The 217,052-nt window shown below is 47.4% G+C and overlaps 9 protein-coding genes and 2 long non-coding RNA genes across 16 annotated transcripts; 6 read left to right on the forward strand and 5 right to left on the reverse strand.

The window, feature by feature from the left end:
* Nucleotides 1–16,798: 16,798 nt before the first annotated feature.
* TULP3 (TUB like protein 3) lies at nt 16,799–67,604 on the reverse strand. Its single transcript, XM_067531062.1, has 11 exons — nt 67,564–67,604; nt 49,400–49,451; nt 39,252–39,414; nt 36,560–36,736; nt 34,748–34,881; nt 33,534–33,731; nt 32,877–32,989; nt 32,355–32,469; nt 26,339–26,437; nt 20,632–20,803; nt 16,799–20,101 (listed from the first exon to the last, which is right to left on the reverse strand). Exons 1-11 carry the CDS (start codon nt 67,602–67,604, stop codon nt 19,968–19,970), a joined length of 1,398 nt encoding a protein of 465 aa, XP_067387163.1. The 3' UTR covers nt 16,799–19,967.
* On the reverse strand, nt 67,468–74,435 carry RHNO1 (RAD9-HUS1-RAD1 interacting nuclear orphan 1). 2 transcript variants are annotated; one of them, XM_067531013.1, is made up of 3 exons: nt 74,341–74,435; nt 73,170–73,428; nt 67,468–68,976 (listed from the first exon to the last, which is right to left on the reverse strand). In XM_067531013.1, exons 2-3 carry the CDS (start codon nt 73,335–73,337, stop codon nt 68,314–68,316), a joined length of 831 nt encoding a protein of 276 aa, XP_067387114.1. In that variant the 5' UTR covers nt 73,338–73,428; nt 74,341–74,435; the 3' UTR covers nt 67,468–68,313. The 2 variants fall into 2 exon arrangements, with proteins under 2 accessions (XP_067387114.1, XP_067387112.1); XM_067531011.1 differs by having other exon boundaries at nt 74,250–74,379.
* Nucleotides 74,436–74,518: 83 nt separating this feature from the next.
* On the forward strand, nt 74,519–85,131 carry FOXM1 (forkhead box M1). Of its 2 annotated transcripts, none has more exons than XM_067530935.1 (9): nt 74,519–74,636; nt 76,222–76,817; nt 78,350–78,498; nt 78,720–78,926; nt 79,372–79,527; nt 80,133–80,177; nt 81,151–81,229; nt 81,783–81,964; nt 83,019–85,131. In XM_067530935.1, the coding sequence occupies exons 2-9, from the start codon at nt 76,268–76,270 to the stop codon at nt 84,090–84,092; spliced, it is 2,442 nt and encodes an 813-aa protein (XP_067387036.1). In that variant the 5' UTR covers nt 74,519–74,636; nt 76,222–76,267; the 3' UTR covers nt 84,093–85,131. The 2 variants fall into 2 exon arrangements, with proteins under 2 accessions (XP_067387036.1, XP_067387037.1); XM_067530936.1 differs by having other exon boundaries at nt 79,372–79,500.
* On the reverse strand, nt 76,663–114,422 carry LOC137141851 (uncharacterized). Of its 2 annotated transcripts, none has more exons than XR_010916750.1 (4): nt 114,356–114,422; nt 85,164–85,258; nt 82,981–83,064; nt 76,663–77,369 (listed from the first exon to the last, which is right to left on the reverse strand). It is a non-coding gene; the product is annotated as an uncharacterized lncRNA (long non-coding RNA). The 2 variants fall into 2 exon arrangements; XR_010916751.1 differs by lacking the exon at nt 114,356–114,422 and adding an exon at nt 87,124–87,355 and having other exon boundaries at nt 85,164–85,901.
* Nucleotides 93,196–98,624, forward strand: TEX52 (testis expressed 52). Its single transcript, XM_067530938.1, has 2 exons — nt 93,196–93,713; nt 98,229–98,624. The coding sequence occupies exons 1-2, from the start codon at nt 93,196–93,198 to the stop codon at nt 98,476–98,478; spliced, it is 768 nt and encodes a 255-aa protein (XP_067387039.1). The 3' UTR covers nt 98,479–98,624.
* Nucleotides 107,108–130,667, forward strand: NRIP2 (nuclear receptor interacting protein 2). Its single transcript, XM_067530937.1, has 6 exons — nt 107,108–107,629; nt 115,098–115,277; nt 125,332–125,414; nt 125,931–126,058; nt 127,278–127,330; nt 128,566–130,667. Exons 1-6 carry the CDS (start codon nt 107,399–107,401, stop codon nt 128,656–128,658), a joined length of 768 nt encoding a protein of 255 aa, XP_067387038.1. The 5' UTR covers nt 107,108–107,398; the 3' UTR covers nt 128,659–130,667.
* Nucleotides 130,668–136,595: 5,928 nt separating this feature from the next.
* Nucleotides 136,596–155,126, reverse strand: ITFG2 (integrin alpha FG-GAP repeat containing 2). 3 transcript variants are annotated; one of them, XM_067531079.1, is made up of 12 exons: nt 154,967–155,126; nt 153,184–153,279; nt 152,631–152,672; nt 151,355–151,463; nt 150,831–150,970; nt 149,775–149,923; nt 148,317–148,411; nt 142,969–143,022; nt 140,354–140,445; nt 138,748–138,865; nt 137,858–138,031; nt 136,596–137,691 (listed from the first exon to the last, which is right to left on the reverse strand). In XM_067531079.1, the coding sequence occupies exons 1-12, from the start codon at nt 155,078–155,080 to the stop codon at nt 137,543–137,545; spliced, it is 1,332 nt and encodes a 443-aa protein (XP_067387180.1). In that variant the 5' UTR covers nt 155,081–155,126; the 3' UTR covers nt 136,596–137,542. The 3 variants fall into 3 exon arrangements, with proteins under 3 accessions (XP_067387180.1, XP_067387179.1, XP_067387181.1); XM_067531078.1 differs by having other exon boundaries at nt 151,355–151,532; XM_067531080.1 differs by lacking the exon at nt 154,967–155,126 and adding an exon at nt 153,917–154,788 and having other exon boundaries at nt 151,355–151,532.
* A 109-nt stretch (nt 155,127–155,235) lies between these two features.
* Nucleotides 155,236–157,116, forward strand: LOC137141958 (uncharacterized). Its single transcript, XR_010916791.1, has 2 exons — nt 155,236–155,351; nt 155,643–157,116. It is a non-coding gene; the product is annotated as an uncharacterized lncRNA (long non-coding RNA).
* A 934-nt stretch (nt 157,117–158,050) lies between these two features.
* On the reverse strand, nt 158,051–182,917 carry FKBP4 (FKBP prolyl isomerase 4). The gene is made up of 10 exons (XM_067531081.1): nt 182,674–182,917; nt 176,967–177,111; nt 175,149–175,291; nt 165,404–165,524; nt 164,751–164,907; nt 162,703–162,793; nt 161,190–161,273; nt 160,119–160,304; nt 159,343–159,582; nt 158,051–158,761 (listed from the first exon to the last, which is right to left on the reverse strand). Exons 1-10 carry the CDS (start codon nt 182,755–182,757, stop codon nt 158,651–158,653), a joined length of 1,362 nt encoding a protein of 453 aa, XP_067387182.1. The 5' UTR covers nt 182,758–182,917; the 3' UTR covers nt 158,051–158,650.
* Nucleotides 182,918–190,488: 7,571 nt separating this feature from the next.
* On the forward strand, nt 190,489–203,588 carry LOC137141886 (TRPM8 channel-associated factor 2-like). The gene is made up of 8 exons (XM_067530985.1): nt 190,489–190,569; nt 194,618–195,251; nt 196,791–197,782; nt 198,730–198,824; nt 199,750–199,963; nt 201,136–201,375; nt 201,766–202,103; nt 203,313–203,588. The coding sequence occupies exons 2-8, from the start codon at nt 194,635–194,637 to the stop codon at nt 203,565–203,567; spliced, it is 2,751 nt and encodes a 916-aa protein (XP_067387086.1). The 5' UTR covers nt 190,489–190,569; nt 194,618–194,634; the 3' UTR covers nt 203,568–203,588.
* A 7,949-nt stretch (nt 203,589–211,537) lies between these two features.
* On the forward strand, nt 211,538–215,621 carry LOC137141945 (protein mono-ADP-ribosyltransferase TIPARP-like). Its single transcript, XM_067531063.1, is given in 7 exon segments — nt 211,538–211,561; nt 212,796–213,196; nt 213,650–213,821; nt 214,283–214,470; nt 214,544–214,813; nt 215,178–215,329; nt 215,332–215,621. Coding segments are annotated over 7 exon segments (1,497 nt in total).
* The last annotated feature ends 1,431 nt before the right edge of the window (nt 215,622–217,052 follow it).

Genomic DNA, 217,052 nt, shown 5'->3' on the forward strand with positions numbered 1-217,052 from the left:
CCTTTACAGTTGGTCAAAACTGCCAAGAGTGGTTTGGGGGGGAGTAAAGGGGGGTTTCTTTGTGATAGAAGGGCTTACCTCCAGAGCTGGTCAAAAAAATTTCAACAGAAAAAGAAAATGTAGTTTTGTTGCAATCAAAACATTTTGCAGGAATGTGCAATTTTGACAGGCAAATATATTGTTTGACTTTCTTGTTTCCTTTGGATTATGTCAAAATGTTTCATTTAGATAAGGTAAAAATGTTCCATTTCAACTTCATCATTTCAATCCATTTTGATTTTCATATTATATTATTTTATTTCTGTATTATATTAGACATCTTACATGTATTTCATATATACTATATTTCATATTAAATGTCGTATATACAAAATATTTCATACTATCATGCTTTGACAATAACAAAATGAAACAATTTGACATCAAAACAAGATATTTTGACGTTATCTAAACAAAACATTTTGAGGTTTCCAAATCAAATATTTTTTTAGACTTTCTGTTTTGCAGAAAAGTTTTTTAAATGTTGACGTCCCAATTTGGAACAAAAACTAATTTTGAAATGTCAGAATTTCCCGCACAACAGAAATTCTGCTTTCCATCCAGATCTACCTATTTCCTTCTGACCTCCTGGATCCAGGCAGAGTTCATTTGGGCGCTGTCCACTGATACCCTAGATTCTCTCAGAGCAGCGGGTGTTTTATCTGGAATTCTCTTCTCGATGTCCCCTTTGGGTTCCCTCATTTTGACCTAGTGACCTTTATCCTTTTCCTTTATTGTTCATTCTCTGTCTCTCATCACAAACGGATCCTTGTTTCTGAAGCCCTTCCCCTCATTTTTCGTTGAAAGGTGGCTACTTGTGTTGTGGGGACCCCACCCATGTTTACAGAGATCAGACAGGCTGGCCCCTCACACCACCACTACATTCACTTCTGCTACACTTTCTTTTGCTCGGTTCCCATTATTTTTCTTCATTCTTGGTGCCTGTGTTTCTCTGTCATGGCCTGTCCTTAATGATTCATTTTCATGTACCAGCTCTACGCTCGGTGGAAAACAAACGCAAGAATAACGGGGCAAAACCCTTTCAATTCCAGCAGCTTCGGTTCAATTGTTCTCCCCAGTACTGGTAAATTTCAGTGCTTGCTCTCTTCCCTCTCACATATGGCATCTCATTGAGATTCTGAGTTCCTGCAGGGACAGACAGCTGCCAAGGGTCCTTCAGCAGGGGCCTCATTGACAGGGAGGGCATTCTTAACACAGACTCCATAATCTGACACATCTGCTTCCTAATATCTATCCTCCAAGTTATTACTGTTGGTAACAGCTTCCGCGTAAGTGTTTGTGACAGCTGCTCCACTCAACACAAAATCAGACTTTCCTGGGGTTGTAAAGAATCGCAGCCAGCTGTCTACAGTTGTTCAGCTTTCTTAGCGCTGCTTTGTGTAAGTGCTCTCCCCGCCCGACAGTCAGTATCAGCCACAATGTGCGAGGCACCCAGCCTCTGCTATCTGCCTCCTGGACACCAGCATAGGACCGAGAGGCAGTGTGCGCTAGTGGCTAGGGCACCGGACTGGAAGTCAGGTGACGAAGGTTCTAGTCCTGGTTCTGCCACTGATTTACTGCATGCCATCGGCAAGTCTCTGTGCCTCTGTTTCCCCTCTCGCCCTTTGTCTATCTTAAGTATTTGGACTGTAAACTTTTAAGGAAAGGGACTATTACTTACTATGTGTCTGTACAGTGCCCAGCACAATGGGATCCTAATCTTGGTTGGGATCCTGGGCATTATTGTAATACAAATAACAATGAAAAATTCTTGCACGAATGCTCAAAGTATGCTGGGCCATGAAACACTGTTCTTGCAGAGGGTTTTAACTACTGTATCTAGATGTCTGCTGGGTGATAAATACCGTCCAAACAAGCGTTTGCAAAAAACTTACGAAGACAGCATAGATACCAACTAACACCCCGTAAAGCAAAGATTCCAACCAGAGAAGAAGGCACTCACTCTACAGCTGCGTCTTACTCACAGAGAGGTACTGACTGAGAATAAGAGGAAAGTTTGGAGCCAGTAATAAGCAGTTTCTTGAATTCAGCAGGGCAAGGAATGTGTTCACACAATGCAGCAACACAAGAGCTTTTGATTTGAGGAAGGCAAATGTTGGGGAACTGAGAAATCTAGCTAGTAAGATGAAATGGGAAATAGGATTGAAACTCACCACAGTGGAAGGAGGCTTGGAAATCCTAAGGGACTCTAAAATTATGATTCAATTCCTCGGAAAAAGAATGCATGCAATAAATAAATGGATCTTCAGGAAGGAATGCACACAAATGTTTTAAAAAAAAACTGTTGTGGAAATGGAGATGGCAGATATACAAGAGTACGTGGGGCTAGCTAAGGTTTGTGGTGGAAAAGAGAAGGGCAGCAGTTAATAAGCTCTTCAGGGCCAGGACTGTCTGAAAGCAACAGGGGTGTTGCCATTGACTTCAATTTCACTCTGGGAGTTTTCCGATTCATTTTAGTGGGAGCTGGATCAGAACCCAAGTTTACATTCTTTTCCTAGCTTTCAAGTCCTCACAGAAGTTTGCCCCGGCCTTCATCTCCAACCTAGTCTCTTCCCCAACCACTCTGCTCCCCCAATGACACCAGGCCGGATGCCCCATTGGTACATTTCTCTCACATCTGTGTTTTCTTCCATGCAACTCCCTCCATTATAATCCGTGCAGCTTCTCCTGAAGACTTCATCCTTCCCTGATGTCCACAGGAATTCAACAGTATGTATTTTTACATCCAATCTACTCTGTGTCCGGCTTCTCTGGATTCCAAACTCTTTGAAGCAGGGGCAGTCTGGATATCAATCTGTGTCTTGTCCAGCACTGTGCCACACTCCCAACATGCAATAGGTGCAGTTGCTGAGAGAGTTCTTGATCCCTGTATTCTTGATGGGAAGTACATTAGCACAAGTCTTGACCCAAGACAGGCTTCAAACCTGGAGCTAGACTTCAGGATGTGACGGCAAGTCTGCTGAGACTCATCCAGCCCTCAAGACTGCTACCCTTCCTGCTTCTCCGCGTGGGCACCAGTGATACGGCCAAGAATGGCTTTGAGCGGATCACTGCGGACTATGTGACTCTGGGAAGAAGGATAAAGGAATCTGAGGCACAAGTGGTGTTCTCGTCCATCATTCCTGGGGAAGGAAAAGGCCCACCATTGACTCAATGAGTAGTGATCTATGGCTCGATGTCTAATTGGCAGCCGGGAACAAGCAGAGTGCCCCAGGGCTGGTCCTGGGACGGATTTTGTTCAATTAATTTTGTTCAATTAATGAGCTGGAGGATGGGGTGGATTGCATCCTCAGCAAGCTTGCAGATGACACTAAGACGGAGGAAGTGGTAGATACACTAAGGTAGGGATAGGATACAGAGGGACCTAGACAAATTGGAGGATTGGGCTAAAAGAAATCTGATGAGGTTCAACAAAGCCAAGTGCAGAGTCCTGAACTTAGGACGAAAGAATCCCACGCACAGCTACAGACTGGGGACCGACTGGCTAGGCAGCAGTTCTGCAGAAAAGGACCTGGGGGGTTACAGTGGACAAGAAGCTGGATATAAGTCAGCAGTGTGCTCTTATTGCCAGAAGGCTAACAGCGTATTGGGCTGCATTAGTAGGAGCATTGCCAGCAGATCGAGATAAGTGATTATTCCCCTCTATTTGGCATTGGTGAGGCCACATTTGGAGCATTGGGCCCCCCACCACAGGAAGGATTTGGACAAATTGGAGAGAGTCCAGTGGAGGGCAACAAGTATGATTGGGGGGCTGGGGCACATGACTTATGAGGAGAGGCTGAGGGAACTGGGCTTGTTTAGTCTGCAGAAGAGAAGAGTGAGGAGGGATTTGATAGCAGCCTTTAACTAGCTGAAAGGGGGTTCCAGGGAGGATGGAGCTAGGCTGTTCTCAGTGGTGGCAGATGACAGAACTAGGAGCAACGGTCTCAAGTTGCAGTGGGGGAGGTGTAGGTTGGATATTAGGAAAAACGTTTTCATTAGGAAGGTGGTGAAGCACTGGAATGGGTTACCTAGGGAGGTGGTGGGATTTCCATCTTTAGAGGTTTTTAAGGCCTGGTTTGGCAAAGCCCTGGCTGGGCTGGTTTAGGTGAGGTTGGTCCTGCTTTGAGCAGGGGGTTGGACTAGATACTTCCTGAGGTCCCTTCCAGCTCCTCCCTTCTATGATTCTACTGGGAAGGGTAATTATGCTGCTGCTGAAATCTGAATGATATTCAGAGGCCTACTCATTTGAGTGATATTCGGGAATATCTGGATTTGCGAAAAGCTCTGAATGCGAGGAACAGAGATGAAGTATGAGCTCTGCTGGGTAGTGGGGAAAGGTCAGCATCAGCACAAGGACAGGCAGAAGATTTCTGTTATGTATGTCAGACAAAATGATAAGAGTCATTGCTTCTCCTGGCCACACGGTGCGATTGCTGTGGCAGTCTAACTACTGGACAAGTCTGTTTTGTCTTCGGTTGCCCTGCTACTTTCAGGTTGTATCACGCGCAAGTCTGGGTTCTAACTCAGTGCTTAACACAAACCTAAGCATGTGCTCAGTTTGCTTGGTACACTGAATCTCCCTGCAGCCGCTGCTGCTGTGTGCCAGGTATCTGACTTCCTGAGTAAAGCAAAACAGCAGTCTTAAATTATTGCAGTAGTTCAGGCTGGTCTGAATCAGAGAGAGGATGCAGCGTCCATCACAGTGATATAAACCGAAACAAGAAAGGAGGAGAATTTCCATCAGTGCAGCCCTTATGTAGTCAAACAGGATGCAATGAGCTAAGTGTGTGTGGGGCTTTTGGCACCATCCAGTCAGTCCCATTCGTGATGATGAGAGAACAGAATACAGAGCTGTGCCATTCTCCAAAGAGTGCACACACACTCAGGGCTTGATTCTGTTCTCACTTATGGGGCTTGATACTGCTGAAGTGGAAGGATCTGCACCAGTGTAAAACAGGTGAGAGAGCTAACCAGGGTCAGCTCAAAGAATTGTGTCCTTGTCCACACCAGAGTCATCGACCATGTTAATTTACATGGGTTGAATGACCCATTGTGTTTTAACAAAGTGTAGACAAGCTTGGAGATTCACTGGCTGAAATGCAGAATGCAAAGCGTAGGTCTCTCCAGAACAATAAAACAATAAGTCATTCGGAGTGCTTTGCAAGTGATTATTCTTCACATCATCACCGATGGCTGGACATTACAAAGAAGGCTAACGGAGTCTGACGCCCAAATCGACTGAAAGTCAAAGCTCTTGAAGAGCCCAGCCAAAGTTAATACTGGAGCTGAAAATCTCACTGTTCCCATTTTACACGTGGAGAAAGAGCAAAGTGGCTTGCCCATTCACAATTGGTTGCAGAGCCCAGGTAAGGACTAAGGACCAACTTTTCAAAAGCGTCTCGTGATTTTGGATGCCCAGCCTGAGACAGCTGAAAGGACCTAGCTCTCACAGGACAGGTGCTCAGCACGCTGAACGTCGGGCCCCTCGAATGTGTCTCACTGGGTATCCGAAAACTGAGGAGCTCAAAATCTCTAGTCACTCGTGAAAACTGGGACTAAGGTCTCCTAAGTCCCAATCCCGGGTTGTAGCCACTAGACCAGAGGCCCCAAACTGTGGGTCGCCCCCCCTAGGGGGCACAGAGGAACCTTCCGGGGGACACAGCGGAGCCTGAGCCAGCCCCCATGGGGGTAGAGAGGAAATACCCGTGCTGCCCCCATCCACACTCTAGCCATGCCCCTGGCTGCAACTCCAGTCTTGGCTCCCAGCTGCAGCCCAGGTCCTGTTCCTGGCCACATCCCGCACGCCGGCCCTGCTCCTGGCCGTGGCCTGTGCCTGGGCCCCGTGCACCACTCTTGGCTGGCCCTGGCCACGGCCCCAGCTCTGAGTACCTAAAATATTCAATTTCATTCAAAACAAAGCCAGCATCCGGCAACTGCAAGCAGCTGAGCTCGGACCGACTCTCACAACAGAGCAGCTGTAAGCACGGATTCATTCTGAGTACACACACTCAGGGGATGTCTACACTGGAATAAAAGACCCCTTCATGGAGTCCCAGAGCTGGGGGTCCTGCCCCACTACACAGCAGTCGGGAGCCCATCAGCTGACTCGGGCCAGCTGCAGGTGTTTGTTGTGTGGACAGACCATCAGAGCTCCGGATCTGCAGTGCTCTCTTTATCTAGGTTTTTACATGTGGCCATCACCAGGGTATCTGCCTGCCTGCCTCGTTAACAATCTGTGTGCCCTCCTGCCCAACGTTAACTCTGCAGTTAGCACCCAACACAGAGTCATTGCCTTATGTGGTCCCAAGAGAGAAGCACGTTTTTTCTTCAGGCTACTCCAACCACCAGAAATAAAGCTGCAATTCAGGAAAGCACTTAGGCATGTGCTCAAGTCCAATTGCCTGCAACTGGAGGTCAGCATACACTAAAGGAAAGATATTAAGTACTTTGTTGAACTGGGGCCTAGGAATGACTGTGAACCAGGTTGAGTCACATAACAGAGTCTAACTCCAGCACCTGGTTGGCAGGAACATTTGCATGAGCCCAGGAAATGTTCCCAGCCCTCATTTGGGGGGTATGTACTTTGGAACAACTGGTAACGGCATGTTTACAGCTTGACCCTCAGAAACAATGAGATTGCTGTATAGGGCCGGTGTTCATGGAAGATGATCAGATTAATACATTTGTAATAAGGCCCAGGTTTCCCCAGAGAACAAGCAGATACCAGACATTCTGGCCCTGGGGTTCTATGCTCACACCAGACTGATACAAGTGTCACACAGTGGAGCTACTTCCAATTTACATCAGTGTAACTGAGATCAGAATTGGGCCCACTGGTAACAAAGTCTCATTTTCTAGAGTGCTGGATTATTAGGCCCTTCACAGAAAGAAAAAAGAAAACATCACAAGGACCTCTCTCTCTCTCTCAATCCTAAACCAGGTCCCTCTTTCCTAGAGGTCAAATTGTAGCACCAATTGAAAGAGAAAGAAAAAGGCCACACACAGGTTAAACTTTCTCATAATAGGCGAGGGATATATCTGCGGCAGGCTCTCTAGTTTGTCTCTGATCTCCCAGCCCCCCTTTCCCAGGGAAGGTCAACAGGTTATATACCTTCTGTTGGATTAATCTGCAGGGCAACAGGGTAACACCTGTGACTGACAGATTTGAGAAAAACTATTATTTGACTTTATTCTTCCAGTTAGTTTACTTGGTGGAGGTGATCTGGCCATTTTCATTGTTTCCTCTGTATAGTCAGTTGTTTTTGAGGGGTCCTTCACACAGCAAAAGGGGAGTGGGGAAAAAAGGTGGGGGTTTTAATTAGGAAAATGATATTGTAAATGTACAAAAATCGGAGGGATTCAGAGGCAGCTGTTAGACCTCAAACTACTTTAACTCCTTTTCTTAAATAGACTAGATTTCAAGTTGAGGACATCCTTTTAAACCACATTGGTAAATCCCTGCACTAGGTACAATGTTAGTGTTTTCTATCCAAGGTCTAACTCAGGAGGGATATTTTCAGCCTGGATGGTCTGACACACACCCACCATCACATCATCCCTATTTCTGCACCATTCCATAGCTGTTCTGTCTCACACACTCACTTCTCACTCTACATGTGCTCAGTGCTCTCTTGACCTTTCCTCCCTTAGTGATAGCCCTGCAGTCATTGGTTACTGGGATTAGACTTTGACTGGACATCTGTCATTAATGGTTACCATATTGTTTGAAGTTAAACACTTTTGAGGACTACACTAATTTAGTTTCTCTATGACAATAGCACAGCAGAAGCTCCAAAGACGCAAAGCACATTACCACCTCCACCCCTCTCACTGAAGCCCAGCAGATGGAATACAACACCAAGCTATTGGTATTGGTGTCAAAAATAAAATATGAACAAGGAAACTAGAAGCCTATAAAGTACAGTAGTCCAAAAACGGGGCCCATGCCTCAATCTGTGGCACTTTGAATTGGAAAAATCTGCCCTTGCCTAGCAGAAAAATGTCTACTTTGTCTTGTGTGAAAAACAAACAGGAGCGACTGAATCCTCTCCAGAAGGAGGAGACACCAAGGGGTGGGAACAAAAACAAGGAGCGGGAGAGTAACTAATTATCTTGTCCAAGATCCGGCAAGGAACTCCATGCAGGCAGAATCCTGTGCTCTGAAAAATTAATACAAATTGGCTCGGATAGCAACACTCACGTGGATGGAAAATTGGCATAAAGGTTGCAAAGCAAACGGAAATGACAAATCACAATGTATCAAGGAGGCAACATCTATTGGGGAGCTGCAGGGAGTAGTCCAGTTTTATTGAACATCTTTAATTAATTATTTGAAGGACTGAATAAATGGCGTGTTAATGAAATTAGAACGACGATGCAAAATTAGAGTTATAAACATCAGTGAATAGAGATGATTCAAAGGGGTCGAGGGAGCTTAGAAACAGACACAGGCAGAAAAAAAGCAAAACAAGATTCTAGTTGGAAAAATTAAAGCCAGTACAACTAGGGGAAAGCCTTGGAAGCAGCACTGTTTAAAGACACCCTGGAGTGGGCATACAGAACAAATCAGATATGAGCTTGTCAAGCAATAGGGCTGCATAAAAGACGAGTGTTGTTTTGTCAGACATCACCTCACTCAAAAGGACACTTGTTTCTCTTTAGGCCTGGCATGACCGTGCCTGAAATACCGCATCTCATCCTGGAACCCACATCACCAGAAGGATGATAACAAATTGCAGTGAGTTCAGAGAAGACTAGCACAAATGATCAGAAGCCTGGAAGAAATGATTTATGAGGAGAGTTTAAAAGTATAGTTTGGTTAAGAAAGGGCTAAAAGGGACATGGTAATAGTCCACAAGTACTTAAGGGTGTAAACATCAAGGACAGAAAATGATGAATTATTTAATGTGGTACACCGAGGCATAAACAGAAATAATGGAATGCTAAGAAAAGCAAAATTAGGCTGAATATCAGGGAAAAACTTTTCTGCCAGTGATATGTATTAGGGTGTGATAAAGCCACTCAGCAGAAGTGGTGAAGCTCCATCACTTGGCATTTTATAAACCAGATTGGACAAAGCACTATCAAATGTGGTTTACGGAACAATTCTGCATTCCACCCCACCTCCCAAGAGATGGATGATGGGTTGAATGATATGTCTTTTATTTCTATGAACAGATAAGGCTGAATTGCTGCTTCCCTCTGAAATATTCTAATAGCCAAGTCAGACAGAGTTAACTTTCTGAACTCCACGGGGCTGACTGCGCTCAGTTGCTATACAACCATGAATTCAGAGACACAGCCAAGGACAATTCCTTATCAATCATACACCCAAATTGTAGATGTAAAAAACTTACACAAAACTGGGGACAAAAACTGTGAAGACGACTGTAATAATTACTCAGAACCGTGTGTGTCTTGGGCAGAAGCTACTGTGAACACTTTACTATTCAACAACCATCTCAATCCTCTCTATAGTGTTCTGCACAACAGAAGTCAAGTGACTTATCAGAGAGAAAATCCCAGAGCATATTCTTACACTTCTTTGTTCTAAACATTTTTCTCTCTGATCCCCTTCTCCACAGTGCGACTCACAAGAAGAGTCCACGGCTGATGCAAACTCTCCTGAAACTCAGTGCTGCTGTGACACTGGTTTCCATTAAGGTTCTAAAATAGTTGGTTTTATTTTCATATATTATTTTAATAGTTTAAAAAATGGAAAGGCTTCAAAATACAAAAGCACATGCAGGAAAGTGAGACCGAGTGGAAGGGATTTGTATTACCTAATATCAACAGGAAATCTCACACGTTCTAATTTATTTTATTCTGGTTGAAATCGGAATTTCTCTGGAAAACAAACAAACATATTTGGTCTGATCAGTTGGCAATTCCCACTGAAAGTCCCTCTTTTTATACATGTACATGCAGGGAGCGACTGCAAAATCCAGGCCAGGATTTAGGGAAACCCTGTGAAGTGACATTATGCAGCAACAGGCAGCAGGCTGCAGTAAGTCTAGGAGCTAAAGGGTCAGTGGAGTGAGAACCACAAAGTCTGTCTGTATTCAGCAGGCTCAGTAAAAAAGAATCCCCCTTACATTCATTACAGCTGAGTCCAGGCTCTTCTCTACTGTGAGAAAAGTTACCAAGATAGAAAGCTTACCCTTCTGCTCCTAGCACAGCACCCTTTCTACTCAGGTCTCAATCCTGAATGTACAATCTCTCTGCCCCTTATTCTGTCCTTCTCATGCTCCAACCCCCAGCCCTGCTGTCTGTTTCCCTCCCTAGGAGCAAAGACAATGAACCCTCTGACACCTACCCCAACAGATGGACGGACGGACAGACAGGTGGACACATTCTCCGTCCAGTTTTGCACACAGACCGCAAGCTGGGGCCTGGTGGCGGCTGATCTTTCCCCAGCTACAGGAAACGGGAACAAAAACAGCCTCCTTCCAGCCTATGTTTAAGAAGTATTGTGTGGTGTTTATTTAAAGAGGAGTCACGCCGATTTCAGCTTTTAAAGACTAACAGTCACTCCAGGCCAAGTTTCCGTAGAGAAAAACAAACCCCACCTGATATTTTTATATATATATATAACTCCTTTCACCCCAAAAGAACCCAAAGACTTTAACACCGAGAGGGATCCCTTCACCCCTGGCCCTGGCTGATTGAAACGTGCTCTGGGGGTGGTTGTCTAAGTACAACCTTCCACCCTGAGACTCAGTCAGTGACACCCCCACTCCGCTCCTCCGGCTCCGGTGTGAAGAACTGAGGCGCACAGACCCACCCTCGTGGAGACGGCCCCCCCGGACTTCAGGACTTTCCCCCGGAGGGGTGAGGCCCGTCCACCAGAACGGAAAGGTAAAGGGCGGTGCGCAGAGCAGACCCCCCCAAACCCACGCACGGATGCTGGGCTCGGGGCGATCCCCACGCACTTTCCCGCAAGGCTGCTCCCGCTTTCCTCCCAAAGCAACAAGTTCCCGGCGCTCGGGCAGCCCACAGCCTCCATCCCTTTGCGGATCGCTTTGTGCCTTTCTCCAGCCCCCCCCCGGCCCGGCTCAGCTCCCTCCGCTCCCCTAGGACAGACAGACAGCGACAGACAGCGGGCGGCGGAAGCGCGTGTCCTGACCTGCAGAGTCCAGCCGGGCGCCCGGTCCCTACATGCAGAGGAACCGGCTCCGGCTCCGCCTGCCTCTTTCCGCCTCTCCCGCAGCGCCGGGACCGTCTGCCGGAGGGAGCAGCGCGGCTCGCAGCCTGGCTGGCTCTTTCCTGCTCCCCACCCCTTCTGCTGGGCGGCGGTGGGAGCCGGGGGGGCGGGCAGGGGAAGTGGGGGAAGGGGGCGGGCGGGGATCGGTTTCTCTCCCAGTCCTTGCAGCGTGGAGCGCGGGGCTGGAAGGGAACCGAGTCCGGGAGAAAGTTGGGGGGGCGGGCAGCGGTGCACCCTGCGCCGGGCTGGGGGGGGGGGCTCCTGTCCCAGGGTCCCTCCCTCCCCGAGCAAGCAGGACGCTGGGCGGGGGGGGGTGCAAAAGGCCAGGCTGGCGCGGGGGCAGAGCGGGGTCAGGGGGGGCTGGAAGCAGCGCGCCCCCCCCCCCGGGGAAGGCGAGGCACCCACCTGGCTGGGCCGGCGCGGGGAGGGGCCGCTGCCCCGGGCCGGGCCGGGAGGGAGCGATCGCGGCAGGAGGCGGCCAGGAATGCGCGGAATGAGGCTGGGATGAAATGAACCAGGGAGCAGGAGGAGGAGGAAGCCGGCCGGCCGGCCCCGGGCAGCGCGGGGCGGGGCGGGGCGGGGGGGGAAGGCCCGGGAGCTGACCTTGAACACGTCCCCACCCGCGCCTGGCCTCAGCGGCTCTGGCTCCCTGCTCGCCGAGAGCGGACAGAGCGAACCGGTCCCCATGAACGACACCCAGCCTGCCGCTGGTTTGTGATAAGTGGAGCCCCGGCCTTGCGAAGAGCGTCCCCTGCATGAGAGCTGGCATCGTGCTAGATTCCCCGTCCCCCCCTTTGTCAGCCCAGTGCATGCACCGCCTGCAATTCGGGCCGGCAGGAGCAGATCCCGCACCCCAGTGCGAGAACAGGGGCAGGAAGGCCATGAAAACGTTCCCTTTCCACCAGCGTTTGGTTTCCCCGATACTTTCTAAACTCTCCATCCCTTGCCTGCAGAAGCAGCGGCCTGATCTCCTGCACCTGGCACAGAGGCCAAACAAACTCATGACTCTGACCCCAGAGATGGTACTTCCCAGCAGCCCCCAGCCCCGCCCCGCGCTGGGGCACGGGGGTCAGCACTGAGTCAGAGGGAATACAGCACCGCCTCTCCAAGATCTGCACAGCAGCCCCCTGTGGTGCCATGCAGGGAGAAGTTGGGGACTGGGTCAGCAGAACTGACTCAGTCAGAAGGAAGAGCTCCTCTCTGTTGTCCTCACCTGTAGCACAGCCAATTCTTTCAATCCCATTTCACATGATACAAATACTTAGCCCCCTGCACATTTTCATACTCAAAGCACTTGACAAACATCTACCTAACCCTCATTAAAAAACCCCTACAAGGTAGGTCAGTAATTATTGTTGCTAGTTTAAGTGGGAAGGCAAATGCAGGGCAGAAATACTTTATTGACTCTTAGAAGTTAAGAACAGTGGGATATATTCGTACCTGCCAACAGATGGCACTTTTCTCCATTTTGCTACTGGGGAAATTGAAGTCTGGTCTATACTTAAACATGTTACCAGCATCACTGTGTCATTTAGGGGTGTGATTTGTACAGCTATGCCAGGAAAAGCCCTACTGCCGGCCCAGTTATATAGTATAACTGTTTGTACTGGTATAGCTTATGCTGGTTTCATAGAGTATAGATTTCAGAGTTTAAGGACAAAAGGGACCATTCGATCCTCTAGTCTGACCTCCTGTATAACACAGGCTGTAAATTTAACCCCAATACCCCTCTATTGAGCCTGATGACGTTAGTTAAACTGAAGCATTGTAGTCCTCAGGTTCCCCAAACCAGCAAATCTTACACCAGTATAACTACATCCACACTAGAGGGTTTTGCCATTACAGCTATACCAGTATAACGATACCAATTAGTGTAGACAAGACCTGAGACAAAGAGTTACAACTTCTCAGCAGCACTGCTGACTATCAGTGATTTTATTGCAAGTCATGTGATATTTAAAGTCCCAGCTTGTGGAGTCACATGATTATGTGAGAATCTCAGCTTTTGCTTTTTCTTTCTTTCTAAGTTCCTAGCCCTCCTGGTGGTAGCAAAAAGCTTGAAAATGGCCATAAGTGCAATATACGTATACATTACTATTCTTTGTAATTAGATCCAATTAGCATTTTTATTTTAATTTTCTCTTAGAATGCAGAAAGGCCACCTACATTTTCTAAGTCGTACAATTTTAGGTGACATTCATGTACATAAAAATATGACTGGTTATTTAAAATAAACCATGTATTCTCCAAGTGTAGTCTGTGGTCTTATTCTACACAATAAACTCAAGTGTGTGTTTGCCAGTTTGCCTTTCAATGTGTACCTGTAATGAGCCCATTTAGCCACTGTGTGTCTCTGCTAAACCATATGAAGATTAAAAGTGGATGTGAAAAGCGCAGTACTGCTGTGAAAAATGACTAAAAATGGCACCTTATTACTCGTTACATCTGCTCCCTGTGTGTATTGAAGGTCATATCTGCTGACTTTGTGGCTAATGTACATTTTTTCTCCAGTTTGCCCTGCCGAGTCAACACAGCTCAGAATGGGAGCTGGATTTTAGTCCTTCCTGTGAATCATCGACAAAATTGTTCAGCAAATGTTAGTCACTTGCAGTTGCAGAAACCCACTGAAATGAATGCGGTTGCATGTGTATCACTGAGGGTAGAATTTGGCCTCTAGAACCTTTACTACTGAAGATGATGAGCAAGAAAAGAACTCAACTGGCCAGAGGACGCAAATGGAGTTTGATTGGGGTGGCCAGAAGTAGTGGAATCTTGTCTCCTGTTAACTGAACAGGTCTGATACACGGGTCTTGACAGACCAATATGGAACCCAGGATGCCATTTTCAGAGTAAAACCACACTTTAAGGGTGGTTCTAGGTTCTCTTTTATGAATGGGGATCTCTGTTCACGTTAAGCAAATCATTCTTTGTTTACTTCTGTATTTTAAGCGCCCTGTGTTCTTGTAGTGTAGTGCAGTGAGTCTTCTCGCTCTCTTTTTAAGCCGTCATTTTACTTTTATCAAAGCAAATGAGCCCGGATACCACCTTCTAGTGGGAACAACATTCATTCATATACATCAACCATCCATTAAATGCTAAAACACCTATGTATGATCATCATAGTTTTTACCTTGATACATTTTAGTGAAAAGGATGAGCTTGTTTCTGGGCACAGAGCTTATCTAGGTATGGAAAGACTGACCCAAACTAAAACAGGAAAGTGACCAGTGAGTCCCAGCAGGGGAACAAGGACTCCATGGCCAAGAGAACAGAATAGGGAGACAGGGACTGTAGATTGAACATGCTGGAGAACACAAAAACAGAGAACTGAGACGCCTCTGACCCTTAGCCTGTTCTCCTCACCTCCTTTATGGTAAGACTGACTTCTACTACTGGAGCTAAAGAAGTAATTGTTAGTAGTAGTAGGCTGTTATCCTCCCTGTGGACCAGCCACTAGAGGGGGATACAACAAACATTTCACCAGTAGCCCACGGGATTTACTAGACAGCAGTGATACACTGGGAATTAGGGCTCCTGGATTCTATTCCTGGCTCTGGAAGGGATGTAGTGGTTACAGACAGCAATCAAGCCTAGATTTGACACATTCCTTCTGAAAAGCAGTGTGGATGAGACTTGGGTGTGCTGTTTTAGACTGCTGTGCTGTGCTATGCTGTCTCTATCCCCAGCTCTGACTGCAGTGACCGCCTGCAAACTCCCAGCTGTGAAAAGGGTGGGATGGGGGATACTTGCTTACCTCCTTGGGTAGGAAATCTTTTTCACTAACAATAGCTGTGAAGTGCACAGAGCTATTAACACCAGTAAGAAGAAGAGCGTGTTGGGTGGTGTGTGCTTTGTCATTGTGCTATACTTTTAAATAATAGCATCTGAGCCTGCTCTTATTGATGTCAGCATTTCACTGCAAGCAGGATTGAACCACAAAAGAGCAAGAAATTAATACTCCTGCTTTTGATGTGTATCAGCTGGGGAGCTCAGTGGGGCTGCTGCACTCTTGAGTCCTGCCATGAGGATTCTCATTGGACTGTAGCATTTGCTTCCTGGACCCAGCCTGTTCTTGGAGTTTTCTGGGTGTTGTGTTTGATGTGGGAGTGAGAGCATGATATTATAGCAACACCACAGTGCTGTAGAGATACCAACTGCCTTCTGCAGAGTTGTAAGTAAGACACAGAGAGCAGAAAGTGCCTTCACCCTGTATCCATTCTGGCTGAGCTACAGGGAAATGGGCAAGGGGCATGACTGTTCAACCTACATTCAGAATAGGGGCCTGCAAAGTTAGATCTCCCCTATGGCAAGTTTTAAGTCACCGGAACGATGTTTCCCCTCAGTGCGGCAGATTGTTACTTCTTTTCATATCACCCCAATAAAAATACCCTCAGCTCAGTACTACCCCTCTCTACCTCACACTCCTTCAACCCTGTTCCAGAACTGCATCATGTGACACTTGCACAACAGAAGGGGCTTGGAGCAAGTGACCAGGGCTGGGTAAATACTTCAGCTGCGAAAGGTGCCTCCTTCCCCTTCAGCAGCCCAGGGCTAAGGCTGAGAACAGCAGCCATAACCGGTAAGAGAGAAGAGGAGTGAGTAGCAGGAGGATCAAATGGAAGGGAGTGAACATATGGACAGCAAGCAGCGCCTCCTGGTGCAGAAGGGAAATTGGTAGTGCTTGTGTCTCCAAGGCGATGCTCACACTTCTAAAGATATGTAAAATCAGCACTGAGGAGGAGAGTCAGGCTTTGTCTACACTAGAAAAATAAATCAACCTAACATAGGTCGACTTACCACCACCGCTGTAATTACTGCAGATCCGATGTCCACGCTGCCCTCCTGGGGGTGGTGGTATGCGTCCTCACCAGGAGCACTTCCACCAACCTAAGAGGGGCAGTGTAGGGAGTTGAGCGCCCTGTCTCTCAGCTCCCAATGAGCTGCCCCCTACTTCCTGTTCCCCACCGGGAGCCAGCTGCAAGCTTCTCCCCTCCCCATTTCCCACCAGGAGCCGGGGGAAGCCGCCTGGGGCTTCTCACCTCTGGGGATGGGGGTCCAGCTGCCCCAACTCTTTGCGGGGAGTCGGTGGAGAAGTGCCCAGGCTTCTTGCTCTGCTTGCAGCCCAGAGCAGAGACCAGCCACCCGGGCTTCCCGCCCCACTCCCAGCTCTCAGAGGGACTTTCACAGTGAAATTGACAAAAATGACAGCCCCCTCAGCCAATGTAAGGGATACAGTGTCTACATTGACACTGCATCACCCTAACTAAGCCACCATAACCCCTACACCTCTTGTTGAGGTGGTTTTATCATGTCGGCATGGCAGGGGAGTTACATAGGTGGAAGGAGCATTTCAGTCTGTACACCTCCACTGTTTTGTCGACAAAACTCTCTAGCATAGACCAGTCCTAAGAGATAAATGAGGAGAGAATGATAAAGAAAGAAGAGAAATGGAGTGTAGGAAAACAGGAAGTAAAAGAGGGGTAGCTAAAGCAGGAGAGACAGAGAGATAAGAGCCAACAGCAAACATTGTATGCAGCAAAAATCCTAGGGGACAAGGTGAGACCAATTCAGAATTTACAGGTGGGGAGGAGGGGTCTTTTGTTTTTTTATAAATTACTTTATTTTCATTAGGATACAAAAGTTATAAATACAATTCATGTAGAACAATATTTGACCAGAAAGTACTGGAAGTTTCTGCAGAACAAAACAGGCTTTGAAGAAGCAGGGAGCACACAAAGCCAGCCCCTCAGTCATCTAGATGGATCTTAAGCACACAGAGCAGCAGCAGAGTGAGTAAAGAACACGAACAGACTGGAGGCAAGGCACTGCAGCCTCCAATACATAAAAATACGTCCAAAGGCATCTGAGAAGAGGTAAATGCCCACCTCCTGCTACTGCTACTGCCTGTTCAAATGGCAACAAAAACCAGACCCATGCTTCTGTCCACATTAGGGTTGAAACCAAGTTATCCAGAGTCATATTTCAATGTGATAGGGTGTACCATTTCCCTGAGCAGCGTGCACTGGGATTTTTGTCTGAAAATAAGGCTTTTTTGTTTGACCCCACAGGCAACTAACTGACAGGCCTGTTTCCTAGCACATGGATAGCATCCTTTTTAGAAAAATTCCCTGCTGGAGGTTATCAGAGAAACCATGCTAGGACCCTACTAGCAATAACCTATGTCTAAATACATTTGTAGCTAACACATTTCAATACTAGTGTGGACAAGGTCACTGTGTACAATCCCCTTTAAATAAAAACCTACAAAACTGAGACAAGAGTTTCAATACTAGAAGGCAAGTGAAAGATCACATGCCCACAGTACAGAAAGCATCTCAGAAGAGACAAGAAATCAGGTCATCTGTCTATGCAACTTGATGAGGAAACCCAAAGAATCACAGGCACTGACTTAGCCATGATCAACTAGCTCACCCATCGGTTTGCCACCATGAATAGCATGAGAGAGCCATTGCTGACTGGCCCAGTTGGAGAGATGGGCTAGGGAGTTGCAGGATGGCTTGCTAAGCACGAGCACATTTTTTTTGGATGAGCAATTAATGCACTGCCTTCAAGTAACCCCAAACAAACATAAGCCAATTTTTTCCATATGGTCCTAATTACAAAGCTAATTGTGACAGAGGCATTATGAACTGGTTTCTTGGCTTTTCTAGGTGGATACAGGGATTGCAAAGCAGTCAGTTGGGAACACGAGAGCACAAGTGGGAGATGCCATCGAGTCCTGTCGCCACACGGACAAGCGGGAAGTGCATGAAGGCACAAAAGAGGTACCTGGCACAAGTCCTCTTTGCTGAGTGCTCTGCTGATGAGATCGCTTTGAAGGCAATGGCACCTTGCTTGGGTAGCCTGGGCATTTGTGAGAAAAGCATTGTCTAGAACTGGAGCTATCAGCAACAATTCATCATTACAATCAAATACAGAGATTACATGCGACTATGATTGAAGCATTTTTTTCTGGCATCAGAAAACGTCTACACAAAGTTTGATGTTTTGGAAAATTAAACAGCAAGATAATATCCACCAGTGTAGAGACTTATGTGATATATAATGGTGGCACAATGATGAAAGGCCGGTTGCTGGGAGCACCCAGATAAGACTTGTGAGCTGACAATGACCTTTAAAAGATCATGACATGCAAAGAAGGGGACACCCACAGTTTGCTTAACAGAGGGACATGTGGGCAATTTACTGTACATAATGAATGTGAAATGAAAGATCCAGACAGCTTTACATAAAGCACATGAAATGGACAGGATGGTAGCTGCCCTCTTTTTTAATATACAGCAGATGTGCAGCCCATGTAGCCTATAGGTCTCTGTGTGCAGTGCTCCACTTTGATGCAAGTTGAGATTGTTTGGATCAAGCAGGATTGCATGCTGAGACTTATAGTTTCCACTGACTGCAACCCAGCATTAAAGATAGAGGTGGCTACAGGCCATATTATGGAGCCCTGTGAGCAAACATCCACTCTTGTTGCAAAGTTCTTCTTTCCTTGTGCCTTGGAAAATGTCTATAATCTCATTTTTGGTTAATTATCTTCTCATATTCATATTAAATTATTATATAAAACTGTCTGAACTGGTCATGATTGGAGATATCTCTGGTTATGATACCACATGCAGTTGGAATCAGCCATTCAGACTACTGCAGGAGAGGCTCTTATTTGCTGAGAAAAAAGTTAAACAAAACAAAGGAACGCTTCAGACATCAGTTTATTCCTAAAAATGCAGCAAACTCTATTCATAAAATAAATTTTAAAAAATGTTTCTGATTGACTGACCTATAAAATATAGTATTTAAGGCAATCAGAATGCTGCATCTCAGGAATAGTCAATGGCATGCCCTTCTCAGCCAGTTTCTGTCAGGTCCAATCATCTATTCAATTTCACTTCTAGAGCTGTTGAAATAAAATAAACGTGATGGCCATAATATAAATATTGCCCTCTTAGAAGTGACCATAGGAGCTTTTCTCACATCCCTGAGGATGGGAGATCTTTATTTGGTAAAACAGTTGTCTCAGGATAATGAGTAGCAGAACAGCTACCAGGAACTGGGATCCATCAGCCTTAACAGAGAATTATCCTGTAGAGTAAAAGGTGGCTATACAGAGGCATGGGGCTCATTCCTGTTCTTTGTTCACTAAACACTGCTTACAGTTGCACAGGGGCATCAGGCTGTACCCTCTCTTCTTTCTCTGAACATTGCCTTACACAGGAAAGTTATTCTGCAGGTGAGAGAGGGCACATGCTGTCCTTTTCTTCCTTCTCTGAACTAATCTTAATATACACTGCATGAGCACAGGGGCATTGTGAGATCAAGGCCCCTGGGCACTAAAGCACTATGAATCTGATCCCAGCTGCAGGAGTTCCGAGTCACAGTGATGCTTAACTGCTGAGGAGCAGGACTAGGTCTCACACACCAACTCCCACCAAGAGTCTCAGTGCGGCATTAATACTGATAACAAAATATCACACGTCGTCCTTGCCTTCCGCCCGTGCACATGCAGAGTTCTCCCTTCCAAAGGGCTCTGCCCCTATCGGCTACTGTAATGCCCCCCAATCTACTATTTGCTTCTTGTTAAACCCATAGGTATCTTGCCTCCCGTTCCCTTCCGTCCCCAGGATATTTCTCATGATTCCACCCAGAACTCATCTACAAGGTGCAGGGGAGGGAACAAGTTTTACATCCAAATCCGCTGTCTTCATCATTCACATGCCAATTTGCTGTCAAAGCTGGAGAGTCCAATGGCAAAGGCCTGGAGGGCACACAGGGGATAATTATAGTCCAGAGTGAACACGTCTTCTGCTACACGACCAAACTGCATCACAATGTAGTCAACTAGGGAGGCAAAGAGAGGGGGTCAGAAACCAACTATTTCATAAAGAGAGAGAGATAAGAGGAGAAAGATCAGAACAGTCCCAAATACACCTTGCTGGAGTGACCCATCTTCCCCTCCTTGCCAGAGGGGCTCAGAATCTGCTTTTCTAGAATGACAGTCCTGCTGACTTCCTTTATAGAGCAATCCCATACCTAACTCTTTGGCTGGGACGGCAGTCCCATATTGCTCTCCTTTCAGTCCTCCAGCAGAAGGCCTGCATTCACCTCTCCTCTGATGCAGCTTTCCTGTCGTCTCCTCCACCTCTACAGTGAAGGGGAGGTCCCATATCACTCTAATGAAATATCAGAAGTCCCTATAGCCCCAATATCCTCTGGACTATATCCCCCAGTCCATTCTTGCCCATCCCATATCCCTCATGTAGGAGCAGTGTTCCCATATTTCTCCATCCCTAATAGAACTATGCTCTTTTCTTCAGTGGACTGGCAGCCCCACATCACCACCCCGCCCTGGCACAACCCACAGTTCTTACGGTCATTCTCATGGACAATCTGGAAATTCTTCACCGAGGCCTGAGTGACTCTCCCATGGAAATTCAAGACGTAGGACTGAGTGTCATCGTTCCAGACCGGAGCCTTATTGTGCAGCTCAATCAGGTTCTCCAGGTTTTTATTTTGCCATTTTGACAGCAAACTCTCATGTTCCTGCTCAAGAGAAAAATTACACTTAGGAGGGTCCATTTTTAGTACCTGCCTCTCTCAGGTTGTGTTTACTCTACAACCCTGAGTCTCCCTGATCTAGTGAACAATGAACTCAACCCTGCTGAAATGAAATCCTAAATGTACCATGGAGATATTTCTATACTTTCCCAATCCTGAGGTTCTCTCTCCTGCTGGGCCCACTGCATCTCAATCCTAACCGGGATTGAAAATGAAAGCACTTTCTCCACCAGCTCTCACTGCACTGGCAGGAGTCTATTTCTAACTCTCTGGGAGCCTTTTCCTCCAGCATCAACCTTCAATTCCCATATATTCCTCTTTGAAGCAAAGAGGAATAACAGATATATTTAACTCCCTAATGCAAGAAGTTGGGATATTGTAGTGGGAAATTCAAAGGCTGCAGTGGGTTACAAGTATGTATGGATTAAAATGCTTCCCCGCATTCTACCAGATTTAGGCATAGGTACACAAACACATGCAAAGGGGGGTGTAGGATGGGTGGCCATCCTTCCCTGTCAGCTTCAGAGGGAGGTCACACCGACCCCCTACCCTGCTCTGGCAGGGGTTGGCCCAGCCCGGGTCAGGGGAACAGGTTCTGGGCTCGGGCCGAGCAGCCCAAAGACGATAGCCCAAGTTCCTACGGGCAGCAAATAGTTCAGAGGCCCCAGGCAGGGCAGCAAACAGTCTAGCACCCCAAACGGGGCAGCACACAGTTCAGAGGCCCCCGGCGGGGCAGCACACAGTTCAGAGGCCCCAGGCGGGGCAGTACACAGTCTAGCACCCCAGGCGGGGCAGCACACAGTTCAGAGGCCCCAAACGGGGCAGCACGCAGTTCAGAGGCCCCCGGCGGGGCAGCACGCAGTCCATAGCCCACTGAGGTGGTCAGGAAAGGGGAAGAGGGATGCAGGCTCACCTGACTCCACTGCGTCCCAGCCCAGGTCCCTAGCTGTGGCAGAGTTGAAGGCCACTATCAAATCCCACATCACTCTTCTCTTCTGCAGACTAAACAAGACCAGTTCCCTCAAGCTCTCCTCATAAGTCATGTGCTCAAGCCCCAGAATCATTTTGTTTGCCCTCCGCTGGACTCTCTCCAATTTATCCACATCCTTCCTGAAGTGGGGGACTCAAAACTGGACACAATACTCCATATATGGCCTCATCAGTGCCAAATAAAGGGGAATAATCACTTCCCTCGATCTGCTGGCAGTGCTCCTACTAATGCAGCCCAATATGCTGTTAGCCTTCTTGGCAATAAGGGCACACTGCTGACTTTTATCCAGCTTCTTGTCCTCTGTAACCCCCAGGTCCTTTTCTGCAGAATAGCTGCCTAGCCAGTTGGTCCCCAGTCTGTAGCAGTGCATGGGATTCTTCCATCCTAAATGCAGGACTCTGCACTTGTCCTTGTTGAACCTCACCAGACTTCTTTTTGCCAAATCCTCCAATTTGTCTAGGTCACTATGTATCCTTTCCCAACCCTCCAGCATATCTACCACTCCCCCAAGCTCAGTGTCATCCACAAACTTGCTCAATCCACTCCATCCTCCAGATCATTAATGAAGTTGTTGAACAAAATTGGCTGACCCCTGGGGCACTTTGCTTGTTACTGGCTGCCAACTAGACATCGAGCCGTTGATCACTACCCATTGAGCCTGATGATCTTCACAGCTTTCTATCTACCCTATAGTCCATTCACCCAATCCATACTTCTGTAACTTGATGGCAAGAATACTGTAGGAGACCATATCAAAAGCTTTGCTAAAGTCAAGATAAATCACATCCACCGCTTTCCCCACATCCACAGAGCCAGTCATCTCATCATAGAAGGCAATCAGGTTGGTCAGGCATGACTTGCCCTTCGTGAATCTATGCTGACTGTTCCTGATCACCTTCCTCTCTTCTAAGTGCTTCAAAATGGATTCCTTGAGGATCTGCTCCATTATTTTTCCAGGGACTCAGTGAGGCTGACTGTAGTTCTCTGGATCTTCTTTCTTCCCTTTTTTGAAGATGGGCACTATATTTGCCACCATAGGATGTGGCGATCTGTCTGTTGCTTCTTGGGTTTGTCTGTTTTTTATATAGGTTTACTATTTAATTGTAACTCTATTTTTACTTGTTTCTATAAGGGTGCCCATAGAACTTTGGGAATGGGCATCAACAGGCTTCATTGAGAAATGGCAGTGGGGCCATCATTTAGAGAGGAGCTGGCACTGCTTATTCAGATGTATCATGTCGATGATGATGATGAATCTATATGGGCTAAATTGTGGCTGGTATTTGAGCAAATTCACAGAAAGCCACCCCTCAACCCTGTATCCCAGGTAAAAGACCAGCCTCGATTGCACTCCCTGTATTCTCCTAAGCATTGTGAACCTCTCATAGCTTTTAAGGCCAATAAAATGGACTGAGGAAAGAGACAGGGCAATAGACTGCATGCTCCCACTGCACTATCTAGTTGATGCATACTGCATCCTCTTAAGGAATGATGTATCAACTATGATCTCCAAGAGCTCAGGGAGGCATAGTGTCTGCCTGAAACACAATGACTCCTATAGACCACACTGGGATGGATGGTTCTATATTGCCCCCTAGTAAAGGCTGTGCCTTGGCACATCTGGTCCTATATGTTTCTAGTGAGACCACATCTGGAATACTGTATTCAGCTCAGGGCATTTAATTACTAAAAACTACTGACTAACTGGAATGAATTCAGCAAAGTGGGGGGAAAAAACTGTTAGGATAAATGGACTTATGCCCTCTCTTTCATTAACTATGGTTGTTTCTCTCCATGCTTCACTTGCCTCCACTCTTTACTCTTTTGCTTCTCTCCTATTGAAAGGTCTCCTCTGCTAGACCCCAGCGTTGGCTCACCCCCCAACATCCACTTCCTCTCTGCCTGCTCATGCTCTGGCGCTGTGGAGTGTGTCTGGCAGAAATCCTGTGACAAGGCTCACTTCCGCCACTACAAATTTGATCTCTCCTCCTTCAGTTCTGCCATCTTCCTAGAGAACCAACTCTACTTCTCCAATTTAACTGAATCCTATGCCCACAATCTCAGCCTCCTTTTCACCATCCCTGAGTCAAATCCTCCTCTCCTCCTGCCTCCAGGCTGTGTCTAAGTCATGTATATTCTTTCTGCATAACATCTCTAATGTATGGTCTTTACTATCCATTCACCACAGCTAAAACTCTCATCCAAGCTCCCATCTCAGGTCTCTATTGCTGCAACATCCTTTTCTTGGGCATAACAAATGCAACCTTGCTCTGCTCAGATCCATTCAGAACGCTGCATTTTCCTGGCCTCTTGCTTTGACTATGTCACTTCTCTCTCTTTGCATCCCTCCACTGTCACCCTCTTCTCTGTCACATCACACATACGATTCTTACTTGTCTTCACTTTCAAGGCCCTTCATAGCCTAGACCCACTCTATTTAGTTCTCATTCACTATTTAAATGTCAACTCTGCCTCTGACTTGCCCATGACATCAGCCTCCATGGCCCAGCTGTTAAATTGTCCAACAGCACCTTCATGCTTTCTCCACGTTGCCCCTCATGCTTGGGAATATCTCCCGGAAGAGATCCGCAAAGCAATCTGTTTATCCTCTTTCAAATCCTTTTTTAAAACTCTCCTTTTCTATGACTCCTGAAAAAACACTTGACAATGACCAGGCTACTGGTGTGCTGTGCCTGTCATGCTGACTAATACTGTCTCATTATTTTCTTTTGCTTCTCTCTCTGTCTGTCTGCATCCACCGGTAGGTCTTTTGATTTCTACTTAGAATGTAAGGTCTTTGGGGAAGGGATTGTCTTTTTGGTCTGTGTTTGTACAATGCCTAGCACAATGGAGTCCAGCCACCACTAGCGCTCCTATGCACTACAGTAATACAAATAATAAAAGAGCTACATATGGTCAGCCTGTCTAAATGACAAGTAAGCAGAGAGGCAAAATATAGAGGGTTGCATAAGCGCAACAAGCAAGAAGAAACATGCTGAAATTAAGAAAATGACATTTTAGGCTGATAACAAGAAAAGTTTACCTATCAGATCAATCAGCCCCCTACTGCCAGGGGCTGATCTACACAGGATAACAGTCTGCTACTGCTCTCTGATAAAAGAATGAGTCCTTTAGCTCGAGTAGTAGAGGTTCATGCTTTAGACTGAGAGGTGCTGGGTTCACTCCTCCACCTGGGGGGTTATCAGCAGTGATGGATGACTGAGTTACACCAAAGTGTTCTTAAGGTTCCTATAGACTTGGGTAGGATGGAGGACATGGGTGGCTGGTATAATAGGCGGGGGAAGGCTTAACCCTTCCCAAACAGCCAGGCGGGGCCCCACTTCCTCCTGCTGTGTCCACCAGGCAGATGGGCGCTGCAGCAGCTCTTCCTGCCCTTTTTGTTCAGCCTCCCCTGAAATGGGTAGGGACGGGACTCGGGGTAGCTGTGCAGCCCCCCAGCGCTGGGGTACCTGGCCGGAACTTGGGGCAGCCGGTGCTCTGGGGTGGCTGCAGCCATGGCCGCCCAGTGCTGGAGCCACATTCTGGGTGGCTGGGGCCAAGCAGCGCTGGGGCCGCCCAGCCAGGACTCGGGGCGGCTGGCACTCCGGGGCGGCTGGGGCCGCTGGAGCCACGTGCGGGGACTCAGAGTGGCCGGGCCCAAGCGACGCCGGGGCTGCCCAGCTGGGACTTGGGGCCGCCGACACCAGAGTGGCAGAGGCCGCCCAGCGCTGGGGCCACATGCAGTCTGGCTGGAACTCGGGGAAGCTGAGACCATGTCCAGCTGGTGCTCTGGGACTGCCCAGTGCTGGGGCCACGTACAGCCCCTCTGGCACTCCGGGGCAGCTGGGGCCATGTGTGACCTGGGCCATGTGGCGCTGGGCCTGCCCGGCAGGAACTTGGGGAGGCCAGTGCTCTGGGATAGCTGGGGCCACGCCCAGCTGGCATTCCGGGGATGCCTGGTACTAGGGCTGCCTGCCGCCTGGCCGGGACTTGAGGTGGCCAGGGCCACGTGGTGCTGGGGCCGCCCGGCTGGGACTTGGGACAGCTAGGGTCACCCGGTTCTGGGGGCACCTGGCTGGGACTCAGGTTGACTGGAGCCACGCCCACCCTGGGCCTGGGTTGCCTGGATCTGGTGGACCAGCGGCTTGGGCCGGCTGGAAGGAGCTCCTCCTCCCCACCAGCTGTGGTAGGGGGCTCGGCTTGGGGGCGGGAGAGGCATGGCCTGGGGCGGAAGAGGCATGGCCATTGGCTAGCCTCCCCTAGCAGGGGGTTCACCGGCCACCCATGATGGAGGATCTGTCACTTTTCACACTTCTCAATGATGGAATCCTATTATGGGTGTAATTTAAAAGTAGCCTGGAAAAGTGTAGTGAAGAATCCCACCCTAACTTCCAGGGGATGGGATAGTTGGGGTCCAACAGATCTTTTTCCTCTAATTTCTATGACTGCCAATAATTAACATGTGGATCTGTAAGAGGTTAAAACTCTTTTCCTTACTCCACTGGAATCGGACCCAATTCCAAACTTACATTTCGTGGTCTGATTGGAATCCGCTTGTGGTTCATGTTCATCCCTGGAATGATCACTGACATCTTCCTGGGACCCTTAAATCCTAGGACATTGGTTTCCTAAAAGACAAGGAAATAAGTTCTTTTCAGCAACTAAAGCACCACTTCATCCAGGAGCGAGGATAACGAAATTGACCTTTAATATCCTGTCTACCCTGAAATCCGAAACATGCTAGCCACAACTGTATTTAAACACTTTTGCAGTCAGCATTGTTTCCTTGACTATTAGCGATACAATTCTTTTTCTCCATCAAAACAGCACTATACAAACAGTGCTACAGATAATCTTCCAAATATAACCTAAAGCATGGTTTTATAACACAATTTGGCTAGTGTCGTTCTCAGACAATAAATTTGGTTCACATTGTTGAGGGGAAATGTGCTAGATCCCGGCTAGCCGTAAAGGTATAAACACAGTTATAGCAGCATAGCTCTGACTATATCTGTACTTTGTCCATTTTAGACTATAAGGTCCTTAGAGAGTGTATTTAATTCTCCTTAGTGCTATACTTTTGTTTTATTTTTAAGGATATATTTAGAATTTTCTCCCCAACTGTGATCTTGTAGACAAGATAAAAGAAATCCATGAGGGTTTTGGAGTCAGCATATGGTTTAGTTTTAATCCTGAAACAAAGAAGTCTACTCCAAAGTGCACATGCTCCATCTGTAGGGTAGTGAAGATAAGAGGAGGTTATGTGGTCCCTATATGCAATTCCACTGTGTGTAATGCGCCCAGAGACAGAGAATTTGGAAGCTGTGCTCGTCAGTCTGTGCAAGTGCCTTGGTTTGCCTTATGCTCCTGACCAAGGCAATAAAGGGTGAGGCAGACCGATCGCCTCTTCAGTTCCTTCACCACCACGAATCAGATAAGATCTGAAGCAGAGGGGAAGGAGGGTGAGACTGGAATACGTAGAGGGACCACACACGTGAAAGAACCTCCAGTTACAGGTAAGTGACTGCCTCTTTTTCTTCATGTGATAGTCCCTTTTGTATTCCACTGCAGGTGACTGTCAAGCAGTACCTAAGTTAGGAGGAGGGTGCAAGGATGAGGATGGCAGGGACGAGCCGAGAACAGCTGTCCCAAATGAGGCATCAGCAGCCGAGTCTTGTACCAGAACATAAAGTCTTGCAAATGTGTGGATGGAGCTCCATGTGGCTGCCTTACAGATGTCTAGGAAGACACATCCTGAAGAGATGCTACAATTGTGGCTTTGGGTCTTATGGAGTGTTCTCTTACCCCCAAAGCAGGGAGGAGGTTTGAGAGCTTATAGCAGAATTGAATGCAGCCCAAAATCCATTTGGAAATTCTCTGGGCAGAGACGATGTACCCTCTGACTCTCTCTGCTGTAGTGACAAATAGCCGCAGGGACTGTCTGACTGGTTTTGTTCGCTGCAGGTAAAAGGCCAAGGCACGTTGAACATCTAGGTAGCAGAGTCTACGCTCTTCTGTAGATGCATGAGGTTTCGGGAAGAATATAAGTAAGTGAAAGGATTGTGAAGATGAAATTCTGAAACAACATTAATTTGGGGTGCAGGTGAAAAGACACTATCTTTCTGAAATACAGCATATGGAGGGTCTGCCATCATTGAGCCAAGTTCACGGACCCTCTGTGCTGATGCGATAGCTTCAAGAAAGGCGACTTTCATGGAGAGGAGGGACATGGAGCAAGTCGCCAAGGGTTCAAAGCGGGGTCATGTCAGAACCAAAAGAATGAGATTCAAGTCCCAATGGGGTGTTATCTTCCAAGGAGATGGAAAAGTTCTTATCTGGTCTTTCCAGAATCAAGTGGTTAGTGGGTGTGTGAATAGAATAGTCCTCTGTAGGGGGATGGAAAGCACTGACAGCCGCCAAGTGGATTTGAAGGGAACTGAGGGATAGGCCTGCTATCTTCAAAGATAGGCTATAATCCTATAGTCTAGGATGAGTGGGATGCCTGTAGCTTTTGGTAGAATGCCTCTCTGCTGTGTTCAGGATAAGAAGCATTTCCATTTAGATTGGTAACATTTCCTGGTCAAGTCCTTTCTGCTATTAGAAAGGATGTCTCGCACGGCTGAGGAGCATGCCCGTTCTAGGGTTGACGACCATCCAAATATCACATCCTGAGGCGAAGCGGTAGTGGATTGGGGTCTCTGATCCTGCCATTGTGCAGCGTCAGGAGCTCAGGGAATATTGGGATTGTAATTGGGGGATGAAACAACAGGCGCAGTAGGTTGGGGAACCAAAGACACCAAAAATCGTCTGTGAGCAGGATAACTATTAACATGAAAGTACGCGTCTTTTATAAGGAGAGCTGTGATCCACGTGGTCTTTTCTAAAGATGGAATTATTGCTGCCAACCCGACCATGTGAAATTTGAGTCTGAGAATAAAGCAGTTGAACTTGCAGAGGTCGAGGATTAGTCTCCATCCAGCCTTCTTCTTAGATATGAGGAAGTAGGCTGACTACAAACCTGTTTCTTGAGGAACGTGTTCTATTGCTCCTCATTGAAGGAAGGAGTTCACCTCCTGAGCAAGAATACTGTTGTGAGAGTGGTGCCTGAATGGAAATGGAGAGCAGGAGTTGTAGAGGAGGGAACATTGCAAATTAAATCTTATAGCCAGAGTGGATGACGTTCAGTACCCACTTGTCTGTTGTTATTGCATTCCAAGTGTCAAAAAAGAGTGCTAGACGATGTCATCATGCCTCAGTGGATCACAGCTGAAAATACCAGATTCAGGACTGACAGCTGAGAAAAAGGGCAGACTCACCCCAAACTTGTGGTTATTCTGCCATTATATATACCAAGCCAGTAACAAAAGTCAACTTCTGTCCATAGTCCAGAAATCAGAGCAGGAAAGAGGAGGTGATCCAAGGGTCTTATATATCCTCTGTTTGAAAAAGAGACTCTCCAGGCACATGACAAAGCTCACAGCACAGTTTGTGGAAAATTACAGGCACAATGGCATTGCAGAATGAGGGACCCCATTCAGGTATCAGACTATGGCTCCTACGCTGAAGAGATGCTCTATCTCCTGATGTAAGAGACTCTCATGAGAAGGGTCCTTGAAGAGGGATGGGGAAGAGTGTTTGGGAAGGGGAAGGGAAGAGAAATGGATCGTGTATCCATCCTGGATGATCTCCAGCACCCATTTGTTGGAGATTATCAGTTCCCAGGTGCTGCGGAATGGGGTAAGATGGTCTCCAAAGGGATGGGTAGGGTTTTCCAGCATGAGATAAGAAGAATGTTTTAAAGGCACCTCAACCAACCCATCAAAACTGCCTCTTCGAGGCTGATGCTGGGAAGAAGTTGGTTGAGATCCTGGCTGCTTCTTCTGTGGCTTGTAAGATCTCTGAGACGAGTACTGGGATAAATACTGAAGATATTGTCATGAACAAGGCTTGAATGGTGGCTAAGGGCTGTACTTTCTCTTGTAGGCCAAAGTATAGATCCCAAGAGAGCAAAGAGTTGCCCTAGAATCCTTCAACGTGTGAAGGGATGCGTCGATCTTCTTGCCAAATAACTTCGTCCCTTCAAAAGGAAGATCCTCTACCGTAGTTTGGACCTCTTTAGGGAAGCCGGATAAATGAAGCCACAAAACCTGTCTCATCATAATGGCCATGGAAATCGAGTTTGCTCTCATGTCAGGTGTATCTAATGTGGACTGGAGGGGTCTTTTAGCCACCAGTTGGCCCTCCTTGACTATGGCCTTGAACTGGTCCTTGTGAGAGTCAGGAAGTTGCTTAATAAAGGAAGTGAGTTTCATGTAGTTTTGGTAGTCATATTTTGCCAACAAGGCTTGGTAGTTTGCTATATGGAACTGGAGCGTGGCTGATGATGAATATGCCTTCCTGCCAAACAGATACAAATGCTTCCAGTCCAGTCATAAGGGGTGGATATGAACTGGTGCTGGCAGCTCCTAGAGTTAACTGCTTCCACAATTATGGAATTAGTAGGCAGATGGGAAAAGAGAAATTCCATGTCCTTTGCAGGCAAGTAATACTTTTTGTCCGATGTTGGCAGGACAGTGGTGGGGGTCTGCCATATGCATTTGGCTAGGTCCAGAAGTGCCTCATTAATAGGGAAGGCCATTCTGGAGGAGGTGGAGGGATATAAAATGTCCACCAGCCTGTGGTGACACTTGGTCACCTCCTGTAACAGTATTTGCAGGGCCTCTGCCACCCTCTGTGTCAGGCCCTGGAATAATTTGAAGTCATCAGCCATCAATGGTGGAGGGGGTATCATTGTCTCAGCTGGTGATGATGACAAGTAGTGGGCTTGAAAAGTGATTTCTTCCTCCATCTCGGTCTCCAGCTCATCCCTTGCCTGTTCAGGGGATTCAGAAGTTCTTGAAGCCGTGGCTGAAGGAGGGTGTGTCCTTGTTTGCAGAAATGCCACACTAGAGGCACGGGAGGCTAGCTTTCTCTAAGTCTTCCAAGGGTCCCAGTATGGGCACTGTGGTGGGTAGGGGCCCAGTGACTGGTACCATGGTTGACCAGACCAGAGAGGTGGTGGATCAGGTGGACGTTACATCTGATGTCCATTGTGGAATTGAGTCCCTTATGGCGGGTGAGAAAAACAGCAGGAACCCATGTCCTCTCACTCACTTTCTGACTCCGACAATGAGGAGGGTGGTGCTCGGCAGGAAGATGTTGGTGAGTCCAGGGCTCTGAGTGAACTTGGTACCGGGGCCCGAGTACCGAGTAGAGGTGAGTCTAGTGCATTGGACACCAAAAAAATCAGTCGTGCACTGGAAATCCGGCGGTGTAGATGGTGTGAATACTGGAGATGGTTGTTGGTGCTGAGCATCTTGCACCAATGAGGTTGGAGATGTGGACCTGGTAGTGTGGTCCATCGGTCCCAGGCGTCCTGAGGCTGGTATCAGTGCCAATGTCTGTACCGAGAGAGCTTTCCTCAAGGTGGATCTATGTTTTTCACACCCCTAGGATACCAGTGTTTTTTGGCCGGTGTCCATAGGGTCTTTGGGCAGTCCAATTTGCTCCATCATCTTGGTACTGCGTGTACCGTAGGTACCCAATTCAAATGGCTTTGGTGGAGATTGCTTTCGGCTTAATCGAGGCTCGCTATGGGGACTCACAGACCTTTTCTTAAGAGGCTTTGTGTGAGTGGCTCATCCCTCTGGGTTCACCTCCCTTCGAACTAGAGGGTTGCGGTGAGAGTTCCTGCTGGGATTCCAGGGGCTGAAGGGCTGACTCCATGAGCAAGAGTTTGAGTCTTAGCTTTCAGTCTTTCCTGCATCTGGGCTTCAGATGCTGACACAAGCCACTTCTGTGGAATGTGCTTCTCTCCCAGGCAACGAACGCACTGCAAGTGTTCGTCAGTCACTGGGATAGATTCCTTGCAACTGAGGCTCTTTTTGAAGCCCAGGGAACTGGGCATATCTTTGTCCAGGAGGCTCCCCCACCTTCAGCGTTGGTGCGAGACAAGCCCCTCCTTCTTTCTTTTTTTTTTTTTTTAGGCACGGCCAAATAAAATACAAACGAAGAAACGAAGAAAAAAGCTTCAAGGGAAGCTAAAATTAACAATTCTAAAAGAATTAACCATCCACAGACAGACATCTATAGCGCCATCTCTAGCCGGGGGTGGCTGAGAAGGAATTATGGAGGGTTTGCCTGCACGCACGGGCTAACCTTGTAGCAGGAGAGAAGCAGCGCATGCGTGGGCTGAACAGACATTGCTACCAAAGTTCCCCGATCAGCTGCACAGGGACACAGACACACCTACAGTGGAGCACCCATAGGGACACCACTTGAAGAATTAAGAAAACCTTCTACAGGATCACCAACACATCCTGCTGCACCTGGGGTTTTCCCTACATGCCTCCAACCCAAGTACTGACCCAGCTTAAGTCAGCTTGACTTGAAAGTCCTGACAAGACCACAGCCAAAGTGGCTGTAACTGCAGGATGCCTCCCATCCCCAAAGCCTGGGTTGAAGTGATTCAGGAACTTGGTGAAGGGGAAAAAAAAATGAACTTACGTAACAAATGGCTGCGAGCTCCTGTCGGGTGTGGGCCTTTTCTACTAGGTCCTGTGCCTTGACTGGGCTAACTCCATGATCATAGACAGTAAATTTAGTTCCCATAAGGTTGGACCTAGGATCAGGAAACAGTCAGTGAGATAGTCTTCTTATCCCTGAAGAGAGACTATGTGACATAATTAGCCTATATCAGCCTCTCCGGACATTCCTATCTGGGGTTTCCCCATCAGCAGCTCAATAAACAGCTCTAATCTGTTAGATTGAGCACATGACCTGACCTGAAAAAACATCAAGCCAGGATTTCTCAAGTAAATGTCCTCAGTCATCTCTCTCTGAAAGAGATACTGGTACCAAAGTGAAAGCCTGGGGTGAACCAAGAGAGGGTGGGGTCACTCCTTTGGGAGTGGGACTAGACTGCTGCCCTTGGCTCTGACTCAGTCAGAGAAGAACTCCAACCTCTCTTACAGTACATGAACACAGAAACTGTACACCTGTCAATGGGCTTTTATCTGTGGCTCTCACCTGAGTTTTCCAATAAAACTTTCCCCTTCCCGGGATAAATCTGTTGGGTCAATTGAAATGAGATAATTGGATGTTTTGCTCTTTTTCCGTTTTCTCCCTGCAAGAAGGAATGTCTGGAAACACAAAACTTTGGTCACGACAGGAAGCTCTAGAAGAGCCTAGAGGCACAGCACTACTTCTGACCTCCATCCCACCGTCCCTGTCACCACTCCCCTGCCCATTAGCTCCCAACTGCTTTGTCAGACCCACTACCCCTCCATGCCCCAACTTGCTGGCTTTATGCCACTTCCATACCACTGATCCTTCTCTCCAGCCCATAAGCGAACAGCCCCAAATCTCATCTCATTTTAGTCCACCCAATGACTCAGATTTTAAGCACCTTTCCTTCCTAGTCCCATTCTTAATCCAGATACTCAACCCTCTGCTCTTCTTTTACCCCTGCTAGCCCACCTTCTTTATACTATTTGCTTCCACACCTCTCAATTGCTGCCTTGGTACCCTGTCCAGATACAGACCTGCACCCCCCCTTCTTTTCACATGCTTTCTCCTGTCAACTCCTGGTTCCTTGCCTATTTATGCACTGTTCCACAACCCACCCAAAGGTTTTGTACTAGAAGTTCAGTAACCCAGGACTGGAGACTGTGCTAGGCCCAATACCTTTCTGTTGTCATCCCTTTCCAGGTGCATATAGTAGGTGGGGAAGAGGCCTCGGTCCATTCCCTTCTTATCTCTAGTGATTCGACACTTCACTGTAATGCCACGGGGAGCAGGGCGTAACGCAAACTCCTCCAAGTTCTCCACTTCTCCCAGCTGTGCATCTGATTCTGGGGATGCAGTGCAGGAAGCACCTGTTTCCTGTGGGAAGATCTATCCCATTAGCAATGTGAAATCAGGTCAGAAGCTCTAGTACTTTAAGAGAAAAATGGCCTGTTGGGCAGGAGGTTCCCACATCACAAGAGGAAAATGCTCTGTTGGGGAAGGGAAGATGGATCAGAGGCCTGTGTGTTTCAAGGAAGGAATGCTCCTTTGAGAAGCAGAAACCAGGACTGAAGTTTCTCTTATCCTGAGGGAAGAATATCCCTTTCAGGAAGGAGACGCTGAGCTTGAGTCCCCAGTAACCAGACGGAAGAATGGTTTGCTAGGGAGGGGACGCAGGGTGAAAAGTTATTATATTCAAAGATAAAGCTTTATTTTTTATAATACATTTCAAGCTCATGGTTCTTATCTTTGTGATAAATGCTAGGCTAAAGGAGATATTCCTCCCTTTGAATATAACACCACCCTGGCTTCCCTCTGGATTCAGGTATGAGCACATTGTCTACAGTCTAAGGACTGGAACTAGCATATTTTAACAGTGAGGTGATGTAACAGGTGGTCTGCCCCTCTAAGGGCCAGAAGCTTGGGGCCAGCTAGCCCTGTTTATTAATCAGGTGCAGCTGAAGAGGGGAATTGGGTGTTCCCTGCAGCCATGCTGTCAGTAAGGAAAGAGAAGTAGGGGAGCAGGAGCAGCAAGGAGTTCCTTGGGAGAGGCTGCCAGAGTCCCCTAAGATGGGAGGCTGAGGAACCCTTCTGGGGGGAAAAAAGGGGCCTCCAGGGAGACGGTGCTCAGCCAAAAGAGCAAAGAGGAACCTGAAGCAGAAGTGACAGAGAGGCAAAGGAGAAAAAGCCCCATGGAACTGTGGGCTAGATGGGCTGAGGAACTATTTCTGTGGAGTTTTATGCTTATGCCTGGAAAATAAAACTGCCTAGAAAGAGACTTTGGCTGTGGGAGAGAGTCCTTTGTGGGCAGGACACAAGCCAGCACCTTACACATGGGCACTAAAAAGCATGGCCCTGATTCTTAATGAGAACAGTGTTTTCATGACACTTACTGTAGCAGATTTCTGGCTGGTTGCAGAACTAGGCCTCTCAGATTCAGAATATGGTGATCGAGAGCCTGACCTCTTTCCAGCTTCTTCCTCTTCTTCTGTGTCCTCCTCATCAAAATTCAAACTGCCTGAGATCCCTGTCAGAATGTAGGACCAACTAGGTGACCTCTAAAAGAAGGTGTCACGAATGCAGCGCATCACCAATTCACATGCCTCTCAGTTACCTTCCCTGCTCCTATCCTCACTTTAACCCACAATATACCTGCAACAACTACTTACGTGGAAAAGTAACATCAGGATAGCAATGATGCCCTTTTAACTGTCTTTAATGCAATAAAGATAAACTTGTCAACCTGGGTGACCTAAAGTTAGGCACCTACATCCACATCTCTGAAAATCAGGCCACTTATTTAGATGCCAAAATAAGAACTCAGTAGCCTGATTTCAGGCACCTATGTCGTATATAGCCTCTCTACACCTGCCTTTAAACCCTGAGCAGACCTTGCCCTTTGATGGGATGTGGGTCTTTCTGAGACACCAAAGACAGGTAGAATTCCTGTTGCTATGGGGAAAAAACCTTTGGCAGGGCTTAAACCACAGTGTCTCTGGCATAATCTGCTGGAGTCCACTTTGTTTTGTGATCCTATCTGATTTCCCATGGTAAGCAGAGTTAGGAGTTGGAAAGCACAGGAAGTGCTGTAGAATATGGTTTTGATGATTCTGTAAATTGCATTCTTCCCTGTGAACCAATATTAAGCCAGTGTCCCTAAGTATGGTATTACACATACAGGGCTTTGCTGGAGGTGTTGCATTTTGGAGGAGATATAAAGCTAAGTTCCTGACTACTTGTCAATAAACATCTCCAGGCATATTTTGAAAGAGGAAAGGCGTTAACCTTGGTATTCTGGCCAAATTCTAATCTGTGTATTTACATTCTGCCTCCCTAAATTTCCCCTGTAATTTCAATCAGATAGTCTCTCGCACTTCCTGTCCTAACTCTTGTGTAATACTGTTGTTCATGGGTAAACAACTGTTGCTTCTGAGTGGTGGATGAAATGATCCCTACAAATGAATACATAATGTATATGTAAAGTCCTTTAGGAACCTTTTAGATGATAAGCACCACAAGATAATATAAATTGTGTGTCAAACTACATGGTATTCACTTTTATTTCAGTGCAAAATATTTAGACAACACACAACTGACTTCCTGCAGTACTGGCAGGGATGTGATACACTTGGCAGCAGTGCACACTCTGATGAGAAATTGCTCAACGGAACACAGTATTTGACAATAAACCATAACACATATTTTCTACACCAGCTGGTTGGGATATCCTCTGACTCAGGAAGGGTACCTTTCCTGAAGGTCTCCTGAGTAGTTAAGTAATTACTGCATTGTTGATTATGGAGGTTTCTAATACTTAAGAAATATATTGTGTTGTTAAAATATTAATACAGATCAGTACAAGGAATAAAAATGTTCCAGACTTTGCCAAAACCCAGAGTGGCAATTTGTGACCAACTTCCTTTGGAAAGAGCAGAAATCGTATGGAATTTTTGTAATCTTTTAAAACATGTTAGATACATGCCGGTTACTATTACATCGTAGACAAGGGAATGACTGTTACACATCTGCCAATGTGTTCTAGAAATTGCTGGCTGCTTTTGTGTATGAAAGCTTACATGCACACTTATATTGTGAGATGATTTCTCATGATTTTTAGTTTTCTAATGAAATAAAAAATAAAATTATAAACTGGAAAACCCTGACGGAGACCCCCTGTCCAAGCCCTACATATGGCCAACTCTCACCTCGTTTCTGTAGGATTTCCTGCAGATCCGGCTTGACAGCTGTATCTACCAAGGTTTCTTCATGGTTGTCCTGATCTGCATCATCTTCTGTTGTGGATGATCCAACTGAGAGGATTTGGAGTTTGGTCCCCAAGTCTTGCACTTCTGGCTTCAGGAAGGCAGCTGGGCCATCAATGCCTGTAGGCAAAAGTGAAACAGAATGGAGAAATCTCACTGCTTTTGTAACTGACTGACTGTAAGGCAAATCACATTGATACCAAGAAGGCATTTTATTTCATCTCTCCCGGCTCAAACACCCTTTTAGAAGACTGATGCATCTGACTGCCCAGATATTTTCCACAAGGGGGAAAAAATTATCATCTTTCCAAAAAAGCACACTATTTTACAAGATTACAAGTCAGGAGACCTGGATTCTAATTCTGACTCTGACACAGTCTTCCTGTGTCACCTTGAACAAAAGTCACTTTATCTCTCCAAGCTTCAATTTTTCCATCTCTAAATGAAGATGATGATACTTATATTTTCACAAGGGGTTGTGAGTTTAAATTAACTGATGTATGTAAAGCACACTGAAACCCCTAGATTCATTTTATTTATCGGCAACCATTTTAAGCCTTTTCTGTCCAAAGCAGTCGTATTTTTTGTTAATCACCTTGATATTAGGCTATGGATACTCCACTATGTAAGTCTCAGTGAACTAGGTTAAGGTGACCACAGCTGTGGGCAAGACGCCAAACTGTACATGGCTGCCACCTGGGTTTCTGGTGGCACCAACGTACACAAGGTTAACCATGTAAAGTTGCTGTGATACTGCAATTCTTATCACAGACACTTTACACAAAGGGTGCACTGTGTGTCAGGGATATGGGAGAGTGAAGGTTGTTTGCAACTCTGCATTTCCAAACCACCTAGAATTTGTTTTAAGTGCAGTCTTTGCTTTGGATTTCTTGACTTTCTGCTGTTTTTGTATTTTAAAACTGCAACGGTTTATTCAGAGGTTTTAGCTTTGGGTTACTGACACATTTACGACCTTCATTCCATCTGAAAGATTTCTGGTCTGAAAATATATAAGTAGCTTCAAGGTTGGGGAAGATGTCCAATTTTCATCCCTCTTTCCTTTGGCTTCTGTAGTATCTAGTTTCCAGATTCAGGGATGTTTTTACTCTCTCCTGTCTCTTTTTGGACACACAATATATTTCCAAGAGCAACCACTAAGATCAATACGTTTATTTTTACCCTCTTTAGGTCATGATATCCGCATACTGTGCATCACAAAACCCCAACGTACCCCCTGCTGCCTCCCTGATAGGTTGTAAGGATCCTGGCTCTCATACTACTTTTCATGCCACTTCCACAGGATTGTGGTGCTTTCATGGTCACTTCCTACTCCCTGTCAAGCGTGCGGCTCCTAGGCTGTGAGCTCATCTACTTCCACTATTTCACTGTCACACTCTGAGACCACTGAGCTCTTGGCACTGGCTACCTGCTTTCCCACAGTGCCTATGGCTTTCCTTACTACCAAAACTTTGCTGCTATGTTGCTGTCAACTCTCTGCCAGATGCAGGGCCTACTGATCCCAAAAGATACCTCCTTGCCATGTGGCAAGACCTAAATCAAGTGGATCCTGTTTGCATGTCTCAGGGGCAAGGCTCTGAAAAACTTCTCCTCTCACCCAACATTTGGATTTGTAATTAACTTGAGATTAGGGTGCATTAACAGAATAGTGGAGAGGAATTCAAGGACTGAGGGCTTGTCTACACGACCACTTTTGTCAATATAACTTATGTCTCTCAGTGGTGTTAAAAAAACACCCCCGAGTGACGTAAGTTACACTGACAGACGTGCTGGTGTGGACAGCACTATGTTGGCAGCAGATGCTCTCTCTTGTCAGCAACAGGATGGCTACATGAGTGATCTTACAGAGGCGCAGCTGCATCCATATAGTTGTACCACTGCATGCTCTTTAGCGTAGACATGGCCTGAAATGAAAGAAAATACAAAACTCCCTGCTACCAGCAGAGGGCAGTTTATTCCCTCAGTGTCCGTAGGAATTGGGCAGTGACAGAAACCCAGTGTGTACAAAGAACACTAGCAAAGACAGAGGAAAGTAAGAAAACTAAATTCAATATTCATCAACCTCTGTACTGCCTTTCCCTACCCAATCAGCCTGTCAGAGCAGTTTTTGAGAGCTCTTGTCTTGAAGGATAGTGCATGTTGCTGCTGTTCATTTATTCTATTCCTTCTCCTCCTTTCTCTTACTGCATCAGAAAAATCCAATGAATCTCTCTTGCTCCAGATTTTTAGCTCCCTACATTTCTGGGAACACTACTAAAGTACCTGGTAGGTGAGGAAACTGAACAGTTCCACACATACTTCCGTTCAGCCAGATGGCTTTGGTCCAGTTCTAAGGAGAGATCATTCAGAGATGGATGCATTTTCCCAGTCTAACTGGCTAATCTGTCACCAGAGTCCAGTTCAGGTTGATAGTTTTTACAGCTCAGTGCTTAGCAGCAAGATGAGGGACAAGGAACAAATGAATGCTGTACTACTGCTCTTTTCTTGTGTCCAACAAAATCATTAACCCCTCTAGTTTCTCATCCACCCATCCCCTGGGGAATGTACATGTGACCACCCCAAGGTAAAAACAAACTAGCATTATTAAGAATGTCTGCTAATCAAGATGACTACGCACCGTGTAGGACAACATCGCTGTGGAAAGGGGTGGGAGTCTCCACTAAGGGAGTCTGCTCCTCACACCCTTTGGGCTTTGACCTACGCAGTTTTGCTTCTGGATTTGGCTGCACCATCAAGGGCTCAAGGCGTTTCTTTCTCTGCTTCTTCTCCAGGATAGCTTTCTGTAAGAGAAAGAAAGACTATGAAGTAGGAATGAATAGCCACACACACCAGGGGATAGCAGCATGGTGCCAGGCCGTTGGCAACAAAGTATTTTATATTGGAACCACTGTGAAGTCTGAAAAGCTCTGGTGCTCTCTGCTAAGGGTCTCACACTTCAGAATGATTCCAGGATGCAGAGTTTACTGATGGCTCTGGAGAGAAGCACTCACTTGGACTCTCGGATGCCATTACTGGCAGCCAGGGGTCAGGGCACCATCTTAGACTATGACCTAATCCTTGGCCATCATCAATGTTTTCTCTTTGTATTCAACATAAACGGCCACAACTCTTTAATCCACACCGAGTTAAATTTAGCAGGTTTATGTAGAACACAGTATGAAGCACTTCACAAACGAGAGTTAGTGATACAGAGCACATCTCATGATTTTATTAATCACTGTCCATACCTTACCTATTTAAAACTGATGAACAGGATAGAAATGACGACTGATCAGGACCCTCCAGCCTCTCTACGGTAGCTCTGACTCTATGACTAAACATTCTGCCTTTTGAACAACATCTTCAGTTACAAAATTTCACTGTGTCAAATTTGTAATAGTATAGATAAGCTAATTTCATATTAAAGGCAGAGACGTATATTTGTGCAATATTACTTTTGCAGGGTTAACAATTCAAACATTTTATAGTAAAGTCTTAACATGAGTTTGCGCTATCTAGAATTTTAACCATATCTGAGCAGTTGACCCAGGAGCAAGCTGGAATGAAAGATTTCTAAGATATATATAACTTTGATTGAAAAAGATGTTGATAAGAAAACAATCCAGATGAAAATAAGGGAAAGGGATTTGGACACAAATTGATCTGGATGGGTGGGTCTCTATATGGAAAAGGGAATATACATCTTCAATTTGTGTCGCTCATAAAGAATTTTTTTTTTTATAAACTATTGTATAGATGGCATTTGACTCCAGTTAAGATCCATCATATTTTTGCTTCTAGGGAGGCACTCTGTTGGAGATGTTGCAGGAAAAAGGGAACATAGTTGTACATGTGGTATTTGTATCCAGGAATTAGATGGTTCAGGGAGGGAATTATTAAATAAATTCATTTTATGACAAAATGCCAGCTTCCTAGAGATCCAGTAAAAGATATATTTTAAACAGAATGACAAATTAATGTATTTTTTATTATTAGCAGCGAGACTTTGCATTGCATATTACCAGGAAAATGTAAATGATCCTCCTATGGAATTGTTATGATAGTCCTTGTAATGGGAAAGCTTTCATACCAAATATGCACTCAAGAGAAGTGCCAAAAAGAGAAGGGGTGTTTAGAAATTTAGTCACCCTTTTTTAGCGGACTCAGAATGGGAAGGCTCTTCAGTCAGCATGCCTCCCCAGTTCTTTGACTATTAGCCTGATTTTAAATAAGGAATAAGTAATGTACAATGTAATAAGTTAACAATTTATTGTAACTTTGCTTAGTAAAAAGTTCACAACAAAAAACACCATATCAGGAGATGCCAAAGTTAAGTTTGAGAACACACCTCTCTCCCTGTTCCCTTGAGTCTATGCATTATAATGTGATACAGTCTTCAATTACATTGGTGCATACTATTTCTCAGATCTTTGACCAGAGGGTTGCCAACACTGTATTTAAAAAATAAGGGACTGTTTTCTTAACACCCTTCTCCCACTTCTCCTCCTGATATTACTATTAATAAAGAATACTAATAATACAAATAAGTAGTACTCACCTACATTCACCAGGGGTATTTCTTGCTGCATTTTACAGCACTCGGTACCTCCTGATCTTGTTGTAAGAGATGAAAAAATAAAAGAAGTCCCTTATAATAAGGGACTGTTGGCAACCCTATGGTATTCCAACTGACATTACTACTGCACTCAGAGATTATGATTCAGCAAAACAAGTCAGGACTTGCACAGGAAATGGACTTTTTGATAGGAGCTGGCATCCCCAGAGGAGAACTCACAACTGACAGCTCCCAGGCTCAAGGATAGGACACTGGAGAAGGAGTAGGAGTTACAGGGGGAGTCAGGGGTGTTTCAATTATTCATGTTGAGTTAACTGAATGACAGAGAACTTGATATACCAAGTGAACTCATTCCTTCTGATACAAAGCTGAACAACAAAATTAGCAAGAGTAAATGAACTGTGAATTCCAGTCTTAGTGTTGCAAACTTGTGATGTCATAACAAGCGATAAAAGAAACAAGTTCTAACTTAAAGAATTAGGGTTAGAGGCTGCTGGCCACATGTGTGTAACTATAAAGAGAGCTACACTTGGTACTGAGATTTACAAGGTCTGTGAAGGAAAGTGGAGAATTGGATTTTAGTACGCTGTACCTCATCACTAAGCCAAATGGGATGTTCTGCATATGTATAAGTCACTTGCACTAGAGACAGATCATCCCTGTTTGCTCATTAGTAACCTTAAAAGCAACCTGAAGGTTGTTCTCGCTGATGATAGCACCCACTTCTCTCTCCACATTCTCCTTAGGTGTCCGTCTATCATCATTCCCCTCCTTACCTATTAAGCTGCCCTCTCTTTTTTTGTCTCTGGTGATAGCTCTTTCCCTGCATGTATCCTCAATTAAGTTTGCAAGGCTCAGTTCTTGGCCCTTTACTCTTTTTTATTTCTTAAGGCAAATTTCCTCAAAAGGACTGGAGTGTGCACACTGCTTTTTTTAATTACATGACCATATATGAATGGTAGGTGCATGTGTTGGTTTATTATCGTAGCACTGTTCAAGAGAGCTACCCCACAAGAGCTGGTTTGTTATTGTAGTTGGCATTCCTGATGGCTGCATGGATGGCTGTTATTGTAATATTATTTGTGAGAGTCATGCTCTCTAGGCTAGTTTGTAACTGAGTTATTTCTGAGACCTGTGCTGTCCAAGTTAGTTTGTTATTGTAATGTTACTCAGCCTGAACATTAAAAATATATCTTATAAGTATTAAAATGTTGGTTTGGAAGAAGAAACAATAAACATAAGAATTAGAGAAACTTTGCAAATACATATCGAAGGTCAAATTTTACCCTACTGACTGGTAAGACCCTTTACCAAAAATTCAGTTCTGCTGGTTCTGCAGCTATACAAAATATATAACCAGGCTCATATCACAGAACATACCAGTAAACTGTTACAGGAATAAAAACATCTAAAATATATTCCATAATCATCCAAGAGCAGGAGGGAAGGAAATATGAGGAAAAGGAAAGTCAGGGAGCAAGACAGCAAGAGTCAACAACACATTATCTTCAAAATAAATACGGGAGAGAATCTGTCATTGAAGGTTCCTTTACCTGATAAGCTTCCCTTCTCCTCTTTTGCAAGAGAGACACCATGCATGCAGTAAGAATGTACTCAGTTACTACTGGCATTGGAGATTGAATTTGGAGGCCAGTATGAGATATCAGTAAACTAACTCTCTAAGAGCAACCTGACTGATTCTTCTACTAGGCCAGGTCTTTCAAAGCGTTTTACTGTTTGCTGGCTTAGAAGTTTATTTCTATCTTGGGCCTGGTTTACACTTAAAACTTAGGTCAACACAGCAACAGCCCTCAGGCGAGTGAAAAATCCACACCCCTGAGCACAGCAGCTATGCCAACTAAACCTCTCAGTGTAGACATGGCTAGGTCACAGAAGAAAGCTTCCATCAACCCAGCTACTATCACTTGGGGAGCTGGAGTTACTGCACACTGATGAGAAAAACCCCTTTCATCGCTATAGTGCTACAGCGGCATAGCTACGGCACTGTGGCCGTGGTGCTGTAACGCCCACAGCGCAGACATGGCCTTAGCACAGTACAATTCTGTTTTAACACAGGGTTTACAGGACACGCCAAAGCTTTGGGAAAACAGGGGGTTGGGATACCTGGGACAGTATTTCATCATGCACACTTGTTACTGTTAGATGCAAATGACCTTCATTCAACAGGGACTTTCAGTTAACCAGAATGTAGAAAAAAAATGGGATAGTACTGACATTTGTTTTAAAAGGGTTTCCTCTCTTTAGGAATGGAAAATGTGCTGCCACACTGTCATTTAAGTAAGCTTAGCAGAATTATTTTTGTTTAATAATTTCAACAGATATTATTAATATTTATTTTTAAGCATTTTTAAGATTATATATTTAAAAGTTCACAGTTGTGTGAAATTATGGGGGGAGGGGGAGGTCAGACAATTATTTAATGACAATAGGTGTTAATATTTTAAAAGTTAAAGCTACCTAAATGGCATCTCTGCCTAGCTGCACTAAATGCCAACATAGCAATACATTTTATGCATATTAAGGTGAAGACCCTAATAAGTTCTCAAGCAGCATTTCTTTTCCTTTGTCTATCTGTAAAGTTTGATTATTATAGATGGAAATATGTTGTCATCAGTTTGCGTGTGTATGGTACAATCAATATTTACCAACATTTGCCAGTAAAAATTTAATCCTTCCAAGCGTACATTTAAGACTGTTAGAGTGCAGTTCATTTTGTTGGCCCTAGATGGCACAGCAACTCTATAACCAACATTGCTAAGTGTTCTTTTCAAAGTTCTCTCACACTGATGTGATGCCCAAATAATAGAATTGGATTTTTTTTACTTTTGGCTAATACCCAACTCTTTCCTCCATCTCTCTATTATAATGGAGATTAATGTACTTCAAGGAAAGGACACAGGAGCAGTATGCTCCATTTGTCCCTTATAAGATAATTGACACCGGTTATCATGATGCATTTGAGACTTTGGGAACATTACACATTAAAAACTTTCCAAGACATTTTACTTGTACCACAGAGGAGAGAATAAGATCAAACACCACATGCCTGAAAATTCAGAACACTGTGAACACAGGAAACAAAGTAATAAACCTGAGTCTACCAGGGGAGTTAAGACCATCAGATCTAGCATAACATAACAGACCAATGGACCATCTAGCTTGGTTTTCTGTTTAAAAGAGGACTCAATAATAGCTTAGAGAAAGGCACAAAACCTTTAATAAAGTACTTGAGTACTTTATAGCATCCACAAGTGTGCTAGACACACCACAGAAAGCACATAAAAGGCAGATCTCTGCTTGGAAAGAGTTGCTCCCTGAGCATCATCTGGTTAACTGTTTAGACCCTGAGACATGTGGCTTAAAGGATTTTCACATTTTTATCCCAATTATTATAGAAATTAAAGATGAAAAAAGCCTGTTCAGGGTGTGGTGCATAATCTATGATCAGCAATGTGGCCTGTCACAGTGTCCCAACTTGCCTCTCTCTACCTGCAGAATTTAAGCTTGTATTTATTTTTAAAAATTACACCAAAATGTTCAGTAGTGAGTGTTTAAAGGTAAAAATGTAAATCTACATGTACATACCTAAATAAGAGATCTACTTTCCAGCATTGCTGTGCACTTGACGCTCTAACAGACTGAAGTTTCAAAATTTTCCACAAGTCTCTAGTCACTATAGTTTTTCAGAGAACTTCTGAATGCAAACAAATACAGTTCTCTTTAAATGTGTCTGCGAACAGCCTAAAACAAAACTTCAGGGAGGTGTGAACTACTCCCATCCGTCTACTTAGATTAGCCCGGTGGCCTAACAATGTCAAATGACATATCAGTACTGTACACTATTTTATTTTAGAAGAAAGATCCAAACAGCGTACTTTATCCAGTGTGGTTGATTAATCATATATTATTTGTAGAACCTATAGAATGAGAAGTCCTTTAAGTCTGAGGGGTACAACCAAAGACCCATGCTTTTCCACTAACTTCAGTGGGCTTTAGATAAGGCCACGTGTACCTACACAGAAAGAACACATCAGATACTAGAGACAAAGGCCTTATCTACACTACTCAGTTTTGTCGACAAAAGTCAGCTTTCCTCGACAAGAGTGGAGGTGTACACACTACAATGCTCCTCCCGTCAATTAAACTCTCCTGCCATGCCAACAAAATATAACCACCTCAACAAGAAGCATAGAGCTTTTTGCGACAAAGTTAGATCAATGCAGTGTCAGTGTAGACCAGGGGCTGGCAACCTTCAGCCAGGGCCGTGCCAAATCTCCCTCCCCCCAACCCTCTCCCAGTGCCGCAGTGGTTGGGGGGGAGGAAGGGAGGACCTGCATGTCCAATCCCAGTGGCAGTGGTGGCGGTGGAAGCAGTGTGTGTGTGTGTGTCTGTGGCCCTGTTCCCAGTGGCAGCAATAGCGGCGGATCTGCAGGCCCATTCCTGCAGGGGCTTGGGGCCGGGAGGAGCGCAGCTCCAGCCAGGGTGCTGACCCCTGGTGTACACACTGCTCTTACTTATGTTGTGTAAATAGCCTCCAGGAGGTGTCCCACAAAACCCATCCTGACCACTCTGATCAGCAGTTTGAACTCTGCTGCCCTGCAGCCATGTACACAATCATCCACCGTTCCCCTTTTAAAGGCCTGGGAATTTCAAGAGCTCACATTGCATCTTCCCAGCTGACCATACTGGCTCCACGCAGCAAATGCTGTCCCTCCTGGAGTACACTGGGTTATTGGATCTGCCAGGTCTATGAGGAGAGGAAGCTGTGCAGTCCCAGGTCCGCTCCAGCCATAGGAACTTCAATACTTACAAGTAGTCTGTTTGTGGCATTTTGGAGAAGGGCCACAAACATTTTGCTCTCTCTCACTCTCTCTCTCTTGCAGCCCAGCTACAAATAACATCAAGCAAATGAAGTATTGACCATGGCGGAGAGCCTGGTTAGGGGCCGATCAACCAGTCTGTGGTGAGGACCATCTAAGACTGTAAGGCTACTGAAAGTGTTACGCTTAGTTTAGAATGAGATTTGCTTTTATTTCATCCTGATCAAATCTGATTTATATTCCTCTGTCTTATAATCACTTAAAATCTTTCTGTATTTAATAAACGTATTTGTTTGTTTTATCTAAAGCAGTGCATGTGGTTTGGGTATGTATAGAGACTTCATTTAGAGTGACCGAGCTGGTGCACATCAATTTCTTTGATAAAGTGATGAACATATAATCTTGCAGAGTCCAGTGGGTGGCACTGAACTCTGTAAAACAGCACTTCCTAGGGTTGCATTTGCAACGGGGGTGATTGCTGAGTCATTCTATTGCATAATCCCATGAGCGGCTGGCCAGAAGCGCTCACTCACTAAATTAAGGACCGCTTGCTTGCAGGAGGCTGTACGTAGGCTGACCCAGGAGTGGGGGGTTCACACAGCAGGGTCAAGTGCAAGACGGGCCCCAGGAGGAAGGATTGGGGTGACACAGCTAGACACCAGTCCGGATTGCAGAGAACATCCGGATTGCAGGAGAACGTCACTCCTCCCTACCCACAAGGCTTGTTACCCTGTCAAAAGAAGACTATCAGGTTGGTTTGACACGATTTGTTCTTGACAAATCTATGCTGTTACTTATCACCTTATTATCTTCTAGGTGTTTCCAAACTGATTGCTTAATTATTTGCTCCATTATCTTTCCGTGTACTGAAGTTAAGCTGACTGGTCTGTAATTCCCCGGGTTGTCCTTATTTCCCTTTTTATAGATGGGCACTATATTTGACCTTTTCCAGTCCTCTGGAAAAGGTCTCTCCTGTCTTCCATGACTTTTTGAAGATAATTGCTAATGGCTCAAATATCTCCTCAGTTAGCTCCTTGAGTATTCTAGGATGTATTTTATCAGGCCCTGGTCATTTGAAAACATCTAACTTGTCTAAGTAATTTTTAATTTGTTCTTTCCCTATTTTAGCATATCCTACATCATTTTCACTGGCATTCACTATATTAGATATCCAATTGCTACTAACCTGGTAAGTGAAAACTAAAAAAAAAAGAAAATCATTTAGCACTTCTGCCATTTCCACATTTTCTGTTATTGTTTTCCCCCGCTTACTTCCCTGTCCTTGGTCTTCCTCTTGCTTCTAATGTATTTATAAAATGTTTTCTTGTTTCCCAATCCCATTGCCGCAAAGCCATCCGCTATTTCATCACATTGCCTGGAGTCTCAGTTCTTCGTAGCAGGATGTGATTAATGGCCGTGCACTTGCGTGACCACTACTCCCACGGTTGACTTCCCAAATCCAAACTGATTCGTGATTGATCAGTAGCAGTCTGGAGTTGCCAGCTTCCACTCAGCAATTGCCATGCACTTCTCCGCAGCTCTCATTCTGGTGTCCTTGCGACACATGGCAATGACAAACTCCGCACACAGTTCCAGGAAGGTGGCTTTGCATATCTGAAAGTTCTGCAGCCACTGCTCGTCATCCCAATGTGATCTCACCACTCAGTGCTTGTTTCCCAAACCCAATAGCAGCGATCCACCATATGCAGCTGCTCCATGAATGCCAAAAGTAATCTGGAATTGTTTCTTTCCATGGCACACAGCGGGGCAGGTACCACAGATTCCTGTTCAAATTTGCAATTCATGAAATACTGCATGATCAGATGCGTTGTTTTCATAACACTTATCACAAGACTAGAGAGGATCCATGCTTTCAAGCAGAGATGGCAGGTGCACAGTTTACAGGGACTGTTGAAAAATGGCACGAAATGCAGTTTGAAAGCCCATGGAATGATGGGACAGAGAGAAGTGCATCATGGGATGGTAAGGCCACCCCCACGACGCACTGCAATCCATCTTCCATTCCCACAACTCCTAGTGACAGAAGGTGGTGAGTTGCACAGTTGGATAGCTATCCACAGTGCACTTTTCTCTCTCTCTCAATGTAAAAGTACTAACTGTGGACACTCTCCACCGACACAAGAAGCATTGTGTGAACATGCACAAGTGATGTAATTACAGCAATTTATGATCGTCAGTGTAATCTGAGTCGATTTAACTGTAGTATAGACATGGCCTAAGTGAGGGTAGTTAACCACTGGACGCAGCTCACTAAAGAATGTGGTAGTCTTCATCACTTGAGAGTCTTTAAATCAAGACTGTATGTCTTTTTAAAATATATGCTTCTAATTCAACCACAAGTTATTGGGCTCTATACAAGAATTACTCGGTGATGCTCTATGATTTGCATTAGGAAGTGAGATTAGATTATCATAATGGATTTCTGGCTTTAAAAATCTATGAATCGATGCTCATTTTAAATTTCACAGGGCAGAATATTAAGGATGAATATGTTTATCTAAGTGCCCTAAAGGGTATTGCGGTCTAGGTATTCAGCATGTTGCATATCAATCAGCTGTTTGAAAAGAGGTACAATTATTGACTCTTCTGCCAAGTACTAAGCCAAAAATGGGTTGTATATATAAAAAATAAATAGAAAGTGGCTGGAAGTCTGTCTTGACAGAGGGGTTAAGCAGGTCTTTCTGCTGCCTGGAGAGCATTTTTCTTTCTGCTTTGATATTTAAACTGGATAATTCCCTACAGAGATTAATTCTCCTCCTCTCTTTTGATCCACTCAGTCTTGTGATGACTGAATCCTAATGAAATGAACAAAACAGCACTTGTGGTAGGCACAAAATATCAAGGAAATCAAAACAAAAACTGTGGAAAGATTGACCCTTAACATAACGATAACCAGAAAATCTTTGAAGGAAAATGGCAATGATTAGTTCTAATCTTTCTCTATCCTTTATTCCAAGCATTTATATCACACTCATCACCTCTTATCTCTTCTGTTCCTGTGTCTTTGTTTTACTCCATACACGGTCTGGTCTCACAGGCCACAGGAAATGCTAAAGACCATAGGCCTAATTCACTGTTGCTCTGTAACTTGTGCAGTTGTTTACATCAGTGCAAAGTGGATTTAAAATGCTGGTGTTTTATACCCACTTTGCACTAGTGCAAAGACTATATAACGCACAGCAGTGAATCAGTTGCATCCAAGAGGCCCAATAGGGGAAGGAAGAAGTGCAAAAATTTGCCTCTCCTCCCCCCTACCAGAATAAAGAGGTGGCAAACTCAGACTCATAATATAAAATGGGGTTGTAAGTTCCTGAAGAATGAGGTTTACAATAGCAACTGCCCATTTACCTGGTTCTCTAGTTTCAGCTGTCGCAATTTCACACTTTCATCTTCAAAAACACTGTGAAAAGGAAAGAGAAAAAAAAACTATTATTGCTTGTAAAAATCATTTACATAGCACTGTAAGTGTACATGGTGATCTACAGAGTAAGACATGGTTCCAGGACAAACAAGTTTATAAACAAATTGCCAGCCCACAATGCACTTTCTACCATACTGGGAGACCCAGTTACAACAGCACTTTGATATGTTTAAAACCCACTTTTATAGTGCAGTGTAGACAAGACTGAACTATGTAATAACCACATTCCTGAAGCTATACAACTTTCAATATTGAAGAATTTAATTGGCTGAGTCATGAGCCAATTTGTTGCTCCACGCCTTAACACTTCAAAGCAATTCACTATGGTTCTGCCTTTCCCACAAATACCACCACTCCTAAACTTCTCAGAATACTGTGCTTCCTGGCTCCTCAATCCAACTCTTTCCTCTCTGTGGACTGCTCAGGATAACTAGTCATCATATGCATGAGACTGCATTTACCCAGTTTGATATGAATTTGACCTGATGCATAAAAATAGATGATTTCAGCACTGAAATGTTCTAGTTAAGTGATGTTGTGCTTGCCATTAGGAATTTGCTACCTGTGATATTTTACTAGGCAATAACATTAACATGCTTAGACATGGCTACAATGTTACAACCAGGTCCAAGGGAAAGCATGGGTCTGATACACCTGCTTTGTCTGTAGTCAGTGAGGAAGGCAGTGAAGGGGAGTAAAATCCCCTCAACCTTGGCCTCCTGAGAATAGCAGCTTGCCTACTGGGAAGGAATATGAAACTTCTTCTGCTGTGCCAGAGTCTGCTCTGTGCTTAAGTGAAACACCAAAAGAATTTGTATCTGCTCAGCAAACTGATCCTTCTTTGGAACAAGAAAAGTATTTTACCTGCTTTAACCTCTCAATAACTCATTTTTCTTAGCTAATAAACCTTTAGTTAATTTACTACAAAAACTGGCTGCCAGCATTGTCTTTGGTGTAAAATCAAGAGTATCCATTGACCTTGGTAAGTGACTGACCCCGCGGGGCTGGGAGGAACCTAATGTGGTGTGATATTTGGTATAGTGACCAGTATCACGAAGTCCAGTTTGTCTAGGTTGTAAGAGAGGCTGAAGAGTGTAAGGAGAATGTCTGTGACTCCATGGTAAAACTAGTACAGTGATCCAGGAGTTCACATTAGTTACTGGCTTGGTGAAATCTAATTATAGAATATACCACCAGTTTGGGGTTTCTGCCCTGCTTTCTGACAGTCTGACCTGAGACTGACACTCACAGTTGTGAGCCATTCCAGACAGAGCGATATCAATTTAATATTTTAATGATATTAGTCTGTGGGTTATCTGTTTTTAACTGCTTCTAATTTCCTATTTCCTATTTCTGTAATTTGCCAATAAAATATTTGAAAAATCCTCACTAAAGTCAATGACACTACACTGACAACAGCCTCAGACAGAAAGTGAATCCTGACCTTATAGCTGCAGGGCCAGGAATAGGCAGCAGCTTTAGTAAAAAGTTGAAGGCATGGAGAAGGTTGTGATGACTATCCTGAAAAATCAGTCAATCCAAAAGTAATCAAAAGTCATCCCAAAAGAGCTGGCAAGGGCCACTATAAGCACAGGGAGGGCCAAATAACATGAAGGATACTTGCTTTGATTCTAGTAATACATTTAGGCTCTCTATTGAAGGATGCACACCATTTAAACAATTGATATTTTGTAACATATTAGCTGAATGCAGCAAGATATGCAGTAGCTGCCATGTGGAAATCCAGTGTGTGATGAAAACTTGGCCTGCTCACAAACCGAACACATTGGTGATGGAAAAGGTTACCTTTGGCATGGACAAAACACATACAGGTTAGACGCTGTAAATAACAACATTCAGAAAACAAACCAGGGAGTAAAGCAATAAACCTCATTTACCCATTTACCAATTTCTTTGCATACTGGTTTAAAGAAATAGATGACAATCATGTTGCAGTATTAGATTATTAGATAACGGTCACGTTCCCATTTCCCTTCCCCTCCCCCCCCCCATACACATCTTTTCTTTTTGGATATTGTCTTGAGTAATTATTTTTATTTAAAAATAGCATTATGTAGACACAAACTAGCATTGTGTTTGCACTTTTCACTGCTTCTTTGTGATGGAAAAATGCAGCCTCAAAAGTTTTTTTGTTTGTTTTTTATGTTAGACATATGAGATCTCACTTTTATTTTTAGCTGGATGATGCTGCCAGTGGAGGACAGGGGGTGACCTATCAGCTGCAATTATCCCAATTCTCAGTGGAGATCAAAATAATTTTTAATGATGTCGTGTCCACTCTGGAACAAAACCTATGTTGTGAAAACTTTATAGCTATCTTTGAAGACAGGAACAGTACCACTTCTTCAGAGTAGACTAGCCCTCACATTAAAATGAAAATGATAAAGGTCAGGATCAGTCTATCGTGATGTCTCCATTTTGGTCCTCCAAGGATCATTCAAGTCCCTCAGCAACAAGAAGTAAGTCAGGACCTGATTTTCCTTATGTAAAAGGTGAGCAAAAAACAAGTGTGATGGAGGTGGGTGAGTTTTCCCACTTCCATTCTGGGGGGCCGGGAGAGAGAAGAAACAAAAACAAAAACTTGCAGAAGTCATCTTTTTGCATCACAAAGTATTGGAACAATTTTGTCTCCTCTTCAGTTCATGTTTAACACAGATTGAAAGCACCTCTGTGAAAACGACGTGCAGTGAAGAGGCCCAGCAATCCTTTCCCCTCACAGAATATGAGAATCCACATGTATCGGAGAAGGGGTGAGGGTTATCAAAGCATCTGTACTGTAAATATACAAAAAATTCTCACTTTTCATTTGCCCCATCCCTTGACTCTTTCCAACTTCCTGGTTGTCTGGAAAGTACAACATAACAGGCAGGATAACAGAATGTCCTTGTTCCTTTCCTACACTATTTTTTTTTCTCTTAGTAGCTCAAATGGATAAACTGTTGATACTAATCCAACAGAAAAAGACTGTGTGGAGCCACTCCCACATATCTTCAATGAGGAATGCAAGCAGTGCATTAATACAACCCTTGGTTCAACCAGCTTCAAAAGGAAACCCTTCCAACCACAGAAACAGCACATTCAAGTGCTCCTCTGACACATCAGTGCACAAGCACTGCATTGCACACATCATGCTCTGTTGCACATAAAACTCCTGCCTGCAGTAAGAGCAGTTAAACATCTGTTGGAAATGGGGAGAATAACAAAACTGCCCTGAATATAAGGGTATGGTCAAGAAAGCAGTTCCTAGCTTAACCCTTGATACATGTGACATGTCAGTATTCAGAGTAGCCTCCTCTCCCCTTTCTCTCCCCAGCCATCTGCAACAGAGCACATGCTATATTCACTCCAAATTCCTCCACAGTACTGTGGTCCTTGAAGCATCCCACTCACACCACAAAGAAACTGACCCACTGACTTCTTTCTTCAGTTTCACCATGAGAGGTGAATGATGCCCCTGGGTCTGGAGAACTGTGGGAAATAATCAAGGGTGTAGAATGGAAGTGGAGACAAAGAATACCCAAGGATACCAAGTAGGGCTGGAGTTAGCAATTAGCTGAAAATGCAGAATGAGCCTTGATTAAAAGGCATATTGACATGTGATTGGACTTTAATAATGAGAAAACCAGCAAAATGGTGCTATTCCATATTTCCTTCCTCATTGCTTTCCAGGTCAAATATGCTCCAATGATAATAAGTATGTAGTTTATCTTTTTAACTGCCTGCGTCACAAAGTCCAGCTGAAATCAGAGCCCAGCTTGGTTTTCACATCCTTTCCAGCAATAAAAGATTTGCAATAAGAATTTGGATGATATATGTGTTAATGATGTATAATATGAAATCCATTGCTCTTTCATAGCCATTCTTGCTATGCATAGCTAATTGTAACAAACAGATATAACTCCCAGACTCAATATATGTTAAGTATCACAACATAAACCATGCATATTCACAGTTGGTTTTTTAAAAGTGAAATGCTGTATTATTTTTAAAACAATGTGTGATTATGTAATTAGAGACAGTGTTATACACATGCATGAAAAAGCAGAGATAACATTCCACATTCAATTTTAACTTTGAAATTCATTGACTTCTGAATGGTGGACCATGCAATCAAATAGTCTCTAAATCAGTGGTCCTCAATTTATTCTGTTGTCCCCCCTTCTACCCCATAATGGAATCTGTAGGTGTCCCCCCAACCGAGCCACAGTTAGGAGCTAGAGTCGCAGGCAGGGCCGGGAGCTGGGGCCAGGAGCGGGGCCACAGTCGGGGCCAGAGTTGCGGCTGGGTCCGGAGCTGCGGCTGGGAGCCAGAGGCCATGACTGGGGCTGTGGCTGGGGTCAGGGCTCGGGCCAGGGCGAAGTGAAGCTCAGGGCAGGGAAGGGCTGGGTGGTGCTCCCTCCCCACCCATGTTTGGGGACCACTGCTCTAAATGTAGGGACATTAAATGGAATTATATACTGTTTGTCAAATTGTACAATATACAATACAAACTGGAATATTTAATGTAACCCTCCATACAGTAAACATTCTTTATGTATGCTGCTATGCTACTCAGTTAAGATTGTCACTGAATATTTGATTTCACTAAGATTTACAGATTTTAAAGGCCAGGGGGACTATTTATGATCAGCTAGTCTGAACTCCTGCATAACACAGGCCACAGAATTTCACCTAGGGTTTCCAGCAGCAAGCCCAAGAACTTGTGGGGTCTGGAGACAGATCTTGGTAGAAGATTTTCAACTGGAATTTACTTCTTTGGTCCCCCAAGCCTGTGTGTATAGCATAAAGTTCTTGAGTTTTTGCCAGATTGGGGTAAATTCACAGAAAGCAGGGGTGATGGTTTGGTTGTGCATTGATACTCTTCAACACGATCATTTGGCGCACAGCCCCCAGAAAGAATTGAATGATACACAGTTTTATAAAACTGAAAAATAAAGGAAGGACTACCCAGTTGTTTTGCTCAGAAGGAACAAAATTTAGTAATACCATGTCAACTTTTATATAGGAACCATAACTTGGTCCCAAAAGCCTCTCCACAAAACTCACATATGTTCTAGTGAGGGCTTTATACAGTGTACTGAAACAAGACATTTCAAATACACTTATCTTGAACTTGGAAATTTATTCACAACTCTCTAGGTTACTTACCTTCAAGATGGACTGAATGATGATGTATTTTTGCATCTTTAATTCCTATGATTCTATTAATAAAATCATTTTCACAAAGCAATGGAATATGGACATTTCTTGATGCAGAGCCATTTTACAGTGGATATTTGGGATCACGTTTAACACCTCAGTGATTTCAGTCTAAGCAGAGTCATGACAGATCTTCATAGTTAGAACGGTAATTGACTTTTTAAATCACCCAGGACTACCTTGGGCCAATACGCAGGCAAAGCTGTATCTGATAGGAAAAGTCATGTCCCAGGTAGAAGCTTGTGACAATGTGCTGTTAGCTCTATAATTGTACCCTTTGGAAGCCAGGACCCTGATCACTTGGAACACCCAGGTCATTGGGTGTAATTAGAGTAGAAGGGACTTAGATAGTTTGGGTTTGGAAGGGAAGAAGTGATCACTGGCAGCTGTAGGGAGCTTGATGAGCTAATGAGGTAATTAGCTCACCAGCTGGATAGTTCTAAGATGCAAGCAGTATAAAAGGCTATACCAGAGAGACAGCAGGGGGCTCCGCATAACTGCTATGTACCTGGAGCATAAACAGCAATATCTAGTAGGTACTTTGGTGGACTGTGTATGCTGCTTAATTCACAAGGTGAGCCGACCAAGCGCCAGCCTTTCCAGGAGCTGAAGGAGGAGCCTGTTCAAAGAGCCCCTTACTTATCTCCTCTGAAGAAAGATTTGATTTCCTTGCTGGCTTCCCCTTCCCTTTGGGGGAAAGACAAATACATAACTGATAGATTCTGAATAAAATCTCACTTTAGAATCACCTTAAAAGTCTTTTAAAATGCACCAAATGGCAACAGATATTTTTAAGTTTTTTGAGGAAGGATCACCAGACCTTCTGGTTTTTGTTTGTTTTTAAATCAATACAGATTTTTCATCCTGGTCACACCTAAATGAATGAATTTGTGCATGCATGAAATATTAATTTATTTATTGGACTGGGTTGGGGTGCAGTAGGAATATTTTCCTAATCAGTTCCACCTGCACACACTTTTATTTGAACACCATTCAGGTACGTTTCTCCTCTTAGATGCTTGGACACCATAGTCACAGGTAGTATATAAGGCCTGGTCTACACACAGAAAATCAGTGCAAAAACTGATTTAATCAAACCTGTACAGAAATTGTATGCAGACAAGCCTTAACACGCTAGACAGACAATCCTCTTTCTCTCCCTTTGGCCACGTCCCATCATCATAAGATGATGTGATGTCACATCACCTGGGGTTGATACTAGTGAAGACAGCAACCAAATCTAGTGAGCTTCTCTCTTCTATCTTGATCTATTTTAGCTATGGTACATAATGACTATACATCTTTTATAAATTAGTACTATACCAAATCAATGTAGTACATAATAAATGCAGTATAAACTGGTTAAGTGATCGATCACAAAAACTAACTGTAACTGGCAAATCATCATTCAATGGGGTGTTTCCAGTAGAGTTATGCAGGAATCTTTTTCTGGCCCAATATTATTCAATATATTTATCACTGATATGAAAGAAAATATAAAATCATTGCTGGTAAAATGTGCAGATATGGCAAGAATTGGTGAAGCGATAAATAATGATTGGGACAGGTCAGTTATACAAACCTATCTAAACTGCTTAGTAAGATGGGCTCATTTGAACAATGTGTTTTAATAAAGCCAAATACAAAGTCATAAGGAACAAAGAATGCAGTCATATTTAAAAGATGGAGAACTGTATCATGAAATGCAGAGTTACTGAAAAGGATTTAGGAATCATAATGGATAACCAATTGAACAAGAACTCCCAATATGATCCTGGAGCAAAGAGTTCAATGCGATCCTGGATGTATAAGCAGCAGAATATCAAGCAGAAATAGGGAGGTGGCATTACCACTGAATATGCAGTTAGTGAGATCACTACTGAAACATTGTGTACAGTTCTGGTAGTCCACACTTCAAAAGAGATTTTGGAAAACTTGAAGAGGATTCAGAAAAGAACTGCAAGAATGATTTAAAATCTAGAAAGCATGCCTCATGGCAAGATACTTAAGAAGCTCACTCTAGTTTATTCAAGAGAAAATTAAAGAGCTGGCTTAATCCAGTTCTACAAGTACCTATGTGGGGAAGGGATTTCTGATAGCTCTTTTATCTAAGAGAACAAAGGCATAACAAGAACCAATAGCTGGAAGCTGAAGCTAAACAAATTCAGACTAGAAATGAGATGCAAATTTTTTAACAGTGAGCATAAGTAACCACCAAAATACCTTAATTAGGGATGTGGTGGATTGAAGTCTTTTGAAGTCTTTAAATCAAGACTAAATATTTTTATGCTGAAAGGTGTTAATGGCTGCCATTAAGCAGTTCTTTGATCTATGGACAGTTAGATACCTGATTAAAGCTGATGGGTTTGCTAAGCTAAATGGAAGAAAAAATTAAATATCCCTTTGTGTAGTGATATCTGAAATAGCAGGCGGCTACCACCTAAGGCAGTGGGCCACATGGCACGCTAAGCAGAACTAAGCAGTGTGGGCTCAGAGTTTTCTCTGGGACAGATTACAAACACAAGGACTAGGGGATTGATTGATTGCAGCTGTATAAGGCAGCAAGCCAGCAGAAAGTGAGAGAAACAGTTGTGAGAGTGGCCCTAAGAAGGAAGAGAGGCACAGAGCTGACTAGGGCACAAGACTTGCTGCAAAAGCAGGCTTGGAAATTATGGGCAAGAAAAGTGCCTGCTGCTGTTTGTTTCTACTGCATTCAAACAGGACTTTGTGTTTATTCCTTGCAAATAAACAGGGCTGCAATTCGGATTTCTCTGAACTGAAACAACATAGCCCCAAACGTTGGATAACTTCTTAGGCCAAAATGGCAACACTATAATACATGTGCAATTCAAACAGAAGTTATAGGCTTGCTGCAGAAATTACAGGGTGAGAGTATATGTTATGTTATGCAGAAGATCAGACTAGCTAGATGATTATAATGACTCCTCCTGGCCTTAACAATCTATGAATTTATTACATGAGAGATCAGAGAAAAATAATGTTTTTTTCTTGATTTTTTTAAGCTTGTTTATATCTTTGTGCACTTGACAGCGTCCATATATATTTTCACTGTTTTCCCTGTTTTAATCAGAAAGGGGAATTCAGGTGAGATGTCATACCAGAAACTACTTAGCTAATTTTAAAACCAACTAGATTTCGAGTTGAAAACTGACTAGATTTCAAAATTGACTGTGTCCTGTTACATATTAATTCAACAAACTGGATTGGTCTGTCATGTAAATCCTTCTCTGTCCTGGCACCACTGACGTCACATCCTTCAGTTTTGATGGGAATGTGAACTGGGCTGTTGACTAACAACCACTTTTATTTGTTTCCATTTTGAGCGTTATTTCTTTTAGAAAAGTCCCAGGGCACGTTAACATAGTTCCATTTCTCTCTGTATGGGAAGTTAAGGTTCCTAAAACAACGAGAGTCCTGTAGCACCTTAAAGACTAACAAATTTCTGCAGGCATAAGTTTTCGTGGGCTGCAGCCCACTTCAACCCACACATCTAACGAAGTGGGTTGCAGCCCACGAAAGCGGATGCCCGCAGAAACGTGTTAGTCTTTAAGGTGCTACAGGACTCTGGTTGTTTTTGCTGTATACAGACTAACATGGCTACCCCTCTGGAACTTTTCACTATGGAAGGCATTAAAGTTCCTAGGATCCCACGACACATTCCTGTATAAAAGTACTGTCACTTCAGGAATCTGACAGCAAGTTACCCCAGCACTGCTGATCACTTTGCAGGGCATCAAATCAGAGGGCATATTAATGTGGCACCAGCGGTTATATGTCTTTGAGCAATAGACACAGTATTCAACAGGAATCACAGAATGGGAGTAATAAGCTGGATGTGGGTTGTCTATTAGTTTATTTTTAGTTGGCATAGAAGCACAAACAAAGCGCTCCAATAAATAAAGAGCTGAGTCAACTAACAGGAATAGGTCTTCACTCCTATTACCTCAACTCTCCGTGATGTTACATATTTAATAATATGACCTTCTTTGTAACTTACTCGATTCATTTGATACAAGCACAAAACAATTGCATCTGTAGAGATATTTGAACAAGATTTTAACAAAAATAAACTCACTACTTTTCATCTTAGAAGTGTTTTACAAACAAATGTTTCTTCACAATACCCAAGATTGATCTCAGCAAAGAGGTATCTTGAACTGTAAAGCCTATTAGCTTCCAGTACAACTGATGTAATTTTACTAGTTCACTCTTGGAAAGATGTGCTGCAGTGCCTGCAACGGGAGTAGGAAATGTCTGATCTTCCACCTTCTTCAGACCTAGACTGAAACAATTCTCTCAATGGCAGACATAAGATATTCTCTACTCCACCATATTTAGGTGGGAATGCCACAAAGATTCTACATAATCAGTTCTGTACAGACCCAGATTATGGAACTGCACACCCACTTCTAAACACCGTAAACTGAAGTTGTATCAGCATTTCAATTGCAAATCTTTGCTTTCAAGCAGTTACATACCAAGAACAAATTTCACCCTGGGGCTCAAATTTTACAGACAGAGACCAGACCTTTTCCCAATTAAATCAATGGGGATTTTGCCACTGACTCTTGTGGGAGCAGGCCCAGAATCTAATGCTGGTTGCAGATATTTTTAACAAAGGTTTTGCAAAATTTGTTTAGTTATTTGAGCCATAAGAACTGTTACAATTACAAAAGATTTTTGTGCTACAATAAATCAGTTTTTTTTACACTGGAATATTTCAGGCCATCATTTTGTAAAGCAGACTTAGCTACATAATATATTTGAGGGGCAGGGAACAAATTCTGACTGGATTTAATTTTAAAAACACAATTCCAAATGTGTCACAATATAGAAAAACAGTTCTTTGCAATGTTTTAGCGTTTGGTTGTGTTCCACGCATACCTCAGGTCACATATGAGTTAAAGTATTAAAGCTCTGAGAAAACAAATATAGAAAGTTAGAAAACAAATATAGAAAGTATTAAAATCAGGGATCAGACTGGGAAAAAAGATGTGATATTCTATTTATGCTTCGCCCAATGGCTGCACATATCTGCTATAATAATCAGCAATAAAATAGGTAACAACACTGATGATTAGGCTCTTATAGCTGCTACTCTTCCCAACCATCTGCAGATTCAGTAAGAATACTACATCACGATGTCACAATTCAGGGACTAGAAACTTACCTTAAAAAAAAGTAGTTTACCTTCTTCAGAAGCTAAGCTTGGTCTATGGAGAGTGCAGTGGTTTACAAAAATCAGTTTAAAAATCTAATCCGTCACATTCATGGACTTTTCTAACACAGATGAGGCCCAAGAGGGCCACCAGCTCCATCAAACCTCTCATTAAGGAAACAGAGTACAATACTGTGATGGGGTAATAGTAAACAAAATATGGAAAAAAATGCATGGTTAACAATTCCATATGTGCTTTCAGCACATAAAAGAATTAGCCTTATCTATGCATTTCTTTCTCTGGGTATTTTGTTCATTGTTACAAAGTAGATGCTATGGTAGGGTGAGTTCTCTGATTTGTTTACCCTGCTGTTTTATTGCTTAGCAGTGTTGTTATGCTCTTAGGGCCTCATCCTAAACTCAGTGGTCAATGTGAGCCTATCCATTTACTTCAGTGGACTTTGGATCAAGCTGTTAAAATGCTATTTGTACAGTACAATTTGACTCTGGGGTACTTTTCTGAAATGTTCTCTCAACAGAACGAAAAAAATGGAGTTGAAATAAAGGTACCTTCTCACATTTATAAAAACCTTAGCTATTAGAAAAAGAAAACAAAACAATATTTTAATCATAGTCAATACAGTATTCTTAGGATATGCCTACACTGCAATTAAAAACCCATGGCTGGCCTGTACCAGCTGACTCTGGGCTTATGCTAAGGAATAATTTAATTGCAATGTAGACATTGGGCTTGTGAGCCTGAATCAGGTGGCCCATGCCAGCCACGGGTGTGTAACTGCAGGGCAGACAAACCCTAACAGACAAAAGGTCTATACCACAGACTTACATTGGTATAACTATGTCACTCAGTGGTGTGAAAAATCCACACCAGTGTTCCAGACTCTGTTTTGCATTTGGCCCCCCAGGAGTTAAACATAATGCTCCCATCTCATAAGGAGATGCCCATTCCATTCCAGCAGCACCTTTTTCCGCCATGTACATGACAGACAATGTTGCTATTAAAATCTCACTGCAAAGCTTTTCATGCTACCACACTGCCAGAAGCCTCTCTGGATGGAACAAGACTCCTCTCACTGTAGAAACAGCCCATCATGGTCAAGTGAATACTGCCTTAAACAGATAACTTTGGAATTCCACACAATCTGTTTCAAGGCACTTACTAATATGCCAGACCTAGGCGGCTCTAAGTTTTGTGCCAGTCTAGGGCTGACTTACTGAAGTTAAGGAAATTTACTCCTATCATTGACCAGCCACAATGAGCAAAATACTGGAGAGGAGAGGAAAGCCTGTCATTTCCCATCAAAAGATCCCATGCACAAGGCTAATTAACACAAAAAGACCATTTGTCATTATAGCAAACACAGCTTTTTCCTCCTTGAAGGCCCTGCTCAGCTCAGGTGACAAACAATGTTGTGAGGCAATATAAAACTAAAGGTTAGACAGGATGCACTGATAATTCCAAAAGTAAATGGGTGACATAGCCCTCAGAGCAAGCTTAAAAAGGGACATGTGAGCAGGAGAGAGGGAGGAGGGAAGGGATGGCAAATCCCTGGTATAACTCCAGTGAATTCACATATCCTGTGTATCTGTATTTCATCCCATAGGATGCCTACAGCATTTTATTACATACATATCTAGTGCTTCCAGTAGCAGGAAGTCTTATGTCTAGTGCATCTGGAGATTATAAAAGCTGATCAGAAACCTCTTGCTAATTAAACAAACACTGAAGAACGCAGAGTCGGTCTCACCTTACACCAGTCCCTACACTGTGCAGCAAGAGGTTAAAACTGACTTCCTCCTGTCCTAGTAAGAACTCATCACTATTTCTGAGAGGAAACCATCTGTCTAGGTTCTGGAGACTAATGGGTAAATGGAGAGTGTTCAGAGCACAGGACTGAGAGAAGGTGCTAGTTAAAGAAACTGATATATGTAACACATGATGAGTGCCAACAAAAGCATAAAAGGATTTAACTATCATGAAATCAGAGCTGTTTAGATGATGTGCCACTTAGTAGCTTCCAAATGCCTTTGAAGTTGACTCACTATATACCAAAGATTAGGTCCTGTTATTTGGTACTGGAGAATGGAGCCAGTGGAAATAGATCAGCAGCTTCTGAACAGACACTACTGGAGCCCATATCTGAAATACAGCTCAGAGGGAACTGGAAAGAAGAATATGCAATACTCTCTATAAAGCTGCTGCACTGGTGGTTGGAGGTAGACTTCATTCTTCTGTTATGTGACCTAAGAGAATTATTTCCTTTTAATAAGTTCTAGTAAGTTCTTCAATGAAGCAGAGATACAGAGAAAAGAGCACCGTCCCCCTAGAAGGAATACTACAGAAGCCAAAACTGACACAGGCCAGTATCAAATAGCAAAACTGTCTGGAGTGCAGGGCAGAGGAGTAAAAGAATGACAAGAAAGCTAGTATTTTCTTAATTCTCACATACTAGCTGACTTCATATTTGAAGGAGAGGCAGATATTCCAGGTACCAAACTCTGCCCATAATGCTGATATACACATTCCCAGTGAGCACATTTAAAAAAAAAATCCATATTTGGGTACAAACACCAGAGAAATTTCCTGCCAGATACATTGACTGGAAAAAACATTGGTGGTTCAGTAGTAGAATTCTTGCCTCTCATGGGGAGACCTGGGTTTGATTCCTAATGCAGAGTGCACTTTCACATTCTAAAAGCAGAAGCTGGAAAATTTCAAAAACTTGAGAAAAACCCCAACAGGCAGCTATCAGGTATCCTGGCATTTACATGAAAAGCCTTAAGTCACAACATAACTCAGGGTAGGGCATTCTTTAGCTCTCCATCACTACTGATGCTACTCTGCTGGGGGATTGTGAAGGAAAGGTCTATGCTCTGCTTCCTATAATAAACTAATTTAGGTCCATCTTATTAGCTAGACCTCCTCAGGCTTCATCCAAATAAAAAAAGCAGGAGAGTAACAGCTACACTCACATCTATTCAAGTCCTTTCAATGAGATAGTCCTCAAATTTCCATGAAAAAATTCCTTTTTGTTTGTTTTTCGGAGCTTCTCTGCCCCAGGCAAAACAAATGTATTTAAAAGTAGGACAAGGAGAGGTGAGCAGTAAGCTCCCAGGAACTTAGAGGCTACTGACCAATATGACCTCCCCTTTGTGAATTATTAAACCTTGTCTTTGTCACTTCAATTGACACTGTACCCCATCACAGCATGGAACCAATGAAATGAAAAGCAAATACAATTCTCTCCTAGCAACAAAGTCAGCAGTTCAACTGTCTGCACTATACCTAGCCCAGGTGAAACAACATGACTCATAGTCCCACTCTTAGGGCTGTTATGACATCTATTACTTTTAAAAGTTACTGTGGTTTATTTAATGCAGAAGCTACAAGTTCAAGCAAGGATGCTTTCCACACAATGCTTGAAGCAAGTATTATTTTCTCTCCCCAAAATCTAAATTTAAACAGCCTTCCCTTCAGAATGTGAATTGCCTTACTCATCCACTCCCTCAAAAATGAAAAGCTGCATACACTCCCCAAACTGCCCTTGCTTTCTGCCCCTTCAAATTAAACACAACAGCTCTAGGTGTCCTTGTTCTAGAGAACACATAGTTCCTCACAAAAAAGGACACCCAGAGTTGACAGGTCAGAAGTTTTATCCACACACACAAAATCTAATTTATTAAATGAAAGAATGAAAGAGTTATCAAAGAGGAAGGATCAACAGAATTACAATTCTATCCCAGGCTAAATGGCTCAAAAGTAAGTAAGTAAAAGTGCTAAGTTTGTTGGGATCTCGGAGGCATGATATTTGGATCCTTGTCCATTTCCTTACCTTACCTGAACTTCTTACAAGAACACTGCAGGCAAGGAGTGTGGAAGGTTAACATGTGTTGCATGGATGGGCTTGTCCAAATGCTTTTGGGAAAGGTTAATAATTTTTTCATTATTCAAAGACTACAACTTTAATCACATCAACAGACTTAGTTACAAACACCTTGTACCTTAACCCAGTTACAACACGGTTAAAATTTGTCATGTGAACAGGACCTAATCACTTCCCATGCTGACTACAAATCTTAACTGTTGTAACCAGGTCCCTTGTCTCAGTTGAAATTGTAGTGGAAATGGAGGCTTAGATTTTGCGGAGTTTTTCAAGAGGTTAGGGTACAGAGAAATGCCTGGCATACCTACTTTAAAGTGCACCATCAATATTCTAAATTTAGAAAAGAACTACAGGAACCTTGAAGGGACTATTCAGATGCAGTTGTGCTTCTGAAAAAAGGGACTGCAAAAAGGGTTTTTTTTTTATTCAATGGATCTAGTAACAATGTATTCCAGGTCACATCTGCTTATTTCAATGGCATACTTACTATCTTTTACCTCTTTGACCACTGTGCAGTGTTCACAACCCTGTGGAGGTGAGCTGGATTCCTTCTTGGCTCACACATTAGCAGTAAGATTGTTAACTAGATTCCACTTGCAGAATATTTTCCCTGAGGTGTGCTTAGGTACGTGCCTCAACAGCACTTCTACTACACTTATTCTGCACCTCAGTTGGGACAGGGTTGTTGGTGATAAAGTCCAATCCAGGGGAGGTGGGAACAAGCGACACACACTCATCCTGACTCTCAAATGCTAGGGTGAGTTTGTAGGGCTAGGAATTAGGTACAAACAACTTATACTTGTAAACTGAGAAAAAATAATATAGAGCCACTAATGGACAAATGGAAACCTACAAAGATATTTAAGAATCACTTTTTGAAGCAAACCCACACTTTAAGGAGATACAGTGCTCTTTAATTCTTCGCCACTGGTTCTAATCCAGTCAATATTAAAAATTATTAAAACAAAGATTATTATTTTGTTTAATTACTTCTTCTTAATTTACAGTAGCATCCATGGGTCCTAAAAAAGATTGGGGTCCCACTGTCCTAGGCACTGTACAAACACAGAGGAAGAACTGTTGGCTGGATAGTCAAATGTGAAATTAGTGGGATCAATCTAGTTGCTAATGGAGAAGTGTCTACAGTAACTACCATCTTATTTGGCATCCTTGCTCATAGTCTCAGTAGTGATGCCAAGGACTTGCAGATACTTTGATTCCATAGATATGATATCTCCAGGTCACAGCTGTGGCACATTTAGCAGACAGTAATATGTGAGAAGCTTGACATGATGATTTTCATGCTGTGCCTATTGTGCAAATAAGTAAAATGAATCTCCAAGGCTCTCAAAAGAGAACCTTTATGTAGCCCTAAATTCACTTTTATCCTATTAATTTCTAAAATCTATTGAGAAAAAAATTTGAAGGCTTGTGTTTTATTCATTGGTAATTGGTTTAGTTTGTAGTAAAGGGGGTTTAAGTTAGATATTAGGAAAAACTTTCTAACTATAATGAGGCACTATAATGAGGCAAGTTACCTAGGGAGATGGTGGGATCCCTGTTCTTGGATGTTTTTAAGAAAACATTAGAAACATGCTTGTCAGGAATGGTCTTGGTCAGGGATAGTCCATTGTTTTTTGTCAAGGTCCAAATTTCTTGGTCAATGTATAGTCAAGGTCCAGACTCCAGAGAAAAATTTTTCACACTTTAACAACAACGAGTAAATAAAAAGATTTCACAGTCCATTCAAAAGTGTATGGGCGGTCTGGATTTGGCTCTCGGTCCGCCTACTGACTACCTCTAGTGTAGGTATACTTAAACTCCCTTTACTGCAAACTAAACCAATTACTTCTTGTCCTACCCTCAGTGGATATGGAGAACAATTGATCAACGGTCTGTTTTTAACAAACTCTTAAATATTTGAAAACTTCTGTTCCCCCACAACCTTCTCTTCTCTAAATATGCCCAGTTTTCTCAACTTTTCCTGTTTCCTGTCCTTCTTTTGAATACTCTTATTTTTGTTGCTCTCCTCTAGACTCTCATCAGTTTGTTCACATTTTATTAACAATGTGATACTTAAAGCTGAACACAGTACTCCAGCTAAGGCCTCACTAGTGCTGAATAGAGTAGAACAATTACTTCTGTATCTCATATGACACTCCTGTTGACACATCCAGAATGACATTTTCCTTTTTCGCAACAGCATCACACCATTGACTCATATTCATTGTGATCCACTATAACCCATATTCTTTCCTGCAGCACTGCTGCCTAGCCAGTTATTCCTAATTGTGTATGCATTTGAGTTTGTAAGTGTAGTATTTTGCACTTGTCTATATTAAATTTTATTTTATTGATTTCTGACCAATTCTCCAGTTTACCAAGATCATTTTGAATTCTCATCCTGTCTTCCAAAGTGCTTGGAACTTCCTCCCAGATTTGTGCCATCAACAAGTTCTATAAGCATACTCTCTATTCCATTATCCAAGTCATTAATGAAAATATTAAATAGTATTGGATGCAGGATAGACCAATGCAGGATCCCACTTGGTATGTTCTCTTAGTTTAACAGCAAATCATTGATAATTACTCTTTTTAATAATGGTCATCCAACTAACTGTGCACCCATCTATAGTAATTTAGTTTAGACCATATTTCCCTAGTTTGCTTATGAAAATGTCATGTGGGACTGTGTCAAAAGTCTTACTAAAATCCAAATATATCACATATACTTTTCTGCTATTCACTACAGCAGTTATCCCATCAAAGAAAGAAATTAGATGAGTTTGGCTTGGGCTGTTCTTGACAAAGCCATGTTGGCTATTACTTAGCATCTTTTTACCCCGTAGGTTTAAACAAATTAATTGTTTAATAATTTGTTCCAGTATCTTTATGCTTATTCCCCATCCCATATGGCAGTAAACTATACCGCTACAAGTACATTTATACCGGTATACTGCACCCATGGTAGGTAGACTACTAATTTAACTATACTGATATAATTAAAATGGTACAACCTCTGTGTGCAGACAAGGCCCTAAGCTTTTTCTTTAACCTCCCTACCATTGCAGTAACTATGGGAATAGCAGCGCAGACTGGCTGCCGGAGATTTTTATCCACATCATCTGGACCTGTTGTGACAAAATTCAGGAAAAGAAAAGGGGATACTGGAGGAGAGGGAGCCTGGAGTGCAGAGCATTTTTCCAGGATTTCCTGTCAGTAAATCTGGAAGATTGTAATCCCTCCCCTGTACGTGATCTGTCTGTGTGGGGCTGAGCTGGACACGCTCCCCTCTGACTGAATTATGCATCCCAGGAACATCACCCACTTTGAAGACATTGGTCTCACTGTTTCTATCTCCCATGGCTACAATCAAGGCCCGAGATGCAAACATTGTAAAGAACTGAACCAAGCCAGGCCGTTCCCGTGTGCAATGAGTTTATTTGGTGCCCTGCGGGCAGCCAGCGGCCCCGTCCGCCAGCCTGGCAGGGCAGGTTTTTCACACCGCAGTGGGGGAAGGGAAACGTTTAACGGGGCTGCGATCGCAGCGCCCGCCGTCGGGGGGCGGGGAGGGGGGCAGGGCGAGCGCTGTCTTGCTGCTGGCTGGGCTCGGCAGCGGCATCCACGACAGACGAGCCCGGGGCGCCTCACTCCGTACCTACGGGAAGCGTGAGCCCAGGCAGCAGATCCGCGAAACCCCGCCGGCCCCTGGGCTGCAGGGCCAGGCCCCGGCCCCCTGGCGGCCCCCGCGCCACGCCGCCCGCGCACTCTCCTCCCCGGGTCTCACCTGCCCCCGCGGGGCCCGGCCCGGTCCCCCGCGCTCTCCATCCTCACCCCCGCCGTTGCTATGGGATCCCGGCCGCTCGCGCTCAGCCCCGGCCGCCGTCGCTACCCTTAGCAACCGCACCCGGCACTGAGGCACCACGCCATTGGTCGAAGGTACAAAACCCGGAGCGCTGATTGGCTACGCTGCCACGAAGGGGAGACAGTGGGGTAGACGGTGCGCATGCCTATTACAACGTGCCCATTGTACCACCCCCCCTCCTTCCCGCTTGGCTCGTGCCTGGCGCCCAGCGGAGGCTGCCTGTGGATGTGGAGACCCAGCTCCGAGTGCGGCCGCGCAGCCGCAGGGGGCGCTCCGAGTCCGACGAGGCGTGGGGGGGGGGAGGGGGCGATCTTGGGCCGTAGCCCCCCCGGGGGCGGGGGCTGAACTGTTGAGACGCCACAGCGCGGGGGGGGAGGTTACAGACAGTCACTTAGACTGGAGAATAGGAACCTCTCAGCAGCACCCCTCCCCCTCCCTGCCCAGTGCAGACTGCTCTCCAGCCAGGCTAGAGAGCGGGGGGACGGGACACACGACACCTCTCTGCAGCACCGAGCAGTCTCAGCCTAAAGTACCAGTCCTGGTTCCTCTCTCGATCCTGTCACTGATCTCCCCACCAGGCTGGGCAATGCCCCTTGCTTCTGGAGCCAGCAGAGTGGGCTTTCAGTCTTTGTGCCCCTGGAGGGAAAGGCAGCCTCTTCTTTGCCCCAGGGCTCAGCACTGACTAGGATCGGCACTGACCGCCTTCACCAGGATGTCGCTGGCGCTCAGCATCCGTTTCTCTGTCAAGTATCTCATCAGGTGAGATCGTTTTCTCCACGTTACCTTCACTCCGTATTCATGCTCTGGAGTATCTTTGACCAGTACTGATGTCGACTCAAGGCTCTCAAGGGTATCAGCACAGAGATCAAGGTCACTAGGTGGTTGTGGAGCGAGGGTGTTCATCTGTGGGAAAGTACCACTGCATCCATAACTCCTCAAAGAGGGCAGCTCTGGTGTCAGTAGATCTGGTGGACTGAAGACATCTGGCTCAGCATCCTGATTAGGAGACTGAGAGGCCCCTTTTCTACAGCTCTTAGGCCTGCCCGTTGGGGTACTGGGCTTTGCTGCAGTGCCCCTCTGTGGCTGGATATGGCTTGTCTTGCCACAACTCCCTGGGTTACCACAAGAGTAGCCTGTGGCTCCTGCATAGGAGTCTGCCTGTGGATCCTCAAACATTAAAGGAGGAAATTTGCAACCTTTGTGTTTCTGACACGCTCCTCCCGCACGGAGGAAACCATGACTGTCATGCCGGCTCTGGAAGCTGTGGGCCACATGGCGCTGCTTCCGACACCTCTTGAAGCCTGTTGATGCCATGTTTTCAAACTGTGGAGACACCTGAGGGGCCAAACAAACAGCAGTGGTGAAAACTGTTTTCCCCTCAGAGAGGGTGACTCATCATACTCTCTACTTCCTTCATAAGATAATCACTATCTACCCTTCTCCCCTCCGCTGGTGTGTGTCTTTCTTGGTCTGAGAGCTGCCATTTTATTGCTTCTTTGGCAGGAAGTCCAGTCTAATGAGAGAGTTTGTGGCAAAGAAAATCACGCTTACTATCCAAATTAGTGAGAATGAGCCTGCAGGCTCACATATGCCTTAAAGTACAGTTCTTCTCTGAAAAGTGACTATATATAAACTCTCCTTGTTTTTAATATATAAATTTACTTCCTTCCCTGGATATGTTCAAAGTCTTGTTTTGCTTATTTCAGTGATAAAATAAATTAACTGCTATGTCATCCTCTCACCCCTGCAGAATCACAGTTCAAAGAGTGAGCTGGATTCTGTTAGTTTCCTGTGCGTAACAAAATTGTTTACAAAATTTTAATGAGTTCCACTGAGGCTGCACTGGTGTTTCTGAGGGCAGAATTTGATTTGCAGGATCTTTATTACAGGTGATGATTAAGGTTAAGACTCTGTCACGAGTTTTTTTTAGTAATAGTCAGGGACAGATCGTGGACAATAAACAAAAATTCACAGAAGCCACAACCTATCCCTGACTGTTACTAAAAATACCCTTGGGGAGGAGGTGCTGCTAGGCCGATCAGCTGATTGGTGGTGGCCCCCTGGGGCTGACAGCTGCTGTAGCCCTGCCCCAGAAGCCATGGAGGTCCCAGAAAGTCACATAATCAATGACCAAATCGTATCCTTAGTGTTGATGCATAATGAGTAAAGAACATCTGGATCGGTGGTTCTCAACCTATTTACCATTGTGGGTCGCATCTGCACCTTTCTGTGTTACGTGGGTTGCATCCACACAATATATATACTACCTATATGGCCCCAAGGATGTCACATGGGCCACAGCTGTGTGTTGACTGGGCTGCAAGCAGCCCCTGGGTTCCCAGACTGGGGTTGCAAGACTGTCAGTGTCACCCTCCCCCCCCCCCCCCTCCCCAAACAAACAAACTTATAAAGTGATCCTATTTACATATTTTCTATTTGTGGCACTCCAGGTCTTTCCCTGCACTGTATCAGTGTCCACATGGGATATTAGTGCACAGCAAGCTGCTGAACTCCAAGATTATATTATAAAAGATAAACAGCTTTGTAAGTCTCCAGCTTCTGTCCTGCATTCAAATCCTGAACATGTCCTAAATCATAAACAATGTCAAACAGAAAAAACGGCAGATCCCTTTTCCACTGTTTATTGCAGAATTATGATAATTATTTATTCTTAAATTATTTCCACAATCTTTCCTATGAAATGACATTTTCCTTTCATTACTGATTGAAATGAAAACATTCCATTTCCTAATATACCTCACTTTCTCCTAGCACTCTGGGGAATCCAGAAACATAATTGTGACTGTTGTGGAGTTGCTGTGTAATTGAAAAATACTGACAGGAAATCTAGTTATTGAGAGACTGTATATTATATAGCTATACTCTTAATTCAGTGGGGACTGCATAGGAAGGCAATATGGTGGCTCCCCAAATAAGAACATCCTGACACACATTTGAAAAACAACAGGGAAAGCTATTGACTTTGAGGATCCTATATTCTGTCTCCAGCAAAACTGCAAGCCTTGTTTTGCCAGGTAGGGAGCCTGGAGTTCACAAGGATACCAGATAGTTAAAAGCCCTCTGAGGAGAGGAATGGGGCGGGGGGGAGGGATGGGATGGGCTGTCTGTTGCTGGAGGCTGTCCAAGGAGACAAGCTGACAGAGACAGACTCTGCAGAGGAGTCTTTAGGGAATTAAATCTACCAAAGTTCACATGTGGAAGATGATTAAACACCTGGACGTCCATAGTCTGTTTATTATTTTACGATCTGTTTTCTCTGAAATCCTTTTGTTCAAAATAAATAATATTTTAAGAAGGCTATTTGGTAACTGGATACCACTGACATTGCTCCCAGAGGGAAAAATTACAAGTACTGAGCATAAGTCAGACCTGATGAGGAAATCAAAGTTAATACACAGGGAACAACTATCCAGGGCCTGGTCTAAGAGTGGGAAAATTGTGTGATTCCATCCCAAGAGAGGTGATGGTTTGAGGTCTGAGACCCAAGTCGTGATGCACTCAAAGAGACCATGAGTGGTCAGAGGTGCAGTTAGCCCAGTAACTGTGACACTAGTTATTAAAGGAATACTCCTCAGACATATCCAAACAAATCCATTGTACACTTGGAAATTTTCCATTTTTCCAGATATGCACAGACTCTGCCTTTTTTCAGCAATTGTTTTACTCACTGTTTTAGCAGCCATACAGTTGACTGCCTGAAGGATGTTTAAAATGGCCTGCTTTGAAAAACTCAACCAAAAAACATTTAAAATCTAACAGAAATGACTCCAGGTCTCTGGAGCTGGTGGAGTCTTTCATACACGTTTGAAATCTTGCTTCTTGGGGTTGCTTTGTTAAAAAGCTTTGCAGCCTAAGTATTATTATTTTTTAGCAGAGTTGCCTGAGGTTATGGCTTCTGCAAAGACAGGCAGCTCCCACAGAATAATTGCACATCTGCTCAGAAAACCTTGTATGCCATGATAAAGTATCCTAAGACTGAGCGAACAGAACCTAAATTGTCCTCTCAACCCCGAACAAGATTTGGGTCTGTTGGAAGAGCTGGATGGGGAAAAGCAGAAGACTAAACACACATAACAATGGAAAAGAGGGCATGATTAAAGTACTTAGATAGCATATTTTTAAAGCAGTTATCTAGATATTTGCATGATGCTCTTCACCAGAGTATCTGCCTGAAGCCTGCTTTATTACCTTTCCTTGAATTTTTAATAGGGAGAATCTATGTACCAGATTACTTCAAGCCTAATATTTTCTTTTGATTGAAGCCAAGTAATATCACATTAACAAAATTTAACAGAAATATTTGAGTTTTGATACTATCAATAAAACCCGGTTTCTTTAAAGAGTTCATGGTGGTGTTAACAGCTCAAAAAAAGGACATTGACCGAAATGAAGGCTAAACAGACAAACAGTAAAACTGACCAGTGCTGTCAAATCAAGAGTGAAATGCAAGATGTCAGCAAAATACATGAGCAGTGAAAACATGATTTTTAAAAAGGTTTAGTAAATACAATCATCATGGTAGTGCCCCTTTAACTATCATGTTGGCGAGGGAGTTATTGGTCTCCCAACTTTATAAAATAATTTTTAAAATCAGCTGTGTCTCCTGTTGTTGACTCTTGGTTTGTAGTCTTTGAAAACAAACACATCCTCTCCCCACTTTCCCACCAGGCTTGATCTTCAAGCAGACTTGCACTGACCCCAAGCATGTACCCATTTGTTTCCAAGCAATACACTCGCCTTTGGCGCAGACTGCATTTCTCACCAAGTAGCTGGCTAATGCAAGAAACAAATCCCCTGCTCCTTCCCACACAGCATCTCTGGAAGTAGGCCTCACATCATCTTACATCAAGTACTCCACCTTTAAACCATATCTCATTACAAGGCATAACATCCATTTTAACCCCACATTTAACTCCAGCCCACAGAGACCGAAGATCCTCTGTTTATTTGTGTAAATTTGACAACAGAAATGCAAGCTATCCAAATTGAGATTATTAACAAATGTATATTAAATAAGAGAATGACAGTTAAGATGCTGGCTGTATTTTTGTATCATCAATGAGTAGGCAGGTGTCACATTTAGGTGCTGGAAGGCTGAGAGCTACACCAACCAATTTGAAATAGTTGCTGTATTGTAAGTATCAAAACAGAATAAACTAAAAAGTAAGTATTCTACTTTCCATTTCCAAGGTTTTTATTTACCATAAAAACCAGAAAGAATTTTCCTCTCATTAGGATCCCAATCTTTTCATGCCACCATGCTAGTTCACAAGATAAGGAATGCTTTTACCAACTGGTGGCCACCATATCCTATTCAGACATAAGCACTCTAATCTGCAGTACAGTCTGGGGTGCTTGTGACTGCAAAACTGAGATTTGAAGCAACCCCAAAACCATAACTAGTTAAAGCACAAAAAAATTGAATAGGGGGCATGTACTGTCCATGCCCCAAGATCTGGCTGAGAACAATTGCTGTAAGAAATTAAGGAAAAGAAACCTTCACCTACCCATGAGATGGAAGCATTCTGGTCTAGAGGTTTGGCAGAAACATGTCTTGGGTTCTCAGCCAAAGGCAATGGAGATCCATAGTAATGTGTAGGTCCCTCTCTTGGTGTTTCAAGGAACTGCAGTTGTGCCTTGCGTGCTGTACAGATGCATTTCTTCTTTGGAGGCATCAAAAGGTGTGAGAAAGTCACTAAGAAACCTCATGATGCCTGGTAGAGCCAGTTAGGGGAAGAGGAGAGAGATGACAAACTGCACCCAAATCTGCAAAAAGCAAACAGAGTTTTTTAACCTGTTTTTAACCTGTTCTTTTCCCATTTTGGCTTGCATTCCTTCCCCCTTGTTGTTAATTAATTACACTGAGTATCTGATCACCATTCATTTATTTGGTGAAGACTGCAGCAAACACAGCAATAAACACACCAGCTTTCTTGATGGCATCGGCTCTCCTTCCCAGCTAAGTTGAGAACCTACGCTTTCCTGCATCTTTCTCTTGCTCCTAGGGTATTTAAAGAATCTCTTCTTATAGCCCCTTATGTCCCTCACAGGATGTGTGCGTTTATACATACATAGTCAGACACTGGCTGTGTGTATGCACCTGCCACCTCCAGTAGCTGGCTAGACACATGTATACATACCCCCCCACACACACACACTAGCTGGCATGCGCTGTTTCTTTCTATACACACACACACATTACAGAGAGTGTGTGTGTGTGTGTGTACGTACACACACACACCAGTGCACTCTCTCTCTCTCTCTCACACCCCCAGTAGCCAGTGAGTGCTCTCTGTACACACACCCAGCAGCTGACTACACACACACACACACACAACACATGCTCAGTAGCTGGCCGTATCACACAGGTCCTAGGCACGGCAGGGGGGTTGGGGGAGGGACGGGGAGGTCAGCAGGCACCAGCACCCCACTCCAGCTCCGAGTCCCGGCAGGGCGGGCGGTGTGAGGCGGACAGAGGCGCCCAGGGGCCGCCGGTTGGGGACGAGGCGGGCGGGCAGAGCTGGACCCCCCCAGACACAGAGGGCGGGGTCTGCGCCCGAGACAAGCACCCCTCCCCCCCCGCGCACCTCAGGGCGCTGCTCCGCGCGGGAAGGCGAGACCCGGCCCCACGTCCCTCCACGCCCAGCTCCGCCAGCAGCCTGTCGCGCGGGCCGTCACCGTGGAATGTACCCACGCGGCCGGCCAGCCGGCCTCGGCCGCTCATTGGCCAGCTCCGCTCCCGGATAGAACGCCCTGGTCTTTGTCCCCCCCCCCCCCGCGGCCCGCCATCTCTATTGGCCCCGGCCCGGCACGTGACGCCAACCGGCCGCCGGGCGCCAATTTTCAAACCGGGAAACGGAAAAACGAACTGTCTCCGCGTCCCGAGCGCAGCGGAGCCCGGCGGCGCCGGGGCCCCGCGGGGAGGCAGCGGGGCGCGCGACCCCCCCCCCTGCCCCCACCGACAGCGGCCCGGGGTGAGAGCGGGTCTGGAAGGGCCAGAGCGGGGGCGGGGAGGGCGGGGATCAGGCTGCGGGCAGGAGGAAGGGGCCTTGCTGTGGGGGAGGGGCCACTAGGCAGGGGGAGGGGGTCAGTGGGGTTTGAGGAGGCAGGAATGGGGGGGCTCTGTGGGGGATGGGGGACCATCGTGGGGGATGGGGAAGAGGGTGTAAAACCGGGGGTGGAGGCTCCGGAGGAACCTGAGATCGGTGGGTGCGGGCCTCGGGGGGCCCAAGGAGGGTGGGGGGAGGGGCTGGGAACAGGCCGGGCTAGTCTGGGGGGGGGGGGGGGAGGAACAAGGGATGCTGCGAATTGCCCTTGTCCCCCTGAGGGTGCAGCCCGCCCTCCCTTGCCGCACACAGCCAGGCCTTGGTCAGTGGTGCCCAGGGCAGCCTGCGCAGCCGCTTCCTCCCACACAGCTCTCTGGGCAACCTGAGGGGTTGTCACCGCTCTCTGGAGCTGGGGCTGGCTCGGACCCAAGCCCCGTGGGGCTAGCGCTCTGGGTGTGTGACACTGGGGAAGCGGGGGTCGCCATACACTCACAGAGATGGCTGTGTGACACACAGTTGAAAATACCCATCGGCCAGCATCTCGAACTGCTAGAAAGAGGCCGGGGTTGGACATGTCGCTTGCCTCTATCATGTAGGAAGGGGCCTACTTTATTCTTCTGTCAATTTTGGTTTTGCCCTTTTATAACGGTACAAATGACCCTCTGTGAGAATTGTATGTCACTAACAGGCTGGATCCGCTACCCGGATGTGAAATCCTCTCCATTGTGGTTAATGCTTAAACAGTCATTCTCTACTGTACATAATATGCATAATGCAAGCACTGTAGTTCCAGTGAAGATTTCCTGTTCAGAAGCTAAGCTCCACTCGCCCCAACTCCCATATCTGTCACTGGTGTTCATATAAGGACAACCAACTGTCCTTTCTCCAAATCACTATATATGGTCCTGCTATCTATCCCCCCTCTTCTAAATTTTAAAAGCATTTATCATCCATAAAGTCCAGATTAGGAATTTTATTCTGCCATTTGAGGATGATGAATTTAGTTCTGAACAATGCTAAGGAGAGACGTGCCTGGCTTCTAATATATTTATTTCAATCTCCCATGGGTTAAAACCCTCCTAGTTTATGGTGTCTTAAGCAGCTGACCATCTAAAAAATAGATATAATAATACTAACCTCACGGGTGTGGTTTCAGATCCTCGACTATCCAAGGAAACTATTTACTTGGTGCTAGGCATTTGTGTGGAGTTTCACAATGTGTGTGTCAATAAACAAGGAGGTGCTGCTTGTTTTTCCTACAATCTGTTCTGACCTATCCTTCCCTTCCCTGCAATGGAAATAGTATGCAATTCCTCCCTATGGGCATAGGGACTGTCCCCTAGTCACAAGATAGATGGTGAGGAATCTTCCATCCTTGGGACTACAGCTGTATGGAAAGGAAAGCCCCTCGTACTCCAGCTCATTGGGTACCTTGCATGAGAGACAATTGATTCCTTTCCTATATGTTCCAGGCCCACAGCTCCTCTTTCATGCTCTGTCTTATGTTTTGCAGGGTCTGTTTTGCAGTCTTCAATGGAGAGCGACTGTACAGATCAATAATGAGGACAAGCCCTCGCAGGCCCCTGATTCTCAAGAGACGAAAACTGCCCCTTCCAGATGTCAATGCATCCAACACCCCAGCGAGAGATGAACCGGATGGGCAGGGTAAAGGAGCCCCCAAGCAGGAGCACAGCAAAGGGGACAAACCCAGGGACAGAGTGGAGTGCGGCACCCAGAAATTCCCAACAGGAATAAAAATCATTAATCACCCTAGCATGCCCAACACCCAGGTGGTGGTCATCCCTCCCAGTGCTGACATCCAGAGTATCATCGAGGCTCTGACAGCCAAGGGGAAAGAATGTGGCAGCAATGGGCCTAACAAGTTCATTCTTATCAGCAGCGGGGGCACCTCTCGCCCCTCAGACCCAGCAGCAACACCGCAGCAGCTCCAATCAAAAGATGAGACAAGCACAGCAACAAATGGGGCTGGAGCAGCAGCTTGTCAGGGTGAAGAGAAGAACATTGTACAAAACCATGGGACTGTGGAAAGGGCAGCACTGTGGCCTCCCCAAGTCAATTCCATGGGAGGACAGGAACCGGAAGAAAACAGTACGTAGACTGTTGGCTTCTTAAGTGCATTGTAGGGTGGGTGGGCTTGGGAGGCTGGTGCCTTGTTCAATATAGGAGAGTGCAGTGGTGAAAAATGTGAAATTTCAAGCAGTTCAGCTGGTTAGTATATTAGCCTTCTACATATGATGATGGGGTTCAGATTCTGAATCTCAGTCAAAATTGGTGATCTTAGTGCACGGTGTTACCCTGAGAGTTTGCAGGGTTTGTTACAGGTCAAGATTTCGATATACTGACAGAATGAGGAGCAAGGGGGGTCAGAATTACAGCAGCAAAGGGTTTTGCAGGCTGGGACAAAGGTGTAGTGGCAGAATTGGAGCAGGTGTTAGAACGAGAAGGACAGGATGCTTTGGGGCCTTAGTGAACCATGTGGGCATAGAGCTACAAGAGAGAGACTTCTCTTCTTTTTGAGTGGTAACTCTGTTTTCTTCCCACTCCCAGTCTCCTGCAGTGTCTGTAAATATCAAGGATGGCATGGATCTGTTCTCATTTGCTCAGCCAGGGCATGAATGGTGTGGTTACCTCAGCCACCACCTGCAACAGAAAAAGCTTTTATTATTAAAAACTACATATCTTTTTAGCCCTTACATTTGCAAAAAACCCCATCCAAATAGACACTGGTGCAAATGTTCCCTGCCAGAGTCTGCAGGCGAGTCTTGCGTCTCTGTCACTGCAAGGAGCCTTTCCAAAAAGAAATTCAGTGTTGAATTTTGCTGCTGCTCAGAACGCTGCAGGCAGCCAAGTGTTACTGCTATCAAGAATCACGTCAATCTCAGGCTGCTGCTGCTTGGCAAAGCTATGAGCAGCAGGCAGTAGAAATGTTTGCGTGGGAAACGAAGCCAAACAAAGCTGCAGGATGGTAACCGAGAACTTCTTGTCCCAGCTCTCACAAATGGCAAGAACTTCTAGGAGAAGGGTGGAGGAGCAGACGCCTCTCCCTCCTTTTTCAGCAGCTTGGGAGGAGAGACAACAAAACCCTCCCTCCACATTCCAGCAGGTCGGGCATGGAGTATCATGTTATCAGGTGCCATTTAAATGCCTTATGAGCCACAGGCTGATGAGAATGAGGTGCTCAGGCAGGTCTAGGGGGACCAAATCATGGTAGGAATGCCAGCAGCTGAATGGGTTGGAGTAGCTGAGCTTCTCACTAGGGTGCTGTCCAAAGAGAAAGCAGCCAGCCTCATCTTTATTGGCCTCTGCCTAGTAGGTTTAGTTCATTGGCTAGTAAATGTCTGGGGACATTTTTTAAGCACTGCTTTCAGCACTCTGGGCTGGAGCAGATGAAGGTTCAGAGCCAAGTTGGGATTTTTAGGTTTGCAGCCTTCCCAGCAATTGGTCTGATCCACAGCTAAATCAGGAGGTCTGGCTAGATCCACAAAATACGTTCCATCTTGTGCATCTAGCTCGAGATGGGGAACACGGGCCCTTTTTTGGGAGACCTGGCTGGGGCCTCTCTTTAGCATGGGGAATGGCAGCAGGTGAGTGAGCAGGGTTCTGGGTTTGTTTCCCTGCAGGCAGTGGAGAGGCAACAAGCAGCGGGTTGGATAACAGTCTGACTAACATCCAGTGGCTAGGGAAGATGAGCTCTGATGGGCTGGGCCCCTGTACTGTGAAACAAGAGATGGAGAAGGAGAACCAGACACCGGTGCAGGAGACGATCAAGGTAAGGAGAGAGACCGTGGGGCACATAATTGAGGAACCTCTGGAAACTGAAGACAAGTCACGTGGATGAGAACACTCAAAGACAGCAGACCTGACACAGTCTGAGTAGCCTGAGCCTCCCCAAGCTGATCTGTGCAGCAAGGTCCTGAGGCTAAAAGGATCTTCTTTGGAACATTCCTGGGCCCTTGAACTTTCACACTGGTTCCTCTTTTTTCCTTCCAGACTGAAGAAGACTCCATTGCTGCCACTGCTACTTCCTCCTCCTCGTGGCAGGACTCGATATCGGAACGGCCCCCCTACTCCTACATGGCCATGATCCAGTTTGCCATCAACAGCACTGAGAAGAAGCGCATGACCCTGAAGGACATCTACACCTGGATTGAGGATCATTTCCCTTATTTCAAACATGTGGCGAAACCAGGCTGGAAGGTAACATGCTCTGCCGGGGATGCACCTGACCCCACCCATAGGTGTGGGCAAGAGGGTCTTAACACTAGTGAGATGCTTGGCTGAGGAATTGCTTTTCATTTGCATCCAAAGGAACAAGCAACTTGTGTAACAAGATGGAAAATAGTTTCAAACTAAGGGCCCTCTTCAGTTCCTGATGTTCTCTTTTCCATCCCAAACACCCCAGCATCCTCTCTCAACTCCTCTCAGGCAGGGCAGTGGGCTGGCTGGACACTGGGCTGGAAGCTGGGATCTCTTCAGTGAGGGCACTAAAGGGCTTTAGTGATGCGGATATAACTGGGTACCAGTTGAGCATGAAGGGCCATGGTCTGCCAGGACTCCATGGGGCAGAGTTCCCCTGCCTGGGCTGTAGCGTCTGAGGGTCCCACCTATGCTTGGTAGCCAAAAACATTTCCTCTCCTCCCAGAACTCCATTCGACACAATCTGTCCCTTCATGATATGTTTGTCCGGGAGACGTCTGCCAATGGTAAAATCTCCTTCTGGACTATCCACCCTGATGCCAACCGCTGTCTGACCCTGGACCAGGTGTTCAAGGTGAGAGTCTTCTGGGAAGGAAAACAGGTAGCCTTCCCAATTCCTGAACACCAAGACATCTGACTGCATCTGATTTCAACAGGGGGGCGAAGACTCCTTGGCACGTGGCCTCCGTTCTCTAGAAGTGGGGCTGTTAATTTGACAAACGGTGGGTTCTGTTCGAAGTGGGAGGTGCTCTGGATGGGCTGGAGCCGCTTTGGGGCAACTGGGCTCTCCAGGTGCAGTGTAGCAATGTGAATGCTGAAAGAGGTAGAATAAGCTTTCAACCCGACGCTTTCCAAAGGCCTGATGCAAACTCACATGGCAAACTCACATGGAAAGACTCCCATTAACTTTAATGTACTGCATAATTGTGTTTCACCAGCCATGCAGGCAGAATTCCCCGTGTTACCTGGGGGCTGCAGAAGGGTCTCTTTATGGAAGGAATGGAGACCTTCTCTTGCTGCAGTGATTTTTTCAGAGCAGGCAGGGTGAACACTTCCTGTGTTTTCTCCCTGGGGGGTGGGCGTGTTCAATAGCTGGGTACTCTGACTTGGGAACTTTGTGCAAGAGTTAATGTCCCATATTTTTTTCCCCCTTTGGTTGGTAACTTCCTCTTATTTTTCTCCCTCCTGATGTCTTGCTGCCACAAGCCGCTGGACGCGGGGTCACCAACGTCGCCTGAGTGCTCTGAATCAGTAAGACTTTCCCTCTGGCTTGGGGCTTGGGCTGCTTTCCCATTTGCCAGTTATTGCAGAAAAGGGCAGGATGCTAGGGGAGGGGGAATGAGTCACCGCAGCTGCCAGTCCAATAGCTCCTTGCACACCTTTCTTGGGGAAGGAGGCATGGCCAGGGTCTGATATAATGGAGGGACAAGTTTCTAACTGCCTACAGAAAATGCACTAGATGATGATGGCTGGACCTTTGCAGAAGCATATAACAGCTGCATGCACATATCTATAGGCGCAGCAAGGTGCCAGCAGCTGAATATTGGCCTGAAATGTGTTTCCAGAGAACAAACCCAGGCAGAAGTTTCAGGTACAACTCTCCCTGGCAGCAGCTCCTCTCCTTTCTGGGCTGTGGCTTCAGAAAAAGCAAAAATTTCTCTGCACTCCTTTCTTCCCCCTGGAACCTGGCAGCAGCGTGACTTCTGGCAAGATGGAAGTTGATGATGCCTCCTTCACCTCCAGCATTGTAGTAATAACAGATGTGCAAGCAGCTAGCCAGACTTGCCTCCACTTCCTTTCCACCTGCTTAGATCTGCTATTCCTCTTCCCCTCTGCTGTTCCACTTGAGCATTTTGGGCTATGGTTTGTATGAAAGATACTACACACTATAAAGCTGTACTGTTCACCTTTCCTCAGGCAGTGGAATCAGATCTGATCTGATCTTTCCTCAGGCAGTGGAATCAGATCATTTCTCCTGGAGCAGAGTCCACAGCTGGAGAAGCTCTGTCATGCTGTCTACAAGGCTTTTGGGTGGCAGCTGGCAGAGGGATGGCAAGGGCATGCGATGGCAGGTGGCACACAGCTGGCATGGTCTCTGGGTGGTAACAACTGCTCTCTCAGCACAGGCCTCTGGATCCATGTTCCTAAGCGAGGCAATCGAACCGAGATGGGGTCTTCTCATTAACTCTCTTTTCCCCTCTTTCTCATCCCACAATGACCATAGCAGCAAAAACGACACATTCCAGAACTCCAGAAGAACACAGGGGGCAACAGCAGCACCAAAACTGAGCCACAGAATGCACGTGAGTGTGTGCATCTGTCTGGGACAGAGAGAGAGCCAGTCCCCTAGCCAGGGCGATGGGCGCTTGATCCTGAACTGCCATTCCTAGCCCGTAGGAAAAGAAATGGAAATTGCTGTCCAGCTTTGCCTGCTTGCAGGTTTCCCACGACTGCTCCTGTCTGACAGGTTTGGAGCTGAGGGCAGGGCTGCTGCATCTGAGAGAGAAGACGTCCCGGGGTGGGGGAGACCTGATACAGGGACCCGGTGCTCAAAGGGAGCAGGAGCTGAGCTCTGGTGGGAGCAGCATCCCAGCCCAAGACAGCTTGCTTTGGGTCTTGTTCACCAGAATCCTGGGTTGTGTGGGCTATAAGCTCAGGACTTGCATCCCCATAACTATGCAGAAAAGGCAGGGAGGGGGTGAGCCTCTCCTTGGAATTAGCTGGTTATTTTTTAGGACTGAGGATGGTTCCAATTCCTCAGCTCTTGGCTGGCTAGTTCCTGGGGTGTGTGGGGATGGGGAGGGGAAGAGGCTCCACAGAGCAGGACACTAGCCGATCCATTCTCTTCCTTTCCAGGCCGAAAGATGAAGCCTTTACTTCCTCGTGTGAACTCCTACCTGGTTCCAATCCAGTTCCCCATGAGCCAGTCTCTTGTCCTGCAGTCCTCCCTGAAGATGCCTCAGCCCATGGCCCAGGGAGCCTCCCTCAGTAGCTCAGAGACCATCCGGAGCAGCAAGCGTGTACGTATTGCTCCAAAGGTCAGTGTTTCTGCTAGCCTTGAGTTTGTGGGGCCAATCTCCCCTGCTCTCCAAAGGGTTTCCTTGTTCACCCTCTGTACTGCTGCCATGCGTGCAGTGGAGGGATTGGAGCTGGCTGGCGCTTAGCTGCACCTGCCTTCCATCCTCCATTCCTAAAGTGACTGTTCTGTGCTAGTTGCCTTCTCATGGGTAGGCTGCTTTTTAGATCGCACAGGGATTCTCCTCTCCGAGCATGAACCAACGGACTCCTTTAGTGTCCAGCCACAATGAACCAGGGACAGAAGCAACTGCCATCTTCCAGCCCATGAGTACTGGGTGCCTGGTGGCTCTGAAGAGATGCTCCTTTTCCAGTGAATTCCCTCTTCTTGAAAGCTCCTTTCCCTACAGAGTGTTCAGGGTCCAGAGTTTGGAGGGGCTGATAAAATTGCACGAAACAAAGCTGCTATTGAACATATCCTTCCCCTTGGCACCCCGTTTGCTCTCCTTCCTGCTCTGTTGCAGCTTTACACTTTTTCTTTCCTCCTATGTAAAGAAGTAACTTCTCTCATTCCTATTTTTCACCCACTGCTTCCAAGATCTTATTCTGACTCTCCCTGTTCTCATCTGCTGTGATTTTTCCCTTGCTCCCTCTCTTCTTGGATTCTCTCCTTTTTTCAAGCCCTGCGCTGCTTCTTTTGATCCAGTCTGGTCTTCCTGGACATTTTGAATAGGATGTGGGTTTTTTCCCCTCTTTCAGAAGCATACAGCTCTCCTCACTACCTGCATCCCCCAATCACAACACTCTTTGGGTTCACAGTGCCTCCCTTGCAATACTGCTGTCTAGGGACATGGTCTATTGGTGCTCTCCCCAAGATCCTTCCCACATGCTTTGCCAGCTTCTCTCGCTCTAATCCCGTTTTTGCTCTGACTTCAGCGATATGCCTTCCCTTCCCCCCGCCACACTACTGCCCCTCCCCTTCCTGCTGCATTTCCTGCCCTGTGATTTATTTTTTTTCTCTAGGCCCCTGCTTACTCACATAGTTTCTCATTCCTCACTTCTGTGCTTCCCACATAGGTGTCGCCGTCCACTGAAGAGCCATCCTCATTCTTGCCCATGGGTCCTGTGAAGGAAGAGAGTCACTGTGAAGAAGGGCCATCCCCATTTACCCCAACCCAGTCTGTAAAGGAGAACAACTCCCTGCCTGGTGAAGCGCCGGCCTCTTTCCCTGCAGCTCTGTGTATAAAGGAAGAGAATGAGGACTCCTATCCTGACAAATGGCTGCCCCCATTCCCCACAGCCTTGTCTATAAAGGAGGAACCAGTGCAGTCTGATGAAGAGCCAGGCCTCTTCCTCCCAGTACCATGTGTGAAGCAGAAGAAACACTTCACTGTGCTGAAGTCCCCGCCCCGGGGCGTATCTGACACAGTGATTATAAAGAGGCGGGAGATGGGCAGGTCCAGAAGGAAACAACACCTAATGCGTCCTTGCTCAGAAGAGCCAGTCCTGGTTCTGCCAGAGAGCAGTGGCTCTGACTCCTTCAGGCTGATGTCAGACTTTCCCTCCCTTCAGGAAACCCAGTCTCTGGAGAACATGTTGCAGCTCAGCTGCTCCCAGCAGGAGGATGGCCCCTTTAAAACACCAGTCAAGGAGATGTACTGCAGGCTGCCAGTTTCCTCCACCCCCAGCAAAGTCCCAACTGCTACCCCACCACTGGGGGGCCCTGACCCCTGGAGACTCGCACCCACTACTAAGGAAAGCAGTGTGCTGGATTTCAGCCCTGTGAGAATCCCTCAGGTGCCAATCACATCCCTCCAAGAGAACTTGGACTTGCTGGGCTTCAACGGCACTCCTCTTAAAAACCCCTTGTTTGATTCCCCTCGACAGCTTCTCCAAACAGAGTCCAATGACATGGTTTCCGGGCCCCTCACAAGCTCTCCTGCTTCCAATCCTGAATCCACCAAGCAATCATCCCCAGAACAGGAAGGCCAGAGGCTGTCAGAAAACCAGTCTCTCATGGAGGGCCTGGTCCTGGACACCATGAACAACAGCCTGAGCAAAATCCTGCTGGATATCAGCTTTTCTGGCCTAGAGGATGACATCCTGGGCACAGATATGAACTGGTCTCAGTTTATTCCTGAACTTAGGTAGACTGTGTGTGGCTTATTCCCAAGCTGTAATAGACACTGGGCTCTACTGAGACTTGCTCAGATAGGCTATACAGGGGCCCATAGTGTGGTTTTGATTTAATCCCACTGGGAATACTGGGCTGTACTGAGATTTGCTTGGCTAGAAAACAGACAGGCCCGTTGGCTGCTATGAGCTCACCTATGAGCTGCAATAAATATTGGTCTGGGACAGGAAAGGGCCTATTGATTGGTCTTGCCTCAGGCCTGCGTTAGTAGAGAAACAGAGTCCCTTGTGAAAAGGTTACTAGGAAGGTCTCCAGGGGGGTGTTGAATGGCCCCACATCCAAAGAGTTGCAGGTGATGAGGCTAGCCCACCCCGCCCAAAGTACATCTACTGGAGGAAGAAAAGTCCCGACCCTTTCCCAGCTCTGCCCTCATCAACTGCCTTGTAAAATTCCCTTCCTTTCACTGTGCCCCACTTTCCTTTGGTGTCTTGTCTATAAGTTTCATGGCTCTGTAAATATTGTACATTCCTTAAATTAGCTTTTAATTATAAATGTCACTTTATTATTTTAGAGTGTTTATGGAAATAGAAATGGGTGGTAAAGAGCTTGACTTGAAGCATTGTCCCTGTCTCTTCCCCCGAACCAGGCTGAATGCCCAAGATGCCATTTTTGGTCTTCCTTCACTTCAGAAACACATTGGCATAGGATGTTCTGACTGTAGGTAGGGGCAGAGATTGAAAGATCACCCCTCCTCAAGTGTCTATTTCAATTGCAACAGAACAGCTTGTTATACTGCTGCCCAGCTTAACCCCTTGGTTTGGATTTTGTCTCACAGCTACATCATCCAGGCTGTAGTGGTGAAGAGCAGGTGCTCTTAAAGCTAGGTCTGATCTCTTGAGTGCCACACACCAGATCCCTGACACTGTAGACTTGGAGACCTCACTAAATTTAGTGCTGCAGCCCAGACTGTCATTTATCTGAATGCTTCAAGCCGCCCTCATCAGACCCACCAACTGAAGCGGTTGAGAGGAATTGTAAGGTGGATGTTAAAATCTTTATTTAAAAACATGTGATCTCTTGAAACTTACGTATCTTCCACTACAGCGTGTAATAGGGAAGCCGATCTCACTCCTCTGGAGTTTGTGATGAGAGGAAAGTGCTCTGGAAGGAGTTTAGATGGTGCCTTGGTTCAAAAACAGAAGACAAAAGTACCTCAGCCAAATTGTTTCCCTTTCCTGCCTATAACTGAGGGGGGAGGGATCGCTGGACCATGTGCTGCCATTGCTGCTTCCAAGGGCAGAGGCAGCATGTTAGTCTAACTTTTTTCTGTGGCGCAGCTGTTTTTTAGCAATTCACTCAAGGTAGACCATGCAACAAGGAGTTAATTTCCTTTGCCTAATATTCATGCTCTAGCACTGTGACTCAGTTTCGGAAGCAAGCCCTAGACAAATTCAGGAGGCACATGGGGTGGAAAAGAACTGTGGGGGGAAGGGAAAGAAGGCTGAATCCAGTTCCGCCCTGCCCATTGATAGATGTCCAGAGCTGAAGGCCCAGGCAGTAAGCTGCTGCTCCTAGTTTTTTGTCTCCTCAGCTGTGAGAACACCAAGATCATGGTTTCTTCTTTGAGTGCTTGCTCATGTCAATTCCAAGTCGATGTGTGCGCACTGCATGCACAGCTATCTGAAAGTTTTTCCACTAGCAGTACCCGTCAGGGTCAACCAGGCGACCTGCCACCTCTGCAGTTCCTTCTTACTGTCTGATGGTCCTTGGAGCTTCTCTTTCTCTTGTTTCAGCAAGCCATACTCTACCGTTTTGTTTTCAGTCATCTGTAAATAGTTGAAACAGTTCCGTTGAAATAGTTAGAGTAGTCGGTAGTAAAGTTTCATTTAGGGGTCTCCCCCTATTTTCTTACCCCTCCCTGGGAAACTGGGGAATGCACCAACCCCAGAGATTTGTCGTGTGGTCCTGCCATAAATTTATGCTCAAAGGCGACCCACACAACTCCTGTCTAAAGTGCCTCAGAGAGTCACATCAGATTGACAGGTGCAAAAGTGTCTCAGAGTCACTGCAGATCCCAGCCAATTCCAGAATGGAATTTGAGGTGGTTATTCAGGAGGGCAAACCGATGGCAAGAACCACACAACAAGCCACCCTGGATGTGGGTGAATCAGCCGCAAGGACAGTGTCCTCAGCTATTGCCATGAGGAGAAGCTCGTGGCTGCAGGTGTCAGGCTTCTCCCCGGAAGTCCAACAGATGGTCCAGGACTTGCCCTTTGAAGGCTTTGGACTACTCTTGGAGCAAACGGACTCCAAACTCCACAGCCTCAAAGATCAATGTTAAAATCAGTGGGTTTGCCCACCCCTGTCCCACAGCGGAAACACTTTAAGGTCCAACTGCCCTCACGTTGGATTTGGTCCAGGTTATGGCATTCCTACTGGAGTCCCACTTTCACAATATGCACTCCATCATAGACCAACTCAGGTGCTTCCCTACAACAACAGCGTGAAATTGCCTAAAGTTGCTCGGACACATGGCCTCCTGCACCTATGTGATGCAAAATGCCAGGGTTTGACTTAGACCACTCCAAGCTTGATTGGCATCAGTGTATCACCCAAAAAGAGACACTCTGGACAAGGTAGTCACACTCCTGCCCAAGGTTATCGAGTCCCTCTGCTGGTGGATCAAACCAACCACAGTTTGCAAGAGAGTACCCTTTTACAAACCACAATCTTTGATGACACTGGTCATGGATGCCTCAGAACTGGGTTGGGGAGCCCACCTAGGCACCCACAGAACTCAGGGGCTCTGGTCCCAATTGGAGCTCTCCCTCCACATCAACATCAGGGAGCTCAGGGCTGTCCGACTGTCTTGTCATATATTCTGCCCCCATTATACAGGGCAAATATATAATGGTGATGACAGACAACATCTCGGCAATCTTACATAAACAGATGGGGTCATACGTTCCTTTCCCCTGAGTCGCGAAGCCCTCAAGCTGTGGGAATTTTCCATAGCCCATGCAATCCACCTAGAAGCATCTTACCTACCAGGAGTGCAGAATGATCTTGCAGACTGGTTCAGCAGGTCATTTTACAGCCATGAGTGGTCCCTCTGACAGATGTTGCAAACACCATTTTCTGGAAGTGGGTGCTCTCCAGGTAGACTTGTTCACGACAAGGATCAACAGGAAGTGTCAACAGTTTTGCTCATTCCTGAACCACAGTCCAGGCTCGGTCACAGATGCATCCCTGAGTTGGGAGTGGGGCCTCTGTACATGTTTCCACCCTTCTCACTCGTCCACAAGGTCCTACTAGAGAGAGAGAGAGCATCCATTATCCTTGTAGCTCCAGCCTGGCCTCAGCAGCATTGGTACCCAACGCTGATGGAGTTGTTGGTGGCCCCTCCAATCACTCTACTATTGGTGCCAGACCTGATTACTCAGGACCATGGCTGCCTGCAGCAACCCAATCTAGAGTCTCTCCATCTCACAGCCTGGAAGCTTCATGGTTAAACACCATAGAATCAACATGCTGGAGCCGGTCAGAGAGGTCCTCCTCGGTAGCAGGAAGCCATCCACAAGGGCTTCATACTTGGCCAAATGGAAGAGATTTTCAGGTCATTGCAGAAGGGTATCGCCCCTCCCCTGACTCAGGGATCAATACCCTCCATCCTGGGCTATTTGCAGCACCCAAAGCTAAGTCTGGCAGTCTCATCATTAAGAGGTGGTGGGTCAGCAGGTCCCTATATATGGCACCATGACTCTAGGGACAGCTGGCTTGACCTCACAGGTACTGCTAGGGGAAGAACTGTCTGACGGCTGTGCGTGCGGCATGCACACACTTACTTGGAATGGACATGAGCATCGCATCTCAAAAAGCAAGTTACAAAGGTAGGTAACTGTTTTTTCATACAGCCGCCACTCCCCACTTCTTCCTGTCTTAAAGGCTGCTTAGCGTTGGGGGTGAGGGGGAACAAAAACAAGATTTTCAAAAATAGAAGGGTGGGATGGAAACAAAGGAATAAGCCTTTAAGACAGTCAGATGCTGGGGTAGGGGTTTGCTGTCACCCCAAGGGGAGTGGCAGGTGGTGTAGGGAGATGCGGGCCTGCCCGACTCCACCATATCCCAGCCTAGAGCCCTGTCCACGATGGGGTTGGTCACCACCCTGGTCAGCGGGGATCCTCCTGCAATGCGCTGACTGGTCTCAGGCAGGAGATACCACTTGCTCCGTCTCCCTGAGCTACTTCCTACTGTGCCTTCTGATGCGGCGGCCCGGGTCTCGTCAGGGTCTTTGGGTTCCGCAATGTCATTAGCTCCCTGGACATCTGGCTCTGGGTGGTCAGTCGTGGGTGGCCAGTCTCTGTTTGGGACTCCAGTTCCCTCAGCTGGCGGCTGTAACGGCTCCCTACTTGGAACTTCCACCAAGCATCCTTCCTCCTCTGCAGTCTGCCACAAACGAGCCGGGCTGCTCCCTTTTATACAGAAGCAGCAGTTAGAGCATGCCCAGCATGGTCTAAGGGGCGGAACTTCCTCCACTCATAATGTAGGTTCAACTCCCTTGTCTCTAGTGTGGGGTAGGGTCACCCCCTCACAGTATCCCTTCTCCTCTTGAGACTTAAAAATCCATATTTACCTATATGCTCTTTCAAAATTTGCAGTTATGTTCTTTCATGCATCTTCCTTTGTGGTCATTTGCCTAAGACCTACATATTTAGGTTTGAATCCTTCCTCAGATGTGACTCCCTAACGCTACAGAATCAGGTTTGTTGCTGTTTTCTGACTCCTCTCCTTCGACTCTGTCCAGAATAGAATATGCCAAATGTGATCAGACTGTCATTATTCCCCACCCCACCCCATGATGTGACGTCTCTACAAATGCAGTCTAAAAGCATATCGGTGAATGCATGGTCTCTTTTGGCCCATACCAGTGGGGAAATATACAAGGTGTTACAGCTTGTTTGTTAATGCACAAGCAAATAGAAAATGCAGAAATGAAAAGGGGGTACAATCTGCACCAACTGGTTTGAGAGCAAAAATGCAACTGTTCACTAACAGTTCACATTGAAATACTAAAGGGAAGAGCTAAGTTCTGATGGGTCTCAGTAGAAAGGCAGGAGACCTAAATGTGGGATTTTCATCAGCAATGCAGTGTTTGCCTAAAGGGAATTAAGCCATTAACTTCAATAGGAGTAGCATTAGATCAATGGTAAGTGCTTTTGAAAATCTCACTCTGTTTGGGCAGCAAAGAGCTAAGCGTATAAGAAGCATGCCAGAAAGCTGTGTTCTAATGGACGGAGCATCTGGCTGAAAGCCAGTAGACTGGAGTTCTATTCCCACTTATTTTCACCTTTCCAAACCTCATGGATTTTAAAGCCAGACAGGACCCTGATCATAGATGATTAGAGTTGAAAGGGACCTCAGCAGGTAATCTAGTCCAACCCCCTGCTCAAACCAGGACCAACACCAACTAAATCATTCCAGCCAGGGTTTTGTCAAGCTGGGCCTTAAAAACCTCTAAGGATGGAGATTCCACCACCTCCCTAGGTAACCCATTCCAGTGCTTCACCACCCTCCTAGTGAAAAGGTTTTTCCTAATATCCAACCTACACCTCCCCCACTGCAACTTGAGACCATTGCTCCTTGTTCTGTCATCTACTAACACGGAGAACAGCCTAGCTCCATCCTCCCTGGAACCCCCTTTCAGGTAGTTAAAGGCTGCTATCAAATCCCCCCCTCTTCTCTTCTGAAGACTAAACAAGCTTAGTTCCCTCAGATTCTCATAAGTCATGTGCTCCAGCCCCCTAATCATTTTTGTTGCCCTCCACTAGACTCTTTCTAATTTGTCCACATCCTTTCTGTAGTGGGGGGCCCAAAACTGGACACAATACTCCAAATGAGGCCTCACCAATGCCGAATAGAGGGAAATAATCACTTCCCTCGATCTGCTGGCAATGCTCCTACTAATGCAGCCCAATATGCCATTAGCCTTCTGGCAATAAGCGCGCACTGTTGACTCATATCCAGCTTCATGTCCACTGTAACCCCCAGGTCCTTTTCTGCAGAACTGCTGCCTAGCTCATCGGTCCCTGGTCTGTAGCTGTGCATGGGATTCTTACATCCTGAGTGGAGGACTCTGCACTTGTCTTTGCTGAACCTCACCAGATTTCTTTTGGCCCAATCTTCTAATTTGTCTAGGTCCCTCTGTATCCTATCCCTGCCCTCCAGCATATCTACCACTCCCCCCAGCTCTGTCATCTGCAAACTGGCTGAGGGTGCAATCCACCCCATCCTCCAGATCATTAATGAAGATGTTGAACAAAACCGGCCCCAGCACCAACCCCTGGGGCACTTCGCTTGTTACTGGCTGCCAACTAGACATTGAGCTGTTGATCACTACCCGTTGAGCCTGATGATCTAGCCAGCTTTCTATCCATCTTATAGTCCATTCATCCAACCCATACTTCAATTTGCTGATAAGAATACTGTGGAGACCATATCAAAGGCTTATGATCATCTAGTTCAGAGGTTCTCAAACTTTTTTTGCTGGGACCCCCTTTGAAAATATTTCAGGCTATGACAACCGCCCCCCCACAAAAGTGATGATGCCCCGCGTGCCAGGCTATCCTTACCGGCATGCAGAGGGGCTGACAGCTCGCGACCCCCAGAAGGGTTGTGACCCCCGGCTTGAGAACCACTGATCTAGTTTCACCTCCTGTATTTCATAAGCCAGAGAATTTCACCTAATGGTTCCTGCTTCAGGCCCATAACTTCTGGTTGAGCCTCAAGTTTCCTCCTCTCTAAGGAGGAGACAAAATTGCCTGTAAAGAGCTTCGAGGTGATGAAGTACGACTTAGCTGCTAGGTATTTCTGTTACCCTGAAACTGAAACACCTTCGATTTAGAGAGAAAGCTGCCGAGATCGGTGGAGGAAGAGGGTGTTCTTCCTTGTGGCTCACCCGCAAATGTTCTTTCAAGGTTCCTTAGTTCAGCTGCTCCTGCTTCAGCCCCAGCTGAAGTCATAGTTCTGTGTCCATGACATCACAAGCGGCTGCTGTGGAAATAGATCTGTGCATTGCAGCTCTTAGCTAGGAGAGCCAAGGCCAAGAGAGAGAGACTGAAAAACAAGAGAGGCTGAAGCTAAAACCTAGGTCTGCACTGGGGAGCAGGGCCTGGAAGGGAGAGAGATGGAGCAGGAGTGAAGCCTGCAGAGGAGTCCAGCAGCCACTGGCTGGTTTTTTAATAGTTTTTTAGTCTTTGTCATTCTTTCAGCCTCTGCAGCATTTTAGTTTTTGTTCAGGTGAAATGTACCAATCCGCACCACCTGCAGTTGCGGAGTTGGGCTGGTTACACACCTGAAGGAGGACTGTAGAATGTCTCTCAAAAATGTGACCGAGGCTTCATTGTTTAATTGCAAACCTCAGAAGGTAAACGTCTGTGGGGCAAGTCTGGACCGGGCTCGGTTGCCGTCAGCTTTATAGAAAATCTGTGGGTAAGTATGACTGTACTATAGTCACCATAACAACAAGTAAATACACAAATGCCACACACAGATAGAGCTCCGTGGACTTCCTTTCCTGGGAAATGGGCTGTGTCTGTGGGAAGAGAGTCACCTCAAAGCCCTTCTTTGGGACACCCACAAAGGTGAGATCTTTGTGCCCAAACAGCTTGCCTGGAGAAAATGCTTCATGGAAAGAAACTGACTTCTCTAGGTGTCTGGAAGGGCACTTGTGGGAAGAAAAACGGTCTCATTACAGTCTGCAAAAACGACTTTTGTTCCTGAAGTTCTTCCTTTACGGAAGAAAGCTATTGATTTGAGAGAATGGTCTTTCCACAGCAGGGGACCTAATTTGCTATTGAATTCCACAGTGACAGAGAAGATCTCCTTTTCTATTGCAGTCTACAGGCCTTTTTAGAATAACTTCTCTAGAACTCTATGGGTATCATCCCTATTCCATGATACATCCTATTCCCAGAAGGGTTCATTTCAAACTAGGAACTGAATAGATGCCTAGAGAGGGAACTGGTTTCCTTTCTCCCCAGACTGGCAGTGCACGATGCCTGCAGTGCTAGGTAAGATGCTGTGCAGGACACGTCTTTGCAGAGTGTGTGTGGGAGCCCTGTGCTTTGCATGCCCCATTGAAATGAACACCATTGTGTAATTTGGGCTGTTTACAGCAATGCTGGTGACTTTTAAACATTTCTCATAGCAGTGTCCAGGGGCTAACTAAGAACAGCAGCCTGTTGCGCCAGGCACTGTACAAAGAGAATAGCAGTCGGTCCCTGCCCCCAGGAGCCTACAGTCTGACTAGAGAAGGTAGACAAAGGGGAGGGGAAAGGAGTAGAGCGTACAAGCAGAGTGAATGACAGGATGGCATCATTGTTTGGGTTTTGTTTGGTTATTTCAGTCCTTTCTGTGTTCGAAAACTAGCTAGCGGCAAAGATAAAGAACACGAGGGGGAGGGAGGGATAGAGACCGTGAGGAAGGGGGTTGGTAGGGGTTACAGAGGAAAGGGAGGGGCAGGAAGGGTTGGATCCAATGGCCAGTCAGCACAGGGGAGAGAGTGGTGAGTGTGCAAACTGCAGCAAGCTGTCTGATGAGAGCATCAGTGCTCATCTGGTCCCGCAAGAAGGCACATACTTTCACACTCAGTAAACTGGAGTGACAGGTGCCCTCTTGGGTAGTTGTGAACTGACTCTCCTCCTCCCTCTCTTGGAGGAAAACAGGTAGCTCTGGATTGTGCTGTTTAGGGTGATTGTTCCTACGCAACTCTGTAGGTGTGTGATGCTACAGCCTGCTAGTTACTGACAGTGACGGAGGAGGGGCGTACTTTATGCCTGGCACTACACGCTGTTTATAGCAGTGGGAAATGTTTCGTTTCTCTCCTGCGGGGAGCCCAGGACTGATAGCAGGAGGGTTGCCAGGCAGGACGGAGGCCCCGTGGCAGAGCTGTGAGAGGAAAGTTTGCAGGGGAACACTGCAGGTTGTACCTGGCTTTGCCCACTGTATTCAGGAGCAGCAGGCCATGACAAGAGCATTGGAACAGTAGCGATCTTTCTGGAGGACGGGCTTTATCGAATGTTTTCTCCCTGCTTTTCCCCAGCATCAGGGATTTCTTTGCAGATGACCACTTGGGCAGAGCGTGAGTTCTTGTGGAAAGAGAGGCATACCTCATGGCCAGGGTTTTCCCCAAGAGCTGATCATAAACTGGCAGTTGCAAAACCGCCCTGCACAGATACCAAGATCAAGGTTCGTCAGACACTGCGCTGCTCCTGGGAAGACACCAGCCGCTGGCACATCTGGGGATACCACACGTGGCTGGACGTAGGGAGGCTGCCCCCACTCTTCCCTTCAAGGCCGGACACACCTTATGACAGCAATGTGTGGCGCTGGGTTACAGCTCCCAGGACATGCTGCCTGCCCCAGCCCCCGGTCCCGCCTCCCTCAGAGATGGATGGGAACACTTACCTGAAGTTCATCGCCCAGGGAGCTTTGTTTTTGGACCCGAAATGTAAGGCAAGAGCTGTGGCCCAAATCCAGAAAGAGCTACAGGAATGCAAGCGCCTGAAGATGAGAAGCGAAGGCCGAGCTCCCCGCCTAAACAGCCAGGGAAACATTTTACCTCCTAAGGACTCCAACCGGTAAGAAGCGCTGACTTCCCCATACCCTATCAGTTGCTGTGGAGAACATGGCAGGGCACAGAAACCTAACCACCACTTCATCAGGGACTGGTGGTAGGTGGGCTTCCAACTGCACAGGAAGCATCTGGCATTGCCCATGGTCTGGCACCGGGTAGCTGGGCCAACGGCATTTTATCAAGACTCAGATGTTATCATTTCTGGGTTACGTCCTGGTGATGACATCGCTAGTATCTCTCCTCCCCAGGAGCAGCTGAGGTTCATTTGTGTGAGATCTTGGGCAATGGCATCACTGCTCTGTGCCTCTCCTCTGTAAAATAGGGATAACGGAGTCTAAAGAGATCATCAGATACATTCGATATTACATAGTTAAGATCTGGAATAAGCTTCCAAGGGAGGTGGTGGAATCCCCATTACTGCAGTTTTTAGGGTGACCAGATAGCAAGTGTGAAAAATCAGGATGGGGGTGGCGGGTAATAGGTGTCTATATAGGACGTAGCCTCCAATATCAGGACTGTCCCTATAAAATCAGGACTCCTGGTCTCCCTAGCGATTTTTAAGACCAGGTTAGACAAACACCTGTAGGGCTGGCCCAGGTGAACTTGGTCCTGCCTCAGTGCAGGGGGTTGGGCTTGATGACTTGTCAAGGGCCCTTCCCACCCCCCGTTTCTATGAGTCTATCATCCTGGATATCACAGGCCACCAACACCCAGCCCAACCACCGGAATTAGACCAAAGTAGTCCAGCCCTCAGGAGACGACATTTGTGTGTGTCTTCGGCAAAGACCAGAAGGGATGAGCAATGGTCCCTGCAGTGAGATGTAGCCAGAGAACACTCCCCTTCCCTTGGAAAGCACTGAGATGTCATCGCTGCAGAGCTACAGCAGGGCAAAGTAAATAGAAAGGGAGCCTCCTTCCAAGCACCTCTCTCGCATGCAGCCCTGTGCTAATAGCGACCTTCCCCTGTCTAGCTCTACACTCCTAAGTCCCCCGCCACCCAGCCTCATGCGCTCGTCAGTTCTCCAGGGACAGCCTGGCTCTCTGACCGTAGCACGCGGAGGGGAAAGCTTAGACCTACAGAGCTGCGCCCCCGGGCACGTGAGCACCCACCCAAGAAACTCTTATCCTTGGAGTTGAAGGCCACTCCCACGGTGGGGCCAACACTCCACATGCCGGCAGCTGAGCTGCAAACACCTTCCCAGCCCTCGGCACCCTGGCTGGCTCGGTGAGGAGTAGACAGGCGGAAAGGGCTGCTCCATCCCGCCCCCCGGCAAAGCCCTCGTTGGCTAGAGAGCTGGCAGAAGATCATACCCCTGCTGCCCGGTCTCTTCCTACTGGAAGATGGGGACGCCGTTCAGGTAGAGGGGACAGGACAAGACACGTGCAGCAGGTGCAGGAAGCAGCCTCTATGGTATGTCTACACAGCCTGTGTCAGCAAGCCTCCCCGCCTAGGGTGTCAAACTCAGGGTAGCGGGGCTCGGGCTGGCCCTCTAAAAACACACAGTGCTTTGAAGTTGTGGCTCGGGCCGGGGCTCAGGTTCTGAAGCATAGGAACTGGCGTAGACTTCAGAGCCTGAGCTCCATCCTGAGCCGCAACGTCAAAGAGCTGCCTACACAGTTGGCTACTGCAAGACCTGCTAGCCCAAGTCCGTTGACCCCTGGTGGAAGGTGCAGGGCTACAGGCTGCGTAGTCCTACTCTATGCGCTTGTGCAACCTCCCCATGCAGAGAGCAGGGCAACTTAGGAGAACAGAGATCTCTCAAAGAAAGAGGTGGTCGTTTCTCAACATGCTCAGTAGCTATTTCTGAAGCAGCACTGAAAGTTTCCATTAAGGGCAGGCAGTCTTGCAGGGTCCACACATTCACCATCTATGAGCAGAGCCGATCAGAGTTCAGAGGAAAGGGTTATAAATAAGGAAGTTGCAGCCAGCCCACCGCACTTAGCAACTGTATGTGATGTGGATGCTGTGTCCCAATACCTGGGTAGCTTTGGATAGAGGCTGCAGCTTGGCAGTCTTGCTAGAAACTGAGGAGACTGTTAGCTAGGGGACTGGAATTGCGGTTGGCTGCACAGATCTTCAGACAGTTTTGCTGAGGAGATGCGGAGGTATTTGGAGGGTACTGAGAAGCTGCCATCCTTGGGCTCTGGAGATTCCAGGTGACACACTTCTACATTTTGTGTCCAAACTACAGAAACTGAGAAATTCTCTCTTTGATAAGATCAGAGGGGAATAAAAGTTGGTATGTTCTGTTGAAACACAGTAACAAAATCTATATTACAAACCATGAACTGGGGCAGTTTGGATAAGTAAACACTAATAGCTTTGTGTAAGAAGTTATTAAAAATATTCCAAATACTGCCTGCAAATGTGTGTGTATGTATTAAGTGGTTGTTCACTAAGAAGTTGTATAGTACTCCCTCGGAAGCGGACTGGAAAATGTTCTGAACACCGCTACCCGGGGGCTCTGAACAGCATAGCTCTGAGCTCTAACTCTGTATATGCCTTCTTCCTACTTTTCTGCAAAGACTACTCTGAGCTGTGCTTCTGCAGAGCAGTAAGCGGAGGTGCAGGAGAAAGGAGAGTGAAGCAGTTATACATGTTACTTCAGCCCGTTACACTTGCACTGCATGCAAGAATCCCCCAGAGCCCATGGGGAAGGAGGTGCCATAGTCTGTGACTAAGGGACCAATGGTGCTGAGCCCTTTGGAGTGTGGGAGACATTCCTGGGTGCATTCCTGCCTCCCCACAGGCTGTTGCAGGGTTCTCCACCCGAAGGCAAGGGGTGGGTGAGAGTTTGGAACAACCTAACGCTAGGAGAAAACCCCACTACCCCAACAAGCAACTTCTTCCCGCGGTGGAACCCTGGCGCAGACACACCCAGCGTCCTCTTAAGGATTCATTCAGACCACACTAATTCCATCGCTATTTCCTGTCTCTATTAGCAGAATGACCACTCCAGAGCACTCAAATCACAGCAATTAGGGATGGAAATTATTAGCTCATCTCCTCAGTTAGGGCTGTTTCCACAGCAGCTTTCCTAGTGCCGTATCCAGCCGAGTTTAGAAGTCTCAGTGATGACGCTTCTGCTATTTCCCTTGGGAGACTACTTTACGGCTGCCCTAATGCCTCTCTCCACCAGGAAGTCTTCCCACCCCCCACATATTCTGCCTAAATAGCCTTCCCTTCGTTTCAGCCCATTATTTCTCATCATACTTCAGTGTAAACAATTGCAGGCTCACACAGTGGTATGTGAATGACGGGCCAACATTACAGGAAGGCAGATTGTCTCAGTGCTGGGGCTCCTGGAGTCTCTTTGGGGCTCTCTCCCCCGCTTGGCACGTACACGGTGCAGTCTGTGGGCTATGGTTGCTATTGTGAGAAAACTATTGCCGAGAGGTTCATGGGCATGTCCATTCTTGCTGGCAGGAAATTCCGTAGCTCTGGGCCAGCTGCTGGGAAGGCTCCAGCCCCTGGCCCCTGCTTGGGTCTCACCCATGTTGTTGACCGTTCCATTGTTCCTGGAGAAAGCAGTTTTCTTGGTGGGTCTTGGTCACACAAAGAGAGGGGGGATCTGTGAGCTGGCCCAACCCACGGCGGGCATTGAAGATCAAGGCCTTTTGGTCCCTATTTTCCATCGTAGGGCTGGAATTGCTCAGGTAGACCAGTAGAGTGTGTGGAGCGCAGGGTGTTTGTAAGAGCCGTTGTTGCTAGGTATCTGTTTGGAGGATCCAGGACTGGAACAGGGGAGAGTGCGGCTGTTGCAGGACCTATCTGAGATGTATTGACAAAGTGGTTCAAAGACTAGAACATTAGGGGGTGTTAGTGGGTGATCCAGAGCGCCCATGCCTAGTGCTGGAGGCACTGGCAGAGCTGTGTGGGGCACCCAGGGCTGGAAGCGTGGGCATGTTACCAGTCAGGAGGAGGGGTACTGCAAGAGATGAATGAGGGGCTCCAGATTAGAACTTGGGGTGCTGCACATCAAGAGTGAAGTCTACAGAGAGCTGAGACGTGACTGAGCAGGACTGGCATGGCAGGGAGTTCTGGGGGTCAGCATTGAGATGTATTAGCAAAGCTGTGTAGGGCCCCAGTAAATCAAGGTGTTCTGTAACCTTCTCCCAGGAGGTATAAACACCATCGGTGCCTGCTGGAGCCCCTGGAAGATGCCTGTTCCTTTCAGACAAGGAGGTTCAGTCCAAGCCTGGCTGTAGGACAGCACACCACTTCTCCCTACTTTTGATCAGGGGAACTTGCTAATGGTAGTAGAGCCGTACTTCCCTGAGCAGGTGCTCCATTCTTGAAGAATGTTCTCCAGCAGACAGGGAGACCTTTGCCTTACACCAGTGCAGCACGGTAACCCAGTGTATTGCCCCTTTCTACAGAGGATTAGTATTTACATTCAGGCTCCAATAATCTGCCCTCTCTGCAATCCCATGGGAGCCAGATAAGTCAGGGAAAAGATAGCAAGCTACCTCTCTGTTTGGAAACGTAATACATTGATCGTCCCTTCCTTTTGGACAGATACAGACACCTGAAGGCAGGAAGAGGCCTACAATCTCTCTGTGTCCAGTTGCAGCCGGTCAGACCTGCAACTCGAGACTGTTGGGACTGGCCTTGTCCCAGTCTCCAACCCCATTACCAGGAGGCAGCCCTGAGACTCGCCTTGAAGAACAGCAGTCCGGTCTATGAAGAGTTGCTGCAGAAATACCAGGAGCTGGTTGTGTCTGGGCGACAAACGGGGTACTGTAATACCCCAGCAAACAGAACCTAGCACAGTAGAGAGGCTAAGATGCAATGGGGTTGCTGGGCACAGATCCAACTACATGGCATTGCACAAGCCATTATGTCAGAAGACAACAACCGGCACCCCAAATACTGAGTGCGCCTGGGTGATGCAGGCAGTATCTGCCAGCCATCAGACACCCCCCACAACAGAAAGATTCCTCTGCTACTCGATATCAAGGATCATCATCCAGGAACCTCCACAAACACACTAATGCGACCCCTTTGCTTTACAACAGCCAAGTCCCCAGCAAGAAGCACCACGGCAGTGCTTAGGTAGTATGAAGTCGTGTTGATTGCCTGGGTTTCCCTTCGCGTCTTGGCTTTAGGATTCTTACTGCTGAGCAGTCCTGCATTCTGATAGCTTTACGTCTCTGGCACCCGCCCAGGAAGATCTCCTTCTCTTTCCATTTGAGAGCCAGGTGGGTGCTGAGCTTACAGGTATGTCTTGCTAGAACCAGGAAGTCCTGTTGCCCTCCTCAAGGTCACCCACCTCAGAGATGCCTGATTCTTGTATAAAATGCTGAGCAGCTGGCTTGAAGCGTTCAGTTTGATTTGTGGTGGAGGGGAACTATAACAAGGCAGCGTGCGGTGCTGAGTCCGGATGAGCGGGCGTGAAAGGGAAGAAAGGTTGGTCAGTGTGTGTCGCTGGGTCTTTCGGTCAATGGTAGATGGAAGGTGTGGGGCGTGGTTGACATAGGGTATGTGGGGATGGGTGGAAGGCCTGGCTGGTATTTAGGGAGGAGAGCTCAGGGTGGGTATCAGGGCAGAGGGACAGGTCAGTAGGACAGAGAGTTTGCCTGGCATGGGAGGGTTATGCCTCATGAATCCTCTGCCTAGGTACCTTTGCTTGAGGGGTGGAGTGCAACCCTGAGGCAGGCTCATTTCACCCGGCAGCTGTCTACATGCGGGTAAGATTTGCATCAGTCAAACTTTCCATCTTTGGATTCAGTGTTTTATTCTCCTCTCGCAGGAAGAGCTGGGCATATCTGCAATAACTAGCCTCTTCCGCCTCCTCTCATGGACCCTCCATGCCCTATGAGCAGCCAGACAAATACTTCAGAGCACATCACACCAAAAGACTCCTTTATGTAACGTTCCCCTGCTCTTACTGGAGGGGGAGCAGGTTCACAGAGATGCCACACCTGAGAATTCTGAGCCCACCGTTTAGGAAAGATTCTGGGTAGTCCCATATGCTGTGACCTATCTTTAGGGGAAGGAGATATTTTAAGGGCCTGATTTTCAAAGGATCTGAGCACCCACCAATCCAGGTGACGTCAGTAGGAACTGCAGGTATGCAGCGCCTCTGAAAATCCAGCCCTAAGACTGGAAAAAGGGCACGGCAGACACGAAGAGAGTGACTGACCAGTCCTCTTCTGTCACGGTACTTCTTTTTCTTGCCCTCCAACTGAGTGGTCTACGGTATAGGTCTTAGGTCAGTAAAGTTTGTTCGTAACAATTGCCTCTTGCATCTTGGCTGATGGAGCAAGAACAGGAGTGTCTCACTAAGGAGGGGAAAAACTTCCATTATGCTAATCAGCAATCACCCATTCAGGATGAAAGGAGCTGTCAGGGCTCCAGCACCCAGCCAAGGGGATGCTAACAAATAAAACCAAGAGGATCTACTTTAGTTGCTGAAATCCCTGTGGAAACATCTTTCCCTGATAATAGTTTCCTTGCCTGATCCCTCTCAGTCAAAGACTGATGCAGCACTTTTTTATTCTACTTCTCATGACTGTGCAACATAGCTAGAACTGTCCCTGTCAGCTGACACCAGAGTAACATTGTGTGTCTGAAGGATCGCAGGAATGAACTCAGTTTTCTAAGAGTTAAATATTTGTTTTTAAAAAAATCTCAAGGAATAAGGTCAAAACCTCAGTCTAACCAGCTTAGTGGTCAGCATTCTCCTATCAGATGCTCACCTGCACAGCCCTATGACAAGTTTAATTCAACTTAGGTGCATGCTAGAACATTCATCGCAACAATGAAACCTCTTTAGAATGTGCAGACATTCCTAGCCAGCTGGAACATGCCAGCTAGTATGGACTCCAGCAGACTGCACAAACACATATCAAATAAATAAATAAAGTGCTCCCACTTCCAAAGGACCCCAGATCAAGGCATTTCCTGTCATCTTATACTAGTGTATTGCTTGAGTTTTCCTATTTTCCCTATAGCCTCCCCCAGCTCACAGAATGTATTGTGAAAGCTCCGTCTTCTACAGGTGGGCCAGGTCACTGGGGCTGTATCTTTTCCTCCCACACATGACGACAGATGCCACTGAAAAAGCCCTTAGGTACTCAAGGCGATGTTTTATGAAAAAGGAAATAGAAGTTGTTTGGCTGTTGGCTGGAAAGCTTAAAGGAATTCAAGAGCAATATATTATTCCACCAATTAAAAACAATCAGCAAACAATAGTTACGCACCTTACCAAAACAAGTGTGATTTGTTATAAAAACATCTGTACTTTAGACACTCCAAGCTTTAAAGTTATTCACCAGTGTCTGGAAGGCAGGCTTGCCAAAGATGAGCAAAACCGGTAAAGACATTTTAGAGGAAGACATAACACAGAAATTGTAGAAGCAATAGCAAGAATGAAAAGTGGTTAAACTCCAGCACCTGAGGGCTTTCTACCTTTCCTTTTTGCAAGGTATTTAAGGAGGTATTAGTGGATCCCTTGAGATACTCTTTCGGTGACATTCTGTTAAGGGAGGAACTTCCATAACCTATGAAAGAAGCTACTGCAGTGGTTCTCCCTAAAGCTGGAAGAGACCTACCTTATGCAGCTCCTATAGACGCCATCACTGTTGAAACATGACATAAGGATTTTAGCTAAAAGACTAGCTAGCCAATTGTGATCTGTGCTCTCAGCTGATATAAATCCTGATCAGACTGGATTCATTAAGTATAGACAAATGTCAAACAACATACAGAGAGTACTTGGAATTATCTATAACTCCAGATCTAAAAAAAGATCCGTTTCTCTTGTTATCTCTTGATGCAGAGAAAGCCTTTGATAGAATAGAGTGTCTGTTTTAAGCCCTGTGCAAATGCACTTTGGCACTTGCTTCCTTCAATGGATATCTGCTCTGTATCCCAGCCCAAAAGCAGCTGTGTGAATTAATGGGGTTACATCTCCTATTTGAATTACACAGAAGGACAAGGCAGGGATGTCCATTGTCTCTTAGTTTTTGCAGTGGCCATGAAATCTTTTGCACAGAAGATAAGGAACATTTAGTTTATCAAAGGAATAAAACTTGCAAGAACACATCAGAAAGTAGCTTTATGTGAAGCTGATGTCATATTTTTAGCTAAACCAAATATTTCCCTGAAATTAATTTCTAAAGAAATCCAGGACTTTGGGAAAGCATCTGGATTTAAAGTAAATTATGCCAAATCTGAAATGCTAGTTATAAATTTGCCAGATTCTGAAAAGTCATTTATCCAGAAAACATGTGGGTACAAATGTATAAGGCACCTGGAAATTCAAATCTCAAATCTCAAACAGCCTCGAAAAGCTTTATGACTTAAATGTCAAATCACTACTTCAGCAAATAAAGATCTGAACTGTCTTTCTTGTTTCAAAATCTTCCTAGAATCATCCCAGATAAAACCCTAGCAGGAATTCAGGGGATGTTCTTAGAACTTACACGGAATAAGAAAAGACCAAGAATGGTGCAGATGCTTTGTACAGACATATTAAACTATCTGTTCCAAATATTTTATAGTACTATCAAAGCAGCCAGCTCAAAGCAGTAGTGATTTGGGGGTGTTGTCACCCAGCCAAATACTAAGTCTTTGTTGAACAAGAAAGTTATGACAGTGTAAACATTGCTACGCTACTATGGATTAATCAAAAACATTTATACACGTCCTTCAGCAATGTGTTTGGGCTAGAACTAGAGACTAGATATATTTTTTTCCTCTAGCCAATGATACCTATTGCAGATAATCCAAATCTTAACCCACATCACAAACTGGAGAGCTTCAAAGATTGCTAGATCCATGGAACACACAATTGGCCCGCTATTCAGAAAAGAAACTTTTCTAACTTACTCAGCGATCAACGCTAACTTTAACTGTCCCACTTTTCCATGGTACCAGCATTTTCAAGTGAGGCATCATGTGTCAACTTTCTAGAAAACCTGTTTTACCTAGAAAGCTAACTTTAATAGAGGCGATGGCATCTGGACAATTAAGAAACAAAATTTATAATGAAAGTATCGATCTTTGCAGACAAACTTTCCTAACCAAAAAAAAGTCCATGTGACACTTAGCTATTTGGTTATCTTTTACACAATACTCAGAGTACACTCACCTGCAAAAAAAATCTAGCACCTCTGTCTATTTTTTTAATATTAACATTTGATAGACATGCCTGATTTGTTAAAAGTGTAATGAAAGCATTCACTCAATTTAATAAAATAACTAGAAACAACATGTGAGGGGTGTTGTAATGATGCTCACTGAAGAAGACAGTAACACCCTGAGATCTGATTTCCTGTATAGTCTCCTTAAACAAAAGCTCACCATTGTAATCCTTTTGTTTCCACTATTTACAAGGCAAGGATCTGGGAGCTGGTTAATCCTTCCTAAATAAACAAATAGTAATAACAATTTTTTTTAAGAGAAATTTTTCTTTTGAAGCTCTTTCCCATCCCTTTTTACCTTTTGTCTCCTTTTTTCCACTTGCAAAAAGGGGAAAGGCAAATGGAGTGGGAGATGCCAAAACTGGGGTGGGAGGGAGTTTTTTGTTTTCAGAGCTAATTTTTTGGGTCATTTGTGATTTAAAAAAAACCTGCACAATTTAAAGAACAAAATTCTTTTGAAATCTTGTTGTGAATCATACTTAGCATTTTTGACCTGCTCTTTTGCAACCTTCTGCAAAGAGCAAATATATATTCAGTCTCGTTGACGGATCTGACATAAAAGCAAACAAAGAGGGAAAGAACCAATATTAAGTCTCCATGTGTATGGGGAGAGAGTGAGATTCTCGGGAACAGCTGCCGTCCCGAATTGTCTCACACAGACCCACACCGTACAAGTCAAGGTGCAGTACGTACAAAGCAGCCTTACAGTTGCATTGTTACATAAGCCACACTAACCTCAGGCTCTCAGTTACCGCAGCAGTGGATGTGGTAAGAGAACCTGCAGAGAATAATACGTAATGACACCCTGATGGAGAAAAAAATCTCATGTGTTTTTAAAATTAGCTTAATCTAATCTAGCATCACAAATATTAAAATATCATAAGGCTCCGTTTATGTTTTTATAAAACTCTAAATGAACGAAGATGGCTCCTACGTAGTGTCACTACAGAGGAGAGTTAAGGTTCCTTAGGTACCTACTTGTGCTTTCCCATAGTTAACGTGTTTCGATTTCTTTAATTTTAACTCTGAATTTCCTGGGTTTGTGGCTTTTCTACACTTGGAAGTTCTTTCAGATGAAGGTAAAGTGTGAATGTGAAGAGCACTAGCATATTCCAGTTAATTTCCCCTCGTAGACAAGCCATAAAACACTTGGTTTTGGGATAATTACAAAATCCCTTCAGTGTATTATACCCTCAATTACTGATATGTACTTTCAACCGTAACTCCATTTTAACATGGTTTTGTCTGGGAAAATTATATTTATGCTCAGCCAGCCTGTCATTCCACACACAGAACAAAGCGATTAGAGGGAGAATTATTCGTGGCCTGGTGAGTTTAGCTCTTCCCTTCCTGAGGCCTGGTACTTTAGTACTAATGCTATGCTGGCACAGGCGTCTATCTTCAGAACATCGTCACCTGTAGTTGGAAGCAGGCGTACCAGACAATGCGTCTCTCCTTTTCTCTTCAGCCACGTTCTCCTTTCTAACTCCTTTTCTTCTTTGCACCATTCCCCACCTCCTCTTGGTTGCGCGCTCTCTCTCTCCGTGCTAGTGCCATTTTTCCCCTTAGCCCCTCTCCTATAGCCTGCTTCTCAGGTTCCTCTAGCTGGCACTCCAGTACTCTGCGGAGTCCCTGCCAAGGAAGGGGCCTTTCCTGGAGTGGGACATATTGAAGACTCACACTAGGCTGCTAGGAGCAGGTGTGGTGCTGCCTTTTTCTCACCTGAGGCTTCTCACTTGCCTTTTGACTTGGACTTTCCTCCTTGTCCTCACCCTGGCCTTTTACATTCTACCTAGGACAATCTCACAGCGGAGCATGTATTTCTTTGGGGCCTTTCCTCCTTGATCCCAACTCCTCACACCTGAATTAGGATGACTCCCCCTTCCACTCTCTTTCTGGCTTGAGAGGTTGGCATATGTAAGACTGCTCTCTTTGTAGTCCCCCCCCCATCCCTTCCCTAGTCCAGTTCTCACCTTGTGCCCTTATTAGCTGCTCTTCTCTTCCTCCTGCTTCAAAGGCCTCATGGGTCCCCTCTGGCTCAGCAGCCCTTTCCTGAGCGTCTGTAAATGTCATTGCTTGGCAGTTTGTCTTCCACCTGGGTTCATCTTGCTGATCAAGTTACAGAACCAACCTTTACCATTCCTCGTGCCTTCTGACAGTAACTGTGTCTTTAAAGTTTTGGAAAACTAACCAAGTGTTATATATTTAGCATTCAACAACAAAGGCGAACAAAAGAATGTCTTAAAATGGGGTGGCATCGATGCCTTAAGGTCCCGTGTTTGGTGACACATCTACAAACGCTTTCAGGATCCTTGCATTTTTCTAAGCACTCCTCCCAGGCCAATGATCAGACCGAAGATGGTTTGCCCCAGATGCACCACCCTGCCACTAGCTGGCAGCACCCAGCAGTTACAGTCTGCAGGCCGCATTGCTGCCGTTCTGCATTCTCGATGGACAGTGGGAGGGAGATCAGCACCTAAAACGTCTGCCTCTCTTGTGCTGGGAGGCGCGTCTACCGTGGTTTGGTGTTGATCCAGTATTGCCAACTCATGGTTTTATCACGTCTCACAATATTTGGGGTGTTTAATAAAGTCCCAGCTCCTGTAGGCAAGTGATTGAGAATCTTCAGCTTTCATTTAAAAAAGTCAGTTCTAGTCCTCCTGGTTGCAAAGAAAAGCTAAAACATGTCAATCAAGTGGGACCTAGAGCCTCAGAAACCAGAAGACAAAGAAGAACCACCCCAAATTTAATATTTAAAATAAAATGATTTTTAAGCCTTTTTTTTTTTTTTTTTGGAGCCCGACTCATGATTTTTTTTATGGGGAGGATTGGCAATGCAATGACCATAGCCTCCTGGCCTTCGATCCAATCAGTTCACCATTGAATGCAGGACAAGTGCAGTATTATTATAGGTGGAGTTCTTAGTGGTCCCTGTAGTTAAAGTTGCCTGACAATTCCATTATAAAAGAGCCAGTTTTCAGCTGCTTATAATTTTGCCAGACTTAAACCTTGTGAGCTGAAGTTTGTTGTGCTGGGTGTGCGCCCCAGGTTGAATGTTTTTGGAAAGTTTCAGCTAAAATGGTTCCGTCATTGATGAGAATGAGATTAGGGAAAAATATGATTAAAAAATGCTTACGACTATTTTGTTGAAAAGTTCTGTCGCCTCTAGGCTTTGGAGCAGGCACTTAAAATTTGGCTGGTGGTGGGGGAAGGTGGGGCATACCCTGGCATCCAGGATGTGCCTTTTGCCATTCCCGTGAAAATATGCCCAAATCTAGCCAATTTAGAAGCCTCCTAAAAATCTCAACTCACACCTGCTCACTGGAGACAGAGTTTGGCAGCTAAATTCTCAGTCTTTCACGAGTGATCATGATCCATTACAGGGTTGCGGAGGCTAGGCAGAGTTTTCCCTCCTGCTGTGGTGCTGGATACAGGAACTGAGAACAGGGGGACTCTCCTGTGCTCTCAATCTACATTGGCCAATACAGTGGAAGCAAAACAGACCCAACTTCAACTGACAGTTCAGAGCAGAGATGGAAGGACTGAGGAAGGGGTAAAGCCTGCAGTCTCCCCCCATCCCTGCCTTCCAGGGCCTGGAGCAGGGCTCTCAAACTGCCACAATCTCAGTGGGTGAAAGTGAAAAGAAAAGGTTCCGTTTCCATGCAGGTGTAAATCCGGAGTTGCTGCACTGACATCATGGGCCTGATTCTGATCTCACACTTTCCCAGCTGCACTGGCTTCAGAGGAGTTACTCCAGGGAGATCAAGAACCAGGCCCCATGCCGTCACACCCATGAGAGTGGAAAAGCCGGCCTCCTGTGTCTCACTGCAAACACACAGGCAAATCCTCCAGCACCGGCTTTAAAAAACACTGTCCCAATGTGTGACTCTCCGTCCAAATGAAAGAGGTTGGGCATGCCTGCCAGAACGCTGGAGGCTAAAGCTTTCCCCCATACACAGAGGCAGTGCATCATTTCCTAGAGCAAAGTATGTTCTCTCCAGTACTAACAGACTTACTGAGATGCATCAAAAACCCCAGCAGAGACACTGAACAGCACAGCCTGCCACAGAAAGATTTACAATCTCTCTGGCCTACGGCGGGGAGCAGGGCAGTGCGTGTGCATTCACATACACGGAGACGGAGCAGGAGGAAGGTGAGTCCAACCCCCAGCAGCAGAGCCATCCTTCTGCTGCTGGATTTTTCCAGCCGAAGCATCTTATCCTCTCTGCTGCAATTTATGGAAATTGGTTTCTGACGTGGGGCTTTTTCTGCTACAGCAGGGACCCACCGGGTGGAGGAGGCAGAGCTGCAGTCAGGGCAGGGGAGGGAGGGAGGAAAGGAGCTGGTGACGGGGAGAAAAGCCAGAGAGAAGGGCACCTAGATACTACAGTGATGGGGGAGTTATAACTGAAAAGCCAGAGAGAAGGGGAAAGGGAGAGCAGGGATCCTGAGTGAGTCCCAGGAGAGCAGGACGGCACAGAGGATCCCAGAGAGCGCTCTGCCAGCCCACGAAGGACCTGCCCAGCTGGACTTTTCACCATGAGCACAAGGAAGACCTGCGCCCAGGAAGTGGGGCCAGGGGGTGGGGAGGAAAAACAGAGTGAAGGCCCTCCGGATCCGGCTGGCAGGCAGCCCGAGGTGGAGCTGCGGGATAAAGCCATCCTGCAACAGAAGAGGCACCTGAAACAGGCCACCCAGTTTGTGCACAAGGATTCTGCTGACCTGCTGCCCCTGGATGGCTTAAAGAGGCTGGGCACCTCCAAGGATCTGGTGAGTCAAGTGGGACCCCATTTGGAACGGGATGCACCTCTCCTCCTAGTGATCCCAGGGAACCCCACTCACAGAATCGCAGACCCAGGCACGCCCAATGCCCATCAGAATCGTTATAGGGCTGGGGTGGTTGAAGGGAAAGGAAACGTCCCCCGCTCCCTGTATCCATCTCTCCAGCCATTGTCACTAGGTCTAATCGTCTCCACGGGCAGGAGGAAGTAGAAGGTAGGGGATTCCCTCTACCTCCAGCTACCAGCCCACACAGTGCAGAAATACATGTCACTTATATGGGAATTCTGTCTCTTTAACGTATGTGGTGACATGCTGGACTGACGTGAACCCATACATTGGCTGCTGCATGATCTAATATGGACGTGGTCCCTCTCGTATTCTGCAGTGCGCACGCCCCGAATGCCTGAAAATTTGGGGTCTTGTACTGAAACTTTTCACTTTTCTGTGCAGTTCCCCAGTTTTGGATTTGCTTTGACACCTTTCCCCAGGGATGAGTGTGGGGTAAGTGCAGGGGGGGAGGGGATCTGCCCCAGCAGGTTGGGGAGAAGCTGGAGATCAGGCATGATTTCCCACGGGGATGTATAACAAGGACAGGGAATGATCACTCCTGGGATTCCCCACTCATTAATTAAGTCCATCTTCCCCCTCCCCTTGCACTCTGCCAGGTTTCTCCTCTACTCCATCCTCTTCACAGTGTAGCACAACTGACCCAGGATTCAGGCTTAAATCCTGCTTCCCAGTTCAGTGCATGTCTTTGCTCCCAGCCCCTTTCCCCTGCTGGCGCCAGGTTGCAATGCCAAACTGATAAGGGCGCCCACAAAAAGTGGGTTGATTTGCCTGGAGTTACAGACCAGACCAAAAGAAATCGGAGGCTCTGAAGTGATCTGACAGCTGGTGAAGTGGGGCAGCCCCTAGGCCTGGCACGTATGGGGCACTCTGTCAACCATGTCCACCATGGGGTATCTTCCTCCACGTTTCTTGCTCTCCTTTTAGGCCTCACTGCTACTAGTGATGGTGTTGTCTTGCGTGGGAGCTGGGACATTAGGGGGAAAGAATCCAGTTCCTGGGCATTCCAGGCTGCCTGGAAATCAATCTCAGAGGTTTATACTGGTTTCTGATTGTCTGGGGCTCCACCATCTTCCCACGTGCTGGCTGGGGATCCACACCACGTCAGGCTCAGCGATGTCTCTGCTTCGGGACCAGCCCGCCCCCCCCCTTCTCACGTAGGCTGGGTCTGTTGCACAGCTCTTTCCAGTGCCCACACTCAGACCACGTCAGCCTTGTACCCACTCTGCTCCTGTCTCTAGGATGGTAAACACCTGCCTGCTCCCCACACGGTCATCACAAGTGTATTTCAGCGAGCTGTCCCCTCCCAAACAGATGAAATGCCATCCTTGGCAGTGACAGGCCTGGCTCTCTGAGGCCCTGGGTTTGTGGTCTTCCAGCCCCGGCCAGGGGCTCTCCGAGATCCTTCTTCACAGACTCAGCTGGTCAGACTGCAGTGCGTTCTGATGGCTGTGACCCTACAACGGGGGATTCCCTGACAGCTCCTGCCCATGGAGGAGCAGGCTAGAGGGACCCTCACTGACTCTCCTTGAAACCCAGAGATCTCACTGTCACACTTGCAGGGAACTGCACCTGTGTTTCCTCGCTGCGCTCCACGCTGGGAGTTCCCAGACAGGTCTCCAGCCAGCCCCTGTGCATGGTAGGGACCCGTGTCCCGCTCCCTTCTGTCAGGGGGTTTTAAAGCTGCATGGCTTCCCGCCTTATTCTGTGATATCCTTAGCAAGCCAGTCTGCCTGAAGGCCAGCCCTTGTTCTGTGCTCTCTCCCTGAGGGCTATGAACGGTGGAGAGCCAGCCGTTACAAGTTACCACCCAGCTCTCTCTCGGCAGACTCCATTTGAAGGACGTCACAGAGAAAACAAAAACAATAGAAGTTCCTATGCGCTCACTAACCAACATGCCAGGAATCATCCATCTTCCTTATGGGGTCCAACATCCCCTTCCGACCCTTCTGCAAGTTCTGGGGTCCTCCTTTGCCCTGTGTTCCCTCCAGCTCAGCTTTTTACACAAAAAACCCTTTTTTTGTTCGAGTCTCTGGAAAACCCACTTGGAACCGGTTTATGCCAAAACTCCGGGTGGGGGGCGCGTCTCTGGAGCCATTTGCAATCAGCCCACCCCACGGTTTTTAGTTCCTCGAGGAGCTGTGGCAACCACTTCCCATTCAGAAAGCATTCATACATGTAATGCAATGGTCCCCAAAGCCACTGCATGGGGTTGCAGTGTGTCACACTCACCCCGCTGGGCAGCGTACACGTCCCAGCGTTGACTCTCCATGTGATACAGGGGATCAACCGACAGACCAAGTATCTAGTTATTACCAACCCCTCCTTTTTCCTTATAGTCCCTATATCTCTGCAACCTCCCACTGCAGAGAAGGATGAGGAGGGTTCACCCTTGAACCAGCTTCTTACCGAGTCAGCAGAGGTAGAAACTATAGGGAAACAGGTCTCACATCTTTCCACTTGCACCATCCATCTGATCACACCCCAGACATGATTATCTATTGTGGTAGCATCCAGAGGGCTCTATAAACATTGAGGCTGCAGTGTGCTGCGTGATGTACAAACACATAGGAAGATACAGACCCTGCTCTGAAGAACCTACAGCTAACGTAAGACTTTAGCTACAGTCTCATGTCTGGGAACTTGTAGCACTGCCTAGCAAAGGAACCCATCCTGGCTGGCTGTGCATGACACAGTTGCTGGACTCATTTATCCTGGACAGCTCATCTGACAAAGAGGGGTCTAAATTAGCTGTTACCACTTAGATCTTGGAATCATTGTGACTAGTTCTCTGCAAACTCCTGCTCAATGGGCAGCGGCAGTCAAAAAAGCTAACAATGTTGGGAACCATGAGGAAAGGGCTAGATAATAAGACAGAAAATATCATAATGCCTCTATATAAATCCATGGTACACCCACACTTTCAATACGGCGTGCAGACCTGGTCACCCCATCTCAGAAAAGGTATATTAGAATTGGAAAAAAGTACAGAGAAGAGCAACAAAAATGATCAGGGGTATAGAACAGCTTCCATGTGAGAGGTTAAAAAGATGAACTATTCAGCCTGGAAAAGATATGAGTAAGGGGTGATAGGATAGAATCAATGATCAATAGATACAATCATGAATGGCGTGGGAGAAAGCGAATTATGACATGCTACTTATCCCTTCACATAACACGAACCAGAGGTCACCCAATCAAATAAATAGGCAGCACAACACACTGTCAACCTGTGGAACTCATTGCCAGGGGATGTTGTGAAGGCCAAAAGCATAATAGGGCTCAAAAGAGAACTAGGTAAGCTCACGGAGGATAGGTCCATCAATGGCTGTTAGCCAAGGTGGTCAGGGACGCAACCCCGTGCTCTGGGTGTCCCTAAACCTCTGACTGCCAGGAGCTGGGACTGGACGACAGGGGACGGATCCCTCAATAATTGCCCTGTTCTGTTCTCTCTGTGTGAAGCATCTGGCATCAGCCACTGCTGGAAGACAGGATACTGGACCATTGGTCTGACCTGGAATGACTGTTCTTGTGCATGTGTCAGTATTACTGATCCCGTGCACTTAAAAAAAAAAATCAAGACTGGCTTAAAAATCCTGAGATTCCTTTAAGTAATAAAGATTGGAATGTTTCTCTTTGCCTTCTGGTTTCTGAGCCTTTACAGTGCACCTGCTTCATGCTTTTCTCCGTGATGGCTAGAAACTGACTTGAAAACAGAGACAAGCAAGCCGAGATTCTCAAGTAATCCCATGACTCCAGGAGCTGAAAAGCAGCCCATCTCCTGGGACATGCGATCAAATTGCAAGAGATGGCCAGGTGCAATTGTTTTTTATTGCTAGCAATCAAAATTCCCAACTGAGATGTGTTCACGAGGCAGGGCAGGGCAGCTAATCTCCACCCCTGGGATTCTGGGAGCCAGGGCCCTGCCACGGTGGGACACTCAGGCTGTGGCTACACCAGCAAGCTTACAGCGGCGCAGCTGTGAGCTCTGCGTAGCTGCTCTAAGCCAACGGGAGAGCGCTCTCCTGTCAGCGTAACTGTTCCAGCCTCCACCAGTGGCCGGAGCTGTGCCGCTGGGAGAAGCTCTCCCGCTGACATAGCGCTGCCCACACTGGCGCTTAAGTTGGAATAAATTCTGTCGCTCAGTTCACGAGGTGCAGGGGCAAAGGAGCAAGGTATGGTTCACTAGCTCCATCCTCTCCTCGCTGGCGAAGGAGCAGCACCGACGCGTCGCAGAAGGAACCCCGCCCAACCATCCCGGGAGCAGGAAACTCCCCTGGCAGGGCCTTCTTCCTCCCTCACCACGCCTCCCAGCTCACCCGCTCTCCCGTTCATCCTCTCTCTCTCATGCCGTATTTCTTAGCCTGCCTCCTTTTCATTCCCATCAATCACCAGCGACACGGGAGACAGAAGAACATGTTCTCTGCTCTCAGAACACAGGCCCTTGCTGTCCCAGAGCTGAGCTTCCCATATAAGAGCATGGCCGTCTCCTGGCCTGGGTGACGGAGGTATAGCTGGAAAGGGCTTGCTCTTTCTGTGGGAAAGTTCCCGGTGAGGGAGAGAAAAGCCGGTTGCATGCCAGACTGTGAGAGTACAGGGGGAAGAGAGGATGGGAATATGGAGACCTGTCATCAGCCCCCTGCCCTTTTCCCATGGCCCCAATCTTCGCTGGCAGCCTGACTGGCACTGGGATATAGTCTAAAACCTCATTACATTGAGCTGGGAGAATTTAGAGAACAAAATGAAATAAGCAGGCCTCCCTTTTAGCTTGTGGACTGGGATGCAGGGGGTAAATAGGTAGACGGGTGTAATTACGGTCATTCTTTGAGCTTAGATGGTGTCTTTTATCCCAAAGCACTTTACAAAGCTACTAGCCTTCCCATTTTCTGGATAGGGACACTGGAGCAGAAGGGTTCTAGGACTTGCCTTACACCACGCTGCATTATTGGCAAAGCCGAGAATCTAATCACTAGGGAAGCTGATAATTCAGAGCTACAGTGGGCCAGATTTAGGGTTTAATATAAAGGTTTACAGACAACTAATGGGGGATGTGTCCTCTGGAAGGGTATTACAGCGCATCTTGCACTTGTCGGTAGATGGACCTGGTAGGCCTTTCCCCTCTCACATATGCACATTGTCCTCAGGTCCAAACTACCACCAGAGAGTTCGATATTTCAGAGGAAGGTGGAGGCAACTGGTCATTAGGGAGCGGCAATACGGCCAGATCCAGTAGCCCTTCTCTCTTCCTAGGCAGCTGTGACTGAGATCTCCCTGACCAGGTCTGAACAACCAGATCCCAAGTGGAAGGGTTAGAGTTGAAAGCAGGCAGACCCACAGATTAGTTACCCCGATTACTCAGTGCTTACAATGCCCTGCAGAGGGACTGAGTCAACACCGGGTAAGGACTTTAGCAGCAGGATGACAGTGACATGAGCTCCCTCTGGAAGCAATAGTTAGCACCTCCGCCTTCCTAGGAGTTAAATGGCCTATGACAAGCAGATCTTCACACCCCCTCTTTGCCCTGGCAAGCAGAAGGGGGGTGGGGGGGGAGAAGTTGCTCCCAGCCTGTGGGGAAGGGGGAGGAGAAATGCTTGCTGCAGCTGCTCCCATTAGGAAGTGGACAATATATGGCCTTGCAAAGGCCCTCCTGCCCTCGCCAGTGCCCCTCGCAGGAGGTGAGACATCCTGCCACCAGCACTCGAGCATAATGTCTGTCAGGCCCAGTACACACTTGATGGTAAGCCTGTGGCAGGAGGAAGACACCCATAACCAGGCATTTTAGCACCCGGGGCAAGCAGAGGTGACATGATGGAGGCACATGGGGTCATGTGACCCCCAGATTTTTTGGTTGCATCCCCCCCCCCCCACTCAGACAGGGTGAGGTGGGTCAGGGTGGAGGTGGGGGCCCCTCTCTAAATCCCACCCCCCCCCAACATTCCTCTACACCCCCCCAGGGGGCAGTTTGAAAACCTCTGTGGGGCACCCCCTCCCCCAGAACCTTTAAATTGTGCCCCCTTCCCGCTATCCACAGTCACATGTCTCTGGGGGCAAGCAACCGTATTTGCACCCCCCACCATTTTGTTTCATCCCCATTTTCCCACCCCTTTGCACCATGGGTGGCTGCGCTGCTCACCCCACACTGGTTATGGCCCTGCACCCCCATCACTCTCGAGGTCTGTGTTGTCTCCTACTGGGTCTTGTGCTGCCTCGTCAGTGCTATGCTGGGACTGTCACTCAAGGGAGTGTTTGGAGAGGACTCACCCCGGCACAGGTTACGCTTAGTCCCAGCCCTCCCACCGGCTGGGCACAGAGAACTGAACTCAAACATCGCTCAACCTCTAGCCAGGCTTACTCTGCCACAGCCTCTTCACCCCTTTCTGGGCCCTCCGGGGCTGTCCAGCCACTCTGGGGCAGAGCAGGGCCGGGCAGAGCTCCCCCCCAGAAACCCAGCTCCACACTCAGCAGTCTTTCTCCCCCCAGCATCAAGGTGTTGCCACACCACCTTTTCCAGCAGACCAGCTGTGGTCAGAGCCCAGACCCTCCCTTTCCTAGAGGCTCCAGTTCAGGGACCCATCACAAGCAGCAAAGGTCTGCTGCTGCTGCCTCAGACTCCTCACTTCTTCCTACACAGCCCCTCCCCGGGCTTACCGCATAGCTGCTCTGCTTTCTCTGGGTCCTTCCTCCAGACACTAGCAACCAGGCACGAACCACAGAGTTCTTCCCCCATCTCCTCCGGCCTTCCTGCCTTTATGGACTTCCCCCAGCTGGGCTTCATCTTCACTTAGGCCTGGCCCACCCTCCAGGTGCAGCCAGGTGCTCTAAGTGCACGGCGTCTCCAGTTAACTCTTTCACTGCCTGTGTGGGGTACACACCCCATCACAGAGTGGGGCTGTGCTGGGCTGGGTACGTCTGCATGTGCACGTCCGGTAGAATACGTACGTGTCTGAGGCTGCATATTGGGGGAACCGTATGGGGGTAAATGGGCATGAGTTGCACGAGTGACTGTGGGAATGGATCTGTATTTTGAGATGGCGTATCAGGGAGGCTCTTCTCCTGCAGTGATTGCGCTGAGCTCTCCAGACATGGGGAGAACATGGCACAGCATTGAACTGTAAAGCAGAGCTGCTGCGTGAGATGCACTTGGAGCTGACAAAGCACAGGGAGATGCTGCTACAGTGTGCAAGAGGCAATGGGGCTGGGGTGGAGACAGAATGACCCTGTGCACACTCACGCCTTGTGTCGCCCCTGAAAGCAGACGGATCATCCAGGCCCAAAGAGCGTTTGCAGACTGCTTCCCCGGGCCCAGGGAGCCACTGGCAGTAGCGGTGATTTTCTGGATCTGGGGGCAATACCTTGCTGAGAGTGTTCTCTTTCTTTGTGGTGGAGACAGCAACCACACAGTGTGGTACAACGGCGCCTCCTGGAGGGGAACCTGACCAAGCTGCGGGGTGAGAGCAAGGCACATGCTACGTGGGTTCAATCCCCACTGGTGAAGGACGAGGACGACAGGGCAGTAAAGAAAGAGAATGACAGAAGGAAAGAGACTGTGTCCCTGCTCATACACTGCAAGGTAAGGATCCCCTGCAATTAGACAGCGCCACGTTTATACACTCACTGGTATTAGTGATAGAAAATACTCACTGGGTCCCCTCCACTCCACTTTTGGGGCGCCAATGCCGGAGTGTTAGCTACAGCCTGCTCTCGAGAGCTTTTGTCCAGTCTCATTTCAAATGACCCAAGCAGTGCAGATCCTGCTTTTCTGTTCTCCCTCCTTTTCTGCCATTCCTCATCCCTCTTTCTGTGTCTGTCTGTCTCATAGTGATTGCAAGACTGGATCAGACCCAGAGTCCATCCAGTACAAGATCCTCTCTCTGACAGTGGCCCGTAGAAGATCTTTCTTTCTTTCTTTTGCTCATCGGAACAGCTATGTGTGTCCCTCTCTTGTTCCCTGCTTGAATTTGAATATACTTTATTTCGGTTTCTCCCCCAGAGCAGAAGGCTCCCTATTGCTGTATTTTGACTAATGTATCTGAGCAATCAGTAAGGATTCCGAAGATTTCTTCATTCACTTGAACCCAGAAACATTAAACAGCTCCACTGTCTTTTTGATCTCCTCCATTTCCCCCCTCTACTGATCTGCAATGATATAGCCTGTATTCAGTCCTACTCTAATAGCACATCTGAATTATGAGTCTTGGATCGGGTGTGGCACTTTATTTTACAGTCACAGATTCCCTGCCCCCAGGTGCTCGCAATCTAATGTAAGATTACTACACATAGGAGTGGAAGGAGAGAGGGAGAATAGGAGAGAGGATGCTATGTTTGTGTGGTCACTTGGGAGTCTTGTGCATGTGTCTTGAAGGTAACAAACGTATTTATTTTTATATTTTATATTTAGTTTTTAAATAATAAATGATACCTGAGACATTCTTTTTAAGTGAAAAATCTGAGGAACTGTCTCAGATTGAGGTGCCAGGAGACGAGGTTTTGGAACAAATTGATAAATTAAACAGTAATAAATCACCAGGGCTAGATGGCATTTACCCAAGAGTTCCTTCAGAACTCAGTTATGAAACTGCAGAACTATTAACTGTGGCATGTAACCTATTGCTTAAATCAGCCTCTGTACCAGAGGACTGGAGGATGGGACGCTGATTTTTAAAGGCTGGTAAAATTAATTTCTGTGCCAGGCCAATTGTTTGAAACTATAGTAAAGAACAGAATGATTAGACACAGCGATGAAACACAATATGTTGGGGAAGAGTCATACGGCTTTTGTAAAGGGAAATCATGCCACACCAAGCTATTAGAAGTCTTTGGGGGGAGGATCAACAAACATGTGGACAACGGTGATCGAGTGGTGATAGTGGACTTGGACTTTCAGAAAGCCTTTGACAAGGTCCCTCACCAAAGGTTCTTAAGCAAAGTAAGGGGTCATGGGATAAGGGGGAAGATCTGCTCATGGATCCGTAACTGGTTAAAAGATAGGAAGCAAAGGGTAGGAGTAAACAGTCCGTTTTCACAGTGGAGAAAGGCAAATAGTGGTGTCCCCCCGAGATCTGTACTGGGACCAGTGCTGTTCAGCAGATTCATAAAGGAGCTAGAAAAAGAGGTAAACAGTGAGGTGGCTAAATTTGCAGATGATACAAAATTACCCGAGACAGTTAAGTCCAAAGCTGACTGCAAAGAGCCACAAAAGGATCTCAGAAAACTGAGTTACTGTGCAAGAGTATGGCAGATGAAATTCAATGTTGATAAATGCAAAGTCATGCACTTTGGAAAACATAATCCCAGCGAGACATACAAAATGATGGGATCAAAATTAGCTGTTACCATTCAAGAAAGAGATCTTGGAGTGACTGTGGAGAGTCCTCTGAAAACATCTGCTCAGTGTGCAGTGGCTGTCAAAAAAACTATCTTAGGAACCATGAGGAAAGGGCTAGATAATAAGACAGAAAATATCAGAATGCCACTATATAAACCCAAGGTATGCCCACCCCTGGAATATTGCGTGCAGTTCTGGTCACCTCCATTTAAAAAGAAAAAAAGAAATCAGAATTGGAAAAAGTGCAGAGAAGGATAACAAAAATGATTAGGGCTATGGACTAGCTCGCATAAGAGGAGAGATTAAAAAGACGGGAACTGTTCAGTTTAGAAAAGAGACAACTGAGGGGGGATATGATAGAGGTCTATACAATGATGAATGGTGTGTAGAAAGTGAATAGGGAAGTATTATTTACCCCTTCACACCAATGATATTAATAGGCAATAGGTTTAAAACAAACATAAGGAAGTATTTCTTCACACAACACACAGTCAACCTGTGGAACTTGCTGCCAGAGGGTGTTGTGGAGGCCAAAAGTATAACTGGGTTCAAAAAAAAGCATTAGATATGTTCATGGAGGATAGATCCATCAATGGCTATTAGCCAAGCCGGCCAGGGACGCAACCTCATGCTCTGGGTGTCCCTAAGCCTCTGACTGCCAGAAGCTGGGACTGGATGACAGTGGATGGATCACTCGCCAATTGCCCTGTTCTGTTCATTCCCTTTGGAGCACCTGGCACTGGCGACGGTCAGAAGACAGGATCCTGGGCTAGATGGACCATTGATCTGATCCAGCCTGGCCGTCCTTATGTTCTTATTTGAAAATGGTTTTGTTTGTAAGTGCGTCTAAGGCTACAGTTTAATAAGGTTCCCCAAATGAGTGGGTTCTGAGAAGAGAATGACACCCCAGATAAAGTCCATGCTTAGTTGTAAGTACATGCTGTCGTCTATCCCTGTTCATCTAAGCAGTTAAGTACATGGTTAAATTGAATAAATAATAATAATAATTAATGAATAAGCATGTTCTCAAACGCTTTGCTGAATTGGGCTTAAAGGAGTAGAGGGAGGAGGCATGGTGAATGGGGTCAGGAAGGGAGTTCCAGGTAGCATTGCCAATTTTGGTTGGACGTATTCCTGGAGGTTTCCTCATGTGACATAATCTTTAATTCACAATTAATCTTTAACTCCTGGAGACTCCAGGACAATTCTGGAGGGTTGGCAACTTGTGATTACAAGTCAGAGGAAAACAAGTCAGGTTTGATCAAGAGAAAACAAAAAGCAAAACGCATTCTAAACTAAGCTTAACACTTCCAGCAACTTACAAAGTCAGATGATTCTCCTCACAGGCTGGCTGGTCTGCTTTCAGCCAGGCTCTCCCCTTGTGATCAGCACTTCAGTTGCTTGGTGGTGTTTGTAGATGGAGGTGGAAGAGAGAGAGAGAGCAGCAAAATGTCTCTCCTTTTTAAAATGTACCTTCTCCCCTCTGGGGCTTCGCCCACCCCCTTCAGGGCCTGGTGACAAACAATGTCTGTGTATAGTTCCCTCCACGTCCTGAATTGGTGGGGTCCTCTGTGGATTTGTTTGTTGATGTCTAGGCCAGTCCTTGGTTCCTGGAATGCAGAGCTGGGTTTGTTCTATCCAAGCCCCTCGGCTCAGAGAGCCTTGCTCGGAGATGTTTTAAGCCACGAGACACATCTTTGGGCATATCATGTATCGGAGCCTCATAACCATTCACACGACATTGCAACAAACATATTACTACAACAATAATGCTTGGTGCATCATGAGTATTCCAAAAACGTCTTACATGACATCCTTTGCATTAAACAACACAATTACACTATAAGGATGAACATAGGGGGTGCAACGTGTCACGGTCCTTAAATATCCGTGGAGCTTACATATGGTACTCAGTTACTGTCAAATTTCAAAGGAGCTACACTCCCATTTAGATACCTAAACAACAGGCAGATTCTCAAAAATCCTCAGTCTTAGCAGCTGATTTTCAGAGGCACTGACCTCTCTCTGGCCCCATTAACTTCAGTTGAAATTGTGGGTGCTCATTATTGGGAAAATGAAGCCCTCGTTAACCTTATGAGAACTTGTAAATGAGGTTTATATCCTGTTTGTTTTATCACCTGATTGTTTAGCATCATTTGTGGTGTTCTTAGCCTTGTGTAATGAAGTTCATTTGTTAGCTTTTCAGTCCCCGTATCAGCTCAAAATGTCCTGCATCAGTTATTGAGTGGGATGTTTTTCTGTAGCCTACAAACAAACTTTCCTGCATGGCCTCTTTCCAAAGTTTGGCTGTGGACCTTCCTTGATCAGTCTGTTCCTACACCCTGCTTGTACATTTGTTTAGAGGTCATAAAGAAAGGTTATGTCATCCTTCATCATTAGTTTTTCATTTCCTTGGAGATCAGTGGTCTTGCAATTTCAGGTGTTCCAAGAACCTGGAATAGTATTCACACAAGTGCAAGAATGAGCATGATGTCTCCTTATGTAGGACAGGAGCTACCTCAGTGGTTTATAGCAGACCAGATCTTGGTTTGATTCCCTCAGAGGACACAGCATGTCCCGAGAAGGTGACTGGTGATTGTGCACTGAATTGACAATTCCATTTTTCATAGGGAAGTAATGTTACTTTAGTTTCTGTAGTGCCTTTCTTCTTCAATTGTTCCATGCACAAGTAGGTCATCCTCAAAATAGCACCCCCTGGCATCACCTCACAATCATCAAAGCAAGTCCACGAATGTCCGAACTGCCTTTCAAGTGTGTCAAATGCTGTGTGATTACACATATCGGATAGCACATAGATGATCGATCCAGGTTTGGGTACGTTTTACATGACAAGTATATGAAAATTCACTTTAAAGCTACATTTCACGTCAATGGCTAGCTTAAATTCATTAGTATGCTTGTATTCAAAGACTAGACTTTCCGTTAAACGTACATGTCTTTGCACTTCCAGGAAGCACACTCAGAGTATCACAGTTGTATACAAATGTCCACACAAGGGGCACACACAAGTTTTTGGAAAGTTCAGGCCCAAGCATCTCAGGCCCATGCAACTTCTTATTTGCCCATTTTGTTTTCAGGCGATAGCTGTTACAGATACTCAGGCTTGTCTTCACTGGGTTTTAACCAACGGCGTAGACACACTGACATAACTGCAATAGGGCAAACTGTGACTTGCACTGGTGTAAAGTCGTGGCTTGAGTTATTGCAGTATATCAGGGTAACGAAACCACTTGCTCAAACCCCAAGATAGACAAGGCCTCCGTTTGGTGAATAAAAGGGTTTGCTGATTTTAACATCATAGTCTTTGTATTTCCATGAGTAGAGAATGATAGTGGACATTTTTTTTTTTTATCTTGTGCTGTGTAGGTGTCAGGAAGGGAGATACAGGCATAGGGACATGTAACGGGGTCTTACCACCACTGGCATCAGACCCTGCCGTTGCCTCAGTTTCTCTCATGCAAGTTAAACAACACCCCTTCTTGAGGTCTGGATTATTAAAACAGCACCACAGTTCAAACATCACTTTCATTTCAATGGAGTTTTTCAACTCCCACAGGTTCTTCAACCACTCGTTGGGCTCACCAATGCTTTCCTAAAACCCTACCCCTAACCCTGGACATGGGCATCCCTTCCCTCTGAGCTCAGCTGAGCAGGCTCCCTTTCATCTGCCTGAAAACCCATTAACTGGGAAGGCATCTGATTAGGCACAGATGAATCAGCCCACCCTGTGATAGGGGCAGCCTGAATTGTCATGAAAACCTCAGAGAATTTGTAACCACTTCACACCAATGACTCTGAAACATTGAAGACTGTTGTAGTTAGGCCTGTTTTGTTCGGATTAGTAGTAGTCAAGTATTATTCATGGAGCTTTCTGCTGTTTCCACCTTAAAACAGGAACTCCTCAAGAGGAAATGTACACAGTTTCTTTTGGTCCTGCAGTGTTTCTAACTCACTTGAGGGATACAAACGTGCATGTAAACAGCTGCTGTAACTTTAGTGGGTGTCACCAGAAGGCTAAAGGTTTTGTGTAAATAGTTAGGTCTTGGAGAAGAGCTTATCGTCAGCTGTGACGGTATTTTTCAGAGAGACTGAGCACATTCCTAGTAAAGTCTGTTCTCTGTGCCAGAATCTCTCATTCTTCAGCTCAGAGCTGCTCTTTACAGGTTGTACCCAAGCAAGCAGACCATTATGTGGTGGTGACATGTGTGTCCCCATAATGTCGCTTGGCTGCAGTACTTGGCATATACTTGGAAATACAGCTGAATGCAGATCGTCAATGGGCATTAGTATGTGAAGACACAGTTACATTGCATTTAGGGCCTTGAGATTACAGAGTGTTAAATCCAACTGCAGAGTCATTCTGGCTTCTGTTTCTGTGATTTATGCTAGTTCTTCATACAGCACGCTAGCAAAGTGCCCTTTTTTCATCATGTTGTTTGCCATCTGCAGTGTTTGCAGGGCATTTTGGAAAGTCATTCACAATTGACACCCACGCACGGAAAGCAAGACGTTATTTCTGTAACGTGGCTTATATATTGTTCATTTGGAAGCAGATGCTGAAAAGCCAACAGTGTGAGGGTGTTTTTCCTCTGTGCTGAGCTTGTGTCACAGCAAAAGGACAGAGCTCAGTTGATGGAAGCAGCTGGCTGGCTTTGAAACTGACGTGATTTCTGCAAAAATAGCTGTTTGTAAATGACTGATTCTTAAAAAGTCCCTCCCCTCCTTTCTTTCCTGGAAATTTGAATAATAAACACTGAATAAATAATAATGGCATCTGATCACTACAGATTTCAAGTTCTGTAGTAATTCTGAATAGCTAGGAGGAAGGGTAACACAATGAACAAATCATCTGAGTCCAACAGGGCTTGAAAGCCCATCTGTTCACCATCTACTCTTTCACCCTGCCCGTATTATCATTGTGGGTTCCTCTAGGGCAGGAATGATCCTTGAGCTCATAATCAGTTCATGAGACAGTGAGGAAATAGTCCAGTCCTAAGGAACATCACTGATCTGGTGAATATTAAACTTTCTGAGCAACTGCCTTCCCAGCCTACTGTAAAACAAAGTCCATACCGTGCGTAGTGGCAAAAGCTCATCCCATCCTGGGGTCTGGTTTTCTTAATAAAACAATTAATTATAACATCATATAAAGTGCAGCTCCTAGGGTTCCTCTTTCAAGGATGGCTCAGCCCACCCCCCACACTCTGTTCGTAGAGAGCCACTCCCACCCCCCCTGTGATCCAGATGGAGCAATGAGCTCCCTGCCTCAGTGGGTCAGCAGAACCCGTTTAACCCTTTCTCAGCAGGATCGATGCCTATTCATAGGATGGAATATTTCAGCCAAACGCTGCCGGCTTGTTACAGTCTCCATGGTTCACGGCACGTCATGACACTATGCACTCTACCACCCACGCAGAAGGCAGGCTCCAGCACCTCCCTGGGCTGCAGTTTGGTAATAATCAACACGAAGGCAGGTGCCTTTAGAACACACCCTCTCACTCCAAGCTTTGTTGCATTTCTTTCCCTAACCTAACGTCCTGCCTCCTGGAGGGTCAGTGTTTCATGTACACCCAATTCAGAGAGCGTTCGGTGTGCGGGGAGGGGAACGACAGCGTTTTCAGGTTTCTAAAGGCAGCAAGAGACATTTGGATGTGGCTGGGTCAGAAATTGGCCTTCTGGGTACAGTCCAGTTCTGTGAGAGTTCACGGCGGCAGGGACAGATGGTTGGCTCGTCCCATTTCAGTGTTGTTCTCTTGCCGACTGCCTGACGTTTATGGCACTAGTTTTGGCCATAGGCAGCGGGGCTGGGACCTGCACGTGGCAGCGGGAGATGGAATGAGCACGCTGGAGAGTGGGCGCCTCCCACCGGGCACACGATGCTACGGCTCATTCTGCTGCTTAACCTCAGTGGGTTGGAAGAACTGGGACCTGCATGAAGTAACTGGCAGCAGGAAGCAGCAGTGTCAGCACCCCCAGGAGGGCTTTTAGCCTTATTCTGTGAGGCTCTAACATCCTACCCCAGGTCCCCATGCCCATCGCGTACAAAGAGGCAGGAGGTGAGCGTGACTGGAGTACAACGGAGCGGGGCTGTGCTCAGAATAGACAGCAGCTCGGCTGAGTCTCTCAGGTCTTTCATGCATGAAATTCCCCACAATGAGAGAACAGGCCTGGCTGCTCAGCGGCATGAGACGGGGCTGCTCATTTGCGAGGGAGCTGGGAGGGATGCTTCCATGCCACGGCGACTACTGAAAGCGCTGGTGGCCAGGGCCAGTGCTTTGGGTCGCGTCTGGGGCGGGTTCCCCTGCCTTGTTTGACATCCCATGTATGTTTCTGCTGGGCTTGGGATATCAGAGCTTTGTATTCTCCATTCAGCACCGTCCAAACCCATCCACCTGCCGGGCACCGGTGTTTTCCTGACTAGCAGCCAAACGGCTGCTTAGGACAAGGTGGGTGTGAACGTGAGGGAGGCAGCGTTTTGTAGGGTGAGCACAGGTGGCGGGAGTCAGGAGCCCCCGAGATCTACGTTGACACTGATTCCCTCTATGACCTGGGACCGGGCACCTAACCTCTCTGCCTCCCAGGGACACCGTGCAGAAGAGTTACTATTTATAGAGTGCTGAGTGCTGTGATTAATTAGCTAAGGTTTGTAAATCATTCTGCAGGTGAGAAGTGCTCTGCCAGGACTGCGTGTGTTTACCATTGCTACTGGGGATCATAGTGGAGAACACGGCAGATTTAAACCTCTGTAACTGTGAAACTCCCCAGACTGATTTATTTTAAATAGGCCTGGATGTTTAGAAGGGGGAGCTGCTGATCAATATAGGTTGGAGGTTTCCAGTTTCAGTAGTTCTGATCTTCTCTGTGCTCACAGGTTTTGAGTCCATCGTTAATGCTCCAAGTCTTGGCGGTGCTGATCGTGCTATGTCTGTTATTGCCAAATTTTGGATGCTTGTAACGTTCCCTCACCGCCGCACTTATTTTCTCCTCTCTCTCTCTGACAACTCACCAGCAGTTTATTTTCAAAATGAAATCTCACACTGGAGTTAGCCCTCCAGGGAGTTAGTCGATAGAACACGCTTGAAAAGAAGTGGTTTAGAAATCGGGAAATTATGAACTCTCCCTTTCATTAACCCTCTTCTCTCCATCAGGCTCCACCACGAGCAGATCTCTACCCAGCTCTGAGGGTTAGACGGGACAATTTATCCAGAGCCCTGCACTGGAGGTAGTACAGAGCTGTCCCCACCCCAGGGGGAGCTCTGGGAGGGATTGTTATCTCCAGCTGGCCCACAGCCCTAGTTTACACAGTGAAATGACGAAAATCAACATGCAGGCAAAATGCATGGGAAATTTTCATGACAGCTGGTCTGTAGAAGAGTCTTCCTAAGGGAAAGAGGGTGAATTTCATCACTTGGCTCATTTAAAAGAAGTCCTGGACAAGGCTTGGAGAATAGTCCTGGAACAGTACTGTACTGGCTGGGGCCAAGATGGACAGACTAGATGGAGCTAATCTGTCTTTTTCTTCGCCACGTTCTGTGATTCTATCCTGTCTTTCTCTGATCAGGTTTCCTACTGATTCCAGTGTCAGTGCCCACAGGTCCTAGACGCTCTGGATTTACCATCCGCTCCCAAGTACAAAGAACTGCTACTGTCTCGACTTTAGAAAGCAACGCCCCTGAGGGCTGGGGGGAGGAGTGAGCAGGAAACAAATGGGGCTCCCTGGGCTCCCTGTCTGAGTGCAGAGAGGAGAGGAGGTAAAGCAGGGAAGGCATCTGTCCCCTCCTAGTTCCTGAGTGCTGCAGTGGCTCCAGGCCAGGGCAGCCAGTCTCTCCCCCTTGACGCTGGAACTGGAGCTAAGAGAAAATCCACTTCCAGGGGTGAGCCAACTAGAATACGGTCTGTGGCAGAAGAATGCAAGCTCCTGTGTATGGCTGGGTGGGGCTCAGTGGGTCGGAGGAAGAGAGAGTGAAACGAGGGATGATGCTATAATGAGATGGAAGCAGACCCTAAAGATGCCAGTGGGGGAGGAGAGGGCAGGTTAATGAGCCTCCCATAAGAAGGCCAATACAGGAGGGAAGATGCTGGCGGGGTGGGGTTCAGCAAGCCTTGTTGTGGCCTCCAGGGGTTCAAAGGAGTACCCCAACTTGTGGATGTTTATCTGAACCCCAAACCTTTTGATGTTCTTCTACCACTGGTTTTTAGGGATCTTTGCACGACTGCCAAGGGTTTTGTATGTCGGTTGAAGCTCATATTAATTAACCTGACTTTGTGTTTCTTCTAGTGCCAAGGTCAGGTACTGAGAGCTGCTGTTAACACTGGCTGCCAGCAAAACCTCATCTCCGTGAGCTGCCTAAAACGGCTGGGGTAAGAGCCTTTGTGCAGAAGAGATTGGGGGGAAGGGATAGAAAATGGGCATTTAAAAACGTGCCGCACTCTGACTCTGAAATAACCACCTGCAGTCATACCCCAACTCCTATTCAGAAGGGAAACCCTGCATTCACACCTGGCTGGTTAGCCCAGGGCTGGAATAGCAGGGGGCTGCAGGGCAGGATGGAGGGAGACTGACAGAGCTGTGTGGGGAGCCCAGGGCTGGAATAGTAAGGGGTGCTGCAGGCCTTCATACAGGATACTGACAGAGGGGTAACAATTTGGCTGCATATCCCAGGATGACCAGCAGATGTTTTGCACCTGCTCAGGGGAACCCAGCCCCGAAGTTGCTATGGGTTACCCCTGGGGGATTTGGCTCCTGACATCCCCATTACGTGAATGAGATCCCCTCTCTTGCAGGCCAGAGCCTGTGAAGTGCTAGTAACTCGTTGGAGCTCCCATTGTTCTTCCCCCGCGCTCATTTCAGGCAGTAACATCCCTTGTGTCCCGCAGGCTGGAGGAAGTGTCCGACGCTGACAGCGGGGATCTCTCTCTTCCTGTCCCTGGTGTCCTCGGCCAGATGGAGTGTGTGGAGGTGCAGCTTGGCCAGGAGACGGTGGCGTGCTCCGCGCTGGTCGTGGGTGAGCACAGCAGAGCTTCCTCCCTCTTCCCAGATCAGTTCCTCTTTCCTGGCCACACACACCTCAATGGATCATCCAGGAGCAGGGCTGGGGAGAAAGGTCACCTGGCCCAGGGGGCTGGGCCGAGGCAGAAGCTTTGATCTTACCAAAGGCAGCAGACATGGAAAGACTACAGAACCCTTTGCTGTGTTCTCCTCCGTAAGGAGCCGCTGGCAAATGGGGGCACTGGCCCCTTATTGCTGAAGGGTAGTGGGGTGAGGTGCTGTCCAGGCCGCAGCCCCTTGAGCTGGGCCATTTTGCTTTTGCTCCGAAAAATGCCGATTCATTAGTTTGTCCAGCTCCAGGTACAGTTCCCAGGGAGTGTGGGGAACTGGTGTGTGTGTTACCGCCCTCAATTGGACAGAATGCATCTGGCCAGCCAAAACCAGGGGATCCCTTCCTTCTAGGGTCCACGGACGTCTGTGTGTGTGCGTCATTGTCCCCTGCTGCAGAAATGTATTGTAGAGGACTCTGGGAGCCCCATCAATGCCCAGAGGCTGGGTCTTGTTGGGAGGGGCTGTAGGGAATGAAGCCCATTTAATAGGCATTGAAGTGGGTGGCAGGGAGCTTGCTTTTTGTTGCAGGAATGCTAATCTCTGCATGCAAGGAAAATAACAGAGGGATTCTTCTTTCTGTCCCTTCTCCCCCATCATGTTTGTCTTCTCAGCCATCCCTGATTTCTGCTGTTGCCTCTGTCTGCTCCCTCCTCCTCAGCCCCACTGATTTACTCCCAGTCCCCTTCCTGTTCATGCTCCTCTGTTGTCTCTCGCCCTCCTCCTTGTACCCCTGCCACTCCCATTCCTCCCTGGTTTCTCTCCCTCTCTCCACCCCAGCTCACTTTATTCTCTTCCCCACCCCCTCTCTGGTTCTGTCTCCTCTCCATGTGGGAGGGCAGGACTGCTCCTCTGGTCTCTCTGACGGGTGCTGTCTATAGGTAGCACTTACCTCCTGCCAGATGCACAAGCATGGTGTTCAGGGGTCTGGGAAGATGGAGAGGACGCACTCTGCTGTGCCTAGCACGCCGACCCCATACACGGCGGAGGTTCCATAACTTACAGCAAGTTCCAGCCACGGTTATAAGGCAGTCACTCAGGGGCTGTGTAGGGGAGACGTTTCCGCAGGGAGGCTGTCAGAAAATGTCTGTGCCTGAGCCTGACTAACTTCCTCTCTCTTTCCCCAGATGATGAAATGCTGGAGTTCTGTTTCGGCCTCGAAACTCTGCTGTCTCTCAAGGTAAGGGATGGGCAGGGCTTCCCTCTCACTGCATCTGCACATAATGTAGCAGTTGTGGCGTGTCTCCACGGGACCCCAAGCTGGGGGGCCGCGGGAAGCATGCGATGCTGATGGCCAAACCTGCCAGGGGGTCGGCCACGCTGCTTGCCCCACAGCTCCCGATCTCTGACTGTAGCAGGCTCTTAGCTGGTATGAGTTTCCCGAGCATTGAACCACTTTCTGGTCAATTCAAAACTGGCTTGGATAAGGCAGTGGCCAGAGCCCTGTGCAGGCCCATGGCAGAGATCTACAGTATTTCCCACTCCTGGCATCTCTTTCCCGCTCTGCTCAGGGAATGTTTTAGGGGGGCTGGGAGAGCTGCTGTCCCCCGGGCGGAAGAAAGAGAACTACACAAGGAGAGGGACGAGGTTAAGCAGAAAGAAACCCCAAATATAAACATGCTAAGAAGGCCAGCAAAGCCTTGTAGATTTGTACCGGGGTGGCAACAAGGGTGGGAGAAGGCAGGGGAAGGGGGTGAGCGGTCCAATGGGGGGAGAAGATGGGGCTGGGAAGAGAAGGCAGTAAGTGTCACTCAGCGAGTGGATGGCATCAGTTTGAGAGTGGAATGACTCTGTGAACTGGAGCGAGGGGAAGAGACAGGACCAGGTGCACAGGACAGGGCAGGCAGAGGTAAAACAGTCAGTCTGTAGCCCAGTGGCCATACGCAGGGACGGGAGAGGAACCCAGCGGTGGAGCCGAGGGAATGAGGGGAGGGGGATAAGGCGGGAGGTGATTTGGAAGCTAGGCGGCCAGTTTGGAGTTGGATTCAAAACCAATGGAAGGTGATGGAGGGTGGGATAATGTCCTGGGGTCCCCTAAGACGGGCCCTCTGTGCAATGTGAGAATAAGGCGAGACGGTGAGAGACATGGCCTGAGCAGGGCCTGGCTGGGGAGCAGGAAGGAGCGGGGGGAGGGAATGGGAAGTAGCAAGGGAAGTGTACTGGGAAGAAGAGGGCAGGTGTGGTAGGGGCTGGAAGGAAAAGGAGGCAGAGGGTTGTGAGGATCTTTAGGAAGAGCAGCCCTGACTTTGATGGAGGGCGCGCACTAAACTCTGGCTGGGCGAGCAGGAGGGGAGAGGGGGCGCTGATTATGGGATGGGCACCACTTTCTCCCTGGTAATAGACACCACGCAGCCCCGGTGCCCTTGCGACTCTGATACGTGCTGCGGGTAACCAGCTCTCGTCTGTCCCCATTAGTGCTGCATCGACTTGGAGGAAGGAGTCCTGCGGCTGAAAGCACTGAGTCAAGAGCTGCCTTTCCTACACGCCTCTGACGAGCCTGGGCAGTGACGGGCTCCCCAGGTCTGCAGGGAGGAGAGGCAGCGACTTACCAGAAACCCTCTTGGGCCGGGGGCTGACACACCTGTATCTTGCTGAGACCCGCGCAGAGGCTTCCATTGGGAAGTGAGGAGGTGAACGGGAGCCAGACGCTGTCCTGCTGTTGCTGATGGAAGCTGTCCTCTTGTATGGAGAGTTCTTCCTCCTTGCAATGGACCCTCCTGCTTGACCCCATGTGCTGAGTGGATATTTGTCCTCATTTTTCTCTCTGTCCCTGTTCTCTCTCTGGTTTCTGCTTCTGCCCCGTTAGTGACTTGTTTTTACAATGCCCTGCATTAATAACAAAGGCCGTGTCCCTGAGAGCAGTCTCCAGTGGTTCTGCCTGCAGAGAGACGGTGGCTTCTTCTGAAGCCTCTGAAGATTGTTTTCAAAGTTCCCCTTCCCTTTTGGCCGCACATCTGCTTGGAGGTGAGTGGATTCTCTTTCCTCTGCTGCGAGGGAAGGTCCTGTGGCCAGTCGCCCCTGTCCTCTGGAGAGCTGGATTTCATTACCCTGCAGTGGCTCAGAGCAGACTGGAAGGATTTGACTGGAAGCGGCTAAAACTGCAGTCACTGCATTTTGAGAGTAAGGCGGGAAGACTGCTAGGAAATGCTGAGCTGAGACACCTTGGGAGTGATGAGCATACATAGGTGCCAGGGCCTGGCCAGGACAGCCTTAGCTACTGGACTCTGTATTGTATGAGCTCACGTGCTAGAGTTTCTCCCCGTTACCGTAGTAACTGGGCTGACACCCCCACCAGCCATGTTTTTTCACTATGACCTCCAGTCACCAGATTTACACACCCACCAACTCTGCTTCTTCACTGAGCTCCAGGGATGCAATATCACGTGCACTCCAGGCCTACACCTGTCATCAGCTCTACTCCTCCAGCCTGGACCGTGACGACTGGACACAGAGACACCATCTACTTCAACCACTGGACTTTCGCCCCCGGCTGACTCCACGTCTTCTGCATGAAATCAAAGAACCAGACTCATTCCCAGTACCCGTTCAATTCACAGAATTGTGAACTCACCTGGGACGGACAAGACCTCTGGTGGGTCACTTAATTATTTCTCCTTCATACAGCTGGCCCTGATTTCATTACCCTAACGCAGCGGTTCCCAAGCTGTGGTCCGTGGACCCCTGGTGGTCTGCAAGGATACTACAGGGGGTCTGCGGAAAAGAAAAATAACAACATCCTCGCCAAGGAAATGCACAATTTCAAATAAAGCTGGTAGCAGGTGGTGGTCGCGAAATGTTTGGAGGCTGAAAAGGGGTCCGCACACTCCAACAGCTGCTCTAAAGCATTGTTGATAGATGGGTATGGGTCAATGTCTCCAGGGATGGACACACCACAACCATTCTGGGCAGCTTGCTCCATTCCCAAATGGATGGATTGGTTACTTTTCGTTTCTAATATTTGACCAAAATTTTCTATTCTACGGTTTATGCCCAGTTAAATTTTTCTCCTCAGTGACTAATGAGAATAACTGATACCAGCCCTCTTCATATCATCCTTTTATCCACTTGTAGATGGTTCTGACAGCTCCTCTCTGCCATCTTTTTCCTGGACCTAACTGGATTTCTTTGTGGTTTCACTTGGCAAACCTTTTATTATTTCTCTTATGCTCCTTGGAGCTCTCCAATGTATCTGTCGCTTTTTTTTTTTTTTTTTGGTAAAAGGTTGCCCTATCCTGGATGCAGGACTCTGAGGCTTAACCAGAGCTAAGAAGAGTGAAATAATTACCCTGCTTACTTTACATATAACACTCCTGTCAATGCAACTCCGTACGGCATGTGCCCCTCTTACTGGCAGTATTGCACTGTTGACTCCTATTCAGTTCAGCACCCATTATATCCTGCAGCTCCTTCTCTGTGGCATGGCTGCCTAGTTCACTGTTTTACAACTGTGCATCTGATTATTCCTTCCTAAGTGACCCACTCGACATATCTTTCCTGAATAATACCTGTGATTTAAAGGTCTTGTCTCATATGTGTCATGATTTTCCTGTTTTATGCTCTTACCCCTCCAAGTATCTGCAGACCCTGCTGGATCTGCATTGTTTGCACATCTGAATCTTTAATGACAATATCGACTACTAGTGGAACCTCCTTCAAATCTGACACTGACTCTTGAATGAATACAATTTGTTTTAATGGTGTTATTCATTTTTATAGTCCAGCCCAGTAGCAACTCCTCTAATCCACAACTCTCTAGTTTCACTCAAATGATAGCTTGTGGAAATGTATCAAATAGCCTGCTGAAATCAATAGCTATTACATCCACTGTACTTCCTTCAGCCATTAAGTTTGTTATTTCATCAAAAAAAAAACCGAACAAAACCTAAAAGCCCTCTCTAGGCTCATACTGAAATCAATGGGAGTCTTTGCGTTGATTTTAATGGGAGTAGGATTGGTTCCCATGGTAAACTGGCATGGTTTTTCTTTGACAAGGCGCAGGTGCATTTACAGATGTTTTTTTCTCCTAGTGCCATTGCCAGTGCTTAGTCATCCCTGTTTTCCCCAGAGGCACCAAAGATTAAAGGCCTCTTCCACTGGACAGGAAAAAATGTCAAGAATTTATATTTGAAGCAGGACTTTACTATGAACTATAACAACATTAAAGGGGTAACTACCAGGGCTGGTGAAGAGCTATTTAAGCTAAAGGACAATGTTGGCACAAGAACAAATGGATGTAAACTGGTTAGGAACAAATTCTGGCTTGAAATTAAAGAGGGTTTCTAACCATCAGAGGGTGAAGTTCTGGAACAGTCTCCCAATTGGTATTGTGGGGGGGAACAAATGCCTTAGTTTCAAGAGGGTGTTGGATGAATTTATGGGTGCAATTGTATGATGGGGCTGCTTGTGATGATATGGAGGCAGGGTTTAGCAGCCCTGGGGCTCACTTCTAGTTTATGTTTAATGTTTTATGTTCCCAAAGCTCATGCTTCAGGGCTTCAGCCGGCCTTCAGGGGTCAGGAAGGGATCTTTTCCCCCAGTGTATTCTGGGAGGTTTTTTTTCTCCTTCCTCTGAAGCATCAGGGAGGGCCATGGGACATTGGTGGGGTGGGCCAGGGCTCTGTGATGGCACCGAGCATTCTTTCTCTCTCTCAGGGGCTTGGCTGACTGGCTCTTGCTCACACGCTCATGAGGTTGGGAAGTGTTCCCCCAGCTCGGATTGGCAGTGACCTTGGTGGGAGGGAGAGTTTTGCCTTCCTTTGCAGGGTGTGGGTGCGGGTGCAGGACAGAGTGCCAGGATTATCTGGGTATATCTCACTTAATCATTTCCTTGCCATTGCAGAAGGCGTGGGCACTTCTTTTCTCTGCCTGTGGCACCTAGTAGCCTAGTCTCCTGTGGGCTGTACTGCTTTGGTCTCATTGTGATTGTTGGGTTAGTGTGAGGGTACTGGGTGGTGTTGGTGGCCTGTGATGTACAGCAAGTCAGACTAGATGATCTGGTGGTCCCTTCTGGCCTTAAACGCTAGGATTACCAGACCAGAGCATTGTCCATCTAGTGCAGTCTCCTGCCTCCAACACTGGCCCATGATTACCGCTGTGCAATATTATACCATTCGGGGAGCACCTTTCCTGCCCTCCATTAGTGATCAGATCATGCCCTGAAGTACGGGGGCTGAAGGGAGCCAAGTCAGCGTCACCGCAGACGCGATTCTTACACACAGAAATGTATCCTGCCGAGTGGGAGCCAAAATCTGCTCCCAGAAAGTGTGCTTTCACGCACCCCGACCGAACGCTGCTCAGCACAGTCACGGGGTTGTGGCCCAACGGGGTCTTGCGGCAAATCAAGCCAGCCACAGATCCTAGCCGTCACTCAGCAGGCAACGGCATATGGAAGTGCCAGACATTTGGTTATGCACATGTGTACCGCAGGGGGAGCTGTTTAACCCCCGGTTGCTCAAAGAGCTAGGGGGCTCTCAACCGTACGCACAAACCTGTAGCCGCCACAGTGTTCAGCTGGGAAACCCCAGCATGCATCTTGGAGTGTTAAAGGGTGATTGTGCGCTGAAAAGTGACTGTTAAAAGCAGCATCAGGAGCATCCGGGTTTATGATCTCGCAGGAAAAATATCTTTTTGTTTGCAGTCTGAGTGCACCGAACTGGAATCGGGAAGGTCCGGATCCTAACGTCTGTTGATTTCAGTGTCAGTTAGGAGGCTAAATACCTTTAACGATCTGGGCCTAAGTGCCAGCCCTGAAAACTGCCCTGGGATCTGAGAGCCAAGCTCAGCTCTTTCCTTCTCCTCTGTCATCACCTGTAATAAAGATGCTGCAGGGCAACTTCTGCCCTCAGTGACACCTGTGGAGTCCTAGTGCTGTCCCTGGATTTGCACAGGTGTCGCTGATCAGAACACAGCACACTGCTCTGCTGCTGATGCATGGGCAGGAATAGAATCTGGCTCCCTCTCTCAGCTGTGCTGGCCCTGCAGGACCCAAAAGGCAGTAAGGGTTTCTGCTAGGGGCTGAAGTCAGCAAACATGACTCTGAATGCACCCTGGGAAGAAGAGGTCACGTTTAGTCAGTTCTCGTTGTGGAAGTTATGGCCGTTACACTCATGTAAAGCGGCTACCATCGACTGCTGGGTCAGGGCTTGGGATGTGAAGGCGTCACTTGGCACAAAGGCAGTACAAAGACTGCCCGGGTTCTCTCAGCAGGTGACAACGCTCCTCTTTTGTGCAAAGGGTTCTTATCCTTGCCCATCCTCCTGTGTCTATGATGGGAACAGGAGAAAGAAGGGACTAAACAGGAGCAGCCACCAGTTTTGAGTCCTAGGAATGATCGAGAGTTGGCTGAAAAACAATTTCATCCCCACCCCCAACTCCTCAAATTCTGATTTTTTTGTAAATCATTTTTCAGTTTTTCCTTTTCTTCCCCCACCTTTATCGCTTTCTTTTTTCCCCGATTTTTTTTTTTTGAATGGGAGGGGAAAATTGATTTTTGAAAATGATCGAAGAGTTGAGGGAAGACGGTAAAAGGAAAAAAAAAATGATAAAAACATCAAAAGAAATGGAAAGCAGATGAAACCTGTTAAATGGATAATTTCCCCCTAAACATTTTAGATTTCGGAGAAGGACAGAAAAGGTCCTTTTTGGATGAAAAAGCTTTTTGCCTAAAAAGCGTGGAGCAGCTTTCCAGCACTGTGTTTGTAAATGTTCTTCCCCTCCCTGGGCCTCACTGCCTCTTGGACCATGCACTCCTTAGCTGCAGGTGCTCGCTCTGCTTTACCCAGGTGACCTCTCTTCCCAGCTCATCAGTGGGAGAAGGCCTTACAGGGCAGAGCGCACGGCAAGTGGCTCACGCTTGGCCTGGTACGGCATTCATTTGGGTAAATGTAGTCTATTCGGACGCAGGTCCCCACCAAAGGGCCATACCTCTGCATGAGCCCCTCCCTGCGGCGACCTCCTGTCCCACAGCAGCTGCACTGCGCTCTCTCTCTTCCTTGGCAACGGTGTGACTGTGTGGCAGTGGCTCTGCTTTGTATGAACATGCTGCATCCATGCGGTCGTTTGTGCTCCCTTGTCTCCTGTGTTAATAAAGATTTCTGCTTCAAACGGGCAGCCAGCAGCAAGTCATTCCCTCTGGTTATTGCCCCAGCTCTGCAAACAGCTGCTCTGCAGTCAGGCCACTGGGAATGCTGTACAGTACCCTGCGGACCACTCTGCCACAGCCGGGGCTCAGAGTAGTTAGGAAGCTCTGCCAGCCTGATCCTGGCGCTGGCCGATGGGGTGCTCCTGGTAGCAGGCTGAGGGAACCCTTTGGTGACTGAGGCCCCGCTGGGAGAATGAGATGTAAGCAGAGCTGGGACATGTTTCTGCGAGCAACTCCTGCCAACCAAAGTGGGATACCCAGAGAACAGAGCTGTGTAAGAGGCACCAAGCTGTGGCCACACAGAAGCGGCTATATCTGTGTATAATAGTCTTTTAATGTGCACCCTGTGTTGGGAGAAGGGGTGTGCGTGAGAGAGAGAAAAAACACACAGAGGAAGTGTTATGCTTTCGTGCACATGGATGTGTGTGAGACTGGGCGTCTGTGTATTTCTATGTGAAATTGCGTGTCCAACGGGGGACCTCATTTCTGTTGCAAGTGGCTTTGTGCCCACAACACAAAATCACCTAAGGCCCATATGACCGGCATGCCACAATCCAGCATGGAATAGGAGGGGTGCTGCAAGGCAGGACAGAGGTGCGTTGGCAGAGGTGCTCTGAGGAAGCCTGTGTAGAAAATGTGCTTAGCAGAGCCCAGCCCGACTGGAATCTCTCTTGCTGCCACCTCCACTCATTCTAAAATACAACAGATTGAAACAGTACAGGCACAGCTAGGGAGAAAACATCCGATATATGCAGCAGAACCTTCCTCCTCACCTGTAACAGCACAGGCTCCTCCAGAGCTTCACTGGGCTCTCGTGGGGAAAGAAGCTATTTTTGCCACTTTATTCTACTCCCAAGACTTGGGTGACTGTCCTCTGGGATCAGACCCACATCTGCGGAAGGAGCTTTCTCCACCACTTTTACAGAGATGAAACTGCACTCCTGTTAAATGCCAAGCATCCGAAGAGGCCAAGTTGGGAGTTCTGCATTTTGGCTGCATTGGAAACAAAGATCATTGCCGACGTTGAGTCTTCTGCAATGCCTAACTGTGTTGGGACTTGAGACCATAACTGGCTTGGAACCTGGAGGCAACATGAAGGTGCTAAACTATGGCACATTTCATAACCATGTTACAGAAAGTTAAAAACACAGCCCTGAGGAGTGGTCAGCACTGACCCATCGCCAGCTAACACAGCATGAAACATGGCTGGGCCCTGTTTACAGCATCTGCAAAGTCCTGCTCAGTATCGTGTTGGTTAATATCACCCTCCAGGGTCGTGTTCGAGTGAAGAAAAGCCCTCGGATAACAATCCCCACAGCTTCATTCCCTTACCAGGTGCTTCCTACAGACCAGCTGATTCTTCCCAACAGATGATTCTAAGTCCTACAGCCCCGGTTTCAGTTTGTGCAGGAGAGCAAACCCTCTTCCTCTGCAGCCACGTAGCAGAGTCTGATGGAGAAGGCACAGGACTGGGAATCGGGAAACTTATTTCTGTTCCCAGGCGTGGCCTTTACTTTTCTGTGCCTCAATTTCCATCTCTGAGAAATGGGAAGAATGACAGCAACCTTCCTTTCTAAAACACTGAAATCTATGGACAGAAAGTACTGACAGGAGCAAAGGATTATTGTCTAATAAGCAGATGCTCCACACCCCACCCCTGTCCTTCTGTTCCAACCCCTAGGTCTGTACCCCTGGCAGGCACGTCCGCTCTCCAGAGATGAGCGGGGAATTCAGTCTCCCTGCTAAGATAGCTAGAGAGTACTTTGCAGAACACAGCTCAACAGGAGTTCAGCAGCTTGTGGGATCCTTACTTGTTATCATTTGCTAAGGGGAGATCATTGAATTAATTATATTTGCTCCGAGTCAGATCCAAATCTCTCTATGGCGGGGTGGGGAGGGAGGGGAGGGGAAAGAGGAGGTACGCTTCATCCATTATGCACATTAAATAAAACATCACATAGATGAGAGATGATAATGGATGCAGAACAGCAGGTTTGCCTGCTGGTCTTGTCTTAATGAGAGGAGGCTGGTGCTGGACTGAAGGAAGCAGAGTATTCACAGGTGTGCAGGGCTGGAGAGAGCAGAGCAGCACCTGCAGAAGGTGTGGTGCCAACGTTCCCCCATGTGCAGTGCTGGACCCGGTGTGGCATGCCCCCAGCTTTGCAGTGGCAGAAAGGGGAGTGCCTGCTCCTCCTAGCTGTTACACATGTGCAGGGCTGGAAAGCAAAATGCCTCGCTTTCTCGTGGTTACAGGTGTCCAGGGGTGGAAGGCAATAGCACCACTGCCGCTGTGACAGATGTGCAAGGCTGGGAAGCACAGAGGCACCGATGATTGCAATAACACCTTGTCATCATGACAGAACAACGTCCAGAATGGATTCAATTTATTGTCCAGTTCTTGGTTGCTCTGCATAAATAACAGAGTCATCCCAGGGATGAGCCTGGCCCACAGTATTTATGTGAACGAGCAAAACAGGGGCTCAACTTTTCCTGATTGTATTCCTACTAAGAGCAGCTTGGGGTTCCTTTTACCAGCGTTTTTGCTGGAGCTGCCTAGTTTTCTTCAGGCATCAGCCACACCCATCCCTGTTAGTACCCTGGGAAACACATCAGCTCCGTGTGTGAGATCACACCTCAGAATGAAAGGCTGCCGTGCTGAGAGGAGGCTAGCATCAAGGGGAGTGTCAGAACTGAAGCAGGGGTAACCTGCAGGTCGTCTAGTGATTCATGTGTATGGACATGTGACAAACAATCAAAAAGCCCTCTCTGCCCCCGGCTCCATAAGCTGCTGGGAACTCGGGGGATCACCTCCATGGGTACTGCACAAATAACATACCAAGAACGAGACTGAAGTTTTCTACTCTCTGTTTCCCACCCGAGTACTTCTCACCTCCACATGCACAACTCTTTGGGCAGCAGAAAACACGGCTGCTGAGAGTTTAATTCTAATGATGACACCCCAGAGAAGAGAAGGAACTGGATCCTCATTGCCTCACCTAATGAGGCAATCAACTCGCCACCCCTCAGTGCTAACACCAGCACCCTAACACTCACCCTACCCCAACCCTGACCTGGAGGCTCAATTCCAGCACAGTCACTTCTCCCTGGTCTGCTGCTGCTGACAAAGAGGGAAGGATCTCATTGATCCCAGGTGCAGACTAAGCTTGGTGCAAGATGAACGCCTGACTGCAGTCAACATACAAAGAAGAGTCACTACTGTGAAAAGAGGGCCTTTTACGTACATGGCTCTATTTATAGAGAGTCATGGGCAGTGGTGGGGTGGCTGGAGGTGTCGGCTCCAGCAGGCCCCTGATGTTGGGAAGGGCTGCTCTGTTGCTGCTTTTCTGGGAAGTACAGGGTCTTGTGAATCAGATCTTTGACAGCCGAGACATCATCTGCCTCTATAAGAGTGAGACAGAGAAAGAGCTATTACCGCCAGGGAGAAGCGTTTTAGCCCCAGTAAGGTACCTAGGAACCCTTGCTCTCACCACCACATGCCGACCCTCCCATCATCCCATCTTCCCGTCTCCCTTCGCACAACACATCTGCATACTGCGCAATGCTCACCCACGCCCAGCTGCTGCAGAAGGTCCCTGTACTCTGGGTTGGTCTCCAGTATCTTCAGCAAGTTGGTGGATTCCATTCTCTCCAGCTGCACGTCCCAATAGATGTAGATCTTCTGGTTGAAGCTGACGTAAACCAGGCAGGGGCTGTTGTGGCCTCCTTTGCATGCATAGAGGCCTGGGGAAAGCCAGGGAGGGAGACACCGGCAGTTAGTGCAGGGCAGAGGAAATGAAGAGGTACTTGGGAAGACACATAAGAGGGAGGTCACTGGAGATCAGACAAGCACAGGGTGGGATAAGGCAAACACAACAGAGCAGCCTAACTCTCCCCTTTGTGCCCCAGCTGTGCTCCTGATCTAAGATGGGGTAGAAAGCCTCTGGCTACAGGCCAGTACACTGGGGAGCTGCACTGTGCTGAGATGTGGACTCTGGTGTGCAGAACTCCCCTGATGAAGCCTGAGTCACATGGTGCCAGCAGGAAGCTCTCTGTGCCGCGAGGGCCTGAGCAATCCAGCTGTGGGCAGAGGTGCCCCTAGGGGGAACAGAGAAAACAAGTGAAAACACCCTGATGGGATAGGGTCTCACCAGCTGACTGCAGGGTGCGCAGCACCCATCTGGGGTCAGCAGGAGGCAAAAAAGGCACAGAGCAGCAGAAAACCTGTGTTTCATCAGGGCTAGGTCTCCAAACATCCCTCCCTCTCATCGGCGCTCTCCCCAGCAGCAATAGGAAGAAGAGATCAGCTGGGCTTCCCCCACAGTCATCCACCCGGGAGGGAGGGATACAGAATCAAGGGCACAGCAGTGATGTATTTCATGGAGCATAGTCAGCAGCTCAGTTCACAGTCAGGCCTGCCCATCTCAGACGCAGGGGCCAGAGCCAGGGAGGCCACGCACCTGCACAGAAGGCGCTGACGTTCTCATCCACTTGGAATCTGGCCACGGTCCGATTGTGGTCGATGATGTATGTCTGGCCGTCCCAGGCGCAGGCAATCACCTCCTCATGCCCATTGCCCTGCCAGAGTTGTACGGGTGGGGTAGCGGGAAGAGCTTTGATTAGTGCAGGCGTCAGCTATTCAGAGAGACACACAGGGATCCCACCAGCCTGTAGCAAGCTGCACCCATCCTATGCTTTGATATAACCGGTGTTCAGTGCAGCACCCCAGCACACAGCTTGATAGTCTCCTAACAGGGGACACAGATAATCTGCTCGCAGTGAAGAGGCATCTGGGATCTCCTGCACCAATGGCCTCCCTAGGTTCAGTCTACCCTACAATACAAACTATAGATGGGGCCAGTCCCGTCTTCCCCCTTCCCCTGTGCTCTCAACCCCTCATTCTCCTGACTCCCTACTAGGTACGGCTTCCTCCTCCTTCCCCTACAAGAGCCCTAAGCACTTCTCAGCTGCCTTATTCACAGACAAGCATCTCAGTCTGACCCCCTCTCTTTGGGGGATGAGGGTGTCCACAGAAGAGGAACACAGGAATTGCCGTACTGGATCAGATCCAAGGTCCATCTAGCCCCATGTCCTGTCTGACCGTAGTCAGCACCAGGTGCTGCAGGGAAAGGTGCAAGAATCCTAGAGGTAACCTGCCCCTCATAGGTCTCAGCCTGGTGTCGAACACTTTAAGCCCCGTGGCACAAGGTTTAATACTCCTTTCAAATATGTGCTGTCATTAATTATGGTAACTCTGGATGCTCGAGAGTCACGTAAACGTCCAATTGCTTTTGGAATTCTGTTAAGTCCTTGGCTTGAAAAACTGCACGTGCCAGCGAGCTGCACAATCGAATTACTCATGGTGTGAAAACGTGTTTCCTTTTGTCAGCCTGGAATTTCCCACATTTTAATTTAATTGAATGTCCCCATGTTTTTGTATTATGAGGCAGAGACAACAGATCTACCTTCTCGAGGCCATGCATTACTTCATATATGTTTTAACATGTCCCTTCTGATCTGCCAAGGTAATAATCCCCATCTTTTAAATTGGTCTTCATCTGAGAGCTTTTCCAGGCCCTTGATTGCTCTCATCACCCTTCTCTGCACTCCCTCTAGTTCTGCACCCTCCTTTTGGAGATGGGGTGAAAAGTACTGCCCACAATAGCCAAGTCAGACTGCACCACTGATCTGTAGGCTGGCATTATAATATTATTATCCATCCATCCCAGTCCTTATTATACCTAACAACGGGGAACAAAATCATTCAACTCCGAGAAACAAGACGGGCAGTAAAACCCCCTGAGGAAGAGGAAAGACTATACGGTGTAATATTGGGGCCACTGGGTCAGAGTGGGGGGCGTGGGCCTCGCTCCTTAGCTGAGTGGCTACAGTGCATGTGGGGTTTCTGATACAGGCTCCATTTTTTTGAGCTCTCTGTGTGAGCATGGGGCAATCCCAGGATGCCATGCTCTCTCTTCTGTGGGTGAGGTGGCAAAGAGGCATCCCAGCATCTTCAGCCCTGGTCACCCTCTCCCTGGCCTTTGCTCTGTTCATATTCACACTCACCGTAACATCCAGTTTTTCCAGCGCAAACAGCTGGTGATCGACCTGCACAGACCACAGCAGCTTATCTGCCCCCTCCATGAGCTTCAACGTTCCTGGGGGGAGAAGGAGATGCTTAGACATCATCTAACCGCAACGGAGTCAGCACCTTGGATCTGCAGGGGGGAGTGAACCCCACCCCCATAGCTGTGTTGCTGTGGGTATTTTTCAGTATTGGAGTCAAACATGCTCTGCCCCTGGGGAGAAGGATGTTTGAACATGTCCAGACCACCCCACTCCAGGACTCCAGGCTTGAGAGCAAAGCAAGGTGAGGTGCCAGTATCCCCTCTCCCTGTGACATGCAGCAGAGCCCAACCCTGTGAGAATATCGCTGGGGACGGTGGGGTCCCCCAGCAATGCACTGGGCCCTATCCAGAGGCTTCCTTCTGCAAGCTCCCAGGGAGAGGCAGCCCTACGGTGCGGGCTATCTATGGCTGATAACACACACAGCGCTGTGTCTCATCTCCAGGAGGTGCAGCGGAAAAATGACAGCAGCTCTGCTAATTGGATTGAACTCTGAGACAGCAGGGAAACGGGCTGAAATGCTCTCGCAGAATAAAATATGGAAACACAATGAGCCCTAACATCTCAAATCAGATGCTGCTTAAGCCAGAAGCTCCCCAGCTGCGACCCATGGATCACGGGTGTTCTGGGGGGCACTAGCTGGGGTCTGCAGAGAGCTGGCTGATCCCAGGCAGCTGCCTCGCCTTTACATTCCCAGCTGCTAAACTGCATTCGGAGAAGCTAAAACACACTTGATCCTTTCTGAACATTGCTCTTCCATGTCAGCAAATGCTGTCGCTGGCACAGGGAAGTTACTAGGAGATTGTGACTATCAGGAGAGATGTGTCTAGGAGACAAAGCGTGGGATAAACACTAATGAATCCGCACCACACCCTGTGGAGTCAGTAAATATCATTAGCCCCATTTTACAGGGAGGGAAACAGTCTGAGGGCTTGTAAGGGAGTTGCCCAAAGCCACCCCAGTCAGTAGCAAAGCCAGGATTAGAACTCAGGACCACAGCGCAGTCAGCGCCTCTCTTCCAGCACTGCTGAGCGAGGCCAGGATATAGGGAGACTCTGTGCGGTGACGTTAGGCAGTTAGCCAGTCTGGGAGCTAAAGAGCCAGTGAGAAGCACAGGGTCCTGTTTGTATCCAAACGCTTCAATACAGAATCCCTTCCCTTTCTATTTATGACACCTGAATCCTATCTCTTCTTCATCACAGGGGACATGACAAGGAGAACCTGGTTCCCAGACCCATGCTCAGTCCACTATACAACACTGCCTCTGCCAAGACTTTATTTACCTTGCTGCATCTGGCAGCATCCCAGCTATCTCGAAGACTGTCATGAACATGCCTCCCTGCTCTTTTTCAGAGGCTGTCAGAGACGGCATTATCTGGATCAGGAGACACCGCGCATGGAATTTGGGTGCTGGCAGCTAAAAGGCATTTCAGCTGTGTGTGCAAATGGTGCTGGAATTAAGTGTACACAGAAATTCTGTTAATGATTTGGAGGCTCAAGCAGGGAGTGTGATCCTGTGGTTAGAGCAGGGGGATTGGGAGTCAGGAGCTGTCTCGGTTCTAGTCCCACCTCTCCCAAGAACTTGCTGCTTGATTTTAGGCAAGTCACCTGCCCTCTCTGTCCCGCAGCTTGCCCATTCGTAAAGTGGATTCAATACTTCCCTCTCTCAGCAGCTTTGGGGGGCTTCAGTAATTAATGCTCATAAAGTGCTCTGAAATCTACAGCTGCAAGGTGCCCGCTAGGGAAGTGCGGAGGACTGCTATGAATAATTCATTGAGAAAAAACATTTCAGTTTCCCTGTAGAGAACAAACCCCTGGAGCGCGGCCCTGATTCAGCAAGAAACTGGAGCACGTGCCTAGCTTCAATGGGATCACTCATGTGCTTCAAGTCAGCCCTTTGCTCATGTACTTGGCTGAATCAGGGCGTGGGTCTCTGGTGACGCCTCTTCTCTCAGCTCCTGGGCACCTGTGGCCACAAGGGCAAAGGCCGGTGCAAGGAGGGACAGGGGACTTCTTACCCTCTCCCCACAACCTATCAGCTGAAAGCGTGCATTTGAGATGAGGACGTGGAACAATGCCAGCTCAACAGTCTCTACTGCCACATCCTCCTGCACGTCTCTAAGGCAGTGATACCCAGACCTCGGTGAGCCAAACTGGCGATTAGCATTACCCAAAAGAGTCCCAGGTGTGCGAACTCATTGTTTCAATTACTATAGGACTATTCAGATTTAAACAGTAGGACAGGGAAATATGTACATTATTCTCACAGCAAGTAAGTTACTAACTTAGTGCAAGTTGAGAACTGAATTGGTTAATAGCGTAATAATTCAATCACACAGAAGACACATTCAAGAGACAGGAGCCTGGGTCTGACTGCTCTAAGGGTACTTCAGAGGCCTGAGTGCATCCCAGCCCAAATCCAACAGCACTGAGCCGCCGGCGTGCCCTTAGAATTACCCCCATGCCCCTGTTCTGGAGTGGGAACAGGCCTCAGCTACAGCCGAGCAACCCCTCACTTCCTCTTCCCTGGACCCAAAGGCCGCGGTGGGACTTACCGTCCAGAGTGCAGAGGGCAAAGAGGCCCGAGCCAGCATCCGCTTGAGTGCAGCCTGCGGACACAGAAGAGAAGCCCAGGTAGCTCATAATGCAGTCTAGCCCAGATCTCAGCAGCGAGATTTGGCTGTAGCCTCCTTAACCGCTCACCATCCGCCCCCCTACACCCATCTCCTTCTCTCCCTCTAAACGGAGCACCAGTGCTGTGGTCAGGCAGGATGTGATAAACCACCTGCTTCCCCTGCTCTCCTGGAGGGGTGGGTCACTATGGTACAATCTCCTCTGCATTTTGGGAGAGAGAGGACCAGCTGAAAACACCCCCGAGGGGCAAGGGGAAAGGAAGGGTTCAGTGTACCTACCCTCCCAAGCTGGGAGTCCTCGCTGCTGTTTCTGGCCTTCTGCACCTTCTTTCTGCTTCCTCTCCCTGGGCTGGGCCAGTATTTTATCTGCTGTTAGACACAGTACTGCCCACGCCTAGCCTCTGGTCACAAGGCTCCCACCCTGTCCCAGCGTCCCAGTGAAGAAGCCTGGATTGGCATCTCTTCTTCCCCCCTGCCCCAGAAGGGAGAAGTTCCCTCTCGACTTGCCTCCCACCAAAGGGCTACTCAACAGCAGCACTTCCAGGAGGAACCTTTTAACACGCCGAGTAGAGACTCCACTCCCTCCTGCTGGAGCTGCTACCTAAAGCCCATCGTGTGGAGGTGGTGAGGACCCAGGGCCACAGTCCCGCTTGAATCAATGAGCCCAGCTTGACTCTTCCCACCCTGAATTGTGACTTAACAACTTGAGCTGGAGACAGGCCCTGACTTAGAGTGCCAGCATCAAGCTAAAAAGAGTGAATCTGACTCCGCTCTCTCTGATGCTGTGTAAATCAGGATTATACTGAATTCAGTGCAGTTGCTCTGGTGTAAAACCAGTGTAAACTAGAGTGACCGCAGAAGAGTCACACCCAGAGCATTATTATTTAAATAGGAGCGTAAGGACCTGATCCAAGGCCCACTGAAGTTAATGGGAAGATTCTCACCGACTTCAATGGGGTTTGGATCAGACCCAAAATTTGCAAGTTGCCCTACAAAGCAGCACTAAACCAGATCACTCTGCCAGAGAATTTACAACACGTGATGCAGGAGCAGGAGAAAGGATGCAAGACGTTCTTCCCCTCCACTTCCCCTTTGAATGTACATTTAGTTCACTAGTTTGTACATGTTTGGAAGGCTAAACCTAATTCCTATTGAGTGTTAATCTACAATACCATTGCCAACACACACACATGGCAGTCTTTGGACAGCAACTAGAAGGTGGAATAGCACGGGTGGGGCAGGAAGGACTGAAGGTATCTACCCTGAGATGTGTTGGGAAACATTTCTGCCCTGCCTTGAAACTTTGCCTAATGGTTATTTACCATTCTTTCACCATCTTGTTACTACCCTATTTTCTGACAACCCACACCACTTTCCTTACCCGGTAGGGCACCCCTGGCTCTTACCAACCAATTCATTTTAAACAGCTAGTTTACACTGAAATGGGACTGGCTGCTTTTGCTCACGAAGCCTAGGATTCCCCCTGGGTAATGTAGCTGCAGCTGCACGCCCATGGGTGCCTGGGATTTCATTGCCTCTTTTACACCCCCCTGATTCTCCAGAAATGCACAAGTGCAGGCAGCAGCGCTGCTGCGGAGCAAGAGAGGTCTTGCAATTACACCTGCATTCCCCTCCGTTCTTGCCCTTGAACTCAGCCTGCCGAGGGGATGTGGAGAGCGCCACAAGGTGGAACAGGATCAGCTGACTATATGGGAAAGCGAGCACAAATCACTTCCGCAGGCAAATGTTGAGCAAGTCTGCAGAGGAAAGCTGTCCCGGGCAAAGCTCTCAGTCCCATGCTACTGTCACATCCCCCCAAAGTCTGCACCAGTGCAACATTCTGCAAAGCAGCCCTGGCCCCCTCTGACAAGCACTGGCTGGATCATGGCAGCCAGCTGACTGGCCACCAACTGATTGGCCGCTTGGACACAGATGCTCAGTGGCTTTCACGTGCCGTGCCCATGTGACGAGCATTATGAGGGTGATCCTCTGTGACACACAAAAGCAAACACAGCACCATTCCCATGGGCTGCAGGCCAGGCAATACAATTTCATTTTGAAAAGGCAATGTTAGGAGGGCAGCATGAAAAGGGACATGTGTCTCTCCAGGGGACATAGCAGAGGGGCAGCCATGGAGCCTGGCATCATTAAATACCATGACTGAGCAGGGTCCCTTGGGACAGTGGTTCTCAGCCTTTCCAGACTGCTGTACCCCTTTCAGGAGTCTGATGTGTCTTGCATACCCCAGGTTTCACCTCACTTAAAAACTACTCGCTTACAAAATAAGACATAAAAATACAAAAGCGTCACAGCACACTGCTGAAAAACTGCTCATTTTTAGCATATAATTATTAAATAAATCAACTGGAATATTATATTGTACTTACGTTTCAGCATACACTTTATAGAGCAATAGAAAGTCCTTGTCTGTATGAAATTTTAGTTTGTGTTGATTTCGCTAGTGCTTTTTATGTAGTGTGTTGTAAAACTTGGCAAATATCTAGATGAGTTGATGTACTCCTGGAAGACCTCTGTGCACCCTCAGGGTAACACATACCCTGGTTGAGAACCACTGCCTTGCGATACATCTACACAGCAAAAAGCGACCTGCAGGAGTAAGTGTCAGCGCCTGGATCAACTGACTCCAGCATGCACTATGGGGTTAAATACAGATATGTAGATGTTTGGGTTCTGGACTTTGAAACCCAGTGAGGGGAGAAAGTATCGGAGCCGGGGCTCCAGACTGAGCCTGAATGTCTACACATCTATTTTTAGCCCCACAGGGTGAGCCAGAGTCAGCTGACCTGGGCTCTAAGACTCCACAGTTTTTGCTGTGTAGATGTCCCCTTGGATACCAGTTCTGCTGCTGGGATGGCAGCAGCCACTTACACTGTCTTTACCCAGCCATCCACCTGCAGAGGAATGCAGGGTAGAGTTTGCTAACAACGCTCCCTGTGACTCAGCCACCTTCCTTCTGCAGCTCACACCTCGTCTCACAGGTCTAACCAGTGTCACCGCAAAGCCACCTACTGTGCCCACAGGGAGAATCACCCTCCAAGCAGGTGCCATGGCCTAGTGATTGAGGTTAGAGCAGCAGCTGCCTACAACCCATCACTCCGCTTCCACTCAGTGCTGCTTTGTGGCTCTCCCAGCCTGGCACAATGCTGTTTTCTCTGGGCGTCGTGCTGCAGGAGGGGCGCTTTCATCCAAAAACTAAACCAAGCTGGCATTGAAAAGACAGTGACAGGAGTAACCTGAGTACCGGGAGGTCCTGGGGGGGCACAGGAAGCCTTCTGATAAGCAGGGTCCAGCTGCCTGGAGGACTGGCTAGCGAGCTGCTGCGAGGAACCCCTCCTGATTACGTGCTGATATACAGCTCCCCGGAGCCGGCCCGGTGCAGCTGAGCAGCAGCCCCGTCCCCGCTTCCCTCAGCCACTGGGCAGCTATGCAGAACCACAGCTTCACTGCGGAAGACAGGGACGCCAAACTGCAGCTCCTTTGCTGGCCAGCGTCGGGGGGCGGGGAGGGGAGCCAATTAACTGACTAACCCCGCCCCACGACCCCCAGCAGGGAAAGAGGACTGTCTTTTGGGGAGCAGCTCATGTCAGATAAGCTGAGTTCTCGTATCCACTCACATCAGGGTTTGTACAGCAACAATGAAAGCCAGGTAGGGCTGGACCCTGAGACGTGTACTAACAGAGACCACACCCTGAACACGCTTTACAAAACCGAGCTCTTAGCTCTCAGCAGCTGGCACTCGTCTGACACCAGGATCCCCTTCTCCCTTTGCCAGCAGGCTCCACCAATCAGTACCGGCCTGGTGCTCCCGGTGCTTGGAGCAGCGTTTGAGATGCTGAGAACGTGACAGGCCGAATGGGAGTCTCGGGTGCTGGGTTTGGTGCTGAGGACCCAGGCGCCCCTCATCGCTCCAGCGACACAAAACAGCCCACACCTTCCTCAGACAGCACGGCTGGAGGTAACTCTCTCCCTCCTGCACAGGGCAAGCGCCGCTGGGCTCCACCAGCAGGAGAGGAAGAGAGGAAGTGACTGGCATTGACAATTCCTGGAGACCGATCACTCATTCTCTGCTAGGATGGCGTCTAGGAGGGAGGGCCAAGGACCACCCACAGAGCGCGTGCAGAAAGGTGCCTGCAGCGAGAGGAGCGGAGGTGGCTGTGTGTGAGGGGTGGGTACACGTAAGGGGGTAAGATGAGCTGCAGTTGTGCAGGGCTTGGACACGGTGGGAACACAGACCAAAATGGGAGGTGCAACCGCGCAAGGACAGGGGCATGGAGGTTGCCCGGGATGGCTGTGCAGGGTAAGGGAAAAGTGGGCTATAGTTGTGCAGAGGGATTGGACAGGAGGGAGGTGGGAACAAGGGGAGCAGATGAACAGACTCAGTGGATAGGATTGAAGCTGCAGATGTGAAGGCTTGAGGGTGATACAGGCTGAGCAGCTGGAGCAGCGCAGGGCAACGAAAATGACTAGGGGGCTGGAGCACAAGACTTATGAGGAGAGGCTGAAGGAACTAGGCTTGTTTATGCTGCAGAAGAGAAGAATGAAGGGGGATTTGATAGCAGCCTGTAACGACCTGAAGGGGGGTTCCAGGGAGGATGGACTTTGGCTGTTCTCAGTGGTAGCAGATGACAGAACAAGGAGCAATGGTCTCAAGTTGCAGTGGGGGAGGTCTAGGTTGGATATTAGGAAAGGTTTCTCACTAGAGGGTGGTGAAGCACTGGAATGGGTTATCTAGGGAGGTGGTGGAATCTCCATCCTTAGAAGTCTTTAAGGCCCGGCTTGACAAAGCCCTGGCTGGGATGATTTACCTGGGGTTGGTCCTGCTTTCAGCAGGGGGTTGGACTAGATTCCTCCTGAGACCCCTTCCAGCCCTAATCTTCTATGATTCTATGAGCACGAGCTGCAGCTGTACAAAAGCAGGAGTTAAGGATGATGTTAGCAGGAGAGGAAGCTATATAGGGTGGGGAATGGGGGCTGAAGGGGATGGTTCCAGTGGAGGGAGCTGCACAGGGCAGGGTACGGGCACTAGAGAAGAGTCCAGCGCAAAGTGTTCAGCTCTTCCAATGTCCCAGGGCCAGTCCCTAATGTGGGGGCTGGCTAGCGTGGGCCAGGCTTCTCTCAGGTTTTGTGGCCACCTGCTAGGTTTTCACCTCCAGGAATCTGATTTTCTCCTGGATCGATTTATTTCTGTGACGTCCCCGTCCTGTAACAGAACCCGACAGAATCGATAACTGGGAGCCCCTGCCTCCTACCTCGGCCAATGCTGCCAATTAGATGAGTGGAAACGTTCTTGTTATGAATCCTGCCAGACGTCTGGTGAAGGATAACGTCCCGAACTGGGGCCTCCCTGGGGAGAAGGGGAAGACCGACAGAAGGGAGAGGGTTAGGGATTCCAGGAATAGAAAATCCCAGAGTGATTCCCTCGCCACTGCCCTTAAATCCCAGGGCAGAGATTTTCACACACGTTGACTTTTGGGAGCTGTCTGCTGTCCCAGCAGGGATGAGGGCCAGGGGAGATCAGTCCATCTCGGGGATGTTTCAGTCACTAAGAAAGCACAGGGTTTTCAATTGCCTGAGCGTATTTATTTGCTGATCAATAGCTGGGATGGGACTATGTGGCAAATCTGAGTGTTTACATGCATCCTGGGGAGGGAAGGAATTCACTAACAGCCTTTCTGAATCACTCAAGAGTTATATTTGGGGGTAGAAAATCAGACAACTGAGAAGGCGCTGAAAGACAGCAGAAAAGCAGAGGGAACACCAGTTTTCAGGCAAGGAAAGGAGAGATCCTGAGAGTCAGCCTCCTCTAGTCATAGAGCGTAAGGCCAGAAGGGACACTCAGATCATCTTGTCTGACCTCCCATGTACCATGGGCCTCCAACACCAGCGAGCACTGGCAGGCGAAACCCAACCATCAAAATGAGGCCGAAGTATTGCAGCCCTCAGGAGACTAACCTATTCTGTGTCACAGGCAGAGACCAGGAGAGTCTGAGATGCCCCACAATTATTATAAGGCTGCCTTTTATGCACTTGGGAAATCAGCTAGATGGGACACAAAAACAGGTTCTGGAGGGAACAAGCCTGCCCTGGTCCCAGGCAGACAGGCTGGATGAACTAATGGGGCTTTTCCATCTCTAACTCCCAGGATTCGATTTATAAAACCCTCCAACGGGCACCTCTGGGAGCCTGGACCACAATAACAAAACCACAAGGTAAAAGTCCCACTGTGGGGTTTATACTCAGAGGGCTGACTCGGCCTCCTACTAGCGCCCCCTTCCGCTGATCAGGCTCCCAATGAGCCCCCCTCTCCTCATCTTGGTGTTCACTTGGCTCCCATCCACGTCCCTCAACTCAACACCCAGCTTCCCCAGCCCCTTTTGGATCTCACAGGCCATCTCCTCCAGACCCCAGGGACACACGGCGCTACGTGGATAAAAGCTTGTAGCCAGAGTGTTTGGTCCATGGCAGAGCAAGCAGGGAGCTCTCAAGCACCACGGTTTTGGGGGTGAAGCTAGGCGGGCTCACAGAACGTGGGTGCTCCCAGAACAGAGGGAGGGGCTGGAATAGGACTCAGACAGTGAAGGAGGAAGCAAAGTCAAGGGGGCAGATGGACTGCGATCAGCTGTCAGAATGTGGTGCAACCATGCCTCCTTGTGGCAAGTCTGTAAAACTGCACCTCTCTGTCTGTCCCATTGGATCCTAACGCCCACCTGCTGGTTGCAGAGTTGTCTCCTCCCTCTGCTGGGGGCTGCTGGTCCGGCTTCCAGGTGCAGAGCAGGATAGCATAGCCACAGCCTGGCTGGGACACCATCATCTCTGGGGCACCATCAGGGCCCGGGTTCACTGAGAGGCTGTCCACCTGCACCAGCCCAGGAACAGTAAGAAGGCCTGTGAGCGGAAGGAGTGTACACTTCTCAAAGGGATTGTGTGCGCACGTATCCCCTTCAAATACTTTTGCAACGTCCAGTGAATGCTCCCTCCACCCCCAAGGCAGCTGGCTCTGTGGAACACCAGCTTTCTGCCAGAAAGTCATCCGGCACTGACCTGACTTCAACAAAAGAGGGGACACGTCCAGCCCCATGTTGGGGACACAAGCCTTTTCCCCCCCAAGGAGAATGGAAGCACCCTCGTGGGGAAGGGATTCACAGAGGGTTGTCAATTTTGGTTGGACGTATTCCCAGGGCCCCACATGGGGGGAGAAGAAGTGTACAATTTACTGGGGCCCAGAGGCTCAGGGGGGGCCCAGTGCAGGCTGCAACCCCCATGACCATGAGGAAAAAATTGAGGCTAAATTGTAGATCACGCCTGAGGATATTTATAGACGCTGATTTCCCTGTACCTGTGTATCTATTGTACAGATCTTGTGAGCTTTGCAAATCTTGGAGATTTGTAACATGGGTGGGCCCGTGTTACAATTTTGTACTGGGCCCGAAAAAATGATGCTTGGGCCCTGCGTATTTCTAGAGCTTTCATCACATGACATCATTTTTAATTGAAGATTAATCTTTAATTCCTAGAGAGCTGGCAATCCTAGATTGACAGAGAGCAGAGCCGGGTTAAAGCAGCTGACTGGACACCCAATCCCCTGCCCTGCACCCACAGCATAAACCCTGGGGGGAAGTCCACTCCTGAAGCACCCATCACTGACCCCTTTGTTCAGAAGACAGGCTTTGCTCCTCTTCCTTTGGAGGCCTCTGCCATTTAGGAGATCTAGCTCCTGAAGTCCACACTCAACATACCCCAATCGAGGGCACTCTGCTTCCTACCTGCCCTTCCAACAGCCACTTCTTCAGCAACACCAGCTGCCCGGAGACGTGGTCGGAGCTCTCAGACAGGTCCTCCCAGCGGAAGGCTCGCACCACACGGTCCGTGTAACCCACCACCAGCTCGAACTTCCCGTCTCCATCTGCAGGGGACGCAGGCAGATGACAACGGGTCCGTCAAGGCCTCAGAGTGTCACTGTCTGCGGACACGCTTAGCACAGAGCCACATAAGCGTCAGCTGTACCATGATCCCACAGATCCTTAATGCTCAGCTACCACAGTGATGGGCCCCTTAGAAACATCTCAGAGCTCCTAGTTCCCCAACAACTCATGTACTGCAGCACCCCAAAAGCCCCAAGGTCTGCTCTCCTCCCTTCAAGGGAGAAGCTGAGTTTGGTTCCTGACTCCCCCATGTCCTGGTACATTCACTGCCATCTTGAGCCCCACGGGCCCTTCCCACTCTTCCCATCACCATGTCCTTGAGCTCCTGCTCTGCCCCCTGCCACTCCACATGCTGCCCGGCTCACCAATGTCGTTGATCAGCATGACCTTGGTGTTGGCAGGAATGTGCTGCTTGAACACCAGCTTCTGCTCGTCCGCCACCGGGGGTTCGTGGTGGCCAGAGACATCTGGATGCTTTGAGGGTGGAGGAGTCAGGTCAAAGAGATGAAACCAGCCCTCGGCACTCACTGTGACAACCAGATTCTGAGAGAGGGGAGATTCTGAATTGATACAAGGGGGGGTAAACTCGCCTGCAACTGTTCCCCCTGGGCAGGGCCGTGGGCAGGGCCATCAAGATGAACATCATTACAATGTGAGCTCCGTCTGCAGGGCTAATTGTTACAGTGGTCTGTGGTCAGTGGCTACCGCGCCAGACCCAGTTTGCACTGGCAGAGAGATGTCTGGAGAGTACACAGCAGTGCCCTAGAGATTCTGGCTGTGTCTCGAGGCTGCTGCGGAGCAGCACTGACCTGGTCCCCTTTGCCAGACCAAGGGCTCGCCTACACTTGAAACGCTACAGCAGCTGTGCTGGTGTAGCACTTCAGCGTACGCCACCTATGCTGACAGGAAGGCTTCTCCCACTGGTGCAGGTAATCCCCCTTCCGAAGAGTTACACCGGGAGTTAAGTCAGTTTAACAACGTCACTCAGGGATGTGGATTTTTCACACCCCTGAGCAACACGGCTGGGTCGACCTAACTTTTTAGTGCACGCCAGGCCTAAAACTTCAGCTGTCACACTCCAGTGGTGTGGCTCTCTCCTTCTCTAGTGTACAACAGCTAATGAGGCTGCTACAGCCGTTAAGGCACAGAACCTTGGACCCAAGAGGTCCTCGGTTTAATCCTCCCAGATAATGGCCCAACAAAAGCCGTCGTATGACATGGACTGGAATCGGCAGTGGTGCTTGGGCTGCTCTGCATCTCAGTCTTGGCAAGTGCCAGTTTAAGTGCAGGTAGGCAACAGCTGCAGCACAGGGCCCAGCACAGTCAAGCAGTACCCTTGAGGATTGGGTGGGGCACTCCATGGTCAAAAATGCCCATACAGGTTGGATGCACTGGTCGTTGGTAAGTAACTTCCCTAGGAAGAGGCTGGTTTGCCTGCTCACAGGATGTTAACCGAGGAACAGACTTTCAACCGGTAGCGCTAGCTCTCTCCGAACCAGGGAAGACATGGATAGAGAGAGAATCTCAGGGACTCTCCTCCTCCACTTAAAATACGCCATAACCTCAGACCGCTGCACACGTCGAAGGCCGATCTCCCTCCTCCAGCATGAGCGTAGCTGGGGAGGAGCCAAATGCTCTCACCTTTCCTCTGTTGCACACGTCCCCAACACCAACGCAGGTGAGCTGCAAGAAAAGAGAGGGACTTCAGAGACTAGGAAGGAGCAAAGGAAACATACACTAACGCTTTGGGCTACGCCTGCACTAGTGATCCCCCGTCACCCTGGGGGCTTTCTCAGTCAGCATCCCTCTGGCTGAGGTCCTCTCGAACCTCCCTCCTAAAGGCAAAGGAGTGAGTGGCCAGGCCCAAAGGCAGAACCTGGCCTTCCCACACAGCTGGGCAGAGCTCGGGGGCAAAACCTTCAGCACACAGAGGGAAGGACCAGGATGGGGAGGAGGGAACAAGAACCTCCTCTCCTGTGGCTGTTCAGCGCTTTGGACAGCACTGTTCACCCAGAGCGTGAGAGCCCAGGACGGGGGGCAGAAGCATGGTCTCTGATGCAATTGTGCAGGACATCAGGTCCAGCCCTGCTGCCTTCTTCTCTGAAGGCTTTCCATTTCCACACAGCATCCCAGGCAAACAAACGGCACAGGCTCCAAAGAACCCAGAGGGGTGGCAAGCTCTGCCCCAACTAACCATTCCTTGGCAGGAGCGCACGGTCCAGGGCTTGCTGTCATCATTCTTGTATACAGAGAGTTTTCCATTAGTGTCCCCCACCACTAACTCATTCAGCTGGAGAGAAGGGAAGAATGTTAATGATGGAAAATTCACACCCCCACCCTCTCCACACACACACTCATCAGCCCCACAAGGGAAAAAGAGACCAGAATGAATATGTAAAGCTGCAAAGCAGGAAACAGTAAATGGGAAAGAAGAGAGACAAATGGGGAGACCAGAGATCACAGGAGAAGGAAGGAAAGGCAGCAGCTGTAGAGATGTAAGATAAAAGACAACATTTTATTCAGATAGTGAGGTAATGAAGGGTGCTCCCTGAAGTCTCTTATTCAAATTCAACCACCAGGGAAGATTGGGGTGATTTCCCTGCCCCTCCCTGGACACTGTTAAATCAGCCTCATCAGAGATGACTTATCCTTGGGGCTGATAAAAACGTTCCCTAAGATATTTGTCCAGTGTATTGGAATGGGACTCAGAAGAGCTGGGTTCTACAACTGATGTACTAGATGACCATGTGCATGTTACTCTGCTGCTCTGTGCCTCCATTTCCCCTCCCACTCTTTATTTAGAGTGTAAGCTCTTTGGGCAGGAACCATCCCTTTCTATACCCATGTACAACACCCGGCACGAAATGGCCCTGATCTCCTCTGCGGCCTCTCAGCACTACTGTAATAGACTTAAATAATAATTATACCTTTGGAATGGACTAGAGCGCACCAAGCGGCAGGGACTTCAAAAATATCTCCTGGGACTGGCCATTCTCTAGACCTCCTGCAAGCTCTCCTGGCCCCTTCCACTTACATGTATTGCATTCAGCTGACAAGTCGCTCAGTATCATTTTCAAGAGAAAAATGTAGCTATTGCTAAGAGAGGGCAGTGAGCACTCGCTGCCAAACGGAGCTGCTGCCTTCAATAGTCCTGATTAGGACAGATGGTGTTGAAACAGGTCAGGAAACGACACAGTCACGATGAGCCGTGCTGCTAAGTGGAGCGGCTGCTGCCTTTTGTACCAAGGGGCGTGTTCTCAGGCTTTGCTCCTGAATCTGAGTTCTAGTAACCGAGGCTGGGGGTCACGCGTTCAGGGATCACCCTGGACAGGTCTGTGTCGGCTGGCCTGCCATCTTCTGGAGGAGGGCACGGGGGGAGGAATCCGGCCTCTCTCCAGGGGAGCTGACAATCCCAGAGGACAGGATCCCTGCCGGCCTTCCAGAAGATGGCGTGCAGACGGTGCCAAGCGGGGAAGGTGCCCCGCGAAGCGGTCCGAACTCGGGCAGGCCGCAGGGGAGCTGCTCGTGACCCCCGCTGCAGAGCTACCGAGGGGTGGCGCGCTGCAGGACAATGCTAGCGCTGCTCCGGGAGTTCAGCCGGGGCCGGTCTCCCGGGGGCAGCTGAGCCCAGTGCCCCACTGCGGGATGCGTGGGCTGCACGCCCGGGACACAGCCCAGGCTTTGCCCTGCTGGGGCTAGGACCGGACCCGGGGGCAAAGCGGGGAGAGAGGCCGGGGAGGCGGCCCCGCGCCCGCGCTGCACAAGCGAGCTCCGCTCCCGCGGGGCACCACGCCCCGCACCCGAACCCATAATGCAAATACTTAGCTAGGCCCCGCCCACTCCTGCGGACTCCCGCAGCTGTTCGCACGCGCCGGCTGCCTTCCCGCGCACGCGCCCCACCGCCTGGCTACTGCGCATGCGCCCAGGCCGCCGCCGCTCAGGCAGCCCCTCCCCCGCTCCATTCCGCCTGTCCGTACCGTATCGTTATCGGCGTCCCCGAGGCATATGGCGTGGGGGAAGAGACTCCCGCTGAACTCGAGCGCCACCCGCTGCACGTAACTGACCGACCGCATGCCCCCTCCGGCGACCATAGAGATCGCGCCGCTTTCTCTCTCCCGAGCGCGGGCCGGCGCTCTGGTTCTCTATGACACTGGCGGTGCTACGGGTCCTCCGCCGGCTCAAAAAGCGCAAGGTGGCGGGCGGGGAGACAGCAAGGCGAAATCACGTGACAGGCCAGTTCCTTCCCCCCACCCTCCCGCGAGAAGACCCCGTCGCGTTCCAGCCGGTCTGCGGTCCCCAGGGCTGGGCGCCTGGCGTCTGCGCCCGCGTAAAGTGCCAGCTCCCGGAGTCGTGGGATCCGGGGTCAGTTCCTGGCTCCCCCGCTGGAAAACCCGCGCAGGCTCCTGGCTCGCTGGGGAGAGGAGCGTGGAGCCCCACCGCTGCTAGTGCAGAAACCAGGGGCAGGGAACTCCCCCCCCCAGCTGTTGTTGCTAAAATCCCTTGATTTCAGAGCCAGTCTAAGTCTGATTTTTAAAGGGCTGGATTTGGCGACACTGGGGAATAGGGGCTCAGGGAGGGCAGCAACCATAGGGGGTGAGATAGATACAAGGCTGGCCATTAAAACAGATCTTTTTTTACTTGTATTCGGAGCAGATTGGTTCTGGAGTCAGGAGACCCACAAATCCCGGAGCCCCATGGTGCCATTTTTACAGACACTGGCACTTGCACAACTAATACTCCATGAGGTCACGCACGCTGGAGCCTCTGCTCTCTCTGGGCTGTGAACACTGGCATCAGGCAATCTAAATTCCCAGCTCTCTAATTTGCAGTGTGATCTTGGGCAAATCACATAAAGTCTGAGTCTCAGTTTCCCCAACTACAAAATGGGAATGATAATGCTCACAGTCCTTTTAAAGCCTGTTGAGGTCTACCACTGAGTTGTGCTGCAGTCACTGCAGCACAGATGACTGAAGTCTCATCTGCATTGTCGTGCTCCTGTGGCAAAAGCAACATTTTTTAGTTCTAGTGGCACAGATGAAAGCAATCTACAAGTACTTAGAATTATTATAAGATGGTAGAACTCTGTGGTCCAGTTTTGGGCCATGGATCCTGTGTAAAACTTCTCATGCTGAACTTGTTACATGATCAACTCTCTGAAGGAGCCTGCAGATTCAGAAACTCTCAAGCTAGGCAATGTTCCTATTTTACAGGTGGGGAAACAAACCCTGAAGCCCAAGACCATTGACTGGCTGGATGGCCTTGACTACTGTTTCTCCATCTTTAAAGTGACAATACCTGTGTGTGTCTGTGGTGAAGAGGGCTAATGACATATGACCAGAAATCCTCTTCTGAGCTGTTTTTATGTTTATGGTGCATCAGACATGGCCAACAGAGCAAGTCTGCCCTCAAACCACCTATTCAACCAGTGTCAATATCTGCAGCCTTCCAAGAGACAAGTATGCTGTCGGTCTGTTTCTCTTCCTACGCCCGCTGATGTAAGCAAGGAGTTAGCTTAACTGAAGTCAATGGAATTACAGAAGAGTAAGTGGGAGGAGAAGCAGGCCCTGTATCTCCAGTCGACACCGGGCAGCAAACAGATTGAATAGCGTATCAGGAGAGCTCCCTAACTCTGTTCTTAAAAAAATAATAAAATTCCCTATTCAGTAGCTTCATTTCCTGGTTTTATTTTTCCTGACATCTTGGCTAATTATCTCAGGAAAATAAAATACATCTTAACAACCCGAACAGACGCTAGAAGACCTGATTTTTTCCCCCATCAGAGCAGAGATTTCTTGTTCTAGTTTCTTAGCCAAATTCCAACTCCAATTAGAGTCCATTTTCCTTGAAATTCCCCCTTGTAACTTCAGTTGGGAGACTGTTCTTCACACCTTGTCCTAACCTGTCAAGCAGTGTTTCTACTGTTCCACTCGAGGTGGCTGCACTGCAGTCCAGGAAGAAATGGGTCTTGTGCACACACAGCCTGATTCTCCTGATTTACACTGGGGTTAAATCAGGAGCAATTCCTTTAAAGTCAGTGATTTTACGGGGTGTGAGATCAGACTAAGGCCCATCGTCTGTGAAGTGGGTCAATTCTGAAGGAAAGGCAGTTACATGCATTTAAATGAAAGTCATAACATGTATGTTGGTTGAAATGTGCATGGGATTTTTTTCCTTTCCTCCTTGAAATTCTTCATTCTGGGCTGTTCCTTTCTCCACTTCATTATACAACTCTCCCCATGGAAGGACAAAGGCACATCTCAACTACCTTCTCTCCTCAAGGCAAAGATCCCCTCCTGTATCTAAATGAAGGATGTCTGCTCCAATATTCTGCCCTGTCTAAGTGGACCTTCTACTTGAGACATCCGATGTGTGGTTTGGCAAGAACTCAGCCCCCAGGGTGAACCCCGCCCACCCGAGTCCCTATGGTGTAGCTACAAAAGGAAAGCGCTGCCCCTGGTAGCAGGACAGGTACTCCAGGTAGCAGGACAACCAGGGCAGATCAACTTGGAACAGTGCTACATTCCATGCCTGCTGCCAGGACGCACTCTTCATAGTTGGGAGGGGGCCCAACACATAGCAGCTGCCCTGTGGGATTAGAGCAGTTAATTGGAGTCACTTCCCTACTTTCTTCTCAAGAGTTTATGCTTCAGTTTTAAAAATCCTGCCTATTTCTAAAGGCTCCAACTTTAACCACTGCTGCTGTCCCTTTAAAACTGATGCATCAATGAGGGGTATTTTTGCAGGCCCAGCTAGACACTCCAGAAATGGAGTCTGTTGGCAATGCTCCCATGAATACAGATGACATGTGCAGAAACTGAGGGTGCCAATTTCAGACCAGACTCTGCGTTTTTCTAGGTAAAGTGGAAAATTCATTTTTTCCCCATGCAATTAGTGGGTGGAGAGAGTAAACCTTTTATAGTAGTGAATGTAGTGAACTAGAATACAGGCACCAATTAAAACCACCGTGGCTAAGATGTAGCTGTGTGAATGTGAAGGCTTGGGATGCTGGGATAATCGAGTTTTTTTTTTAGAGCTGTGCACAACCTGCTTAAAAACACAAATTTTGACCTTTGGGAGTTTTTCTGCTTTATTGCTCAAGCTTTGACTTCACAGTCTTCACCTTCAGCAATGTGCAAGGAAGAGGCATACAAGGAAGTTTACAACACTTACTCATAGGAGGGGATCTCTGCTTTAACAGAGGCAACAGCAAGAGCAAAGTGGAGGCGGAAAAATTGGGTGCAGTGATTTGTTCATAAGTCTCTCACATGAGGACTCTTTCAGGAAAGGCAGATTGCTTTAAAAGAAAAAAAAATCAAGGAAACGGGTTTAGGAAGCAGGACTGGGATTAGAATTGAGCTGGGACCACAAAAAGGAGATAGATACCAATGGTGGAATGAAATGAAACCGAGCAGAAGGAATTCTGACAGACCTCCCGACAACAACAGAGAGCTAGAATGAATAAATAAAGTCCCTAGGATTACACCAGATCTGGGCTGCCACCAAGTTTCCTACACAGACATACACACGAAGATGTAAATGACTGCGGTGTCATGGCCCCAGCCTCTGCTCCCCTGAAACCACCATCCAACCAGATAGAAAAATAAAGGTCTAATTCACTGGAAATTCTTCAGTTTACAAAACTAATGGAATTGGGTTTGTTTTTATGCTTCTGCGTCAACTTGTGATTTATCTTCAACTCCATTCTGTTTATCTTCTTTCATTTCGGTGTCATCTTTGCAGCTGCCACGGGTCTGGAGGGTATCAGCTTCTGGCTACAGGGGAGACATTGAAAAAACTGAGTGAGCCATTCACCCCTTCCCCACTCTATCAGCTTATAACTATGACAGACATTAATTTGGTGCTCATCAGCAGGATATCTGGACTCCCTAAGAGTTGCGCTGAGACTTAGGATCTCAGTAAGAGAGACCATGCACCCTGTTCCCCTCAAGCTTTTATCAGTCAGCTAGGAAACCAGGAACAGTTAGAGAGGCCTGGGCAAAGAGGTGCTTCTTGCAGTTCTTCCTACATGAGGCCAGATTCATGCTTAATGGGTTCATGCAGGAAGCAACAAGAGGCATGCGCTTTTGACTCCATTGTGGCTCTGAATGATGAGGACTTGTAAAAGAACATTGCCAGCCTACACAACCCCCTGTGCTATTTGGCTCTGACAATGCGGCCAAGCCTGGTACCAGAGGGCTGCTTCCATTCTCTGCAGACACAATGCTGGGGAGTCCTCCCTTTGTACCATCGGCAGTGCTGAAGATGGCAAGCAGAATACCCTAATCCCTGTTGCCTCTCTTCCCACATGTACCCATTCAGTTCTCCCAGGGTTTTGCAGTGTGCTGCCACTTACCTTTGAGTCCTTGTCTGCAAGCCTCTGGAACATGTTGGCGTACATCTTCTTCTCTCTCTCATGCTGCTCCCGGATCTTTTGCTGACAGGCTAGCAGCTGCACTTTGGCTGCTTTGTTGCTAGGGTAGAGTTGTAGCACCTTCTGGAAATCTGCCCTGGCCAATTCAAAGTCATTGACAGCCAGATGAGCTTCCCCACGCCGGAAAAGGCCTTTCTCATTACTGCTGTCCAACTCAAGCGCCTGGATAGGAAGGGAGCAGCAAGGTTTCAGGAAATACAGCCAGACAATCAGCAGGTGACACTTTTGGGATGAGCTTTCTTATTTTACAGGGTACACACTCCAGAAATTCTGGGATTGGTAAGACAAAAGGAGGCAGCGGTGCGTAGCAGCTGGGGCATCCGACAGGGAGTCAGGAGATGTGGGTTCAAGTCCTGGCTGGGCCACTGACTTTCTACGTGACCTTGGGCAAGTCATGTAACCTCTCTACGTCTCACTTTCACTATTTGTAACATGAAGCTTACCTTCCTTTTTAAAAGAAGGTAAATCTCGTCACAGATTCTCAGACAAAAAAGCTATTTAAAATCTCCCACTGACAATGAAGATGGAAAAGAATAATAATTTCCATTGAGGAATTTGATCTAATGGACCCTTCCAAGAGGTGGGCAGGGTAAGAGAGAGATACAAACCCACCACAGTCATTTGTGTTGCCCAGCTAGTGACAGCAAGATTCAGTTGCTCTACCCACTTTGCTCACCAGGTGGATAAAGCCTTGTTACCTTGCTGCAGTTCTCCAAGGCCAGGGAGTACTCCTTCAGCTTGAGATGGCACATAGCCAGGTTAAGGAGGGCAGCAAGCCTCAGGCTCTTGGCCTTTGCATCATCCTCTTCAGAGAAGCCCGTTTCGTGCTCCAGCCAGGATACAATCTTCTTATATTGTAATGTTGCCTGTTTGTACTTCCCTTCCTGTAGTCAATAAAGTTAGAGTTAGTCCAGCTCCACCCTGCTCTTCACAACACTCCCTTTTTTAACCTAGGAACAGTTCAATTAAGGTGAATAGCGAACATTTTCTGTTCCAAACTCCAAACTCCAACAAGTGCTGTAGGTGAAGATAAAATCGATATAATATGCTTCTGGGTTGTTGTGCAGAAAGCAAAGGAACAGGTCAGAATCCCACTGGGGCGTGTAGTCCCCCATGGGTGCCAGCTGTCTGACATTGAGCAGGGAAAGGCAGGATACCACTGTCCCCCTCTGCACCAGCTGCTGGAACTGGTTAGATGCAGAGTGGGAGCGTGTTGCACTCTGTGAGGGTGCTCCAAGAAGAAAGCGGCCGTGACAACCAAAGCTCCGCCTGGACCCCAGCTGTAACATGACCTTTTCAGGTCCTCCTCAGCGGGCAGAATCTTGCCCATTTGTAGCATTGTCTCATGGCAGCAAATTCAAGTATTGTACCTTTGCCACACTGCTCCGGCACAGCTCAGACACCACAGAGAAATCCCTGTAGAACTGCAAGAGCCCCAGGGCCACTAACCCCTGACCTATACCAGAGGAAAATATTGAATGGGTACAACAAAAAGGGCTTGCAAGGCTCCACCTCTAGCTCTTTGTATCCAGGGAAAGTGCAGAATGGACACCAAGGAGAGCTCCCTAACAGGACAAAAAGACTCCAGGGACCATACTTTAGCACCAGAGAAAAAACTAAGATAAGTACCCTACCTTCAGCGGCACATTACATGCAACATGCCATCAATGCATGAGACAGCCCTGCAACAGGGTCTGCTCCAGCACCAATACTGGCCTGTAGCGGGGACTGGGCAATGCAGACCACACACAGGGAGGACTATAACTTACTTTGAAGTACTGAGTGCCTCTCTCTTTCACAATGGAGCTTTGTTCTAGCTTCTCTTCGGTATTCATCTCCCAAGATTCCTTTGCCTGTCCAGACAGAAACTGTTCAGTCAGCCATCTGATTTGGGAAGAAACTGGGATGCTAACTTACCAGGTGCCAGCTCGTTTCTCAACTGAACACTGACAAATACAGAGCTGGAACCAGTCTGGCTCCCTTATGTGTTAGTTTTGTTACAACAGGTGTTAGAGTTATAAACACGTGCTCGGTGTTTAGACTTTAATGAATGATTGTGAGTTGCTGCAGGCATTAATCTCACTTCTAGCATCTGTATCCCATACTATAATGTAAGGTAGTATTTGAACACTTGTATGGTGAGCCTCTGTGACTCAATAAATCACCAGACAAGAAAAATACATTAACTAGTATGAAGTGCTGATCTCCAACAGAAGGTGTTATGTCCTGCCCAACATGGACTATCGTGGGACGATTAAGAAGACAACAGATGTTTGTTATTTTGCCTCTCCACCTCTCTCTCCCTGTGAAAATGAGTCATGTGAGTGGATTCCTCCCATCAGCTGAGCTTGAACCTCACAGCACAAAGGATGAAGGGAATCAAACCCCAGACAGAAGGAACTGTATCTCTATGCTGCTTGGAATGCATGGGGCAAGGTTTACTAGGCAAAAGTGAGAGATCCCCACTGCTTAACCTGGGTTAGCCCTAAAGGTCAAATAGAGCTTGTTTATTATAAAAATGTTTATTACTTTTCAGAACTTAAGACTGTAATTCATTTGTTTATCTGTTTATCTGCTTTAAACTTGTAAATAGCTCTTTAGATAGTTTATTATAGGATTGGCTACAGGCATCATCTTTGGTGTGAGATCTAAAGTGCCACTGACCTGGGGTAGGTGACTTGTCCTTTAGGACTAGGAGTGACCTGAACATTGCTGTGATTCTTGGTGTAAGGGATGATCTATCACAAAGATATGCTCACCTGGGTAGCGAGATAGATTGGAGTACCTCAGGGGACTATTTGAGACTCATGGCTAGGCTGCTACAGTGCTTGACGAGTCTGATACAGTTGATAATTGGTTGGTGAAATCTAAGTATAGAACTCACAACCAGTTTGGAGTTTGTGCCCTACTTCCTAACAGTCTGCCCTGAGGTTGGTATTCAGCCTCTTGAGTCACTGCAGGCAGCGTTACAGAAATCAATCGGTATGTGCTGCATTTTTCTATGAGGTAAAGAAAGAATGGAAGGCATGGAAGAATGGGTGGAGGTATTGCAACTGAGCATGAGGGAGTTGGATTACTGCAGGAGAGATGCTGCCCACCCAAAGCAGATGTGGGTCCAGAGAGAATACTGGGGATTTCATCCAAGGATTCCTATTCCCACTTCACCTTCCGCCATCCTCAGCTAATCAAAGTTCACTTCTTCCTCCCGCTCTCAGAGGCAGATGCTGTACCAAACACACACTCTCTCCCCAACCCAACAGGACTTCATCCCTTTGTTCCTACCTTTTCAAAGCTTTTGAGTTTCACTTCATATTGCAGCTCTGCATTTGGAGGGATTTGAAATGTCTCCTTCCCAGCACTCCCAAAACCATAGCTGTAAGAGAAATAAGTGGCTTCTAAAGGATCCATAAGAACGTAAGAAAGGCCATACTGAGTCAGACCAAGGGTCCACCTAGCCCAGTATCCTGTCTTCCGGCAGTGGCCAATGCCAGGTGCTTCGGAGGGAATGAATAGAACAGGTAATCATCAAGTGATCCATCCCATCAGCCATTCTCAGCCTCTAGCAAACAGCAGTCCCTGCCTATCTGGGCTAATAGCCATTGATGGACCTATCCTCCATGAACTTATCTAGTTCTTTTTTGAACCCGGTTATAGTCTTGGCCTTCACAACAGCTAGACCTGTTCTCTGTTAGGGAAGCAGGAGCCAAGAGAACATGACTATATAGATGCACCAAACTCACATTCTGCTCAGTGTTACCAAAAGACACAAAGGCATGAGCAGTTTTTGCCTAAAAACAGAAAGCATGGGGCCTGGGAGGGATTGGAATGCAAAACCTTCCATCTCTAGGTTACCAGTTTGTATTATATCTGGATCAGTAGTGACCCAACATTGTTACCATTTCATGCCTGTTGGCTGGCCTCTAAGAAATGAGTTTGCTGGTCTCAGTTCAGTTGCCAGTGGATGCGTCCAAACCACAAAACGACTGATAACTGGCACTAGATGACTCCCGTGTTGTGACTCTTAGCAGAGAGACCAAGAATTTAATGAGCTTTGACACTGAACTACCTCCTCCTATCGGAAGGGAATCCCTCAAGCTCAGGTGACAGCATGCTGAGATGGGGGGATGACGGACGGATGGACGGACACACGCATGTCTAGCTGCTGCCAGTGCTCTACCCATTCTGAGAATAAACATAGGACTTTGGACCCACGGGCTGTTTAACCTGCACCATTCAGTAGCACTAGATTCAGTTTCAAATATTTCCAAACCTAAAACAAGCCAGGGTTTGCTGGAAGCTATCAGGGCAAACTCTTCTCTTACTTGCAACCCTGCTACAGAGCCTGCATCGCCCTCCCCCTTTCCACAGAATCTGTCTTATTTTCTTGGAAAAGGGAACTGCTACTTACATGCAGGACCATCAAAAAAGTTGCAGTATCTGTCTCTCCATACCCCAGGCCCAGTCATTCTCAGCTCACTCAAGAACATGTATCTTCAAAAACAGTTCCCCATGGTGGATGAAAGGTTTGGACAGAAACTGATCTTGTTTCTGAGAAAGCGGAGAGGTTCTTTCTTCTCCCCAAAGGCCTTGCAAAATGTTCACAGCTTTCTATCAGCAAAGGGATTTTCTGACAGCCTCTCTCCTAATGGCAGCATCTATGGGCTGACTGTTTTCTTACATGGTGCCAGTCAGAAGACTGATCTCAAGAACATCCAGCTCATTTACATGTATCACTATTACTGAGGTAAGTGGCTTAGTCAGAGTCCATAAAGGGCATGCACATTTATACAAATAGGAACAGCATGTGAATTCACACAGGCTGGGATGAAAATGGCAAAGGCTGTGAATCCAAGTGCTTCAGAGCATAATCACAATCTGGGGGCAGGAAGGGGTTGCCCACCAGAGTTTTGTACTGTACTGTTAGGAGCAGCATGGAGTTTTTACACCTCTCTCTAGCGTCTGAAACTGGATTAGCTCGACTATCATTCTGTTCTGGTACATCAATCCCTATATTCCTCCATGAACTCTAGTCAATGCTGCTCTCCCATTCCAACAGTGAGGAATGCAACTCATGCCCATCCACATTCCTATTTGGCTGCTTCCTCAACCTGAGTCTGAGCTGGCTAGATACTTCCCAGATATCAGGTTTCTGGGGCCATCCAAATTTTGACCAGGGTGTTTCAGTGGGGGAGAAAGAGGGGTGGGGGTGAGAACTAAACTAATTAGAACAAGAATACACACCCCGAACCATCAGAAAACAGAAGTACTGGGGGCTACCTTGTGCCAGGATCACAGTCCAGAGGAACCACTGGACTTCAGAAGCTGCTTACCTGGGTTTGAGATACACCACAGATTCCTCTGACTTCTCCATTCTCTGAATTGCTTGCTCCAGACCAGGAGGAAGGTCATAGTTTTCTCCTTCTCCAATCTCAAACCGCAACTCCCGCTTGTCAAACTCCCGGTCTCCATGTCGACCTTCTATCTGGACTGAGAGCAAAAAAATCCCATGGGCAGGTTAGAGGGTATCCCGTGCAGTGAGAGAGAAACTAGCAGAGGGAATCAAAGGAATGCCAGACCTCCTTGTAAACAGCGACCTCTTCTCCTTAAAAAGATTGTCTGGACAAATGTCAGGGGGAGGGCAGCAAATGTAACATCTGGTGCTAAACCCAATGAATACTTTCACGTCTGGGTTGTCTTTCTTGTCCAACAATGAACAAATGTCAGAACCTTCTCCTTGCTCTCTATGGACACATTTCCAATTCCTGAACAATGCCTGGCTCTTATTGTCAAGGAAGATAGGTACCTGGGCAGCCCTACGGAGCCTCCTGAGTCCCTAAGTCAGGTTTCTGGTAGAAGGATCAAAGGTACCCAGCATCAGAACGAGAGGTGATCTTGCAATGGCTCCTTTGCTAACTAGTGGCCACCCACTCACATGGGCAACTTTCTCTACTATTCCTCCATTCGCCCCCCGAAACAGACTTACTCTCTACAAGGGCTCCCTCGTTGGGCTTGGAGTAGCCTTCGCCCTTTTTACGGATTCTTCGGATTATTCCGCCATCTTCGTCTTCTGTGAGATCCTCCCCCTTAAACTCAAACAGCTCTACCTGCAGAGAAAAGGGCGGCCTCATATCAACTCCTGTAGCATCAACAGAGCGGTCTTGTGGGGTTCGGTCCCCAGTCATGACAGAAAAAGCAGCAGCAGCAGCCGCCGAGAGGTCTTTGAAAATCCTGCTGTGTGTAAGGGACTGTAAGTTTCAGGCAACATTCTGTAGGGCATCTGACAACCTAGGCTGTGACTCCTGCAGTATGCAGCGTGCATCTGCCCTTCTGCTGGATGGCGTCAGAGCTGCTTAGGTGTTTGTGATTATATCCAGCCCTCTAGTGGATGGAAGCCCCTGAAGAACATAAAAATCTGAATACCAGATTAACAGGTTTTGTGACCACACAGTCCTGCCATCCAAGTACCCTTTAACTGACACTGATGATGCTGCGTGAAGTCAGAATGACACTTAGGGCGAGATCCAGCCCTCGTCCTTCTGCTGGCTGTTTAAAAAAAGCGGTGTGTGTTTGTGCTTGAGGGGTGTGGGATGAATGTTTACATGAAATACCCTTTGAACACGGGCAGTACAGCAGAAGTAACAGTCAAGACTAGCATTTTAAAGCCTGATGGACTTGCTTATGGCTGACTCTTTGGCACTAACGTGCTGGAATTCAGTGCACTATGGGTGGGCATGGCCTTGACATGCTCTCAGGTTCTGGAGGGAACAGAATTGTTAACTGGGTCAGGGACAGACAAGAGCCAAAAGAAAGAGGTGGAAATGGAAAAAATAGGCACGGAGAGCATGGGGTGAGGGGGAATCTGCATAAACATCAAATGCAGCTATGTGAGCTGAAAGAAGCTGCTCACCTGGGGCATGATCAAAATGAATGAACAAACTTCTATTGACTCCAATAGGCACAGGATTGGGCCCCCAGTCTAATCAGATTGCAAAGGGCTAGTCCCACACATTCAAAGGAAATGCAGGAGGAGCTCTTCAGGGTTCCAGATAGAGCTGAGGCCCAGCCTAGCTTTATCTTAGCTGAACTCTGTGATTCCCCACCTATTTTTGTTTGCCCTCCTCCTCCCCTTGTGGATTGGTGAATGAGGGCCCTCCTTCCACCCTTCTCCCAGGCCGTAGCACAGTTGCTGCTCTCGTTTTATTCCTATCCATGTTCTTCTCTAGCCTTGTCCACCCTGAAGCAAAAGTGGCCAGGTTGGGAAACTACATTTCAGGGAAGGCTTGGTGTGCTGAGAAGAGGTTGAAGCCAAACTGACTCCGAATTTGTAGGTTGCTAGAAGGAAAACCCAAACAGCCACTTTTACAACTGAAAATTGACATGGCTGGAACATGAACCTGAACTCCCAATGATAGTGTGGCATGGGAATCTAGTTGTTTAGGATTTTTAAGAATTGGTGTTAAGGTAAAATAATGATTGCCCCCTTCCCTGAGGTATCTGGCATGGCATTGCTAGAAACAGGATACCAGACTAGATGGATCAGCAGTCTAATCACCTGTGGCAAATCCTGTGTTATAATAATGGTAACAAAAGATTGTTTTGACCAATAAATATGTTGTAGTGAGACTGATGGTAAAAACAAGAGTATAAATGAGCAACACAGTTGTTATAATCAGCCTTGTTTAGACTAACGCATCCTGTTTTAAGAGGGCAGACAAATTTGCACAAGGTCACTGCTGTGGAGGCTCACAGAATGGTCTAGAAATGTCTGGAACTGGACAGGTGTTGACACTCATAGGCAGTAGAACACTATTCTGCTTGCACAATTTGATGACGCTTCTCTTTTGAGACTTTCTTTAAGGGACATTTTTTGAGCTATGATCAGCCTTTGATCCCAGTCAGTTTTTTCTCAGCTTGTTCTGGCTCCTGATCCCAAATAACACTCTGACCAGAGATCAATGGGAGAATGACCAGACTGGGACAAGTCAACTCATCCCACAACACTTTGCTGATGACAAGTCTGAGTCACTGGTTCCTTAAAGAATTCAAAACCTTATGCCAGTGTGTAGCTGTCCAGCTTTCTCCACTTTTCCTTCACTCTGTCCTAGCCCTCTGTTTTACTTTTGAGCACATATTGAATCTGGCAGGAGGGAAAATGAAATGAATCCAGTCTCTGACCAGTGCCAAATGCTGATGTGGTAAGGAGACAGCTGCTCAATCTCCCACTGCATACTCCTGAGCCTACTATGTACAAAGCCAGTCATAAGAAGGCACTTTCATTTCTGTTCCTCACTAACCGACTTCCAGAATGCAATGTATTTCTCCCTGTTTTTTCAATAGTGATGTCACTGCAGGGGAGCCAGGACTTCTGGATCAAAGGAACATGCCACTGAGAGATATTTAAGGAAGAGATTTGCCCCCCCTTGCAGAAAAGAAAACTGTTCCACAATAAGTGCTCATTTAGTCTGGATTTTCAGAACTAGCTTTAATAATAGCCATAACTGGCTTTAATTCTTTGGGTATGTCTAATAACTGTTGGAAAGATTTCCTGGGTCAGCATCTCCCGGCAAGCCAGGATCTTAGCACTGCTCAATTGGCTATACAGGATTGGCTAGTTACTTTATCTGGCCAGCTGAGAAACCCCTTGGCTGGGAGACGGATGCTCTGAATGGGCATAAAGCTGTCATAGATGGTTCTATGCCATCCATTGCCCCACTGAAAGAAGTAGGAGGGGTCATGGCTGGAGCACTGCTGGGCTCTGGAAATTCTCAGCTGGCCCCTTGAGGACTGTGACCAGCTACTGTAAATTGGAACAGCCGAACAGGACCAGTACAGGGCAGAGAAATAAGAAGCTATAACCAGTGGAGGGCCTTGTCTCCTGCAGAACGTGGCTCCTTTTGGCTAGTAATCTACTTGTAACATCATTCCAACCCCACAATTAACTGGCTCAATTTAACAGCCTTGTTTTTATTAACACAAATTGCACTGGTTTAACTAAATGGGTTTAGAAACTGACTTGGTAAATTAGTGCAACTCCCTTGCATGGAGACACTTACTTTGGTTTAAGTGCCTTATTGATTCTTTACTGACTTCAGCTAAATCAGGATCAGGTGCAGTGGGCAAGGAGTAGGGAGTGCTCTATCTGTGGGATGGTCCCCTCTTCCATTGCTCATCTGGAGGTAGGGCAGGGAAGGGGGAGGCAGACAGATAGAACTCCTACTGCAAAAAGAAAGGCCAAAGGCCCCACTTCACTGCTTAAAAGCACTCAGCACTAGTGCATTCATGCTAAAGGGCTTGAGGTGTAATAGCAGTGAGAAAGCAGGAGGGAGAGAACAGGAAGGAACAGGCTGAGACTAGTGCAAAGCCAGCTTCAGTTCAACAGAGAAGCAAACAGTTGCTTTTTGAAATTTTTCTCTTAAGGTTCACAGGAAAGTCATTTGTACCATATTACTGGAACTTATTTCCTTATCAGAAAGTTCTTCCCAGTCTGCTCAGCACAAGCATTTGGAAGATCAAACATTTCTCCTGAGCCATAAAAGCTGTAGTGTAATTGCAGTCTTTGCTGAGTTAGAATCAAGCTGAGCCACTTAACATGATTACAATGATGTTCTCACCCCAGCTTTAATATTACTTATTTTGCATGAATTAGCTGCAAAAGACTTCAGGGGGAAAGGTCTTGTGTTCCTCCAGTGGCTGGAGAGGATGGGGAGTAGTGTTGGCTCCTGGGACTAAGGGCATACAAGACAGGGGGTCAATTTTATTTTTTGGATCAGAGCAATGCAGCATTTCAGTGGGATGGAGGAGGAATGCAAACCCATCCCCTGGATGCAACTGGTATTCTTATCAAAGTCCCTCTAGCGGACATAAATCAGGTTAAATACTCTGAGGTAGATTACCTCCCCTCCAGTGGTAAAACTCACGTGATGGGGCAAAGAGGGAGATCTGTGAGGATTCCATCATAAACTTCCTCCCCAGACATTCCATCAGGGGGAACAGGCCACAGCTCCTACCCAGGTACCATGCACATCCTTGCAAATCTGCCGGTGCATCCATGTAAAGGACATCTGTCTCCACAGCAATTCATTCCCATAGAACCACCCCACCAAGGATTCTCCTGCATCTCCCTTTAAAGGGGAATCCCTGGCCTGGAAGAATGAACTCAGCCTGAATGAACTCTCTCATTTTCTGCTAGGAAAGTTCACAAGGAGGAAAGGGATGATATGCGTCTCTCCAACCCTGCCCCCACTCAACCCCTTCCCCAGTGTTGACAAAGAGGCAGCTGACAACATCCTCCTTTTCTGCTGTGTGTCCACCTTGGGGGGTGCTGGTTGCAGGAGGAAGAGGAGCCCTCACTTAGCTAGAAAAGGTAATCCAGGCTTGGAAACATATCGGACATCACAGGGATTTTGGCCTAGATCCTCAAAGTTATTTAGGCACCTAACTCTCATTGATTTCCATGGGAGTTAGACACCTAAATACCTTTGAGGAGCTTGATATCTTAGCTCCCCCATGAATGATTCAAGGCCACCTACATCATGCTGCAGGATCAATCAAGGCATCATTTCAAGTAGTGAGGAGCAAAAGACACTGGGTGCAGAGCAGCCTTCCAGAGAAAGAGAGGCCCTTCCTCTTTTAAACAATAACAGGCACAGCTGATTCCATAAAATGAAAGGTTTGTTTATTTATTCACAACTATATAACCAAAACATGTTACACAGATCCCCACTTAAAAAGGCATGAGCAATTAGGCCCAAGGGAAAGGCTGAAGTTTAGCTATCCCTGAGTTACTGGGGGCTTTGGTAGACTGGCAGTACAATGCATGAGCTCAGCTTGTGAACTCTTACATACGTAAGAGATAGACTCTCTCATGGGTAGTTTTCTTTCAAAGCATCCAGAGGAGCGAAAGAGGCTTTTATTTACATGAGCCATGAAGGTAAGGAAGAAGTGCTTCAGAGCAAGTTCATGCTATCAAAGGTGCTCCATCTGTCACTGTTACTCACACTGTTCATTTGCCAGTCACTCGTATTGCCAGTGGAACATGGCCATTATACTTTTTTGGAATAAGCTATTTTAAATTTTCCAACATAAAAAAAAGGGGTTGATAGAAAGGTTCCACCGCAGAGTTGGTTTCAAATAGAGCCAGCACCCTCTCACTTATATCTTCAGCTATGTCACACATGATTGCTGGCAGCTAGTATGACTGAATTGGTGCCTAGGCATGAAGCTAAACTCTTGAAATGCAGAGATTCTGCCTTGGTCTAAAGAATGAGCTCTGGATGATGTAGCAGGGAAACAGCTGCTTTCTCCTTAGCCATTCATTCCTACTTATACACAGAGCTATACCCACTACTAGTTGAGTCACTGGAGCGGCCTCATTAGAGTGTTTTGTTTTGGGATTCTGAGCCACTGTGTACTGATTCTAATGCCCCGATGTATATTTCTGGTCAGCTGGCAGCTGCACATATCCAAGAACAGTTACACCAATGTTAAATTTAAAATTATTTCCCCCACTCACCTTGGGAAAGTTCACACCATTGCATTACAGGACTGTCACAGTGGAGATTTTAAACCCTCAAGCACTGAAGCTGTCACAGCCAAAATGGTAGCTTCCTTTCATCAGGCTATCTTTATGATTTTGCTTTGGGTACGTGCACCTGCACACCCAGAGATATGTATTAAGGGAAACAATGCACAGTGTGCATGCATAGCCCAATAACCTAATATAAATTAACCGTAACTAGCTGGAGGGAGAGATTTTGAGTAATGATGATTGCAAGGTCTTAATTTTAGGGCTAGATTATGAACCCATTATTCCCATTAGCAGAAACAGTTAATTGCACATACAGCTCCATTAATTTCAATTGACCTTCTCACATAATGGCGGGCATGTGCCTGAGAATAAGTGTTTACAATTTAACCCTCACTCCCAATAGTCTCCTCCCCTCATTCTTCAATACTAGAAATATCTTCATGCAGACAGGTGATTTGGTGCTCAGAAGTTAATAGGAGAATGAAGGAAAGATGCATGGAAGTGTCACACTAGATTTTATTTACATTCTCAGCAGCATTGACCAGCCTCCATTTTCCATTAAAGATGAACTGAAAGGATCATTAAATAAGACAAACTGATGAATACACTTTTATAGTGCTTTACATTTTAGAAGTCACTGGACAAACTGTGGCCTTATCTACAGTTAAAACTTAACACTAACTAGGTTGGTATAGTTAAAACAGCAAAACACTCATGTACAGACACAGTTATACTACTTAGGCTGGCTCAGCAAAGCAAAATAAAGCTTTACCAGCCTAAGACACTTTAATATCCATATAACTGCATCTAAACTAGGGTTGCTGCTATGCTGGCAAAACACTCCCCCATCTCCCAACAGACCGGTTACACCAGTAACACTTTAGCAGAGACCATGTTTTGAACTAGTCAGTCTCTGACACCATTTTAAGTAGGCAAGCAAAACCCTGTGCCTCTAAAAAAACCACACAAACCAAGGATGAGTGACTTTAGTCAGAACCAAAGTCCTTAACCTGCACTCCTTGGTTAGCTTCTTCAGCCCATACTGCCTCTTAGTGATGAATTATTTAAATAAATGAATGTAATAATTGGGGAAAAACCCAAAGGCATTTTGTATGTTTTTACAAGGGAGGCTGTGTTGTCAATAGGCAGCAGGAGATTGGTGTTCTATTCTCAACACTGCCACAGAATTGCTGTGATTGTGGGTAAGTTGTTCGCTTTGGTGTCTCTTCTCCTCCCCACCTCCCTCCTGTAAGATAGGGATAATGTTTATCTTTGTAAAAGTCACCATCTCCCTCTGATGGAAAGAACCATAAAAATGTAAAAAAATTATATTTTACTTGCAAGAATCTCAGTTCACATTTTAAGTTTCTCCTATTACAGCGGAGAACATCCCACAAACCAAGCAGGGGGCTACATTCCTTCCAAGAGGGGTAGAGCTTTTCCACAGTATGGAGAACACATGGGTAGAAAGACAGTCTCATGGAACAACTCCCTCCAATACACACACACTTCCATTTACAAAACCAGAACTTCCTCGTGGCAGCTGCAGCAATTGCTCACATGGAAAAAAAGTTATGACAGGAAGAATTACAATACAAAAAACAAAATTTAGTGATTTAAGTTTTGCTCCTTTTTGAACATGAGTCAGTTGTCCCTTCCTATCCATTCCATTCCTCTACTCCCTACCCTCATAACAGATATGTTGCCCAACTACTTTATTCCCTCCCGGCCCAGCCACTCCTTTGCTTTTGATGGCTGGTAGCTCTAATTCCACAGTGACTTAGATATTTGAGGACTGTTCCCACTTCCTCTTATATAACAGTGGCTCCGAGCGGAGACAGGCAAGTTGTTTCCTTCTGTCTCCAACTGCTTTTGCAGGCTTTGAGGCTGCTTGCAATGAAGTCCCTGGACACCTGTAGCACCAGGAGGAAGGGAAAAGTGCCAGAACGAAGGCCAAGATCCACAAATGTACTTAGGCACCTAAATCCCAGATTTAGGCACCGCTACAATCCACAGAACCCCAATTCGGCTGCTGCCTAACCCTGCAGGCACCTAAACTCACTCAGCACTTAAATTTCACAGAAAAAGTTTTATAGGTGCTTAAGTTCCTACCTCTGGGCACACACCTGAAGCTGCACTCAAGATGCCTGGATGCTTATCTCTCATCTAAACCCCCGTGTGATCCACAAGCCAGAGAAAGATACGCATTACCACACCTTTCTCACTTGTGGAGCCTGATGCGGTAGGCCTGCTGCTCAGAGCATGCTTACTGGATCAGTGCCCTTTCAAACGGAGATGGTAGTGGTGGTCCTCCCTTCAATTTTGAGCCCTGGGGTTGGAGCACACACCTGGGATGTGGGAGACCCCCCAGTTCAATTCCACCCTCTACCTAATTGGGAGAAGAGATCTGAACAAGGGCCTCCCACCTCTCAAGTGAGTGCCCAAACCACTGAGCTATGGGATAGTCTAATGCAGGCCCCTCTGCGTCTCTCCTGTTGAAACTGTTCCATTTGGAACAAATAATAGTCACTGGGGTAGGGGGACTGTACCCAAGGTCTTCCATACCTGAGGTTGGTGCCCTAACCACTAGACTACAGAGGCCTTCTCTTTCTCTTGCCTAATGGCTATCTAATTATTCTAATGAGCAGCTCTCCCCATACATTGTACAGGGAGCCTAGGCTACTAACCCAGGCTTTGTGGATTCCAGGGATTTTCTACAGGGATGACTGCAACGCCCAAATCCCTCTGTGGATCTGGGTCCACGTGATTAGCTAGCTCTCTGCAGGTCACCAGTGAGCTCTGGACCACGTGTAATTGCTCCCTTCTGTTGCTAATTCGTAAAGTAAGATATTCCACTCTTGCAGAAGAACCACAATTTGTTGTTTTAAGGCTACTCAAGAATTCTATGAACATCTTAACTAGAGCTGGTCAAAATTTTGGAACAAAGTTGGTTAAAAAAAAAAAAACAAACCCCAAACTGTCTCTCAATTGGTGCAAAATTTTGTGGCAAAAACAATTGTGAAAACTTGTCTTTTCCACCAAAAGAAGTTGCTCCAATAAGAGAGATTATCTCACCTACCATGTCTCTAAGATTTCAAGAGACATTTATCACCATTAGGGATGGTGTAGTCCTGCCATAAGTGCAGGGGACTGGATTCGATGACCTGTCGAGGTCCCTTCCAGTCCTATGGATTGTTACGGTTAGTGGCTTTTTTTTGGGTAAATGAGAAATTGATAGTTGTTTCAATAAAATGAAAAGCAGGTTTGGTTCGAACCCTGCAAAATGGAAGAGGGTTCTACTACTTCAAATCTTAACCAGTTTCCTTCTTTCACTTTAGAAATCCTTAGATAGGAGACATATACAAATTGCAAAGTGCTTTACCAAAATTAATTACACCTCTGAGGTAGGAAGGCATTAGGGTAGCTTGAACAGCTACAGTGGCACAGCTGCAATGCTGCATTTGTGCTGTTGTAGTGCTTCAGTGTAGACATTACCCACGCTGATAGGAGGGTTTCTTTTGTCCATCTGCCTGAGAGAAGCTAGGTATACACCTGTACACACCGGGGGTTAGACCAGTATAGTTCCACTCCTGAGAGATGTAGCTATGCCAAAGTAAGTTCCCAGCATAGGCCAGCCCTTATTCCCATTTTACAGAAACCCCTAACTTAAGTTTCATTATGTAACACATCAAGTCAATGGCAGCTGGGAACAAAACCCTGGAATTCTCACTTTCTGCCCTTCCAGACCATCCTTCCTCCCTCTTAATGTAAAGGAGTATTTCACTTTTAATGTATTATTTCAAACAGCCAATAAGGTATTGCCTTAGATCCCAACCTAGAGTGAACTGCACCAGTATGTCATCCTCCTTTACTTCTGCTACCAAATCTATAGTGTGGATAAAATGAATAGTAACTGGTCACATAGTTCTCTCCTCCAGCGCTTTGCTCTTTCTGCAGGTTCTCAAGATGGAGCAAGATACTCAGAACAAAAGTATCTGTTCAACACCGTCTGCTGATGGTCCTGGATTCAGAGGGCAAGGACCACCCTGTTCTGGTCCCATTGACAGCTTCCAAGCTAATGAAGGGAATTTATGGCTGAATAAGTGTCACTTGGTGGAGTTAAGATGCACTCCCTACTTTCTACAGCAAATGCACCATCTTTCTTACAAAGAGTATAGTCTTAATGACAGTCCCTACTTACCTCAAAAATCAGTGTAGCATTGGGAGGTATTTTAGGGGGGCTCCCAGCAGAGCCATAGGCATATTCTGGTTTGCAGGTAATCCGACAGATTTCTCCAACCTTCATAGTTGCCACAGCAATGTCCCAAGCTTTGATCACCTCACCTGCCCAAATCAGAGTTGAGTCACATGATTATTAGGCACATATCAAAGTCAACTGCTGTGAGATACTGGTCATTACTATTAATATTTATTTACACAACACCCAAGAGTTAATTGGACACTTTATAGAAACTATAGACTTGATTGATTCTGCTCTCACTTTAGCTTGTCTAAATCAGGATTAATTCCACTCAAGTCAATTTGTGCAAGTGATCAAAATTTGACTTACAGTGCTTAACCCTAAATTGTTGCTCCCCTCATCCCCAAAATCCTGTGTGTACGCAGAGTGCAAGCCATCTGAGGCAAAGACCATGTCTGAAGTTCCTGGCACGCTGCCGAGTACTGTGAAATAATAATAAACTCTTGGAAGAGGAAGGTCTTTGGGTGTGAGATTTTTTTATATTTTGAAAACAGACAATCCACAACTATGGTCTTTCCGCTTTGTACTTTATCAATTGGCAGAGGCCAACACAAATGTTATCCAGAAGCCCTTCAACATGAAACAAACATCTGGGTGAAAAAGCTCTACTACTGCTGAGGACAGCTGGGGCACTAACTCCTTCAGACATCCCTAAAATTTGCCTTCTCTCTTTCTCCTCCCCACAAAAAAAAGATAAAAGTCACAAGGAAGAAAAGTTTCTTCTGAAGCCAGAGACCAAATAGAGGCCTGACCCCCTGATAAAATGGCCACACCAAGCTCTCTTATTCACTACCCCGTATCCAATTGGAAGGATATCCCTTGCGTTAATTATTTTAGGGCAATCAATTTTAAATTGTCCCCTAATTTTAACTGTGCTGAAAGTTTTGTACTGACAAAATGTAAGTCTCAGGTACAAGATGCCTGGGAGAAGTTGGAGGTTTGGGAAATTGTGGAAGGACTGATGGAGCTTCTGGCACCAAGGAGACAACTGAGGCATGCTTCTCTTCTTTTCCACTCCCTCTGGCCAAGGGTGATTTAGACGTTTATGGAAAGAGGGCCAGGTTTCTTCATTTTCCACCTCCACAGCTTGACAGCTGCCCCACTGCAACCTGCTCCAATATCCAACCATCAAAAATACACATGCTTGCTTGATGCTTCTGCCAGGATGAGAGGAGTGAAATACTGGTGTGGATATTTTAAGTTATCATTACAGTTCAGGGTGAATCCCCCACTAAGATCAATGTGACAGTTCACTTATCTAGGCTATTGTTTCATGCCAGCTGCATTATTAGGGCTTCTCTACACAGGGAAATTAATCTGTGTTAAAAATGGGATGTTATTTAAAGGGGGAACAACTATTCCTGATTAACTTCTTATGTGGATGTTCTTATTCTGGAATAAGAATGCCTTATTCCAAATTGTTTTAATGCACTTCTATTCTTATTCCAGAATAAAAGCAGCCATACCGAGAGTTAATTGGGCAGAATTAACCAGGAATTACTTCCCGTGTAAACCAACCCTAGGCAGGCATCGCTGAATTGACTACACTCCATTTACATTCAGAAGGTTTTCTTCAAAAATCAGAATGGGTCCATGTTCCATATTTTAAAAAAATAACGTTTAGTTTCTGGAGCACAATTAGGTAAGTACTTTAAAATGTACAATTACTGAACAATTCAGTGGAGCCACAATTGTTATATGTGGGGTCTCAGTCTGAATGCTGCCAAACAGACAGTTAAACACAAGACAGGACATTACCTTTCCCCAAGTCAAATGAGAACTTGTCTTTCCTGTCCAGGCTGGAGTCAAACTTTGTGCCATCCAGAAGCCACCCTGTATAATGGACAGTCACTTTATCGCCTATCATGGGAGACTCTGTCCCAGTTCCTTCCTTCTTGATAACCTGAAAAAGAAATGCTGAATAAATGATGCTGAGCAAGATACAAAAAATAACAGTTTGGCTAACAAAGTCACAGAACTGTGCTGCGTGTGTATCACTAAGCAGGCCTCCACTATTCATAAAAGGTAATGCTTGGTTCTTTAGATTAGAAATTAGCTTCCTTGTAGATGTACTTATTTCCTTGACAATACCAACTGGGGAGATTACTACTATTATTGTGTTCTATTCACCCTGAAAATACTGCCAGGCAACAATAAACTATTCTTGTATTTGAACTATTTTGAGTTGGTAGGTGTACTTTGTGCTGTCAAAGAAGACCATTTAGGTCAACATTTGCAAGCATTGAATCTAAGAGTCACATAGCTGGGTGCCTATTAGCCATATAGATTTAGGTGCCTAATTACAGGCACCCAGATTTGAAAATGGCACCCTTAAAAGAAGTAATAACTGTCTGAAAGGAAGCAAGTGAAAATATTGCATGTTTTTGGTGTTTTTTTTAATAGTACCTTTAAATCCAACTACAGGATTTACTCTCTCTCCTAAACTTTCCCATGCTGCAATGGGTGTTGGCACACAGTAAACTGGGGATCATTTTGGCAGGGAGAGAAAGGTGGTGATCATAATTTCTTCCTATTTCATGAATGAGAGGTTAATTTCCTCTCAGCCCTACTGAGGAAATCACTGACATACTCATGGAAATACCTTTATCCCAACATTGACCAAACTACTGTCAAATACTTCAGGAAAGAGTTCCTTACACAACTGCTTCACAGTGCAGTGCCTGTTTAGAAAAGGGACACTCCATCAGCTAACTTTTCACTCCCCAAGACTTTAAAGGGACACAGGCTAAATCATATGCCATCCCAAAAAAAAAAAAAAAAATCACACAGCACTAGAATATTAAGGTTGTACAGCACATCACACAAAAGTTAGGAAATGCCAAAATCAAGGTAATCCATGAAATCTTAATTTTGTTTTCTTGTGCATATGTTTATGGCTGTCTTAACCACAGAGGTAGAACTTGGTACTCAAGTGTATGTGCAGTCAATGAGGAAGAAGCCCTGCCTCTTTCTGTCTGAGGACATTTTCTAACATTAGATGGGGAGGTAGGACTCCTGGGTTCAATCCCCAAGCCCAAGAGTTATCTAGCAGGGGACAGAGAAACTCCTATGTTACATAATGCTCATTCATCTGTGGATTCACAGCACTTTGTAAAGGTGGGGGCAGGGAGCAGCCCCACTCTGCAAACAACATATCCAAATACAAATGGCATAGTCTTTTAAAAAAGCACTGCTACTTGGGCTCAATTCCCAATTCGACAAGCAGTAACCTCATGCAACCTCGCTGATCCTGTTACCCCCATCTGTAACATGGGAAACATTAATTCCCTTCCTCCAAGGGTGTGAGGTCTTACCCAATAACAGGAACCGGGAAAGTCAGCAAGTAGAGGAGAGAGAACTAGAACCAGCCCAGCACTTCAACTAGGCCAAAAGGTATTTGGGAAGAGGGAAAGATCCATTTTCCTTGTGTTCCATTTTTATCTGAAGAGCTACAAGGAGATTCAGAGGAGACAGGCACATATGTAGTGCAGCCTGGAAAAATCCAGAATGCCAACCGTTGTGCAAACTCATCTGTACACATGCAAATGAAGGCTCTCTCTAGAGCTTATAAATCAGGACAGATTTTCATTGGAACATTAGGAGACAGGACTATCTCCCTCCCAAATTTTGAGTTCCTGCTTCAAACCACTGGGAGACTAGGACAGTCAAAAAACCCACAAATAAAAGAATGTACACTGTATGTCCCTCCTACCAGCTTCCTTCTTGCAAACAGCTGAACTGTAGTGCCCTAAGGTAGAGAGCAAGCATGGAAAGTTTCAGTCCAGAATGGTAGAGTCTGACAGACTTAACAACTGAAACAGAGGGTTATAATAATGGAAAGCCACCAGGGCCAGCAGTAACAGGAAAAAATCCCTTACTTGTATAGATTTATACAGGGAGAGAAGCTCAAAGGCCAAAAACAACCTACCAGCTACTACATGAGAGCCAATAGCTGTCTCCCTGCCCGCCCCCCACTCTGACTGCAGGTTGCTTTTTTTTTTTTTTTCCAAATAAATAATTGCTGATGAATTAAGACAAGCAACTTTGAGACATCTGTCAGGGCAGACAAGTTCAAGCAACTACTATGGTTGTATGCCTCTATTTTCAGATTTAGATAAGTATATTTACATAGAAATAAAGCATAATTCTTGGGTCTGGGAAAGTTACCAAAATGGTCCTTGGTGTCGCCAATTGTATGCCACCTCCTGCTTCAGATTATTTTTTTTTAAATGTAGATGATTCAGATCTGAATTGTCAAGTGTGGCTAGTGATGTTGGGGTGCCAACCCGAGACCTCCCTAAAGTGGGGTCACTCTCAGAAAGTGCTGGGCACCCACTCGGAAGAGTCAGGTTCCTTTAAGGTGTCTCAGCCTGGGCACTCAAAAATCAGTCGTGCCTGACCTTGCATTCAATTGAGACAGTAGCAATTTTCACCTGCACTACAGTAATGTTTTCAATTGCTTACCCTTCTAAGAAGAGAATCTTAATTTTTCTATTCATAAGAGGACTGTAATCCTCTTCCCACACTCTGATTTTTAGTTTAATTTTATTTATTAAACAGCCAGTGTGCTAGACCCCAACTCCCAGGCCAGATGCTACTTCCAGTAACATCAAGGTACAGCCCTTGGGTCTGATTCAGATCCCACAGTGCTGAGAAGCAGGAGCAGCCCCACTGAAATCTAGGGAGCTATTATACCAGTCAAAAAGCAAAGTCTGCGAGATCAGAGTCAGGCTCACTGATTTCAGTGGGGTTATGCCACACTTGAAGTGTCAGTCTGCAGAATGTGGACTGGTCTCCAAGACTGAGAACATCCTATTGTTTCATCCCTTCCAATTCTGCTGCTCTTAAATCAATACACAAAAGCCCCTTGACTAGTTATTAGAGCCTCTTAACGCTATAATTCTGTAGTAGCTTAAGAACAGAGGCAGACCACAGTGCTCTTTGTGCTGGTTCAGCTGGCCAACTAGCCCATACTCCCTACCAAAGTGCATTTGGGCACATAGGGACTGACTCCCTTCACATCCTGGAGACAGTCAGGAGTGACTTCACAGGAGTCCCTGGGCCTGGTGCTCCAACTCCCTTACACTAGTTTCATGGCAGTGTAACTCCATGGACTTCTACTGATGTAAGAGTGAGCCCCTTTTGTGTGCATTTCTCTCTCTCTAAGTAAAAGCCCCCTGAGAAACTGTTGGACAGACTTCATGTCTCCCTCACATCTTGGCGTGGCATGGATGCCATGACTCTTCTGTTCACTCTCTTTCCACCTCTTTTTCTCAGTTCTTCCCCCACCATCTCCTCTTCCTCCTGGTGCTGTTTAACTCCCTTCACTCACTGAATAGCTGCATTGCTACCTGGAGTGGGAACAGGTACTGTCCTTGAACCATGACATGAGCCCTGGCCCTATATTGTGGGAGCTCAGACACAAAGCTTGGATCAGCAGGCTCCTTCCTGAGTCCCTAGCCGGTTTGTGAGAGCTGCTCCTGTGGCCAGCTGTATCTTCCACCATCCTTCTCAGGAACAGGGAAGGAAAGTCGATGGCTTGCTGCTTTGCCTAGAGCAGCATGTTAGCAGGAAGTGTACAAAGGGGGGGAAATGCTGCATTACCCACAGGTGCACTCCTCTGCTCAGCACCCACACCCTCCTGGCAGAGGAACACTGTCCAACTTTGACAATCCTGCTAAAGTCAAAGCCCTATTTTGCTATCCCTCCTTCTCTCCCCACCCCGTTTAGGATTTTATGGTTTAAGAAATAACAGTCACATCTCAAAATCTTAACAGGTATCATGCACTGGGGACCAAGGGACACAGCAATCGGAGCTGTGCAGCTAGCTCTGGGGAGTGGCTGCATTTTGCCCAGCCCCATCCATACACACTTCAAATTAAGCCATGCAAGTGCCTGCAGTTTCCCTGACATGCGAATGAATCCACCTCCCCTATTATAAAATGTGTATAGGCCTGGTTCTGCCCTTATTTCCATAAGCAGAACACTATCCCCTAGGTAGTCCAGGATTTCATTTTAAGAAAAGAAATCCATGTCAGCTCTGGTCTGGGAAAGCAGGCTCAAAGCCTACTGGTTTCACTGTAGATAGGCCAGGGCCCAATGGAGCAGTGCCATTTTAGTGCAAATACACTTATGTTAACATAACTGGTTCAGGACAGATTCAAGGAAATCCATCTAGCCCAAGAGGAGAGTGGACAAAATCTTTCATTCCATATATTTTTGATTAGCGCAGCGCCTGGGTGCCCTGACTGACTGACCAGCAGGCTCACATTTTTTCAACAAGAGACTTCTGAAAGAAACTCTGGAGTGGAGCCCTGCAGCAGGACCCGCTGCCATAATAGTGGGAGCAAGTAAAGCCTACTTTGTTGTGGGCGTGATGGGGGGAGGAGGAGGAAAGACTGCAGTAATTTGTGGGAAAACAACAAATCTCTGGTCAGTTTACTGCATTAAGATTGCATCTGAATTCCGGTTACACGTGTATTTAAAAAACAAAAAACAGGTAAGTAGCATGCGGGAATCTGTCTCCCACAGGATTTGTGGGATCGAAGGTTTTCGCAGGTGGGAGTGGGATAAAGACAGAAGAAACAATGGGGGAGCAGGTGGGGACAGGCATTGCAGGGCAGGAAGGGAGCAGGATTTAAAAAAAGAGTCCTGTGCAGGTCTCTCCTCCGCCGTGCGAGCCGAGAAGCAGTTCACAATGAACAGATGTAAAGAGCCAGAGCGGGTCAATCCGGAGGAGGAGAGAAGTCCGACTTCTGGCCGCAGTGACCAGCAGGGCAGCAACTCGCACCTCTTCACACGAGGGCGCAGGGACTCGGCCCAACCCAGAGCCGCATCCGCAGCCTGCCAAGTGCCAAGCGCCCAGGGCTGCGTTTATTGGGATACATCCCAGCCCCCCCACCCTCCTTTTTCTGTTTAAAGCGCACCCGAGGCGCTGCCCGCGGGGACCACCCAGGGCCCAGCTCACATGCAGCGCAGCCGCTTCCCTCCGCGCCCGCGGGGAGCCGGGCACACCGCGCCGGAGGGTCCCTTCCCGGGGCCTTCGGGGTCAGACTGCCGCCCCCCCAGCTCCACCGCGCCGGGCCGAGGCAGGGCCCGGCCCCTGGCACGAGGGAGCCGCGGGCTGCAGCTGCCCCCCCGTGTAACGGCTGTCCCCCCCCCCCCTCGTAACGGCTGCCCGTAACGGCTGTCACCCCCCACGTAACGGCTGCCCGTAACGGCTGGCCCCCCCCCCCCCCGCGTGTAACGGCTGCCCGTAACGGCCCCCCCCCGCGTGTAACGGCTGCCCGTAACGGCTATCACCCCCTCCCCCCGCCGCGGCGGGCTGGTAGCCTGGTTACCGCCCGGCCTTTCGGGAAGCGGTGCCGCGCGGGGGGGGCGCAGCGTTCACACGGCGGCCGGGCCCCGCGCTGCCTTCCCGCCCCGGATTCTCCCAGCGCCCCCCGGTCGAGCCCCGAGCCCTCACCTTGAGCACCCCGCCGTCGGCCTTGGGGGTGATGTCGGCACCCTCCACGGGAGCCCCCTCCGCCTTCATCTCCTCCGCAGTCATGGCCCGGGCAGCGCGGCTCGCTCCGCAGCGAGGGGGGAGAATGGGGGGACCGGCGCGCGGCGCGGCTGCACGGGACCGCTCGCGGGCGGAGAGGTGCGCGCGCGCGGGGCGGCTGCTGGCGGCCGAGCCGAAGGACAGAGCTGCAGCGGCGCGCGGGCGGCAGCCTCGGCGCGCGAGCCAGTGAGCTCAGCAGCCACAGGGGGGCGGGACTGGCCGAGAAGTTTCTAGAGACGCAGCGGGGTCCGGCGGAAGGCGGGGCAGCGCCGGGGGCCGGGGCTAAAGTTCGCATCGCACGAGCACACGAAAAGATTTTTTTTTTTTAAATCCTCCTGCAGGCAGGCGCGGGTGGCTGGTCCGTGGCGAGCCTCGCAGAGGGAGCAGCGGGGGTGCAGGGAAAGTTGTTCAGTTCGTGCTCGCTGCATGCAGGGTCCCACAGCTCAGAGAGGCTGAGTTTATGGCTTGTTGCACACACACACACACACACACACAGAGTTGCTGCAATGTGGCATCGTTAACTTCTGATCGCCTGTGCACCGGAGTGATTACATGGCGCTGCTTTGAGTTTGCACGGATGCACAAGCAAGCCGTCAGCGTTCCTGGGATAGCCAGAATAACTGATCCCATGTTAACGTTTCATTCCCACCATGACATTCATGCAGGGTTTGTTTGCCTTTTCCTTGCCCTGCCCAACAACTTGTCCACGCTCCCTGGCAGCTGCACGCATTGTGCCCCCGTTGCCCACGAGAGGAGGCTACCAGCACGTTCCCGAGTTTTCTTGCACTTTCTCTTCCCCTTTCCTCTCTGACACACTTTTCAGACGTTCCCTAAGTGTGTGGGGGCGTGGGGTGGGGTTGGTGCTGCAGCACCCGAGCCGGTCTGGGCAGCGCCCTCTGCTGCCACTTCCGGGTGTGTGCAGCAGACATGCGGATAATGCTGCCGCCATGCGATGGGACATCCGTGCAGCCGGCTCCCCCTGGCGTTCGACTCCCAGGGCAGCACCGCCTCTGGCACCAGCTGCAGCATTCCCAGCAGTCAGCTCTCCCAGTGAGAGTAGGATTGTGGTTTCTGGCTGGTACCTAATCTTCTAACTGTGGTGCTGCAGCAATATACTCTGCATTTCCTTCTTTCATTCACGGTGCTTTGGCTGCATCTGGGAATTGCATTTCAGCAGGATGAATGTTTGCACCGAGCTCTTAGACAAAAGCTCCTTCAGTAAAGGACTTCCACTGATGCCCTGTGATATTTGACTGCTCTCCTTTGAAAGCTGCTAGGTTTGCCTTTAACTGACAATCTGGGTAGGTGCCCAGTCCTGCAGTGAGCTCTGTTTGGGGACTCCTGGACCCATGTGGAGTTTAGTGCAGCATCAAGGCCTTGACTGGTGGTGCTCTTACATCTGGAGAGGAAAGGATGTATTGTGGGATGAGTATGATCCCACTAGTTTTCTTCCCTCGCCCTTCCATTCCCTGCTCTAGAAACATTGTTTTTATACATTATAAAGTTGTCCCCAATTGCACATTATTCGTGTATATGACAAGGTGAGAGAAAAGCAATTACGAACATATACAGATACCATGTCATGGTATTGAAAATCTCAAGAGATCAATAAGTCAGCCCCCACAAAATCATCAGATTAGCCCCCAAAGTCATGAGATTTTAAAAAACAAAACAAAACATCATTTTTTAGTCTGTCTTGACTGTTTAATTCCCCTCTACTCCTCTGCCAGAGTGTGTGAGAGAATTTCAGGTTTAATGCATAATACTCAGTCCTGCCATAAGTGCAGGGGACTGGGCTAGGTGACCTCTCGAGGTCCCTTCCAGTCCTACAATTCTAAGCACAGCAAAAATGCACACCTCTCCCAGGCTGCCCAGATGGAGACTGCACTGATTCTCTCCTCAACCCTAAGAGAGGAACTGTCATTCATTCCCAATTACTGGGTTACTTTCTCCCCCAGTAACTATTTCCTTTGACAGAAGAAGGGCTGGATGGTAAATAGCTGAGAACCACTGACCTAATTAGTGTGTCATGGTTCATACTGGCAGGCAGAACTGATATTACTTCTTAGGGCTGATGAGTTACAGATATACCCATTAAAGTACTTTACATTAACTTCTGAATTTAGCTGAAAGGGTGTAGAGGAATAGATGGGGTGGGGGAGGTTAGACAAAAATGAGTATTGTACTGTGTAGGCAACAGCAGAAGAAAAATATGCTCTGTCCTGACATATGATTAAACTCATACGTTTATTCAGTGCTGCAATAAAAGAACAGCTGACATATTCACAAATAACTATGAAATAATTACCCAGGGTTAGCTAATGGACAACTAATCAGTAATCAGGATCCTTAGGGACCAGAGTGTTATGTAATCTCCCTTTGTGAAATATTAAAAAAAAAAAAAAATTAGTGTTGAAAGTATTTGTAATGTTCCAAAAATGACCCTGTATAATGACAGTATTTCTATGTCACAACTTATATCAATCATTCATATAAGTGATAATGTCACAGTAAACACACAATGGGATTGATTTAGCCTTTTGCAAGAAGCAACACTTCCCTGACACCCCCCACCTTCTCTGCCCAGGCAGCACTCCCCTTCTTCCACCTCCGCCCCCCTCCCCACTGTTCCAGGGATTCTTCTCCGCCTGGGACCTGGCATCTGCTCTTCCCAGAGAAGTCCTGGAATGGAGGGTGTTGTGTGTGAGCAGTGTGCATAAGGGGAGCGCTGCCAAGGCCCAGCTGCGGCAGGGGTGGCTCAGGCTCCACTCTTCCTGCAGTCACATTGTGCTGCTGTTGTGTCCGGAGCGGACAAGGCATTAAAAATGGCAAGGATGGAAGAGCTTCTCACGTCATCGCAAAAGCTCCTCCTGCAGACTCCAAAATTCAGTGACTTGCGATTAATTCACAAGAGTTGGCACCACTGGAATATTACCAAAGACTGATGCTTCCAAAGAACTTAAGGGTGGGCTAAACTTAGACTGTAAACTTTGTACCTGGGGGAGAGAACATTAAGGGCTCATGCTACACGCAGAAATGGCACCAATTGAACTAACTAGGTTTGACGTGCTAGAAGGGAGAATTTAGGAAAGGTAGAAATGAGGAAGAGGAGAGAAGCTTGGTGAAAAAGTCTTGTATGGGTGTCCCTGACGAAGGGAATGTCATGGGGGAAAAAAGCAAGGAAGCAGGAAGAAGAAAAGCTGCAAGAAGAAAATGTTGTCACTGGCGTAGTGAAATTGATGGCATGGAGAGACACGAATAGACACAAAGGCCCTGTTGCTCATTTACCCCTGCTTTAAGACCCCTTATATTGCCAGAGCATTGCAAAGCAGCCTGACTGTAAAAAGAGATTCAGGCCCACGGTGAAAGATGTAGATCAAAGATGATTGATATAGGCCTCACAAGCGAAAGACAAGAAGTATGCAAGGCAAAAGGCAGCCAGTGGAGGTATTCAAAGAGGGCAGAGGATTTGAACAGAATACCAGGTGAGAATGATGAGTTTTGGACAGACGGGAAAAGGTAATACCAGAGAGGATAAGTGTGCAGTAGTCAAAGTGGCTCACATGGGTATAAATTGGCAGCTATGACTAGATTTAGGTTGGAAATTAGAAGGTTTCTAACCGTCTGAGGAGTGAGCTTCTGGAACAGCCTGCCAACAGAGCTGTGGGGGCAGAAAACCTAACTAGTCTTAAGAAGGAGCTTGATAAATTTATGAAGAGGATTATATGATGGGATTGCCTGTGATAATGGGACTGGATGCAATGACCAAGGGAATGTCTTGCAATCCTATGTCCAAAGGGGAAGGTAATAGGTTGCTTTGAAGTAAATCCCTATTTCCTAGGCACACACTGGTAATTAGCTACATTAGCATAAGGTAATCGACTATCTTTACAGATAGTTATTACAGACTTCAAAGAGAATGAAAACAACGGACAAGACTACATTCAAGTTCCATCTAAATGTTAATATCTTCTTCTGGTTTTTGAACTAACAGAATATAGTGACAGACAGGAACTATTTAGTTACATCGATAACCGCTAACAAGTTTATAGGTAAATATAGACATACAGACCCATTATTCACTTCCAGTCTCTTAACAATGCAAGTCTAAACTTCAAAGTTCTAGCTAGGTATAATAAATGGCTCTAATTACCATTTGTATCTCCTTCCAAAAGGTTTTTGAAGGTTGATTTTGGGTCATTCAGCCTGCTAGGGCTTAACCCTTCCTGGCCCAGTGTCATAGCCACTAAGTTGAGGAAACTGCTCAACCAGGAGGCTTCTGCCAGCTTCACGCAACCCCCCCACTTGTTCTTGATGATGGCATAACTGCAGTGGTTTACAGATTGATTGTAACTGATGGGGTAACTGCAGTGGTTTACAGATTGACTGTATGCCATCATTTCCAGCTGGATGAATTCAATGCTACCAAAAGACAAGTGCAGCTGGACTCCATACCTTGTGTAGGAGATGATTTTCCACTCCTCCAGTAAGTGTATCAGGTGCTTGTTGTGTAGCAGATATCCACCACAAATACATTACCCAGGAGGAAGCACATGGGAGTGTGAAGATGGGACTCCATGCAGATGAGGATGATGATGGGAGTGTTTCTGAAAAAAGTGATCAGATAAATGAGTAAGAACACCACAAAGAGGATACCTGTGTACTCCATTGATTGGAGAGTCCCAGAAATATGAATTAATCTGCCCCCCAGGTCTGATTATTTTCCCCCATTATATTGACAATGACTGATCTTCAGAGACAACAGTAAAGGATGCAAAATTTAGGAGGGGTGAAATTCTGAATATGGGAATGTTTGAACTTGTGAAGAGTCATATTTTAACCTGTTTGGGCCTTTCTTGAAGTTAAGAGTTGTGGCCATGTGTTGCTGGAAAGATAATCAACATTTTCAATACAGTCAAAACTGAGCGATCATTGTTATTGGTCAAATCTGAGACTTATCTGTCAATGATAAAATAGAAACGCTAATAAGCAATAAGTCCCAGTATTTAATTTACCTTGCTAGCGGGTATCGAAGCTGGTAAAAATAAATAAATTAAATAGCACCGACTATTGCCTGTAGAATGGCCTTCAAGTCTTAAATTGTGAGCATTGGCTGCATCATTTTATGATATGGAACAAATTTAGTGTGCTACAGAAGGGACTTCTCATACTTACAAATTGTACAAAATAGAGTTACACATGTCTTTAATTTAAATCAAAGGACTGAAGTAATGATACACTCCTCTGATCACCTAGGGTCCCAGTGTCTCCTCACTATACCTAGAAAGTATCAATGGCAGATGAGAATTCTCAAATACTGTCCTTAAAGTTTAATTCCTACCCATAGTGAAATAATAGAATAAACATTGAGACCAACATTAACAGACAGTCAGAGGGTAACAGAACCATACGCAATAGGCACTGTGGGATTATAGAAAAAATCAGGTCAAGGGGAGGTGACTGGTAGGATGCCATTAATTGGAGTTAGGACCAGACTTATTTACAATGTTCATTAATGCTCTGGGGGCAAATAGCAGATTAATGATGTTTTCAGACGATATTAAATAAAAACGAGATGCAGAGATCTGTGAGGATAGAGAAATAATATAAAGGGACTGTGATGGGGCTCACTCACCCTCAGAGCGCCCCCTTGTGTTGGTGCAGGATATTGCCACTATCTGTGGCTCCTGCTGGCCAGGCTTCTGTGTCTTACTGGCCAAGTTACCTTAGTTCAGACCTCTTCAGGGGTATCATAAACAAGTTCAAACAAAACTGTCCTCTTGGGCTACTGAAGACTTTTCTTCTCTGCTCACAGACCTCCCTCAGGACTTTCCTTGCAGGAGACTGCGCTGCCCCTCTAGAGTGCTGCCCTCTTTCATGCTTGTTCTAGCTCTAGCTCTAGCTCTCTAGCTCACTCGCTCTCTCTCTCTCTCTCAGCCAGAGTCATCTGTCTCCTCTACTGAGCTCCTTCCGTCTACTTGTTATGGCTGAGCTCCACCCCCTCTGGCTGGGAGTCAAATTAGCTGCTCACCTCCCCAGGTGCAAAGGCTGACTAAATGGGTGCATTTGCTAATCTTGCAAGGGATGGCGGTTAAGCCCTATCGCAAGGACCTAGAGGGATTAGAAACATGGTCATAAGCAAACCAAATAAGAATCAGCTTGGAAAAATGCAAGCTAATGCATCTGAAAAAAATCTCTGAAACAGATACGCAATGGGAAGCAGTGATGCTGGGAGAGAAGTAAAGGAGAGAGGGAGGAACAATCTAGATGTGAATTTGCAATGTGACATAGTAGTGAAAAAGGCCAATTTTGAACGCCACAAACAAAAGCATAGAGCAGAGAGTTCCTTGCTATACGGCTCTTGTTCAAACACACTTGGAGTGCTGCGTCCAGGTCTGGGCAACACATTGTCACTGAAGGGAGTTCAGAAACGAGCAAAAATATCCGGGATTGGAGGGATTGATTTCCGAGACAAGGCTACGGCCTTGGTGCAGCAAGGTGCTCAAGCTCCTACCTAATTTTGAAGGCCTTGCCAAATGGGGGCCTAAAGAGCTAACCCTATATAGCTGGGCTAATGCGACAAGGTGGTGTGTGATCAATATACGCTGAATCTCACGTCGTTATTTTCTGCCCGTGTTTCTCTCTAGCTCCATTTATGTTATTTCTCTTCCTGCACTGCTGTGCACCGCTACTCCCTATTTAGTATTATCTGCCAGTTTTGCTTACCGGATTTTTACTCTCCTTTCCAGATCATTGATGTAAATTTTAAATAAGACTAGATCCAACACTGATCTCCGTGGTACCCTGCTAGGCACTAGTTACTTTTGTGTATGGTCTTTCACCTTGTTTCCTATCCAGGATAATAGTTTTGTCTAAGACATTTTAATGAAGTTTTCAGTTGTTTTCATGAAATTCAATATAATTTTTTATTTAAAAAAGATCTAAATACATGATATCTGCTGCATTTATTTCATCCACTAATTTTTAAATTCTACTTTTAAAAAAATTATATTAAGATTGCCTGGGAAGATTTATTCAGTATAATCGTAAGTTTCTTACTCTTTAACATTCTGTCAGGCACTGGATGGATCCAAATGGATGAACATTAATGTCATCAAAAAGGATGTTGTTGACTTTAAACATTGGTTGTTTAGTTTAGTTGGTCAATTTAGACACTGCAACATCTTACTAAGCTTGGAAGTTATAGCACTTTGACCTCTGCTGATGCTATATAATTATAAATAATAATAGTTAATAGATGGTGATTGCCAGCATCATTTTTCTAACCATTTTTGAAAATTGGTCTTATGTTTTCTTTCCATCCGTTTTCTGGTAATTCCAAACAAAATAATTTTCAGTAGTTTAGTAACTTCATTTACTAATTCCTTTGACGACTTAGAATGCATGTCACTGTCCCAGCTGATTTGTACATGTTCACATTTTTCCTTACTGTGAATTTTATCAACAACTTCTGTTATATGCATGCATTGCAACCAGGGTTTGGGGCCGAGCTGAGTGCCGGGACCCGAGACTGAGCTAGGGGCAGAGTGGGGCTGGGTGGTGCTCCTGGCCCCATCTGGGGTGGGATTTCCCAGACTGACACCCTCCCTTCACAGCTAGAGAGGTTGGGAATTCTCCTCCCCTAACTCCTCCTCTGTGGCTCCGTCACTGTCTCCTCTTCCGTTCCCTTCATTTTCTAATAAAGAGGACTCACTGACTGTGAGGATTTGAAGTAACAAAACACACTGACTATTGGATTGCAGGAAGCAGAGATTTTCACATGTGAGTGAGTGATTCCCCCTGCTGGGACCTGAGCAGGTGAGAAGGAACTGAGATTGTTTTTGTACACACATGGGAAGGGCCAGAAGAGAAAAGGGGTGTGGAAAGATTTATTCGTGGATTAGTCACCTAAAGGGAGAGGTTGTGTTTAAACTGGCCTGCATAAAGTGCTGGATAATACTCTAGGGCGCAATTCTACAGTGGCTGAGGAGGGGAAAGGTGGGTGCTCTCGGTGTGATTGAATAGTGAACCAGATCTCTTTCATATTTCTGGGATTCTGTGTTTTTCTCAATCCCTGGAGTGACTCCCATGGCCAGACAGACAAACATTTTTCACCTTCCAGGGACTCTTTTTTTTATTCGAAAGCAGAACTGACCTGGATGAGCTTGTGCTTCATTAAAAGAATCCCCCTGTTTTAGTGATGATTGCACCACGAGGCTGATGATACTGCTGTCACCCTGACTCTTCCTCACTCCATGCACTCCCCAACTCCTGTCACATGATTATGAATTAGTAGTAGTAGTATCAGAGCACTTAGGAGCCCTAGTCAAGGACCAGAACCCCATTGTGCTAGGTGCTGTACAGATCTAAGCTGTAACTTAGAATCTCTTTGGGGCAGGGACAGAGCCTTTCTTTGTCTTCTGCAAGGCACTTAGCACGCCTTTGGGAGCTATACAATAATTACAATACAGCTGGCAAAAGGTGCCGGATCAGTTGAGAGCCCATGGAGATTGCAGCCCTGCATTTATTTTAAATGAAGAGGGGTGGGAAGGCAGATGCAATACTAAGATTGTATTGTGACATGTATGAAAGTCAAGAAATCTAAGTGATGACTGGTGGGATAATGGCGTTATTATTAAAACAGTTTCCAACTCATCCACGCTGCACCAACATGCCGTGTTCTGGTAAACGTCTGGGAGTGCAGATCCCTTGACAGGAGCAGGGCCTTGATGTCAGTTTGTATTCCTTAAAACAGGAGCAGCTACAAGCGAAGGATTTGGGGCCAGATTTTGCTACTGTGACAAACTGCCCACTCTGCTATGGTGGGTCCCACGCTTGCTCTCGTGTGGTAGGCAACCACCTGTTGCCCTGTCTCTGGATGTTGGTGCCTCTGTTGGGCACAGGTGGGGGAGGGGGAAGGACCCAGGCCCACCCTCTACTCCAGGCCCCAGCCCAGGGGCCCTATGAATAGCAGCTATGTGCTACTGACACCGCTCGCAGATGAACTTCTTTCCTCTGGGCTATTTCCCCCTCTCTATTCTCTTGTCTCTTTCTCATGGCTCTTGGTCTGGTTCCTCTAGTTGATCACACCACTCCTCCTACACCACTGCCAGTTCTCCTTCCTTCCTTCCTTTTTTTTTTTTTTTTTTTTGCCCCCATCTGGCTGGAGCAGGGGGTTTTATCAGGACTCTAGCTGGGCCTTAATTGGCTTCAGGTGCTCCTAATTAACCTGTAGTAACCCCTGCTCAGTCTGCAGGGAACAAGGCCCAGAACATTCTGGGGCTTGTCTATCTCCCTTCTAGGACCCTCCACTGGGGGAGGGTCCTTTAGCAAGCCTGCCCACTCCCCAGATTACAAATAGGAGGACCTTCGTGCGGCTATCTGGCCCTTCTGTCTCACACTACTCTTAACCAAGCTGAGGAATACCTTACTCCATGACTAGTCCCATAGGGTACTCCTCATCTTGAATAAGGATGCGTAATCTGACCAGTTAGTTTTTGGAGTAAATGACAGGAAGCCTGATTCTCTTCTCACTTACACTAGTGTAAATGTGTCAGTGAAGTTACACCAGTGTAAAACTGATGTGGTGGAGTGGAGAATCGGGCTCCGAGAATAAGGACTACTTGGTTGCCTTTCAGTCCCTAGCTCTGACACTGTCTTGTTGTGTGAACTTGAGCAAATCACTTAACTAGAGTTGTGCAAAACTCGCTGGCTTCAGTTCACAGATTGTGTCAAATTTTTCTCATATCCCATAGTTTCAAACTCCAGAGTTTCCCTTTCAGTTTAGAGCCCATTGAAACCCCGAGTGGCAAAGACGGAGCTCAGAATGAAACCAGCGAGCATGGTTAAACTATTTGGATTGGATATGGCTTCCCTAGGGTTAATCAGGACTGCTCACAATTACTAAAATCACTTAAAAACGGTTTTGAGCAGCAACAAAATCTCAAACAAAATGTAGGCACGATGGAGGATGTTTCCATGCACATCCAAAGACAAGCAATGGGTTAATAGTGCCAGGACTGTTAGCTGGGACGCCATTTCTGAGCCCCTTGGAGCTGGTGAGAAATGAATCCGGATGGAAGATCCTGTTCCTCCTCCGCCCAGAGCCTGTTCTCCTCTGTTAGCAGATCAGGGACTTGCTTTCAGGGCAGCCAGAGATGACATGACCGTTTAGTGGGTGTTTGTGAAAGCCAGCTAGGTGCGGCTTCAGTGTTTGCTTGGGACGGAATGGGAGGGGAAAGGCGAGGCCCTGCCCCGAAGACTGCTGCTCTCTTCCTCTCAAAGGCATTCCTTTGCCGTGCACGGAGTCAGCACTGGGGACTCCGGAGTGGCAGGAGCTGACTGGCACCAATGCAAACAGCCCAACGCTAAGCTTTGCTGTTTGGACAGTCTGGTAAGACGGAGTGTCAGCTTAGCGACGAAGATCATTTTGGTTAAGATTTCAGCCAATTTTTTCAAAATTGGGTGCCTAAAGGTGGGCATTTAAATAAGGGTCCTGATTTACAGAGGTGCAGACCACACCCGCAGCTCCCATTGACTTCAGGGGCGTTTGAGGGTGCTCAGCACCTCCTGAAAATCAGGGGGCTTTTATTTAGGTGCCTAATTTTGGACCCCCATGTTTGAACATTTTACCTTCATTCTATACTGCCTGATAAAGGAGAAGAATTTGTTAAGTTGCGCGTAGGTAATACGGTGTGTTTCGTGGGGATTAATTCTTTAACTGCAGATTGAGTTATTGATCTCTATCTCTTCATCTATCCTCAGGGTTTATACTGCCACCCAGCACTGTAGTATCTGAGCATCTTTCCTGTAAAATCAATAGCAATCACAGCCCCCACTGCGGTCTCTGGCACCTCTCCCTGCCACAGGGAAGGTCTAAAGGGGAAATCTTTACTACTGCCTGAGTTTATCATTTTTTGCTTTACCTCCTTCCATGATGTGTAATGGGATTAGTTCTGGCAGGAGTTTTCTCCTTGTCTAAATATTTTGCTGTGGTGAGAGTTGATTCTGGACTTGTCACTGGTTAAATGACAAACACAATGCTTGAAAACCCCCAAACAGACACCAAATCCTCTCCCCCGCCCTCTGGGAAAGGTGATATGTCCACAAAGTGCTGGAGAAGCAGAGGAGCAGGAAAGGGAGAAGGCGAGAGACAATGGAGAGCCTGAGGGTAGGTCTACACAGCACTTTGGAGCCTGCCAGAGCAAGCGTCCCAAACTGGGCAGACAGATTTGGGCAAGCAGGGCTCATGCTAGCGCTCTAGAACTGGCTGTTTGGACAGCGCTTTGAAGTTGCGGGTTTAGGCACTAAAATTTGCCTCCATCCTAGGCTTCAGAGCCTGAGCTCCGGCTTGAGCCGCAACACCTTCAAAGCGCTGTCTCTACACAACTATTTTTAGAGCACTTGCGGGACCCCCTACCCCCCCCCGCAGCCCAAGTTTGTCAAGCCGGGCTGGGAGAGGCTCCCGAATGCTGTGTGCACATGCTCTGCTGTAGCACTGCAGCATAAAGGCGACCTACGCTGGGCGGGGGGCGGTTCTCCTGTCCGCGTAGGTAATCCACTTCCCTGAGAGATGGTAGCTAAGTTCACAGAAGAATTCTTCCATCAACCCAGTGCTGTCTACACGGGGACTGAGGTCGGCTGTGCCACTCAGGGGTGTGGATTTTTCATACCCTGAGCAACGCAACATAGCGGGGTTGATCTTGTTTTCTGCTGTAGACCAGCCCTCAGTGGTTGCAGGGCTGAGACCCTCGTTTGTAAACAAAGCCCATTTGCTGGGGGCTCACCGTGGGACAATTGACATGGCCATTGCCAGTCACTTTTCCGAGTTGAACCGCACTGCAATAACGCTTTTCCTTTCCGTCAGATAAAAGGAAACTGAAGATGAAGCCCTCTGACACCTATCAGCTGCTGGTGGACAGTGTTGGGCAGTGGGATTTTACTGGAGATTTTGTTCCGGGTGAGTTATTGCTCACAGGAGACGCTGCATTCCCGGTGGTGGTAAGCCCCGAGAAGCAGGTGGTTATTGCTGTTTCTCAGTATGGAAAGGGCCGGATGGTGGTCGTTTCCCACGAGGCGATCCTGGAGAATCCCAACTTTTCCCAGTTCCTTAGAAATGCTGTGGACTGGCTCAGACCCTCCCCAGAGGCGCAGGTCGGAGTCCATAGGAGCCTGGATCCCCTCTCTCAGCTGCTCCTGGGGTCCAGCACTAAAGTGCAGCCTGGAGTGGGGTTCAGTGCCTCTCTAGGGGTGTACTGCACACATGCCTATGATGACGCTCAGGCAGAGGAACTGGTCCAGTTTGTAAAGAGAGGTGGAGGCCTGCTCATCGGAGGTCAAGCCTGGTTCTGGGCCAGTCAACATGATGCGGAGAAGGTGCTGTTTGACTTTCCTGGAAACCGAGTGACCAGCGTGGCCGGCGTATACTTCACAGGCAACACAGTGGGGACAGGGAGCTTCAAAGTCTCAAGGAAAATACCAAAGATCCCCTTGATCGTTCAGTGAGTAACACTTCCCAGCTTTCTCATTACTGACTTTGTCCCAGTAAAATACAGCAAAGGGAGATTTATATAAATGCCCGGGAAAAGGGGGAAATGCCCCATTTCTCAATACCAAGGGATGGGAGAGGTTGTGCAGGTTATTATCCTGGCAGGGAAGAGGGGGCTGTCCTCTGGTTAATCAAGCCCTAGTGAAAAAGAGCAGAGGTGTCCTGGCTAGTCATTTGGCAATGGGTTAAACTACAGAACCCGAAAGGATTGTTTCCCCAACAAGAGAGAATATGAGCAGGGCCCCGAGGGGGAGGGTTTCATGTCTGTGGGGCAACTAGCTGTTTCCCTGCCCAGCTTTCAGGGTCCCACCTGATCCAGGCCCTCTCAACTCTCAGGACATTATTTCCTTTCTTCAGTCTCCCTAGGGACTATGGAGTTCTCTACTGACTGCGTAACAAACGGAGTAGCCCAGCATCCTTCAGTGGTTAGCCTCTTTCCCTGCCTTGTTCTGGCCCCTGGCACAGAAATAAATTTCACCTATAGCAAATAAAACTGAGCTTTAAGGCCACCTACATGCCACAGGGATTGGAGTCGTGTGGCAAAGAAGCTGGGAGAAGAAATCAAATGAGGAGCACGGAATTTTTAATTCCTGCCCTATGGAGACACAGGTGTTATTTATTCACACACTCTATCCAGGGGCTGCTCTTCTGTGTGTTTCCAGATAGGAGCAGATTTGTCACAAGTGACAGAGGGGAAATTAAGTTTGGTGAAATTATACAGCAAATTCAGGGGTAAATGAAACCAAAGCATGCAACACGGCTTTAACGGCAGTGACACGCAAGAGTCACGTGGGAACAGCAGAAGGTGAAATGATGAGTAGGACTGATGTGAAAGAGGAATCTTGGGAAGCAGAGGTTACCGGATAGGGAAAGGGTGGCTATGCATGACAGAGATCAGGCACTTGTTTCAACTTGGGTCACTGATACATATTTATAGACAGGGGTAGTCCTCTCCTCTGAGCAGGAGCAGTCGGAGAGTTAAGGAAAAGATCTTTCAGCTTGACAAGAAGATGCATTTTGGAGATGGTTTAGATACGTTAGGCCTCTGCTATAATAGTTTTGCCAACTCCAGGGGTTCAAAAATCATGAGTCAGGCCTGTTGAGATTGGGTTAAAAAATCACGGGAGTTAAAAAAACCCAACACACGGAGTATAGGCTGGGTTCTTTTCTTTTGTCTCCTGGGTTCTGAGCCGTTAGGTCACACTTGGGGCATGTTTTCAAGCTTCTCTTTGCAACTCTGCAGGCTCCAAACCGACTTTGTAAAACTGAAGGCTGAGATTCTCCCATTTTCAGCAGCTGGGGCTTTCAGAAAGACCCCCAATGGCGCAAGACTCCCTGTGACATGGCAAGGGCCAGCACTGCAGAGCATGGGCAGGGTTGGGAGGTGAGCTATGGGTGGCCTGTCTGGTGTCCGTAACATCTTTAATGACTCTGTGACCGTATGAAGGATGTCGGGATTGAGCCTAAGCAGGGATGCCTCTTGATTTTGCAGACACGGGGCTAATCTCAGCCACGATGTGGAGCTTCTTCTCAATGGTGTGTCGGAACTGGATATAGTGACGGGCGGGGTGCCCTCCCCCCTGCTGGTGCATGGCCTGCTGGCCTTCCCCCTCGGCCTGGACAGCTCCCACCGCTGCTTCCTGGCTGCAGCACACTATGGCCGGGGGCGGGTGGTGGTGGCATCTCACGAGGGCCAGCTGTGTGCCCCGAAACTGGCCGGGTTCCTGCTCAATGCTGTACGCTGGCTGGATGCTGGGAGGCAGGGGCTGGTGGGGGTTGCCGCCCACCTGCAGGGGCTGTGTTCCCTGCTGTCGCAGGAGGGGCGGAGGTACCGGGTATCGGAGCTGTCGAGCAACATGAGCGTCTACTGCTGCCCTTCTCACGGCGACCGAGAGGCGGAGAAGATCCAGGCCTTCGTGGCGGAGGGCGGAGGCCTGCTGATTGGGGGCCAGGCCTGGTACTGGGCCTCCCAGAATCAAGGCCGAGCTGCCGTTGCTGGCTACCCTGGCAATAAAATCCTCAACCGCTTTGGGATCAGCATCCTGGGCACCAGCATCAAGGCAGACAAATACCCAGTGCTGCTCCCAGGGCAGCCTTCCCATCCCTACCACTTCCGCCAGGCCCTCTCCCTCTTCCAGAGAGACGTGGACAAGGAGGAGGCGCTCGGAGCCCCCCTGGCAGACTGGCTACAGAGGCTGGGCCAGGACTGCTCCGCCTTCCTGAGGATCCCGGCTGAAGACTGCCCCGCGTATGCCTCGCTCCACCGCCTCCTGCTCAAAGTGCTGCGCAGGGGCGGGATCCCGCAGGTCAGCAAGAGGAACCCAGTCAAGAGCAACTCCAAGGAGGCAGCCCTCTTGTGCCTGGCGACTCAGCTCTCCCAGACCATGACGGACTGTGCCGTCCTGGTGCAGAAACCCGCCGATGGGGTCTGCACGCTCCCGCCCGCCCCTCCTGTCACCCTGGAAATCGATGGCACAAATGCAGGTGAGAGGAACAGTCTCTCCACCTGCCCCATGTAACACACACACACTCCTGCTGAGACTGCACTTTAACACCAAACTCATCCATTCCTTTGTGCAGATAACGCCTGGCTGCTTCCACCCGTCAGAGGGGTGTGGTGTGGAGCTAATGCATTGGCGTGTGGTTGCATGCACTGTGAGTGGCTCTGTGTTAGAAGTGACCATGCTGTGGTGTTGCAGTCTGTGAGTGTATAACGTCTGGGTTGTGAGGTGTGTGGGGTGTGATTGCTGAATGGTGGCTTAGTTGGTGATAACATAGATTTTTTTCAGATCAGATGTGGAGTCTTTATTCACACTGTTGCGCACTTACTCGCACAAGTTGTCCAATTACCTTGAACAGAGCAAGGGCTCTACAATCTGACCCTTAGTAATTGTGCTGAAATAGACTTGAACAACCTGAACTCCAAGTTAAGGGAGTGTTTCTGCGTGGGCAGTATAAACAGCTGTGTGAATTCAGCTGCTTATCATGGCTTTACCACCTTTGCTTGGCAGCTGATGTTTGCAGCTCCCTAGGGTGGCTGTCTGGAAACAAGTCCCGCTGCAGTGAAATGCCAGGGTTACCCAGGCTTTAGTTAGGTCTAGGAGGGGGAAAAAGCCCCTGATGTTAAAATTTCTCATGCTTTCAGCCAACAAACACATCGTCAGCACGCCTGGTAACACACAGGCCGATGCTGAGTGTTCTGAGCAAGAAAAAAAAAATCAGATTCTTTCTTCGCACTGTGACAACTCAAAACTGCATTACTTTAACCACGGAAATGGGCAGGGGCCAGGAGTGCGGAAAGGCCCAGAACCTCAAAGGTATTTATGTGCCTAACTCCCATTATTGTCACTGGGAGTTAGGTGCGTGCATGCCTTTGAAGACCAGAATCTAAGTCTTCTGTATTCAGGCCTCTCTTCTGTGATTCTTTACAGGTGGGACAGCGTGGCTGAGTACAGGACTTTATCTACCGGATGGGAACACGGCCGTGATAACGTTTCCTTGCACGGTGACCAGTGCTGGTCTGCAGGTGATTTCTATTAAACTGGCTGGTCTTTATACACTGATACATTTGTGAGGTGCTCCTATCACTGCCATGAGTTGAAACAGTTCTCAGGAATTATTATGCCCAGTCCTGCTCCTTTCTCATTGCTTCTTCTCTGCTACCACCGTGTGGCTGCTTCATGCCAGTACGTTTTTAAAAATTCCTGGCGATTTCCTCTGCTCTCTCTCATCTCTTTCCTGTAATATTCCTCCCCATTTTGCTTTGTTGGTTGGGCCTCTCGCTGCTCCCCAGGGTGCTGTGCTCTCCCCTCCACCTCTGCTTCACTGTAGCAGTGGAGGGAAGGTGGGGAGGGGACCAGACAGCCGCCCACACTGGGGCAGGACCTTTGTGCAGAAATAAGCTGCAGTCCTCTGTGTGTTACGTTACAGGATTCTGGTGCTGGTGCAGTGTTCCCTGGGGACTAACCAGGGATGCCAGAGGCAGCTGCCCAGGCAGCGTCTCACCCACACATTTCACGTTCTCCAGCTTGCTTCCTCTTTGCTGTCCAGGGAGCACCTCGAAGGGTACGGAGGAGTTCAGTCTCTGTGGCCCTGCCGGTCTGTGCTGAGACTGCTGATGAGAGAGGCGTTCCGGCCCAGCTGCTCAAAGGTGCCAGTGAAATCAATCGAGGCGCCTAAAGACCTTTGAGGATCTGAGCCGTAGCGCAAGTGACGAAGGTGGTGTGTGACGGGCACAGCTGCCCTGCACTGAGCTTTCCCAACCCGCTTCACACGCCGCCGTCAGACAGCAGTTGTATCAGGGCGCCACAGGGCTGGATCGCCCTGCAGCTGTGTGTGCTTGCGTGCTAATGAAGACAGGCCCTCAGGCAGAGGACATGGGGGGTGGGGCTGCAATCTGGAGCCTGGCGCGCCTGGCCTCGCCCTGCTCTTCCCACCCTTGTGTTCCCCAGGTGCAGATCGGGTGTCACTCCGATGACCTCACCGCGGCGAAGGAGCTGAAACGGGCCCCCCTGGTGATACGCAAGTGCCACGTCAGCTGCCAGACGCATTCAGTCTCCTGCCTCTGGGGCGGCCTCCTTTACATCATAGTGCCAGGGGGAAGCCAGCTGGGGAAAGTGCCCATCACTGTGGAAGGGGCTGTCAAAGTTCCCTACTTCAAACTGGGTAGGTGTTTATCCCTTGGGGCCTTTCCCCGTGGCCCCTCTCAGCAGGGCTGTCCCTAGGCGGGTGCGGGGTCTTGGCATGCAGCCCGGAGGTGGGCTACAGCCACCCACCTCCCGCCCAGTCCCAGTGCGAAGCGTAGGGCTCCCCAAAGTGCAGGGCCCGGGGCAGTCGCCCCGATTCGCCATACTCTAGGGACGGCTCTCAATGCGCACGCAAAACAAATGTGCAGCTGTGCATATGGCAAATGGTTAATAGCAGAGCTGGCTGGAAAACGACAAAACCAGCAAATGTTGGTTTTTTTCCCCCTCTTTTTTTATAATTTTTTGTTGACAACTGCCATTTTATTGCCCCTTTGAAAGGTTCCCACCAGCCCTAGTTATTAAACATAGCTGCCCTTAACTCATTCCTCTGCCACGCCTGCGTGGCCACTTTGTGTCACTACAATAGAAATCGACAGCCACTCATTTGCTGCCTTTCCCATCAGTCTTCTCTTTATTGGTTTCTGACATTTCTTTTTCCTCCAACGGTCAAAACAAAACCAGCGTGCTGCTATTTAACCTCTGCCAATCTCCGACTCAGTGTGGGAGAAGTCACTTACTGAACGGGGGACAGTGACTCAGGAGTCCCCTGTGAATCACCCTGTATTTATTTAGTTTTGCTTTGGAATGAAGTTGATTTGGGGCCCACTTTTCATAAACTGTGAACTTGCAATTCAAATGTGTTACAGGAAAATCATTGCTAAGTTTGGAAGCATAGCGGAGGGGGACTCATGTTAAGGTCAGCGATAATAACTAGATGGAAGGCTCTGTAGTTCAATGAGGAAGGATGGTCTAGTGCTTAAGGCAGTGAGTTGAGAAGTGGGAGATTTGAATTCTGTCCTTGGCTCTGCCACAGTTTTACTGTGGGACCATGGGCAAGTCACTTAATCTCTCTGTGCCTCAGATCCCCAGTGGGACACTACAGGGGGATGATGATACTTCCTAGGAATGCTGTGATGATTAATTTATGCACGTCCATCGAGCACTTCAAAGATGTGAAATGCTCTATAAATGCCAAGTACTATTATTGTTCCTGAGAGGAGTTCATGATGAAATCAGACATTTGCAGCCAACACCCAGGGAAGATAACTGAGAGAGTGGGGCATGTTGAATGTGTTTTCCCTGTTGATACAGGAGAGACCTGTAAATGCCAGTGGCTGGCCAGCATCCGGCACTACCCTGCTCCCTGGGCCGAACTAGCTACTGAGAACATTATCCTGACGGTGCCTGCTGACAGCATCCGCCATATAGAGAACCCAGAGCCTCTGCTGACCCTCTGGGACCAGATCATGCTGGCTATAGCTGAGTTAGCTGCAGCACCAGCGAAGTTCCCAAGGCCCGAGAGGATTGTGACGGATGTCCAGATCTCAGCTGGTGAGTCTACGTCCATGTGGGCCTAACAGAGGTTCCGAAAGAAGTGGCTTTAGGCAGCAGCTTTAATTCCTTCAACGCTTTTTTGTTAAACTGACAAATGCAATGAGTCAAGTAGACATGTGAACCTCCTAGACAAGAGCTGCACGTTTCTAGTCCCTCATCTTCCTTCTCTGGGTCCTTAAGGGTGGGATGGGTGGTGCTCCCTCCCTGCCCCCTCGTGGGGACTGGACCAGGCCCTGCCGCACACCCCCCCCCTGGACATTCCTCCGGGCCCCTGCCCCACAGTTTGGGAACCATTTAGTCCCTGATCAAGTGCTCCATAAGCGTGTTTAAGGGTTCGGTGTTGGGGTGAGCTCTCATGCGGGTGTTAGTACCATGTCTTCCCTCCAGGCTGGATGCACGCGGGCTACCCCATCATGGGCCATCTGGATTCGGTGAAGGAGATGGTGACTGTGGAACACATGCGAGCCACGGGCCTGTGGGGCCCCATCCATGAGCTGGGACACAACCAGCAGCGGGCAGGCTGGGAATTCCCTCCTCACACCACTGAGGCCACCTGCAACCTCTGGTCTGTCTATGTGCATGAGAAGGTGCTGGGGATCCCCAGGGACAGGGCCCACCAGGCCCTCCAGCCCCAGTGTCGGAAGGAGAGGATAACCAGTTATCTGGAGAAAGGGGCTCAACTGAAGGACTGGAGCGTGTGGACGGCGCTGGAGACGTACCTGCAGGTAACGATGGGAGAGATGGAGCTGGAGATGGAAAGGTTTCTTTGCATTCAGTGATCCTTTGGCAGATAAACATCCTCAGGCTGGAGTCTGCTGCCCACACAAACATCTGCTCAGGACTTACGGTAGGTCTGTAAAGCACCCAGCAGGCACATGGATGGCGTAGTCTGGCAGAGCATTTCTCCGTGCCCGCCCTCTGCTGCAGGTCTTGGGCTTAGCCACCCGGGGAAAGGAGCCGCTGCTGTCTGCCAGTCTTCCTCCTGGGCAGGAAAACAGGAGCTGTTGCTCTGGTTCTTTGCACGTTAAACTCAGTGGGAGTTAAGCACCTAAATACCTGTGAGGGTCTGGGCCTTCCGTTTCGCTGTGCCGGCTGTGAAATGGGGATAACAACACTGCCCTAGCTCCCAGCTGTGTAGTGAGGAGAAATACAGAAGTAACGATTGCGAGGTGCTCAGATAGTGGGGGCCAGAGAATTAGCCTAGAGGGCTAAGAGGGGGGAGCCGTAGAAGAGCTACCTTCCCTTTCTCCCCCCGCATCCCTCGTGTGGCCTGAAGAGGAGCCATTGGCTAGACCGAGGGGAAGGGGGTGCGGGCAGGCCCTCCCCCGCTGGGCAATGGAAATAAGCCAGCATTGTTCCTGACATCAATCCACAGTGCCCCTGAGGCTCTCCTGTTCCCTCTTCCCCATCCCCTGTTCACTCTTCACCCAGCCCTTTTCACCACTGTCCTCTCCTGACAATCCTCTCCTTCCCTCATACGAGCAGCTGCCAGCACAGGGCTGCAGGGAGGTTCCTGGGACTGTGAAGCCAGGTTGTGGCTGCTCCCACTGCAGCTTGGGTCTCTGGGCTATTATGTAATCATGTGCATAGGGGGGATGTTTCTTCCTGTCCTCAGGCACATTGTCTTGTGCCCTGAAGCATGAGGGTTTGTCACCCATATAGGTTTTTCTCCTGTCTAAAGTATCTGCAGGTAGCATTTTAAAATGAAAGTTTCTACTACTGGAGATTAATGAATGCCTGTGAAGTGAGAGGCACATATACTCACAGGGGAAATTTAGATTCGTGAAGTGTTCCTTCTTCATATTCATGAGGTGTTCATTAATATTCCTGATTGTATTATGAGGCTTTGCCTGAGGCGGGATCAGGCTCAGTGTCCAATGCTGTAATCAGGGACCAAGATCATGTTTTTAACACTACTCCTCCTTGCTCCTCAGCTGCAGGAGGGCTTTGGCTGGGAACCCTTCACCCTCCTCTTCTCTGACTACCAGAAAATGTGCAACATCCCCAAGGACAACCCCTCCAAGATGAACCTGTGGGCAGAGAAGTTCTCTCGGCAGGTGAACAAGAATCTGGCTCCTTTCTTTCTGGCCTGGGGATGGCCTATCAAGGAAGAAGTCTCCTTGGAACTGGCTTCTCTTCCAAACTGGGAGGAGAACCCAATGAAGCAATACATACCTGTGAGGAAATAAAAAGCCTGGGCAATTAGTCTCTAAAACTAATCCAACAGCCTCTTACATTTCCTTTAAACTGTACCAGAGTTTGCATTGGTCTAGGTATACTTAGTCCTGCCTCATCATGGGAGGATGGTCTAGATGACTTCTCAAGGTCCCTTCCAGCCCTTTGTTCCTATGATTGTGCTCCCACACTGTCTGATTCCGATTTTATATCCACAACCTCTATCCTTCCCCTGGACAGTGGGACATGTACTTGCTGTGCCCCTATTTTTGGTCTGAGTTCTTTAGCTTGTTGTTCTCTCTGTGTGAAATTCCCTCCTGTGCAGAGGGTCAGCAAAGATCTATGTGACGCTCAAGTTCCATGTATACCCTGTTTTGAAGGCTTAAGTAATGTGGAGGCCTTGTGGTGACCTTCTGCCTAGGAGTGAATTTCACCCCTGCTGTGCTTACTTCCTGCAGAAACTGTCTCTCCAGGCAAATGGGTGGATTAATCACTGGGTTATCTCAGGGTTTACACAAAAGAGATCCGTATCTGTAATACTAACAATGGCAAAGACAATATTGATTTCTTCTAGTTTACTGGTTTAATGTCAGTAACACGAGACCTTCAGGATACATTTCATTGGTCTTAGTTCTTTTTAAGATTTAATCTCTCTAATACTGGATAAGATTCCACACCCACAGTCATAAAACAAAGTGACCTCATAATGCTTTTATACAATTGCCATTTAGCTGAGATCCCAAATACTGGTACTTTCTTTCCACTTGGCGTTGCTGATTTTCATTTTCCTTCTGTCTTACATGTGTTCCTGGTTTTGTGGGATACCTTCCAGGAAATGCATTAGATTTGACTTCCGCATGTTCCAAAGTTACTTTCTGTTCTTTTTCTTCCATCCTGATATGAAATATTGTCCCCCATTCTTCATTCAGAAGTTATGCACAGGTGTGGGCAACACTTAAATCCCACTTTAGCCCTGTTTTGAAGACTTTAAATACAGTTTATCTGGTGCTTAGATTTTTGTGCTGGCCCTATATAGAGGGGTGAATTTCACCCTTGGTGAGTTTATAAGCAGAGGACAAGAAATGAATGGATATAAACAAATTTCTCAGAAGCCTGCCAGTTCTAATATAGGATTCTCTTGCTGGAGTGAGTTTATTTACTTTTCCTCACCAAAATGGATTTGATAATCCAAAAAAGAGAAGGGCCAAATCATTAGCTGATGTAAATCAGTGTGACTTTGTTGATTTCAATGGGGCTATGGCAAATTTCACCAGCTGAGGGTCTGACTGAACTACATGGAGACATACATTGAGGAAATCCAAATTTAAACTAACCAGTCTCATTTTACCCAGTGACAGAGATCAGTTCTTTAGCCAGAATATGCTATCCTGTGAAACGGGGGATAAATCAGAATAATATTGGCACATCAAGGAGTCGAACCCTGAAGTTCAAAGATGCTTTGCCAAGTACTGAATGCAGGATTGGGCCTCCATCGTGAAAGCAGGAAGCCCAAACAGTAATTGCAGCAATAAAACAAGAAAATGTTGGTGTAGCGACAGATCTCCAAATAATAAATGAACATTTTGTAGCTACTGTGAAACCCTGGTTGAGGGGGCAGGATCAGATCAATTAAATGAGCTGTCCAGCAAAAGTCTGAGACGCTGCTGAGGATAGCCGTTTAAGGGATTGAAATGGACCAAATAAAATTGAGCTGGAGACTCCATTAACTTCAGACTAAATAAAACCAGTGACTAAAGACCCTCCCCTTCCAATAAACTCCAACAACCGATGGGTTCACTCATGAGTTGTTCACATTAAATATAGATTTACTGGCTTCATTCATGCAGTCAGCTTGACTTTACTGAAAGGTCATTTGCTAGTGTCTGTGTTCTTGGGAGGTACTCCCTCGCTGCTAAAAGCCAATAAAGACCCTCCTGATACTGGCAAATCAAGGTTGATGTTACTTCTTCAGTGTGATTGGGAGACTAACCAACACACTTGCAGACAGACTACAAAATATATAGGCACAATAATTCTTCGGCAACATACAAGGCATGTGAAACAAAAAATCTTTGAGGCCAACAACACTGGATCTTTTGTTAGATTCTTTACTAGCAATTTTTGGCTAGAAGCAAATTGCACATAAGCAAGCCTTTCCCCCTTCCTGATTGTAAAGCATTTGACAGCATTGAATGAACTTCTGGCAAGCACCATAGATCGTAATCCACACATTTAAAGTGTGGTAGATTAGAATGGAAGGAGGGGAAATTATGCTGTCTGCAGATAATACTATCTATCTATCTATCATACTGCTCATCAGGTATTTTAATATTTGTATATGTATCTATATAATTGACGTTTCTTCCTATCCCTAACTTTACATAATTTATTATTATTACTATTATGGGAAAGCTAGATCTGAATTGACCCCTTAACCCCACTTTCATCTCCAACTACTCTCCCATCTCGCTACTCCCATTCATCTCTAAACTCATTGAACGTGCTGTTTAAACGGCTGTCTGGAGTTCTTCTTCTCCAAGTCCATCCTACAGCCATTCCAGTCTGACTTCTGGCCCTTGCACTCCACTGAAATTGCTCTCATGAAAGTCCCAAATGACCTCTGCCTAGCCAAAGCAGAGAACCAGCACCCCAACCTCATCCTCCTTGACCTGTTAGCTGCTTTTGACATCATCAATCATGCTCTTCTTGAAATCTTATCCTCCCTCGGCTTCTGTGACTCTGTTCTCTCCTGGTTCTCTCCAATTGCTCCTTCTGCATGGCCTTAGAGTATCCTCATCTGCCCCCTAGCTTTCTGTGAGGGTTCCACGGAGCTCCGTCCTTGGTCCCCTCCCCTTCTCCTTCCATATCTTAGCTCTGGGTAATCTCAGCCACACATACCACTTTAACTACCATCTCCGTGCTGATGACTCTCTACTCCACACCTGTCTCCTGACCAGACTAAAATTTTGGCCTGGCTCTCTGACATCTCCTCATGGATCTCTAGCTGTCAGCTCAAGTCCAACATGGTTAAAATAGAAAGCCTAATCTACCCCCAAGTCCTACCCACACTTCCTTTCTTGATCACTGTGGACAACACTCACCTGCCAGTAACTCAGGCCCATAACCAGGGCATCATTTTCAACTTGGACCTCTCTGTAAGTCCTCACATCCAGGCTATGGTTAAATCTTGCCAATTCTTTCTGCAAAGCGTCTCTAAGGTATGGCCTTTCCCAGCGGTCCACACTTGGCCCTCATTGTCTTGTGTCTCATTGTGTTACTGCAACATGCTCTCTGGCCTGACAAATGCAGTCTGCCCCCTCTTCTATCCATTCAGAGTACTGCTGCAAAACAGTGGCATACCGGGGGGGGGGTTTCCAGGTCCCCAGGTGCTGTCCTGCAAGAGGTGCCGGGTCAGCCCTTCACAACGCACAGGGGACAGGGGGCACTGGCCCTTTATACTTCCTGTTCCTCTCCTGCCCCTCTGCTTCTGGCATGGTGGGCATGGCCTTCCTGGCTCTGCCCCCCAGGGGGTGCGTGGCCATCCCTCCTTGTCAGTCTCAGAGAGAGGCCACGCCACCTTACTACCCCTACAAAAAACTCGACAACGGTTAGGTTGTCGGTGTACTGAGATCACAGACTATCATACTTGTGATACTGACAAACCAGGTCAGATCAGGGCTGCAAGCCAATTCACGTGTGTGTTAGTTTATATCAAAAGCGGCTGTTAGATGTAAGAATGTATTCAGGCCCATTTCCTTGCTATTAGAATAGACCAAAGTGATTGTTGAATGTTTAAGTATACATTCAGATGTTTAAATTTCATGGAAACTAATGGGTCATTACTTGTGTTGTTCTTACTTATCTATTCCTATTATAATATAACAGCAAATATTTACCTTTGTGTATAACCCTGCAACTAAATTATCCATCAAAGAAATCTTGTGAAATGCTAATGAAGGACTTAAGAACTTTAGCAGAAAAATGCTAATTTCAAAGCAAGGGATCATTGTTTGTGATGATCGAGGTCAAGGACTCTGAGTGAATTCCTCACTATCTGTCATCAAAGCAAACACCCACATGGGTACGGACCCTGTCAGCTTTTCTGCTGTGTCGAGAAGAGATCAATATGGACTCAAAGAAAGATCCTTTATCTCTGGACTATTTGGATTCTAACAAGACAGAATAACTGAACGAGAAGACTGAGATCCCCTGAGTTATTCTGGGTTGCCCTAAAAGACTTTTGGGAAACTGGCAGTCTGTTATATCACTGTCACCATTTGGAATTACAAACTGTTATTTATTGGATATTATATTTTACCTGCTTTAACCTCTCAGTAATGCTCATTCTATTTTTCTTCGCTAATAAACCTATAGTTAGTTTACTATAGAATTGGCTGTCAGTGTTGTCTTTGGTGTAAGATCTGGAGTACCAGTTGATCTGGGGTAAATGACTGGTTTCATGGAACTGGGAGAAACCCCTGATTTGGTGTGATTTTATAGGTTTAAGGGACCTTCTGTCACAAAGTTCAGTTTGTTTGGGTGGCAAGATATGCTGGAGAGGCTAAAGGGACTGTCTGTGACTCCATGGTAAGACTGATATAGTGATCCAGGAGTTCACATTCATTACTGGCTGGATGAAATCTAATTACAGAACATACCACAAGTTTGGGGTCTCTGGCCTTGTTTTCTGACAGTCTTCCCTGAGACAGGCACTCATAGTGGTGAGCCACTCCAGACAGCGTGACAATACTGACCACGGTTGTTTCACTGTTTCCTTGTACTCCCCCATCTGCCTGTCTCTGCCCATCTGTTGTCTCTTGTTTTATACTTAGATTGCAATTTCTTTGGGGTGGAAACCATCTTTTTCTCCTGTGTTTGTACAGTGCCTAGCATAATGCAGTTTTGGTCCTTGACTAGGGCTACGGACTAGGGCAGTGGTTTTCAGTCTGTGGTCTGCAGACCCCTGGAGGCCTGCAGACTATGTCTGAGCTTTCCAAAGAGGTCTGCACCTCCATTCAAAATGTTTTAGTGGTCCACAAATGAAAAGAGGTTGAAAAACACTGGACTAGGATGGCTAAGTGCTATGGTAATACAAATAAGGAGTAATAATAAATAATTCAGGGAGAGGGATGAAATGGCCACACAGTGGCAGCAGAGAGTGAAGGAAAGAAAGAGCTGTAATTAGATGACTGAAGAGGAGCATTGTGGAAGTGGCTGCAGCCATAACTGGGATATTAAATGAGAGTGAGCTATGGTCTGATCCTGTATGACAGGGAAATGGGATACCAGATGACTAGATGGTCCAGTCATCCCTTCTGGTGTGCTGGAAATGGGGTAACAATCTAGATGAATCAGTGATTTAATCCTGTGTAGCAAACTGCTGGACTAGGGAGGACAGAGGCCTGATTTGGATAAGGAGGAGGCTGGGCAGAGGACCACTAGATGGAACAATGCCCTGTTCTGGTACAGTAGAACCAAGCAGAGCAAGAGGTGGAACACCAGCATGGCTGGACTAATGGTTGAATACAGAATAGTATTCTCGAAGTGAAACTCTCCTCTGCCAGAGAGTGAACAAATTATTTCCTTGAGGAAATGCAGTTCCTTGTATTGTCTGTTGAGAAACAAAGAATGCTATTGGGTGTTAATTTAGGGTCTCAGTCAGTTTTTCTCCAGGGCAGGATTCAAGAGAGCTTCTCCTCCTCTTTGCAGTTTTTCTGGATGGAAACAGGCATGGGCGAGGGGGGAGCAGTGTGATTTCCGAATAGGTTCACCTGTGTAAAATCTTATCACCAGCAACTTTAAATAAGGTCCTTCGGCATTTGCTGTCCACGAGTTTCAGCATCACTTTCAATGGACAGCTTTTTAATTCGACCCAAAGAGATGTTTTTCAAAGTTGCCCTCGTTAATTTGAACAATGTTTCTCTAACTCCTTCACTGCTGCCTGTTTGAACCAAGAAATTGGCGTTTAAGACAGCAGTAATTCAGGGCCCACCAAAGTCAATAGAGCCCGTGAAACAGACTTTGGATGGGATCCTCAGAGCTGAAACAATTCAGAGGCAGCCAGTCGTGAAGCATAGTGCCTCTCTCTTATTCCCTTACCCTCCACTTTCCTCTGTGTCACAGTTCTATATAATTAATTCTCCTCCCCTTACCTTCTGCTTACTGTAGTTAAAATAGCAGCAATTTGTATTTAACTTTTTTCAGGAGTTTCCCTCCTTTATTTCCTCTGTTGTTTTATTAAATTCACTCTCTCCCCATCAATCAGATAGTCCGAGTCCCTGTTCTCTGTGAATGTGTTACTTTTTTATGTTGTTTTTATTGCATTAAAGATAAACAGAAAGAAGATAGTTGCATGGGAATTGGAGAGTATTAAATGTTAGAGAAGTAAAAGAAAATCTGTATTATGTGTCTGCTCTTTTTTAATGATTTATCCACGGCGATAAAGAGATATTGTCAGGCACTATTTAGGTCCTAAATCTTGGATTTATTAATCAAAGGTGTATTATTTATTACAGGAAATTTCAGCCCTCTTGTTCAAATGCATAGTGATACTGTCTTTAACTACATGAGCACATACTATTTTTTCCACAGGACTACGACCTCAGTCAGGACAGAAGGACCAGAGGCCAAATTAAAGTTGCACGAGCAACTGTAAATCTGGCTTTTCCTACCTTTTGAGTGCTTGACGTGGCCACCTCAGTAACAATTTTTTAAAAGCATTTTTGTATGTTTTTATGTAGATGCCTCCTCTGCATAACATACAAACACATCCCCACACACACAGCATACACACATGACAGCATAATACATTTGGCAAAGAGTACATTTTCTGTAAATACTTTTTTTAAAATGAATTTCTTTGGGCATACTCCAATAAGCACCGTGAACCCCCAACCACAGCCTACTTTGTCCCACCCTGGGAGTACATTTTAGAAGTTGGCAATGTGAGTAGGCATACGAGACCCAATTGATTTAAACACAGGTCTTTGCCAGCAGCCTCAGGAACAAATTTGTTGCTTCCCTTTTCTGCCCTTGATTAGTACAATTGGCCTGGGATGGCTGTTACCTGGGATTCATAGCCTGGACCCCAACAGCCAGCAGACAAGCATGCAGTATCCTGTGTGTAACGCTGACCTGGTTCAGCATGCTGACCCCAGCAGCCTGTCTGCAACACAACAGCTCCCGTGCTGGTTTCCACCGGCCTGGGTTGCTACCGGCAGAGGTGACCCCAGCACACACCCAGTCCCAAATTTCCCCCAAGCTCCCTCCCCTGAAATGTCCAGCCATCTCCTGGACCACCCAGAAATATAATAAGGTTCATTTGCTCCTTCTGCCTTTTCTGCTGCTTACTCGTCTTATGCCGTCCTTTACTCTATTTCCTTCCCAAAACAAACAAACAGAAAATAATCAAACTGCAACCTTTCTTTTGACTGGTCCCAGCCTCCACACTGGAAAATGACTGACAGCTTTTAGGGCTAGTTAAAATAGCAAGCTGTGTGTAAATCCCGGTTTGACTATGCCAATGTCATTCAAGGGTTCAATCCAGATCAACGAGGGGTTGTCGCACCTGCTGCCCTGTAGCTATCAAAGGAGAAGAGGTATTTGAAATGAGACGTAGAGCTGATGAAGAAGAGCGGTACAAGGAGTCTGTCCAGATGGCAATAACTGCAGAGGAGGCGGCTGGTTCAGCATCTAGGGATGGATTGGATTGAAGGGACAATTGTGTCATAGAAAAGTAGCTAACAGAGATGAGATGGCACATGCTGAAGCACTGCACTCTAAATCAGCGAAGAAAACGTTGTTTAGCAAAGCAGGGCTAGATTTACCAATAGACGTGGGCATCTCACTTCCACTGTAGAGGCTCAAGTCCAATATTTCGGTGTCGCTGGCATTCACAAAACCATCGCTCAGTTGCTGCCTAACCCCGTAGGCACCTAAGTTTCTGTCAGCTGTCGCCTAAGCCCCTAAATCTGTGCCCGTGGGCATGCACAACGCTATCAAAGTCCTGGTGCTGCTGAGCTGCTTGGCACCTAACCCAAACTCTGGTGGGATCCTTTAACAAGGCATCTCCCCACCTATCTTTACTGTGAAGGTGTGCTCAGAGCTAATAATCCTCAGAGAGATAATCCTCAAATCCCATTTCCACCTGGCCTTGTGCATCTTAGCTTTACCCATCCTTGTTATTCTTCAGGGGTCTGGACTATACCATCCCCAGACAATATGTCATAATGGGGAAAGGTATTTTATCAGACTCCTCCCTTTATGTAATATTGGTGGTAGCAGTGGTAGTTGGGAGGTGGAGATTACAGGAGCCCACTGAATACTTAGCAGAGGGGAGGAGGGATGCCTGCTCAGGTTCTTCCCTTGATTAAATATACACAAGGGTGTGGGATTCTATGAAACCATTCAGTATGTAGTAGAGGAGAGGTGTGTAATGCTTCCTTCATTTTAATAGACCTAAGCTAGGGTTGGACTTGACACTCCTGCCCAATCACAAGGAGCGTGGGATCAAGTTTTGCTCCTATCCCTTTTTACACCTATTAAACTTAAAGCCACCAATCAGAGTAGAGGACATGCCCCTCCCTCCCCCAGTTCCCACCAATCAGAGCAGAGCATGTTCCAACGTTCTAAACCCATTGTCCGTATGCAGTGCGGAATCGTCATATTCAAAGAGACGCAGCGAGAAACAGGCCAGGCGTTGGGGAGGGGCCGCCGCAGCCTCCGCCCCAGGGAGGGGAATGGGGCAGAATAACTCCACAGGGCTACCAGGCCCACTGAGGACCACAATCGCCTCCCCCAGCCAGCCCCAGCAGGTGTTTGGCAATGGGGATCCTTATGGGGAACGGTGGCTGGAAGAGTCTGTGCCACGCTGGGAGTCAATTCTCACACCCCCAGGAGAGGAAGAGATCCCTGTGGGGCAGGGTTGGGGTCCCACAGGGGAGAGCTATGTATGTGTTGATCAGGAGGATAAGGTCCCACCCTGTGGATTTAAGGCCAAGTTACCTTTATATATACTGGGGTAGGGTCCCACTGGAGATCACAGTGTGTATGTTAGGGGTGTGAACAACAGGATTTGGGGTCCCTGCAGAGCATTGTGTGTGTGGTTTATTAGGATATACCGAAGGAAAGGCCCCATTGTGGCAGCAGTGCAGGCAGAGTAGGAGTGGGGGATTCAAGTTAAAGGCCCTGTATTGAGCTGCTTTGTGCCTCACTATTACATTTAAAATTGCTCTGTCTGCCAGGAGTTGGATTCCTTCCACGAAGAGCGTTCTGGCTCCCCTCAGACCTCGGCTTCTTCAGGCAGTGAAAGTACAATTCCCAACAGCCCGCCCCAAAAACGCAGGCGCACGGCCGAGGGAGCGAGTTCCCAGCGCCACGAGGAGGCCTCAGAGTATCTGGATGGTGCCGATGGGACCAGATTTCACATCCATACAAGAGATGAGATTAAGATCTGTGACCGCTTCCTGCTGGGGGACTGCACACAGGGGGACGACTGCCCCCTCCACCACACCCGCTATCCCTATCACTGGCAGATCAGGCGGGGGGACAGCAAAGCCTGGAAGAGTGTCAGCGAGTCGGCTCAGCGGCACCTAGAGAAACTTTACTGCGACACTGGAAAAGAGCAGATTAAGTTTGTGGACAAGTGAGTGATGGAAAGCCAGACGCCAGTCCTGGAATCTACCAGCAGGAGGAGCTTTAGGAAACAGTGTGAGAGGTGCCGGGTATCGGGAATTCACAGTTCTCAAGTCCCAGCCCCAATCTGGGATGCAGCATAGGGAATACCTCTCGCATGGCTCTCCTTTCATTCATTCCAATCCCAAAGTTCCCTGTGGCCCACACCTGGGGGACTCCCCTCACCTTTAGTGCTGAAATTTACTTACATCAGAAATAGACTCAAGGAACTAAGGTTACAAAAAGGGTCATTTGCACTAGAGGTGTTGATCCCACCCTACTGCTGATCTGGCCTTGCCCAGCAGGAGGTGCCGTAGGGACCAGGGCACAAACAGTGGCTGCAGGGGAAGCGCCTGGATACTCCTGTCCTGGTCTCTCCCAGTAGGAGAAATGATCGTGTACTGTATCCTTTTCCCTCTCACAGAGGCGGTGCTGCCGGGAGCATTTTTCCGCACTCCATGAAGCTGGTTTGTTTCGGCCCCTATGACAAAGTACGGCGGCTCTCCAACACCTGTGATCCAACGGAGAACCCCCACTTCCCCACAGACTGGACGGTCTACTGGAAGAGCAATGGCAATTGGAAGAAGTATGAGGAGGTGAGGAAAAGAGAATGGCAACCCAGCCTGCATCGTGGACATCACACAGTGCCTCCCTGAGTCAGGGAATTACACGCTCTAGTTAAACCGGAAACAACAGCGGAGGGGGAGACACATTGAGAGGCACAGACAGAGAGAAGGTGTGTGGAGGGGAGCTACTGAGGATGGGAAGGAGCCTTCCTCAGTAGGAAGAGAAAGGAGTTTCCCTGCGATGGCCTGGGGGAAAACCAGCCTGAAAAGGCGAAAGGATAGGTTTGAAACCAGGCCCTAGTTAGCTAGGATGAAGAGAAGCTGGCTGCTGGCAGATCTTTGCCTCTGGCTTCCCCAGACGTGTAAAGAATGATTGATGAAGGTTCCTTACATTCTAAGGAACAGTGTGTGGGGGTCCTTGGTTTTCCTCTTTGGAGCATTCTCACTGTACACCTACCGCCTCCTTCTCCTTTTCCTTGCTCCTTATTCAGCCCATCTCCCAAGGTCTCCTTGCTGCCTATGAGCAAGACAAGGACAGCTACACCTTCGAACACCAGGGCCACGTCTTCATTGTGGATCTAAAGCGCCGTGTGCAACGTAACCGGGATAAAGGATACGTCCGCCAGCTCCAGCGCCGGCCTTCCTACCGCCCGCTCCTCAGTATGGTGCCGCATCTGATGTAAGTGACTCATGTACCTAAAGGAATGTAAGCCGCATTCCGAGGAGAGTCATTCTTGTCTTACTATCCCTAGGACGCTCCCAAGAAGACCCTGGGGAAGCGTTCCTTCCGTTTTTGATGTCCTGGGGGAGAATCCTAAGGATGGATACTGTGGCTCCTACCCTGCTGCCTGGGTCCCGAAGCCACCAGATGGCCAGGCTTTTCTGAAGATGGAGGTGGTACCAACAGAGGTGGCCTACCAGAGAGTTTGTGCTCTCTTTCATCAGTCTCTCTCCGAGGAAAAGACACTGGTGCTGGGGATTTACCGAATCCGGAATGATGATCTCTGGGAAAAATACACCAGGTATCAGGGGAAATGCTATGGGGAGAGGTGTGGGGAGATGTTTTTGTGTGTGTTTGCAGGGTGAGTGCATGTGCAGAGACAATGCACTAGAATTTGAATATTTGCGCAGTGCTTGGCGGATCCTAATGTGCTCAAGTGATTTTGGATGCACTAGTGTGTCGTTGTTAGATGGATCCTTGTGGGTATGGGGGTGGAGACAAGGCTGACCCCCTCACTCCTTGAAGTTCAAGTTTTCGCCCTTATCTATTGAGGAAGTGGAGATGGAGGATGGGGTTGGCTGGAGGAGTTAGGCCTCTAGCTTTCCCCAAACATCCCCTCTGGTCAGGATCTAAGCCTGCTTTTTTCCCCTTTGTGTCTCATTCAGGCAGAAGGCCGTCATGTCCCAGGCATGTTCACTGCAGGAGAAACGCCAGCTGGAGAAGCACCTCTTCTGTGGGAGTGCTGCTGACTTCCTGGAGCCCATCTGCCAGAAGAACTTTGATCCCCACTTCTCAAGGCTGCATGCCCCGATCTACGGCAGGGCTGCTATTTCTCCAGGAGTGCCATCTATTCACACCGCCATAGCCAGGCAAGCAAGGCTGGGCTACGCTACATGTTCCTGGCCAAGGTGTTGGTAGGCAAGACTGCCGTTGGGAATCAACTTTTCCGCCATCCCCTGCCCGTGATGCCTGGTGGGCAGCTCTGCAACTCCTGGGTCAACAGCAAAAGCAGCACCAAAGTCTATGTGATCTTGGACAACTGCCAGTGCTACCCCTACTTCCTGATCAGCTACAAGATGCTCTCTGACCCTGTGGCAGTGGATGGCTGATGGGGTAAGGGGGAGGAGCTGCTCATTTGCAAAGATTGCTGAAGCAGCTTTTCTGATCGGGCTCCATTTCTCCCTATGAGGACAGGGGTCACTTTTTATTGTCACTTGCAGCCTCCCTGTGCACCTGCTCTGTAAAAGCTCCCTGTGCATCCACTCTGAGCAGCGGCTGTGACCTTCCCAGCGTATGTGGAAAACAAGACCATCTAGTTCCAAAAGAGCTCTGCCCCACCCCATCCTATTCAATCTCCATCATCCTTCCCCTCCACCCAAACGTACCCACCCTGTGTTCAACTTCACCCCTGTCACCTTCTCTATCTATCCAGATGCAAACGTCCCTGCAGGCTGTGTCGCCAGACACTGCTCCCGGCTCTGGACTGGAAGCTGCTCTATGACACAATATGAGCCATTACCCTCCCTGACCTCTCCTAGCTTTTGTGGACTCCAGTACGTGTCACAAAAAGTTGCCACTTTGTTCAGGCTGCTGATATAAATTCAGACTCTCCTTCTCTTCTACCTTTTAAAGGGGCTTTCAGCTTGGGGGCAATGGGCTTGTCAAAAGTTGTTTGCACACTGACTTGCTGGAGTGTTTGCTAAGTTTGCTGGTGTAAAACTATGTTCGGACTATTGTTCAAATGCTCACCTTGGATCAGAGTGCTCTCCTGTGTTTGTCATGATTTAAACTGTAAGCGTGTTATACAGGCTGTAGTCATCTGCTGTGTCTAGTCTGTTGCATGGAAGCCACAAAGTCAAGGATCAGGGAAAATTTCTGGCTGCTTAGGCCTTGCTCCCAGTGAGAACATGTCACCTGTCCTGGTAGGAAACCTTCTGTGCTCCTCAGTTTTTGGACCTAAGAACTGGCCAGTTGTTGGCGGGTTAATATGTCTCGATGTCTGAGAACCTGCAGATTGTTCATTTATTCATGTAAGCAATAATTGTGTAATTCACTCCGTATTATTAGCATAGTTCCTGAGTTACTTTGTTTGCTGAGTTTCCTTGCCTTCATCATTTGAGATCACTTGCCTTATACGTTAAATTATTTTTCTTGTGTTGCAAATTAAAGAGCTAAGAATGTTGTTTACTGCACAATATCAGTGCAACTTACATGAACTAACACTTGGTTAATTAGACCCTTTACTTAATTTGATAAACACCCTAGCAATCACACTTAATGCAGTTTAGCAAGTTACCCTACGTAGAATCGTAGAAATATATGGCTGGAAGGAACCTCCAAAAGTCATCTAGCCCAGCCCAGGATGGCCCCCTCTACAACCACACACAATGAGCAGGATTGGGAGTTCAAGGTAAGTTGTGGGTACTCAGTACCTTTATTTTTCTTTGTAATTCAGTCTGATGATCCCCAAATCCCTTTTCCCTGAAACCTGTCTTTCATTCCACTGGCCATTATTCCTGAACAGAAGGACAAACAAATTA

Source organism: Emydura macquarii, unplaced genomic scaffold (assembly GCF_026122565.2).
Source record: "Emydura macquarii macquarii isolate MOO-44397 ecotype Brisbane River unplaced genomic scaffold, CSIRO-AGI_Emac_v2 contig_3122, whole genome shotgun sequence".
NCBI lineage: Eukaryota > Metazoa > Chordata > Testudines > Chelidae > Emydura > Emydura macquarii.

Coding starts and splice junctions, on each gene's coding strand:
- LOC137141886 (XM_067530985.1), top strand. CDS start 194,635: ATGAAGCCCTCTGACACCTATCAGCTGCTGGTGGACAGTGTTGGGCAG. Junction 198,825..199,749: donor TGACCAGTGCTGGTCTGCAG/GTGATTTCTATT, acceptor TGTGTTCCCCAG/GTGCAGATCGGGTGTCACTC. Junction 199,964..201,135: donor AGTTCCCTACTTCAAACTGG/GTAGGTGTTTAT, acceptor CTGTTGATACAG/GAGAGACCTGTAAATGCCAG.
- ITFG2 (XM_067531078.1), bottom strand. CDS start 155,080: ATGGTCGCCGGAGGGGGCATGCGGTCGGTCAGTTACGTGCAGCGGGTG. Junction 148,412..149,774: donor GACAACTCTGCAACCAGCAG/GTGGGCGTTAGG, acceptor CCTTCTCCCCAG/GGAGGCCCCAGTTCGGGACG. Junction 138,866..140,353: donor TGGAAAAACTGGATGTTACG/GTGAGTGTGAAT, acceptor CAACTCTGGCAG/GGCAATGGGCATGAGGAGGT.
- FKBP4 (XM_067531081.1), bottom strand. CDS start 182,757: ATGACTGCGGAGGAGATGAAGGCGGAGGGGGCTCCCGTGGAGGGTGCC. Junction 162,794..164,750: donor GTGGTGTATCTCAAACCCAG/GTAAGCAGCTTC, acceptor TTTCTCTTACAG/CTATGGTTTTGGGAGTGCTG. Junction 158,762..159,342: donor TTGCAGACAAGGACTCAAAG/GTAAGTGGCAGC, acceptor TCTCCCCTGTAG/CCAGAAGCTGATACCCTCCA.
- RHNO1 (XM_067531013.1), bottom strand. CDS start 73,337: ATGCCTCCAAAGAAGAAATGCATCTGTACAGCACGCAAGGCACAACTG. Junction 68,977..73,169: donor AGAATGCTTCCATCTCATGG/GTAGGTGAAGGT, acceptor TTGGCCCCTCAG/GTGTCTCCACAGTTTGAAAA.
- NRIP2 (XM_067530937.1), top strand. CDS start 107,399: ATGAGCACAAGGAAGACCTGCGCCCAGGAAGTGGGGCCAGGGGGTGGG. Junction 107,630..115,097: donor TGGGCACCTCCAAGGATCTG/GTGAGTCAAGTG, acceptor TGGTGGAGACAG/CAACCACACAGTGTGGTACA. Junction 125,415..125,930: donor AGCTGCCTAAAACGGCTGGG/GTAAGAGCCTTT, acceptor TGTGTCCCGCAG/GCTGGAGGAAGTGTCCGACG.
- TULP3 (XM_067531062.1), bottom strand. CDS start 67,604: ATGGAGAGCGCGGGGGACCGGGCCGGGCCCCGCGGGGGCAG. Junction 34,882..36,559: donor GGAAATCCTACAGAAACGAG/GTGAGAGTTGGC, acceptor ACATTCTGACAG/GGATCTCAGGCAGTTTGAAT. Junction 20,804..26,338: donor TTCCAATCAGACCACGAAAT/GTAAGTTTGGAA, acceptor TCTCTTGAGCAG/GAACATGAGAGTTTGCTGTC.
- FOXM1 (XM_067530935.1), top strand. CDS start 76,268: ATGAGGACAAGCCCTCGCAGGCCCCTGATTCTCAAGAGACGAAAACTG. Junction 76,818..78,349: donor ACAGGAACCGGAAGAAAACA/GTACGTAGACTG, acceptor GTTTCCCTGCAG/GCAGTGGAGAGGCAACAAGC. Junction 80,178..81,150: donor CGCCTGAGTGCTCTGAATCA/GTAAGACTTTCC, acceptor CAATGACCATAG/CAGCAAAAACGACACATTCC.
- TEX52 (XM_067530938.1), top strand. CDS start 93,196: ATGACCACTTGGGCAGAGCGTGAGTTCTTGTGGAAAGAGAGGCATACC. Junction 93,714..98,228: donor CCTCCTAAGGACTCCAACCG/GTAAGAAGCGCT, acceptor CCTTTTGGACAG/ATACAGACACCTGAAGGCAG.